This window comes from Camelus dromedarius, chromosome 33 (genome assembly GCF_036321535.1).
Source record: "Camelus dromedarius isolate mCamDro1 chromosome 33, mCamDro1.pat, whole genome shotgun sequence".
Lineage (NCBI taxonomy): Eukaryota > Metazoa > Chordata > Mammalia > Artiodactyla > Camelidae > Camelus > Camelus dromedarius.
This window is the reverse complement of record NC_087468.1, coordinates 14,517,319-14,742,059: the sequence shown is the minus strand read 5'-3', so window position 1 is coordinate 14,742,059 and position 224,741 is coordinate 14,517,319. Positions and strand designations below refer to the sequence as shown.

General features: G+C 44.6%; 4 protein-coding genes and 1 long non-coding RNA gene across 13 annotated transcripts; 3 read left to right on the top strand and 2 right to left on the bottom strand.

Moving 5' to 3' along the window:
- Window positions 1-2,061: 2,061 nt before the first annotated feature.
- Window positions 2,062-27,422, bottom strand: IMMT (inner membrane mitochondrial protein). Of its 7 annotated transcripts, none has more exons than XM_031441307.2 (15): window positions 27,255-27,417; window positions 23,063-23,136; window positions 22,173-22,362; window positions 19,368-19,479; window positions 17,393-17,494; window positions 16,934-17,029; window positions 12,920-13,056; window positions 11,594-11,697; window positions 10,241-10,376; window positions 9,565-9,694; window positions 8,835-8,849; window positions 7,254-7,477; window positions 4,873-5,004; window positions 3,777-3,906; window positions 2,062-3,001 (listed from the first exon to the last, which is right to left on the bottom strand). In XM_031441307.2, the coding sequence occupies exons 1-15, from the start codon at window positions 27,297-27,299 to the stop codon at window positions 2,388-2,390; spliced, it is 2,241 nt and encodes a 746-aa protein (XP_031297167.1). In that variant the 5' UTR covers window positions 27,300-27,417; the 3' UTR covers window positions 2,062-2,387. The 7 variants fall into 7 exon arrangements, with proteins under 7 accessions (XP_031297167.1, XP_031297165.1, XP_031297166.1 ...); XM_031441305.2 differs by having other exon boundaries at window positions 17,393-17,530; window positions 27,255-27,415; XM_031441306.2 differs by having other exon boundaries at window positions 17,393-17,497; window positions 27,255-27,414.
- A 3,351-nt stretch (window positions 27,423-30,773) lies between these two features.
- Window positions 30,774-41,509, top strand: MRPL35 (mitochondrial ribosomal protein L35). Its single transcript, XM_010997849.3, has 4 exons — window positions 30,774-30,880; window positions 35,862-36,051; window positions 36,693-36,837; window positions 39,712-41,509. The coding sequence occupies exons 1-4, from the start codon at window positions 30,838-30,840 to the stop codon at window positions 39,898-39,900; spliced, it is 567 nt and encodes a 188-aa protein (XP_010996151.1). The 5' UTR covers window positions 30,774-30,837; the 3' UTR covers window positions 39,901-41,509.
- Window positions 41,510-45,889: 4,380 nt separating this feature from the next.
- On the bottom strand, window positions 45,890-136,861 carry REEP1 (receptor accessory protein 1). 2 transcript variants are annotated; one of them, XM_064481941.1, is made up of 9 exons: window positions 136,735-136,852; window positions 88,900-88,972; window positions 81,329-81,405; window positions 77,399-77,519; window positions 74,902-75,015; window positions 59,271-59,448; window positions 54,676-54,711; window positions 48,548-48,699; window positions 45,890-46,365 (listed from the first exon to the last, which is right to left on the bottom strand). In XM_064481941.1, the coding sequence occupies exons 1-9, from the start codon at window positions 136,764-136,766 to the stop codon at window positions 46,294-46,296; spliced, it is 855 nt and encodes a 284-aa protein (XP_064338011.1). In that variant the 5' UTR covers window positions 136,767-136,852; the 3' UTR covers window positions 45,890-46,293. The 2 variants fall into 2 exon arrangements, with proteins under 2 accessions (XP_064338011.1, XP_064338010.1); XM_064481940.1 differs by lacking the exons at window positions 48,548-48,699; window positions 54,676-54,711 and having other exon boundaries at window positions 136,735-136,861.
- Window positions 136,862-145,652: 8,791 nt separating this feature from the next.
- On the top strand, window positions 145,653-154,390 carry LOC135319880 (uncharacterized). The gene is made up of 4 exons (XR_010378876.1): window positions 145,653-145,732; window positions 152,206-152,231; window positions 153,999-154,070; window positions 154,237-154,390. It is a non-coding gene; the product is annotated as an uncharacterized LOC135319880 (long non-coding RNA).
- A 22,173-nt stretch (window positions 154,391-176,563) lies between these two features.
- Window positions 176,564-224,299, top strand: KDM3A (lysine demethylase 3A). Of its 2 annotated transcripts, XM_031441303.2 has the most exons (26): window positions 176,564-176,718; window positions 177,264-177,478; window positions 184,214-184,369; window positions 185,584-185,694; window positions 188,726-188,828; window positions 189,557-189,681; window positions 189,940-190,012; window positions 190,118-190,206; window positions 196,663-196,826; window positions 198,365-198,879; window positions 202,449-202,653; window positions 205,641-205,855; window positions 208,767-208,919; window positions 209,058-209,153; window positions 209,527-209,654; window positions 211,170-211,365; window positions 212,655-212,827; window positions 213,218-213,454; window positions 214,613-214,784; window positions 217,156-217,243; window positions 217,845-217,975; window positions 220,860-220,979; window positions 221,060-221,199; window positions 222,426-222,602; window positions 222,685-222,819; window positions 223,593-224,299. In XM_031441303.2, exons 2-26 carry the CDS (start codon window positions 177,293-177,295, stop codon window positions 223,671-223,673), a joined length of 3,969 nt encoding a protein of 1,322 aa, XP_031297163.2. In that variant the 5' UTR covers window positions 176,564-176,718; window positions 177,264-177,292; the 3' UTR covers window positions 223,674-224,299. The 2 variants fall into 2 exon arrangements, with proteins under 2 accessions (XP_031297163.2, XP_064338009.1); XM_064481939.1 differs by lacking the exons at window positions 176,564-176,718; window positions 177,264-177,478; window positions 184,214-184,369; window positions 189,557-189,681.
- The last annotated feature ends 442 nt before the right edge of the window (window positions 224,300-224,741 follow it).

Genomic DNA, 224,741 nt, shown 5'->3' with positions numbered 1-224,741 from the left:
GAAGAGAAGCTGCCCGGAATGCCCAGGGCTGCACTCGCCTTCCCCCAGCCTTGCTCCTTTGACTCCAAGTCTTGCAGTGGAACTGGGAACCCACAAGCAGGCTCTTTGAGCCCAAGTAAAGGCCCCTTTCCCTGAAGGGTTGCTGGGGGCACCTCAGGAAGAGTCGAGCCTTATAGTCCTGACAAGGAGAAATCAAAGCCGGGACAGCAGAGCCCCCTTTTCAGCAGCATCTTGCTTCCCAGTGTGTGGTGGGGGGGCTGGCGGGGGGAGATGTGCTAAAAGAACATCTGAAATGAAAAGCTAGTGGTCTTCGTTATTTTGACTTAACAAAGCTAAAGTAAACCGCTCAGTATTGCTTCTTGTGAGCGCAGATAACCACATCTGACGGAAGTTACTCCTGGGCTCCTAGAGAAATTTAGATTTCCTTATAATCTGTAATGTTTTACATATTTCATGAGTAAAAGAAAAATTACAAACACTTCTAATATGACAAATAGGTAAGTAATCAGCTTTAGCAAGTTAATGTTTTACAATTTCATGCTGTTGCAAAGGGGAAGAAAGGCTAATTTAGAACCTCATTAGCTTCTAGTGAAAGCTGAGTGGTCCGCAGGTACCGAGTGCCTCTCCCTGCAGAGGCTATCACAGCGCACGCAGTTCCCGGCAGAGAACGCGATGTGTTTTGTTGAATTAAGAATCCACTTAGGAGTAAGATAAGGAATATGAACAAGTCAGCCCGTGCCAGAACGGGCCGAAGGACAAGGTCAGGTGCCGTGCAGAAGTGAACGGGACAGTCCAAAGTCGGGCACTGGCATACACCTGCAGAAACAGAAAACCAACCCTCCCTCCCTTTCTTTTAGTAATTTGCAGATACGTTGCTCAGATTAAAGTGCCTCTTCAATAATGTGGACACGGAAAAGCCTGATGATAATTTTGGGAAAAAAACATGGACAGTATTTTCATGGAGTAAAACATAAAAGGAATTTGCTTACCCAACATGACAACTGTTCTAATCTTCAGAGACTAGGTAAGAAAGTTCTCTGGGTTGTATGTCAGTCCGGTTCAAACATACCCCAGGAACTATCCAGTGCCCTTAGGGGTCCAGGCTCACCCCCACTCCAGTCCACGTGCCCGGGAGCAGCAAGCTCAGCTGGGGTTTCAGAAACGGGAGCTGTGAACTGTTTTGAGGGCTGAGGGACTGATTTGTGGGGAGAGAAGAGATCAACGTTTTTCTAATGCCCCAGACCGGAACACAGCGCAGCACACGTAGAAAGGGGAGCTACTGGGCCCTGCAAGAAAATACTCAAAGCTTTAGACAACCCAGCCACAAATGGTGGTTGTATATACAGTGAGTATCCATTGGGAAACACTAAGATGAGAACTGGAGAAAAACACAAATTGTAAAGCGCTTAGAAAAATAAGCTGAAATGAATCAATCTCTAAGTTGTCCTATGTTAAGGGTGTGTTTGATGTCAGGTGAAGTCTTGTGTGCAGCTAGTGATACTCTGCTTTGACCCCACATCAGTGGTGGGGTATTTTCCAATGCTGCTCACCTAGAGCTAATGTTCTTCAAATGTGTGACATTCGTCCTATGGCAATATTTTATTATGTGTTGCTTTTGGACTTGTTGGATATATAGGAACTGCATATAGCTGGGGGGGGGGGCAGTAGGAAGGGAATGCTATGATTCCAGAAACTTCCCTGTATATATAACACACACATCAGAGGGTATGTATGTGGGTGTACTGGGTCCCAATATATTTTTTCCTGTGGTGGCAGTCCAAAGTCTGACTCCAGTGCCTTTCAAACCACTAGAATGTAGTATCTCCACTTACTTATAAATATATTGGTATTCTGACCTGTACATCAGTCTTCTGAGTTTGACCAGCAGGAGTCAGTTCAACAGAATCTTCAAAGCCAAGAACAGGCTCAGGACGTGAGACCCAGCTCACAGCCGGGAAGCTGCCAAGGACTTCCTACTTCTGCTGTTGCTGCTTCTCAGGGAAGTTCCTATACACACAACAAACCAGAAATGGTACTTTTTGCAAAGGGATAATAAGCTACTCCGTTCTCATCTTTGTTTTATTCAGTTTGCTCCAAGGGCAAAATCAATAATAATAGCGATCACAAACATTATTTTGATTGGCTCACAAGCCTGATCAGTAAAACCTGAAAAACAAAATGTTACACAAGTTGCAAATGAAGTGCTCCCAGAGGCGACTGACATGATAGCAAGAGGAAATAACATAAACGCAGCAGGTGCTAACACTCAGGACAGCACTGCAGCCTGCTCGTGGCTGGACAACTCTGAGACCCTGTCGCAGACCCTTCACGTGTCACTGCCGACTTCCTCCAACATGAAACGGGACTCACAAGACCCCTCCCAGACCTCACTCCTGCTGCACCTGAGTGGTTCCTATGCCCACGGCGCTGGCGTACGCCGTCAGGATCTCCACTATCTGCTTCGTCTCTAGGGTCATTCGGGCTTCCTTCAGCCAGTCCTGCGCCACTCGTCTGGACTCCCCTTTCAGCTGATTGACAAACTTGGCTGCCAGCTCCAGGTCGCCATGCTCAATGCAGTAGGAGGCATAGGACAATAATTTAAATGTGTCTGTATCCTCGGGGCAGAGCTCTGCTGGTGGCTTCAGCTGCTGAGGTGGGAACAGGAGCAGGGACTGTAAGTAGGAGAGGAGGTACTGGTACAAGCTATTTCGGGTTTCATCGATCATGGCTACCCTTCGGGCCAGCTTCTGGATGGCATAGAAACGGACTCGAAGGGTCTCTTCACTGTACACCCCCCGGGTCAGGGACTCCGGGGGGAGGGCCGCGGTCAGAGCCTGGGCAAATTCACTGTCGGAGCAGCTGGCTCTGATGGCCTCGACCGCGCCACCCAGGGGAATGGTGGGCAGCTCCGCGGACGCCGTCTTCATGCTGTACTTCAGCGCCTCCACCGACAGCCACAGCTGGTGGGCCCTCCTGGCCGCCTCCTCAGCGGCCGCGTGACCTGCAAGAGAGGGCGAAGGCAGACGTTCTCCTCCCCGCCTGTGTGCGTGCCCTCCCGCCCGTCCCGAGAACAAGCTAAAGCCACACGGGCGGAAGATGGGCGGAGAGCCTCTTCCCACCACGTACTTCGGGCACCTCCTTTCCCAGCGGGCCTCGTCACACGAGGCAACAAGCCCCGGCGTAATCTGATGAGGACTTGTGTGTCCACAGGCACAACCGAGCTCCCTTCCCTCCTGCGACATCCCAGGTACCTTTATCTTTAGGAATGTCCGAGAGAGAAACATGGTATTTAAATTAGGCTATCAGAGACTCCCTGCAAAGGAACGGGAGACTTCAAATAAACTTAATGGACCCTTGGATCCTGAAATTTCATGACCATTTAGCTTACTGTTGTTTATCTGATATAAAAAGATTCCATAACATCCCAAAGAAACCCATTTAATTAACATCCTCGTCAGGACATTCCGTTTCATGTGTCACATGGAGGCCTCAAGCCTAACTACGGTCCATCTGGTGGGTGGGACCAGCAAGTCAGCACGTCCAGATAAACCCCCAAGAGGCCTGGAGACAGGGCAGAGCTCGGGTGAGCATGTGGCCACACTGACCTTTTGTCTCCACTCGGAGAAAGATGACAAGAGACATCGGTGACTCACATGAGATGACTTTGGCATCTTTATTCCCTAATGTCAAACTATGTACACCACCATCCTTGCACTGAGAAACTACCCTAAGAAGTAGGACTGAAAGAATCATACACAAGAGGTCTGTGTGCTTACTCTGAACAGCCTGCTCGATTCCTCTGAGTCTGGCATAGGCAGTGTTTATGTCCAGAGTGAAGTTGTCAACTTGCTCTTGGCTGAGCCGACGAAACTGTAATTCTTGTTCAGAGAGTTTCTCAGACAGGTCCTGAAATGACAAACAGTGCACAGAAGAAAGTGGTGCTTCCTCAGTGCACGCCATTTATGAGGACACTAAGTTTTCCAGCAGCTACTACCTCCAAAACCAGAGTGGGCCTTAACATCTCAAAACAGCTGTCATGAAACCTCCATGTTATGTGTAAGGTTCCAAAAATTTCCTACAATTTTTATTTGATGTATAATCTACAAATTTACTGATGGAACCTAGTATTATTTGAGGAAGGGCTCAGGAGGAAAATAAGTCTATTAAAATGAGAAAATAACAACTTTAGAAAATTAATTGTACTGCCACCCAAACTCTGAATTGTATTCAGTATCTTCTACTTAGGAGCTTATATGTTCATTTTTCTCAGAAAAATACCCGTCAAATAGAATTTAAAGCCTACTGGCAAAAATTTCAATTTTCTGGAAGGTTTCCTTACATGGAAAACCTCATTCCCTTTTTGTGAGACAAAATATTAAGTTAATATTATTACAAATGACTTGCTGAGTAGAAGCCAATTATGATTAAAGGTATCTCAATGACGTGCTGTAAATTCCGAACTTCACCCCTCTGGGAGGCTTCCTCAGATGTCAGACCACGAGAATGAGCGCACAACGCACAGGAGTTTGTGGAGATAACGCAGGACACACGCGCGTCAAGTCGTATTAGCTGCGTTCCTGAAACCCCCAGAACCAACCCTCCTTGAAGCTGTGAAGGCTCCAAGTGACTAGACAGACACAAAGCACACCTGATCGGTGACACAGGTACAGCTCTTTGTATAAAAAGGAGCAGGTCTGCAAATATACGCCAGCCCCAGCCCCCCGAGGACAGGTGCCATGAGCAGTCTTCCCCCCCATTCTTCCACAGCTCAGTTGGAATGGCGTGGGCACGTTAAAGGGAAAGGAGAGACCGTTACTGACGCAAAGGGGAAAGAAGCTGAAAGGGAGTCAGCACTTTACAACAGGTCCTCACCTGCTCAAATTCATACTTCAGTTCCTGTTCTTGGACCCTAAGGACATCTCGTAAGTGATCGGTGTGGGCAGCAGCCTGTCGGCGAAGCTGGGTTCTCATTTCATTCTCCATGGCGTCTCTGACTTCCTCCACCTGTGAAGCCGAGCACAGGAATGAGGAGCTCTCAACTCTGCACGTATGCTTTTAGGAAGAGAAAGACTGCTACCCATGATGGTGGCAGCCTCCCCTGTGGACGTCCCGAACCCCAGCAGCGCCGTGCACGTGAGTACGTCCTTCACTTCTAGTGCTCCCAGGAATCAGGGAACTGAAATGTTGGAAGGAGAGTCAGACAAGGCCACACGAATGTGGCAAAAATCAGATTTCAAACAGGTCTCTCTAACCCCCAAATCTGTGTTTCTTCCGTATCACCAGGCTGCCTCCTATACAAAACAAACACTGTCATTTCCAAAACCACACGCTCCCTTGAGATTTAACAAATCCGAGATCACAGAAAAAAATAACTACAAAGACTTGGGACCAAATACAGCTTCACTGCAACCATCTGAATGACCTTAGAGAAATTAACTTCTCCATTTCTAAGTCTCCAGTCCTCATCTGTGAATAATAATGCCTAATGTGAAGAGCTATTAAGAAAATTAATAAAAATGGCAGTTATTGAACACAATTTCTCTAAAAAAGGAAAACTGCTCTAAAACTGCTTATTTTAATGTGAATTTAAATTCAATACAAACCAAATCAAGCCAAAACTATGAAAAGCCTATCGTGTCTGGCCCAACAATTAGCCACGGGTCAAATTACCAATTATTTGATACTAATTATCTAGAATTCATAACTTACTGCTTCTCAGAAACAGTCCAGTTAATGAACGAATCCATTCTGTCAGTGTGTAAATATTACGAAGGGCCAGCCCTGTGCCAGGCGGTGCCCACACCACGCTCGGGCGCAGCGGTGCGCAAGGCAGGCAGACTTCTTGCGCTTTTGCAGAGCACATTTCAGTGGAGGCATCAGATAGGGACAAGTAAACAAAAACATCTCAGGCTCTGACACTTGTTTTTAAGAAAATAAATAGGGCAATAAAAGAGAATGCAATACAGAGGTTCTACTTTAGACTGAAGGGAACAGGAGAGGACCAGCCCGGGGCAAAAGATGTAGTCAAGGCACCAAAGCAACAAGGCAAACAAAAGGCCTCAGGGCACCAGGGGAGTCCGGGCGTGCGGAAACCCTGGCTCGCGCCAGGGCGCCTTTCTGGTATGAGCTAAGATTTTGGATTTTATGTTAAATGTGGTGGGCAGACAGAGGAGAACTTTCAGCAGCCTAGCATCTGATGAGAATACATTTTATAAAGACCACTTGCCTGTGTAAATAGACACAGAAATATGGGTATGAAAACGGGGACCTGTGAAGATGATACTCTGGACTAAGGTGGTGGTGGTGACGGAGAGAGAGAGAAGTGCACGGTCTGGGGATTTACTCAGGACGCGGAGCTGGCAGATGGACCAACGGTGATGGGCCGACGTGAGAGCCGGAGGAACAGCTGAGCGTGATTTCTGGCTTGAGCAACTGCGTAGACGGGGCTTTACTTAGAGATGAACTGAGGGGCTGGGAGACAGGTTGGAGAGAATCAAGAAGTTTGTTTTGAACATGCTGAGTCCGAAGTGATTACTGAAACTCCAGCTGGAGACAGCAAGTCGGCTTCTGGACAGACTGAAGCCAAGGCAGAGGTGGGAGCCAGCAGCACCAGCGTCAGTGACAGCCGGTTTTCAAGGCCACAGGACTAGATAAGAGCACTTGGAGGCAGTTTAGGTGGATAAAAGGGTTCAGAAACGATGCCAGTGCAGGCCAACACCTGAGAGGCTAAGCAAAGCAGGCTAAGGAGCGGTCAGCACGGTGGGAGAAAGGCCAGCAGCGTGGGGGGCTGGCAGCTGAGGGAAGACAGAGCCTCAAGGAGGAGGGAGTGGTCGATCGTGCGGCTGAGGACATGGAGGCAGGATGCGCAGTCAGGTTCCCACATCTACCCGCAGACACCCCAGACAGAAGACTTCAGTTACTTCATCCATGCTTAACCAGCAACTACATAAACCATTGGTGGAGAAAATTATACTAGAGTCCAACAGAGACGCCTTCCAACTCCTTAAGGGGAAAGAGGCCCCTCCCGGAAAAGACAGGCTAGACAACCATGGGTGCCGGCAGCCTGTCGCTTTCTTACACGTGCGCACCTGCTCGACACAGAGCGCCGGCTAGGTCGGCCCTCCCCTAGAGGATCTGACCACACCAGGGCCGAGGTCCCACCTGAGAGGCGGGCTGGCCTGGCTCCAGCTAGTGTTTAGACAATCAAGTTAGTTTCACTTCGGATGTTCGGCAATTATACTCATTTTTTTTACCTTTCTGTCCTGTTCAGCCTGTATCTCACTTCTGTGACGTTCCAATGCTTTTGCCACTGCAGAGTCAAATGCCCGCTTTTCCTCCAGCTTCTGCTTCTCCAAGGCCAAGGCGATGTGCTGCTTCTCGGTGGCTTTCTGCTCGGCCAGCGCTCTGTTCAGCTGGTCAATGCGGCGATGCGCGTGAGCAATCAGGGAGTTTAGGTCATCGGCCGACAGCTTGTCAGCTACACAGAAAACCACGAAAATGTTCATGATTTCACCAAAATCATACAAGGTACATTGCCTCAACTGATTATAACCTAATTTTAACAGCTAGGAAGGAAGCAAAGAGCAGCTGATGTTTGAAAAGGATGTAGAGGCTACAGAGCAATCAAATTCCTAGCTCCCGGCCAGCAACTGGGCATTTTCAACCCCAAGTACGATAATTCATGGAGGATTTCAAGTAGAAAATCAGTTCTTTTCCAGGAACCCAAATGAGAAGCACTTCCAGTCTGAACTAATTATAAGTCGGCTTTATAACTCGCCATAATTTTGTCTGTAAGGACAAAGTTTACATGGACAATCAGTTCTGCATTTTCTTTCATGCATAACTATGATTAGTTGTAACAGGGATCCAATTAAAGATCTTTTCTGCTAAAACTTGAATCAAATTCAAATTCTCTGAGACTCCTCCCGGGTAAGAGTTCCGTGCTTTTTTCTTACACAGATGGTGTGTCTGGGCCAGTGATCTACCTGCAGCCAGTGCTGCCCGTCAGAATCACTTGGGGAGCTTTTTAAAATAATCCTGCCCAAAGATTCTTATTTAGGCTTAAGCACATTTCCCACCACTCCCCCTCCAAATCTCATACTCCAAAAGTGTTCTGGTATGTTACCAAAGCTTAAGAATTATGGCTCTAACAGCAAAATAAGGAATAGAGGAAATATCGTATGATAAATTCCACAATAAATAGACTGAAAAACAAAAATTTAAGTGAGGGTAAGAGATTTACTGACCAAATTCAAAATGTGTAGCTCCTCTGGATACTGACTTGAATGAAACCACTAAAAAAACTCATTCTACAAAATAACTGGGGACATTTGAAAACTGGATAGACATTTGATGGCGTTAAGGAATCACTATTGTTTTGGGTGTGACACGGTATGGTGATTACATTTTCAAAAACACACGAAGTTTTTACAAGTGAAAGAATATGATGCTTGGGATTTACTTCAACAGAAGCTGGGGGAACAAACGAGACAAAACCAGTCATGTGACTGTTAAAGTGGAGTGATGGGCCACAGGAGTTCAATATGGTTTTCTTCTTGCTTTTTAGTGTTTGAAATTTTACAATATAAAAACTTAAAAATATATATGCACACATATCTATCACATCTACAGGTTTCCAATCACACTGTGAAAGATTTTTGTCATTCATGTGCTCTCAGGAACAAAATACCTAATTCCGATCGATCACGTGCAACATAATTCTACTTTATATTAATTTAGACAGTTTAGTGTAAGAACCACAGGCAAAACAGAAAGACTTCAGTCTTTAAAGACAAAACAAAAACCTTTAACATAAAATATACGTAATTACTCACCTAGGTCAGAAACACCTACAAAGGAAAAGAAGAATAGTTTGAAAAAAGAAAGCACATGTTCCAGGTACTAATCATGCAACAGGAACCCCCAGCTCCTGTGACGCAGTCTTGACACCGCCACCCCAGAGAGGCCTGTAAACGCGGGCTCCTCACACGCTACCCAATGTCCAGTCTCCAGAAGACACTGGCATTTAAGCAGTATTTCTGATGTTACTGAGACGAGTCATCTCTGTGACTCTTACTGCCTCCAGTGCTTCATGGGAGTGCGGCTGCTCCCTGTGGTTACAACGTGCATATATTTAGCCATTAAAGTTCCCTTCGGTCTGAGCTGTTTACAAGTTGAAGGCTGATCTCCTTTCCACCCAGTGTTGTCACAGAGCAGTCACAAGGCGTGTTTTAAGAAATTTATTACAAGCATTTTTACTGCACCAAAGGTTTTCAATGATTTTACACATATATAATATGCTAATAGAGTCAAGGTTATAACGTCACCCTGACTCACTTGGGATTTCAAATTACCCTGGTTGGAACTTGCGTCCACCATGGCTGAATTCGGCTAAGACTGAAATAAAACGCTAAGAAGAGTGTACTGCACACTAAATGAGACACACATGCCAGAGGGGTCTGGGCTAGGAAAATGGAGCGGAAGCAAGTTTAGATCAGTTGATCAGCTGTTTAAAAAAAAAGAAAAGCGAGAGAAGAAAAGCGCTGACACTTCAGCTGTACTTACTCATCCCTTTCCACCCTGGCAGCACTTCCGGAGTGATACTGTCCAGCTCTCGTTTGAAGTCATCCCGGGCCTGGGCCACTAGCTCGTGATACTGAGTCACAACCTTGGCCTCAGACTGAGCTGCCTGAACCTGAACAAACACAAGGGCTATGTGATTAAAGTGAACAAAAAGTACCATAGACGTTCAAAACCACAGAAGTCACATTCATTTATTTCTCTGCATTTGGTTAGGAATACACGTAAACAATACATAGGAAGGAATATACAGCCCAGAAAAAGGGACATACGCCTTGTCTTTGTTTCCTTCCACTTCTATTCAAATATCACGGACAAGCCCTTTCCCACCTCACTGTGCCCCATCTGACTTTCCCTGGGTCACGGGGCACTACCCTTACAGATCACAAGTACAGACAGGAGATCTGACACAAAACGGAAACTTCCGTTAAGTGGTAATAACCATGACCAAACATTTACCTATTACACAAAGTATCAACAATACTGAACAGTCCACTTTGAATCCAAGGCAAGTTTTTAAAATTAATAACAACTAATATTCTTTGCAAGGGAAAAGGAAGAAAGATGATAGGAGTCTATTTTCCTCTATTCTTAAAAATCCTTTGACAAAACGATTATATTTCAAAATTAAAAATACTTGTAAAAGACCTAAGAAACACACCTTTTGGACCACGTTATCCAGATCAATTATCATGTTGTGAAGCTTCCCCTCTGCAGCAGTTATATGAGATTTGGCCCCAGCAACCTCTTCCTTCTTTGCATTTTCAATTACACTTTTCATCTTCTCTAATTCTTCTCTGGAAGCCAATAAAACAAAACAAACGTTTAATATGAGCCCTTGTCAACTTTATTAAAGAATTTGAAGTTAAAAATCCATGAAAAATTTAATTCGAAAAAAAAAACTACTCAGTGCTTTTTCATAGTCAGTAGGCAGAGACGCTTTCTTCACCAACAACTGAAAACACCTTGGTGAGAGGCTAGGTTTAGAGTGGACCAGGCAGCACGGTGCACGGGGAACAACGCAGGCTTCAGAACCAGCAGCCCAGGATGCAGCTCCCAGACCGGCCTCCCCTGTGCTGCTCACCCACATACAGGGACTACAGGTAATTCACGGACAGCACCCTGCACAGGGCTGCCACATCGAGAGCATTCAATAAACGGCGGCTTTCGCAAGGATGAGGCTGACTCCCTGCCAATGAGAGCTTGAGGAAGGCAAAAGCCAGGGAGGACGCCAAAGAGCTCACTGAGCAAACAGCAGGGTCCTGGGAGCCCTGACAGTTCAGGCTGGATGGAGCTCTGATCTACCCAACCATGAAACACAGAGCTCACAGCCCTGACCCACGGTCTACTGATGTGAGCATAATGCCTTAAATCTAAAAGATATTCTGGCTTTATTAGAAGGCTTCTCTTTCTCTATCAATCACAAATATTTTGTTGATGAAGACAGCAAAATTTTGAATGACAAATAAAAATTCCATAACGTGGATGAGAACCCTTTATTCAAATGTAGGTTCCCGTCATCAGAGGCTGACCTTACACTTGGTTTGCTTGCTTGATCCTAGTTTTAGCCGACTTCCAGGAATCAAGGTCAAGGTGGCATAAAACTAGACCCATGCTATATAAATATTTTAGCAGTTAAGGCAAAGAGATTGTGACATACTCTTTACATTTTAACTTCTGATAAAACTGCTCAAACTATCCCAGAAAAATCTTGAAATTATGGCAGAATCTCAGTAAACTGTAGGGACATAACACATAAACAACAATCCAAAGAACATCTCCTTTTTATAAAAGATGTTTTATACAGGTTTCTGCCAAATTTACTTTGGCTGAATTATATTTTATTCCCTCTGTTCTTTTTAAACTTCTGTGTTCCTAATACCAACACAGTACAGGTGGAGAGGAGAGAGAAGGGTTTCTCTGCCTCTTTCTATACAGACAGTACAAAGAAAACCCAGCCAAAAGAAAGCCACCAGGAGGCCCTAATTACTTGTTAAAGTCCATGAGTAATTACTTGGCTTTGAGAAGCGCATCGGCAGCCTCGTCCACCGCCTTCCTGCGTTCCTTCAGCGCGCCCTCCACCGTGCGCCACTGAGCTGACTTCTTCTCCCCTGCAATCTAAACAAAAAGCCTGAATTATGTAAGCGTGAAGAACTGCCATTACTATCATAATAACATGAGTAAATGCACAAAGCAGTGATATGAGTGTCAAAGGTAAAAAGTTATATACGCTATTTCTCCAGAGTAAGAAGTCTTAATCTAGTTAATGTTCATGGAGAGGCTCAAAGAAGTCCATCAACCACTTCCATCAACTCTCCCCCAACCAAACTGTAAAAGATGGTGTTCCAGGGCAGAAGCATTCTCTAAGGAAAGACGATGGTTTTAATCAGATTCTCAAAAGGAGATATGAAGCAGAAAAGATTAATAAGAACAATAATTTGTCATGAATTATGTTTGTGGATTAAATCATTCTTCAATGAAGCACTGGTGCTTAAAATTTTCTTATTTGTAGCCCTACCAAAATCACTGTTTAAGAATAAGTAGAAAGTTTACACATTTGTAGGGTCCTTGCTTCTCCAAAATATTACCCTAAAGAATGATCCTCCGTAATTTTTAAGGTGAAAATCAACCACTGTCAAGAACCTTCCTCCCCCTTGAGCTGACTTTTATAGAATGTGAATTATAAATACATACACACACACACATACACACTCACACACGTGTATATAAATCCATATAAATGTCTCCCTTGAAAACTCCTTAGGGAGGTCTGACGTGTTTCCGCCCCAGCACTGGAGCTGATCGCCACTTCTTCAACTGAGCAGAGGTGGCTCATATTTAAGGGACACATCATACCAAAAACAAAACCACTCTAACACTGTGATTACAACTCAGTGCAGCAAGATGCTCACACGAGAGAGGTGTAAGTTACACAGTCAGCATAACCAGTTAGAGTAGCTGGTGTTTCGGTGTACATGGGATCTCTGTATCATTTCTTACAACTGTGTGTCAATCTAAAAGTATCTTCAAAAAAAAGTCTATTTTAAAAATATGTTGGCGATTTTAAAGCAAAAAAAATAAAGCAAATGACAAATACATTCAAGCACTATTAAGATACAAAAGCAAATCTGAACTAATTCTTATACCATGTCATTGTGGTGAGATAAAGCACTATATACAAAATTCATTAAAAAGAACATTGAAAGGTTTTTGTCATTTTTGTTTGTTTTTCTAAAAAGACAATCGTTCTAGTTTATCTTCAGTTAGTAAGAGAAAGCCCAACCTAGAAGGAAGCAATCATTCTCTTCAATGCTACACGTCTCATTATTCTTTGGCCTACCTCCGAATCGTCCATGGCTGCTTTCAGGATGCTGGCATGGGCAGTGACAGCCTGGACCGCAGCATTCTGGGCCACAATGGCCTGCTGAGTGATGGAAGCAGTTTGGCTCAGAGCATCTTCTAAGCTCTTGGCTAGAGCTGAAGTTTAAAAAGAAAAAAAAAGACAACAGTTAAACAGATCCCTCCCCCGAAATGACTTTATTTCAGTCTTTCCCTCGACACCTATTAAGTCTCCCACTGAACTTCCCGCCCCAAACAAACAAAATGCAGACTTAGAGAATCAAAATTTCACTTAAAAGTAGGGTAAAGTATTAATAATTACTGAATCCAGATGATGAACCTATGGGGATTCACTATATTGTTTTCACTTTTATGTGTATCTGGATTTTTTTCAAAATTAAACATGCTTTGGGTTTTCTACAGGAAAGAGAAAATCACAGTAGGAAAGGCAAAGAACTCTCAGATAGGCTAGTACGTAGCTTAAAAACAACCAAACACACTTTGTGAAAGCGAGTGTAACTACAATGAACAGCAAAGGAGTCAACATGCAGATGTAAAGCAGGACATTAAAGTCACAGAGTGTGCGAGAGGGAGAAAGAAAACAGATCTTTTAGAAAGTGAGCTGATAGGACTATCAGTCTAAAGTAGATAAGGTTAACATACCTGAAAACCAGGGTAACCACAAATCAAAAACGTACAACAGATTCACAAAAACCAGAAAGGAACCCAAGCATAATACAAAAGAAAACCATCAAATCACAAAAGGAAAAACAAAAGAAAAAGAGAAAGGAACAAAGAAGAAATACAAAATCAACTGGAAAACGAAGTTTAAAGCGGCAATAAATATGTAAATATCAATAATTACCTTAAATGTCAATGTAATAAATGCTCCAATCAAAAGACACAGAGTTGCACACTGGCGCATCAGATAATAAAACAAGAACCTACAATATGCTGCCTACAAGGGACCCACTTTCGAGGAAAAGACATACATAGACTGAAAGTGAAGAGACGGGAAAATATTTCACGCAAATGAAAATGACAAGAAAGTAGGAGTGGCAATACTCATAACAAAAAACAGACTTTAGTACAAAGGCCACAAAGAAAGACAAAGAAGGACACTATAAAATGATAAAATGATCAATACAAGAAGATATCACACTCGTTAACATATATGCACCCAGTATAGGAATACCTAAGTATATAAAATAAATACTAACAGACATAAATGGAGGAACTGATGGGAATATAATAATAGCAGGAGACTTTAACACCCCACTGACATCAATGGACAAATCTTCAGACAGAAAATCAACAAGGCAACACAGATCCTTAAATGAGACAACAGATCAGTCGGACTTAACTGGTATCTACAGGACACTACATCCAAGACAAACAAAACACACCAGAATACACACTCTTTTCAAGCATTCAGTGGAACATTCTCTAGGACAGACCACATACTAGGACACAAAACAAGCCTTCACAAATTTAAGAGGACAGAAATTACTTCAAGCATCTCTTCCGACAAGGACATGAAACTAGAAATCAACCACTGAAGAAAAATGAGAAAAAAATGATTACATGGAGACTAAACAACACATTATTAAAAAACCAATAGGTCAATGATAAAATCAAAGTGAAAATTTAAAAAACCTTAAGACAAACAACTAAAAACCAACCATACAAAAAACTATGGGATGTAGCAAAATCAATCCTAAGAGGGAAGTTCATAACAATACAGGCCTCCCTCAAAAAACAAGAGAAATCTCAAATAAATAACCTAACCTACCACCTAGAAAAATTAGAAGAAGATGAACAAAACCTAACGGCATCAGAAGGAAGGAATAATAAAGATTAGAGAGGAAATAGAGATTAAAAAACAAAACAACAAAAAATCAGTAAAACCAAGGGATGATTTTTTTTAAAGGATAAACAAAATCGACAAATCACTAGCCAGGCTGATGAAGAAAAGACAAAGGACCCAAATAAAGTAAGAAATGAAATAGGAAAAAAAACCCCAATACCACAGAAATACAAAAAAATCGTAAGAAAATACTATGAACAATTACATCCCAACAAAACGGACATCCCAGAAGAAATGGACAAGTTCCTACACACATACAGCCTACTAACACTGAATCAAGAAGAAACATAATTTGAACAGACCCATCACTAGCAGTGAAACAGAATCTTTAATTTTAAAAACTCCCTGCAAACAAAAGTCCAGGACTGGATTGCTTCACTGGAGAATTCTACCAAACATAAAGAACTTCTACCTATTCTTCTCAAACTCTACCAAAAGACTGAAGAGGAAACACTTCCAAAGTCATTCTATGAAGTACCATCACCCTGATACCAAAACCAAAGACACTACAAAGAAAGAAAATTATGGGCCAATATCTTTAATAAATATAGATGCAAAAATTGTCAACAAAATATTAGGAAACCAAGTTCAACAACACATAAAAAAGATCATATGTCATGATCAAGTTGGATTCATTCCAGGGTCACAAGGATGGTTCATAAACATCTATACAGATCAATGTTGACACATCACATCAACAACAAAAAAAGAGAAAACCCACATGATCATCTCAATAGATGCAGAAAAAGCGTTTGATAAATTCAACATCCATTCACGGTAAAAACTCTGACCAAAGTGGGTATAAAGGAACATATCTAACATAATAAAATTCATTTACAACAAACCCATAGGCAATATACTTTTCCTGCTCTGATTCTTCATAAAAATTACACACGTACATTTTTAAAGTAAAACTTGGGAGAAAATTAAGAGGTGATAAACAAAATCTTGAAAATTTTTACTTTGCCCAAAATGAAAGATAAGAAAAACTGGACAAAGAAAAAAAGGAGCATGATGAAACAGAAGACATCGCTATCTTAAATTTACAACTTCCTCCCAGGTATTCGTATGATAAAAGGAGGAAAATGAAAGGAAAAAATATGAATATAAGAAGAAGGTGCTCTTAATTTGAAGTAGTAGAGAATTCAGGAAAAAATATGACACGGGAAAAAATTATAAAAATATTTCACTTATGTGGAACTCGTTTATTCAATATTCATGATTAGCAGTAACATGGCCAGCAACCCAGAAGAATGCAAAAAACAAAACAATACCAAAAAAGAAATGCAAGTAACCAAACTAATGCCTTACACCTGTGCTCACTCTGACCCTTCTACTCTCTACAAAATTCTAAGAAATCTGCCTCCTAGGAGTAGGGCAGAACCAATGCACTGAAGAAAAATAGTAAGGACCACCACTCAAGGTAGAGAGACTAAACAAGTAAGTGATGGGGAGAGACAAACAAACAAACAAAACTATATATAGCTGCCATAAGATTTTAAAAACATCGCCCAGTCCAGCAAAAAGCTACATGCACACTAGCTCCAGGGGCATCCATATGCTGCAGCATACCACAATAAATTGTGTTCCATATGCCCTTACATTTTTAGGTATCTCATATCTTTCTTTAAACCATCAAAAGACCCAATATAAAACTGAAAAGGAATGTGCTTCGGTTAAGCGGAAACCAGCAATGTGTAGAGCATTTCATCCCTCAATAATGTCAGCAAAGGGGACAGCTCAGCTGAGCCCAGAATCTGAGTAACAAACCAGAGTGGGAGCCCTTCCGAACTGCACAAAGACATTTCCGAGCGTAACAATCAGAAGACACTCAGGCAAGCTGCCAGAACATACATAATTTCTGTTCCCCAGAGTATAAAGAATCTTTAGCACTAAGCATAATAAAAACAAATGGAGAAAGGACATGTATCACTTGGAATTTTCACCCAATTATACACTAAGAACAGCCCTCGTCACCTGGGTAAAAGTTTACATGGAAAGAACACGAATGAAATAAAGGTGGTGAACAGAGTAACACCACTAAAGAAACCACAACGAGCTGACAGATGAGAAACTTGTGCAATGGTCGAAGAAGAGAGCAACCGACAGAGGTGACCCAAGTACTTAAGAAGCGTCTGGTTTACATACACTCAATCTTAACTTGTTCCCGCTTTTCCTGCTGCGCAAGTCGAGCTGCAACTTCTTCAGGTGGCCGCTCCCTTACAGAAGTTGAGGATGCTTCCTCTTTCAGCAAAAGTAAATAAGAGGAAATCAAATTTCAGCACAGAATTTCAACAGCTAATGGGGACATAAAAACACCATCATTTGTACTTGCCAGCTGTATCAACCCGAGGGCATTTCTGTGATAAAGATTCTAAAGCCATATCATCACTCAACGATCCCCAAATGAAGAAATAACAGATCAGCTCTTAAACCCCTTGTTTTCAAAGATTTATTCAGACTTTGAAATATTAAAAATTGCCTAAACAAGTCTGCAGACTTAAAGCAGCATAAATGTGTGCTTACACAGTGTCTAGGAAGTGCCTAGATATTATACAGCTCTGATGAACACCCTTATAAAATCACAAATACAGATAATTAAACTACCTGAAGTTGCAGGCTTGGATTTTCCTTCACCAATTTCAGGATGATCAGTTTTTATAGATTCCTCAAGCTGAAGCACAGGGGCTGGGACCGACAGGGTATCACCTGCTGCAGAAATAATGTGAGCTGCCTCTGTAGGTGCTATAAATATACGTTACTCATGGTATTGATAGGTTCCTGGGCCGACAGAGAAACACACAAGAATCCACTACTACCACCTCCCACTTTGCATCTGACTCAAAAGACACTAATGCACGTGCTGTCACTATTCAGGGGCGCCGTCCACTGCATAAACCCACCCAAGATACACGATGGCTGGGAAAGCACAAGACAAAAGAGTCTTGTCAGCATCCATCTGCATTTTAACCATTATTCTCAGGCAAGAGTCCTAATAACTGTACTAAACAGTACCAAATCTTAACATGAAAAGGGGACATAAGACTTACGCAACATGGAAAAATAATTACAAAGGAAAAAAGAGCCTGTAGTGAAGAAGGCAGACAAAAGAATGTAACCAAAAAATATTTTTTAATCACTCTGAAGAGTGGTAGAGATGAAAGGAGAGGTTATGAGCAAGAACAGGATGACAATTTTAAACATGAAGAAAAGTTCAGTTTAGACAGTGAGTTAGTAAAAAATGGAACTCAGTTAAAAAAATTCTTTCACAGACAATTTTAAAGAAAGGAAGTGTGAAAACTCAAGAGCTTGTAAATTATAAATAAGCGTTGATGGAAGAGAAAATGTAACTTCTGAAGGTGGAATGGGGGGGAGAATGAAATAGAGAAAAAAATGTTTTAATAAATTGAAGATCCCATTTAAGAGATAAAGTTGGATTATCACAAACCTCACTAACTGGTCTCCCTGCTCTGCCCTTGGTTCCTTTATCTATGCTCCTCAATAGCCAGTGATCTTATTAAAATACAAATCAAGTATCAATCCCCTGACTCATAACCCTCCCAACAACTTCCCTTCCCACTCAAAAGTCTTACGATGGCCTCCAAGGACCTCCAAGATAGGCCTTCTGCTCCCTCCCTGACCTCATCTGCTATGTTCTCTTACTCCCCTCCAGCTTCACCTGCCCCTGCCAGAGCACGCCAAGCTCACTCTTCTGCCCAGGGTGCTCTTCCCCACCAGCCTTCCACATGACTGACTCTCTCATCTCTTTCCAGTCTTTGCTCAAACGACACCTTCCAGGGGAGACTTTTCTTACCTACTCCATTTAAAATGGCAATATTCCCCCCGCCCAACTCATCACTATATGATGTCCTATATATATTTTCCTTATGTACTTACATACGATTTCCCTCCCCTCATCCCACTAAGGAATAGTCACAGCATTTGTGTGTTTGTGTTTACTATTTTGTTCATTGCTATAGCCCCAGTGCCTAGATGACACCCAGCACTTGGCATGTAGTAGATACTCAGTGAATACTTGCTGAATGAAAGTCAAGTGATTTAATCAAGAGTGAAAGTGACTAAGGAGAAGCTTTATAAATTCACATATATGCTGAACAGGTTAGGATTAGGTGAGTGCTGTAAATTAGTGTGGGATTACTGGTCGATCGTAAAGGCAAAAACATCTGCAGATCCAGACACATTCATCACTAAGGAAGAAGAGAGGAGAAGGAACAGGTGAACAGGTAGAAAAAAGGTGGGGAAACAGAATAAATCTTAAAATCTAAAGAAGGGAAATGCTAGGAGTCAAAGAAAAGGCAAAAAAAAACCCAGAAACATTACACTGCCGCAGGCAAGACAGTTCTCGCTGTTACCCTCACTCAGCAGCTGCCCACAGTAAAGCCCAGCTCCCCACCCCACTCACCCCGAAGGTGAGAGCCACGGTGGCAGGTGGGAGCACTTCCTGCTCAGCGCGAGAGAAGAGTCCTTCATGGGGACGGGCCCCCCATCTTGATCACGGGTACAAATACAAAACAATTCATCTACTCTATAATTTGGAAAGAATGATTCTAAATACGCTTACCTGCTGCTGAAGCTGCAGTGTCTCCCTTCTGTTTCTGGAGTTGTGAGGCAGGCTGTTTAGATTCTTTCATTACCTCTGACACACTAGAGATTTTTAGTGGACCTGACTGAATCTTGGAAATGAAAAACATTTGACATTTCAGATACAGCACTGTTTTTGAAAAGAGGTAGCACACAGTAACTTGCACTATTTTAAAAGTCAGGTTCTTTCAGACTTTTAACATAAAGTTCAACAATACACAATGTATTTTATTGACCATAATAAGAGAAGCAATCATGCTAGAAAAATGCAGTCCAAAAATTTCATTCCAAGTGACTAGTCCATGTATCAATAGACATAAGAGTTCTCTTAGGGCAACTCATGAAGTTCATGATACAGGATCTTCCCTTTAAACACCATTTTTACACCATTCCTTTTACATATTCAACACTGAGAAGGTTATTTCCATTTGCTTTCTAAATCAAATTATGGTGCTTTCTTTGTACATTCAGTTAGAAATAAAATTTTTTTTCTCTCTTTTTTTAAATTTATTTTTCTTTTGGGGGGTAGGTAATTAGGTTTGTTTGTTTCTTTCTTTCTTTCCTTTCTTTCTTCCTTCCTTCCTCCTTCCTTCCTTTCTCTGTTTCTCTCTCTCTTTCTTTCTTTTTCTTAACAGAGGTACTGGGGATTGAACCCAGGACCTTGCGCATGCTAAGCAGGCACTCTACCACTGAGATATACCCACCTCCTGAAACAAATGTTTCTTAAAAGGCTAAGTAAAAATGAAAATTCATTTTTTATTTCTTTAATCTCCAAGATTCACACACCTGCACACTAAGCTATATGATCCAATTGTGAGTGATGCCTGCTTTTCTCTTTCTCAATTACCACCTGCCTTAAGTTTCAGGCACTGTCATTAACAGGACTGCCCAGTGATGTGCCAGAGAAAGTTACTGAGTAACAGAAATATCTTCATTCTACCTATGTTGTCCCCCCTTTTGCCAGTACTTGGCATTGGGACTCAGATATCCCTAACAGGACTATTCAAACTTAACAGAAATGGTTCTGAATTTTGTCATTATCAGAAACTAGAAATATGCCCATTTTCTTTTTATTAAAATTTTATTATTTTTTAACTCATGAAGTGCATGCTCACTATAACAAGCAAAACAATATCAAGATATACCACTGGTTTTGTCTATTGTTTGTTTATTTTTTTAATGGGGGAGGTAATTAGGTTTGTTTATTTATAGAGGAGGTACTGGGGCTTGAACCCAGGACCTCGTGCATGCTAAGCACGTGCTCTACCACTTGAGCTGTGCCCTCCCCCTCCCCTGGGTTTTAATCTGCCTCCTCCCTGTAGCACTCTCAGGGAGCCACTGCTAATACTCTGAAATCTACCCTCCCACCTATAAGCTTATGCTCATGTATATATACATATACATGATGTTATATACATTAAACAAACAAAAATAGGTAATTTAAAGCTTTCTGGGGGGAGTGGGGTTATTAGGTTTATTTATTATAATTTTTAAAAAATATTACAGATTAAACAAGATAGGATAGCTAACAAAATCTGGGGAACTCTGAAGATCCAACAATTCTAACCCAGCTCACTGCCAGCATGGTATAATCTTACTATAGAAAAGGCTAAGCAGGAAGACTGCACGTTTTGAGGTGGTGTAGCATGGACCTGCAAAGCTGAGCAGGTGCAAATGTTCAGCAGGACAGTGACAGCGGAGTGAGAAGAAGCCAAGGCTATCGAGAATGACACCTGAAGTCGTGTCAGGGGAGGAAAGAACACTGCTCTGAACAGTTCAGCCTGACTCCGTGCTCCTGGAGTTGCTTCCAGCTACTTCTCCCAGGTCATGGAGCTTAAAATAGACTCAGGATTTTAGAATGAAGCCAAAGGATTCTGCTCCTTGACTACTGAAGCTGCAATGCTATCTCCCTCAGCCAGCAAGACATTTTAAAGTTCACTTGGGAGAATAAATGATGTAGAAGACAAACTAAGGACATTTTTTGAATCATTTGGGGGTGGGGGTGGGGGTGGGAGAAGTCAGAGGACACATGCTTTCCCAGATAGTAACTCTGCCATAGGACTGGTCCCGAGATCATGGAGGACACTGGAGAACAGAAGTCTGCCCAGTTTCTAATAAAGAACTGATCAGCCATGTCCAGCCTCACAGCATAAAGAAATACCAAATCAGCAAAACCCCATGCTTTCTTTCATACATCTTTCTCAAGCGCCAACTTGTAAGAAGAAATGTGTAAGATGTGAAAAAAAACAACTGTAAGCCTTTTTGGGGTGGGGGGGTGAAACTGAAGGCTGTGCCCAAAGTTCCAGGAATACTGGGAGAAACTCCTGTCAGTGAATCAGTACATAAGTGAAAATTCTGTGACTCTGCTTTGTGGGCTAAAAGGAGCCATTACTAACCGTAACATGTGGGTTCTGCGTCATGACCAATCTACATCCGCGTCTTCAGTGTTCTAAGTCAGGGTCCGAGAGCTGCAATGGTGCGGGCGGACACGGAGCCCCTCCGTCCACAGGGCAGCTGGGCTGCCTCTGCCTGTGCTGCCCCCTCCACTTAGCCCTGGGTGTCACGTCGTTTTTTCTATGTGATGCGACTAAATGAGAGCACGTATGGGACTCCAAAGGGATAAAAACCCAGCTCTACATAATACTAGTTCAATCTAAAGAAAAACAACAAACACATACCTAGCAAGTTCTACTGAATTCTACATGCAAAATATTTTCAAGATGAAAACAACCTGCTTTTCAAAGTATTCCACAGGATAAACTGAGATTTTACGGCAAACTCTTACCGGCTTCTTTGGCGATGGAACAGTATAAGGTGGGGAACCAAGAACCATCTCAAAGAGTTTGTCTGAGTAAGGTATGGTTTTCTCTACGTTTTTCCGGAAATGGGAATCCCATTTGGCGTACAGGATAGTGCCACCAACACCTCCACCAACAAACAAAATGCCAGCTCCAGCAATTTTGCCAGGAGACAACCTAAGTGAAAGTAACAGGAAACATTTTTGGGTTTTGGCTCTCCTAAACCTACTTCCCTAGACTCTAGGTGTAAGAGTCTCAAAGAACTCTCACCTCTATTTCTTTACCACTATTCAGAGCACAGCATCCCCGTTTACCACTGCAGCTGCACACCACCTTTCTGATTCATTTCTAACACATCCACAATAAAAAAAAAATTATTTATAATTTTTTAATACAGTAGTATCTAGAATAGGACGAATGAAGCAATCCGCCTTTTAACACTTAAAATTTAGCATGTTCAATCATGAAGTTTCCTCTGAACCCGAAAAATAAGTATCACTAGTTTTCAAAGCTCCTCTCCCTTAATTAAACATTTCCGTAACTACAGTAAAACAAATGTCAACTAGAACTAACAAGTACTTGTAAGTTCCAGTGTGCTGAGTTCTGGATATGAATCTATTTGGCATAGAATGGAAGACACCACAAGGGTTGGGGGGAAGGTCTACTTTGGATGCCAATTACCAAAGGACCAGAAGGGGCACTACACCAAGCTTTCACCTGCAGATAAACAATGCTTCAAAGATACTACAGCAAAGCGCCATTGTATTCCCTTAAAAAAAAAAAAAGATTTTAAGCAGATATTCCCACATTCAAAGAAAACACACACACACCCCTTAGCACAAGTTTAAAAAAAAAGCCTGTTTACAGGGAGACATACCGAGAACCGCCTGGAGTGGAGTATCTACGGCATGGTCGCAGCGGACGGAAGACAAACTTCCCACAGAGACAGCTCTAAAGGAAGAAGAAAACATCACAACTAGCAGTTAAAGGAATCTGGGAGGCTCTGAGGGTTGGGAACTCGGAAGTAATACTTTTAGTACAATGTATATGAAGATATACAACTCCCAAATCTGTAGTCTGGGAGAGGGCTGGCTTAGGCTGAAAGGCTCAGAAAAGGCTGCCTGGCAACGCAGGCCTGGGACTAAGAGAAGACACATGGTATGAGGTCTGGGAAGTAAACTGAGGAAGAACCAGAGCTCTGAAGAGCAACCCTGGGAAAGAAAGAATAATTCATTTCTTAAGGATGATTATGTCCAGACATTCAGAATAAGCTAGATGCCAACAGTGACGGCCAACAATTTTATATGTCAACCTGGAGGATGTCTGAGGAGGAGATCAACATTTAAATCACTGAACTACGAATTAAGCAGATTGCCTTCCACAATGTGGGTGGGCCTCATCCAATGAATTAAGGCCTGAATAGAACAAAAAAACCAGCCTTCCCAAGCAAGGGGGGAATTCTCCAGCAGACTGCCTTCAGACCAGAACTGCACTGTCAGCTCTCCTGGGTCTCCAGTCTGCCAGCTGTCAAACACAAACTGCACCACAGACTCTCCTGGGTCTGTGCATATCAAGTCCGCCAGCCTCCCCTGCAGATACGGACCTGACAGCCGCCACAAACGCATGAGCCAATTTCTTGTAACAACTCTTTCTATGTATACACACACCCTATTGGTTCTGTTTCTCTGGAGAGGTTCTAAAACCTATGGAGGTTTAAGGGAGGTTACAACCACTTACAGAAATTAGGAATTCACAGAACACATTTATTCTTTCATTCAAACATGTCACAAATTTAGAAATTTGAGTACAAAGTTCAAAAGAGCAGGTTAGACAGTCATTTGCTTAGGGATTAAAGTTCTGAGAACTGATGTAAACCCAAGTAAGATAGTATTTAAAGAGATGGGACATCAACAAGATATCGCCTCATGCCTATGAGAATGGCCAACATCCCCAACACTGACAACACCAAACGCTGGTGAGGATGGGAAGCAATGAGAACTCATTCACCACTGTTGGGAATGCAAAACGGTACAGCCACTTTGGAAGAGAGATGGGCAGTTTCTTATAAAACTAAACATCCTCTCACCATATGATTCAGCGTATGTGCTCCTTGGTATTTACCCAAAGGAGTTGAAAACTTATGTCCACATAAAAATCTGCACAGAAACATTTACTGCATCTTTATTCTTAACTGTCAAACACTGGAAGCAACCAAGATGGCCTTTGGTTGGTGAATGGATAAATGAACTCTGGTACATCCAGACATTGGACTATTATTCAGCACTAAAAAGAAAAACTATCAATCCATGAAAAGACCCAAAGGAACCTTAAATGTATTACTAAGTGAAAGAAGCCAATCTGAAAATACTGTATGCTGTATGATTCCATCTACCTGACATTCTGAAAAAAACAAAACTATGGAAAGAGTAAAAAGATTGAGGACTGCCAGGGGCTGAGGGGAGGCGTGTGATGAATAGGTGGAGCACAGAGGATTCTGGACAGTGAAAATACTCTGTACGGTACCATAATGATGGATACATGTCGTCATACATTTGACACAGCCCATAGAAGATACAACATCAAAAGTAAACTAATGTAAACTATGGATCTGGGGTGATGATATGTCTCTGTAAGTTCATCAATTGTAACAAATGTAACAAATCGTAACAAATGGAGAATGTGAATTCTGGGGGATCTGTGCATGCGTAGGGGCACAGGGTATATGGGAAATCCTCTCCATTTTGCTGTGAACCTAAAACTGCTCTTAAAAAAAAAAAAAACGAGGTCTTAATTAAAAAAAAAAGGGGGGGGGAGTGAGAGACTGGAAGAGCACACCTTGGGGTACTAGAGCTCCTAGAAGTACAAGGAGCAGCAGACTCAACAGAGGAAAAGGAAAGATAAGAAGGAACCCAAGATACTACATGAGAAAAGCCAAAAGAGCAAAAATAGTCTCACAGGGCAACAACATCAAATACTACAGAATGACTGAGGAGACAATAGGAATAATCAATGAATTTTATGAGACAGCAATTTCAGGAAGAGAAGAAATCTTGGTTGCAGGCTAGAAAAGGGTTCATATTTTAGTATGAAGTTTTGTTTGTTTTTTAATGAGGGGGAGGTAATTAGGTTTATTTATTTATTTCTGTTTGGAGGTACTGGGGATTGAACCCAAGACCTTGTGCATGCTAAGCATGCACTCTACCACTTGGGCTATATCTTCCCCACTTTGATATGAAGTTTTAACCAGTTTTCTTCTAATTTCCTAACTGGGATCCCACTAAATGGAAAATATTTTGATAAAGGCAAGGAAGGAAAAAGTAATTTTGGACTTTAGAGCAGTCTGTGGGGACAAATCAGTGATAACCACGATGAAACCTGAGGGCAGAATAAGAAAGAATGTGCCCTGAAAGGAGGACTCCAAAGACGCATTTCAACAGTTCTGCCCTGAAAGGCAGCTCTGCTTCCTCCCTCCTCCTGGCCCTACCTGGGCACCACCTTCTGCCAGATTCTAAGACGGTCCGCATGATCTCTGCCTTCTGCTGTTAAGCCCAAGATGCGGGTTGCACGGCAACAGGGGTTTTGCAGATGTAATTCAGGTTAGTAATCAGTTGGCTTGAATTAATCAAAAGGGAGTTTATCCAGGTGGGCCTGGCCTAATTATATAAGCCCTTTTAATCTGGGTCTGGAGATCAGAAACAGGGAAGAGAGATTTAGAAGTCTGAGAGACAAGCTCCTGGTAGCCTGCAAAAAGTAAACATCCATGTTATAAATTGCTTCTGTGGACCCTGTGGCAAGGAATTTCAGGCAGCCCCCAGGAGAGGCTATGCGAATTAGCAAGAAAAAAGGACTTCAGTCTGACAGTTGAGAGGGACTGAATTATGCCAACAAACCTCATGAGTTTAGAAGAGGACCCTGAGATCCAAATGAGAACTACAGCAGGGACAGCACCTTGACTGCAGCCTGTGTGACAGCAAGCAGAGAAGCCCAACCATTCATGTCCAGAAATGGTAAGATAATAATTGGGTTTTCTCTCAAGTTGCAACATCCGTGGCATTTGTTATGCAGCAACAGAAAACTAACGCACACTCCACTTTCTTAAGAAGCTGCTTCTCTTGAAAACGAAAAAAGGAGATAAGCAAACTTGGAAAAAAAAAAAAGTTTGACTTTTGTGATTTGTAACTCACTAGGTCTAGGGATTTTGCTCAATTGTTTGAGTCCAAGTACTTATTTTGCCATAACACATTTTGCCAAAATACAAATTTTCTTTAAATTCTGAGCAATGGGAACAAGTTTATTTTTATTTTCCGAAAATTACTTTGATAATTATGCAAAAATAAAAGTAACTGGATGTCTAAGCTCCCTGAATGTCTGCCAAGGTTGTCCCAGCACCTGGAGACATAAGCTCCCCAGGCTAATCTCAGAAATTAGCACAAGGTCATAACGCCTAACCTTCCTCGAGTATTAAGAGTTTCAGCTCCACAAACTACAATTTTTCATTTTTGTTCAGAGTAAGAATAGCTCAAGAGGTGTTCTCAGCTACAAAAAGAAAGGCAGTCTCTCCTGGATAATTACAACCTTGACCCCCTAAAACGCGGACTCGAGCTGTCCCGGCACCGCCTTACTAAGATGCAACAAGCCAAGGCTATGCATATCCTGCTGGGAACTGTAGTTTCCCCCCCGTCGACCTTCAACCACCGGCTGCACGAAACCTATCACGCGCCCAACCGGCGACCCGGGCGCCAGCAGCCACGATTGGTCCCAGACTGGGGCAGCGCGGGGCTGATTGGATGGTACGTCCCCGAAGCCGTGCCTCCCGTCCTACGCCCGCCTCCCCGCCACCTTCTCTTCCCCACGCCCCATCCCGCTTCAGCAATAACCCTCAAGTCATCCTTGTCGGGCGGACTCGCGAATTAACTGCCCCACGGGCCGCCCGGGCCTCTCGCGATAAGGGCGGCCCTGAGACACGCCTCTGTCTCCGGGCCTAAGCGGAGTCAAAGCCTCCCCAGCTTTCTATGGGTGGCCCGGAGGCAGTTTCACCACGCGCTCTCTCCCGGCGCCCCTGTCCTCACCTGGGCGGTGGAGGTCACGCCGGATAACTGACAGGCCCGCAGCATCTCTGCGTGGCGGACGGCGCTGCGGGTGTAAGTGGTTGCTCGGGAGGCGGCGCGAGGAGGGAAAACCGTGCGTGCGTGCGTGCTTGCGTCCGTGCCGCCTTTCCTCGCCGGGCGTACCGGAAGGGCAGCCAACGCCACTGCGCACGCGCAGCCCCCTCCAGCGCCTGTCCCGGCCGGTGGGAGAGAAAGGGCCCGCCCCTGGCGGAAAGGGCGGTTTCTCCTTCCGGGTCGCTCCTGTGGTTCTGGTCCGTTGCCCGAAGCCGGAGTTACTAGGTGAAAGCCAAGACTGGGAAGGTGTCTGGAACTCCGGCATTGGTGCTCGCGGAAATCGGCAGTTATGACTCTTCGGAGAATTCAAGCAAGAAAGCATTTTTGTCAGCTGGATACAGAAAGGAATGGGTTTGCCCAAAATTATGTGAACAGTGGTGTTTTCTCGGTTTGCGCGTTCGTTTCCTTTGACAGCCCTGAAGGGAGTTATCCTGCTTGTGGGACACTTGGTGAAAGAACCTTTGTGCAGAATGTGTCGCCCTTGTAATAAATGGCAGAGCAAGGATAGGAACCCTGATTCTTCGAGTTCCACAGTTTCTATTCCTTCCAGATTAAACCAAACCACTTTCCTCACCAAATTTTTACTTTAGAGAGATGATTTTGGCCGCAATTTGTGGAATAGATTGGAAGATACGGTCAGTGCAGAAACACTGTTCAAAGTATTCCACTGAGTCTATGATCAAGGTATCAAATGTTAATTATTGAACACCGTATTCAATGTTATTAATACTAAAAGTGATTTTATCGCAGTATCATAGAAAATAAATAGCGTGTTTATTTATTGCGTTTGCAAAGTACTTTCAAGCCTTAACTAGGTAGTTTATTGTAGTGTGGTGTTCTCCCTAGGGGTAAACAACGCTACTAATCCCATTTGTAAAGAAATGGGCTTGAAAATTATCTAAAATAAAATAATTACTTACGTTTGTATATGTTCAATGCTTTTTCAGGGTACTTTTGTAATTATATTGCACTCTGTATTTCATATCGCCAATACCAGCCTCCAGAGCAGTCTCCCATCTGTTTTAGTAATTTTAACAATTGAACTGCAGTCCCCCCATCCCATTTCTGCCCACCCCTGTCATGCTAGGTGATACCAATGTGATGACTTTTCCGATACCTTGGCCATAAACTTCTCAATGCCAATGAGCAATTTCAATCTGCTCCAGCTGTGTATGGCACAACAACATCTTGGGCCTGAACATCATTAGGAACTTCTGCTGCAAGATTTCAAAATCCAAAATTAATTCCTGTAGTTTCCTAATCTCTCATTTAACTAAGTCCTTAATCCTCATCTTCTACATGAAATTTAAGAATTTTTTTTGTTTTAAAATAAACTCTTCTACAGTAACTCAGAAATCACTTCTCTTGTTCAAAAACGTGCAGTGACTCCTGCCAATGAAGGAGCATTAAGAAATGTCTGAGTATTTTTCCAGCATGTATGTGTGTTTCTAAGCTCCAAGTGGCCACTGTGGTGGGAGATCAAGATAGCAACAATAGCAATTCAAGATCGTCACCCACTTCTCTACCCTAAAACCCAGAGAAACTGAAGTATAACCAACTTAGTGGTTCTCAAAAGTGTGACCTGGGACCCCTGGTGAGCCTGAGACCCTTTCAGGCAGTCTATAAAATCAAAACTACCTTCAAACAGTGAGTGTTTTCACTCACTGTTCATAATTGTACAGTAGAGTTTTTCCAGAGACAACACGACAGGTGATACCACAACAAATTGAATGCATATGTGAATTTCGGAATCCACCTTTCTATTAAATCAGACCTTAAAGAGATTTGCAGAAAGGCTAAACAATGCCACTCTTCTCACTTTTACTGAATAGTTATTTTTCATAAAAATACTTGTTCTAACATGTAATAGGTTTATAATTGTTTAAAAATGAATTAATAAGTGCAGTAGGCAGAATCATCATCCCCCAATATGCCTACATTGTCCCAAATCCTGGAACCTCTCAATATGCTAACATGACAAAAAGAACTTTGCAGGTGTGATTAAACTAAGAATTTTGAGATGGGGAGACTATCCTCCATTATCTGTGTGGGCCAAATGTAATAACAAAGGTCCTTATGAGTAAAAGAAGGAAGCCAGAGGTTCAGAGTCAGAAAAGAAGATGTGACAATGGAAACGGAAGTCAGAATGATGTAGCTCACTGGCTTTGAAGATAAAGAAGGAGGCCACGAGACTCTAGAAGCTAGAAAGGGCAATGAAACAAATCTTTCCAAGAGCCTCCAGAAGGAGCACAGCCTTGGATACCTTGATTTTAGCCCCGTGAAACCCATTTTAGACTTCTGACCTACAGAAATGTGAGACAGTAAATTTGTGTTGTTTTAAGCCACCAAATTTGTGTTAGTTATAACAGCAATCAGAAACTAATACAATAAGTATTTTTTATTTTTCCTCTGTTTTACTTTTACTTTCCAATATAATAAATACTAATAGATATAATCCATATAATTAAAAGTGCTTTGGGGTCCTCAATTTTTAAGCATAGAGATTCTAAGACCAAAAAGTTTGAGAATGACTGCTCTAAATAAATCCTGTGTCTTTCTGTCTTGGTTCCCTCTTCTCAGCTTGTGGTGTTCTTACTGCCAAGAATGACCTTGCCCTTGTTAAAATCCTCCCTATTCTTTGAGACTCATGTTATATTTTACCTCCTTGTCCCTGATCACCCCAACCAGAAGCCTTCTCTCCTTAACTTTGAACTACCCCATGAGTCATTTATGTGTCTTGTATTTATGGTCTGTACTTGTCTCCTTATTAAATGTGAAGTCTTTGAGACCCAGTGTTTGACCCTTACCCATTTCAACCAGTAAATATTGTCATATATTTTATATGTGTAAAATATCTTAGGCAACAAGGATAGGAGAGGTTTTGTTGGTTTTTGTCTATTTGAACGTTTTTTTTAAGTATGATCTCTCATTCTCAGGAATAAAATGAGGAGTGTAGATTGTTCAGAAAGAGTTGAGATGCTATTCTACCAAATGGCAGTGATATTGATTAGAAAAAATTGTGTGTGTGTGTGTTTGTGTTTGTGTAAGAGAGAGATCCTTGGGATATTTACATTCATTTGATTATACTTGGCATCCAGTTAAATTTTTTTCTGATAACATTGCTATCTCCTATTCATTTAGCCTAACATCTACCAGCTTTGGAAGGATACGTTTTATTCCCTCAAATAAATTTAATAAAATGAACAAAAAGAAATTGTTTTTCAATTATGTTGTGTACTTAAATAAATACATCTTTCAATCAAATGCTCAGTAAAAATTTATTGAGATCCCACTATATTCCAGGCACTATCCTATAGGCACTTGTTTTACAGCCTGGCATGCAGAAGACATTCAATACAGGTAGCCTTGGTTGTTCCTTTATTCATTTTCCCCGCCCTTTCCTTAGCCCCGCCCAGATTACTTTTCTTTATTTCCCTCTCGCCCTGCAGCTTTTAGACTCCAGGCGGCTGCCGTAAGGCGGGGCGGCAAGATGGCAGCCTCCGCTTTTGCTGGTGCCGTGAGAGCAGCATCAGGTCAGTGGAAAGCGACGCGCTCGAGTCACAGAAAGGGGTCCTGGCGCAGGAAGCAGTGGGCCTTTAGCGTGGAGGTTAACAGGGAAAAAACAAAATGGGGAAGGGGGTGTCATTCTTTGAGGCCAGAGGGTGCCGAATTTTCTCCGGGGCGGCCTGTATTCGGCCACCGGCAACAGAGATCCTCGAGACTCTTGGACCCTTGCGGACCTGGGTCTCCCGCAGGTTCCACTTCCTTACCGGCTCGTAACCGTTCCGCCTTCCCTAGAAAACAAACCAGAGGGACTAGGGTAGCGGGGCTGGCGCGAGGAAGACAGGAAAGTCGCAGTTGACTTTCTGATTTGGAGGCTAGAACCCGCCACTCACGACCCTTGACCTTGAAGTTATTTAATATCTTTGAACTGCAGATTCTGCAGCTCTAAAATAGGGATAATACCATCCTCCTGAGGACTAGATGAGCTCGTGCACGTACAGCGCCTTGCGTAGTAACCTGGCATATCGTGAGCGTGTCCGTATGAGATTCAAGCAACGTGCAGGGAATGTGGCTGTTTGGTTCACTCAGATCCCGGTGCATCCTGACCTAGAGATGATCGGAGTGAAGGGTTGCCTTCACTCTAAGGACTTCTGCAAAAAGTTAAAGATCATTCAAATAGGATAAGATTATCAGTAAGTTACTTTCACACGAAATAAAGATAAAATTCTGTGGAATAAGAATAGAAATAAAGACGAAAAAAGTGTAAAGTTACAGAAAAGCTTGTTATTTGGGATATTTTTAAATTGCGAAATACAACATATAAAAATTTATATAGCGTACACGCATAACTTGAATAATTTAAGCAAACATGGGTAGAACTTAACACCCAGGCCAGAACGTACAACGCTACCTGAAGTGTCTTTTCCACTTCTATATGCCTCCCCAATCAAAATTAGCTATTTCTGCCGAACATAAACTCTATCTTTATTTTTATTACCACCTTGTCTTTTGTTCTGAAATAGTTTTAAGATCCATATATGCGTCATAAGTAATATACTGTTTAGTTTTGTCTGCTTGTACTTTACATGAACGGAATCACACAGTATGTACTCTTGTGTTTTTACATTGTGAAATTCATTCATTTTACATGTAGCTGTAATGCTTTCTCACTGGTATAGAATAGTCCCTTATGTGATTACCTCATTTTTCTATTCTTCGTTTTATTGTTGATGGGTGTTTGGGTGTTTCCATTTGGGGTGGTTAGATGCAAAGCTGATTGGTGGTGTGTCCTGGTACATGTGTGCAAGAGTTTCTCTAAGGTGTGTGTGTATACATATAAAACTGGCTGTAGACTTGCTGAATCAGAGTATGTATATATTCTGCATTGCCTGAAAACCGCCAAAGTGATGTGTTTATTTAAAGCCACCCAGCACTGTATGCTCCACATTTTCATGTGGAGTTGGTATTGTTAAGACCTATAGATTTTTTTCAGTCTGATCTTGGTGGCATCGTTGTGGTTTAAATAGCATTTCCCTGATTAGTAATGAGCCGGAATAGCTTTATATGTGTGAATTAGCCATCTGAATTTCTTTGATGAAATACTTAAATATTTTGTCCATTTTTCTATTGGATTCTTCGTCTTACTAAGTTATGGTAATTCTTTATATATTCTGGGTATGTGTCTTTTCTTATTTAAATGTTTCCAAATAGCTCCCACTCTGGCTTGCTTTTTTAGTTTAAAGTATCTTTTGATGAAAAGAAGTTCTTATTTTCATCAACTTAAATTTATTGTCCTTGTTTTTTAAAAATAGATAAGGTAGGTGGGTATTAATACACTATGATATTCAGATTCCATTGAAAACATTTAAGAGAGTGATGTGATATCTTATTTTTAAATGTCAGTATTTGAAATACACTAGACATTATATCCTTTTTAAGAATGTAAACTGTTTATAATTTTAGATATTACTTAAAATTTTGTGAAAATGTATATAATTTTTCATATTCTTTTAGAGGGTATGGGATCAAAAAAGCTTGCAAAAAAAAAAAAAAAAAAAAGCTTGAAGACCACTACTTTAGACACTGTCACACTCATCTACCCCTCCGCATATTCCTTGGATTCCTGCCACAGGGGACTATTTGTAATTCTCCAAACATAATACATAATTTCCCAAACATACTACATATTCCATTTTCTGCCTCCTGTTCCCTCCACCTTCTCTTATTCCTTCGAAACTGGTTTTGTATCACCTTCTTTGTGAAAACATCAGTCTTCTCCATTCAAGAGTAAAGAGAAAGCCAGTCTGTATTAAAATACTCAAACAGGGCAGAAGACTGAAGGAGCAGTTAATTACTGCCCTTGATTTGTGAGCTGCCCTTTTGTTAACACAGTCTGAGGTGGACTGTGTTCGGTTTTTACAAACTAAATCACAATGCTGGTCCGCGAGAGGGTATGGTGGATAAAAGCCCCTCCCAAGTCACTTTCTCAGGAACTGCTCTTAAACCAGGCTCACCCTTCCTATTCTTCCAGGAGCCATGTTTTTCTAACCTCAGTGTGTTTATCCCGTTTCATCTTGTTAATTTTGATGTGTTTTTCCTCTTACTGAGATCACTCTGCGTCCAGATAGTCTGTCTTCATAAACACATTAATAAGTCGTGGTTCCCAGCTTGTTTTTTCATGCAGATTTGCTAAACATGCCTTATGAAGATATGTTCATAAGAGTCAATTAGGGAGCCAGGAAGACGCTTTCACCAGCAGAACAGCAATCAACTCATTTGAGGATAGTTTTCAGTCAGCTTGGAATTTACCTAACAGTGCTATTATCCTGCCCACATTGCTGTATTTATTTAGAATATAAGAAACCTCACATGCTTTCCTAAAGTCAGGATACACCGTGTCTAGATACTCCCCTGATTTCTCAGGCTGGTGACTACATCAAAAAATAAAATGAAGTTCTTTTTAAGGAACAATTTATTCCCAGTTGACAAAATATTTTTTTTTTCTCTGTGCACTTCTTTTTTTTTTTTTTTTAATCCATTCTAACCTTTTTTCTACAGATAAGCTTGTAGTTTACCCATTTATTTCTAGACTCTATCTGCTCGCTTCCCTGAGGAGCAAGTTCCAAGAATTTCTGAGAGGCTTTTTTTTTTTTAATTGAGACATATCTAGCTCTGATGACCTGTGAAAATTGGATTTTCTTGCCTACAATCCTCCTCTTTGATTCACTTTAATCTTTGAAAGATTACCTCCTAGTTTGTAATCATGTCTGCAAATAGTTTTCAGTTCTTTGAGACATAAATTATTTATACCTGGAGCCTTGAAGGCCTGCACTGAGTAGAGAATTTGACTTCCAGAGGCCCAGTGTAAGGGCTGCCTCACCAGTCTCCTGAATCTTGGATTTCAGCTAATTCATTAACGTTTATGCTTCATTTTTCAGTTTGAAAATTGTTATCTTTGCTGGAGAACAGAAAAGCAGAATAAGGGTTTTAAGTGTTCTGTCTTCCTTCTGCCACCTCTTAACATTATACCATCTTTGCTAAGCATTCCTCAGCTCTTTTTTATCTGCCATTAACATTCGTTAAGTGTTTTCTCCATGCCAAGCACTGTTATCAGCACTCTACATGGTTTATTTTATTTAATTCTCATTACATGCTCCTGATTATCATTTAAATTTGAGGAAACTGGGGCACAGAGAGGTTAAGTAACTGGCCCATGGTCACACAGCTAGTAAGTACTAGAGTTGGATTTGAATCCAAACAATCTGACTCAAACATTGGGACTTCACTTCTGTGCCACACTGCCCCTCATTTGTTATGTGAAATCAGTGCAGTGGACAGTAAGACAGTGGTTCTAAGCCCTTGCTTAGTATCTTTTTTTTTTTAATAATTGAAGTTTAGTTGATTTGCAATGCCGTGTTAGTTTCTGGTGTATGGCATAGTGACTCCGTTATACATATATGTGTTCTTTTTCATATTCTGTTTCATTTTGGACTATTACAAGGTACTGAGTGTAGTTCCCTGTGCTGCACAGCAGGACCTTGTTGTTTATAGTGGAGATTTTCTTTTAACTAACTATTGAGGTATAATTTACATACCATGAAATTACTTGTTTTATGTGTACAACTTGATGTAGTGAGTTGTGCAGCCACCACCACAGTCCAGTTTTAGGACACGTCCATCATCCTGTGGAGCTTGGCCAATGTGCACATTCTCGAGTCCCACACTAGGCTCAGTCAGAATCTACAGGTAGAGTCGGAGCCCTGAGTGATTCTGCTTTGCAGCGTGGCCTCTGGTCTGGCGGTGCTGTGCAGGACTGACAAAGAGAACTGCGTTCTGTCCACACATCCAGGCCCTCCGTGATCTGCCTTCTGATCCGCCCGCCTTGTCTCCCACTACTCCCCAGGCTTCTCTGACAGTCAGGCAAGCGGTGCTCAGCCTCTAGGCAGGTCCAGTCCCCACTCCCGACCTGGATCTGTTCCAACTTCCTTGCCTTCACATGTGTTGTTCATCCTACCTGGAATCTGTACCTCCTCCTCTCATGGCCTCTTCATTTTCTAGAGGAGAGCTCAAGTACCTCTTCTGTCTCCTCTTTTTGCTCTACTGCCTCTCAGGGGAGCTGTCAGGCTTTCGTGTCTCTGCCACGCTGCTGCCCTTCGTGCAGGAGTTTGTCTCGTCAGTCTCAGATCTGGAGGTGGGGGTTAACATTACATGTCTTTTTTCCCACTACTGCTGAACGCAGAACTAGGACACGGGCTGGGTTGTGGTGATGGCTGCACAACTCTCTAAAGTTACTAAAAAGCATTGGATTGTACACAAATGGATAATTTTGTGGCATGTAAGCTACACCTCAGTAAGGTTGAGAAAAAGTTCCACGTGTGGGTCTGATGCTCAGGACACATTAATTACATATAACACTTGGTTGCTTTGATACATTACTTCATTTTAAGTACCCGGATGCATACTTGGAGCGTCACATTGAGCATATATGCTTCTCTCTCTCTCTCTCTCTAGGAATCTTCCGACCCCTGAATATTTTGGCCTCTTCAGCCTATCGAAACTGCGCCAAGAATGCCTGTCTTAGTTCTGCCCTGTCCACCCGACGTTTCAGTCCCACTCAGACACTGGTTGTTTCCTCTGCTCCCAGGCTTATCACATCTGTCAGGAACCTGACATGTGGGCCTACAGCAACAGTCTTCAATAGGTGGGGTATATTTCAGTAAGCATTATGCTTGGACAAAAATTCTAAAATCTTCATGCCTCCAGCAACATCTTAGAAGTCCATGATACCTTTTGCCTGCCTACAGTTTATTCTGTAGACCTTTGCCTGATGGAATGGGAGAATATTTGTGCCGGCAGCAGGGACAACCAAACCGAACACCCTTCTAATGTTCTAGCTGTTGTTTCTGGGATGGAATCTGTTGGCCAAAGTTGGGGGGGGGGGGGGGTGAACAAGATGCTCATCTTACAAGGCTGGGCGGCGAGTGGCGCTCGTTCAGCCAGCAGATGTTTAATTACTCCTGGGTGCCCAGCACCATACTTGGTATGAAGGAAGCAAAGATAAAAACAAGCTGAAGTCCTCAAGGAGTTTATAATCCAGTGGGCAGATGGATGAGAAATCAGGTGGTTAAAGTATCACAGGATACATCCTGTGGGGATGGAGGGGGTAGGTGATGGAGGGCTCGCAAGCTGCTATTCTTACCTACACGTAGTGTCACCTGAAATAATAGTGTGTATTGAAAGTCAGCTCTATTCCGGTGGAGCTGCTTCTTTCAAAGTATAGAAGTGGATTTTATCCTTTAATCAGTCTTATTGCTGAGTTATGTTTTTCTTAATATATTTTAGAGTGGCCCCCTTGCTCCCAGGTGTCCTGAAGCTACCAGTCAGAACTGTCACATACTTCAGTTCACGAAAAGGCAAGAGAAAGACTGTGAAAGCTGTCATCTATAGGTTTCTTCGACTTCATTCTGGCCTGTGGCTAAGGAGGAAGGTGAGTCGTCACGTGGTTACTTGCTTGGACAAGGAGTGTATGCAGACTGAACTGACGCAGAATTCAGTTAGCCTGTTCCTGACTTACCTCCCCGCGCCCCCCAACCCCCGACTTACAGTAGCTTTTACACTGCAGTGCTAAGTCCCAGCTCGGCAGGCATCTCTTCATGTAAACAAATCCATGTGAAGAAAACATGTTTAAGCATTCATATAACAAAGTATTCAGTGATGGAAGTCTTCGCTTTAGGGCAGGTTCCTCTCAGGTCTCTTACATGTCCGCCTTATCTAATGATTACCTGGATCACTTAGAGACCCCCCGTGCAGTGATCCTGTGGGGAGGCTCTGTTTAAGCCGAGAGTGTTAAAACAGCGGAGTGGATTTAGTCATCTGGCTCAGATCTGGGAACTGAAGAGCTTCCAGCCTACCTTGGATTGGGTTCTCCAGGTGGTTTAATGTCTATGACAGAACATTAACCCCTCATACACTTTTTTTTCCCCTGTTGGTGTATTTGATTGGAGACCGTATCAGACAGAACTCTAATACTTAGTCTGACCAGGGACCACAGCCCCTACAGGGGGACTCTGATGGATTATTCCCACTCTGTCTTCTCCCACAGCATGTCGTGAATGTGAATGTGGGCTTCTTCATTCATGTCCTTTTTATTCTTAGAGACAGAGCAGGTCATAATTAGGAAGCGGCTGAAAACCGGAGTTTCACAAAACGACCTTTGAGTTTTCGTAACTATTCAAATCCTAATTCCCTTATACTACTTAGAATTTAACCAATAATTCCTTAAAGATTAAAATTTGTTTCCCTGTGAAAATAAAATAATTGATAGGACTTACTATTTAAAAGGTTGAAAGGATTATCTTCTTTCTTATAAACAATCCTAAATTTGTAGAGAAATAGTTTGATTAGAACTCTCCGCTCATTTCTCTGTTGGAACAGTACTGTGGTGGTTAGTTTCCTGCACTAAATAGAAGCTCTTGTAATCCACAAGTAGCTGATGGTTGTGAATTTTGGACTATTGGAAACATCTCCTCCCCTTTGTTCTACAAATAGTTTCCTGGACCTCATCTGGCTGTAGATAAAATGAAACGAGTGGTTTTCCTTGCCTTCCTTTTCACATCCTTTTTATTGGGCCCTGAAACCCTCATGCTGTTATAAATGACCTGATCAAATTCTCCAGTTGTAATACCTAGTTCCCACTCAAGGCCTTAAAAAGTACTCTGTATGCAGAATGGCCTGTTCCACCAAAATCTGATTTTAAGAAGAAAATAAAAAATATGGGTGGGTTAATTTATACTAATGCATAAAAACTGAAAGTATTTTCTGCAGCACAGTTTCATGTCAGTGTCCCTAATTTGTTTTGTTTATATTCCCCCCTTCCATTTCTGGACCTAGGATTGTCTAAAAACTTTCAAGCATTTTCACAGTGGTTACATTTCACATCATGTAACCCGTAATGGGCAGGTCAGCAGAGCAGAGCAGCTGTCTGTATGTCGGAGATCTACAGGGCTCCCATTTGGCTTACAGACTAGAAAATTACAACACAAATATGAGGATTTGGGCTTGAATCTTTCAATTTAAAATTGTAAGCAATGAGAAATGGCCATCTAATCTCTGCCATTTTAAAACCAGAACTCTTAAATAACCCTTCTTTATTTCTAAGCGTCACTGTTCTATAGAGGGGCTTGCTGGTCACAGTGCTGACACTAAGGCGTGCTGGAAATCCTGGGCACCTTCTCAGGGAAGAGCTGTGGTTTTGTTCAGTTAGTGCGATGCCCCCAAGAGCCCTTGGCTTGAAAGGATCCAAGTGCTCTGACCAATGGCTTGGATTTTATCTCAGCTCCCTTATAAATCAGGGGTGGTTTTAGCCAAGCATTAACCTGGGTGGTGCCCAAGGTCTTTTCTAGTTTATTTTTAATTTTTTTTAAATAAATCTTATTTTTATGTATTTATCTATTTATTTATTTATTTATTTCTAATGAAGGTACTGGGGATTGAACCCAGTACTAAGTGTGTGCTCTTAACTCTGAGCTATACCCTCCCGCTCCCGGTCTCTTCTAGTTTAAACAGGCTTTGATTATAGTTTTTATATTCGGTGTCATAACCTGTTTCTTCAGAAATTAATTCTTCAGAATTAATGATGCATAGAAGGTGTATATGGCCTTTGTGGATTAAACATACGGGGTAACCATTCCTTCCCCACTCCTAGTGGTAGTTCTGCTGTAGTCATTATTCCCTAGAAAAGTACTTACTATAGAAATTGGCCCCCCATGTGTGAAAAGAATAAACGGAGCGACGTGTGTGAGTGCCTTGCTTCTCAGCCCTTGTAATACTTGGGTTCCCGTAAGTGAACGTACATGCTACCGACTGCAGTACTCCCCACATCCTCCTCCAGGTAGGAGGACAGCAGCGCAGCTGTTAAGGACTCTTACTAGTTCTCTGACCTCAGTCTGCTACTAAACTTCTCTAATCAGCAATTGTTTCTCTTTAATCTGTAAAATGAGAATCTTAGCACGTTATTGTTGAAGATGGTTGAAGGGATAACAAGGTAACACACAGCCAGTTGGCTGTTAGAATTGCTTATCATTCCCTGTACTTCACCAGCCACACTGATCTATTTAGCTTTATTTCCTTGGTTTTAATTTAATCTTTTTAAAAATATTAAATTATTAATTTTTTTCAAACTACACATGCTTTTTCTCTGTCTACCCTCTATTGAGAATCACATTTTTTCTGAAAAACATACCAGCCCCTGTGAAAGTTCAGTCTTTTTTCCCACAAGGCCTATAAGCCATGAGTAGTGGAGATATCTGTTGTTTCCTACATAATAAAATGTTTTAATTGTCTTTGTAATATTATCTAACAGGCTGGTTATAAGAAAAAATTATGGAAAAAGACGGTTGCAAGAAAAAGACGCTTAAGGGAATTTGTCTTCTGCAACAAAACTCAGAGTAAGCTCCTGGATAAAATGACGACGTCTTTCTGGAAGAGGCGGAACTGGTACGCTGACGACCCGTATCGGAAGTACCACGATCGGACGAACCTGGAAGCGTAGATCAGAAGTTTTATGATTTCCTGGTGGATGAATCTGCATCTTTGTGTATATGATGTCTTTGCAAAAGTGAGAGAGTATGAAATGTGCTGTAAATTGTACCAGCTGATATGGTAACATACAGTACCAACATTAAATTTATCTGCGTTCTAAAACTCAATGGAGTAAACATTCCCAGGTTTGTTCAGAGAAATAGAAATTTTAAATGAATGATTATTGTTCATTATTAATTACATGGTAACGGCTTAACCAGTTGTTCCCATTAGGCTTATTTAGCTGCAAGGAATCTCAAGCGAGGACAGACATAAAAAGACTGTAAAGTAACAAGTTAGCTCACGCAGTGTGACGTTTAAAGGACACGTGCCTGGGGACTCAGGAACCACCTCACCACCCCTCCTCCCTCCCAGAGCGGACCCCCGGGCCTCAGGACAAGCAGCAGCCACATGGTGATCCTGGACCCGAGGCACCTCCAGGGGTCCAGCGGCAGGACGTGGTGGGCCTCTAGGCGTGGAGTCTGCCTTGCATGCGGCTCAGTTCTTGTTGCATCGCGGGCTCCACTCTCTCTCTCCTCACCACGCTCTCTAATTCACAGCTTCTGTTTACTCTCAGTACCCGCTCCCTCGTAGCGTGCACCACGCAGGTTCTTCTCTGCATCAGGACCCTCAGCTCCTGACTCCAGGCTCTGACTGTCAGGACCCAACCGGGCCAGCTTGTCTCTTCACACCAGGTCTCATCAGGGGCGCTGACCAGCGTAGGGACTGGCTGTTCTTAGGTCAGGAGCCCAACCTGGCCCACTTGGTCATATTAGCTGGTCCTCGTGCAGCAAAAACTAGTTCTGTGAGCAGTTTCACTCCGAGGGGAGCCCGGGGTGGCAGCACGCACCCAGGGGACTGGGTTTATTGTGTTCACAACGGTTCTCACTCAGGTTATTGGGAAAGGATTTTTTTTCAATAGGAGAAAATGAAATAGTCTTTCGGGATGTCCATTCATGAAATAAAAGGCTATACAGGTGAAGACAAAAGCTTTTTACCCAGGATTTAAAAGGTACTGTATTTTTTAAAAGTTGGTTTGTCCACTTGTGATTCCGTATTTTCAACTGTGAGGATAAACTTTTCCAAAATTTTCCAAAGACACATTGTACAAACTAAGGGTAAAAAGTAACCTCAGTCATTTTAGAAATGAGGCAAGAGTGAAGCATTATTCACTTGAAGAGGGTCAGGCACTGAGGAAAGTTTAGATTTTCAAAGTGATTATGAGGGCCTGGTTCTAAGCTCTCCTATCAGAATCACCTGGAAAGCATTTTCAAACAATAGAGCATTTCGCTTGGTTGAAAAATCATTATTATATAGAACCATGCCTCAATTACTGCTTCAGATCCTTTAATATAATAGTTGATAGTGATATGATGAAGTTCCTCTATTATTAACAGATTAAGGGAAAAGCTACCCAAATTGAACTTCTGTGGCAGGCTCGGATTAGTGGAGGGATTCCTAGAAACCAGTGTGCGTTCGTTAAAAGGGTGACAATGGCATGTTCGAAAACTACAAAGCCACATGTATGTCTGTTTCCAGTTAATAAAGAAAGGACATTTGATTTGAGATGAGAATCTTGAGCATGGAGCACAGAGTGTCTTTCTGTTTTGATGGGTTTTCTTTCCCTCTTACTGCTGAGGTGGCCGCAGCCAGTCACTTACAAGGCATCGGCATCATTTCTCACCTGCCTGGCTCCTTACCCCTTGCACTCACCTCTAGTAGCGGGATGGAGCTGGTGCCTGAAGACACTGGGGAGGAGGAGACTGTCCCATCACCTCTGTGACTTCTCTAGTGCAAACATGGACTGCAGGGGCTCTTACGGGGCAGAGCACCTTGGCTCCCCCTCCAGGCCAGGGTCAGGAGAGGCAGAGACAAGGGCTGGCACGAGGCCTCAGCAGCCAGAGGTGGATGGAAATGGAAGGGCTGACAGGCCCGTGATTTAGGGGAAAGGGAATTTTCACATATACAACTGTTTTGTGGGGAGCAGGGTTTGTCATTGACACTGATTTTATAGTTTGACAACAAAACATCTTAAATTAACACATTGATTGCCATGTCACCCAGATCTAGGTGACAGTTTTGTTTCCTCAGGGGCACTCGATCCACAGTGGGTGATCAAATGTTAGAGTCTTATCTAAGTAACATCCAAGTGTGTAAAAGTATAATTTATTGAACACCTACTGTGTCCCAGCATGTATCCACAAAACCACTAATCCTCAGGACCAGCCTTGCAAGGGAGATACTCTCTCTCCCTTGTTCGGATTTGTGGAAACTGAAGCTCACAGCAGCTTAAATACATTACCCAAAATACAGCTACTAAGTCACAGAGCCCAGGTCTGACTCCCTGGACTCCTGTGTATTTCCCTGAGTCTTCTAACAACACTTGAAAATTTACATCTAAATCAACAAATGACTGAAATCTAGCACCATAAATACTCAACACTTCTTCATGACAGTGAACCAAGTTAGCTTTTTAAAGTTTTATTATTTTTTATATTTTCATTATTATTTTTTTAATGGAAGAATTGGAGATTGAACTCAGGACCTCACGCATGCGAAGCATGCACTCTACCACTGAGCTATACCTTCCCCCCAGCTTTTAAGTTTTGTCATTTTGCTTTTCCGTCATCTGTCAGCTCTTAACCTGGTTAATCTCAGTTCTGTTGACACTGGGCTTGGCTCAGTAAATGAATAAATGAATGGATTTTCAGCCTTTCTTTGCATCTCTGCTTTCAGTCCTCTGAATCTTCTTCTTGACCTGTTGCTACTATTTTTCACAACCCTCGTGTCAAATGTACAGGACTGTAATGGCAAAGAAAATGAGCGCTTCATTGTGATGTTTCAGGTTTTGAGTTTCCAGGCCTTTGTGACCACCCGGGGAGGCTTCCAGGTGCCTCCTTATACCTTCTAAAACAGGGGCACCCACGCCCCCCAGCACCTCCGCGTGCAGCACCCTCTTCTGACCTGCACGCGTCCTCCCACATTTGCAGATGAATAAACAGGTTCCAAGAAGGAACTGGTCTGTTGCAGAATTAAAATCGCCTTACCGATGAACTACTCTGTTTTCACAGCTCCCTAGTTCCCACCGGTGACCTTTAAATATGTAAAACAAACGTACTACCAGGTTTAGATTCATGTGATCAACTGGTTTTCAAAAAGCACTGATACCTTTGAATTTTTTCTCTTTGCAGTAATTCTGTGCAGCAGGCTTGGAGCCAGGTCACCAGGCACCAGGCCAGTTAGTGGCTGAGCGCTTAGCTTCTAATCCTTGCTGCTGAATACAATTTTTTTTTAAAGTATTTTAAAAGCCCAACATTACAAAGGTGTCTTTTAAAAGAAAAATGTTAAGACTTTATTCAAGGTATATATCAGGCATATAACAAAAGAGCAGAACTTCAACCTTTGGAATACTGTAATTTTACATCCTTTTGATATGCACAGTCCAGAAGACTACTTTATTACAGATCGTTCTACAGGGATTACAGAAATCAACTAAGGGGAGACACGCACAGCCACAGTCCAGAATGGCAGCTCTCTGAGCGTGTGCTGTTTGCGAACGAAGCACATCCTTTACCATTTGAAATACTGTGCAAGGTGAAGGACTAGGAAGGTGCTCAGTGATGGTCATGGTTGACAAAGCACTGTTACCACAGACACATGGACAGTTCACTACAGAGAACACACATCTCAGAGGCCAGCGAAGTGAGCAAGCTATTCACACAAAGCCAGGAGGGATTACGCCTAACTCTCCAGTTTCTAAGGACAACACTACATCTCACCCCCTCAGAAACAGAACGGGTGCTCGATAGCGAATAACTAAAAGTTACTACGCGAAAATCACAGACTTTCCAGCTAGCGTTTTGTAAACAGCCTGTGTCTGTAAATCAGCAACTTAAAAACATTCAGTTTTATCCTCTAGACAGAACTCCACACCACGACGTGTACACGTTGAGGCATTCACATTCTACATCAGTCCTCACACAAATGCACGGCTTGTTGGGTAAGTAAACACGTTTTTGCCAGAAATAGGACAGCTGCTCTCAGTTGTACAGTGAGTGTTTTCAAGAGCAAAACCGACTCCCTAATCAACACTTGAAGGAAAAATAGTTACACTTACATTAAGACAGCAGTTTGGATACCTTTATATTTTTTAATTTTTAAATGAGAAGTAATACAGCGTGTCTGGGAGCAGAGTGCTTCAGACTGGTTTTTGGCATAATTGAGTGCAAACTTGATAGCCTGTACTCGTTAAAACTCTCCATTGTAAAATGGTGATAATCTAGGATTTTAATCTCTGCTGCTAAAGGCATTTATTATTCTGGCAAAAAAAAAAATTGCTAAAAAGCTGCTTAAGTCAAGCTTTTTTTGTACTTGTTTCTGATATTCTGGGTACTCCCCAATATCAGATAAATACTTTTTAAAGCATATATTTTTCCTCTGTCTGAAACTATTCAGTGAGCTTGAAGAAAACAAGTTTTCTGTCTTCCCTGTCGGGTTTAGGTATTGATGGGTGTGGGGCACAGACAAAGAACAGACCACCCCTATTTGCTCTCTGAACCACAAATTTGCTTTTAGGTTTATTTTCCTAAATCCTTTTGTAAATTACAAAGTCACCTTCAGCGGCATGGGGGGAGCGGGGTAAAGGGACTTAAATATGCATATCTAGTAACATTCGGCTTCAAGTAAAACCCCTTCTGAGGTGGCTAAGATCCAGTCCACGCTTCATCAGCAAAGACTGGTGTCTGTTGGACTAGCTCAGTCCTGGAACAGTCTTTAACTGGGCCTGTTTATCGCCGATTGACACAAAGTTCTACGTGGTACATGACGCTAATTCTCTAGTGTTCAGGGCATTGCTATGAACAAACACAATCCAAGGATTATAAGTAACTGGGTTGTGACCACTGCATGCATTACACTGAAAGGGAACACCAACTTACCTAAGCACAGGCCTACACTCAGCCCTCCTGGGGAGAGCAGCTGCCTCACATCAAATGCTATTTAAACCAGATTCTTCTTTTCAGATAAAACTCTCCATCTAAGTAGGGAGTCCCCTCAGATGGTGCTCTATTCTCTGACTAAGCGATCCAGGCGTGTACGAAATGAGCGCCCAGGAGCGTGCGACTTCTGTCTTGCTCACTTCTGCACGAGCCAGGGAGGGGACCGCGGGCGTGAGCCACAGCGGCCCGGGAGCCGGGCGCGCGTCCCCCCCCCCCCCCCGCCCCCGCAGACCGCCCAGCCTCCGCAAGCTCGCTCGCACCCGGCTCCCCGGCGGCAAGCTGGGTGCCTCGGGTGCGCCTCACAGCCCGGCTGAAACAAAGCGCGCTGCTAAGCTTGGTTCTGTTCGGACTGATTGGCTGATTTTTGCTTAGTGTTCTCTAAAACAAAGCGCTCCAACTGTAGGCTCCTCTACCTGGGGAAATCGGTCACAGCCCTGGGTCCTATGAAGGAGAAACAGTCACTTGTCAAGCACTTTTGAAACACTCAAAAGGATTCCTCGCAACAGCTCTGTGAGTCTGCACTCCCGAGGGTGAGCCACCTGCCTCCGGCGACGGTAAGTCCCCCAGAAGGGTTCACAAGCTCCTGATCCTGGGTCCACAGGGGAGACAAGCTTCCTGTGGCTTTTCTCGTCTTCTAGGCTGTTCCCCTGACCTCATTCCACTCACCTCTGGTACTAAAATCTTATCTCTTCATCCTAAACTTCTCTGGTATATTGACTGTCTGGAGAACATGGACCATCGCCCTGCAGGAAAAGGGATGTTTCACTGGAGTTGTGTTTGGAAGCTTATAAGCACATCCGAGACATTCTCTAGAATCAAAATAATTTTTCACACGTCTGTTTTTGCAGTTTTCTTACACATCAGAACCTCTGGCAGCCCTGGCAAGCCCACTATATTAAGCCAAAAGCCATAAATATGTACATCATAGTCCAAAGTATTAGTACCAAGAACAAAAAAAAAGATTTAAAAAATTGCTTTGTTTGCATATACAGGATTGAAAACGAAGTATGCAACAAATAAATTACAAATGTACATCTCAGCAGTGCAGGGGGGGGGTTCTCTTCTATTTCTAAAAACACTGCTGTCTGCAATGACAATCCAACTGTGGAAAATTACTAACCTCAGAAGACAAAGGTCACACCGCCTGCACACTACCTTTCCCTTTTTAGCCTCTCCCCAGCAAAATGAAGAAAAGGAAAGAGGGGGGAAAAACTCTTCAAAGCGGCAGAGGGGAGAGAGAAAAGGCCATGTCCGAGGCTGCGCACTCAGCACACCAGCTTGCGGGTTTCTATGTTATTAGTGAATAAATAGCTCTTTAAGGCAGAGGAGGAACATTCTGTGGATCCGGTGCTGTTGGCTCATCTCACTCACGTGGTTTCAGTGGCCGAGGATGAGGTACTTTTCTTCCTGAAGCGAGATCGAAGGATTCTAGGCGGTGCCTGGTAGGGAAAACAGAAAAAGGATCCCTCAGTTTGGCATAAACGTGGGACATTTTGGGGACGGCCCCTGGCTGGGTTTGTGTTGTGACATCCAGCTCCGCAGGCCAAATGCAGGTGTGTGTGTGTGAGGAGGCGGGGGGGGGGGCGGGGGGAGGCACTCGGAGCCTCGGCAGTGGGAATCAGTCATGTCCCCGCGTCCCCGTGAAGCCGGGCCACCCTCTTCTTCATGCTCTCCTAAGTCCCCGGACCTCCCGAGTCAATGGTGGTGCAGAAGGATGACACAGCTTGTTTCTGCCCTGGGAGCAAAATGATCTCAACAAATGACTCAGCAGAGAGAAAGGCCTCCCCAGCTCTTTGCTATTTCCTCTGGGAACCAGCCTCGTGTTTCTTGGTACGTGCTTAAAAATTCCATCACCCAGTTTTCAGTCCTCTTTCATGCACAGCACACCACACAGCAGAGGAAACACTGTCTTTAGGTACAAAGGGTTCCACCTCATCTCCCCTGCAAATGACTCTCCAGCGGCCCCTCCTTCCAGGGGGCACGCACATCACAGGGGAAGTTACTATTACGATAAAAGAAAAGGGAGATGTTTGTCCTAGCATAGCACTCAAGGGCGTTCACATCTGGCCCACTTCTCCGTACTCAGCTTTTTTCTCTACACTGTCCTTTCACACCCTCCTCCCTTCTCCGTCTGGCTATTTCTAATGCTCCTGAGGACCCAGCTGCAAAGTCACTCCTGAGCCCCACCCACTGCGACCCACTCACAGCCAGGATCCCCTCCTCGGTTCTCACGGTGTTTAACCCATGAGAGGATGTCAGGGGGCTTTGCACTCATGGTGGAGTGTGCCTCTCTGCTCACTGTCTGCCCTGCCACACTGACTTCCGGAGGGCAGGTCCATGTCACCACCATTTCCCAGCCAGTAGCACATGCCCCGCGGGCACATGGAAGGGAGGCGGGAGAGGAAGAGGCAGGAACCGAAGGCTCTGGCCTTCCACATCCTGAGTCCTCACACTACAACTTTAGGCTAGGAAATGGGTACCAGCCACCTCTGGACAGAGTACGAGAAGAATCGCTGAAGCGTCTGTGTAGTAATCGGCCTCAGCAGTTCAACGGTAACAGTAAAACACCCTGTGCAGCTTTAAAAAGCACAGAACCAAAAAGGCACAAACCCTCAGGATCTGGAATGGTTCTGGCAACTTCCCTGCCTCTGGGATGAGCCGCTCTCCCCATCATGGCGCTGCCCAGGCTGTGAAGGACTCCTTGGGCAGAGTCCAAACCCAGAATATCTTTTACCAAAACCTCTAACTTCAAAACTGACCCCTGCGTGCCCCACCCGGGGAAGAAGCCTGATGGCCGCGTGCACACCGCGGCGGTAAGGACTGCGGTCCTCGTGCGAACAGGGCCGGCGGGCCCCTGAGTTGGAGGCGGGGAACCGTTCCAGGCACTGCCTCACCTGAGTCTCACAAAGGTCTCTGCTCTCTGGATGGGGGACTCTCAACTTGCCTCAGATGGACTCTCGGGCCGCCGTGTTCAGCAGGTGGGGAAGGAGAAGCCGACTCTGGGGTTCCCCAATTCTGCCCGCCCAGCACTCGAGCCCCAGCTGGTGACCCTACACAGAGCCAGGTCCTGAGGCTCTTGGCTTGGCCCTCTTGCTGCCAAAACTCCATCCACATCCACAACTGGCAACAGTACATTTACCAGGTGCACTGTTTTGGTCATTTTGAAGGCTGTGCCCCTCAATAACATTTTATGGGTATCTACTTTGTACCAGGAACTGTGCTGGGTCTTGACGACACAGAGATGAACAAGCTTATTTATAAAAATTTGTCATATAACACATTCTGAGCTTTTCTTCCCCCAAAACACTCACTTGGGATGCTTTTCACTCACACATCACCTTAGGCTAGTAGTTGGGCTTTTATGGTTTTGTTTGTTTAAATCCCTAGGTGCTATCTCACCTCTCCTATTTCTAAATAAAAGCACAGAGTCTTTTTCATCCCTTGGCAAGCAGCCAGATGCTACCTAGTGGCTTGGCCTGCCCATTTGAAGATCTCCCCACCCCAGGCACTCAGGAGATGTTGGGTGTCCCAGGAGATGCCGCCCCCAGGAGCCCCAGATCTCCAGGGTGAAGCCCTTTGTGCAAACACACGCTCCAACCCGCAGCCCCTGACACCGTGTACCTCCAGGGGGAACTCCGTCTTTCGAGGTGCCTTATACTTGTACATGAAATCCAGCAAGTCTTCCTCCTCCTCGTCAGAAAACGCCAGTGGATTTTGGACCTGGTGGGGCTCCCATGCCTTCACACCACCCTCATTCACATCTCCCTCAACCACTTAATGTCCATTTACAATCTACACAGAGGAGACAAAGTACAGCGAGGAGGGATCAGTGTAGAAAGGAGCAAAGGAGGGCAGGCAAGGTCAAGGTTAGGCACACAGCACGGCAAGTCAGGCCGGTTAGGAGAGCCAAGGCCCCAGTAGCACCTGGGGATACTGCAGGGGGTCCGGGATCACGAGGGTGCAGAGGTGAGACTGGTCAGGCACTATGCACAGGAACAAGTACAGACTTCAGAATCTGCTGAGACGTTAACAAGGGAGGTGGCCTTAACTGAGACGTGTCAAACCCTGCAGCTTGGAGCAGTGAGGCCACACCAGAAGAATGCTTGGGAAAAGAGTCTCCTAGAAAGGATGGCGGCAGTGACATCTGGAGGGGAAGAGCACAGTTTTCTATATGATACATCCAAGCAGTGTTGACAGTGCCTTAATTACACTTCCACCTTCAGCTCCAAGCATTCTCTAACAGACAGGATGTAAATGCCAGGAAACCTTCAGAGAGAACCTTAATCAAAGCTATGTAGATTTTTCATTTCAAAGGCCAAGTCCTAGAGAAGCAAAAGGAGCCTAGTGGAAGGACAACTGAGTAGCAACATTCCTGTTTTGATCTGCCGTGACTAATCCGCAGGGAAAGCTCCAGAATTCATTCACTCACTGAATGCGCAGTATTTTTTCAATGTTCAGTGCTGAGCATATTTCCTGTCATCTGGCCACGTAGTCCTATCTTAGCAGAGATACCACACCCAGCTTCTCTGACACCCAGAGACACATCCTTCTAGGCTTCCTATATTGTTTCTAACCCAGAATCACAGAAGGCAGAGCCAGGGGGCCCTCAGATCACCTGGGCCAACCACCCCAAGGCCTGCAGAGAGAAACCAGAGCTCCTTCTGGGACACCCTGCTACTACTCCTAAACACACGTTCAGCCACCAAATGTGTTCTCTCCATCAAAGGGCGGATAACAGCACTAGGTGTGGTGTTAAGTAAAACTAAACGGAACCCTGATCTTGAGCCGCTGTCCGGTCACTGCTGCCATGCTCCCCGACAGCCAGCAGGGGGCAGCACGAGAGCACGGCTGTCTCAACCACGAATTTCAGAGCTGGGAGGCAGCGTCCGAGTAAGGGCCAAGCCTGAGATCATTAACTTTCCTTTGCGTTTTTCGCTCCTGTGCATTCCCCAGCCGGTTTACTCCGGGTGTAGGTTCCCTCCGGTCCCTTCCCCAGCCCCAGCCTGCTGCAACCTTAGGACTGCCGAACATGAACACTGGCAACTCCAGGGAGCCCTCCCGGAATACTCTGGCCCTCCCCGGCCTCCCTACTCCTTTGGTCACCCAGCAGGACTTGGAATGTGTACCACGAGGCCTGCGCTGCGCGCCCCGGCTCTCTTGTCAGTCTCACCGCCTCGGAAAGCATCCTGAGCTCGGAGGACTCCGGCTGCGCCTCATCGGCCCCGCTGAGCCCGGCTGCGCATGCGCAGCCAGCGGCCACTGGTCCACCAGCCGCGGCGGAGAACTGACACCTCCGAGCGCAGCTCCTGTCCCAGATCAGAACTCGATACCCATCACGAGGAAACTCCTTCTGGGCACCTGACAGGAGGAAAACGAGCCAGGCCTGCCCAGGACCAAGAGCCCGCTGGCTAGGGCAGAAACTGCATAAGTAGCCTGGCCGGCTCCGCGCCAGCAGGACTCCGTGCCTCCTGAGAGCCCGCTGGTTTCAATGTGCCTCTGCGCACGCGGCTCCCTCTAATTCTTGGCCCAGATTTACTGTACTGATTACTCTGGGTTCAGAAGGCAGCCCAGAGTCACCAAGAAATCCTCAGGCGTCCAACACTTCAGCCTGCTGAACTGGTCTGCACTCACGGGTACTGAGCAACGAACTTACACATCACGATAATAATCACCACCACCACCACTGTCTCAGGACTGAAACCAAAATGGCTCTGAGTCTGTCCTCCACTGCATCCTTGAGCATGGACCAAAGGGTAGAAAAGAAGTAACCCACTGGCCCACTGGGAGTGATGGATCAAGGGGGACCCAGATATCCAGTCGGGAATACAAAACAAGCATTCAATTCAGCAGAGGTGGGGAGCAAAGAAAGCTAGTGTGGGCAGCTGGGGGGAGCAGAAGTGGCTTCCCATGAAAGCCACAGAGAGACTAAAAAAAAAATGAAGCAGAATAATCCTCCTGGTCACCATGTTCACTGAGGGTTTTTGCCAAGAATGTTGTTTGTAATATTCTGCCTGACTCGCGGGACCCGTGCAAGTATTGCGCACAAGCTGACCTAAGCCTCGGGTTGGCTGCCCTGTTGTCACACTGAATCTCTCTTCTGCATTTCCCTCTGCACTGGCTTCGAGGAAACCCAGCCTTGTGACAGCTTCTGACTTGATGGCATGCCCTGAAGTTTCTCTTCTCACTCTGACTCCATCTTACCTGTTCCCTTTCCAAGCTTCATTTTTCTTACTTTGGTTTGCTGTAACATCTACATTTCCACAAGTAGATTTGAATCTTTTTTTTGGAACAGAGAGGAGTGTACATGAAGAAATAAACCCTACAGAACACGGTCCTACCAAGAGAGTGGCTGGACCGAATATTCAGTGGTGGACCTCAACACCCCTCTCCCAGCAGATCTAAACAGAATTCATGACCCACTGTGTTCACCTGAAAGGGTGTTGCTGTCCCCATCTTAATACTCAGATGGCTCCTGGACACAGCTTGTATGATAGGAGCATCTCTCACGCAAGGTCACGGCCACAGCCACCTGCAAACCTCAGGGGACAACAGCCAAGGCCGTGAGCCTGCAGAGCTGACCCTGGTGCCTGAGGCTGGTCAGCCTCTAGAAAGGCCAGGGGTCACTCTTATTTTCCACAGCAGGGGAGGGAGTATGTGGCCTTGGCTAGTAGTCTGTATTAGCAAACGTGCAGGCTGGGAAGCAGCTGCCCTCTTCTCTCTGTAGGGAGGGCAGGGAGCCCTTAAAGGCCGAGCTGATCCGTCTGTAGGAGCACTAGGCCTCCCCACAACGAAAGTGCAGCAGAATGTACCAGGTTAGCAAACACCCCCACACGGCACACATTAGTGGGGGCCCGTAATCACAGTCAGCAAGTGGGTCTGAAGGAGAGCATGCCTGTCTGGAACACTTACATCCACGTCCCCGACGGCCACCGAGGAGGAAAGAAAAGAATATTCTGTTAGGGAGGAAACTTGAGGGGATGAAACATACGTGTGAGTGCGAGTGCGCACGCGCACACACACGCACACAGACACACAACTCACTCGCTTCCCAGCTCCAAACCTCTCCCGGCTCCTGCTGCCGAGGAGACAAACTGCCCCGGGGGCCACACTCAAGAAAGACACAATTCTCTCTCTCTTTAAATAGGACAAAAAGGGAATGACTCTGCTTTTTGAAATGATGTCTCATACACTTGATTAAAAAAAAAAAAAAGGGAAAAACTCCACCTCTGTGACTCACTCCAAGCAGTAACAGAACTCAGGGCTCAGTTCTGTATAATGTCAAGGTAGGTAGAGAGAAAAGAGGGGAGCAGGCGGTAGGGGCGGGAGAGCTAATATCAGAAACAGAAAAAGAGACAGATGTGCAGGGAACGACTGACGGGGCAGGGCTGGAGCAGAATGTTCTCCCCCCCAGGACCTGAGATACACAGATGAAAACCATTTCAGGGGGCCAGATGGGCCCCTCTGATCAAAGCCTGTGACCCCCTGAAATCCTCTCCCAGCATCACTGCTCCAGCCCCGGGTGTGAGACAGACCTTCCCCGACACCACCTGCTGACAATTCACACCCAGCCCCCTTCACTCTCGCAGAGCCGCTCAGAGAGGGAAGGGCCCAGGGAGCATCGACCTCAGCCCCCACTTTACAGAGGAGACTGAGGCCTGGAGAGCCAGTGGGCTTTCCCACTGTCATGGAGGGAAATGGGGTAGACAAGTCATCCGCTGGTTCCCCCTGGAAAGCAGACCTCAGCGAGGTGGTGGGAGAACTCCAGGGCCCTGGGTGACAAGAGGGCTGAGAAAGGCAGGGCTGGGGCAGGGGCTCCCAGACAGCGACTCACAGCAGGGCCACCCCCGCCGGAGGCCTCCACCGAGCCCTGCCTGCTGCCCCATCCCCCAAAACCCCCATCCCCGCAGCTCCCGGGAAAGACCAAACTCGACTGAGCTCCCACGTCGGCTGTGACTCTGTGGAAGGGCACAGGAAAGGCCCCGGCCACGGAACCACCAGGGGTCGCGGGAGGTGGGGGCTTCCCAGAGAGCAGCGCAGGGCAGGCCCACCAGGAAAGAACAGAAGAGAAGACAGCTCTCCTCTCCCTGGGCCCCCAGGCAACAAGGTCCCAGAAGGAGAGGTTTTCAGAATGGCTCAGGGGTGAATAGATGGAAATAACCATAATTGCCCGAGGCCGCTGGGACCGTGCGGTTGCTTCCCCTGAACTGGTGCACCACCAGGCCCCAGTCCTGGCCCCAGTGCTGGAAACAGCTGCGCGCAGCCCCTGTGCTGCTTCCTTTATTGAGCACGTGTTCGCGTGCCGGTTTCAGCAGGATGCTGGTCTCCCGGCCCCCTGCCCGGGACTCCCTGGACCGGGAGTTCACATGAAGCATATGGCCTCCAACCCCCCCATCCCAGGTCTTCTACAGACCTGTAAAAACCTTAGCATTGAAGGTCTTAAAACTGAAGAAATAAAGAGAAAACGGGACACTTCTTAAATCGCAGCTTCATGTCCTCCTGCTCTCCACAGACGCGGGAGGCACGAGCCGTGTCTCAGTGGCACCGGGGCTGGTGGCACAGGCAACAGTGGGCACCAGGCGTGCCTCCCCTCCCCTCACACCAGCCAGCAGCTGCGGGCCAGAGCAGCCCCTCTCGCCTTCTGAGCCAAAGGCAGCTCCTTCACAGGGGAGGGAGAAAGGGGCCTGGGTTAGCCCAGGGCCACTTCTAGTCCCTCACTTGTCTAGCTAAGGTCTTGGAAAGAGCAGGAGCAGGGCAGGAGAGAACAACAGGGCCAAGCCACCACCCACACCTAGGGCGGGTGGCCGCCCGGGTCCCCGCCCAGGCCTGGGAGAGCCGAGGTCCATCCCTTCCCTGGGGTCTCTTGGCTGTAACAGTAACAGTCATTAGCGCCCTTTCACAGCCATTTTCACAACAGCGCAGGGAGGTGGGGAAGCAGGGACTCTTTGCTCTTTTTCAAGATGAGGAAACCAAGGCTCAGAGTGGTTAGGTGACACACACGGCCACGCAGCCGGTAAGTGGCAAAGCAGGACCCGGGCTCCCTTGGCTGCACAAGGACCGAAACCCCTGGAACCACGCGGCTCCATCACTTCAGAGGGCCTGGGCAAGTGCCTGTGCCCTCATCACCCAGAGCACAAGGAACTATGACCTTGTGGTGGTTTTAAACTATCTCCATCCATTCTTTGATACTTCAAAGAGATTCCCCTCCCCTTCAGGAAGTGGAAATTAATTCCTTTCCCCCTTGCGTGTGGGCTGGACTTAAAGCCTCTCACTTCCAGCAGAGAGAATAAGGCAGAAGGGGCAGGGTGTGTGACTTCAAAGGTCCCAAAAGGTGCTGCGGCTTCCCGCCTGCCCCCCCGCCTCCGCCGCAACACTCATTCTGGGTGAAGCCAGCTGCTGTGTCGTAAGGATGCTCCAGCAGGCTCCTTTGGAGAGGACCTGAGGCCACCAGCCAACAGCCCCAAGAGAGCCATCTGCAGTCAAGCCTTCAGGTGACCGCAGCCCTGGCCGACATCCTGACCACAATCCCTGAAAGCCCCTAAGCCAGAACCACCTGGTTAAGCCACTCCTAAATTTCCAGCCTGTGGTAACTGTACGATAATACATGTCCGCTGTTTTAAGGCGATAACCTCCTGACTCCAGCCCTAGACCCTGCAGCTGAAAGGGAGCCCCAAGGCCGGGCACCAGCTCCTGGCTAGAGCCTCTCCCAAGGCGAGTCCAGCGCACTGCAGACAAGCTGGCTGTTTACTCACCTTTCCGGGTCCTGCAGGTGGAGCAGCAGGTACACACTGTGGGGACGGGGGCACCGTCAGTGACATCCCCCACTGGACAGGAACCAGCCCCAGGCAAACAGGGAGGCCCCAGGGAGGTGTGGGGATCCCAGTGTGTTCAATTTAGGGGTCCCAGGAATGTGGGTCTCTGTAGAGACACCAAGGTGGGGAAGGGATCATTCCAGATTCAGCTTCCTCTCAGGTGCTAGAAAATGCCCTTGCCTGGCCCGAGAGGTCAGTCTTTGTGTCCCGCAGCCCGAGGGAAGGCAGGGGACGAAGTCAAAGTGTCCCCCGGGGAACAACCCCAACTGCGCCTGCCCAGATGCCCCACCTCTCTCTCTGTCTCCCAGGTCAGAATGACCTGCAGGAAACCTTCTCAGACTGACTTCTGAACCCCCAAAGTGCTTAATGTCTTGCCATTTGGTCAAAGGCCCAATTGGAGGCTGCCTCACACACTCCATTGGTCTCAGTGCACATCTGGGCCTTGGTATACAGTAGGCACTCTCTAAATACATGCTGACTGTCTCCGAGTTCATGGAAGGCAAGGATCATTCTTTCAACTCCCTTTGTACCCTTCCTGGGGTTCAATGCCAGGTGTCTGACAACATACCTCCCAGTCCATTCTGCAGGGAGGGTGATGTCTTCTTGCAAATTGTACTGTGTTATTTTACACAATGGGCATAGATTTTTATTTTACATAAGTTGCTACATGATATCCTATTCGGTTTTGTGCATGTCTGTAACCAGGCATCATGCTTTCAAACTCAACCGATATGTTCACTGAAACTTGCTTCCAACTGGCTGCATACGACCCCAGGGTGGGCAGCCACAGCCTCTCACCTGTCCTCTCCCAGCCTGCCCTCAACACCTGCCACATGCCCAGGGCTGGCAGACGACCTTGACTGCTCTCCTCACAGCCCTGAGACGCAAGCTGAATGGGGATTACTGTGCCTTTTCTTCAGAGGGAAAAGCGGAGGTGGCCTGGGCTCGTTTCCTGTGCCAAGGTCAAATCCTCTGGTGGCACCGCCCGAGGCGTCGTTCTGAGGAAGGTTCTGAGGCTGAATCCAGCCCCAGTGGGAACAAGTGTGGTGGCTGCTTCAGGGACGTCTGCCTCGCTGCATGGCATCTGCTGTCTCTGCACAGGCCCAGTGTCACCCAGTCGCGGTGGAAGCTCAGACTCGGGGGCCTTTCCCCTACAGACCAAGCCTGCTGTCCAAGGCCCACGCTGGGGTCGGGGAGGGCACGCGAGCTGGGCCTCCTTTGGCAAAGCTCCTCCCTGGCAACCCGACCCTCCGCCTCCAGGGTAAGACAGCCCTTGAGCCTCTGATCTGAGTGCTTCTGCCCCATGCCCAGGCCCTGGGCCATCTTTCACCTGTCTTTCGTTCTGAGATGACTTTTATTTTAGGCCCAGAACAGCCGGAGGGGAGGGCCAGTTCTCCCCACCCTCCCGGCTGGGTCAGCACCTGCCTTCCCCACCCCCTGAAATCACAGGTGCCACAGCCGAGGGCGGGCAGTGGGGAGAGCGGGTCACATCGCAGTTCTGGCTCTCCATGAGCTGCCCCCGCCCGGCCTGCAGGACGGCCGCCAGCGAGCTGCCGCTGCCTCCCAGGGCGGGCGCAGAGAAGGGCGGGTGGCGGGGCCAGGTCCAAAACAAACCAGCCCGAATCCGTTTCTGTCCAGTGCTCGTCTGGGAAGATGGTCAAAGCCCAGGGAATGCCTCCCATTGTCTTTTTTTTTTTTGAATCAAAGTATACTTGACTTGCAATATTATATTAGTTTCAGGTGTACAGCATAGTAATTCAATATCCGTACAGACCATACTCCATATAAGGTCATTGTAAATAACCCTGGCTGTACTCCTGTGTGTTACATCCTTGTGACTTATCCATTTTACATCTAGTAGTTTGTAGCTCTCAATACTCTTCACCCATTTTGCCCCTCACCCCATCCCCCTCCCCTCTGGCAACCACTGATCCATTCTCTGTGTCTATGAGTCTGTTTCTGCTTTGTTACATCTGTTCATTTGTCTTATTTTTTAGATTCCACATTTAAGTGAAAACATACAGTATTGCCTTTCTCTGTCTGACTCATTTCACTGAGCATAATGAGTCCAGGTCCCTCCATGTTGTCACACATGGCAAAATTTCATGCTTTTTTATGGCTGAGTAATATTCCTCACCTTTTAGATCCCACTGGACCTCTCTATCTCTTCTGAAGCTGCCATGAATAATCCGCCAAGGGGAGGTCTAGGCAGGAAGCCTGGATCCCGGTCATGTGTGGCCTTGGCACAGAGCATGACCTCTCAGAGCCCACTTCCTCTACTTGGTTCACCTCTATAATGACAACATAGACTCTCAGAGGGAAAGGGACTGTAGGAGCACCTAGGCCCACTTCCCAGCCAAGGCAGGAACCCCTTGCTAGAGCTCAGTACCTGACTATTCAACTTTGGTAGGGGCCCTTCCAATGTCAGGGACCTTAGTACCTCACAAGGCAGCCCATTTCGCTCCTGGACACGTTCGAATCATAAAGCACTTCCGTAGGTGAGTGAGACACCAACAGTAGGAGCTACCACACAGAGTGCCAGGCAGGACCCTACACGCCTTCACGTGGGTTATTTCGTTTGAATCCTCACGACAACCCTACAAATGGGACTTGCCATTCCTTGTGTTCAGATAAGCAATCTGAGGCGCAGAGAGGACGACCAGCTTGCCCAGGTCACACAGCTAGTAAGCCACTACCCTCTTGGAGCTCTACCCCATGGGTTCTAGCTCGGCCCACTGAGTCTGGCAGAACGGGGGCCCTTTTTCCTTCCAAGGACAGCTTTCATTCGAGACTAAGTAGCCACTAAGCCGACCAAGGGTGGAGGTGAGATCTAATTCCATTTCACATCCCTGTTTCTGGGACAGTGCCCAGTAGGTCAGAGCTGTAGATGTTCCAGAAAACCTGATGGTCAGTGGGTGAGTGAACAGAAGGCGCTGGCCCAGGAGTCAGGAGGCCACCGGAGAATGCCACCATCGGGTGACCCTGGTGACAGCTTTCTTCCCTGGGCCTTCGTCTCTTCATTGGTAAAGCCAGGGGGTTAGACTGAGTGAGCCTCAAGGTCCCTTCCTCCTGGCCTTTTGGGATTCCCTCCTCAGTTCCCCCAGCACAGGGTGGGGGTCCCTCAGGAGATAACCCCTACCTGAGGTGGACCTCAGCCCGTGGCCCAGCCTCCACCTCCCAGCCCTGCCAGGGTTAAAATATCTCCTTCCCAACAGAAAAGCCACAGTCTGCAATCCTGGGGCCAGGAGTCAGGGGGGCATTCTGGAGAGGGGAGGAAGCTGGCGGACACTGGGCCTGGCTCTGAGCCATTCTCCTTTCCCTGGCAGGGAGCATGCATTGCCATCCCCAGGGCAGCCAGGGCTCCTTCTATTCCATCCATGTCTCAGACCCTCAAAATCAGGTGGGGTCTGGAAGGACCCAGGGCTCAGGACGGAGGTGCCCCCTGCAGGCTGCACCTCACAGCACACAGTCAAGGTCTATGTGGCTCGGACGTCCCTATTTATATATTTAAGGGCAGGTTAGCCACCTGCTACACATCACAGCCAGAGATTCCAACAGCGGCCTAATTCCCATCCTTAGGCTCAATTTCCCACCACAGGTGAGGGGTGGAGGTGGTGGTCCAGAACCGTCCCCTACAGCCCCTTTCCCATCCTGAGAGCCAAGGTCTCTGTAATCTCCCCAAGGAACGGTCTGGGAAACCACGAGCCCTGGGCCAGCTCCCTACCCCCCTAATCCACGCCCCTACCTGCCAAAATGCTGAAACCCGCCGAAGGATCAGGCGTCAGTGGGTCCCCAAGGTGGCTGCACTTTGACGGCATCACACATCTGAGTCTCACCTACAGAGTCACCTCGGGGCAGGCCCAGGAACCCGCATGTTTAATAAGATCCCAGGTCTGTCCCAGCTCAGGTAGCCCTCTCCCAGAGGCAGACATGGAGGCAGAGGTGTGGTTTCCATGAAGCCCTGGCCACCACCGGAATTAGACTCAGAGCTCACGTGGCCCCTGGCACGTGGTGGCTGAGGGTGTGCATGGTGCATGGGGGGGCTCAGGGATGGAGGAGATGGCAGAGTGAGAGAGAGGACAGGAAATACCATGCAGGGAAAAGGGGCCACGGGAGCCATAAGTCCTGGGTGGGAGGAGACACTCAGGTGCTCAAAACAGATAATCCCTCCAGCGAATGTGGGCTCAGAGAGGAAGAAAACAGATAAAGTTGCCTTGGCCCAGGTCCAGCTGTGACTGTCACCTCTAGGCTTGGGCCATGTATCACTACCCAGCCACTCCCGACCCCCGCAGACATTCAGATGGAGGAGGCAGGACCCTTCGGTGCAGGTGACTGAACCCTGCCCCTGATCCAAGTCCCCCAGGCCAGCTTCCTGTCCTGGCCTGAGTGGTGCTCTGCCCCTTGGCCGGCCTGGCATGGTCTGGATGGCTGTTGGTGGCAAGTCCTTGGGGCAAGGGCCATAGGGTGGCCTGGGCCTCTCTCAATGAAAGCAAAGCCTACAAGATGGAAAAGAGGGGAAGGGAAGTGACACCTACCTGAGCTGCCAGCGCTCTCAGAAGCACTCCTGGACATCTTAGGCTGGCCGTGTTTGCCGCTGGCCCGCCCGGGCCCTGGGGGTGGGGGGCCCGGGGGAGCAGGGGTGCCGTCTCCTCTGATGGTGGTGAGGTCCTGCATGCTGAAGCTCCGGAGTCTCTCCGATAAGGCACCCTGTCCCTGGACACAACACAGGGGGACGCACATGTCAGAGGCCTGGCCCACAGACCGGGGGCAGTTGTGGGGGCAGAGGGAACTCTGACAGCCAGCAAGGTGGAGATCAAGACGTGGAAGGGCTCTACGGGGGGCAGCTGCCCGGTGTGCTTGCTGGCAGCGCTGAAGGGGTCAAGGCTTGGAACATTCTAGAGCCTCCCGTGGGCTCAGTAATTGTTCCTCTGGCTCCTGGCTCCTTCCTCTCCATGATAAACTAGAGCCTCGGCCAGGCCCAGGGCCAAGGAATGACTGCTGCCTGCAGCTCCCGCTCTCCAGGGCTGGTCTGCTGCTTCTCCGGCTTTCACACAAATCAAAATCCTTGCACAGTGACATGTTTCTCTGTTCCCAGGACACAAGAGTCTAGTCAGAATATCAGAATTTAACCATCTCTGTGCTCAGTCCTTACTCTTTTCAAAGGAAATAAAATGCAGACACTATTTTTTAAATGGGTGACAACAGCAATTTCTTTTATCTGTTCACGTTACTGTTCACGAGCCACGTTTTCTTCCACTGTCTCACTGGAGCGTCATAACATACCCCAAAGGTAATGAATCAGGAAGGGGAAAAACGATATTAAAAAAAAAAACAAAACACCCTGCTGACTGTAACCATTTCATATTCAGAGAGCGCCACGAATTCATCTCAAGGGGAAACTGTTCTTTTGTTTAGGAAAGCAAGATCAATCCATCATACTAATGAAAGGCAAGCTCCCCGCTGTCTAGATGACAGAATCTGCGTCGGAGAGTGAGAAGGACCATCACGGAGGCTCAGGGATGACGGCGTTGCTCTAGGTGTGCCTCGGGGGCTGGACAGGGAGACGTGTTTGGGGGAGAAGGGAACCCGAGGGGGCAGGGGCTGGTAGGAGACTGGGTTGTTGAGAACTGGGGCGGGATTTGGAGCAAGAGGCGAAAGGCAATTAAACACCAGGCAAAAGGATAAAACCCGGGCATCTTCACAGTTGAGAGTGTGCAGACATAGGTACCCAGGAAGCAAGCATGGGGATGCAGGTGTCTTTTTGGGATAATGAAGGAAACAGGTGTCCTAGAGGGGCAGAGGACTTAGGGACAACAGGCACAACAGATAGAACAGAACCAGCAAATCAGCACATCAGCGAGGGCAGCTGGCAAGAGCTCCGGGCTGGCGGTGGGACTGACGAAACAAACAAGGGCCATGACAGCTTAGCAAGAGGCTTTCACAGAGGGCAGAAGGGTTTGGAGATGTTTTTCATTTTATTAAAAAAAAAAAAGTAATGAACATGGGCTAACAAAGCACAGCAATTCACTGAAATAACTTTAGCAAAAGATTCAGCAAGTGCAGGATGAGTTCATTAGACGGGAGAGGGGAAAACAAAGGAGCTTGCACACAGGTTTAGAAGAAACATCAGAATGAAACAAAGGCCCATGAAAATAGGAAAAAGATAAGTTCTCAACCCACCCAAAGTATAAAAGAAAAACATATCTCAAGGAAGCTAACAACAACAAAAAGAAAATTGTTTAAATAATCATCAAAATATATATATATATATGCAATTAGAATTCTAAATCCAGGCAAAGGGGTGTTTGAAGAGCATTATGTGAAAAAGGCAGAAATTATGCTGGTTGCCTCAGATACTGCTCTGGAACGAGGGTTGGCAAGGGGTTTGAGGCTTCACCTTCTAGACATAACAGCTGGGTGCTCTTTGCCAAAAAGATGAGGGCAGGACCAGCTGCCCAATATAATCCCCTCCAAATCCATCAGCCAATGATCCATGATTATTGCACTCAGAAACACTTAAGATGACATCTAGAACTTAGACGAAATGAGATGACCAAGGAACAAACACTGATTCTGAGAAGAGGGAGGAAATATTCTGATAATTATAATGAAGTAATCAACACTAGGTTAACATTCAGGAAAATCACTCACAGATTCGCTCTTGCATTCATCCTCCTGTTTATTCATTTATCTGTTTGACAATGATTTAGCAAGGACCTTCCATGGACAAGACCCTGTGCTGGGTGTATTAGGAAAATACTGAAAACACAGCTCGACGTCTGACAAAATGTAAAAAGACAAATGGACAAATAACCACCCAGAATTGCCATTCCGGAAGGAAATGGAGATGTAGAGTCAGACCTGGATTCAAATCCCAGTCCCATCACTAACAGCTGGGTGACCTCAACCTCTCTGCACCTCACTGCTCGCATCTGCAGAACTGCACCCACGTGGCAGGATGGTGGGGGGAGGAGATGAGAGGCTGCTGCAAGATACCCGTTACAAAGCCCAGTGTGTGTACATGTCCCACAAATGTCAAGTAAGATGATGAGGTACTGTGGCTGAGACACACAAGTCGCTGCTGAAATTGAAAAAAAAAAAAATAGAAAGATCATTTCTGGCCAAAGAAGCCAGGAGGGGCTTCATGATCCCAGCCCAGGTAAATGGTCAGGGGCTAACTCCACCACTGTGTCTGCCGGCTCTTACAAAGCCTCAGCAGCGTATCTGGGAGAAAGAAGCAGGTGCCGCACACACGCACATCCTGCGCAGCAGAGCACTCAGTTCCACCCTCGGAAGCCAGCCAGCCCAGCTCCAGCATCACTAGCATCATGAAGACTGGAAGTGGCAGAGGTCAGGAAGGGAAGGGGATAATAATCGCTCAGTATCAATCTAGTCCTATCTCAGAAGAAATCACGGCAGCAGGGGTACAGGCTCTTGAAAATAAATCAGCCCGTACCCATCAAAACAGCGTGAGATGGTTCAAATCAATACGGCGCTCTCATTTGTAAACCTCTCAGCCCCACTCAGTCTCCACTCAAACTTCATCTCCAGGTCCATCCATGTTGCTGCAAATGACATCCTTTTATTTCTTTTTATGGCAGCACATGAGAAATTGACATGTTGCAACTGACAATACTTCAATTAAAAATAAATAAAATAAGGAATTCTTTTTTTAAGTCCCCCCAAAAAAACACCTCATCCCCATTCACTTCCCACAAGCCTTGTTCCACCTGCCACTTCAGCTCTGCTCTGAGAGCTCGTTTTGTTACTCTGGGAACAACCAAGAGTTGTTGTCTGGTATTCTGCAAAACTGGGTTCCTTATTTTGGGAGAATAAATTTGGATACTAAGTTTGGGAAAGCTTAAAAGCTTATTCCATAACTCAATGAGCCACATTACTGTATTAAAAGCTTTGAGAAGCCTTAGTGTTTTGGGTTGTTTAACTCAGCATAACCCAAATGTATTTGACCACAGGGGGATAAACTGTTAATCTGACCATCCAAAAGCCATTCCCAAACCCACTGTCGAAATGGTGAGAAAACACAGATCTCCCACAGTCCCTCATAGCTATGAACGGCCATGGGATGCAGTTCTAGCCACTGGGAGGTAAAGGGAAGCCTGCCAAGGGATTTTCAGAAAAGATGTTCCCTCTCTCTGATATGCAGAAGGCAAAAGAAGATGTGACCCTGCTGCCTGCTGTCTCCTTTGAGTGTGGAAACTGCCATCTTGTGACAAGGAGACTCAGGGAGACAGCTGCTCAGAGACTTGATAGCACCGAGTCACTGGAATACTGACAGTGCCCATCCACTCCTAGACTTTTTTTGGGGGGAGGGTAATTTATTTAATTCATTAATTTATTTATTTTTAGTGGAGGGATTGAAGTCAGGATCTCATGCATGCTAAGCACGCTACCACTGAACTATATACCTTACCCCCCTACTCCTAGACTTCTTGTAAATGATTTTCATCAGTTACAAGACATAGATTTTTTTCATCTCTGAAATTGGCGTGGGTCTAACAAGTGATCTTGTCTTATCCTTGTTGTCACTGCCTACAGTGAATACCCTTGGTTGTTATTCCTGAAGGCAAGATTGGAGAACGGAGACTCCTGACTGTTCACTGTTAACAAGCCGTTTAAGACCCACTTGAAGAAACATGAGCCCAGGTTGTCTAAGACACATTGCACCGGCAAAAGGAAGAAAGTGACAAGATCAGAACCAGCAGGACGGGTATCAGCAGCACAGATAAAAATGCCAGACAACAGTCTGCATCACCACCGCCCTGGAAGGCACGGTGAGGGAGATGGTGTGATCGCACACGAATACTGATGAACTGAGTTGAAAAGTGACTCAGAAGGATCAGATGCTGAAGTGACGTTTAGAAACACTTCAATTTATTGTGCCTATGTTCCCTTTAATGCATGTACAAAAGTGATGCACAGAAAAATAACCACATCTACGTAAGTTCAAAGAGTCTTTTTAATAAGTAGAAGTAAAAATTCTAAGGGAAAAACGTTATGTCTTAATTTAATTGGCAGCATTTTCTTCCTTAGTGGTACGTGAGAAAACGACGTGTCTTAGAAACCACAGCATTTTAGATTTACTGAAATATGGCTGCACTTCTCGGAGAAGCTTTCTCTGTCTCAGCTTCCTGTCATATGCATTGTTGGTTTGTCTTCCTCCCCAGACTGTTTGTTCTATTTATTCACGAAGCCTTGGCATCTGCTACTCTACCAGATACGTTAGGGGTCAAGGAGTTGAATGCATGAACATGTAGCCATTTACCGAGCAATCCCCTGAGTAAAGGGTGCAACAGGAAATCCCTACCCACCTGCTCCGCCCTGATGCATCACCAGGGTCCCAGACTTGAAGGAGTAGCCTATTAAATGGGGGCCTGAGCTCTGTCCACAAGGAGTGTATGAGAGATGCCAGAGGGCTGTAGGGTGCAAAGGACAGAGGGCACACATCTGGGAGGCATGGCATCCCGGAGGAGGCGGCATTGACCTGGCCTTGGAGGACTCGGGTGGGTGAAGATGGGGACCAGGTGGAAAGAGAATTATATTTCTGAGTATCTGTCAACACTCAGAGCTGCTTCTTCATTCCACCCCAGCTGAGATCGTCACAGTTTTGTCTGCTAAGGAGACGGGGGTCCAGTTACACCGTATCAATAGCCAAATGAATGCATTTGTGAAAGTGCCCGCTGAAAGGTTACAGGGTTTCTTTTAAAACAACTGTGCAAAGTGGAGGGCAGGGGCAGGAGTGAGACGCACTCTTCATTGTGTGCCCTCTTTTGTACTTTTAAAATTGTGCACAATGAACAGGTATGACCTTAAAGAAATCATTACAATCTCATTTTTAGAAAAACCCACCGCACTCTTCCAAGATCACCCTGAGGATCCCATTTTGTGAATTTAGGGCTTGCAGACAAATGCCACATGGACCGAAAAAGCCACCTGGAACTATTTAAATAAAACAAACAAACGAGAACAGAGAAGCAGTGTCTCCAGAAGCTGCCATGTATTCACTCTCCAGCCAAGTATTCACCTCTGCTATGGGGGACACTGATCAGGTCGACTTGGTCTTGCTCAGCCTTCCAGTCTCACTGGGAAGTTAAAGCATTGAACCAGATTCCCTTCTAATCAGAAAATTCTGAGTTCAAGACTCTGTGGCCCTCTTCCATGGCTCATCATCGGGTTCTGATTGCAATTCCGAGATAGGAGTTTCTAGAATGATTTGAAAATCTCTAGAATTAATGTTGGGCCTCCCAAGGTACCCCTGATGAAAGATGAACAAACTCTAGCGTGCATGCGTGTGTGTTCTAAGTCTTGTATCAATTTCCTCCCCAGCCAACACTGAGTTTAGAATAAGAGCCACAGGAAAGGCTAAGAATTCTGGGGCCCTTTCATGAACCAAGGTCAGCCTACTTCAGGCAAATCTGAGCACCTGCCCCTGGGGCTGTCACACCACATGTCAGCACTGTCCTCAGCACCTCACCCCTGGAAGAACCTCTCCACAGCCCAGCCTCGTGGGACTGGAAAGGGAGACATGCTCAGCCTTCCGTGAAAACGAAATCTCCTACTTGTCTTCGGTTGGTCCTGTTTTTCACATGCCAGAAAAAGTACTTCGGAGAGTGAATGCTCAGCCTGAACTAGTAAGCAAGATTTAGATCCCTTGATGTCAAAGTTGCTTAGTATAAGTTTTGCCATTTTAACATTTTTCTATTTGAAGTGCTTAGCAAACTTAATGATTGCTATGTTAATATTTTGTAAATGAAACGTGTTAATTAATTTTAATAAATTATTTAATTATACGTATTGTAAAAAAAAACCCTTTATTCTATCTTATGCTTTGTTTTCTTTAGGAATGCTGTTATTCTGAGAATAATATTTTGTTTATGTTCAGTGTATTAGTTATTCTGCATGTCTCTTAACAGCTTAGTTGAGCTCTTGTTCTATCTGAATTTCCCATGTATTCCCTTCATACATTATACAATGTATAATGTAAATGTATAATGTAATTATGTTAATGTGAACTCGTCCATGTCAATGAGAATGTTAACTTGTAAAAACTGATGAATCCCATGTATGAGTTAAAAGATGCAAACAAATAAATAACTGTTGAAATTTTGAAATTAAAAAAAAAGTATTCTGTTCTACTCTTGACCTCTTTAACCCCCCAGGATGCTATAAGCATGGTACCCAGTTTGCTTGTGGCTGCCTGTGTATGTGCTGAACAGACTCACCTTGCTGCCTTCTGGGCAAGTCAGTACCACGTGGCCCCGGGGTTCTCTCTCGGCTGTCCTCATAGAACCCCAGAAATCCCACAGCAGTATCTTGGGGGCAAGGGAGGGTCATCTATTCCTGGTTATTTTAATCTTTTCTTTTTCCTCTTAGAAAGCTGGACCTTAAGAGGTAAACCATGTCACTGAATTTTCTATTCATCTGAGATCTTTAATTCCTAATCCTTCCCCAAATTTGTAATGGATAAGTAAGCCACGTAGCTAACACATACCAAATTCTCTATATTTTGATGCTTTCTTCAGTCAAGGGAGGGGGTGCATTCCTGGGAACACCCAGACCTTCAACAACCTGATATTCTAAGTGAAACAGTTTACCACTAACAGAGCACCTGCCATTAGGGCCCACAGAGCCCTGATTCTACACAGTCACTAAGTTTGGTTGTAAGCCCTTGATGAGGTCCTATTTTCCAAAGGGACACAGAGGGGAAGGGACACAAGTCACAGAGACACAAGTGACCAGAGGAGGATCCAGCAGAGCCCAAAGTTTGGCCCACCTCACTGCACACGGTATCTAATGCCTGCTTTGGGTGAGAATGAGAAGCAAGTCAGATGGTTTTAGTGAGTCAGGCAGCTGGTAACAAAGCCACCAGCACAACCACATTTCCCACCGGTGATTCAAAAAGTTAGTACTTCCTTCTAAATTCCCACGGGGCACCCGCCTCGCCAACAGAGTTAACCTCTACAGCTACACATGCTCCACCCACGTCAAGGCCAAGCAGGCTCCCTCTCAACATGCTGGACGAAGACAGGGGCCTCGTTTGTGACATAAAATTGGATTAACAAACAAAAGAGAGAGAGCATTTCTCCCACAACAGCATCGATCATCAAATTCAATTCATTCTCCAGGCATGAAACAAACAAACAAACAAACAAACAAACAAACCCAAATAAATTAATCACACGTTAGATGCTACCAAATGAACACAGAAGCTCTGGGAGGAGGCTGACATGGGCCCCCGGCTCCGGGATTAACACACACGTAAACACACACAGGTGTTGGCAGGAGAGACACCTGGCTCCGATCCAGACCATGTGCTGGTGGGCAGAGGTGGCTGCTGGCCTCTCTCCCCGGCTGGATCAGTTTGGAGTTAGTCACACCTCTCAACGGGGTTACCTGCCCTTCTCTGAGGTCCAAAGAGGAGACAAAAGGAAAAAGTCGAGCCACCTGATGAAGGGGAAAAGAAAAAAAAGCCATGGGCACCAAGCCTACAGGATGGGTTCTAGGGCGCCATGCTGCCCTGGCCTCCTACACTCACTCACTGACCCACTCACTTCATTCATTCATTCGCAGCCGACGCTGATGGAGAGTTCACGAAGCTCCAAGTGGAGTCCAGCCAGGGGAACAAAGATGAATATGAAACACAACACGGCTCCTGCTCCCCAGGACCTCACAGTCTGGCTGGGGCATTGAGACACTAATGCGCACAAGACAGCAAATGACAGATGACAAAAACACATGACAAGTTCAGGGGACAGAGAGAGGGCTGTTGGCTGGAACCCCCGGGGGAGGCCCCTCTGAGAGCTCCACCTTGAGCAAGGCAACGGCTGCATCATCATCAGAAAGGGGGAGGGTGCTGGGCCAGCAAGGGGACTGAGAGCATGGCCAAGGTGTGAGAGTGGAAACCCCGGGGCGCATCTAGGAAACTGAGACGCAACCAGTCTGAGAAGAGGCTCTGGTGCCACAAGGAGCGGGAGGTAAGTCTAAAAAACCACACTTCGGCTGCCTAAACGTGGACTTTGATGAGCGCTCCATTGGAGGTTTCTGAGTAGTGAGCAAAGTGAAGAAAGCAGGAATTTTTAGAGTCATGAGAATGTTCTGGATACGCCGTGTGCCACACACTGAGAACTGGCCCCTGATCTCTGCTCTGCCTTCCTTCCACTGGTTGCAGCCGGGCACATGGACGTCTGGAATAAAGACCTATTTCCCAGCCTCCCTCCTGGGAAGTGCCCTAAATGGGAGGCAGAAAGGAACACTAACTAGTGAGGGACGGCTGGTTTGGAACCCCCCGCCGGATCTGAGCTGCTGAGGAGGTGAGGAGCGGGATCTGGGAGGTGAGACAGGGCTGCGCAGAGGAAGGACTGTGCACAGATGAGAACAGCCTTTGCAGACCGGATCGGAGCCTGGTCGTCCAGGTCAGGCCCGCACCCAGGTGGTGGGGGCTGGGGTCAGCAGGAGGGACTCCACAGGCAGCAGCTGTCCCAGCCCCTGAGTGCAAGAAGTCCACCACTCAGACGAACTGAGATGTTCGGAGAAACCAGAGCCAGAAGCACTGGCCTTGAGAGCTGGGCAGGGAAGCCCACCTGGGAACCAGGAGCATCGGGTGACAGGTGAAGGGGAGGGCCGGCATGAGATGGCCCTGGGAGGGACAGGAGAGCAAGGCGGGGCCCTGGAGAATCCCACCCAACACTGAGGCATGAGGGGAGGAGAGGAGGGAGCAAAAGTGAAGCCAGGGACCAGGGGACCACAGCCAAGAAACGGCTCTTCCTGCTCCCGGAGATCCTGAAAACGCTTTCGCAGACTCCGAGGTTCAGCCGGGCTCCTCTCAGAGGTCAGGCAGGCGGGCAGGCTCCTCTTTCCGCGGGACCCCTGGTGCATCCCGCTCCACATAACCTCCACAGGCTGGCTCGGAACAGAGACTGGGCGGGAACATCTGACCAGCGAGTCCGCCTGAGGTCCAGCCCTTCCTCTTCAGCTGACTTGTGAGGCCGAGTCTCTTGTTCATTCTAATCCCCCTCACCCCCCACAGAGTGGGGTGAGGCCAGGCGATGCTCCAGGTCGTCTTCTCAATTTTGTTTTTTTTAATGGAGGCACTAGGGATTGAACCCAGGACCTCCTGCATGCTAAGCATGTACTCTAGACACTGAGCTGTACCTCCTCTCCCCAAAATTAGTCTTCTCAAGTTTTTTCTTTTAAAGACGTTCCAAATAGAAACACTGGGACAAGGACAGGGCGCTGAGTGACAAAGGCGAGTGTGGCCAGAACACGGTGGTCAAGGCTGGCCTGGTTCTGCTTAAGCTTGTCGTGGAAATAAACCCCCACGTCAGCTGACTGTCTGGGAGAACAGAGCCCGGGGAAGACTTCCAAACTTCTCCAGCGGGATGTCCATAACAATTTAGATCATCCTGGTGTTTCAAATGGGTTGCCACGGTGAATTCTAAATATTAATTTTATGTCACACAGTCCTCGGCTAAAACAGAAGGAAGAGGGCCGACCTGATGTAAGCTAGCAGAGAGGCTGGGAAATGTCCCTCTGAGGGGTGAAGGGACAGGCACGAGGCTTCCGGGAGTCCTCAGCCACTTGGATTCAGCAGACATGGGGGTGTGAAGCCAGAGAAGGGAGACACGGGGACCTGGAAGGAGAGCAGTCTTTTCTTCTTCCTTGGAAATACCTTCTAAGCATGAGAGGATACAGGGAGGTTTCATGAAAGGAAAATCAATGCCTGCTCGCTGATTAATCATAAACAGGTAGTTTTTTTTGTTTTTGTTTGTTTGGGGGTTTTGAGGGGTGTTTTGTTTTGTTTTGTTTTGTTTTTTTGCTAGAGAGAAAGCAAAGGCAAATGACTCCAGTCTGGTCAAAAGCCCCAGGTCACTAAGCTTGTGAACTTTCCCAAATGAGCTTCTGGTTCCAAGAATCACGTTCCATGTAGTTTGAAAGCAGTATTTTATTCAAGCAAGAGGTTTAGATAAAGCAGTGATGGGTAAAAGATAAGGATCAAAGGGAGAGGAGTTTTTGTAGAAACTATGCTGAACTGTTTTGTAGAGTTTATTTTTAAAACAAAATTGAGTGGGCATTGTTTAAAAACGAGTGGGAAACACTATACTTTACCTCTCTGTGAGTGTGCCTAGCTGTTTGGATGCTAAGACTAAAGCCAAGGCTTAGCTATATCCTGGAGGCCACGGACCGTAATTGCAGACAAAGTGCCTAAGTTTTGGCTGACAAGTCAGCCGAGTGGAGGTCATGGTGTGAAAGTGGGCTGGACCAGAGAGGATGGAGAAACGAAAGCTCCACCATGGGTGATGCTGTAGGCTGAGTCCCTATCTCCCTGTCTTCCCAGTGAACCTCATGCACAGAGGTCCCAAAGTGCTGGGTGAGGACAGGAGGGGTCCTTGCCAAAGCAGAGCACTGCAGACGAGAAGGCAGGAAGAAGGCAGAGGAGAACCCAGGAGCCTTAGCAGAGGGCTTGGGGCAGTGCTGCCCAAGAGAACTTTCTGCGATGGTGGAAATATCCTATCCCTGTGCCAGCCATAGACTTGAAATTGAGTAAGGCTGAGGAACAGAATTTTAAAACTTACTTTATTTCAATTCGTTTAAGTTTAAATAGCCACATGCAAGTGGCTCCCATTTTTAGACAGAGGAGGATTGGAGGCATTAAATAGGTTTATTCTTCAGATCAATTAACAGGGTTTAATGAGTGCACAACACGAAATAAGTTGGCAGTGTTTGGTTTTGCTTTTTTTTCCTTAGCAAGAAACAAAAGAAAAGAATCCAGAGCCACTCATCGCCAGAAGCTCACAATCTAATGGGAAATACTAGATTCTAAGGAGGAAAAGAAACCCATGTGCAATCTGGGTAAAGAAGCATCCCTGATCCACAGAATGCCAGCTTTGTCAGAGCCGCCGTCTTAAACAGGGGACTTTAATAGCATTCCTGGCACCCCTGGCACTGTTCTAGGGACAGGATGTCCAGGCAAAGTGAAACCACATTATTTTTCAAGTTATGAGACAAGTAAAAAGCCAGACAGGTTTACCAGGCCTGAGGACTGGGCAGGGGGAAGAGACCAAGGACACGGTTCAAGTTCAAGAGGAATAAGGTGGCCCGGACACCTCACAGTTTCAAAACTTTTAATCAATTGGTTTTTCTCACTATGATTCCTCTTCATGTGAGAATGTGTTTTGCTTATTAACTAATGAATGTCTAGAGCATTATTTTTAAAAAGAGAGAGTTTTCCAATTCTAGTCTTGAAAAGATGTGGGGCTCAGTTTTCCCTCTCAGTGGAATAAGTGGCTAGGAAACAGCCAATATCCAGGCTTGGAGCAGCCAAGAGACTAGGGACACTCGGAAAGAAGCTGCTAGAGAAGTGTGTCCCCCAGGATGGACGCAGAGCAGCTCTCACTGAACGAAAAGATGCATCAACCCTTCCCAGGGACAGGAATTGGACCCTGGGGGACACTGAGGGGTGGGCTGGGGAGAAATTCCCGAAGTGCAACTTTTTGTTTTAGCTTTTCCAGTTCTAAGATAAAACATGGACATTAACAACAACTTATATTTGTACAATGCTATGGTTTACAAAGTTTCTTCTTACTTCATGATGATGCAAAACCCTGCAAATACTTTTTTTTTTTCTTTTTTTAAGAGAAAGTGAGATGGGAGAGAAGAGGGGCCGGGGCATAACCTTCAAAACGACGACACAGCCGTTGAGGGTACGATACAAAGTGGTCAGAACCAAGCAGGCCCCAGATGGCGGGAGATTCGACTCCCAGTAGACCCTGAGCCTCACTGTAATACACTTGCACGCTAAATGTCACGCCCACAGTTCCAAGGCTGACCATAAAAGACCAAAAAATAGGCTGTGGCCCAATTCCTGGAAATCCCCACCCCTGCCCCTAAACAGTTGAAATAATCCTCCCACTTGTTAGCATATGAAATTACCCAGCCCATAAAAGCTAACCATCCCCCCACCCCAGGGCTGCTCTCCCTTTCTGTCCAAGGAATGTCTTATCTCTCTAAATAAACTTGCTTCCACTTTGCTGGCTCCTGAATTCTTTCCTGCACGAAGCCAAGGACCCTCACTTGGCGGCCCATCCCATGGACTCCCTCAAGACCTGGGACAGGACCATCCTCTCGCGGCCCACTGTCCTGCAACAAAAGGGCTCAGGGCTCAAAGTTATAAGAAAAACAAACAAATTAACTACAAGTGTAGGCAAAAGTTCTTGCATTCTTCCCGTTAAGCTCTGCAGGTTCCTCCTGAGGAGTCATCAAAGGACAGGAGAGCAGATGAGGAAGGAGTGACCCCCTCATCCAGTCACCTGCTCCCAGCCTCCTTGCAATCTGCCTGACCTCAGAGAGAATCTTCCAGTTACCTCCATGCACTCTCTCCTGCATCCGTTTGGCTAAATGCAGTAGACATTTAGAGTGAGAACTGATTTGTAAGTTGAGAGTGTTTCCTGGGAGGAGACAGGCAGAATAGATGAGATGAAAAACGGAGCCATGAGCAGGGGGACCATAAATCCCAGTTTGCTTGGAACAGACCTAGTTGACACCTGCTGTCCCAGCATGATAATCATAGTGCCCTCTCACTCTCACATGTGCCCCGCTTTATGCATTATAGTATATGGTCACCCTCTGCAGGGTATCTTGTTTTCACAAAATTACTTTGTTCCCCTGGGGTAATCAGCAATGTCGTTCTGGGCTCAGCTTTCTCATTCTCAAGGTTAAAGCTTCTCAGGAGCTAAATTTGCATGCCAGGCATGTTAAAGAAGTTAGCTGTTTTAACCCTAATCACCTGTGGTTTGTGGTTCTGGATGGGGCCTCAGGCTGTGACCCGGACCCTTACCCCGGCTGCTTAAAAATCATCTGGGGAACTTGTTAAAAACAGAGATTCGAGGGCCCCACTGCCTGAGATTCTGATTCAGTACATCTGAGAATCTATTTAAAAATGAAAAACCAACCTTCCCAGGTGGTTTGGACACTCAAGCCAGATTTGAACTCACTGGTGAGTCATCGTCCTTTGACCACTGCCTGGAGTGATCTATTGTTGCCATGGAAACCACTGATCTCCCCCCTATCCCCACCCCCCAGCCAGATTGAATTTTACTTCTCCTTTTTTAAAGCACACATCTGTTTAAAAAATAGAGGGCATTATTTTGGGGAGAGGAGTATTTTCTCTCAAAAGATATTTAGAGAGGAAAAGCGAAGGCCCTACAAGGCAGAACATTTTTCTCATCTGAAACCAAACTTAGCAGGAAGCAGGCGTCCCTCCTGACTTGAGTCCCACTAGGAAGAGCTAATGAGCAGTTACTTTTGGAGGCAAGCTTCAGACTGTGTGGAGCTTCCTTCAGGTTAGTTGTTATAAGGGGCCTGGAGGGAGGCCCGGGCCCACGGGCTTCCCTGGGGGTCTGAAGGGCTGGCGGTGACTGGCCAGGATGGCATTAAGACTCTGGAGGCTCTGGCTGGAGGCAGATCTGGAAAAGGATGGCCCTACGGAATTGCCATCAGAATAAACTTTACACATGCGGCTGCTGTGTGGCCAGGTGACCCGCACCGAGCCACCCTGTGAGCACCCCACACTGATGCTCTATGACTGAGCTGAGAAAAGAGCAGTAACCGTCCTCCTTCAGCAGCAGAAGCAGAGACGATGGGGGTGGAGAGAGGCGCCTGAGAGAAGGCTTCTGCAGCTTCGTGTGGCCAAGCTGGCCTGACGAACTCATAATTCAGCAAATTCTGAGTTCTCTTTTCTTTCAGCTTAAACACAAAAGCATAAAACGACTGTATCTCAAACAGAAGGATCTTGGAATTCACTGCTCTTTGTAAATCCTGACACATCTCCTTCGGACACCAAAGTGGAACTTCCCCTCCAACGACTCTCACTGGGATCCAATGCCTTGTCGGAAACTATCGTAGTAAGATGGGCAGGGGCCCTCCGGGTACCAGCGGGACCCTTCACTGTGGTTCTGCGCTACAGAAGGCGCTGGCCCTCTCTGAAGTAGCAATTACTCCCTTTTGGTTCTCCAGTCTCTCCCTCAGCCTTTGTCTACAGAACTCCTCGACTTTGGTAGAACACTCAGCCCCGTATGCTAAGTCTCTCTCCCAGAAATGCTCTGAACGTGCCTTTCTCTGGTTCAGGGCCCAGAAAACCCAGCTCGGTTCCCTGACCCAGCTGGCTGTCGGCACCCCCCATCCCACCATCCATTCGAAGCCCACAGAGCACCAAGATCTGTATTAACCGTCCTCTTCCAAACCCTTTCACAGCTCTACCCGCTCTTTGCCCAAAACCCTCACACCACCATCCAGAACTCATAGCTCTTCCTTGCTGATACAGCTCGCCCCCCCCAACCACTGTGTCTTCCCAAACATTAGCATAACTGCCTTTCCTCCACCCCCCACACTGCAGACCCCCACTCCACATTTGGACTTGGGGGAAGTGGCTGTCACCAGCAAACACAACGGCAGTCTGCTGACTCTGCTCTGAGAGTAAACGATGCTCAATTTAATTTTTCAGGGCTGAGCACATAATGAGAAACCGACACAGTGACAAGGAGAATGTGACGTGAGAAGAAGCCGGGAAGGAAGGATCACAGAGGACCCTTTGAACAGGGCTGGGTGGAAACGAGAAGGAAGTAATCGCTTACATCACAATATCTTGCCAGACCAGTGTTTATTTCAAGCCTCCTCTGCCTCTAGGATGCTGCTACACACATCACTGCCCTCCACGTTCGAACCACTCGTCTTCTCCTGGGACCCTGGCTTCCTTCCCCTGGATCTGCTGGGTCACGCAAGCGTGGAGTCCACCCACTCACTCGGGTCGTCTCTGCCCCTTGTCTGCTTAGGTGACTCCCAGTGCACCCTGGGAAGCTGCAGGGAAGAGCTCCCTCCCTCTGTTTCTCTCTTCTCTTGGTCCCAGCTTAAGCTCCAAGGAATTTAGTTCTTAACATGAGACTCACAGATGAGATTCAGGGGCTCTGGGAGCCTCCTACCACTGCCCAAGTCATGTGTGTGTATGTGCGCCTGCACACGGTTTTCTGGGGGCAAAATTCACCATTTTTTCCATCAGATTTTCACTGATGGAAAGGAGGCAGAACCCCTGATTGTTCCTTAGCCTGTCCCTGTGCAAGCTGCAGCCATGGCGGTCAGGTCCCCCCGGCACGGTACCTTGGAAGCAGCCATCACTGCCGCGGTGGCTGCCACGTTCAAGCCTCGCTTCCCGAAGTGCACAAGGGCGTCGTAACTCCGGTCTTTTGCTTGGACCAGGCAATCATCGATTTCCTGTCAAAGGGAAAACAGAGGCACACTGAGTTGGAAGGTTCAAATAAATCCCTGTCTTTCTCACTTCTCCTCAGCACTGAGCTTGGCAGCTTGCCTGACCACTGATTCTCGCTGGCACGGCCACCGCCTGGGCCAGTATTTAGCCTCTACACACAGTTCTGTCTTCTGAAAAATGAGGACAGTGCACCTAACCCGGGGAGCACAGTGAGGATTACATGTGATCATTCCAGGAAAGCATCTGACACAGGGGCTGCTTTCAGTCACCGAGAACCTCCGTCATCTTCCCTGTTTCAAGGGGGTCAGCTCTAAATTCTACTATTCTATAGGTATTTCATGCTCCACATCCCTTCCCATGTGTGTATCGATGGTCGGGATTAGCATGCAGGAAGAGATAGGTGTTATTTTTGTCGCTAGGGAAGATATTTTACAGAAAATAAAATAAAAGCAGAAATCAGAAGTCATCCAGCATCATACCACAAGGTAAAGGTGAGGTGGGAAAGAGGGCTGAAGTCTACTTCAGGGACCCAAATCAAGTAAAAGTACTGAAATAGTTCAAATGTGGATCACCTCTGGCTTATTCTTTTTGTTTGTTTAGGTGGGGCTGTCTTGTCATTGTCACTGTTTTAAGGAAACAGCTGTTTTGTAATCACGGAGCTCATTTCAGGCCTCAGTCAGTCAGTGATGCTCGGCCCTGTGTCCCTTGAAGTTCAGCACATCTTCGATTTGAGGTGCGCAGGTGGGCAGTCAGCCCCCTGATCAATCCTTGTTCCAGCCTCCTGGGAAAGTCACAAGGAAGTTTTCACTGTCACCCCAGACTGACCCTGGAAATGATTCTTGGCAGCTCTTAAGAGTCAGACACCTGCCCTTCAGAGGAAATTACACTGGTGGCTCAGGGTGAGTCCAGTGTTCAGAGAAAAGGAAGTAGAAAGAGTAGAGATTTGATAACCAGGTCAGGACAGGGAGTACCATTCCTCAAAATCCACCCTCTGAGACAGGAAGGGTTGCGTTCTAGTTCCTAAATGGAGTCTCAGAAATGTCCACGGTCGCCTGCCTATCTCACTGACAGACCAACGCCTTCCCCTAGAAGTCCAAAGTATGCAACTTGCAGAACCAATAGACATGAATGCATCAAGCCACCTAGAGAGCTCCTAATTCATGCCATAGAATCGTACCACACAATCGGTTTAGAAAGTCATTTAGTATCAGTAACGAATCATACAATGTTGGACCCAATAATCCCACTCTTAAGAACTTACTCTAAGATAATAAGTCAAAAGAAGGAACTATGTATACTATGTACGGTGACGTTTGTGGGTCATTAAGAAGACCTAGTGGAAATGGATGATGTGCAAACATGTTTAAGATCTCAGAAAACAAATATTGTATCTGCCCAGTTTTTTTGTTGCTGCTTTTTGGTTAGGGGTAGGTTTATTGTTGTTTTTTTTTTTTTTTTTTTTTGTATATTTACAATTTGATTTTAAAGAAATGTTACATAGACTGGATTGCATAAAAAAAAAGGAGTTACCAAACAAATTAATAAGACAGAGGTTAGGGAGGGTATAGGTCAGTGGTAGAGCGCTTACTTTGCATGCATGAGGTCCTGGGTTCGATCCCCAGTGCCTCTGTTAAAAAATAAATAAATAAATCGAATTACCACTCCCTCCCAAAAAAAGACAAAGGTCATGTTAATTTTAATGGTCTTTGCATCTACTATTGTATGAAATCTTAACAAAACAATGGAACAATCCACTGAAAGCAAATCTGGCGAATAAGATTCAGCAGAGATGTTTAACAAAAAATAATTTTACAGACAGTGACATTATCTTGTAAGTAGCTCAGAATTAAGTTTCTTTTCAGGCGGTAAAGTTGTAATTCCTCCTTAAATCCTTAGTTATTGTCGACCCCCTTCCTGCAGTTTCTCCTTGTCTTATTTTTTCCATCTCTGACGTTAGACAAATCTACATTTTCATTTCAAGGAAGTTTGTGAGTTACTTTGAAGCAAATAGACACAAAAGGTAGACAGATGAAAAAAATTATAACTATCCTCATTTATACGTATCGGCTGATCATCACGAAAGTAGCAGGTGCTTCACTGGTAGCATACATTTTATCACTGAACAATGAAGCAAACACTGCACTAGAAACATACTACATTCCAGTCTCCGTTAGTAGCTATCTGGGTCCAAGGTCAAGTCATTTAATCTCTCTGGGCTTCAATTTTCCTATTTATGTTAAGTTTTAAAAGTATTTTTTTGGGGTGGGGAGTAAATAAGAGTCAACAGAGAGTCTCCTGCGATAACACAATCTGCCCCCTTTTTTTTTTATTACTTGTTAAATTTTTTCACTCGCTGGAAGGAGTGCAAAGCAGGGCGACATAAATCACCTTTTCTTTTGAAGACAGCGTGGGATGCACAAACTTCCTGTAGAGGAGGCTGGAACCTTTTGTGTAGGGAGACAGCAGCCAGGCTACAAATGCTATTTTTAGTTCATAATAGAATGGAAACCTGGAGAGAGAGGAGAAAATACACATTCCATTAGGTTCTCAGCAACACGGCCCCGGGCCTGTGAAAGACGGGTCCTGGTGGCACAGACACCTCTCCCGCCTGCGCACGGCCACCTGGCCCCCAGATTCCCGCGAAGGTGTGTCCACACACATGTGCGCCTCCACTGCACAAGACCAGGACCTCTTCTGAAAGCTGGTCGATGTTTTCTTTTGTGGCCCCGCAAGCCGGGAACCCAAGGGCTCTCCAGCAGTCACCCTACGCCCCTGCCTGATGACAGCTGGTGCCTCCTGCCAGGCTCCGCTCATTTTGGTTGGAGCTGGGGCTCCTGCAGGTCCAGATGCCACATCCATCCGTGCCCAAATACCTGGTCATTCACTCTTCACTCGACACCAAGAAGGCACAAACACCTGGAGGATGTATAGCAGGGTGGGGGCTGATAAAAAAATCTCCAGACTGAGAATGAAAACCTGCCCTTCTTGGCTGTCTTCTTGGTCCCTAAAGAGGCAGGGACAGGAGCCCAACGCTTCCCAGGAAACGGATATTGGCAGGCAAACAGATCCTGATCTTTTTGGTGCCCAGAGAAAGAAGAGTTCAGGGTGCAGACAGCATACAATTCTGAAGTTTAAAGTCCTGCAAACCTTTCATTTCTGCATCCCATAAACACCCGGCACCTCAGCTGGCGCTGAGCACCGAGGAGACAGGAGGGGCAAAGAACCCATCCCTGCTCTTGGAGCTTCCGGTCTAATGGGGAACATAGACAAGATTCTGGCATCCTTGGAACTGACAGTCCAGAGGAATAGAGATTGATCGAATAATCACAAATAAGATAGAATAGTAACCTCAGACAAATGCCATAATGGGCCTCTGCTAACCCATGTGTGGTTTCTTTGTACATGTGAGAAAAAGCCAGGCCCTTCAACTGGATGCAGTCCTGCGAGTACATGGCTCACAAACGGGGCTTCTTCTGAAGTTCAGCGCCACTTGCCTCCTTGGCCAGATATCTTGTGCTATGAACAACCTGTGCAACTGTATTTGGCAGGCCTGATGTGTATTAACCATGTCTTTTCATTTTCTGTATTCTGATGCTTTAACATCTTGGGGTCTTGCCAACTCTGGAAAGTCTTCCCCTCCCATGGAAACCACAGTACTGGCTCCTGCCCACGTTTCCTGCCTCTGCCTCCTGATCAGCCCCGGGCTTCCCTGTGTGGCCCCGAGTGGCAGGCTGTGCCTCTAGGATCTGTGAATATAACAAACGTATTCCTTCACGAAGGTCATGTCTGTGTCTGTGTGTCTTATGAGGCTTGATTAAAGCAAATCCCGGGTATCCTTAAAACATGATGCTCTGAGGGAAAACGACACCTGTGCTGGTCTGAGGACTCAGAAAAGCAACCCCCTCCCAGGACCCCTCCCTGATAAGGGAGGCAAAAACAAAGAGCGATTTCTACCAAGCCATTTCAGAGCCTTCAACTCTCACTAACTCCTTCTTTCCCACTGAGGCTCCCAGTCGGCTGCCTTCTGCTTCTTGCAGGCCTGTCCCAAGCATTCCCTCAGCAACTAAGGGACACTTTCATGTCAAGAATGTTTATTGTTTCATAGCCAGAAAACAGAAGGGCCTGAAGGAACTGAGGTGTGATTCTCCCACCTCTGAACATTCTGCTGATTAACAACGGAGGAAATTTTGTCTTGAAAACAAGGATTTGCCAGCCTCAAGGGGCAAGTGAATCCGGCAAGCTCCGGCATCAACCCAAGATACACAGAAAACCCTGTCGCCCTGTGTCTTTTTTGTTTATTATGTGAAAGATGTATTTTTTAAAAAATAGGTCATGCATGTACATATTTTGTAAAATTCTAGAATTCCAAAAGAGCACATAACAAAAAGTCTCCTTCCCATCCTGGACCCCTCATCCCTCTTCGGAAAGCACAAACACCATGTGTCCTTGCGCATCACTCCAGAAGTGGACTAGGGATAAGACATGCAATCATGTGGGATTGCTCCCCCCACCGCACACACACAATTAGCAGTACACTTTGGAGATTATCTCATACTGGTGCATGGAGAGCGGCCTCACTCTTCTCGTTATTTTTTTTAAATGGGGGAGGTAATTTTAGGTTTATCTATTTGTTTTGTTTTTTCAGACAGAGGTACCGGGGATTGAACCCAGGACCTCGTGCATGCTAGGCATACACTCTACCCCTGAGCTATACCCTCCTCCTATTTATTTATTTCTTTAATGGAGGTACTGGGGATTGAACCCAGGACCTCGTGCATGCTAAGCACATGCTCTACCACTGAGCTACACTCTCCTCTCCACAGCCTCACTCTTCTTAATGGCCATATATGGGTGTATAACTGTAAGCAGCTTTTGGCAGGAAAGAGCTCGCTGTGGGAGGCCCCTTTTGTCACTTTAGCAAAGCTACATTGTCACTAACCTGAAACCAGGCACCCCCATGCTCTACTCATCTCCGGCCTAAGCCCACCTTTCAAATCTTTTGATCACACAATACTTTGCCTGATCTGTTGGTTCTTTCCATAGATAAAAGAAAAAGTAAAAATGAAGAATAAGTAATTAACAGATGACAGGATCTCTCCCCTAGCTTTGCCTTCAGTAATCTCGCAAACAAACTGTGTGAACGAGATAGCACCTAAAAAAAGATCACGAGGCGCTGACAAGCCTGCACTTGCTGGCTGTGAGTCTCATCACCTATCTCAGCAATTAACTGAGATTACTTCTCCTTTTCCCTTTAAAACTTTCATGGCTGAGCAGAATTTTTGGAGTTGGACTTAGGCTGTGAGTCTGTCTTCTCCCCAGAACGCTGGCTTTCTGATTAAAAGGAACGTTTTCTGTTTCTACCAATACTTGCCTCTCAAGGATTGATTTTCGAGCAGCATATGGTCATATGATACCACTTATATGTGGTCTAAAATAGGACACAAATGAACTTATTTAAAAAACAGAAAGAGACTCACAGACACAGAAAACAAACTTATGGTTACCAAAGGGGGAAGGGGATGGAGGAGAGATAAATTAGGAGTCTGAGATTAGCAGATACAAATTATTACATATAAAATAGATAAACAATAAGGTCCAACCGTATAGCACAGGGAACTATATTCAATATCTGGTAATAAACCACAATGGAAAAGAATATGAAAAAGAATATATATGTGTATATATATATTGAATCATTTTGCTGTATACCAGAAACTAACATAATATTGTAAATCAACTGTACTTCAATAAAATAAATAGAAAAAAAAGTAGATCTATTTATGCTTATGTGAAAGTCTTTCAAAAATAAATCTGAGAAACAAAGTGAGAACTATGAGGTATAATACTATAGTATTATTGTTTCAAAAAAAAGGTAAAGCACGTGTATATGTGTGTACATATACTGACACATACATTTTTAAAGGTATATAATACAACTGTGAAAAGTAGTTACGGTGAGAGTAAAAAGTGTAGGAGGGAAGCAGTTTTATTGCACTTTTGCATATTGTTTCTTTCTTTCCTTTTTTTTTAAAAAATATGAATGTTTCTTTACTGACTTTGTTAATCGAGGAACTGTGTTGATCTTGCCCATCACTGTATCATTATAAGAACAATAGCCACTCTTAGAAAGTCATTCAATAAATATTTACATGAAGAACAAATTTAAAGGCTAATTGACTAAAAATGTTCCAGTTAGCATCCGTGCCCTGCTCCTCTGTGCTGAAGCAGGGTTTGAGACCGCTTTCAGACTCCTGCCACCTCTCCCCTGGCTCCACGCAATGCCTTCCCTGGAAAAGTTCCAATTCCTGGAGTACTTACCAGCAAAGGAAGATGTCAGTGAACGTCTCTGCTGTGGTGAAAAGTGCAAATATAATCCAGTACATCATCCATTTGACCTGTTGAAAGAGAATGCAACAAAGCTAGCAGAAAAGGTCAGGGATGAATGGCCGCCAACTTCAAGAGAAGAGGTGCCGACAGTGCCTGCTGAGGCGTGTCCAGGCAGTGGGGTGTGCACTGGTAACCCCCTCCCCTGTCCTCCCCCAGGTCCACTCCAGACCTTGGGGCTGGAGGCAAACAGGCTGTTTCCACAACTGACCCAGGCCCAGTGCTAAAAGAAAAAAGTGTCAATCTAAAATTCTATACTCAGCAAAAATATCTCTCAGAAATGAAGGCAGTGAATTTCCATTGTCTGGGTGAATTTCCATTCTCTTCGTGACTCCGAAACATGTGGCCTGGTAGAATAATTAGAGGCCTTCTCTATTTAGAAAAAGACTGGCTCAGTCCATCAAAAGAAAATGCTCTATGAGATACTACATGCTGCCGAGGTTATCTGCAGAATGGACTCCTTAGCAGGGAGCCAGCAAGTTCTTGTCCAGTCGTAAAGTCCGTGGCATACTGGGGCCCAGGATCCAGAAATTCCCAACGCTGGTACCCAGGTACACTGCCAGGAGCCTGAATTCCCTCTCGGTAGGCTTTTTCTTTTTAGTATTCAAACCATGCCCTAGTATCTTCAGTTAAAAACAAAAGAAGATGACAATGACAATAAAAACGTTTTTCTTTGACACAACCCTTAGCTACAAACTTCTTCAGTGAGTCATCCATACCTGCAGTGTCTACTTCACCCCTCACTTAGTGCTCGGCCTCTATGTCACATCAAAACTGCCCTCACTGGGGTTTCCACTTTGTAACATATGGCAAGGGGGTTTAGGCGACCCTTTGTCAGTGTTTCACTTGACTTGCTTGACTTTCCAGCTGGATGTGAAACCATCACTTCCTGAAAAGCTCCTCCCACCACCACAACTGTCCCGGTTTCCCTCTTTCTGCATCAATTCCTCCCTGGAGCTTTGTTCTTAACATTCTCTTCTAACTCTAGACTAGACACTCTCCCTGGAGGAAACTGCATTCATCACCTAACACAGCCAACCAATCACCAAGTCCTGTTACTTGCACCTTCTTATTTCTCTTAAGTCTGTCTTATTTTCTCCATCTCTCTGCCGTTATTTCCTCCATCTCTCTGCCGTTATTTCAGACCACCAACATCCCCTATCTAGAACACAACTGCAGCCTTTAGCTTGGTCTCGGTACCTCTGCTCCCTTCCCAGTCTGTCCTCCACTCCAGTCAGAGTGATCTTCTTAAACCCAAATTTGATAACTCTCCTTCCTACCTTAAAGCCTTCACTAGTTCCTTATTGTTGTTAAAATAATCCCCAAATTCCTTAAATTGGCTTACAATTCCTGGCATAAACTAGACACTAATTATCTCCATCACAAGTGCTCCTCCTCACTCACACCTTCTTGAATTTTCCACTCCAGTTAGAATGAATCTCTTCCAGTTCCCTGAACAGAGCATCTTCCTTTGCCTCCAGATTTCAGCCCTCAGATATCAGCTTAAATTGGCTAGATGACGAGGTACTTGGAAAGGACAAGACTGAGTGGTGTTGAGGTGGTTCAGGAATTATGTGAATGGGCCCATGGGATGCAGATGCTAATTCTTGCCAAAGGGTCCCGGCAGCAGAGGAGGCTCTTGGTAATCAAGTGGATGAGATGACCAGCCCTGTGGATGTCTGCTAGCCTTTTATCTCAGGCATGATATTGCATGTTCAATGGGCTCACGTACCAGTGGTCACGTGGAAGTGACAGAGATGGCATGTGAGCTCGGCAATGTGGACCCCTCTTGCCGAGGCCAACCTGGCCAGGACCGCTGCTAAGAGACCGAGCTGCCAGCAGCAGTGACTGGGCATCTCTAGGATGGCACCATATCTCAAAGCGCCAGCCAGCCTCCTGGGAGCAGGCTCACCCAACCAAGCCCCTTCCCTCATCAAACGGGCAGCACAGAGTCTTTTCTGGAAAATTCATTTACTGGGCATGGGCACTTGCTTTTCCCACTGCCATGTTTCTGGCAGCCATACAGCAAGCTGTGGACTCAGTGAGTGCTCTTTTCATCTTGCTGTGTCCCAGCCAACATTGTTTCTGACCGAGGGCCCTCTTTAATAGCAAAAGAAGTAAGACAATAGGCTGATGCTTTGGGGGAGTCACTGATCTTTATCACGCACCCTGTTGCCCTTACACAATGCTGGTTCAGAAGAACCAGGTGGGAGTCAGCATTCTGTGAGGTTGCAGTTTCTTCTCTGAACTGTGACCAACATACGGTACTGCCTCTTAGCCAGAATCCAGAGGTTCAAGAACCAAGGAAAGAGGGGTGCTCTTTGCTATGATTAAGCCAAATGCCAGCTCCTTGCAGCTCAAAGTGTGGTGCATGGACCAGCATCACTGGAATCACCTAGAAGCTCATTAGAAATGCAGAACCTCAGGCCCCACTCCAGAGCTAATGGATCAGAATCTGCATTTTTAATAAAATTCTGTTTATTCACATGCACATTTAAGTTTGAGAACCCCTGGCCTAACCCACTCACAGCATTTCTGCTTCTCATCCTCAAACCTTCGAGCTCTGCTTTTTAATAATTTTAGTACTTGAGGGATGGATGCTTCCACCAGAGATACAAAGTGGTTCCGATGAACTATAAGCAGAGACTAGAAGGTCACCTGGCCATTTCAAGACCACCACGCCACTAGGAAATAGACAATAAATGGACTTATGGGCTTTGATGGGGTGACTGATCCTGACAATCCAGGGGAACCAGAGCTGCTATCACACGATGCGGCAGGAAAGAGGGTGGATGGGAGCTAAGGATCCTCTAGGAGATGTCCTAGCATCGCCTTGTTTGGAGGCAAAAGTCAATGGATCATTACTACGACCATACAGAGGTCCCACTACTAAGGCCTCAGATTCCTCAGGAATGTGGACGTAGGCCACACCCCCAGAGAAAAAACCTTGTTCACTAACGCGGAAGGCACAGGGAGCATGAATTAGATGGTGGAACAGGGAACAGGAAAAGTTGTGAAAGGCTTTGGAATGGGTGTCCTGGGGACGCTAGGTGCTGTCCAGAGCAGCCTAATTAAGAATTGTCTTCATTCTACAGGTGTCTTGTTTCACAATGTCTCTGAGCTATTCTGCAACTTTGTAAGTGATAGAACACCGACTGGCACGCAAATAATTTAGTCCACAGAGGTGCAGAAGAGTTTTTGTCCAATGGAGGTACAACTGGGTCCAGTGGCCCCACCCTCCCAAGAAAGCACTTGAATATCAATGAACAAATTCATTTCATCATTCCTGATCGCTGATATGTGTCTGTTCTTTGGAGTCTCCTCTGAATCGTTTTTTTTTCAAACACCTTTCTGGTTCCCTTGTTATTTAATTAGTTAAGTAAAAATTTCAACATGTGTTAATCTTATATTTGTACAAGAATCATGCTTTTATCCATTTTAAAATTATCTTTTAACAAAAGACACATACCAGCTAAGAATTCATGACCACTTGCATAAATAAGGACTGTAGCTTCTAGCTATAGTTTCTTCCTTTCTGTGTTATGTATAGATTAAAATACTTTAACTAATTTTATTTTTATTTATTTTCCTTCTTCCCCTAGTATTGTATGTAGGATGCATCACTGATGGTTCACTTGACAATTTAATTTTTAGTGTTGAGTATTAAGGTTAGATCCTGTCAGAGCTAGAGGAGGAGAGGAATCTGCCAGAGATCCTGGCTCTGGACCCAGACTCAGACGAAGAAATTTGGATTTGGCAAGTAAATGAATGGTACAGAACTGGCAGGTTTTTTTTTTTTAAGTCAAACTCTGGGTAAGGAAGTGAATGCGGATGTCGTGCAGCCAAAGAAGTAACTGTAATATAAAATCATTATATATTTTCATATAGATGTACCTCATTTTATTGTGCTTTTTTAAAATGCACTTTGCAGATACTGAGTTTTTTACAAATTGAAGGTTTGTGGCTACCCCGTGTTAAGCAAGTCTACTGGGCCATTTCCCCAGCAGCATTATTTTTTAATAAAGTCATGTACATTGTTTTTTAAAGACATAATGCTATTGCATACTTAACAGACTACAGTATAGTGTAAATACAACTTCTGTATGCACTGGGAAACCAAAAAGTTCGTGTGACTTGCTTTTTGGTGATATTCGTTTTATAGCTGTGGTCTGAAACAGAAAGCATGGTGTCTCTGAGGTATGTCTGTGTGCGTGTGTGTGTGTGTGTGTGTGTGTGTGTGTGTGTGTGTGTGTTTTTAAACTACCAGCATCCAAAGCCTTCTAATTCAGAGGGCATCTCCCAGCATATGGGTCTTTATGTCCTATTATCCAGGCTTGGAAAAATCAGATGCCCCTATTCAGGGTTTTGAATCTTCACGGACTGTTCCAAAGGCATGGGCAGCTGGCAGCCAGATCCATGGTGGTGACACAGACAGCAGCTTCCTAACCAGACCCTTCCTGTGGCATAAACTTGGCTGTCACCCAGCCTTCTCGGATCCTCCCCAATTTCTGAGTATCTTTCTCCCAGCCTCCTAGTTAATTCTACAAATTCCCATAAACTCCTTTCTGTTTAAGTTTTTGTCCACAAACCATGACTGATACAGTAAGTCTGGAAAGACATAAACAGCTGTGAACGTCAAGAGCAGTGCTTCTCAAGTTGAGGATCTTGTTTAAAAGGCTGATTTTCATTTAGGAGGTCTGGGGAGGGCTTGAGATGAGAGTTCTAACTAGCTCCCAGGTGATGTTGTTAATGCTGGTCCACAGACCACACTTTGGGTGTTGAGATCAAGAGCACAGAAAGCTTGCAGGGAGTGGCTGGAAAGTACCAAGAGCAAGATCAAGAAGGTCCAACACTGTATAAGGGAGTCTGGCCCTGACCTGGCAGGTGATTAGCAGCTATTAAAAGACCCAGGCGGAGTGAAATGAATAGATTTCCATTTTTTTAAAGGCTTGTAGAAGTTATGCAGACAATAGGGCATGAGATGAGGGACAAGAGGCAGAGGCATCAGCTGGGGGGATGGTAGGCAGAATAACAGCAACCCCCAAATGTCCTTGCCCTAATCCCTAGAACCTGTGAGTATATTACATTATGAGGCAAATGGGACATTGTAGTTATTAAGTTAAGGATTTTCAGACGGGAAAATGATCCTGGCTTGTCCAGCCAGGCCCAACGTAATCCCATGAATCCTTAAAAGTGGAGAACCTTTCTCGGCTGTGGGCAGAGGGAGATGGGACTATGGGAGAACAGTCAGAGAGGTAACATTGCTGACTCTGAAGGTGGAGGAGGAGGAGGCTGGAGCCAAGGAATGCAGGTGGCCTCCAGGAACTGCAAAAGGAAAGGAAATGGATTCTCCCCTACAGTCTCCAAAAGGAATGCAGCCCCACTTGATTTCAGCCCACTGAGACCCACCTGACTTCTGACCACCACAACCATGAGATAATACATTCGCATTATTCTAAGCCATGAAGTTCATGGTAAACTGTTACAGTGGCAATAAAAAAAAAAAAAACAAATACAGGAGGCCACTGCAACATTCCAGGGAAGGATGATGGGAGCTTCACCAAAGAGAGAGGCAGCATAGGAAAGATCTAGTTTGAAAGATTATTAGGAGGATAGAGATGAAGGGGTGGGGGTAGGGGTGGGTGATGAGGGGGAGGCAGGACTTGAGGCAAGTTCCCAGGTTTCTCTCTTGGACAAATGGCTCTGTTGGTCAAAAGGAGGGAAAGAAGTGAGCGTGAGCGCGCACGTAAGACAGTGGGAGAAAGTGCAGAGAAAGGAGGCAGGTCTCGGGCTCCTTTCTTCCAGCTCCATTTTCACCGAGAAACCATCTAATCTTAATCCAAGCCTTCCCTCCTGGGAAAAGCACGTGCTCGCCGCCAACACAAACAGCTGCTCTGCTTGTCACAGTTATATTTTTCACGTTAAATTAATGAATTTCCATTCTAGTCATAAACCAGGCTCCTGTGAGTTTAGTTGGAACGAAATAATTCACCAGGGTTTCATCTCTCCTGGATGAGCGGACAGAATTGAGCTTCCACCCCTGCAAAGTGGAGGATCAGACCTTGAACTGCGGTGACCCTGGTTTTGCCTCCTTCCTTGGCACAGCCTCCCCGAGTCCTAGGCTGGAAGGGGTCCGGGAAATGGAGACTTGGAAGAGGCTGCCCGGGGCTTTCCCCTGGGCCAAGTAATTAGGAACCATGAGGCTCTGTGCCTGCAACTTAACCACTATTTATAGTTCACACGCTGAGTTTCCTTCACAGATTTGTACTGGGGACCCAGCCTCCAGAGAGCACGCCCTGCCTGGATCCCCTGCTTGGGAGCAGATGCCAGCCAGGAAAGCAGTTCTGGGAAACTAAGAGAGTGGGTGGGTGGGGGCTCTGTCTGAACTGATCTAGAGGTGGCTGGTTTCATCCTAGAGACATCCTGGGAAATCTGAGAAAAAGACGACTTCCAAACCTCCTCCGAATGATGTCTTTCCCTGTGCCTAACTTACCAAGGGACCTCCTCTGAGTAGAAGAAGGAGAGCAAAGACCCTTTGTCCCCACAACACTAGGGTCTAGGATTGCTGGTACCCACCCACCGCTCAGATGAGGAATCTGAGGCTCCTGGAAGTTCAGATTCTTGTCCAGCATTGCATCAATCAAATGTCAGAGCCAGGACCTGACTTCAGTCTCTTGATGACAAAATCTATATCCTTTGTACTTTGACCTGGGATTCTGTCCCACAGCGGGAGGAGTGTCCCTCCTCCACCACCCCCCTCCCTGCCGTCCCCCTCCCCCACCATCCCCCTCCCTGTCATCCCCTCCCCCACAGGTCTTTGTCAATCAGGGGTGGTTTGATGGTTCTCTTGCCTAAGCAGGGCCCAGCATGTTTAGGGCCGTGACTGGGGCACCCAAATCACCCAACAGTAACACAATCCTCCAGCCAGTAAGCACTCCTGACCACCTTCCCGTGTGTTTGGCCCTCTGCTAGGTGCTGCTGGCAACAGTCATAGGATGATGATAGCCCCTGCCCTCTAAAAGCTTATAAAGCAACCGGGCTTACGTTGTGGGGTATTCAAATCACAGAACTGGAATGGGGATCAGGGCTGAGCTGCAGGGCCAGGAGCTGAACCAGGTCTGCTGGACTCTGGGACCCGTGCTCCTGCCCCCGGTGTCAGTGCATCTCCCTGTAACGCTGCTTTATGGTCTACACAGCGTTTTCCAGGCAAGGAAACTGAGGCTCAGCAGATGGACTTGCTCTTCTAAGGCCATACAGTGGCATGTGGCCGACTTGGGGCGGGGGGTCTCCAATTCCAGGTGCCACTTTCTCCTGTCATACACCTGCTTTCTTCCCCTCCACTAGTTCTGAAGAGGAGGTCTAGACGGGAGAGGACTCCTGGGTCACACCAGGCAGGTCTCACAAGAGGAGAGTAATGAAGGGCCTCCTCTGCCCTGCTCCCAGTGACCCCAACGAGGGCATCCCCCCAACCCCATCACAGCCCCCCTAAAAAAAGTGCTACTTACATATTCTTTAATGTCCTTTGATTTCACAGCCTTGTAGGAATAATACGCAGGGTAAAGGGTGCCAAATATAAGCCTAGAGGGAAGGGGAAAAAAAAAAAGAAATGTGATTTTCATTCATCCTATTTGATGGAAAAAACTGTCATCTTCAATGCCGGAAGCATTCTCCAAGCTACAGAAAACGGTGCTTGGGGCTTGATTTATCTTTCTGAATGCCCTGAAGGTTTTTCTGTTCACGGCTCGGACGCACTTAGCAACCTCTATCTCCTGATACAGCTCTACACACACCTTCCTTCAATCTGCGTCTGGCAACAGAGGAGGGTGGTTAGGGGTCATGGAAGCCAAGCTGAGCAGCCAAGACCCCTTGAAATTAAAGGCCAAATGTTCCTCCCTGCTGCTAATCCCCATCCGATGCTCTAAGTCCCACCCACACCTTGGGCTTCCTTCTCCATCAAAACCGTGTCACTCCAAATTGCTTCAAATTTCACCTCCCTCTGACTTAATTTCACCATCTTGCAGCCAGAATCAGCTTTTCAAATTGTAAATCCAATCAGGCCAACCCCTCCTCCCACCACACACGTCCATCCCCACCTTGCATTAACCTGCTTCTCACTGCTCTGAAGATGAAGAAGCAAAAATAATGACACCAACATGACTGGGCATCAGCTCTCACTGTCCCAGCACGCCGGGGCCGCACTAGGCCATTAAGCAGCCTCTCAGCCTTGCCCCTGAGGACCTGCATGGCGCGTGGCACACCTCTGTCTGCCCTCATTCTCCCCACCTTGCACCATCCCCCCCACAAAGCCTCGGCCTATGCTGTCTCTCCTTCTGGAATCTCCCCTCCCCTTTCTTTGGCTGGTGCCTCTTGATCCATCAGATCCCCGCTCCATCGTGACTTCTTCATGGAAGCCTTCCCTGACCTCGCCAACTAGGTCAAATCTCCCCTCCAGACTCTCGGAGCATGCTGTATCTATGATCAGGGTGCTCTTTTATTATTACCTGGGTGATACTTTGATTGACAGCATCTCCCCATTGGAATGTAAGTGAACTCAGGGCACAGAATGGATGTTTTGTTCCACAGTGTGTTCCCAGCACCATCCACATAGGAGGCTCTCAGTGGATATTTTTAAATGAGTGAATGGATGAAATGTTGGAGCTGGAAGGGTTAAATCCTTTCACCTGACAGATGAGGTCACACCCAGGTGTCAATTCCAGTGCAAGCTGCCCCAGCCCCAGCCCCAAAGGAACCAAAATCTCCTGTGACAGCCCAACAGACAGAGCTTCCAGGGTCCCTCAAGGAGACACCACCCTCGGGGAGCCCAAAGCCATGGCTTCCTCATCAGGGAGGCCGTGCAGAGAACTCCCCAGTCCAGATGCAACTGACCAAGCAGGGTCAGCTTTACCGTGAGCGTTGTGGCCTGGTAACACCTTGACATTTCACATTGATCAGACTTCCAGGGAAAAACAGAAAACTAACTGAAGCAAGTCTGTTTCTGGTGCTAGAATGGAAGGGGAGAGGGTTTTGTAACCTTGCCTGGCACCGGCCCTGCGCTAAGCAGTTTGCAGGCACGACCTCCGTCCTCAGACGGCCTTGGGAATGGGAACCTCACCTCTGGACAGGACGCCAACGCGTGGAGTGGTTAGTCTGCGCTTTTCTAGTTCCACGACCATTAAGGGGTGGAATACAGGGGCTGGGACCCAGCCAGCTGGCCTCTGAGAGCCTGGCTCCTTACTGCCGCGTCTGCTGCCTCAGAGAGCAAGGCCATCCTCCAGGAAGGCCGGGATTATGTCTGGGGATCAAGAGAAGCCAGCTAAGGGGGCAAAAGGCTAGTCTGAAAGGAAGCAAGAAATTTAAGAAAGAGAGGGGTGGCAACAGAGCCAAAGACACACACAGGCCGAGGCGGACACAGCCTGGGGAAGCCCATGGGGTTCGGTCAGAAGCCAGCTTGGAGAGAGACATCTCCCCAGCCGCCCCACTGTGTCCTCCCCCTAAACATTCTCAGATACCAGGGAGAGTCTTCTTCCTCCATGAGGCCTTTCCTGACCTCCGCACCCCCAGAAGGTTAGGTTCCTCCCCATTCTTCACTGCCACTCCCTGGACTGTCCCCCTTCTTAGTCCTTATCCATACTGCTTTTATTCAACGTCCGTCTGTCCCACAAGACTCCAGGAAGCCAAGGATGGTGTCTGCCTCTCTCGTGTAACCCCACCCCCTGGGCCTGGCAAGTGCTTAGGAAGTATGTGTTCTCTCAGGGAGGTTTCAGAGACCGGTGCAGCAAAGGTCAGAGCCATCCAGGGGATACTCATGACCTGGGGACTGAGGTCTCAGCAGCGAGGGGGATGCCAGACGGCACCGGGCTGACTCAGCAAAGCCTCAGGCACGAGGCCACAGGCTCCAGAGAAGTAAACACTCCCCGCTTGGCACGGATGCATTGGTTACTAGCCACGTCTGCCAGGAAGGTGTCCAGCCCCTGCCCTGAGGCAGCACGTGAAGCAGCAGAAGAGAGACAGGTGGAAAGCGCATCTTGACCGGACAGCCCACTGGTCCGCTCCTTTTGCTCCTCTGTGAACCCCACAGGCAGCGACACCCACTGAGTGGTCACCGAGGTGGGAAGCCTCCTGGGCACCCGACCAGGGAGGTCTGTGCTCCGTCCATCAGCTGGACTCCAATGTGAAGTGGCCACCAGCGTCCCCCTCCCTGGCTCCCGCGTGACAGCACAGGGACAGCGAGATGAATTTGCTTTTCAGACTCTAAAAGCTCAGTAATGCTGGCGTGTTAGGGAGCACACTTAGCATTTCACTGCCCAGCGGAGGGAGGATGGGATGAAAAGGGCACGTTCTTCTAAATCTGTTTTGGAGAAAAGAAGTAACAAATGAAGTAGGTCCAAGCCAAAGGCTTGGGATTTACGTCCATTCAGACCAAGTCCCCATGGCAAGGCCCTTCTCCACCGGCCCCACTGCCTTCCTTGCTGGCCTCCCGGCCCACCCCTCCCTCGGCTCCAGCTCCCGGCCAGTAGCTGGCCTCCTACCCCCCAAAAAGCCATGCTCACACGCTCACAATCTGTGACTTCCTGCCTGCTCTTCCTTCTGCCTGAATCTTAGCACAAGATCTTCCCACAGCCCCACATTTCTTTTCCCGGATAAAGTTCCACCAATCCTTTAAGACCCATCTCAAAAGAGCCACTTCTGGGAATCTTTGATCACTCGCCCCTCAGAATTTTCCTGATGCTGGTTAAGTCAGTTACGGCCCTGTTATCATAATAAAACACTAAAATCAATGACATGAATGCCATCGAGCGCTCACTAATGCCAGGCACTGTACACATCCTGTTAATCCTCTCAATCCTCTCAACACCCACATAGGATAAGAATTCTTACCACTCCATTTCACAGACTAGGACACCGAGGCTCAAAGGGACACGACGGCCAGAAGCAGAGCTACGCTGCTTGACAACAGGCTGGCTTTCCTCCCCCAGGGCTGCCTGAGCTGGCTGAGTTAGTCAGACCACCCAGGCCTGGGTGACGGGTGGGGCTCCCTACACCCCGCCCGAGTGGCTTCTCGACAGACGCCTGATGAGTGAGTAAGTGCCAAACAGCGGCAATCTCTCCCCAAGGAACTCGGCCCACTTGAGAGGTTCACATGACTCTCTCTACAAGATCAAGAGGAAAGCGGCAGAGTTCTTAGGAGTGTCTAAAGCGACATAAGCACTCAAGGTCAGCTCAAGAGCGGGAAGGTGGAAGGCCTGAGTGCCACGCTCTAGAGAGGAGACGGGGCTCCGAGCTAACACATCCTCCCAGTCTTCTGCGAGCGGAGCCTCGCACGGTGCCTCAGAGCCTCCGAGCTCTGCACCCACCCTCCCCTCTGCCCACTGCCATTTATTGCTACCTGGAGCCCCCACCCCAACTTACTGCTTCCGTTTATCCACCTGCTGCATTCTTCCTGTCTCTGCCCTTCGTTCCTCCTCTTGCTCCAAATCAGGGGCCTCCCCCGGGTTGCCTCCCCCACCTCCACCACAGCTGCAGTGACTACAAGGGGCAAGGGGTCTCACATGAACATCATCCTTTAAGGCAGTGGTCCCCAACAGGGGGTGATCTGGTTGCCTGGGGGACATCTGGGCAATGTCTGGAAACACTTTGGTTGTCCCAAAGGAGAGAACGCTACTGGAATCTAGCAGGTGGAGGCCAGGGATGCAGCTAAACATCCAAAACACACAGGCCAGCCCCAAACCACAAAGAACCACAAAGCTCTATCCAGTCCACACGTCAGAAGTGCTGAGGGGGAGAAACCCTGGTTTAGGTCACTGTTTCTCAGTCCTCGGGCCCTGGACTCTTCGTCTGACCACCGCATATGCCCCAAGAGTTTAAAAACTGCTAAGACAGAAAATACGCCGAGAAGAGTTTGGGGGGGGGGGTGGTCCAAAGTGGCAAAGGCCATACACCTACTCCACTGGCCAATGTCAGGAAAATGCAACTCTAAAGCTGCTGACCAACTTCTGACCAAGGAAGAGGGGTCCTGCTCACATGAATTGATGGTTACTGTGACACCAGTTACTGTCACTGTCACTGAGGAGGACTGCCCACCGTTCCCTGGAGCCCACAGGGGAGCAGTCGCTGGCCTAGGGCTCGGCTACAACCTGGGCACCGCGGGTGCTAAGGCAAACCATGGAACGGACAGTATTTTCCACTTTCCATTTTCCCACTTTTCAGCTTTCCATTCCATTACACAGGTCCACTGACTAATCATACGTGCCTGCACCGTGGTGTCTTAATTCCCACAGCCGAAAGATAAGTTCTGATAGTCTTAAAATTATCTTCCTTATTCTTAGCACTTTCTTTTTTCTGTATCAATTTCATAACAACGTGTCGAGCTCCATGAAAAACCTTATCTGAATTTTGACTGGAAGTACACTGAGTTTGTGGATTTACTTGGGAAGACTTGCCATCTTTATGAGCTTTTCTCTTCATGAGCATGGTCTCTTCCATTGATTTATGTCTTCTTTAATGTCTTTCCATGATAGGTTATACATTTCTCTATAAAGATCTTGGACATGTTTTGTTTTCTTTATTTTTAAGTACTTCAGGGTTTTGTTTTGTTTTGTTTTCTTTTGTTTTGTTTTTTGGTGGTATTGTGAGTTTTTAAAGTTAGATTTTCTACTGGTTATTAATGTACACAACAATGCTATTCAATTTTCCATGTTGATATTAGAACCATTTCTCTTGCTGCAGTCAAAAGCGTTTGGAGTCCCAGATGCATTTACACTATGAGAAAGAAGCTAGGTCAAGTCAACATGCTGTATGATGCCATTTATAGGCTATTCTGAAAAAGTAAAATTCATAGGGGCCAAAAATAGACCAGTGGTTGCCAGGACCAGAGATGGTGGGAGGGCTGACTACAAAGGAGAGTGAAGGAAATTGGGGAAACAATGGAACCGCCCTGCATCTTGATAGTGGCGGTGGTTACATAACCGTATGCATTTATCGAAACTCAGAATTCAAACTCACACTCATAACACTCACACTGAAAAGGGTAAACTTAACTAATTATGTTTTGATACACTTGATCTTAAAAAAAAAGCATTCGGAGGAATTTAGAATCGTAAGTAAGTGTGTGTGTGTGTGTGTGTGTGTGTGTGTGTGTGTGTGTGTGTACACTTGTCTCCAAAAATGGATAAAGCTAACCAAGCATCAGCCTCCAAGCTCTGAGACAACGTCCTGATATTGGAGGGTCCATGTGTCACAGACAAGGAGTCACAAAAAAACATAACACACCTCCAGGGCCTGTTAACACTACAGCTCTAACAGGATTGCCTTAGATACACTATGGGCCTGGGTTCTAAACACAGTTGAGCAGGCTGACCTTCACCTGCTGCGCAGGGCACTCGCAGGGCTTATCCAGAGGCTTAGGCCGGGCAGAGTTTCTCAGGCTGGGCTCACAGCTCAAGGTTCCCATGGCACGGCAAACCACCCGGGCTTTGGTTGCCATGGGTTCCAACCCTTGGGCCTCTGCTTCTGCTTACCCTCTGGGACCTTCTAAAAGGCCAGAGGGAGAAAACATGAAAACGGCAGAACTGGCCCACTGTGCATTTTGGCTCCTTGGAGATGATGCTATTATGATCCATAAGCTACTGTTTTTTTGAGTGCTCAGTAAGTTCCAGGAACTGTGCGAACTTCCTTATAAGCATTATCACTTTTCATCTTCATATGGCCCTCGGAGACACCTGTTTCCTTATCATACAGGTGAGGAAACCAGAGCTGAGTGAAATTAAATAATCGAGTTTCACTATTACCCAGAGGAGGAGGCCAGACTTGAACCCAGGACTACCTGACTCCACTGCCTGGCATAACTGCCTTCCTGACTGGACTGCAGCGCATGGCTCAGCGCCTGCAGTGGCCCCTGAATGAACGGATGAATGAACGAGGACCAGGAGAGAGGAAGGGAGAATGCTGCCTGTTTCCTTGCCCAAGGGAACTCCACTCTGACCCAGCATTATGAATTTACTGACACCGGGTGACAGTATCCTCTCCACCCAAGCTGATCTTGGCAGAACAGAAACAAATCACATCCTTCTTTCTCACCTTGGTGCCTGATTCTCCTGACCCCTCTCTGTAGACTCGTTCTTTTCCCGGTGTGTTTCAAGCCCCTACTCCTCTCTGCAGATTTGGGACAACAGATACACAGCTTTTCCTGGGAAAACCCCCTGAACAAACATCTCATTCATTTATTTGCTCCTGTGAGCCACATCACAACCCTCTGAGATACCCGGGGTTCTTTTTGCAGCTAACAAACAAAAAACTGAACTCAGAGTGGCTCAGGGACCTGCCAAAGCCTCCTACCCTACCCAACAAGATTCAAACCCAGGCCTCCTGGCCTCCAATCTGGACCATTCTGCAGCCCACATGGCGCTAGCACAGAGAGAGGTTTTATTGCTTATTTAGAGCTGTGTGTGATGTGCGTGGCAAAAATCTGAATTTAAACTGGATTACAGAAGTACTCCCAAATCCAATTTAGAGAAGCACAAAACGGAAGAAACATTCTGCAAATTTTCAATTCATGCTGTTAAGCATTAAACTCTGCAATCCAACCCACTCAAATCCTGCTCAAGCACCAGTCTGGGTTTTTTTTTTTTAATGTCTAAATTGTAGAGATTTCCATTCCTAAGAAATCCAGAGGCTGAGCTCTGGCATCAGAGCTGAGTTTGAATCCAGCTCCATCACTGACTCGCTGTGGGACTGCGAGTGTGTTTCTTAACTACTCTGAACCAGTTTCCTCGCATGTAGAGAAGAAAAGCTCCCACATCCAACAGCCACTGTGCAGATTAAACACGGAGACTGTGGGGAAGGACTTAACATCCAAAGACGCTGTGCAGAATGACAAATACTAGCTCCCTTCCCTTCCCTTCTACAGAAATAGTAACTTTGAATGTCAATTCTTTTAGCCACAAAACAGTTTTCATCCAGTCATTATTTGCCGAGCACCTACCACGTGCCCTGGGTCCTCTGACAGGGAAGGCAGCCAGCAAACAGACAATTATACAAATAACTCGTTAATAACAACCGATGTGTTCACTCTTGCTGAGTGTGTTGAAGGAGAGAACAGATTTCCTTTACAACGACTGTCCTGTGGGCACCCACCTCCCCAGCCCGTGTCGCCTCCCAGGATCTGAGAGCCAGAGACCCGACCCTCAGCCAGAGGACCCCCTGGTAAAGGGTTATGGTTTTCTTCTCCTGGTGGACTTTCTCTAAAGCCCCATACAAGGAATATTTGGTGAGAGGAAAGGACCGATGGGTCTTTCTGTCTGCACCATTAAAGAGGGGGTGGGGCAATAAGCCTGAGGGGCTCTCTGAGCTGGACTTGTGGGGCTGGTGGCTGTGGGGTGTCTGGGGGGGTACCTGGGGGATTTTTCTGGGGACTCGTCTGCTCAGCTCGTGCCCCTCCTGGCTCCTACGTGGCAGGTGCTGGTGTCGCCCTGCGCAGCCAGCTTGGAGGTCAATACACTGTATACGTGCCTGCCCGGGGAGGGTGTCAAAAGGGCCTAGGGAAGGGGCGGGGAACAGGACAAACCTTTACTGATGCCCACAGCAGGCAGGTGCAGTCACGACTATTATCCCCTTGTTACTCAGGCAGAACCTGGGACTCAAGGAAGTTCCATTCGTTCATTCAACAGATACTCATTCAGTACACACTCTGTGCCGAATTCTGAGTCTAACACAAGATCACAGAGCTGCTAAGTGGGTGGGTTGGATCCAAAGAGTCTTCCTGGCTTCAAACCCCTTGCTCTTTTCAGTCTAACGTGATATCTCAAGAAGGGAAGAATTTTATCCTCAGAGCGATCATGAAGCAGCTGGAGTGCCTGGTGCATCAGAACAAGACAGTTAGCAGGGCAAAGCTGTGTGCGCTAAGTATCGAAGGAAAAGCCTAGGATGATGGACCAAGTGCCTCCTCCATCAGACTGTGAGCTCCCTGGGTGCAGAGACTGGGACCCCCCCTCATCTCAGCATTTCCAGTGTTGGGCACAGAGTGGGTGGGACACACAACAACACGGATGAAATTCACATGCATTATGCGAAATGCTTAAAGAAGCCAGACCCAAAAGGCTACACGTTGCTTGACTCCATTTCTATGACATTCTGAAAAAGACAAAACCACCAGAGATAGAAAACAGATGTGTTGCCGGAGGCTGGGAGTAGGGGGAGAAGTTGACTACAAAGGAGCATGGGGAAATTTCTGGACATGATGGAACTGTTCTATATTCATAGTGTGATAATGGTCAAATGATTGTATGCATTGGTCAAAGCTCACAGAAGTACACAATTAAAAGGGTGAATTTCACTGCATGCAAATTATACCCTAATTTTTTAAATGGGAAAAAAAGAGAAAGAATGAATGTAAGCAATAGATTTACATGGCCCCTCACCGCATGGGTCCTGGGAGGGGTCCCAGGGTTGCGTTCGTCAAATTTTTTATGACTTTTTCTGAGAAAGCTCCTCCCCTCCATTGTAAAAGCTTTGGAGTCCATGAAACCTGGATCCACTCCTGAACACTAGTACAGGAACAGATCAAGAAAGGAAGAAGGGTGGGTTCCCAAGGAGCTGGTATCCCATGTGGGACCCCAGAGAGAGGCAAGACCTGGTTCTGGCAGAGGGAGGTATGGAGGGCAACTCATGGAGCAGAACCAGCACGGACACAAGTGCAGGGTTTTCCAAGGTTTCCAACGACCACATGAGCACCAGGAAGCTGCTGGTCCTACACTCACGTTCACCACCCAAGCAACGTGTCATGGTGGGACCTCCGAAGCCACGCCAAGCCATTCAAGGCAGGTAGGTCAGTTGTGACCTAATGGGATGTGAAAATTCTAGCTGCTGGTGAGCTCGTATAGCAGGCTTCTGATCATTCTTCTAGCTCCTTGCACGGCAATGACCCCCACCACCCAGTGCAGGGGAGTTTTCACCTTATGCACCTGAAGCTAAAAATGGTTGATGTTCACTTTTCCAGCCTCCCTTGCATCAGGGATGCGGGCCTGTGCTAGACACACCCTGTCCAGGTGTGAACCCAAGTCCCTCCAACCTTCTCCCTCAGCTATACCGAGGCTGCAGCCTTCCCGCTGACAATCCTGCGGGACCACGTGAACACAACGCTGCCGAACGAGGCTGGTCTTGCTGGTTAAGCTACTCATTTCTTTATGCTTAAAATTAATCACATTAACAGAGTAGAACGCAGCTGAGATTTAAAAACGGTGTGTCTCAAGGAAATACTTGCACACCCCTGGTCGCAGCAACATTATTCACAATAGCCAAGGGATGGAAGCAGCTCAAGTGTCCAGTGATGGATGAACAGATGAACAACACGTGGTTTTACACATATCTCATATATATATATATATATAAAATGTGTGTGTGCGTATATATATATTAGACGAAAACGTTCTGGAGATTGGTTGCACAACGTGAATATACTTAAGATTACTCAACTTCTTAAAACTGCGCTTAAAAGTGGTTAAGATGGTACCTTTTATGTGGTTTTCTTTTACCACAACTAAAATAAATGTATGATGTTTATGAACCACAAATACAGTCTTTACATGAATATTTGTTCAAAGTCATCCACACTTGAAAATTTTATAAAAACAGAACACACTGAGTATAGGCCACTGCCTCATTTAACCCATAAAAGGTTCATTCTAGTTTTGAAGAAAACAGAATTTTTAATTTTTCAAGTTCCATCTGTTCTGCTTCATTGGTACAAAGCTATTCACTTAGTTTACTGAAACTGTAAAACAAAATAAAATTTATCAGTTTTAGAAGGCATTGTAAACCTTCTCAATTCATTAGAGCAGATGTAATGACATGGAAGATGAATTAGCGAGTAATGCAAAATCTGTATTTTTTCATGGTTCTGGTTGCAGGGGGGTGGAATATGCTGTACTTATGTTCTATCCAGAAGTTTCACTACTAAGTATGTTCCTGCTACTGATATTTTATATATTTATTTTTGTATATCTTGATTTGCTCCAGAAAGGATCCGAGGTGACTTGGTTATAAATTGTGTGGCTCATAAGAAATTACCACGATTCCAAGCCACTGGGCTTGTCAGCAGAAAGGCTCGGGGCAGCTAACGAACCCCTCTTGTCATCTCACCGGAAGTGGAGGAGCTAGAGGAAAGCCAACCATGTCCAGCCCTGACGCACCTGCTCATGCAAGAGCAGAGATGGTCTGAAGCAGGGTGTTTGGCTCATGCCCAGAACGCCGCCCTGATGAGACCACAAAAGAAGGCAAAGTGGAAAAGAGCCAGGGAAATTTCGAGTGAGTGAAATTTTGAGAGGAGGCTCTCCAGGACGTGTCTTACTGTGAGGGAGACACGTTAATTATGAGGGACAGTTAGGCAACAAACCCAGCTGATGGCAGCTAAAGGACAGGTCTGCGTGTTCTGAACCCTGCTCCTGAGCTGCCAACCTGCGGAAGCCTGGGGCAGCGAGGCAGCGAGCCCAGCAGGGAACACCTGCCCTGCAGGTGATGTCAGAAGCCCACAGCTCCCCTGGGAGAAGGCCAGTGAGTGCGGGCCACTCGACTGTGCTGGCTGCACCATTCCAGGACCCAGCCATCGTGTGCAAATGGGGCCCTGAATGAGGAAAGCAAGGCCCCAGTTTGGGTAACAACTGTTTTTGCTTTTGTTTTTTTGAAGGAACACCTTTTTTTTTTTTTAATTGAAGTGCAGTCACTTACAATGTTGTGTCAATTTCTGATGTACAGCATAATACAACTTTTTAGTTGCGATGCTTGGAAAGGTCATCCTTGGCACTGCTCTAAAAGGTGCGGTGGAGTACCGCTTAATACTTAAGAAGCTGAAATCCACCAAATAGTTTGCTCTGTTTAGAAAATACATTCCTCTCAACTACATACAATAAGAACTACTCTTGAACAACTGTGCCGTTTGCTTTTGCAGATCGGAAGAGAATGGATAAAACTAGGTCACTAAAAAGGAGAGAAAAATTCCAAGACAGAATAACAGAAAGGGTTGGCTTTGAGGAGGGCGATATTGAGAAATTTTGCTCGATTCAGAATGAAAAGAGTACGCTTTCTTTTTCCATTTGTTGTGAGCCCCAAATGGCCATGATCTCAGGGTAGGCATAAGGGATGCCCTGTTATCTGGGGAAGCAACACCAAGAAGGAAGGCTTCACGTTTTAGAAAAAAAATTCACATCGCATAATGAGCAGTGCCAATTACTGAGCACAGCTCTAAGCACCCAACGTGTAAGCACAGTTTGTAATTTGCAAGTACAACAACTCTAGGAAGTAGGCACGATTCTGATCTCCATTTCTCACACTGAATGTGAGGATCAGGGAAGTTAAATAATCAGGCTAAGATCACACAGCGAGACCGTGGCAGGGCTGAACTAGAATGTGAGATTTCAAATCCTCAGTGCTAAACCAAGATGCTAAGCGGATGTCCCGACTTTTTTGACAGCAGAACATCAGTAAAATATTTTGATCACATGTTATCTGTGTGATGATGAATCCTCGGCATTGCTGAGGAAATCTTTTTAAGTCATCATGAGGACTGGCTTATCTAAGATGAGAGCATCTAAAACATAAGCCCACTTACCAAAGCGGCTGCAAACTGTAACATTTGGGTTCTGCTGAAAGTGAACGAAAGAGTGCGGGACCATGTGGATCCCACGTTGTGGATCTACTCCTCCTCCTAAGGGTCCGCCCCTTCCCTCCCCGGGAGAGTGTGTCACATGTCCTTCTGACACACAGACCTACTCTGTGCCAGGCACTGTGCTGCAAACCACCCACCTGATCCCCTTCCAGACTCACGACACCCAGAGGCTTTCCCTGTCTGCAGAGCTGGTCAGCACTAGTGAGCAGGGGATGTGACCTGCCTGTAATGCTGCTTGAACCCTAAGCTGTGAATGGGAGTAGTGACAACCTTGGATGCTTGGAGCTTGGGGACCTTGGTACTGGTCTGTGCTGCACCACCCACCAGGTGAGGGTCCTTGGACAAGTGCCCCGTAAACTCCCTGGCTTTATCTCCTCTGCACAATGGGGTGTCCTCACCGGGGCTGGTGGTCCGGTCAGATGGGATGACATACAAGAAAATGCTTTGAAAACAACTGCTGCACAGATCTGTGAAATCATTTTTCCCTATAGGGGAGGCTCTGAGCAGAAGACCATGGTGTCCCTCCACCAGAGGGGTGACACAGGAGCCATCGTGGGAGTTACCCGACCAGTCCTGGGTGGGGCTGGGTCAAGTTCTTGTGCCTATGAGACCCAGGAATGCACTGCCTGCAAGCTCCTCCCTGCGGATGGTGGGTGGGGAAGCGGACACTAACATCTCCTATGTGTATGTTTCTTGGCGATACGGGGAGGGGTCACTGTCTCAGCGGAATCATAAAAAGCATCCTACCCTGATGTGTTGCTTCGTTCTGGGTGTGTGACATCAGGGAAATGCCTCTTCCCAGAAGGGTCCAGCGAGGACCTCAGAGGATGCCCGAGGTCCACCCTGAGGTCCCTCCCAAAATAAAGAGAGAAAACAATGGGCAAGTTCACACCCCTCCCTCTCCCTGTGTGCATGTAACCAAGGAGGCTTTCCTATCGATGGGACAGTTTGGCCCAAACTTCAGCACCTACAGGATCCTTCCTTGCACCCCTGCCCTGCCTGGTCTGTGGGGAAACGGGCTGAGGCACCCCTGCAGATACCCCTGGGAGGCATTCTCTCCTGGGGGGTACAACTAAAGGAACTGGAAGCCCCAGCATTTTAGTGCAGGGTGGTTCTACAGCTCCTTTGCCATGACAGCAGGCAGAGAAGGCAGGTTGCTTTTTCGGGTGGGTTGGTTGGTTAGTTGTTTGGTTTGGGGAGCAGTGGAATTCAGGCAGTGGGAGGGGTTTGGAGCAAAGAGCGCTGGTAAAGGTGCCTGATATGGGGGGAGATCCTATCAGCCAGGGCCCAGGATGGCATCTCTGGGTCCCTGTGGGCTGAAGGGGGTGTATGGCACAGGGGAAGGGCTCCCAACCGGGGGTCAGGAACCAGGATTCTAGGCTCAGCTCTGATCCCAACTGGTGGGATGATCTTAAGCCATCACACCATCCCTTGCTGGACCTTGGTGTCCTCATTCTTTCATTCAGAAATCACTGGCCTACTGACCAGGTACATATCGTACTGACCTGGTACAGCAGGTGTCCGGCATTGTTTTGGCAAACCAGCAGTGAACAGATGGGGAGAGCACCCTGTTGAGAGCTGGGGCACCCCCCCTCCCCTAGCTCAGGCATTCTTTCATCCCATGACTGCAGTCTGACCCAGGTCCAGCCCCGGCCTCTGCTGTTTACGCTGTGTGGACACCACTGAGCACAAACTGTCCCCCTGCCACCCCGGCTCCACTCTGCATCCTGAGACAGTGTGAAGAATTAGCAAACACCCAAACAGGGGCGATGAGGAAACAAGCAGAGCTGCTACACGGCCATCGGGACAGATGTGGCAGCCACCCCTCGCCATGGTATATTCCTGGAAACTGCAGCAGGAAGCAGAGCGGTCAAAAGGGGATCATGTTTTTGCTGTATCCCTTTGTCACCAGCAGATGGGAATCACGGGTCAGCACGGCAGAGTGCTGACAGTGCTTTCCTTCGGATGCGTGGGAAACAAAGAATGGACGGACTGAGGTGGAAAACAGGAAAACACGGGTGCGTTTTAGTCGGTGGATGTGCAGACGAGCAAACAACGAAACAAAGCTGGGACGACAAGAAATGACACCATTCCTGATGGAGCGATTCCACTGCTCAGAAAACTTCCATGGCTCCCTACTGCCCACCAAAAGCATCCAAGTGTTTGCCTTGGCACTGAGGGCCTCCACACCTAGCCACGGCCCACCCCACCAGCTTCGGGTGCCCTCTGCTAACTCCTGTGCACACCTCATGCGTTTCTGCCACTGTGCTCTGCCATCATTCTCTGTGCCTCATTTCTCTTCCCCCACTGGCCACAACTCTATGCAGTGGATTCTCTGTTGAGGGTAGGGGGACTGTCCTAGGCACTGAAGGATGTCCAGGCATTGAGGCATCCTGGGCTCCACCCACTAAATGCCAGTAGCCTTCCCTCCCTTCCAGGTGTGACCACCAAAAATGTCTCAAGATACTGCCAAATGTCCCCTGGGGGCAAAACTGCCCTTGGCTGAGAATCACAGTTCTTACAGCCAGACTTGGTGCTCATCTTTTCATGAAACACTTCCCTGAGCTTCTTAGAAGGCAGGTTATATCACACATGTGCACCTTCCACACACTTGGTAATATTCCACTAGCATTTAACACAGCCTCCTTTCAGTTATCTCACCCTCCTCCCGTTGGGCCGTAAGTTCACTGAGGGCAAAGACCATATTTTGTTCACCGTATACAAGCCACGCAACTCGTACGGGCCTAGTGAAACTCAACCACTGGGTTTAACTTGCTTACTGTTCACATAAACATAACTTGTTTCTGTTCACTGAAGAAAAAAATGTTAAGACAGAAAAGAGTAAAACAAAATTCAAAATCACCCACAATCTGACTGTCCTGCAATAACGGTAGTTAAAACACTGCTGCACTGGCTATGCCCCTCCCCTACCGGCATGCCAATAAAGTGCTGGTATAGGTCCTTCCAGTCTCTCTCTGGGCAAGAGGGGTCCAGGGCAAGTATCTGCAGCAGAGGCAGCAGCTCACAGCCAGACTGTCATGGCCACAAGGGACCCTGAAGGCCATGTGGTCCACCCCCAGCAGATGCCTGGACCCCCCAGGATGCTGCTTCTGACTCTGGTTGAACCCCTGCCCGTGTAGGAACTTGCTGTCACCCAAAGCATTCCGGTCTACCCTGGACCGCTCTAAGGAGCTGTTTCTTCTAACTGACCTGAAGTCTGTTACCCGGGGGCTTCCATTCCTTGGTCCAGTCCAAATTCTACCTCTTTAGCCAAACTGACCTAAACTCTCAATTTTCCACTAACAGGGCATCGATCCAGCCCTCCTCCTTCCCCTGGGAGAATTTCCCTTCTCAAATGCTGGGGTGGGGCCCAGCAGCCAGGTGCACACTACCCGACCTCCCTCTGACCCTGAACAGTCGGGTTCTGTCTCCCAGGGGTTGGCACCGGGACTGAGAAACTTGAGTTAGTAGTTTCTGCTGGATACTTGGACTAAAGAGAGATCAACTCAAGGGTGGGACCGCCATTGTAGCTGTCCATGTTTGCCCCTACATCTATGAAAAGCAGAAGTACGCGGAGAGAGACAGGGTCAAAGAGAGCAACACACACACACACACACACACACACACAAAGAAAATGAAGCTGATGTGGCTAGAGAAGCAGAGATGTCAGACCAGGGTCTGGGGGGAGGGGGAGGAAGTGAGAGTAGGCGGCTTCACGGCAGCTCCCAGTCTGGGTGCTGGGACCCCGCGGAGTCCAGCTGCAACTCCCTGCCTCTTTATAATGGAGAATCCCATTCCCCTTTTGGGATCGTGCAAAGTCCAGTTGGTTTTATCTATCTTGGTTCATGCAAAAAAAAAAAAAAAAAAAAAAAGGAAGAGGCCTTGACACAGCCCTTCAGACCTCAGACAACTGATGCCCAAAAGCTCATGTCCCATTAGCCTTCTCCTCTCCAACCTGAACTCACATCCACTGGGGCTGACCGAGGCCTCTCCGATGGCAGATTATGCCTCCATGTACACAAAGCCTTTCTCACCTCAGTACCACCAACAAAGCCAAAGTTATTACGGTACCAAAAGGTGAGGATCCAGTTCTTGAGCTGAGAGAGCCAGAAATCCAGGCAAGCAGTAGCCACCAAAAGTGCATGTCTGTGTAAGAATTCACATCACCCCAACTGAACACAAGCACCCCCAGTGAGGGTCTAAGGCCAGAGAAGCTGGGAGCTGTCCAACTTCTCCATCTGGTTCCCTCTGAAGCCGGCTCTAAGCGCTTCTTAGAGCAGATCTCGGCCCCAGCAGAAACCACAGCAGGCTTTCCTAGGGGAGCACGGCCCTCCCCTCCCCAGGAGCAGGTAACGGCAGCTGGCTTACAACGTGCTTTCTTCAGCTCCTCCCGGAGCGAGGAGAGAAATGACCCCCTGAAGACCGAGAAGGGCAGGGGCTCTGGAGCAGACAAACAGATTCTCATCCCATCTTGACCACTGATTGACTTTATGACTTTGATTAAGTTATTCACTTCTCTCATCTACAAAAGTTTCAGTTCCCTCATCTACAAAAATAAGAAATTAACAACGGTTCCCATTTTAAGGATTAAATGAAATGAGAGTTTGAAAGGGAACACGAGTTCTAATACTCTCCAGGTACTAGTTTCCTGTCTCCCATCTTGTCCATAGCAAATGTTTTAATTAATGTCTTCAGTTAACTAAATGACAACAGGATGTCAATTTTAAAGCATATTTATGAAAGATCATCCTCAGCTGGAAAATAAAAACTTGATTTGGGCTCATTTTCCTTTAAGTGTTCTCTATTTTTATTTTATTTATTTTGGGGAGGGGTGATTCAATTTATTTATTTATTTTTAGAGGAAGTACCGGGGATTGAACCCAGGACCTCCTGCACGCTAAGCACACGCTCTACCACTTGAGCTACACGCTCCCCATCTTAAGTATCCTCACCAGTTCTAGAAGTACATAGGCAAAAATAAGCAATACCAACAGAGTAGACTTAATACTTCAACAGATGTACACGTCCAAGAGGCTGCAGTTTGCAGGCAGGTCTAATTCCCTACCAGGCCAGTGAATGACCTCTTGGAACCCTCTTTGCTCCTGGAATTACCTGGCTAGGAGGCCTCACGCAGATGAATGCACAGTAGTGATCTCCTCATACCATGACGGCAACAAACGCTTCACCCTCACTCCACTTCCCTTTAATGTCTGATAGGCTTTAAAAAGCCAGACGTGTTTGAGTTCCTCATTAATGGATGAGTGGCTAATGCAGCACTGCTGGGAGCCCCCCGCCCAAAGGTCAGCAAACAGCTTCTCTCCCTCCCTGCTCCGGAAAGCTGCACGGTGTCTCTGAGAGGCTCCCGAGTCCTGGAAAGTGTGACGGTGCTGATAGAGCTCGTCACTGAGGGCCAGGCTCCCAGCCCTGGGCTCGGGGCAACAGGCCTTTCTCCACGCCCTGACCCCTTACACAGGAAAAGCAGCCGCTTCCTCCAGATTGAAGCCATAGCCAATTAAGAGGCCATAAGTGTTTCTTTTTCTGCCTCCAACTTCTTTAAGAATTTACAAACCCAGCCATCAATAACTGCAGATGGGAGCAGAGATTGGTATCATCTTTCTGGGAAGTAAGTTGCCATTATCTCGCAAATCTTAACAGCTTTGCTCCCCTCTGACCTAGTAACTGTGCATCTGGGAATCCAGCCAGAAGAAATCACTGGAGGCAAACAAAGATTAAGCCGCAAATACACTCCAGGGTTTATTTTTATTATATAAAAAATTGAAAATAATATAGATATCCAACACTTTTTAAAAAGGAATTGACTATACAATTTTAAAAGGTTGCTAAAATCCTGTTTAGAAATCTTCTGGACACACAGACATATTAATACATTACTGTGAATGAGGAAGCAAGAAACACAGTAACTTCAACCACACAAAATTTTTGTGTCTTAAGGATCCCTCCTGAATGCATCTGGGTAATGGAATTGTAAGTGGTTTTTTATTCTCTTCTTTATCTTTTCCTTTTCTCCCTCATCCTATTGCCCACAGTAGCATTCGATCCTCTATCCATCACTGTCATGATATAAAGATGAGCGGGACAGCCCCAGAATCACCAAGTCCAAGTCTAGCTGGACGACACTCCAGCAGACCATCGCACACAATTATGCTCTGTGAGCTGAGGCTGGGCTACTAAATTAGCAGGGGATGCTCCAGAAGATCTTGAAAGATGAGTAAGGGGTTTGTAGATTGTGGGGGGCATTCTAGGAAGGGAGAAGACATGAGCAAACCCCAGAAACAGGAGAGAGCATCATGGGTTTGCAGTACAAGGCGCTCAGTGCAGCTGGGGCCAGGCCAGCAGGGCACAGGCTGGGGTGAGCTGTCACTCCCGAGAGCACCTTCTGCCAAGGTCCATCCAAAGGCTGAGGGGAGGAGGGAAAGCTAACGAGGGAGGCGGCAAGGTGGGTGACTGAAACTATGAAGTAGGACGAACTCTACCTCCTCGCACTGTGCTGGCACGCAGCAGGTATGAATGAATGAGTGAGTGAATGAATGTGTAAATGAATGAATGAATGAATAGCTCAGGGGCAGACAAGAGGTCAGAGAAGCAGTTTGCAACCAAGCCTGCAAAGGGAGCTGGTGAGTTGGAGTTTCCCCTCCTAAGGAAGGTGGGTGAAGATCCATTCCCACATATGCCCTGTGGTCTCCCAGGCCTCATCAAGGTTCCAACATAACAAAGGAACAATTGCTCTAAAACCATTAGCAACGAAGCCCTAGATTTCACAGCAAAGAAGGAAGCACACTGCCAAATTGACCACAGCACCAACTAGATGAGAGTGAGTTTACTCTGGCCAAGAGGAAGGAACACAGAAGCCACCGCAACACCCTTCTCTCCCCTCTGAGCCTGGAACTCATCTTTCAGGGTTGGATGCCCGAACGCAGTTGTTTCATTTGTAATCAGACTCTCAGGGTGGGAGGAGCGGCTTTAAAGGCTATCTCCCCATCCCTAAAAGAAAAAAAAAAGCAACGCAACGTGTCAATCCCTCTGCACCAGTAAGCCCCTCCCCGACAACAAGGGGGTCTAATAATCAGGGCACACAAGCCCGCAACAGGGCCCCACGTTGCTGCGGGAATGCTCTGTGAAGAAGTTCATTATGAAAGAAAGCAAAACCCATTCCTCCTCCCACAGATGACACTAGTTACGATGCAAACATTGCTCTCTGGAATGGATACTGTTTGGCACAGCCACGCTGCCCATTCCTCTCTCTTATAAGGATCACCCACCCCCACCCCCAGGACACAGGTATCAAGGACCCTGCCTCCAGCCAGAGCTGATTCAACCAACGTTGGCCCCAAGCTGGGCTTCTCAGATTTTTATCCCCCAGGAATTTAGAATCAGCGCTGAGAGGTCTGCAGGTTACTTAAAATGGGGACTGTAAAGCAGCAGGTATGGGGTGGCCCCATCTGGCCAAATGTTTCACCAAAGCAGAAACGGATGTCTACAGAGAAAGGAGAATAGAACACAGAGAAGTGGTGACATTTCTTGCTAAGACAGACAGACAGACAGACAGACATGTTGTATGAGGGCAGAGCCGAGTCTTTGTTTTGTTTTGTTTTAGCTCATTATTGTCACCTAAAACAGGCACATAGTCAGGAACTGGAGAGATGCTGGTTCAAAGAATTAAGAGAGACAGAGACAGAGCGAGAAGCTCTCTGGGTTCTCACCGTTGCTCAGCTCCTGGTTTCAGTCCTTCCTAATGTCCCGGTGGACACTCCACCTTCATATTCCAGGAGCTGCCCCAGCATCCTTCCCATAAATGTCCTCTCTTGCTGAAACTGATCTGAAGCAGATTTCTGTTACTTGCAACCATAGAGTCTCACTGAGACACCCCCAAGACTGCCTGGGCCCCTGCCTCTCCCTCTCTCAGAGCACTCCTTACACTCCTGTGTGCACAGATCAGGGAAGCCCAGTGTCCACCTCAGCCCCACCGCTCCTCTCCCGAGCCTCCTCTCCCAATCTCCAACAGCCTGTTGGTATTTCCTCTTAGATCTTATACCCCCATAAACCCAATTTCCCTGTGTCCGTGGCTCTTAAACTTGAGGGTGCATCAGAATTCCCTGGTGGGCTTGTTAAAGCAAAGAATGCTGGGCCATCCCCAGAGCATCGGAGTCAGTGGGTCGGAAGAAGGCCACTGCCCTATTTCCAGCCATGGTACCACCCATCCCTTGTTCACACGTATCTCCTCCTTCTCTCCTTTGGAACCCACGTCTCAGGTTCCAAGCTTTGAACGTTTCCTTTTCTACTCAGCCCTTTCTTGCCTCACAACACTGGCCCTTCTCATTTCATGCCTGGAGGACTGTGAGAACCTTCTAACCAGTTTCCCTTCCCTTTGCTCTGACCATAAGTGCACACCACGGCCAGATTCATCCTCAGGCCACTCTTCCGCCCATAACCTCAGGCTACTATGAATAAAGCTGCTGTGAACATGAGTAAAATCTTTGTGCAGACATATGTTTTCATATCTCTTGGGTAAATACCTAGGAGCGAAATAGCTGTGACAGATGATAAATATATGTTTAACTTAATAAGAAACGGACAAACTGTCTTCTAAAGTGGCCGGACCATGTGGCATTCCCTCCCTGCTCATAACCTCTTAATGACTCCATACAGAGTATTAACCATTTCCCCAAATCCTGGGCTTGGTTTTCCAGGATCCTGCAATCTGGCCCAACCTGCCGATCCAGCCAAACCTAACACAGCCTAGGAGTTCTGACGCAATCCTCACCATGTTCACCCTGTGTCCTGTTCCCTCTAAATCAAGTCCTACCTCTTCTGTGAGAATTCTCCCACCCACCCTCATCTAAAAACACAAAGGCCTCTCTTCCCCAAATACAGAACATACAAAAACAGTTCAGTACAGACAATCTAGTTCCCCATTTCCCATCTTTGCTTGAAAAAGTGTGATCATAATAAAATATTCCCAGCTGGCTGAACTTGTTACCTAGTCTTTATCCATCCATAAAAAGAGGTGGGGGTAACTGAAGGATTTTTTACATAAGCTTGTCTACAGTATCGCACTGGCAGCATTTTCCCATACACTGGAGACAAACAGTTACTGTAACTTTATCAAAGGAAAGAACCAAATGCACGTCCCTCCTTGCTAAGGGTCATGCGCTCTACAAACGGATGGCTGGGAGTTCTCCTAACAGACCTCAAAGAACACTAACAGAAATAGCCATGTGTTCTTATTCGTGTTACTTCTTCAGGGACTAGGGCAGAGGAATGCACAGTGAAATTCTGATGGGGCCTCTCACACTGCTGGTTAGCAGGGGGCATCGGCCCTCCCTGTGTGACAGTGATTCGATGATGTATATCAAAGAGTCACACCTGTTGATCCATAATTCCACTTTATGGAATCTAGCACAAGGACAACATCTGAAAAGCAAAGGCAAAGACTGTGCCATTTCCTACAGTCACACACACACACACACACAATCAGACACAAACGAAATGTCTCACAAACAGAGGTATGGCTCTCTCATTTCACATACTCATTATCATTCATGCCCCAAAGGATCTACTACACACTTCACTGTGCTCAACTCTCTGGAATGGAAACAGTCACTAAAAACGATACTTACAAAATGCTTGACAAGCATCAAAGTGTTTATATCATCACGTTTAGGGGGAAAGTAGAACAAACCTGTTAATATGTATAAATACAACTACGTATTTTTACAAATTAAGTTTACAAGTAGAAACTACTAGAGAATCTCTACAATGTTTCTGGCAGTTGTAACAGGATGGTGGAAATAGGAATAACTTTTCCTTTCTATTTTTACCTATGTTCCAATTAATGATGAGCTCATTTTAAAAATATATCTCTAAATAAATATAGAAGCCAAACCAGACACAGATGTCAGGTGTTCCCTACTATATAGCTCGGAGAAAATCACCTCTTCTTGATATAAACGTGTGTCCGACTACAAGAACAACCGGCAGACAAGGGCAGAGACAGCAGCAAGGACTGGGCAGACCTTTGTTCTCAGACAGTACATGCTGCCGACAATCTCTTCCATGCAAGATTCCAAAGGCAAAAATACAAGTGGTGACAGCCTGGCTACTCAGTTTGACAGGATTATAGAAAAAAAGAGGGAAACACGTGTGACGTTGGAAGGGACTTCCAAGACAACACAGATCGTGTTTTAAACGGTTGGTGGCAGAGGAGCGACAGCATTTCTCCTCATGGTTTCAGAACCCCCTGGGTCTGCTGAACGAGCTCAGCTTGCTGGCCTGGAAGGACAGGAGTGGCAGACAGCTGTTCTGGGGACTTGCAGCCTGAGCTCCGTCGCTCACCGGTGTAGCACTGGACCAGTTGGCCCCTCGGTTCTTGGCTTTCTCACCAGCAGAACAGGAGGGTCTTGGTAGAGAGTCTTTGGGTTGTAAGTAACAGAAACTGACTCACGCTGGTATAAGCAATAAGGGGAATATGTGGGGAGGACACGGTGGGTAGAGCAAGAACCCCAGGGCAGCTGGGCCTTGGAGGTGTCCGGAACCAGGGCCTGACGGGTCCCTGAGAAACCATGCAGCACTTCTGACAACCCCAGTGTCCTCTGAACCTCTCTGCCCTTCCTCCTCTGCCCGCCCGCCTTCCACACACTCTTCACAGCAGAACACAGCCTCTGCACCTCCTCACTCTTACTCATTACAGCTCCAGCCTCTTAAATAACGGGTCTGTTAGCTCGGGCTACCATCACAAAACTCTGCAGACTGAGTGGTTTAAACCACAGAAATTTATTCTCCCACAGTTCTGGCAGCTGGAAGTACAAGATCGGGGTACTGGCATGGGTGGTTCTGGTAAGGACTTGCAGACTTTTGCTCAGTGTCCTCACATGGCAGAGAGAGAGACAAAGACAGAGACAGAGAGAGAGAGAGACAGAAGACAGAGAGAGAGAGATAGAGAGCGCTCTGGTGTCTCTTCTCACAAGGGAACTAATCCCATCATGGGGCCCCACCCTCACAGCGTCTTCTAAACCGAATTACCAGTTACCTCCCAAAGGCCCCACCTCCAAACACCTTTACATTGGGGGTTAGGGCTTCAACATATGAATTTGGGGAAAACAACTCAGCCCATAGTAACTGGCTACCTGTGAAGCTCACTTTTCTGTTGCCAAGAGAGGGAAAACACAGGTGCCTCAGTCTGAGTCAGGTGCCCACCTCGGCTCTAATCAGCCATACCCACGTGGAGAGGGCAGGTCATCCAGCACAAACCTGGCTGCCAGGAGCCTCTCCTGATCTGCAGGCCTATCTGTACCTTGTCACCTGAATGAAAAGTCACAGGGCAGCAACTCAAGAAGTATTCATGTCTTCTTGGTCAATGTTGCCCACAGAACTAAACACTCATTGAGGATAAAGGTCACTTCTGTCTCATTCACCACCACCTCCTCATGCCCATCACAGAACCAGGCACACAGAAGACGTTCAATGACTGGTTGTTGCTCTTTGGATAAATGGGCCTGAACTTGCTGAGAGAACGATAATGAGTTTTGGCTCCAAAGATACTCACAGACCTTCTCAGAGCCAGAGGATGCTCTCCTCCCTAAAGCTCAAGACTTCCCTTAAGTCAACCTTTCTTCTTTTGAATCTTTCCCAGACAAAGAAAAGGTGGAAGGAGTATTGCTTAGAAACTCTTCTCTATGTATGTTGAGTAATAACAACGTATGAAGTATACAGGGGAGAAAAAGAAGCGAAGACAGGCTGTCTGCCTTCAAGGACTGAGACTTGAGACCAGGAGACAAGCCATCAACACTGACAAAGTGAAAAAAAAAATACACACACACACACACACATATATCTATATACAGTGGAGCAGAAATTGACAGGACCTTGAACCCAACATGTATACATATATCTGTCTTCTGTCTCTGTCTCTGTCTCTCCCTGTCTTTGTCTCTCTCTCTGCCATGTGAGGACACTGAGCAAAAGACTGCAAGTCCTCACCAGAACCCACCCATGCCAGTACCCCGATCTTGTACTTCCAGCCTCCAGCACTGCAGGAGAATAAAGTTCTGTGGTTTAAACCACTTAGTCTGTGTATACACATACACACACACATATATATATGTTACAAAATAAGAAAATATATGAGATGTCTCAGGACAACTGGCTAGGATATTGTGCAGTGGTTGGTGCTATTGAGCAGAATGTGCTTTTAGGTTGCAGGATAGAGAATCCACTTTAGTCTAGGACGGTCCAGGAAGGAAAAGCAGGCATTAGGGTGGGATACAGCTTGGCAGGGCAGGGGGTGGCATTCAGGAGAGAGGAAGCAACGACTCAAGTCAAAGCAGGGAAAGCACATGCCCTTATGTAGGGATGGTCACGGGAAGTGAAAAGTAAGGTCGTTTAGGAGTATATTATGGAGGGCCCTGAACATCAGTGAGAAGTTCTAGAATGGATGACTGAAAAGATGGTGAGCACTCGGAAGGAAGGAGACAAGCCCTGGGAGCCTGCACAGGTCCTCTAAGGACAATCGTGCTGGGAAGCCCTTGAGTCCTCTTAGGACAGGGAGGCCAGCAGGGGACCCTGGGTTTCCATGGTGATGGGCTCAGCTGCTGTACCAAAGCACCGTCAACTTGATGGCTCAAAACAGCAGAAATGTATTCTGTCACAGTTCTGGTGGCTAGAAGCCTGAACTCAGGGTATCAGCAAGGCCCTATTCCCTCCAAAGGCTCACAGACAGGGTCTTTTCTTGCCTTTCCCAGTTTATAGTGGTTGCCAGCAACTTTTGGTGCTCCTTGGACTGTGGAGGCATCACGCCAAATGCCTCAGCTGTCACATGGTATTCTCCCTGCGTGTCTCAGTCTGCATCCAAATGTCCTCATTTTTATAAGGACACCAGTCACTGGACTAGAGCCAACCCCCAATCCAGCATGAACTCATCCTAACCTGATTACATTTGCAAAGACTCTAGTCCAAAACGGTCACATTCTGAGGTCTTGGGTGGACACGAACTTTGGGGTGACACTATTCGTGTCAGTGCAGACACTAAGTAACTCTCACCCTTATGTGCTGGTTTTAGAACCTAATAGACATGTAAGAAACTGTTCCCTTATCCTGCACTGGAAATGACTCAATGCACTGCGGTCATAGATGTCACCAAAGGAGGAGTCCCCATGTCAGGACAAGACAGAGCTAGACTTCCAAAATTCCTTCTGATGCTACACATGTTGGGTTCAAGGTCCTGTCAATTTCTGTTCCACTGATTAACCAATTCAGTCCTCTCTTTCCACTCCCACTGCCAAGACTCTGATTCAACCCTGTTGCTTCAAACTTGACATCGATATAACTGTTTTCACTCCCCCTTATAAAAAACCTTCCCTGGTCCACTCCTGCCTGAAAGCAGAGACCTGTACTTTGACCACAAACCTACCTTTCCTCTCTGAACTCCCGAGACATCACTACATGAATTCTCAACTCAAACCAGTCTGTTCCTTCAAACACAGCTGGCACATTTTCACCCCTAAACCTAACGGCGTACCGCCTGGAACGTGCCTCCCTCCCTGCAGAAGGGAATCCAGACTGCGTTTGGAAGACCACTCATTCCTGCAGGGACCAGCCAGTCCAGCCCACGGCACTTCAGAATCTCCATGAATCTTACCACCTGCAGAAGCATTGCACCCTTCCTCTCTCACTGCCTTCCACTACTAAGGATCCTTTCCGGACACAGGGGATGCAGTGACACTCAGGCAAAGACAAAGCAAAGGCTGTGAAGTCAGACAGATCCAATGGATCTAACAATTAAGAACTGGACAGAATATATGTATGCATATGCATGACTGGGACATTGTGCTACACACCAGAAATTGACACATTGTAACTGACTGTACTTTAATTAAAAAAAAAAGAACTGGGCAAATTCCTTAACCTTTCTAAACCTCAGATTGGTCATCTGTAAAATGGAAATAATACTACCTACCTATCTCACTGGACTACTGTCAGTATTAAGTGAAACAATTATGCACACTGCCAACACTGTATGTGACGCAGAGTATTAATACGTGTTAATAAAAGACTTACTTGTGTTATAGTAAAATGAACCTAAGTTTTGCCTTTAGGACTGGGGAACAGGGGCAGATCGGAGTCCCTCCAGCACCTCGCACACTGTCAATGAGTACTCAGATGACAGATGTCAGCGGGACCCCTGTGAGCATTTAGCTACCCACCCCCACTTGATTTTTATGAATGGGGAGGCTGGGCCCCAGGCAGGGCAAGTGACCCGCCCAAGATCACAAAACTACTAAGTGGCAGAGCCACGACTGAGCTGGGCCACGACCACTCTCCGACATCAAATGCTGAACCCAGATCGGGCCTTGGTTACCTCACTGGCAAAACAAGGATATTAATGCCCGCCTCTCCAGGTTGCTCTGGAAATACGGCATCAGGCTGGTGATGGAAACCAGCAGGTGTAAGATGAGAAACGGCAACCTCCAGCAGCCTGCAGTAACTGAGTCGGGGGTGGGGGAGGGCGGCAGTGAGCAGACCCAGGAGCACATGTCCCATGGGCAGCCACCGCTCAGCTCAGTGGCTGCCGCCCTGCGGGAACCATGCTGGGGTGCCAGAAATGCTGACTCTTCAAGAGAAGACAGAAATCTGGGTGTGAGTGTCACACCTCTTAATTTGAAATGAGGTAACTGATTCAAATCTAAAATACCACAAGGCAAATAAGCATGTGCAAGCTGATCTCAGCCTGGAAGCCACCATGTTTGTGAGCCTGTAACCAACGAAAGACATGAAAGCAGTTTGCAGACCCTCAAGCAGCACACTTGCAAAGGAAGGGCTGACCCAGGGTGAGTGGGATCATGGTCCACCGACCCAGGAAGCTGTCTCCAAATTCTCCCGGGATCGGAGCTCCCGCTCCGTGTGACTTCACCCAGCCCCATGGCTCCTGATGCCAGGCATGCCGCAACCACAGCTGACCTCATCCTGCCACCAGCCTGCCAGCCGGGGAGCGTGCCCATGCCCCGTAGGGAAAGGCCACCTTGCCCAGAGCCTCGTTAAACTGGATGAGCTGCCTCCGGGGAAGCACTGAGCTTCAGTCACACCCGGGAAAATGCCGCAGGGCTGGGCTGGCCCAGGCTGACCTCAGAGTTTGGATCCAGCCTCTCCTGATGAAGCAAGCACAGGTCAGGTGAGCGGGTGGGTGGGGCTGAGCCGGCCAGGACAGGAAACCCAGCAACTGGGCCAAACCGTTACAAGGGAAGATGGATGAGAGCATATCCAACAGGCTCTCAAACTGATTTGGGTGGGCAGAAGCCACACTAGCAACTCACCAGCCAATCCTGCACTCCTCACCTTCTCTTTCCTCCCCCTGGTATGTGTGAGCGGAGGCAGTTCCTGAGGGTCCTCCCTTTTCCCTCCTTGGTCTCTTGTCCTCAACAGCTCGTCACTGTAACTATCAAGGACCCTGCAGGGCCCCTGCGGCTCTGGAGAGAGGCTGAGATACTGTGAGAAGGTCTGCCTTGCTCAGAGCAGGTGGTACCTCTAAGAGATGCAGGCGGGGGGATGGCGTGAACAACCAGGGAAGCTGCAGGCCAGGAGGTTCAGTCCGACCCCACTCTAGTTTACGAAGAGGAAGAAGAGCTCTGAGAGAGAAGCCCAAGGTCACACAGCCCCTCAGAGGTAGAGCTGGGACCAGAATCTACACCTGCTAGCCCCACCCAGCCCTGGGCCAGAGGGTACTGCTGGCCGCACAGTATTTCTCTGGATCCAGTTCCACCAGTAACTTTCTGGGAAACCTGGGGCAGGCTAGCTCAGGGCTTCAGGTTTATCACTTGAGAAAGAAGTAGTAATGCCCACCTTGTACGACTGCTGTATTCATAGCATCACAGAGCCTTAAATGAGAAGTGCCGTGATGGAGAGGACTCTTTTTTCCCCTCCATGGTGGCCCAGTACTCAGCCCACAGTAGCATCTCACTAAATACAAAGTGCTTAGTAAACTTGCTGAATGAAGAAAGGATGGCATGACATGATATCTGCCCAAAGCAGGTGCTCAGCCAAGTGCTTTACATTATGGTGGATATTTGCCTTTGTCTTGCTACAGGATGCAGATGCTCTCTGGGTCGTCTCCCCACCCCATGCAGCCGCTATACTCCAGAGAAGCTGACCATATTCCCAGATTCAGGGCAAGTCTTGGCTAGTGTGAGTCAGTCCACACTTTCCAGCCCCCTGCCACAGGGATTGGCTCAGGGACAGATGTGTGATCAAAATCAGGAGAGCAAGATGCTTGCTCGGAGCTTTTGGGGAAGAAGCCTCCTTGTGTCCCAGGGAGGATGCTCTTTTTTTGAAGAGATGTCCTCTTCCTGCTGGACACCAATGAGAAATTCAACCCTCCTAGGAGCTGCTGGCAACTATCTTGTGTCGACAAGAGTGCAGGGGAGAGTCTAAGAGAACCTGCTGCTCCGGTGCTGCTCCTGGGCTGCTGGATCAAGCCTCACCTGAAGTTACTCCCATTCTAGACTTTTAAGTTACAAGAGCCAGCATGAGTTGCATTTTGTTTTTCCTTGGAACCAAAAGAGTTCTAACTAGTACACCTTTGAACCTCAAAAATGAAGAAGCAAAAGGAGACCATCATTTCCAATAGTATCAGACAAGACACTCTGATTTACCTCCACTGAAAACAACTGCAAATTCTGAATTTAAACAAATTGCCAATTTTTTAACCAAGTGGTCCAGTTTGGTATCACCCATTATAGGACAGCCTGGCATTCTGTCCTCTTGACAGAAGGCAGTGGGAGGTGCACCCCATCATCTACACAGTGTCTGACCTGAGGCTAATCGTGAGGTCAAGTCTGACCTCACGTTCTACCTCTCAGCCGGCCTAGAGTCTTTATAAAGTGGGGGGAGGGGAGACACTTCTAGGTTGTTCAAAAAGATGCAACAGCCAAGTTCAAAGAGTGAACTTTAACTGGATCCAAACAGAAACAAGAAAAAGCAAATAAAGGATTTTTAAAAATTGGGATTAATTTGAGTACAGACCACATATTGGATGAAGTTGCGGAATGAGAATGGATTTTTTTTTGAGGGGGAACATAATTAGGATTATTTATTTATTTATTTTAAGTGGTGGTACCGGGGATTGAACCCAGGACCTCATGCTTGCTAAGCACCCTCTCTACCACTGAGCTATACCCTCCCCTGAGAATGGATTTCCTTAGGGGTGGTAAGAAGTATTAATTGTACAGAACAGTGAATGGTTCTCAAGCAAGATCCACAGACTCCTGGGAGACCCCAAAACCCTTTCTGGGGATTCCTGGGACCCTGTCAGAGGGTTCATGAAAGCAAAACAACTTTAATAATAATACTAGGACATCTGCCTTTTTCACTGTGTAGAATTTGCACTGACAATGCAAAAACAATAAAGGGTAAAACCGCTGCCTTTGCACGAATCAAGCCAATAGCAGTAAACTCTACCAGCAGTCACTGTATTCCTCACCATGATGCAGTAGGGAAATGATGCTTGTTTCATTTAAGAATATCACTGATCATGCAGTAGAAGCCATCAATTTTATTAAAGCACGACACTGAAGTACAGGTGTTTTTAATATCTGGTGATGCGCTAGGCCGTACACATCAAGTACTGCCATGTACCAAAGTATGAGGATTGTCTTGAGGAAAAGCACCTGTGTCATTGTGCTGTGTGCTGATCATCCACCATTTTTCAGAGAACACTATTGTTACTTGAATGACTGACAAACTATAGTCATTCAGTGCACATCCGGCAAGCATCTTTTAGGAAATGAATGAAATGAGCCCATTACTTCATGAAAAACAAACAGTGTTTGTTGCCAATGATAAAATTTGAGATTTCAAACAAAAATTAGAATTTTGGAAAATCTGTATCCACTACCATGAACTTGACAGTGCCCCAACACTTAAAGACTTTTCTGATGAGATTGATGATGATGATATTAATGAATGTGATTTTTGGATATTGTATAATGAAATGTGTCAACATTTAGAACATACGCATTTAACTTGGGGAATCAGGAGTTTCTAAATAATCAATATGTAATGTTACAAATAACACATGGATAAAAGACTCATTCAAAGCATAAGATAGATCAACCTTTATTAATAAGGTTTCAGATACCATATTGCAATTAAACTTGACATGAAAAAGACTTACAAAAATATACAATATTTCTCTTGCCATTGTTTTTCATGTTCTGGAAAATGTAATTCTTTTTCAGTAAAAAAATTTATTATTTATTTTAACGTGTAATGGGTTTTTATTGTTATTTTATAATTAATTAATACAAATGTCAAAATGTCTCCAGCTTAACTTTTAATATAGTAAATACTGACAGATGTGAGCCCCATAAACGGAAGTTCTTTGGGATTCTTAATTTTTCTGCATATAAAGGGGTCCCTGAAATGAACAAGTTTGAGAACCACTGGTGTAGGAGAAAAATCTTGCCCTTGAGTGACATTAATTAAATATTAGGGGTGAAGGGACATGAGGTCTGCAGCTTACTTTCAGATGGTTAGCCAAGAGGGAACGTGTGTATTTATGGAGAAAGAGATGGAGTGGGTACGCCAAAGCAAGAGAAATACAGGTACTCACTGTACTTTTCTTTCAACTTTTCTGTGGGTTTCAAAAGGTTTTGAAACAGAAAAAGGAATCAATTTAAAGAATCTTTTAAAAACCTACTGATATTGTATATCAATGTAAGGATATCTTTCAGGCCAAAAACCAAGTCAAATTTGGGCCCCAGAAAGGTAAATTAAGGGCACTTGCTGAACAGAAGCAATGAACTTCACACAAGGCTGGACAGAGTGTTAAGTGCAGGAGACAAAGTCTTGGGCAATCCTACTGGAACTTCAGCCTGCCTGAGAAAGCCTGGAGAAGTTAGTAACACACAGATTCCTGGGCCCCATCCTCAGGTATTCTCATTCAGAAAGTCTGGGGGACCTGAAAATTTACAGTTCTAACAAACTCCCAGGTGAGGTGATGCTGGGGTTCCTCAGACTGCACTGTAACACCAGCACAGGGCATCCCCTCTCTAAAGCCTGAATCCTGCAGTGGACTGAACTGTGTCCTTCAAGAAGCTACAGTGACCTAACCACCACTCCCACCCACCCCCACCTGTAAATGTGACCTTATTCAGAAATAGGGTCTTTGCTGATATAATCAAGGTAAGAGGTCATTATGCTAGGCCCTAATCCAATTATGACCAATGGCCTTAAAATAGGAGAAAAAGAATCACAGACACGGGGAGAGTCATGTGACAAGGGGGGCAGAGGTTGGAATGATGATGTATCCATAAGCCAAGGACTGCAGACGACCATCAGACGCTAAGAGAAAGCCATGGGATGTATTCTCCCATAAGCATCCAGTGAGAGCATGGCCCTGCCAACATACTAATTTCACACTTCCAGCCTCTAAAATTGTGAGAAATAAATTTCTGTTGTTTTACCTATCCAGTTTGTAGTCCTCTGGTCCATAGCACCCTAGGAAACTTGTACAGACCCCCAAGACACATACCGTAAGTAAAAAGTGAACTAGAATTAAGCCTGATGCCAAAGCCTGAAGGAACAGGAAAGAAAAATGCCTAATTCTTTAGCCATGACAACAGGCAGAGAGAAAATAGTATTTTCCCGGAGAAGATGTAACCACTAGCCTGCCCCCAAACTTATCCACCCGAATGGCTAGATAAAAAAATTTGAGAATTTATTTTCTAGTGGACCAACAGTAGTAGTATTCCCAGACACCCAGCAGAAGCAATGTAAGTCTCTAGAGGAACCTACCTTTCACCCAGGCTGCAAATAATTCCTACAGATAAAGTCCCAAAGAATACAAGCTCACAGTGAACGAATAAATTAAAATTTAAAAAATTGGAAAATACACACTGTTCTAAGATTGAGAGCCAACAGAAAAAGAGACAGTTGATTTAGACCTTCAAGAAGAGTCTAGATGACAGAATGATCGGACTCAGAATATAAACGTTTAATACGTTTGAAGGGAGAAAAGTGAATTTAAAATATGTGGAAGAAACAGAGACCATAAAATACGACCAAACAGTTTTGAAACAGAACCAAATAGAATTTCTAAAATAGAATAATTGAAATTTTAAAACCAACAAATATGTTCAGCAGTTGACTAGAGATTGCTAAGGAGACAGATATGAAGGAAATTATTCATAAAGCAGCAGAGACAAAAAAAGGAGTGAGAAATAAGAAATGAAGAGATATGGAAGACAGAGTAAGGACATCTAACATATCTCTAAAGAGAGTGTTGGAAGGAGAGGAAAAAAGGAATGGGGTGCAGAAGCAATGTTGTTAACTAGTGATAATTTTGAAAAATAAAAATAATAATAATAATTTTGAAAAATTATTAAAATGAATGAACTCCTGAACTAATCCTGACTCAAGAAAATAGAGAAAAATCTATAACCATTAAAGAAATCGAACAAATAGTTTAAATGTTTCCCACGGAAAAAACACCTGGCCCTGATCATTTTACTGGCCAGTTCATCTATGTTACACACAAGAAAGAAATGCAGTCTTACACCAACTATGCCAGGGTATAAAACAAGGATATGCCTGCCCTCAACTTGGTTTATGAATCTAGCATAATCTTGATACCAAAACCAGACAAGATAACACAACTAACATCACTCACAAACACAGCTTTAAAAACAACTAAACTAAATATTAACAAATTGAATTTAGGATTGTTCTAATAACAAAAAAGAAAAAAAATCCCGCTCCTGGGCATATATCCAGAAGGAACCCTACTCCAAAATGACACCTGCACCCCAATGTTCATATTGCACTATTTACAATAGCCAAGACATGGAAACAGCCTAAATGTCCATCAACAGGTGACTGGATGAAGAAGAGGTGGTATATTTATACAATGGAATACTATTCAGCCATAAAAACTGACAACATAACGCCATTTGCAGCAACATGGATGCTCCTGGAGAATGTCATTCTAAGTGAAGTAAGCCAGAAAAAGAAAGAAAAATACCATATGAGATCGCTCATATGTGGAATCTAAAAAAACAAAAACAAACAAACAAAAAACAAACAAAACATAAATACAAAACAGAAACAGACTCATTGACATAGAATACAAACTTGTGGTTGCCAAGGGGGCAGGGGGTGGGAAGGGATAGACTGGGATTTCAAAATGTAGAATAGATGGATGGGATTATACTGTACAGCACAGGGAAATATATACAAGATCTTATGGTAGTTCACAGAGAAAAAATGTGACAATGAATATATATATGTTCATGTATGACTGAAAAATTGTGCTCTACACTGGAATTTGACACAACATTGTAAAATTATTATACATCAATGAAAAAGTTAAAAAAAAAAAAAAAAAGAAAGAAAAGAAAAGAAAAAACAACTTTATGACCAAATTGGGTTTATCCAGGAAGGCAAAGTTGGTTAATGGCAAAACTAATACAATTTGCCACTCACCAGATTAAAAGCCCCCCACCAAATACATTATCATCTCAATGGAAGCATTAGATAAAATACAATATCATTTATTATAAAAACTCTCAGCAAACGAGAAGAAGAAGAAAACTTACAATGATAAAGTGTATTTCTGAAACCCCTATAGCAAATACAATATTTTATGGAAAAATGTTGAAGCTTTCTTTTTGAAATCAGAAACAAGACAAGAAGGCCTGCCTCTCCCACTTTTAGTCATCTTGCACTAGAATATTAACCAGGACAGTCAGGGGAAGGGGAAACAAGGAATAATTATTGAAAAGACACAACATTATGCTATTCTCAGATGGCATGACTACTTTTCTGGGAAACCCAAAAGAATCTACAGTTTAGCAAGGATGTATTCTTCTAACAGTTGGAAGATGAAAATTTTAATAAGATGCCAAACATACTGGCATCAACAAATATCAAGTAACTGGGAATAAATCTAACAAATGATGCACAAGACACTTACGGTAAAAATTATAAAATTATTTGAATAATTTTGAAATTTGAAAATAATTGAGTAATAATTTAAAAATAAAAAAATAAAATAAAAGTAATTTGAAAATATTGAAAATCATTAAAGAAGACTGAAATAAATAGATAAATACCATGTTTATGGACTGGAACATTTGATATCTTAAGAACATCAATGTTAGTCCAATTAAACTCCCAACAGATTTTTGAGTGAGTAAGTCCATGTGTGTGTGGCTGTGTTGTAATACATAATTCTAAGATAATTCTTATTATGCATATGGAAGAGGAAAGCGTTCAGGCACTTTTGAAAGTGGGGGCCCCTGCCAGGCCAGATACCAAGAATTTTCATAAAGTTATGGTAATTAAAACAGTGGCACTGGTTCAGGGCCAAACAGATCAATGGAACAGAATAAAGAGCCCAGAAACAGAATCACACATCCATGGAAACTTATTTATGACTGAACACTGCGGATCTAAAGAGAAAGGATGAACTTTGTATAATAAACAGTGCTAGGACAATTGGTTTTCCTTCTGGGAAAAATTCTGGAGTCCTACTTCACATCATATACAGAAGTCATCTCAAGATGGATTAAGAAATTACATGTGAATAACAAAACTATAAAACTGCTAGCTAGGAACAGTATGGGAGAATAGCTTAATGATTTCAGGTAGGTAAGGTTTTCCCAGGACACAAAAAGTATAAACTATAAAATGAAAAAAAAAAAAGATAAATCCATTGCACTAATATTAAGAACTTCTGGTTATCAAAACACACCATAAAGAAAGTGAAAAAATAAACCAGGGGCTGGGAGAAAAGTGTGAGACACTAAGTGACACAGGACCAGCACCTAAAATATTTAAAGAACTCCTGCACATCAGTACGCTAAGGACAAGAGAAAAATTGGCAAGACTTGACCGGGCTCTTCACAGGAGACAGAACATGAATGGGCGATAAACATATGAAAGGATGCTCAGTCTCATTAGTATTCAGGGAAATGCAAATTTAAACCATAATGAGATTCCACTTTGCTAACCAGCAGACTGGCAAAAATTCTAAAGTGTGACAATAGCAAGTGATAGTAAAGATTCGGTACAACTGAAATTGCATATTTCACAGAAGAAAAACAATTTTGGAAAACAACTTATGAAGAGCAAAATGTGGAGGGGACTTGCCGGGCCAGATATCAACAATTTTCATGAAAGTTATGGTAATTAAGACAGCGCGGCCCCGATGCAGAGTCAGACGAGTTGATTAATGGAACAGAATAAAGAGCCCAGCAACCATCCTACACATCCACGAAACTTAGTTTATGTGATTTGGGTAAGGGAAAGATGCGTGCACCCCTGCCTCAGCCATTCCATTCCCAAAGAAATTTGTGCACGGGGGCACCAGCAAACACACGTAAGGATGTTCACTGCAGAAGTCTTTTCAAGAGAAAAAGAGAGAAACAAGAATCTAGAAAGAACCCAAGTGTCTATAGACAGTGGTACATGGATACAGTGAAGGCAATGTCCTATTTCTTAAACTGGGTGGTGAGTCAAGGCATATTCATTGTATCCATTATACCCTAACCATTTCTTTGTAATCTTTTCTATTGACTCCATAATTAATTTTTGCAAATCAAGGAGAGTCTGAAAATGGAGATAAAAGAAGACGTAGAAACATCAGAGTTCTTTATTTCTTTTTTTTTTTAAATATTTAATTTATTTATTATTTATGATCTTTATTTTGGCAGGGGGGAGGTAATTAGGCTTATTTATCTTTAGAGGAGGTACAGGGGATGGAACCCAGGACCTTGTACATGCTAGGCATGCGCTCTGCCACTTGAGCTATACCCTCCCCTCACAGTGTTCTTTCTTTAGGCTGTTCTTAGATGGACTCCCTTCCGCTTGGTGGCAGCAGGGCCAGCAGCCAGGGGTTTGGTAGGTTGAATAGTGGTGCCCAAAGATATGAAGGTTCTAATCCCCAGAGCCTACGAATGTTACCTTATATAGCAAAAGAGACTTTGCAGAAGTGATTAAGTTAAGACTTTTGAGATGAGATTATCCTGGAGCATCTAGGTGGGCCCTCAGTGTAATCACAAATGTCCTTCTAAGAGAGGTAGAGGAAGATATGAAGACACAGAGGAGGCAAGGTGACTACAGAAGCACAGACTGGAGCGACGTGGCCACAAGCCAAGGAATGCCAACAGCCACTAGATGCTGGAAAAAGCAAAACGTGGATTCTCCCATGAAACTTCCAGAAGGAAGCATTTCTGCCAACACCTTGATGTTAGCCCCAAAACACTCATTTCAGACTTCAGGCCTCCAGAAATGAAAGAACTAAATTTCTGTTGTTTTAAGCCAGTAAATTTGTGGTTATCTCTTACAGCAGCAATAGTAGACGAATACAGTGAGCAAGGATGCTCAACTTTACCTACCTCTTTGTCCCAGATTGTAAGTATTCAGCACACCCTCTCCTCTGCCACCTCTTCTCTCTCAACACTGGCTGCCACAGTGTCCCCCAGGCAGAGAGAGGCAGCAGTGGTTCAATCTCCCTTCACATATCAGATGCACCACTTCCCCTGCGAAGGGCTCCTCCCTACAATTTCCAACCAAAGCCAGGAAAGTCGTTCACATCCACCCACAAAATAACCAACCCAACGGAAAGAATGCTGGCCAGGCAGGAAGGACACTGGAATTCAAGTCCAAGTTTTCCACTGATTGGCTACGTGACCTTAGAAACTTCTCAAAGATGCAACTGTAATTCATTTCCTCTTTCTATCCCTGGTGCCCAGGATAGTGCTTGGCACAAAGCAAATGGTCAATGAATGGGAGGAGCACCAATGAATGAATCAATCAAGCAATGAATCAGTCAATCTCAAACAAGGACAGAAGGCCTACCCACTGAAAGAGAATCTTTCCAACAACTCTTACCTCTCTTCCTCCACTATAATAAAAGAAAAGGATAAAATTATAGTTTGAGAGCTGAAGGGCCTTACGGTTGGAAGCCAGGAGCTCATTGCCTCACTTTAACACCAGTTACTGAAAACCTTTTCCTTCTATCAAGACAAAAATATGTCTCCTAATCACCCACGGGTCCTAGGTCAACCCTCTAACCATATAAAACGAACCTCCTCCTTCTTCTAGTCCAAAACACTTTCTGGAATTGGAGACTCAAATCATGGCCTAGCCAATCAGGCTACCGACCTTAATGAAGACTCGCCCCCTCAGGTCTCAGCTTCCTCGTCTGTCAAACAAGAGTGTGAAATCACTAAGAGCCCTCAGGCCCCACCAGGCAGTGTGGAAACATCACCCCCTTGGTGTTCAATCCCTCAGCATTTTAAACTATCCAGTGTGTTGTTTTAATACTTGACTTTTAACTTGTAGAATTGCTTCTTTTCTTGTGGGCCTATTCCTTTCCTGTTCCACCCCGAGATCTGCTATCTTCTTGTATTTTTCAATTCTTTATTTTTTCACTTTAGAAAGACTTATTCTAAGATGTCTCGGTAATAGTTATTTTATATAAATAATATATATAATTAATATATGGATGTTATTTATCTATTTATTTCTGGAGGGCTAATTCTGCCTTAGGATGTTTGCGAACTCCTGCTCAGGGTGCAAGGGGGATTGTTACTTCACGTGTTTTGTAACTTCGGAGCATGGATTCATACGCTTTGAGGCTAATTCTGTATGATGTGTATTGAGAGCTCTCAGAGAGACTGGATTAATTTCTGTCAGATGCCGCAGGAGTAATGCTGGCCCAGGACCAAAGTTTATGTTAATCAGCAGAGGGTATTTGCACAATGTGTCCATTCAAACCCCAAATCCACAGGAGGACCGGTCAATGGACGCTTTCAAATTCCCAAGGGAGATTTTCCCTCCACCGAGAACCCAGAGCAAGACAGCCAAGCTCCCTGGGCTTGTGTTCTACTCAGGACAGCACTGCAGAGCAGCCCTTCACGTTTCAGTGTTATGCAGACGTTCAGCTCTATTACCTCCCCAGACCCGGGGCCCCTCTATTCTTTAGATAGTAAAGCCAAGTCAGGCCAGTCCTCCAGCGTGGTATTTTAAAGACGGTTGCAAATTATTTGCTACCCCTCCAGTGGAGCGTTAAAGTCTAATCTCCCTCTCTCCAAATCTAAGACGGCCTTCGTGCCTTGTTTGGCCAATAGAAGGCAGCCGAAGTGTTGTAAGCGTCACCTCGAGACTTCTGAGACCAACTCATAAAAAGTCTTAACAGTTTCTCCGGACACGTCTCGGACACTCGCTCTTGCAGCCCCGATCTACGTGTAAGAAACCTGACCACCCTGAGGCGGCCGTGCTGGAGAAGTCACATAGAAAAACCAGGCGGAGAAGCCATGGAACACATGAAGGGAGACAGATGTCCAGTCTGCCACTGCTATCCGCATCATCCCAGTTGAGACCCAGACATCATGGAGCAGAAGCAAGTTTTGCGTCCTGTGTCCCGGCCAGATTCCTGACCGCAGAGCCAGGGGAGATGATAACAACATGGCTGCTGATTTAAGCTAAATTTCAGGGTAGTGTGCCGTGCAGCTGCCACAGCAAACGGGCAAGTTTACACCCTTGCAAAATGATTCCCTCTCTGTTTTGCCTCCTGGTGAATTCCCTTTCTTACTTAAAAGCTCTGCTATGCTTTTAAGGGGATCACTGTTATATTCCATCTGTGACTTTCAGAAAAATGTTTAATTCAGTTTTATTATGGGAGGGGTTTCAGACTATACAGTTTGCCATACTGCCAGAAATAGAAATCAGGTATTTCATTTTACAGATGAGAAAACAGAGACTTAGAGAGGTTAAGTGACTTGCCTTGATCACAAATCAAGGTTCTACAAACCCAGGTTTTAAAAAAGGATCTAACCCCAGAGGGAACAGAAAGTCATCATTTGTGTATTTTTTAAACACCTACTATGAGCTTAGAACTGCTCTAGGCACTGGGAAAACAGACATGAACAAAACAAAAGTCTCAAAAGTCATGGAGATCAAATCCTAGTGGAGAGACAGACCAGGAACAAGCAAACAAAAGAACTAAAAGCAAGGTTTCAGGGAGGGACAAGAGGAGAGAGGTGTAGATGGGGCGTATCTTGGAGAAGGAGGTCAGAAGAGGCTTCTCCCAAATCGGTGGCATGTAAGCAGCGACCCCAACGGAAAGGGGGAAAGGACCGTGGACCGTCCACGGCAGGGTGTTCAGAGCAGAGGGAAGAGCAAGCTCAAAGGCCCCCGGGTGGGACAAGTGAGGGCGGTGGGGCTGAGTGAGGAAGGGGGTGCAGAACAAGGTGGGGTCAGGGTGGTGGGCAGGGGCCAGGCCTTGCTGAGTCTTGTCGAGAATGAGTCTGAATCTTATCCTCAGTGTGACAGGAGATCTTTAGATGGTTTTAAACAGCGGAGGAAAGCTAAGACCTAGCTTTATGTTTTAAGCAAATCTCTGGAGAGACAGGAACAGAAGCAGGGAAAACAATTAGAAGAGCTTTGAAGTGGTCCAGGAAAGCAGCAGTTTGGGGGTGGAACAGAGTGGCGGCAGGGGAGACGGCAGTGGGTTGGACAGGGAGCAGTATAAAGGTGGAGCTGAGGGGACTCACTGGTAAGACTGGATTCCACAGCACTCAGGGTCTGGCGTGAAACGTTTACAGAGCCCACTGGATCCTGTGACTTCCTCAGGGGGACATATGGGGCCCAGCGGTTCCTGGCCTCACATGCTCATGAGAAAAGTCCTTTCGTGTTCCTATAAATCCACTGTGCACCCCCAGCACCAGCTGACTGTGTCTCACCACGCCACTTTCTGAGGGGGGTTATAGCCCACCCTCCTCTGAGTAGCCGGACCTGCTTGGCATAATATTCTGTCTGACAGGCATTGCCATGGCCATTTATAAACCCCAATTATGGCAAAACAAACTTTTACCCAGATCACAATTAGGCAGCCCATCTGCGAAAGGTGTGTAGTTGAGCCCCTGGGTTGGTGGAGTCCAATTATGCCTTTCAGAACTCATAAAAAAGTCAGGGTTCGGACCTCTCTGCACCAGAGAGGATGAACTACAGTCTAGCAGAATGGATGACTTGGGAGTGAATCCCCATTTATAGTCAACAGTGGGAAACTTAGGCAAGCCAATTTCTTTTCATTTCACAGGCGAGATGATGAAACCCCGTCTCCTTGACTCAGCACTTCTCAGGTTTCATAGGGATCTGGTTAAAAATGCAGATTCACGAGGGCTTGGGTGGGGCCCAGCATTCTACACTCCTAACCAGCCCCCAGTGATGCTGATGTGCTGGTGCACAGACCACGTGGGAGTAGAGAGGTCCTGACTCATTCACGATCCAACACGCACTCACTGGACACCTACTACTCATGAAGAGCTGAGAGGGAGACAGAAACAGACGTGGTTCTTAAGCAGGGGGATGGGGTTGTGTGTGTGTGTGTAAATGCATGCACAAAGCCACACTGCAAGGTGCAAAGTGGCAGTGCCACACTGCGGACCCAAGAAGAGAAATCTTTCTTCGGTGAAGTTTCATGGAGGAAGGTAGATGGAGGTCAACACGGAGAGTGTAGTGACAATCACAGGGCACCTTCGAGGTCTTTAGCCATAAAAGAGCATCAGCTCTCTACAACTGCTAATTTCTCCTCAACATTAAGACCTCCAATTTAAACTCACAAATGGGATCATGAAAAAAGGTCAAAAGGAGAAAGGGAGATTTTTCTAACGTGAAGAGGTAAAGGTGTGTATTAGGACTCTTCCAGATGCAAGAAGGAAAAAAAAATCCCATCTTTCACCAACTTTGGTGAAAAAGGACATTTATAGGTCTGCAAAGCTGGTTAGGATTCATTCATTCAGCACATATGCTGGTCACTGGGCTGCTCACAGATGGTTAGTAAGACTGTAACTCCACCCACTTGAATGCGGGCATGGTATATGATTTTCTTTGGCCAATGAGATGTGAGCAGACACGACACGTGTCACTTCCGGTTAGAGACACTTAAGAGCCGGTGCATGACTCTCCATTTTTCTTTCCCTACTCCAGTGAATCCTGGTGCCTTGTGTCGCAATGACAACGCCCCAAGACGAAGGAGACTGAGTCAGCCTGAGCCTGCGGTGATTACAATGAGCAGAGTGCCTCGGCCAACCCACAGGGAACAGGCAGCATAAAGCAAGAAATAAACCTTTGTTGTCTCCAGCCACTGGGATTTGGGACTTGTTACTGCAGCATAACCCAGTCCATCCTCACCACTACAATCAATGTTTGATTAATACAAGTACTATTCAAGGCTTTCATCCTGGGATGTAGGACAAATCAAGGCATCAAAGGGAGAGCTGCAGGAAGCCGGCCTGAGTAACCAGAATCAAGACTCTAGTGCCAGCTTCCTCTCTCTGTCCCTGTATCTCATCTCTGTTCACCTCTGCTTTGCCATAATTCGCCCCTTTGGCTTCCATGCTTCTGCAGGTGCCAGGCAGGGACCAGCAGCCCCACCTTCACACCTTTCCAGCTCTGGTCCCAGAGGCAAGGCTAATCTCTCCCAGCTTCAAATCAAGAAGCTCTGGTGAAGGATCTAGCAGCTCAGTTTGGTCACATACCGACTGTTGGACCAATCTCTCTGGCCAAGGAAATGCGTAGCTAGGTCTCAGTGACCACCCATCTCCATGGCTGAGTGGAGGGAAGGAGTATGGGGTACGTTACCAGAAGGAAATGGGAAACGTGTTTCGAAGCCCAGAGTCCCATCCATAGATCCCTACAAGGAGGCGGGAAGGATGCGAATGCACAAGGACATGAGACGAGCCAAGGCAGAGTGTAACTGAGCTGCGGGCTGGCGAAAGCCAAAGGGAAAAGGAGAAACGTGGTACACGCGTGAGCATCCTCAGAGGAAAGGGGCAGACTAGAGAGCCACTGGCTGGACCGCTCCCCATGCTGGCAGCAAGGAGGCGCCTACGGCCTAGAACTGCCAGGTGACTGGCAGCCTGGCAGGGACAGGATGTCAGCAGGGGATGTCAGCTCAGGTAAAGGATGCCACTGTCCGTTTACTAATTTAGGGAAGTGTGTAAAACTCTGACTGTGGGACAGACCTCTCCGATCAGGAACAGGCTAAGTTTGAGAGACAAAATACGGAGCCAACATGTGTGCCCCCTTTACCGTCTCCCCTGCACAAACCATTCATGGGACTCCTTCCCCACTGAGCCCAACCAGCTTCATATCCCATCGCAAGACAGGTCCTGGGCAGCCTCCTATCAATTATAAGAGATGAAACCCATGGGCCACACTGGTCTAGGCATGCACACCAGGCTTGAGGGCCTGTAATACCAGATCACCCGTCCAGATTCCTGCAGACATTCCTCCTGTGTGCCAGATAGCTGGCCCTTTAGTTTTACTTTTTCTCTATAATCAAAGGAAAGCTCCTGGGTGTGACCCAAATGACCCAAAGGGAAAACAATGTGCTTCTGTGTGAAGAAGGACAAGATCTGAAAGTTCAGAACAAGCAATACGTACGTAACCATCCATCCTGCAACCCGGCAGGGCCTTCCCAAGGCCCCGAAGTGAGAGGAAAATATCTCCCTGGCCCAAATGCAAACCCCCTTACTCTTGCTGGTTCTTGGAAAAATTCCCACAGACATTAAGAATCCTGGTACCCAGTTGGGCATGTGCATGGTTCATTGTTGGCAATAAAATTCCAAAGGTGCCATGTACGGTGACTACTGCATGGCCAAGTCTTCCTCATCCCCTAGCCTCTTCAAATCCTTTGGAAAACACACACACGCACACGCACACGCACACGCATGACATACATACACAATACAAAATGGCAGCTAGGTGGCTACTAAGGGCCTGATTCCCCCTTTTCTCATTCTTCTCAGGGCTCTTCCTCCCCCTAGATAATACACACTCCAAAGAGAATAGCTCGCTTCAGAAGGAAGGGGAGGACTGAGCCATTAATAACCAGGTAAGACCCTCACTTGTCAGCTAACCTTCAAATAAGACACAGCAGGAAGAGGTGCATTGAAGCTACCTCCCAGAAGGCAGGCGGGATTAATGAACACGGAACAGGGCAGCAGAACAGCAGCAAAATCTAAGCTGATATTCTTCACTTCCTGGAGGACACTCCCCCTGTTCACAAATACACATGGTGCACATGGGCCAATTAGGGGATAGGAAGGGGCCCAGAGGAGCACTGGCTCTTGGAACCACTGAGACCTCCACGATGATGCTGGCTGACACTCTTGTCTCACAGACCCGGAGCAGGGCCCCAGCGCAGTACCAGTGGCCCCCAGGACTCTGTAGGGGGTCAAACCAGCGCTTGGACTGGAACCCAAGTTTGCTGATTTCCAGCCCCACATCCTTCCCTTCTTACAATTCAACTGCAACATTCACCTAGCTCCTACCCGGTACCACACCCAGTGCCAGGAAAGAAATCTTCCACTAACCTGAACCCTTCCCTATAAGGATCACTTTTCTGTGGTCCACTTTTTTTTTTTTTTTTGCAGTCCACCTTTTTAAAAGTAGGCCCCAAAGAAAGGCAAGTTTATGTTTAAGAGTTATGGCTTTTTCTTTTTTCTTTTTCCCATTTGTGTTGTAACAGTTGAGGAACATCTTGAGGACAACCCACATTCCTTCCAGGCCCCTCTATACATCCAGCCCTGACCCAGGGTACACACATTACAGTCCTGAGACTTAGCTAGATCTTCAGCTATCAACCCAAGATTCTGTTTTAAACCTCAGACTGCACTTTCTCAAAGCTACCATTTTTAAAGATGTACATTGTGGAAGAGTGGGGTTTTTTTCTGCATGGCCATCAATTATTTACAATTTTTGTTGAATCAGGACTCTCATTTTCTCCCTACAGTCAGTTAGAGTTTGGGTCCACTAACCCCAGAAGTGGTGGGAAGGTCTGGATCCCTTTAGCCAACACCCTGGGCCTCAGCCAAAATTCTGTCCAGAGACAATGAGGCAACACCTGCTGCTTGGAATAAATGCTTCAAGACAGTGCATTCTCCCAAGGAGACACATAGCAACCTCTGTGTCCCCCTCCAGTGCACATGAACATACTCTTGGCAGTCTGAAATTCTTTCACACCTAGGTCTTGGGTTGTTTGTAAAGAAAACAAAATATTTTAAAGGAGGCAAGCAGGCCAGTCCGAAAGGAGCTCCCCTGTTCTATGCAGATATCAGCCAGGTTTTAACAAGGCCAACCTTGTTACCGCATTATTATCTCCTCCTTAATTGTTCCTCAGCTGAGCCATTGGAGCTAGGAGGAAGACAGCTGGCAAGAAAGCAGCATCTCAAATTGGCTCTCATTCCAAGAGCTTTGCCCACTGAGCTCACCCTGTCCTGATGCCCACTGACCTCCGTGCCCAGGGGATAACGCTGACGGGCTCCTCTTCTTATCCCAGGGCCTCTGACCTCATTCAACACAACCACCCTTTGCTGAGTGCCCTGCTTGAGATGCCTGGAACTTCAAAAAAGAGCCTTGGGAAGGGGCGAGAGGTGGGAGGGGGGGAAAAGTCACCACCACTGCCCTTAAAACGCTCACAGCCCATGGCAACACAGACAGCCACAAACACAGCTGGCTGTCCCCAGACACTGTCCGCTTGTCTTGATGCCTCCAGTTGGAAGGAAGACACTCCCTCCCCATCCTCAGAACACAGTGATAGGTCTTCTTTAAGTGTTCTTTGATGTGACAGAGGCTTACAAAACCATCAAAAGATTGCTTATGGGACACAGGGAAATATATACAAGATCTTATGGTAGCTCACTGAGAAAAAAATGTGACAATGAATATACACATGTTCATGTATAAGTGAAAAATTGTGCTGTACACTGGAATTTGACACATTGTAAAATGTTTAAAAAATTGCTTATGGAAAAAGGAGCGGGTGGACAAAATCATAGGACTCCACTCTAGAGGTCTTGAAAGCTTGAAAGGGACCAATTTAGGACAACCATCAAGGATGAGCAGAGGTGGAAAGGGCACAGACCCAAAGTTCCTCAGCCTGTTTCCCTCACCAGCTCACCCTCACCTTGTGTCCTTGGGCAAAGCACATTCCTCTACAGTTTCACAGATGAGGGGAGGACTGGATCAGTGGCTCTTATTCGCAGTGAAACCCATATATTTTCCAAATTTTATTTTATCTAGAACCCCAGGATATAAAAGAAACCAAAGGAATCAAAGCTGGGAGCCCAGAGCCCACCCACCCATGCTCGGTGGCCCTCAGGGAAGCCAGTTTGAAAACTGCAGGAATAAGGTCTGAAAGCCCCTTCCAGAGCTCTGACACCCGCCCTCGGAGGACAGAAGGGGGGAGTTATTGTTGGTTTAATGGCCTCTGTGGTGCTTGGCAATTTACATATCACGTGGAATTGGAATCCCTGCAACAGTAACATGAGGTTGACCAGCGCTTGCGGGATCGCTTGCGGGATCGCCTGTGATCTTAGCTGTGAACTGGGATCTGTTGGCAAGAGGCACAACTGGGATTTGAATCAAGGGTTTTCTGACTCCAAACATGGTATGCCTACTCTTACGCGAAGAGGTGGAATTTGGGGCTGAGTCAATAATTTCCTTGAATGGTAAATATAAACATACGTGCATAAATGCACAAGGAAAAACATCTTGAGGAATGTACCTCTCAGAATTATCACTAGCTATCTCTGGACAGTAATAACGCGGGCGATTTTCAGTCTATTTATCTCTATTTTCTGATTTTCCTATAACGAACAGGTATTATTTCCATGAAGCAGGTACTGCTTATTAAATCCACAACAGACACTTCCATGTGCGGTTTCTACAGAGAATGAGGGATTAAAGGAACAGGTTGTATCTCTGACCTTTTGGAGCTGACAGTGTCAATAACACCCTAAACACCACAAACTCTCCCCTGGAGCAGGGGGTCCTGGGCTGGCCTGAGGGGCAGTTCTCATGGTCGTTTAAATTCTCTGAAGCTTCGCTTTGGGAGAGTGTGGTTGTTTTGGAAAGTAAGAGCAAGTCCCTGAGGGTCCACCCAAATATAAGCCTCTCCTCTCCACCCTCCTCAGTTGTCTAGTATACGGGGGAGGGGGGGGAATAATAAAATTAAAGACGGTCACACAGACCCCAGACCAGAAACCGGCACTCCCCAGCGTTCCAGCCCCAGCCTGGTAGCACCTACAGAGTGAGTCCTCCAGCCTGGCCAGCTCAACTCTCTGACCCCACCCTGAGCCCCCCCAACCCCCCCCCCCCGAGAAGCCACTTGCAAATCTGAAGATCACATCACTACTCCTGGAGGAAAAAAAAAAAAAAAACCCACCCTGAAGGCAACACAGACCTTGGTTAGGCACAAGGTGGGGCAAGGCGTGCCAGCAGCTTCCCTGGGTTATCATGCCAGCTCTCCCCGCAGAAATCTTCTAAATATTTAACATGCCACCTCTAGGTACAGCACAAACCCCCAGCAGGCGACAACAGCTGTGGAGAAGCCCGCATGGAATGAATGACTTGGGGGCTGAGAAGCACAAACACTGGCTTTGGGAAGAAAGCCCAGAATGGTGGCCAGGAGACAATGCTGAGCATGACTTCAGAAGGCTGCCCCTGACGGCTTCTTTGAAAATCAGGAAAGAAGGGTAGGAGATGGGAGGTGTTTCAAAACGTGGGGAGTGATGGTGCACCATCAACCAGAGTCGGGAGCCCCTCTTTCTCAGACAAAGAAAAAGCCTGAGTCGCACCACCCCGCCCCACTCCCCAGGCCAGTTTTGGCCCCAGCTTCCCCGAGCAGGTGGCAAATCCGTCCCCACTCAGGCGAGAATGGTGAGGGAAGACGAGGAACTGGAAGAGCTAGCCATGTCTACCTCCAAAGCAGAACAAATCCACAGAGGAAGGAGCTCTTCAAAGGTCTACTCCGCTCTGGGGCTTGATAGAGCAAAACGCAGCCCCCCCCCCAACGCCCACCCGCAATGACTTCACACAGGCCTCACCCCAGATGACTCTGCGCTCTCCTGCAGGACCTGGGAGCTGTCATCGCCACCATCAGGGTGGCCGTCTGTCACTTGGAAATTTCCCGTGAATTCCTGGAGATGCCTGTCCCTGTCTCTCCTTCAAACCCCCCGCCAAAGGAATCAGACCAGGGGACGCGAGGTGGCTACCCCAAGATTCACAGATGTCCTCTTCCGTCCCACTGGCCTTAGCCGCTGTCAGTTTGAGAACCCTAAAAGGAGTATTATTTCAACCCCCTTCGGAGCTCGCCCCCGGCTCTCCGCCCTTGTCGGCGCCGACCTCTCCAGGCAGCGCCCCAGGCTCTTCTGGGCTCTGTCATATTCACCTGACAAAAGCGTGGCGGCGGGGCGCGGCGACGGGCGACCCCGCCGGCATTTCTCGCTCAGGAGAGGGACGCGTGTCCCCGCGACGCGCCCATTCGGGGCCTCGGCCAAGCCCACCGACCCGCGGAACAAAGCGGCCGGGCGCGGCGAGGCGCGAGCCGGGCCCCCGGCGGCGCCCCGCGCGCCCCAGCCCGCGCCGCCCCACCCGCCGGTCCCCGCGCCCGGGCCGGGCCGGGCCCCGCGGGGCAGCAGCCGCGTCCTGGGCCGCCTGCTCGCCGGCGACCTCGGCAGCTACTGTACCTGCTAAATTTAGCGGCCGCCGGGTATTAATAGCCGGAGCCACCGGGGCCGGCGGTGCAGGGGCGCGCGCTGCCCGGGGGCCGGGGCCGGAGAAGGAGGGGAAGGAAGGAAGGGACGCGGGGAAGAAGGCCACTTACACCACCAGCCTGGAGATGATCCACGCCACCATGGCGGGGGGCGGGCGGGCGCGGCCCGGCGGCGCGGCGCGGCTCGGCTGCGGGCGGCTGCGGCTCTCGGGGCACGTCCGTCCGCGCACGGCCGCCGCCGCCAGACTGAACGCGCCCGCCGCCCTGCCCGGCGCTCGCGCGTTGGCGCAGCCGCGGCACGTTCCGGCGGCGGCGGCGGCCCCAGCCCCCCGGGGCACAGCGGGCCTGCGGCGATTGGGCGGCGATCCGGTCGGGCACCCGCGGGACCCGCCCCGCCCCGCTCGCCCCGGGCCCCCGGCTGAATCCGGGCGGTTCCTCCGCGCGCCCTGCTGCACCCGCGGCTCACTCGGGACCCTGAGGTGGCCCAGGTGGCAGGTCAGAGACCCGGGTGCCGCCCCACCCTTTGTGCTCCAGCGGGGAACTGAGGCCTGGCCCTTGGGTATCTGTCTCCACCTGTTTCGATGGGGATACAGTCATCCCTTGCCCGCATACTGCGCTAGACTCCTAAGGCACTTACCAGCATCCAGACCTCACCCCTCCAGTTGTCCCCCACAAGGCATAATCTGCCTAAGAAACAAATCTGGGCCTGTGTCTCCCCGAGTTAAAATTCTAGAGTTCCCAACCTACAGACTCATTGCCACCACCCTGTTCCAAAAATTCCTCTAGCTCCTTTCATTTCAGGCATTTTGGACTTAACACAAGCGTGGTTCCCTCTCCCCTGTTCATACACTCCAACGCCTTGCCTTCTTCTTCAAGGCTCAGGTAAAGGTTACTTCCTAAGAAAAACCTTTCCTAAAGGGCTGCTCCAGCATTTCTCTGTGGAAGTGGCTCAGGGGTACGATCTGGCGGAGGGGAGTGGGGTTGAGGAGGGTGGGGGTGGTTAGGGAGCCAGAAGCTGGGATTGCACAGCACCGGTGCCCTGCGGAGTCATTTTGGAGCCTCGGGCAGAAGTGAAAATGTGCATCCTATGCATTTTTTAAGAAAATATTGCGTTAAATATGATTTATCCTGATTACTGCATCTTGTGGCACTCCCTTAAATTTTGGCACCGGAGAGAGTGCCTCACTCGGTCACCCTAGTCCTGGCCCTCATTATGCAAGTCCTGCCTGGTATATTGTTCCCTTGCTCTTGAAAAAACCTTTGCCCCCTGCTCCTGGCTGCGGCTACTGCCTTCCTCACCAGCTCCTTGGTGCCCTCTCGGAGAACTATCCTCCCTTGCTGATGGTTATGTTATGTATAATTCAGTGTCAGATGCGAGAGGCACAGGCAACAGCCAGCTTGAAGCCTTCTTTAAAGGAACCCAGCACAAGACAGCTTCCTATCAGAGCAAGGAGACCTTGGCAGAAAGAGGCTGGAAATGTACCTTCAGACGTAGTGGAGAGTGTGTGTGATACAGGCAGAGGAAAGGAGACTGCAGACAAGACTTCCTCTATGATAAGAGGTCTCCAACGAACCCATAAAATGCCTGTAATACAGTTTTGGTTTGTTTGTTTGTTTGTTTGTTTGTTTAATGCTATCTATCTTAAGCCAGTTTTGAGGCCCAGGCTAAGGACCAGTCAGTTCCCGTTCTTAGGCAGCCAATCAAGTCCACGCCCCCAGCCACCTGCCTTATCAGGCTCTCACACAGGCCACCATACACCCAGCTAATCACCCCAGGGCCAGGTACCAGACAGCCAGGGACAGCTCCTACGCCCTCAAACCCACTGAAATCATTCAGATTAGCCAATCCTGACCCTGTTTACCCTGCCTTGCTTTTTCCTTCCCATGGAAACCACAGTTCCCCTCCACCCTCTGCCATGTAACCCACCCCAGTGTTTACAGTGAGTGGCCCTACATGACATGCTGTGTTCCGTCCAGGGAATGGTGAGCATAGCAAAACTAAAACTTTCTGCTTTCTCTCTCTTGATCTGTTTGCCAGCCTCAACATACCTTACCCAAAGCAATATGGTTAAAATAATACCCCACAGGAAAAAAGGTTGGAACACCTACTAGGCAGATCAGGACAGTACCAAGCAAATAGGACCTTTCTAAGACCTTCTCTCCGCTCCATCCACCCCACCACCCCACCACCCCACCTGCCAGAGGTCAGAAAATGCTGTTAGCGATGTTGGGGGTGAGGGGAGGAAAACTGTGGTTCAAAGAGATCCTTTTGGTGGGAAAGAAGGGAAGAAGCTGATCACAGGCTGTTTCTCTCCCAGAGATGCCCCCTGTTCCTATAAATAGAATTCTCAGGTTTGATTGTTTCACGCAACTGGACACTTTAAATCAATGAAATGAGACTATTCATGGGATTAAAATGTGTAGAGATCTTTCTGTTATCTGAGGAGGACCAGAAAACTAGTGGAGCCAACCAGATTTCACTCACAGGTTGGGGGAAAAAACACATTCAACAGAGCGAACATTGATGGGCAGGGGAGGGGAAAAACCGACAGAGGGAAGAAAGTTGCTCTTTTATTTAATTCTATCTCTTTCAGTGTAACTGCTACACATGTTACGTTTCTCCATCAGAGACCCCTTTCTAGTTTGTCCTTGAGCCTGGAAAACATTGGGCCAGGGAATGGATACAGCCTTCCAGACAATGAGGCTCTTACAGTCCTATCAGCTGGTTCACTTGAAGTTGTTTTTCACATGAACCGCGGTTATGGTGGGTGCTGATGATCTGTTTTTGCCTGCACCCTTCTCTTCTCTTCTGGAAAGACCTCTCCGTTTTGTATTGGGGAATGAGCCTCCCTACACTCCAATCTTTTAAGTGTCATTGTCTTACGTGCCCAAACCACCTTGGTTGACCACGGATATAAGCTGGGCCCACGTTTTCCCCTAGGATCTTTCAAGTTGAAATTAGGAAAAAGAGACTTCCACTTTCACTCATTTATATGAAACTCTAGTCAAGATGAAACCTTTTGCTCTACTAATTTTAGCTGCTTGTAGTCAAACTCTGTCATAGTAACAGAGAGTACATCAGTGTTTCCCAGATGCCAGAAATGGGGGAAGAGAATTGACCTCAAAAGGGCGAGAGAGAAATTTGGGGTGATTGAAAAATGCTATATCCCTAGGGGGAGGGTCTAGCTAAGTGGTAGGGTGAGTGCTTAGCATGCACAAGGTTCTGGGTTCAATCCCCAGTACCTCTGTTAAAAATAAACAAATATAAATAAATCTAATTACTCCCAATTTAAAAAATAAAAAATTTATTGTATGTAAATTATATCTCAGTAAAGCTAATTTTTAGATTAGAACAAAATATGTGATATGTTATGTGAGGCTCAGTAGTTCTAGGAAACTTTTTTGTTGTTGTTTCTGCCTTAATGATTGATTTTAAATTTTTACACAGTAAGAAAATAAGCCTTTCAATCCACATGAAAAATCTTTCCCAGTATGTCATTTTTTCCTTCAGACACTGTTCACAATATTTTCTTCTTTTCAAAGGGTTCAAAATTTTGCATGGTTATATTTAGAGTTTTTCTTTAAATGGCTTCTGAGATTTGTATTTTGCTTAGATAGGCAAAATTGAAAACATGTTTATTTTTGCATTAAAATTACACTTTTTCACTATTTTAATTAAAAAATTCCCCATGTTTTCTGCTTTTGTGGTTTTAATTTTAAATTCACACCTTTTATTTCACAGCCAATCGGAAATTTATTTTAGTGTACGAGTTAGCTGGTTGTCCTAACAATATTTATTGAACAACACATTGTTCTCTTCCTTATTTTGAAAGACCAGCTCCATCATATACTCTCTTTGTTGTTATATCAGGGTCTATTTCTGGACTCTGTTCTGTTCTACCCATTTACTCATGAGTTAATACCAACCCATTTTAATTAATGTAGCTTTATATATATATTTTATTATTTGGTAGGAATAATTCCTCTACTTCTTTTTTGAACTTTTTTAAAAAAAATTCTTGCCATTTATACTTTCATAAGACTTTAGAGTCATATTGTCTCAATTCAAGAACTTCTGGTCATTCTCAATTGAGATGAAGTAAAATTTTTCAGTTAATTTAGTGAGACTCACCATCATTACAATATTTAGCCTTTTTATCTAAAATCAAGGTATCTGTTTCCACTTATTCAAATTTTCTTTTACTGTCCTCAACAGCATTTAAAATTTCTCTTCAAGAAGATGTTGCACATTTCTTTATATTGCCATTTGAGTTAAGGCATTGTATTCCATTGCGTAAATATATCATAATTAATTTAATCAAAACTCTATCATTGAATATATAGATTATTTCCAATTTTCACTGATTAAAAATGACTCAGTAATGAACACATTGTTACATATTTTATTATGTCCGTGATGATTTTGTTAAGATAAATTCCCAGAAATTATATTTTTAGGGCTTTTGATGCATCATGCTAAATTACATTCCAGACAAGTTTGTTCAAATTTTTGAAATTTTTATGGGTTAAATATGGTAGAGTAAGGTCTCATTACAATCGATGCCTTATTTGAATTAAATTCTGTGAGAGACAGAGAGACAGAGAAACAGAGATGGTGCAGGGGATTCTGCCTGTCATTCCCCTTCGTGAGTTCATGAGAAGGCTCCCTGTAGTGATGCTATGGGAGAGGTGGCTCTGCTGTTTCCTCAGTAGATCTCAGTTTTTATGGGGCTCTCGAAGTGTGAGCGTTACCACCTGCTATGTGATTCCAGGGTTCACATATCCATATTTTTCATACAACATAATCCTAGGCACTTCTGATGTTTCAACTAGAAATGAACAAAAATATAACGTGATCTGATCCATTACTTGAGGAAAAACTCATTGTGTTAGACCATTATGGACCATATAAGTAATCTTTTATTGTATACAATTTTTTTTTTGCCTTAAACATTGACAATGTCATGGAAATTCAACATAAGGTACAGATACACCCGAAGTGGTTTACTATTAGAAAAAACTTCAGTTTTGGAGCCTCTAATTTTTTCCTTTCAAGGTCCTAAGCAGGACTCTAGCAATATAGTCACATGATTACATGTGCAAAAATAAAATATTTTAGTTAAGATCTGTTACCGTGGCTGATTTTCCCACTTTATCTTTCAATCATACTTACTGTACTGAGTATTGTCCAAGTGGTCAAAGGCATTTTGGGGAGCTGGCTAATGTGGAATTGAATTGGGAATACATTTTGTTTGAGTTTGGAGACATATATTGACAGAGTTGCTATCATTTCCATGTCATGTTTAAGCTACAGCTACTCTCCAGGGGAGGAATGGCTTTCTACAATACTCCTGCTGCCACTGAGCCAAATCATCCAGCTCCATGACACAAAGGTGCAGCGCTAAAGACTCGTATGATCGTGGTATGAATGTGTCCTGAAGCCATGGCCCTGGATTGGATAGCGGCAGAGAAACAGGTTTGAAATATACAAAGCCAAAATCTAGTCTATGACTCTCGGTCCAATCATCGGGGATGTAAAACTGTAAGTGAAGGGTTCAGTTCTCATCAGTGTCTAGTCAAGATGGTTCTCTTCTCTCGGGAATATATTCAATAACATAGCATCTACAATTATAAATGCACTGTATCTATTTTTTACCTTTTTGATGGGAGTGACATGAACTAGAATGTATCAAGATTCCTACGTTTATAGAGCACAAGCCTGTAGCAGTACTGCAAAAGGCAAGTAAATCTGTGTGAAGTTATATATTATATGAACTCCTACTATAAATAAGCAACATTTCAATCAACAACACTTTTATTTCTTTTCCTTTGGGAGACTGAACTAGGAAAATATAACCGTGTTTTATGTCTGAGAATGTTTTGCCTATGTTCTCTTCTAGGAGTTTTGTGGTGTCCTGCCTTATATTTAAGCCACAGACAAATTTAAAAGGTAAATTTTGGAGTGGGAAAAAATCTAATATACATAGCAGACAAGAGATAGGAATCCTTAGACGAAGAACTCTTGCAAACCAATAAAAAATGGCAAAAAACACTCCAATAGAAAAATAATACGGAAAAAGAAAAGGCAATTCTCAAAAGAAGCAGCATAAATGGCTAATTAACAGATGAAATTCAATCTCATTGACCACGGTAGGGAATACAAATTAAATGCAGTAAAATATGCAGGGGCATATTCAGGTTTACAAAGCCTCAAACTTAAAGAATTTGGGAGCTGGGTCCTCAAAACTGTGAATGTAAATATTTTTTAGAATGAGAGAAGAAATCACAACAAATTACAACTTTTTAAAAGCTGAAAAGTATCACAAATGTCATTAAAGCCAGTTAAAACTAACATAGCATTTTTATTAATTGTCTAACTCTTCCATTTTTTTTCTTTTCCAGTTTTATTAGGTAGAATTATTACATTATTGCATGTAAATACATACATACAATATACTGCACATATAATTTTTTTTTAGTTTATATATATGTACTGCAAAGACCCTATTTCTACATAAGGTCACATTCATAGAAACTGAGGGTTAGGACTTCAAGATATATTTTGCAGGGGGGGGACACAATTAAACCCTCAACTACCACCATCTATGCTTATATCCGAATCTCTGTCACAATGCCGAGAGAGGAAAGCCCAGGACAGAACCTCAGCACACATTTCCAGTGGCCTCACCTGTGACAGTCTGGTGTCCTACTCCATACAATGGCAGTCTTGACAATTCACATTTTATTTTATTTTATTTTATTTTATTTTATTTTTTTATTTTCTTAGTTAATTTATTTATTTATTTAATTGACAATTCACATTTTAAAAACTCTGTTTTCCCAAAAGAAGCTCTGCTTTTGCCAGTCTGCTGAAGGCAGAGGGGCAAGTCAGGGCAAGGTCCTTGAATCCAAACAGATAGTTAAAAATCGGAGAGGCAAAACCCAACACAGAGCCCAAAGGGCAGCTTGGGAGCCCAAGAATTAGGGGGCAGAGCTGGGGGCCTGGGAAGCTGATTTATAGGAATAAAAACAACAAGGTCCTACTATATAGCCCAGGAAACTATATTCAATACCTTGTAATAACCCATAATGAAAAACAATGTGAAAAGGAATATATATCTATGCATAACTGAATCACTATGCTATATACCAGAAATCAACACATTGTAAACTGACTATACTTCAATTTAAAATATATATATATATATATCAGCTAAAGCAGAAGGCAGGTCCCTGGCCTCTCTTCAAGCAATGCTGGGTACCTACAGCTCCTTCACTTGCTTGGTGAGAGGGTATGGTCTGCTGACTTAAAGGTTCAGGCTGAGAGGCCATGAGCACAAGAAAATGCAAGGAGTCAGATATTAGCTCAGTACTAACTTGGGGTGAATTTCATGACCTTTACAAGCCTCAGTTTTTTCATCTATAAAATGGGGGTAATGACACATAATGAATTGTTCTTGTGAAAATTAAGTGTGATAACCTTAATGAGGTGGTTTGAAAAAAAGAAATTGGTTGCAAATTCTTTGACATGCCTCCTGGCAAGAGGCCTCCTTTTGACTCCGTGTGAGGATGTGAATGATTCAACCAATATTTTATAGTGGAAGTGAGGCCATATGGCTTCCAAGGCCAGGTCATAAAAGGTCATGTAGTTTCTACCTTATCTGCAACTCATTCTTGGAGCCACCAGGCTCATAAAAGAAGTGTAACTATCCTGAGATCACTATAAGGAAACCCAAGTCACAAGGAAAGGGCACCGGTAACTGCTCCAGTTGACAGTCTCAGCCAAGCCCAGCATTTGAATCATCCCAACCCAGGCACTGGACATATGAACGAAGAAGCCTCCAGATGACTCTAGTCTCTGGTCATTAGAGTCACCCCCGGCCATGAAGTCTTCCCAGCTGAGTTTCCATATATAATGGATCAGAGACAAGCTATCCCACTGTGCCCTGTCCAAATTCCTGACTCACAAAACATACAAAGGTAGTAGAATGGTGGTTGTTTTTTGCCACTAAGTTTGGGGTCGTTTGTTACGCAGCAGTAGATAGATAGACAAGCAGAATGCCATGTGAAGTTCCAAGCACAGCAGCAGAGTTGGGAGTTGAACTTATCTCTCTGATTCTCCAGACCATGAAGTTTCTACTTCACTGGTGGTTCCTAGGAACCAGCACCTGGCAATAATAGTGTTTTCAGTGAGAAAAATTGGGATAATATAGTGCATTTTTTATAAAGCTAATGTATTCCATTTAAAAGACCATCTGTTACTCTGAGATTGTATTTTATACCTTTGGGGTTCTCAATATGTCCTTTCTTTTATGACATAATGGTGGTAGCAATTAGTGATTGTTATTTTATTAATGTCCTTCCTGGCAAAGTAAAAAGCTACCAAACTGTCATTCCTTTCAGCTTCTTGTTTTTAAAGCTTCACTGATGTTTGAAATTCAAAAGCCCAGAAGCCACCATTCTGCCCTGTTCCTTGAGTATCATGGGATCAGAGCTGGCTACACTGGAAATTGTTGAACATTGTCATAGGGTTTTCTGTGTTCTTTGGTGGCTCCCTCTGCCCTTATGGGACTAGCACATGTGTTGATTTATAATTTATACCCCACCTGTTTCCAAAAAGGATTCAAGGCAGCAAGACAGTTTTTCTCCTCTGGCATACCCCCAGATTCTTACAACGGTTACTGAGTCAGATGGGGCCCTTCCCCAGACGCCGATAGAAAGTGGGTGGATGAGGGGTGACCTTGCGCTATCTATTGCGGGCAGAGCTGCCACATTGCCATCTGGCAGGGCTCGGCAGGGAAAGGCAGAGATTGAGACCAGGGCCCCTTGGCCCTCCTCCTGGCCGCCTCCAAGAAAGGGCTGGCAGTTGCCGCTGCTTCTGTTTCCTGGCAGGTGGCCCTTCAGATGTCTACGGTTAGGCTATAAAGCTCTGACTTAGACAACACCTCTTCTCTTCAGGTGACTGACTGATGTTTCCAGCCCTCCTTGTACGTCACCAGCCAGGGTGGGACCCAAGAACTTCTTGGGCGGTTGGTGCAGCTGAGGAGTTAAGAGTCTGATCTCTGGAGGTAGAGCGCCTGGACTGAACCCTCGTTCTGTCACTTACAAGGTATGTCGAGGCCTTGGGCAACTGCCTTACCTTTCTGTGCCTCTGTTTCCTCACATGTAAAGTGGGGATAATAATAACAGCACACACTTCATAAGGTGGCTGAGAGAGGAAAGTTAATAAAGCACTTAAAATTGGGAAAGGCAATTTAAAATCACAATGAGATAGCCACCCCTCAAACCAGGAGAACAGCTAAGATTAAAAAGAGTGACAGTACCTGAAAAATTGTGCTCTACACTAGAATTTGACACAACGTTGTAAAATGATTATAAGTCAATAAAAAAATGTTAAAAAAAAAAAAAAAGAGTGACAGTACCAAGTGCTGGTGAGCATGAGGAGCAAAGGGAACTCTTACACATTGTTGATGGGAATAAAAAAAATGACACAACCACTTTGGAAAACAGGCTGGTAGTTTATAAAATGCCAAGTGATTTTGTTTTACATTCCATTTATAAAATGAAATATACATATAAAGTGCATAAATATGAAAAGATGCATAAGTCTTCACAAAAAAGAAATACACGTTCACCCAGTGGCCCAGTATGTATTTACTTTCTGGGTATTTGACCGAGGAGAAATAAAAACATACAATCTCACAAAGACTTGTACACAAATGTTCATAGAAGCCTTGTTGGTAACAGCCAAAAAAGTAGACGTGTCAAACGGCCCCTCAGCAGGTGAACAGATAAACAGAATGTGGTGTAACCATACAATGAAATACTGCTTAGCAATTAAAAAAAAAATGATCTACTGCCATATACAACAATATGGATGAATCTCAAAAAACTTTATGCTGAAATAAATAAAACCAGTAACACAAGAGTACATACTGTGTGATTCATTTATAGGAAACTCTAGGCAAGACAAATCTAATCTCGAGTGACAAAAAGAGGCTGATATTTGTGTGGGGTGGAGAGAGAAGATTGGGTAGAGCACAAGGAAATTTTTAGGGTGATGGAAGTGTTCTCTCTCTATATATATTGTGATGGAAGCTGCATAGTGTACACATTTTAAAAAATTCAACCAACCATACAGTTAAAATATAAGAATTATTATATGGGAATTATAGCTCAATAAATTGGTTTTTAAGAATCTCCCTGTTTGTATATGATATGATTCTCCAGCTGAAACTGGGGCTAAACGATATCTTTGGGATTCTGTAGAGAAGACACAAATGTGGAATGGAGGAATAAACTACTATTTAATATTTGCAAGAAGTTGTTCTGTTCTAGACTAGAAACTGCACACAGGCAGGGTTCTTGATTGGTTTTACTCTGTGACGGCTGCCAAACAATCATCAGTGTAGTATTTGATACTAAATTGGAGCCCAATAAACATGTATTGAAAGAATGAACCTTTTGCGGCATCCTGCTTCTTTGACTTGATAAAAATGGCCGGGATAGGCTCTTAAGGTTCCTAAAGGTAAAGCAAGCGCTCATGCACTGTTCTTGGGGAAGATGCAGGACCCATGCGTTGAGGACCCTGGTTGGGAATGTGAAATTGTTCATGCTCTTGTATCCTGTAACTGCTTGAAATATCCAGCTTTCTCTCTGTACCTCTGTGTATCTTTCATTTTAAGGCGTGGGTGTGAGTAAATGTTATTTGACTGTGGATGAATCTCGAAGATGCTCTCTGTGAGAGGTTGCCTCTTACTGCGGTGATGGGGGTGGGGTTTTGGCTTGGTTTGGTTTGGGGAAGGGTGTTGCTTTCAGGGTCTGCGGGATGGAGGTGACAAGAGGAAGGGCCTGATTTAATGAGAGACTGTAGGGGACCCTAGGCACAAGCTGGGCTGCTTTGGGACCGAGGTGAAAAAGTACGGTGTTGGGGATGGAGGAAAGGGCATCCTTGACCTCTTTGACCGGATCTGATTTGGTACAGGGATGAATGAGCTGGGAGCCCGGGAGGCAGCTTGTGATCATGGCAGTGGCCATGGTGACACTCCCTCAGGTCTTTGGAACAGAAAAAGAAAGACGTGGCACATGCTGTATGGGAACCTTAGTGGTCAGAGAGGTTGTGGGCTCATGTGAGACACTCCTTTGGGGACCCCAGAGATAAGCAGGGAGATACCTTGTGGAAGTGGGTAGATCTGAGGATCAATAATCAAGCAGTGGTGGGGGGAGGGACTTGAGCTATTGTTTATTAAATATTAAAGTTAATGAGAATCCAATAACCAATACTATATATTATTTATGGACAAACACACATAGAGTAAAAACAGGAATGAGAAATACCAAATATGAGAGCCTGATTACTTCTGAGTAGAGGATGGAGCGGGATGAGATCAGGTGGAAGTGCACGGTGTGTATCAGTCACAGAGGCAAAACATCTGCAAGATATCTGCCCACCTCTGTCTTGCTGGCTGTCTGTCTATCTATCCATCTGTCTATCTGTCTGTCTCTCCATCTACCTACCCACCTAACAATTTCTATATGCTCTTTGTTATGGGATCTGATCTTATGCATTTGTGGGGGCTGGTGAAACATTCTCTGGAAGCTCTGATTCCGAGCTTTGTCCCTCCACCATGGGAGGACACAGCAAGAGGGTGGCTGGCTGCAAACCAGGAAGAGAGCTCTCACCAGAAACCAAACTAGCCGGCACATTAAACTTGGACTTCCCAGTCTCCGGAACTGTGAGAAATAAGTTCCTGTTCTTTAAGTCACCCAATCTATAGTATTTTTGTTATAGTGGCCCAGCCTTCAAAGTCTTCCAGGTTAAGAGCCCAGCATTTAAAAAGGGCTACCTGAGAGGGGGGTGGCATAGCTCAAGTGTAGAGTGCTTGCTTAACATCCACAAGGTCCTGGGTTCAATCCCCAGTACTTCTTCTAAAAATAAATAAGTAAACCTAATTACCCCCTCACAAAAAAATTTTTTTAAATAGATAAACAAAAAAATTTTTTTTAAATAAAATAAAAAGGGACTATCGGGAGACAAAAACTTCAACTCAGACATGGAAGGAAGTTCTCTGAGTGTAACAGCTCCATAGGACCCCTGAGGCATCTGAACTCATCCCACACAAGTTTAGCTACTAGCACAAATGCCTGGCAAGGTACATGCTGGAGAAGCAATGCAGATTAACCTATGTGGACTATGGATCAGAATTTTCAGAGTTCTGCCTGCCCAACAAGTGAGCCGTTGACCTTGGAACAAATCACAACCTGTTTGAGCTTCAGGTTTTTATTTCCGCCAGGAAAGAGGGGGAAATTATCTTTGCCCCACTTACCTGGTGAGGTTGTGTGAGGTTCAAATGAAACTGCTCTGTAATGTCCTTAATAGGATTCTCATTATTTCCACAAGAGGTCTATTCATTCCTAGAGTGGAAAGGAAGACAAGGTCACAGACAGACATGAAGGTGTGCCAGGACCAACTGTTCCCATCAAAGGCTTTCTGACCCCACTGGGGACCCCAGATGCTAAGACATACTCACCAACAGCCAACTACAGATGTGGGAAGCCCCAGCTACTGGTTCTTTGAGATGGAGACCCTGATACCCTCACAGCCCAGACCCCCAAACCACCCCTCAGCTCAGACAGCCCCTCAAGAGTGCTTTCTTTTCCTTCATAACTTAACAGCTTTTGTTATACTACACACAGTCAAGCCTCAGTATTTGCAGGTTCCACATTTGTGAATTCACCTACTTGCTAAAATGTCTTTGCAACTCCAAATCGGTACATGCAGCAGTTTCAAGGTTATTTGCAGACATGCACTGAGTAGACAAAAATTTGAGTCACCCTATGCACACATTTCCAGTCGAGGTCAAACAAAGCAGAGCTTTGCCTTCTTGTTTTAGTTCTCCTATGATACACTTGTCCTTTCTGGGGTCTGTTTAGTGCCATTTTATTTGCTGAGTCCTTGTGCTTTTTGTTGGTGGTTTCACTGTTTCAGTCGGCCCCCAAGCATAGTGCTTCAGCGCTGTCCAGTGATCCTTTAGGATGTGCCTCACAGTGGAAATACGTGTATTAGATAAGTTTTGTTCAGGCAGAAGTTCTAGCGCTTTCGCTGGGTGAGTTTAGTGTCAATGAATCAGCAGTGTTTATTGAATAAGGTGTCTTTCAACAGAAACACACGTAAACAAAGTTACGTATTGATTGGTTGATGGAAATCTTGTGATCAAACCTCACAGGAACCTAACCCTGTATCTCCCCTAGGAGCAATGGTTCAGTATTTGCTAATTCAGTGTTTGTGGTGACTTTATAGAACTACCACAGATAAAGAAAATGGACTGTATTTTGTTCATTTATTTTATTTCCTGTCTGTCTTCCCCACTACAGTGAAAGTGCACAAGGGCAGAGATTTTTGTCTTTTTTAAAATTCAATCTGTTTTGTTCATTGCTGCATCCTTGGTACCCAGAATGGCGCCTAGCACAAGGTAGGCACACCATGAAAATATGCAGAATGAGTCAATGGGAAGGGGAAGAGGTGGATGTTGATGTTGCTTCCCCCACTCCTGGCTCCCTCTCGATGGCACACAATGTAGCAGCATCCACCCAGCACTTATCCTAGCTGTGCTCAGTGTCAGAAAGACCCTTTTCTAATCACCCTGGACCCTCACACATCTTATAAGACCCTGTCTGGAACAAACCTAACCATTCCCTGCTTTGTTTCTCCTGAAGTCTTGTTTGCACTTAGCAGGTGTCAGTGAAATGCCTTGTATTTGATTATAAATCTTTTAATCCCAGCAGACTGGGAGATACAAGAGAACATAGACCTGGCTTATTTATCCACGGTTTTTGGCTCCTTGGCTCACGACACTACGGTAGACATGTGGCAGGTGTTACTGATAAGCTATTGAATGAATGAATGAATGGATGGATGGATGGATGAATGAAAACACTAGACAAACTCCCAGATTATGCCTACTTTACCAGGTTGTACTTCTCCACCCAAATCAACCCCATTTAGCCCTGTCTGACTCTGTCTTTCTGATATTTGTGTCTGCATGGAGGTGGCAGCCCCAGAGGGCTGAAGGTGGAGGGTGCGGCAGCCCCAGACTTGTATCCCCCAGGTTGGCAGCACCAGAAGACAGAGAATCTCTCTTCCCCCAGGTGTACATACCAAACCCAAAGAAGGGGCTGATTCCTCTTCTCTCCCCATCCCCAGCTTCTACCCAACCTCTTTGGCTTCCTGACATCTTTCAAGAGTGTCAACAGTCTCCTTGGTTACCATCTAAGGAGTTCATTTACTGCTCCATAAAGCTGGTGCTATAGACTGAATGTTCGTGTCCTCCCCTCCCCCAAAATGCGTATGTTTGAACCAAGTCCCCAATGTGTTGGTATTTGGTGGTGGGGCCTTTGCGGGGTGATTAGGTCATGAGGGTGGAGTCCTCATGAATGGGATTAGTGCCCTCAAAAAAAGCTCCCTCACCTCACCCCTTCTACCACATGAGGACACAGCAGAATGGCTGCCGACTATGAACTAGGAAGTGGGTTCTTACTAGACCTGGAATCTGCCAGCATCTTGATCTTGGACTTCCCAGCCACCAGAACTATGAGAAATAAATGTTGGTTGGTTAATGCCAGTCCGTGGCATTTTATTGTAGCAACTTGAATGGACTAAGACAGCTGGGCTGGACAAGCCCCGAGCCCAGCTCACTGCACATCCCTCTTTTCCCAAGGGTCCAGCGTCCTTTGGGCGAGGACCTAGAGAGAGTTGATTAGATTTCAGGGTAATGTCCAACTGAGAAATGCAAAGGAAGTTCAGACTTCCCTGCAATGCCATTGTTCCAGAAGACCTGGCTAACAAGTCCGGAAAAACAAGTAGCTCTCATTCCACACGTGAGAATTGTACAAATGTTGTGAGCAGAGAAATTGCCAGGAGAAACCTGGTTCATCCACCTGACTTCAGGAAACATAAAATTAGGCTGTCCAGGAAAGAAAAGTCCATCTCAACAATAGCAACAATAATGATGATGATGAACTGTGGCTTTTGAAACTTCAGTTTCTTATCCACAAAATGGCACTCTCCCACAGGTTTGTCTGCAAGATAAAATCAAATTAAATGAAGTAACATATATGAAGTCGGTAGCAAGTACCAGAGTGAACACAAAGGAAGAACTTCCTAAGTTTATGCTGCTTCCTTGCCACAACCAGTCTCTATCCCACCGAACTGGAGAATGAAAGCCGCAGATGATAACTGAAAGGAACACACACACACACACACACACACACACACACACACACACACACACACTTATCCTGGATATTTACATGCTTTACAGTAGATGACCAGGCTCTATTATTTTAACAAAATATATGTTTGCTTTTATATTTTAATTGATTCAGTTGAAAACAGTCACTTCAAATATAAGATCAGCATTAATACTTTGACCTAGCTGAGTGTGTCAAACGTGAAATTCTGGCTTTTACGATTTACCTAAATTTTTAAGTTTGCTGTCTCTGATTGGTAGACCAGAGAGGTTTTTCTTTTTTCCTAGTTATTTTAATTCAGAATTAATTAAAGCCTTTTCTTTTTCTCTCCAGGCAGAGGCAGGTTCTGTGGAAGCTGGGTGAGTTGCTACCATAAACTCTAATTAATCCGCCCAGGGCCGCGCTGTTGTGATGAGCCCAGGCTAGCCATGGGCACAGGAGAGTGATGCTTGTGGGACAGTTGGATCTGGAGGTGGGAAGCATTTAAACTGAGAGGCAGGGCCACAAGAAAGGGCCCAGAAAAGGCCGCTTTGTCTGTTCTTACTGCTGAGCTCATTAAAGTGGATTACCCCCAAATGACAAACTCATTCGTGCTACAGGCGCCCTTCAGAAGTCCGCCTGCATTTCCCCATGGAAACTGCTGAGCTGCTGTTCAGTCCAGAACAGCACCACCTTCTCTGATCAGCCTACAAAGCTGCTGAGTGTTCCAGCCTGAATTCTGGAGCCCAGGAGCAGGGAGCCTTCCGTGTGGGAGGAGGTGGGGAGGTGGTCCTGATGCAATGTTTTCCTTTTCCAGGGTACAGGTTGCTGCTGTTGACCCCAGAGAGTCTGTGTAAATATTGTTTTATGCGCACACCTGCACATCATTCTGGGAAGGGGACCCAAGTCTTTCATGAGACTCTCAGAGCTGTCACTACACCACCACCTGCCCCTTCCACACAAAGGTTAGAAATCTGTGTCTTAGTTCAGAACTTGGAAGGTCTGGTTCCCTCTCACCTTCTGTTCTGCTTCTCCTGAGACTCTCCTCATGGCCACACACCCTCTATCAGGAGGTTGGGGATCCTCAGGTGTCCCCTAGAGTGCCTATGACAAAGCTGGCTCTGCAGAGCCTGGATACCAGCCACTCCCTCCTCTCTGCCCCAAGCCCTCCCCCAAGGCCCAGCTCCTTAGCTCAGTCTCAGTCTCCCCAGCCCTGGAAGGGGTGGCAGGTGGCAGAGGAAAGCTTAGTGACTGCCCCTGCTGCAACTTGACCTTGGTTAATCTTCCTCCTGGTTAGTCAGGAGTCTGCAGATTCACACATCCACTCACGTTGCTTCTTCTTCCTGGACAGGCCCTTCTATCTGCAGGAAAGTCTCCCTTGACCTCCAGGTTGGAGCCGTGCTCTGGGCCCTTCACACGCCCTCTGAGCTCCTGGACGGCTCCTCCATTGTCTGTCCCCACTGACAATTTTGCATTTGTGATATTGGTGAGCATCCTGGGGTAGGGACAACTGGTATTCCAAACAGCCTCATTGGCTCCCTGGTGCCTGCTCACAGTAGGTACCCACTTTGTTGGATGAAGGACTGACTATGTGCTAAGGGTGGGGTACCATTTTCTTTCATGTCCCTAAATTGAGACTGCAGTCTGACAAATATAAACATGCCTATCTGGATAATGGGGTGGAATATTTGAAATGGGGATTGTCTCAGAAAACATGAGAAGCAGAGAGTTACAAACTTCAAACATTCAAGCAGCAACTCAAAAACCCAGGATTTTCAAATCTTTCAAGCCAACACTGCCCTCTTTAAATTTTATCCAAATTCTGCACCTCAGTGAATTTAAACAGTTTCCCTCTAGATCTGGCTTTGGTGAACCTTTACAAATATCCCTCAACACCATCTGGCATTTTCTTAAAGATCATTGGGAGGCCTTCCTGTCAGCACTGTAAGATTGTGCAGAAATCTCTGAAGTGAGGGCCAAGTTTGTCAGATTATACTGTTTTTTTCCATTCATCCCTAATACCACTGTGCCCTCCCTCAGTGGATGATAGAATTAGATCAATTCAAACCCAATGTTCTAACTTAGCAAAGATGCCCCAATTAAAAAGGAGTCTGTCTGTATTTCTTTGACTCTAAGTGTCATTTCAGCTTTGCAGACTGTGTAATCCTGTCTCCACGAGGGACCAGGACCACAGCCTGGGAACAGCAGCAACCCCACTGGTGAGTTGGGGAGGCGAGGGGGGTGCAGTAATGTTCCCCAGATTTTATATCCACCCAGGACCTCAGAATGACCTGATTTGGAAACAGGGTCTTGTAGATATAAGCAGTTAAGAGGAGGTTATACTGGATTAGGCTGGACCCTAATTCCAGCGGCTGCTGTCCTTAGGTGAAGAGGAGACACACAGACACAAACAGGGAAGGCCTTATTTATGATGGAGGCGAGGACTGAAGTCATGCATCTGTAAGGCAAGGAACCCAAGGACCGCCGGCCACCATCAGCAGCTAGAACAGAAGCATGCTCAGATACTCCCTCAGCATCCCCGGACGGAACCAATCCTGCTGACACCTTGATTTCAGACTTCTGGCCTCCAGAACCGCGAGAGAATAAATACATGTTGTTTGAAGCCACCCAGATTGTGGGAATTTGTTACGGCTGTTCTAGGAACCTAAAACAGGCAGCTGCCTTCAGGGTCCCTGGGGAGCTGCCTTTGTTTTCTCCGCGTTCTCTGGGGTCTGAGCTCTTCCTGCATCCCTGGCGGGGCCCCGGGTGGGAATCACAGTCATACGAACAGAACACACAGGGCCATGGGTTTGTGATAGCTAGCCACAGGGCCGCCCTCTGAAAACAGCCCCGGGCAAAGTTCAGGCCCGGGCCCACGGCCAGGAGGCAGTCCACAGTTCGGTTGCCCCCTCTCTACAGTTCAGATGACAAAATGGCCCGGTGGGCAGGTAACATTAGTCAATGAGCAGAATTTTACTAAAAATAGGCAAGGCTGGGTGCTGGGGAGACAACAAGGAGGCAAAAGCACTTGGAGGTTATGATCCAGTTCTTATTAATAATGTAATGATAAAAAGAAACTACCATTTATGGAGCACTCAGCATACCCGCCAGCATGCTAAGCACTTTACAAGCATTGTCTCATTTTAGCCTCACAGCAGGCCTTTGGACGTAAACAATGTGCCCTGAGTCAGAAAACTAGAAGGTAACAGAGAAGGGCAGATAAGATATGTGCACATAAAAAGAAAAAAAGGGAGAAACAGCAGAACTGAGGATAGCATGTGTTTTGGACATGATTTAGCAAGAGAAGCAACACTGTGGGAAAATCTGTAAAACAGGGACAAAGTTAGTTCCAACCTCATGGGTTGCTCTGAAGCCTAAAAGAGCTAATGTTTCGAAGGAATGTTTTTCTTAAATGTCTAGCATATCTAAATATTAGGTATTCTAATTATTATTAAAATGGGTAGGGTTAAGAGCCAGAACCTTCCAGATGGGAAGATTACTTAAAGAAGAGATTCAAGATAAACCACAGATTCATACTGTACAGCACAGGGAACCATATTCAATATCTTGTAGTAACATGATGAAAAAGAATATGAAAATGAATATATGTGTGTTTCTATATGACTGAAGCATTGTGCTGTACACCAGAAATTAACACAATATTGTAAACTGACTATACCTCAATAAACATATATATACAAAAAAAAAAGTAAAAAATAAAGAAGAGATTCAAGAGTAGGTATATATATAAATATATACATAATTAAAATATAGTTGATTTACAATATTGTGTGTTTCAGGTGTACAGCAAAGTGATTCAGTTATACACATATATTCTTTTTTCAGATTCTTTTCCCTTATAGGTTATTACAAGATATTGAATATAGTTCCCTGTGCTATATAGTAAATCTTCATTTTTTATCTATTTTATATATAACAGTGTACATCTTTTAATCCCATACTCTTAATTTATCCCTCACCCTATTTTTCCCATTGGTAACCAAAATTTTGTTTTCTGTCTGTGAGTCTGTTTCTATTTTGTAAATAAGTTCACTTGTAAAGTTCATTAATTTTTTAGATCTGCATGTAAGTGCTATCATACGATATTTTCTTTCTCTGATTAACTTCACATAGTATGATAATCTCTAGGTCCATCCATGTTGCTGCAAATGGCATTATTTCATTCTTTTTTATGGGTGCAGTATTTCATGGTATGTGTATATATAAATACCATGTCTTCTTTATCCACTTATCTGTTGATGGACATTTATTTTGCTTCCACGTCTTGGCTATTGTGAATAGTGCTGTTATGAACATTGGGTGCATGTGTCTTTCTGAATTTGAGTTTTCATCTTTTCTGGATATATGTCCAGGAGTGGGATTGCTGGATCATATGGTAACTCTATTTTTGGTTTTTTAAGAAACCTCCATAATGTTTTCCATAATAGCTGCACCGATTTATATTCCCACCAACAGTGTAGGAGGGCTCCATTTTCTCCACAAGGAGTAGGTATATTTTATTCTGGATTCAGGCGTTTACACTGAACATGGAGATGAATAAAACAGATAGATGTGTGGCTAAATAAAATAAATGGCACTGGGAAAGTATCCCGTGGTCTCCTGAGCTACAGGGTGCTTATAGTTGCTGAGGGACAGGTGGGTAGAAGGCAGATGTCACAGTTTCCAGGCCCTTCCCTACCTCCCTCACCCTCAGCCAATCTGTGTTGAGCTATTTTGCCCACAAGACTTCGTCATGGGATTAAGTCTGAAAAAAGGACTCAGATTCTGAGCTTTGTCCCTCTGAGCCTCACTTAGGCTTATGACAATACCAGGAAGGGAAGTGTAAAAATCTCCCATTTTGCAGATAAGGACGCTGAGGCCCAGAACTCTTGCTTGAGGGCTGATCAGTGGCAGAGTGGGGATGCAAACCCTGTGGCATGGCACCAGGTTATTAAACTTTGCTTCAATCAAGAGACCTATCTGTAATCAGCAGGGCTGGGATATAAGTTCAGGAGCAGAGGGAGGTGGCTCGCCGGGCTGTGAGTGGGACAGGTAGACTTGGGGTTGCCTTTGTGGAGCAGCCTACTGGGGACAGCGTGTTCCACGGCCTCCTTGCTGAGCCCCCTTTGCCCTTACCCAGGTGCCCCTCATCCTGAGCTTCCTCCGTGCCCTGGCTTCCCCTGGAAGCCGGTAGGAAGGACAGCAAGCTATTCATTCCTGGGTTCAGCTCTGTCACCACGCGCTGCCCATGGGCAGGTTACTGAACCTCCCTACCCGCCATCTGTCACATAAGGACGGTTTTCTTGTCATTTCCCTTGCTTCGCGCTAAGAATATCGGTGTCTATAAAGCAAGTGGCACACAGTGCTTACCAAATTCTTGTGCTTCCGCCCCACCGCAGCCTGCTAAGCCCCCGCTTCATCATCCCCCCCACTGTCCCTCTAATTGCAGAATCCTCTGCCCCTGGCTCCTTTCTGCAAACATCGCTCCATCAGATGAGAAAATGCAACTCAAATGGAAGCCAATGGATCCAAACTTAGTCGTAGCAACTGACATTCAGAACGCTGTTATCTACCAGGCTGGCGGAAAGTGCTTTAAATACATTTTCCTCACACTAACCCTGCAATTTGCCGAGGTTTCAGAGACGGTGAGCAACTTGCCCGTGGTCACGCAGGAATCCGGTGTCAGAGCAGGACCCAGCCATCTGACTCCCGAGCCCAATCAGAGACCCCTCCCCAGCGCCTGCGCCCCGCCGTCCGGCCCCCTGAGAAGCAAACCCGGGCGCCCCGACTTCTCCCCCAGCGAGGACCGAGCAGGGGAGGCGTCCGGACTGGCCCGGGGCGCGTGCGCCCCCTTGGGGAGCTGGCGGGCAGGGCCCGAAAAATGCCACCGCGGCGGGTGGGGAGGAAGGGCGAGGCTTGGGGGACCCGCCGTCTTCAGCAGGAGCTTGGCTTTTCGCGAGGGACGGCAAATCAGACAAGCCCCCAAGTTAAACCCAAGCTGAAACCCGTCTGTTCCAACACTTACGCCCTGTGAGGATCCCGAATGAATCGGGAACAGGTGGGTGAGAATTTCAAAACAGGGGAGGTGCCCGGAGGAGTCCACTGCACAAACGGCAGTCCCTGGTGCTGGGCAGCTGGCATCAGCTTCACTCCTGGGCTGCTCAGAGGCACACAGGGGAGGTGAAAGGTGTTGATGTCCAACTCAGAGAGTGTCCAAACTTGAGGGAGTAGGGCAATCAATTGTTACAACAGAGGAGGAAATGTCAAGGATGGAGGACCACGTGATCCTCAAAAGGATTCCTGCTTTGGATACGAAATTGGAACTAACAAAAAACTCTGAAGTTTCTCTCGTTGAAATTTCTGTGTCAGGAATCTGTGATTCTATGAGGGGAGCTGCTCTGAGGAAAAGTGCATCTTGGGAGTCTTCCCACAGCTGGGGTTAATCTGAGGATGACAAAACGCGTTTGGAGGGAATACGGAGAAAGACCTGGGTAGGCTAGCCTAGTGGTTCACAAATTGTGGTCCCCAACCAGCAGCTTCCACATTACCTGGGAACTTGTTAAAAATGCTGATTTGGAGGGGCCCATCCCACATCTGTTGAATAAGAAACAATAGGAACCTGTGTTTTAACAAGCCTCCCTCACACCGCCCCCCTCCTCCCACCCTCACCCCGGGATTCTGATGCAAGCTACAGTTTGAGAACTATTTGTCTAGAGTTTGTCTTACACCAGATGTTCTTGTCCCCTGAAGGCTGGTCACATAGTATTGATATTGTTACTGTTTTTTAAAATTTTGTTTTTTATTGAAGTGTAGTTGATTTACAATGTTAGTTTCGGTGCACAGCAAAACAATTCAGTTATACGTACACACACATACATACATACATACATACATACATACATAATCCTTTTCATACAGATTCAATGCAACCCCTATCAAATCACATGTCAAATTAGAGGTTGTACAGTTTCCACTTTTTCAGCTTTGTTAAGGTATGTTTTATGGCCCAGAATGTGGTCTATCTTGGTGAATATAATACATTTTTAATTTTATACTATGTGAAGAGAAGAGCTTCAACAGTTATCCACACATGGCCAGTCTTACTTCATCACTGATTTCTTCCAGCCATTTTAAAGCAAATTTTAGTCACTAAATTATGTTATCCATAAATGCTTCAATATATAGTACAATGCAGTCATCACCTTTGAGAATGTGGTCCTTTGGAGTTCAACAAAATCAGCCTATGCCCTGCACCCTCTCCCTTGGCCAAAGTTAAAGAAATCTAATTTGGCTCATTGCACTGAGAAGACTCCGGAGGCTGATGTGAACATGCCTTTAGGCAGCTACTTTGGACGGGCATAGGGACAGTGTTGCAGGTGGCAGTCTGGATCCAGCCCTTACCACTTTTGAGCCATGCAAACTTGAGCAAGGTCTTTAACTTCTGGAGCCATGTCTTGGTTTTCCCTTCTGATTAAATGGAGATCATAAAACCTCCTTCACCAAATTGCTATGAAGCTTAACTAAGAGAGTAGAAGTGAAAACCACGTTAGTCATTATTATCCTGGTTCACACAGCAACAAAACCGTGTTAAAGTTGGAGATTTTTCAGTTAGCCTTTGGTACCAGGGCTCTTTTGCACACAGGAAGTCCTGTGCCCTTTAGAGAAGAGAGTCCGGAGATCCCCATGAAATCACAAGTCCCCGGGCACCAATTCTCAGAACGAGGCTGAGTTTGGGCCACGATAGAGACTGAACCTTCAACATGGGACACTAGGCAACCCAAACTGTCCCCCAGATGAACTAGGTATCATTTGATCCACTGAGTCATAAAACTGGAACAGCACTCAGTATACCCTGGAAATGGTACACAAAACACAAGACTCCAACAGGCCTAAAAGCTCTAGAAAACTGCGTGAGCGGGTAAGCCACACTCCCACGGTTCTCGCTTCTACTGTTTTACCATCTCCTTCTCTCAGCCCACATGGAGGGCCTCATGGGGAATTATGACTGTGGACAGAAGAAGAAAAATGCAGGCTTAGTTTGCAGACAGGCTTGTATGCTATATCCTCAGGTGAACACCTGCAGTTTTACATCTTCCTACAGAAGCGAGTCTAAAAGACAGGGATGAAGGGAAGCCCTCCCAACAGGCACTGCTTTAAGTCGTATATCTGCTGTCCACTTAGTGCAGGAGAGCTGGCCTGGGGTATGTAAATATCAATTTATAGTCAATTGTTCATAGGGGGAGGGTATAGCTCAGTGGTAGTGCGTGCTTAGCACGCACAAGGTCCTGGGTTCAATCCCCAGTACCTCCATTTAAACAAACAAATAAATAAAGCTAATTACCCCCCCCCACACACACACACACAAACCACACTATAGTGAATGGTTCATGGGTTTGAAGATGGTCATTGACTTGAAAAGAACAAAATTATAAGACTGGTGACAAGGAGATCTGGGTCTCTGCCCTTCCCTCATTGCCATCCCCTTCTTCCCCTTTATAACTCTGGTCCTCCCTCTGTCCCCAGCATTGTTTTCTTGTTCATGCTCCTCATCATTGTAGCTTCTGCAGCCTTCACAGAACAAACCAACCAAAATGCCACCAACACCACCCTACACCCCTAAACAGGAGGACCACTCCCTCCACATGGATGAGCCCCCAGAAGTTGGATTTGCCTGAGACATTAGCCCTGTACCTCTCCTGATTCTGGAAAACATGAGGTGTAGTCTCAGAAATGAAGTGTTGTGTTCTGTTCCGTCGCAGGAACAGCTCGTAATCCACACAGCAGGGTACAGGAGCACGGAGCCAGGCTTGGTTCTGAATTCAGATCTAGATATTAGCTGTGTGGCCTTGAGCTTCACTTCTCGAAGCCTCCAGCTCACTGTGAAATGGGGACAGTATCTACCTGACAGTATTCTGTGGGAAGAGAATGCGACGGGCCATAACACAACACAAAACCCAGTCCTGGGAAAATAGAAGTTCAAAAATATCAAATTTTCTTCCATGTCTTGTACATAATGCTAGGTGTGTTCCCTAGAGAACTTGGCTTTGGCAATTTGGCCTTTGACTACTTCTATGTTTCCAGAAAATGGCGTGTGTGTGCGCGCGTGCGCACACACACACATGCGTGCACGCATATGTATGCATACACGTGCGTACTCTCCAGTTCTGCTAAAGGGAGAATGCCAAAGTCATTCTGTTATGTATGTGAATGTGTTTGTGTGCATTTGCATGCTTATCTTGGAGATTCCAAGGATATGAAGCAGTTAAACTTGACTCAGATAACTAACTGTCTGTTAGTTTTTAAAGCAGATCTTCCTTAAGACCTCATTCTACGCTTGCTTTAGATTCCATGAAGCATAAATCAATACAAGATATGGTTTCTGCCTACAAGGATTTACTAGTCAAGACTCTTCAAACTAGCTTAAGTACACAGGAGAAATATATCGGCTCAAGTAGAAAGACTGCAGAAAAATTAGGAGTAGATCTGCCTTCAGGTTCAGCTAGATCCAGGACTTAAACTCTGCCAGGACTCTTTTCCTGTGTTTGAGTCTCCTTTTTCTCTCTCAGTTCTAGCCTTTTCTCTTAGATATACTCCTCTATAGGGTAGGAGAAGTGACCGCAGGCAGTCTCAACCTCACATCCTCAGGGCATACAACCAGAGAGGACACAGGGCTCTTTTCTCCCAAGTTTTAATAAGAAAAATCCTATAGAAAACTCTGATTGTTCAGGCTTAGGTTATGTATTCATTGCTGGCCCAGCCACTATGCCTTAGAAATTGATGATCGGCCTGTACTACCTACTGTGATATTGTGGTTTATGAGAAACGTGTATTTCTCATAAATATTTATCATTCATCTGAATGACCAAGTACATATTTCTCATAACTATTTGGTCTTTATCCACAGTTCTTGGCTCACAGCTCCTTGAACTGTCAGAATTTTCTAAGTGTTGAGAATGATAAAGTTGTCTTTCGTTATGTGAATGAGATAATTTTTTAGAAGCACCTATGACTGAGGGCTGATTGCCAGGGGAACTAACCAGACGATTAGAGGGTTAGAATTTTCAGTCCTTTCCTATTATGTGACCTCAGGGGAGGAGAGAAGGCCTGGAAGTTGAATCAGTTATCATTCACCAATGATTTAGCCAATCAAGACTAGGTAATGAAGCCTCTATAAAAATCCAAAAGGATAGCTTTTTGGCCCTTTTCAGAGAGCTTCCACCTTGGGGAAACAGAACACTTCTGAGTGCTACCATCCTGGGTCCCAAGCTCCAAGAGGACATAAGCTCCTTTGTTTGGGACCTCACCCTGTGTATCTCTTCATCTGGCTGTTGCTTCACATCCTTTAATAACCGTTTATAATAAATTGGTGATCTAGTAAGTAAACTAGTTTTCTTGAAACCTGTGAGCCATTCTAGCAAATTAATTGAACCCAGAGATGGGGAAGTGGGAACCTCTGATTTATATAGCCAGTCAGTTGCCCACTTCTTGAGTTCAATCATTTGCCCCTGTCTTGAGGAGGCATGGAACAGGAGAGCAGCAGAGCCCTGGCTCAGGTGACCAATGACCAGACAGGCTCCAGGGACACCAGTTTCATGGACCAGAGTAAGGTCCTCAAACCATGACACAACCTTGCAGGTGGGGACCCCGGCCAGGACTCAAGTTAGATTCTTCCGCTAGGCTGGACATGGAATTGAAGGTGAGTTATAAAAAGCAAAGAAGCTTTGATTTCTTACATACTTGTGCTTACGGACAGATTCACATCCACTTGCATGCTTAAGATATTTTTTTTCAGGAGCATGAGGACCAAGAACGTGAACATCAGCTCGAAATAATCCCCGGTGCACTCGCACCACTTGCCTGCCTGTAGTTGTGGCCCTGCCTCGGTGGCCGCACCCGGACACGCCGCTCCCCAGGCTCAGTGATGGTGTCAGTTAAATCCACGCCCCTCAGCTGATGCACAGCAAACTCTCCACAGCCAGAAAGGCACTCATTGCAGGAGGAGAGACTTGTTTCCCTTACTGTTATTTTTAAAAATCTTTTAAGTAGTGCAGGAGCACGTGAGATCCATTAAGAGAAGCCAGAGGGAGGGACAGCTGTAGCCAGAGCCGAAAAGAAATCTCACCAGTTTATGGTGACAATTTTTGTGGAAGCGTTCAACCTCCCACCAACCTCTTGATGACCCCTTTGAAAACAAACAGTAAAAAGTAGAAGTTAAGAAAAGAAGATATGATAAAACTATAAAGATAAAGTTACTTTTTTTTTTAAAGGGGATAAAGAAATGAAAAGAAAGGGAAAGAATCATGGTTCAAATGAATGAAACAAATTCAGAACAAAGACAGAAGCTTAATAATTCATGTGGTGAAATTAATGGCACGGTTATTATTTTAAGGAATTTAAAATAATGTAAACTACAAAAATAAATACCAACAAAAAGGTCCAAAATAACCTTTAAATAAATCCCAAAGCTAATATAATGTGTTCAGATAAAAAGGAGACTAAGAGCTTAAAGAATAGAAATTATAAAATAAATAAAAATAAGGGAGCTAGCTAATTTAAAATGTAAAGAGTTGGGAAAAAATAACACAGATTGGAACCAGTAAAACCAGAAGATCAAAAATATTGAAGATAAAATAATGACTGCTAAAGTTTAGAAAGGCTAAAAAAAAGAAAAGACAAAAGGGAGAGAAAAAGCAACAAAAAAGATTAAAAATGGAATACAGTGTTAGAAAGGTTAACTATTGTTTTAAATTGCACACAAGATAAAAGTTTAAAAAGGAAACATTTAAAGCAAAACCAGTATGAAAAGATTAAAAAGATAAAATTAGAAAACTGATAAAGCCTCGAGAGATGAAAAAAATTATACCATTTAAAATAAAATAAGTCAGAATTGAAAAAGCAAAGTAAGACAATACAAAAGTACAAAGGTAAAAATATTTCAGACTAAACCCTTAAAAAGGAAATACAGACTCACAAAAAACAGTTAAGGGTGAGTGTTTAAGAAGGAACTTAGGGCTAAAGCAGTCCCATAAGGAGGTGTTGGGGCAGGGCGGGGGAACACAGAAAAAGGAAGCAGGACCCCTGTCCTCTGTCCCCAGCTCCCAGTGGGAGCCCCTGGAAGGCTGCTCTGGGGGAGAAACCACACTGCAACAGTAGACAGCTGGCTGCCAAATCTGTCAAACCAACTGGGCAGCCAGGAGGCCCCTCCCAGCCCCTTGCTGGCGCCCAGCCACAGCTGCAGGCATCAGTAATGGTCTATGGCAGAGTCGGGGACCTTTTTACACCCAGGGCCACAAACAGTATAAGACAAGGGTAAAAGGGCACACTGTAATTTTCCTCATCCTTCAAAGAAAAGTACTATTTTAAAATTAATTTCATAAATACTGCGGTGGAATATGCATACATAAAAATAAGCATAACTTAACATCTTTTCTTTCATAAAAATAACATTATGTGTGTGTATATATATTTTTTATCTTGTCTTCATGAACAACCCCGTGTGGGAGGCATTACTGGAGCAATTTTATCTGTGAAGAAACTGAGCCCCATAGAGATGAGATAATACGCTCAGTCATCCAGTAAGTGATGGAACCAGGGCACAAATTAGGGCTCATGAGTCAAAGCTCTGGTTCTTTTCACCATACAACTGCCTCTCCTGTGTCTGCTGCTCTACCAGCACAATTCAGAACCTCCAACAGCACTGTTACTAACACCACAAGAAACAGCCCTCACCCCCAGAAAACTCTCAGCAGCGAACAGGTCTCTGTGAGAGACATATCTGATGGCAAACATAAAGATTCGAGAGGGTGAGACTCAGAAGCACAACTGACTGGTGGTGGGTATTTTGTCATACAGATGGCAAAGCTCTGCAGACTCTTAGAACCACCTCCCAGATCCTCTGCCGAAGGCAGAGCCATCGAATTCGATTTACGTTTACTTCACAGGTCATCAGTATTTCATTGGTCTCTTTAATTGCTGTTTATTTAGATCTGTAATTTCTCAGATACCCAATTAGAAGATAGAGATGCAAAAAATAAAAAAGAGGTTATTTTAAGGTTATTCTTTGTTTTCTTTCAGTACCTTTATGGTTTTACCTTTTCCTGCTTAAATCTTTGACCTTCTGGTGTCAGGTGTGGGATAGGGAATTCAATTTGACCTTTTTTCAGATGACTATTCAGTTTTGCTGCGCAATCATTTGTCCTGTTTGTGGCCACCTGGTGTCATTTGAATCCCATGTCTCTATCTGGGGATAGTCTCATTATGTGCTCTGCCTCCTCATGTTAGAAGCCAAAATTTAATCCCGCAGCTTCTCTTATGGCTAGGAAAGAGGCAAAAGACCTAGGTTTCTATAACCAGGCATGCACAACTAAGGTCTTGATTTGGGAAAGAGTATAATGAGGAGAGAGTTTCCACCTGAATGTAATTCCTGAACAGCATGATGACGTGCAGCAGAGAGACATGGCGAAGTCAGAAGCAGCAACAGCACATCTATGGTGGAAAGCATGGTGCCAGCACCAGAAACGGTGCAATCATTCCTTTGGGCGGTTGGCCAGGCTAATTCAGTTTCCAAATGCTTCACCTCAAAGCCTAAACCTTCTGACCCTTTTGGAAAAGCTTTATTCTATTTTATATTGCTTCATACATTTATTTTTTTTGTTGTTAAAAACTATCTCAAATGGTCTCTACAGCTGCAAAATAGAACCCCAGTTAACATACGTGCTGATACCATGTATTGAATATTTCACTTTCTCTTACCTAAGCTGAAGAGTGCCTTTGATGAAATCTGCTTCTGAAAAGGTGGAGTATTAGTTATCATATTTATCCATCCTGCTTGAAACAAATTTAAAAAAAAAAAACAGAGAAACTATATGAAACAACGGGTCACAGACAGAACATTTGGTGGCGCAGAACTGACAGGAGGAAAGCAAATGAGGTGAGCCCTGCAATTGCCCCAGCTTACTTTCCTGAGAGATTTTTCTGGTTATAGTGGGAACCCAGACAGAGCTTAGAGGTCTCCTTAAATTGAATAGATAGATTTGGAAGACTGGGGAGGCCAAGGAAGCTAGAGTCCACAAGGCAGAGTACCGGTGGGGAAAGAACTGCACGAAGAAAAAGTTCTGGATAACTGTAAGAGGTTCACTTAACGGTTAGCTAAATGCTCATTAGAGCATCTGAGTAAGTGAACTACCATAGCTAGGGTAATAACTGTCTGACAGTAACGCAATCTCCAGAGCTCACAGAGAAGCAGAAATGGTCCATGGTTGTACCAGGCAGAGTAGCATTCATCAGAGAGGCAAAATCAACCTTAGACTAATTACCTCAACAGTGTGGTAGAATTAGTCCTAGTGTAAGGGCTGCTTGTCCCACTTAACAAAATTCAAAAGCACGCCTCAAAAGGAAAAACTGTTTCCAAGTAGCTTAACTGCATTCCATAACAAAGCTCAGTAATATTTGTAGCAATTCGAAAATATCCAGCATCCAGCAGAGCAAAATTCACAACGTCTGGTATCTGATCAAAAGCTATCAGACATACCGCCCAGAGTGAGGAGAAAAACCAATCAATTGAAACAGACCCAGAAATGTCACAGATGATAGAAATTAGTAGATAAGGTCATTAAAACAGTTACTATCAATATATCCCATATGACCAAGAAAGTAGAGGGAAGCAGGAACGTGTGAAGGAGAGACATGGAAAATACACAAAAGACCCAAATTAAACTTCTAGAGATAATAAAAAAATCAATGTCTGACATGAAAAAATACAATGGAAGATACTGGCAGCAGATTAGACATTGCAGAAGAAAAAATTAGTAAGCTTAAAGACATAGCAATAAAAACTATCCAAAATAAAATACACAAAGTTAAAAAAAAAAAACAACAGAAAACCAATTTAACAGGACAACTTCAGGTGGCTTAATATATGTACAATTAGAGTAGGGGAAGGAGAGAAGATAGAAGAGAAAACAAAAATTATTTGAAGTAAGGGCCAGGTTTTTTTTTCCAAATTATTTGACAATTATAAACATTTAGACCCAAGAGGCTCAACCATTTTAAGTATAAGAACGTGAAGAAAACCATCTCAAGGTACATCATAATCAAATTGCTTAAACTCACTAGGAGAGCCTCACTACAAGTACTGTTAAAGGAATTCTTACAGGCAGGAAGAAAATGATAGAAATCTGGGTCTACTTAAAGGAATGAAAAACACCAGAAATGGTAACTACGTGGGTAAACATATAAGTCTTTTTCCTTGTCATCATAATCTCTCTAATAGATAACTGACTTTGAACAAATATAATGAAAACCCATTTTGGAGCTTATGACATATATACAAGTAAAATGCATGAAGGCCAAACTATATAAAGGACTGAAAATGGCAGAATAGGGAAGTTTAAAATTCTGTTCCTGTTTTAAGCAATGATTAAGTTGGCAGAAACTGTTGGAATCAACTTTCACAGAACTCTAGAACATGATAGAAACTTACGGTGATCAGGGGAGCACTACATAAAGAAAGCAGCTGCTAAATTTTTGTAATAGAGCATCGTGGCATTTTAACTTACCTACCTACCATCCCCCATCCCTCAGACCAGAAGCAGCCACAAAATAAATCTCAATAAATTTTAAAATACTGAAACCATGCAAAAGATCTTCTCTGACCACAGTAGAATAAAACCATAAGCCATTAACATAAGGAAAACAGGAAAACTCACAAAGAAGAAATCAAACAACACTCTTAGCCAATGGGTCAAAGAAGAAATCACAAGGGAAGAGTCTTAGGTGTTGACCCAGGTAGTCACCATTTCTGGTGGTTTTCACTGCTTTATGCAGATCCAGATTTCCATCTGGTATCATCTTCCTGTGCCCGTAGGATTTCCTTTAACAGTGCCTGTAGTGAGGGTCTCCTGGTGAATTTAAGCAATTTGATGATGATGTGCCTTGAGACAGCTTTCCTTAGATGTAGGAAGATGAAAAGAGCTGATTTTTTAAATGCAATTTTAAAGGCAGGATGTGGTCTGATACGAGAGTTTAGAATTCCTGGATGGTGAAGACACAGAGGTGTCTGGGCCACACTGCCAATTCTTTTCTATAGACCTTTTAACTGAGTGCTTACAAGAAGGGTAAGGGCAGGAGATCGGAGAGAGGCACCCTGTGAGACAAAGATGTGCTATGCCTGTTGAAGTCTGAAAGTGGATCAGGATAAAGGAGCAGCACTCGGGGCCTCACGCTGAGTGTGAGGGAGCAGCTGCCTACCACTGGAGGAGAGGAGGGGTAAGCTGAGAGTGCTCGCCTGACAAAACTCCACGAGCATTCCAGGCCTTACACTGAGTGTCAGGCAGCAGCCATATACTGCTTCGGGGAGGGGCAGGCGAGCCCAGTGAGACCCCCGAGGTGCAGTCACGTGGGACCGGCAGACATCTGTGGGTGGGTTGAGAGAAGGAAGACACATCTTCCAGGCACTCAGATCCCAAGTCCTGTTAAAAGGAGGGTTCTGACACTACAGGGCCATGTCTCAGGTGAGACGAATGAGGCAAATGAGGAACTTACCTTTGGCACAAAAAGAGGTGCCCCCCCAACTCAATAATTATAGGTAATATTTTAATGCAATACTTTTTCAAACTCAAAGTTTATGCAAAAAATCCATGATGAGGAAAATCTCAAATTTTAAATAAAGACAGAAATGCATACTGATTTTTTCCTTTGCCTCAGAGTCCCATGTGGTTCAGCACAGCATGTATTGATCCTGTCTCTTTTTGTACTTTAGCAAATGCCTCACTTGCCTCACCTTAATCCTGGCCTTAACTGCTCCCGAATAATTCAAGTGTGTAATAAGGTGAATCTAACTAATAAACACACAGCCCAGTCCCAGGTCAGTTGGGACAGATGAGATGGTTCCAGCCACATCCTCCTATCCCCCACCCCTCACTAACAGCTTGACAGAAGAAGAAGTATGCCATTTTCTGAGCATAAATATTATTTACCCCAGGCTCTTCTGTCATTTGTTACATCTGTCATCTAATAAAAGATTCAAGACGTCTTTAAAACAAGAAAATTAAGTTCATTGTCAAGAGAAAAAACAGTCAGTAGAATCAGACATAGCGCTGTCTCAAATGTTGACACAATCAAAATCCAGATTTAAAATATCTGTGATAAATGTGTAAAAGATTTAGTGAGAAAAGTGGACAACATATGTTAACAAATGCGGAACTTTCCTGGAGAGAGGAAAAATTTTTTTAAAGGCCAAGTGGAAATGCTAGATATAAAAGACATGGTATAGGAAATTAAAAAAAAAATTAAGGTCAGGTTAGACACAGGCATCAGCTAACTTCAAGACAAGTCATTAGAAACTGCTCAAACCAAAACACTAAGAGGAAAAAGAGTGAACAAAACAAAACAAGACATCTGAGTTGTGTAGAACAGTATTGAAGAGTTTAATATATGTGTGAATGAAGTCTCACAAGAGGAGAGCTGGAATGGGGCAGAAACTTTTAAGGAGATAATAGCTAAGAGTTTTACTAAAATTAATGAAAGACATTAGTCCACAGATCTAAGAAGCTCAGTAAATCTGCAGTAAGTTAAATACAAAGAAAACCACACCCAGGCAGATCAGAGCCAAATTGCTAAAAACCGAAGGTAAAGAGAATATTTTGAAAGCAGAGACTCAAAGATTCTTGACTTCTCATCAAGAACAATAGAGACCAAAAGATAACATATTGGCATCTTTAAAGGTAAAAGGGGAAAAATTCCCTGTCAATCTAGAATTCTGTATCTAGTGAAAATATCCTTCAAAAATGAAGATAAAATTATGACTTTTAAACAGACAAAAGCTGAAAGAATTTATCCCCAGCAGATCTGCACTGCAAAGTCCACTAAAAGAAGTTCAAGCTGGAATCTACACGAAAGCTGCAAAAATTAATGGTTTAGGTATGTTTCTAAAAAACTGAATTAAAATTTTTTCTACCTAGAGAAAAATTAAGATTACTTATTTGAAAACAAAGATGAACTCTTACCTTCCAACTTGATTTCTCGTTAGCTCTTTCCTAAGCAAGGTGCCAGATGCCATTGTGTATGTTTCCTCTTGTAGTCTCTGTATTGTACCAACACACTCCCCAAATCATTGAGCTGCTCTTACGAAAAAGAAAAGCCCCTTGATGTTGTGTACATTTTGTGTTGTTGTTGTTGATCAACTCACACACACGGAAACATGTAATGCAGCCAAGTGGAATGTATATCAAATTCTTGGCTTAGTATTACCAATAGGCAGAAGTGCACGGTGAGCAACTATCGGATCTTTCCTTTTATTGGTCTTTATGCTATGTAGATTACTGAATACAATTTCAAAGCCTTTTGAAAAGTTCATTAGGCTGACGGGAAAATATATTAAACAGAAATCTGATTTTGCAGGAAGGAATGCATAACAGAAGAAAGACTTAAAATGTTGAAAAACACAAAGGCAGAACAGATAAGACAAATAGAAATCAAACACTAAGATGGTAGACTTAAACAGAACATATTCATAATTTGTAATAGCCAAGAACTGAAAACAGTTCAGACATTTAACAGAGCATGGACATACACAATGTGGCATATTCAGACAACGGAATATTACCTAGCAACGAAAGGGAATAAACATCTGGTAGATGTAATCACATGGATGAATCTCAAAAACCTGCTGAGGAAAGGAAGCTAGATACCAAAGTACATATTGTATTATGTCACTTAAATAAAATTCAAAACCAAGCAAAGTCAATTTATAGTGATAGAAATCAGAACAAAGGTTACTCTGCGCAAGGGTATTGACTAGAAAATAATGCTTAGGAGCATTCAGGGGTCATGGAATGTTCTCTATGAGGGTTTGGCAAACTTTTCCTGTAAGGGGGTGGAAAGTAAATATTTTAGGTTTGGGGAGGTCATACAGTCTCTGTTGTAGCATGAAATTAGCCATAGATAAACAACAACAACAAAAAAAATGGGTGTGGCTGTGTTCTAAATTTGTTTTTAGGTAACTTAAGTCATTTTATCATGAAAAGCCAGAACTTACCATTATCAAGATATAATATCAGATAATCATTTGTTATTGGGGCTATTTATTGTTGAGGGGTAGCTCTTAAGAATCCAAATATGTGTAATCTTTTATTTGGAAAACTTCTTAGGGATGATTACTACCCTCTGTTTCCTTGGGAGGGAGACAGAAAGAATTGCACAAAAGAATTGTTTGTTCAACTTTAATGGAAGGTAAATCCCTTTATTTTTCACTTTGTTTTAGAGACCAAGGAAAGAGCCAAATTTCTTAATTATGAATTATTTGTCATTTCTTTCTTTCAGGGAATCTTTGAGATCTAAGAATGTCTGTTCTCCCGAATTAAACACAAAGTAATTGGAAAAATTTGAAAATGGACAGGATGTTAAATTATACTAGATAACAACATTATAGTTTAAAATCCTGTCCATTTTCAATTTTTTTTTGGAGACTATTTTTAGGAGATGCACACTGATGTATTTAGTGAAGTTCAATGATGTTTACAACTTTGCATGGTTTAGAAAAACTATATATATAAATAAATAAAAATTATATAAATAAAGCACACATGGCAAAATGTTAATTGTTGAACTTGGACGGTAGGCATATGGGTAATGTTTAAAATTGTTCATAATAAAGCAGTGGAGAAAAAAAATAAACAAGAGGTTGCATTTAGGAACTGTCCCATGTGAAATTTTCCATCTTTTCCTTTTCTACTCATTGCACAGATGGTTGAGGTGGGGGTGGTAGAACAGAAAACAGCTGGAGAAATAATGATATATTCAGCCACAAGTGAACTAAAACTAAAAGACAAGTTCTACAAAACATTTGAAATAATATTATGTAACTTACAGAGTCACTGAGCCAGATGGTGAGAAGTCAGTAATTGAAATTATATGGTTTTAAGAAAGAGATTCTTTTCTGTCAGGGTCAGGGGGGAGTGTTAGCTTTTCCAATGGGCTTAATCCATGGAGTTTATCTAAGGATATTTATGGACCACATTTTGTAGACATTACAGCATCTACAGAATAAAATAAGTTATGAGGTCCTTTTGTTTAGAGGCTGTGTTCTATTTTTATGTAGAGACACTGAAATTTGAATTCTGTACAATTTTCATGGTCACAAAATATTCATCTTCTTTGTTCAAACATTAAAAAAATATAAAGATCATTCTTCATTGGCTGTAGAAAATTTGTTGGTGTGCCAAACTTGAACTGTGGGCTGTAGCTGGCTGACCCCTGTTCTATATCTTGATAGGGGTGTGGTTTATATGGTTTAATGCATTTGTAGAACTGATGGAACTGTTCACTTAAGATCTGTGCATTTCTCTGGAAATAAATTATTCCTCAACAGAAAAATTCTTTAAAAAGAGAGAGAGAGAAGGAGCTTGGTACTGATGTTCTGCTGCATTAATTGTCACAGGTGCACCTCTTTAACAGAAATAACATATTCAAATTTTCACACAAAACACTATTCTTGTGCTGTTTAAGGCAAGGAGATTTAGACAGCAAATTGTACTCTAATTGTTCTGCATTTGAGGATCCAGGGCCAAACAGACTCCAAATTTCCAGTTGCTAACTCTCTTGAAGGTTTTTGGAAACTTCTGACGTCCCTTGGCGTAAAAGTCAACTCATGTAGTCAGTGGCAGGATTTTCACTGGAATGTATGTGCTGGAGCTTGGATGATAGCTGTTACTAACCAGCCAAAGTGATTCCTGGAAATACCTCCAGGCTGAAATATATTTGTTGGAAGTGTCAATATCCTGCCCCTTGGTCCTCTGCCTGCCTTGACTTCAGTGTATCCTTTGAGCGCTCTGAATGGTTCTCCAAGTCAAAATTCTCTTCCGCCTTGTTTTCAGGATGCACCTCTCTTTTGGTTCTCCTCCTGCTTCTAAGATCTCTCTTAGGCTTTTCGATGTTCTCTTCTGGTCCCTGCATGAATGCTCTCCTTACTTTCCTCAGGCTCTAAGATCCAGCACCAGGATTTCCCCCAGCTTGCCCTGGGTGGACTCCAACATAACACACCAAGTGACCCCCACTCATGGATGCCCTCCTCACCTCACCCAGGCTCCAGGTATCTCATACTGGGTTGACCTGTATGTCTACCCTTCTCGCCCAGCTTGCGCTCTGATTCCTCATGCCAGACCATAACTCCTATAGCTCAAACATTCCATGCCAGGCAGCCTCTCCTTATGAAAACCTACCTCACTCCACACTCCTAACAGCTTTAGGGCTGAAATGTTCAGGAAGAGGAAGGGAAAGGTAAGGAGGAAGGAAAGGGGAAAGGAATCTTAAAATATTTTACTAGATTTTTTAGTATCTAACTCTTTGATCCACCTGGAACTTATTTTTGTGAATGTTGACGTAGAGATCTGACTTTGTTCAATTTTTCCTAATGGATAACCAATAGACCCCAAAGCATATATTAAATAGTTTATTATTTACAGTCATTTGAAATGCTGTATTAATCATAAAATAATTGTTCATAGATACATGGGTCTGTTTCTGTATTCTCTTAATTCTTCATATATTTCTATTTTGAGTCTTACATTCATTGAAAGAAATTTAATTTGAAAGTAGTTTAATTTGAGGAGAAATGACATCTCTATCGACTCATATAAGGAGATGGAATTTTTCAAATCTTATTTTATGCATCCATAATATGGGTATCTTTCCATTGGTAAAGTCTTACAGTTTTCTTCTTGTAGGTTTTGTTTATTTCACATTATGTTCTTCCCTAGATATTCTGTAGTTTTCATGATTATAAATGGCTTCTTTTTTTCTATAGTATGTTCTAATTTATGCTTGTTAAGGAATAAAAATTCTTTGTTTTTTTGGTTGATCTTTTATTGTGCCACCTTCTTGACTCTTGTATTAGTTCTAATAATTTGTCATGAATACTCTTAAGTGTTAACGCAGTAGATTCCATTCATAGGATTTTAAATATAAGTTTAAACTGCAAAAGTAACATGAATTCATTTGCCTCATAAAAATGAGGGAATTAAAAACAACGCGAAGTCACCTTTGACCAATACCTCCAATACTAACATGCTCCTCCAATACCAATAACCATCATTATGAGTTTATATCTATCTATATATCATAGAACATATGTAGTATAACTTTTGTGTGTGTATTTTCAAATATTACCAAGTGCAACTTTTTCATTCAAAATTTGTTTTGCTAATCTATCCTTATTGGCACATCTAAGTATCTTTCATTCCATTTCAGCTTCTCCACAGCTTTTCATTACATGAACATATATCCATCTCCCAACTGACGCCCATATAGATTACTCCTAATTTTTCATGACCACAAACAATGCTGAAATCAACAACCTTGTTGATGTCTCCTAGCTCATATGTGTGGGTGTTTTTCTAGAGTTCTTATATTCCTAGCTTTGTGGAAGTACAAAATTATTTTTAAATCATGAATAAGTATTGAATATGTGTGCTCTTAATATTCCTACTATTCTAGGTAATTCAGTGTTCATCGCAAGTGCATGCTCTTTCCTAGCCTCTAGTAAAGTCAACATAACTTCTTTTTCTTAACCTGTTGTGGTGAACTATAGTAATTTTCTAATTCAGAAATATCCTTGTAGTCATATAATAACCCTAATTAAATCCAGGACTTAATTTGCTGGATTCAATTTGTTGATATTTTATATCAGAATTTTTCCATCTCTGTTCACACATATGATTGAACTATAGTTTTCCTTTCTTGTACTCTCTCAGTTCAGATTTGATAATAGGGTTTTGCAAGTTTTATAAAATGCACTGGATATTTTTCCATCTTCCCTAAGTTCTGGAACTGTGACTATAAAATAGGAATTATATGCTATTTGAAATTTGATAGAACTTGTCCCTAGTGATTGTTTTTCAGATTAATAGTTAATTTATGTAATCTGAGTCCTCACTTATTTTTAAAATCTGAGATGCCTATTTTTGGGCATACATCTGGGGTAGATGTATTTATATCTTCTACTCCTGTTACAAACTGTCAACATTTTCTCATAGTTCTGATAGTTTAGTCTTAGTCTACACTATGTTCCCAGAGTCAAAATAGTTCAAGAATATATATTATCTTTGTGGTTTTCATCTTAATTGATATAAAATCCTTCTCTCTTTTGATGCTTTTGCTTTCATTTATATTAACATTGCTATATTGCTTTCCTTTGATTATCATTAGATTAGAAATACTTTTAACTCAATATTTTCAAGCCTTCTCTGTTGTTTGGAGTTTCCCTCTGGTCAATTTATAGATGGATTTTGTTTTCAATCCAGCCTGTCTTTTAAAGTTCTAAGTAAAATTAATCCATTTATATTTATTGTAAATACTGATCTTTAGACTTACTCCTTTAGTTTTTTTTTTTTTTTTCTATTTAATATATTTCCCTCTAGTTTTTTTTTTCCTTGTTCCCATTCTGACTTATATTGGAATGGACATATCTTCTTTCTTCCATTCCCCCCCCCTTTAATGGTCTCCAAATCATACCTCCAATTAATTCTTCACTGTTTATTATTAATTAAAAATTTTATGTAATATGTTTTCAGAACACATATGTTTAAAATCAAAGCCTGGAGTTAACTTGCACATACAATTTTTCGAATACGTTTCTGAACTTTTTCTGATTCTCCATTTTCACACCTGTAAAATTGGGAGTTCAGTTCTTCCCTTAATCTTCATTTAATTTTAGAGATTAAATGCCATACCATCTCAAGTACCAGCCTTTGTAAAATAAGAGAGCTTATTCCTTCATTCAATTTTTTCTTCACTCAATCAAAAAACTTCTTGCCCAAAGGACACAATCACCTCTCAACTCCTTTGTCCTTCAAAGTCACCTCTTCTTCATATCTCTTACATCATCATGACCTTGATCTAGTCTTTCAATTTCTTTGTAAGACTCAGAATATCTTTTCATTCTCTCTTTACATTAAAAAAAAATCCCATTCTGCAAGATACTGAATGGCTTCTTTTGCTGTAGATTTAATCAACGTCATTTCCCAGTGACTCCATGCCTTTCTTCATTTTTCCTTCAAAATGGCGGACTTTAGAGGTTCCATGATCAGCACCACGTGCGCCTGCGCCTCCCGCGGCCATTTCGCCCAGCAGCCCAAGCTCCAGCCTCTGCTCCGCGAAGCGCCTGCGCAGAAGCCGCCAGAGCACTGTCGCTCCTCCCTCTAGCTGAGTACGCTTGAAACCGCACGTCCCGTCCCTTCCCTCCCCCGCTGACTCTGCACCGCCCTCACCCCTTTCCTGTGAGATTCTTCCGCCAAGTGGAAAGCCTATCTTCGGTCGACAGCCTACGCACTTGAAGAGCAATCCAATAGGCACTTACAGCTCTGGGGTTCGCCATTCAGTCTTATCTGTGCACCACTGCAATTTCCCTCTGAGCCCTAAAGTTGATCACCGATTTCGCGGGACTTTTTTGCATCCAGTGAGGCAACAAATGGAAAGAATGGCTGTGGCGGAGGGATCCCTCGCTTACGCTCTGTGTACTTTAACCTAATGGGGGTCGTCCGGGAGTCGGAAGGGGGAGGGGAAAGGGAGGAGGCAGCCAAGGAATTGTTTTTTTCTCTCGCCCCGCCCTCGCCAGGCTGGCCAATGGAGATGAGCTTTTTCCCCACGAGTCTCGCCCAGCTCCTTGGACTCAGCCAATGAGCGGTGGAAGCGGCTCCGAGGGGGCGGGCCCGGGAGGCTGTGCGTGTCTTGTGAGAGCTCTTGAACCAAGTCAGAGCTAGAGTCGGCTGGGCGGCTGGAAACGGCGGCCGCCGCCGGTGACTCAGGGAGGCGGGAGGCGGGAGGCGGGGTAAGAGCGCCGCGGCCTCGGCTAAAGGGAGCGGAGGAAGAAAGGTGAAGGCGCCAAGCCCGCGGCCCCGCCGTCCCCTCAGCGCCGCGGCGCAGGCCGGGGGTCGGGGGCCGGGAAGCTGGGTGTCGGGGCGGGGCGGCGGGGCAAGTGCGGAACCGCGGGCTCGCCCCTCCCGCGGGGCCGCCTGGGGCGGGGACCCGGCCGTCTGGGACGGGCCCTCTGCTTCGGGGCCTTTTCTTTTCCGGGGTGAGGGGCAAACACTTTCAAATCCACTTAAGCCGCAAATAATTCTCCCCTCACTCTTGTCTGCGTTTTGGTTTAAGGTTTTGGAAAAGCGAAACTTGGGAGAGCGAGGGTCACGCGGCGCTTGGGCCCGTGTTTGCAGTGGGGGAGGGATCCGGGGGGCGGGGAGGACGCGGGTGGAAAAATCGGCTGCGGGGTCGTCAGTCGCGCCCGCCGCCGCCTGGAGTCCCGTCCTCCGACCGGGGTTAGGAGCCCTTCCTCCTCCTTGGCCTCCCCCCACCGCCCTCTCTTCCCGGCCCCCTCCCACCAGCCGCCCCCGTTGCATTTTGTTTTTGTGTTTTTGCAGGGAGGCGCCCTTCCTGCAGCGTGGAAACCATGGTGCTCACGCTCGGAGAAAGTTGGCCAGTATTGGTGGGGAAGAGATTCCTCAGTCTGTCCGCAGCCGACGGCAGCGACGGCGGCCACGACAGCTGGGACGTGGAGCGCGTCGCCGAGTGGCCCTGGCTCTCGGGGACAATTCGAGCCGTCTCCCACACCGACGTTACCAAGAAGGATCTGAAGGTAAAACCGGCTCCCGGGCCTTGGCAGTCGGACGTTTCCTAGTTACCGTGGTAACGAGACAGCCAGCACCCCCCTCCCCTTTTCTGAAAAGGCGACCAGAAAGTTGGCTTCTCATCTGAAGGTGCAGAAAACTAGACCTTGAAAGTCTTTGAGATGGTGCGTAGAGCGAGGTGTGTTTGGCCTAGAGCTGCCTGTGTTTAATAATGGGCTTAGGGCTGCTCAGACATGCTTGCTTATTGCCCGCGCTGTGCCTCTTTAGGGCTGTGCGATTATTTCTCCGAACCCGGTGCGTTGTTGTTAAGTTGGGCAAGTGGTTGACGTTCGAAATCGTGAAGAACTGAGCGCTATTGCTTGGAAGTGCTTTCAGTTGGGTTTTTTGTTGATTCCTCCTAATTTCTTCACCCCACTTCTGAAACTTTCAGACTTGTTTGAAGTGTGTGTAGAGGGAGGAGCTTAGTTCTCTTTAGCATATTAGGGTGGGTATTTGTCCGTATATGGTGGGTGAGGGCAGGAGTGGGTTCCTGGTTGACCACGATGAGTCTGTGGGTGGGTGTGGATATGACCATATATGGAGGGCTGGGGTGGAGCTGCTCCTTACTTGGTGTGTTGGAGGAATGGCTTCTAAATACTTCTTTTGGGTGTTTGAGGGGAGAGAGAAATAGGACCAAGTTTGGCTGGTGATTTTAAATCAGAATGACACACAGGACCTTTTTCAGTTAGATCTTTTCAAAAAGAGATAAATTCTGATCGTACTCCCTAATAGAAGTATTAGTGTGAAAGGATTGTCTGGGAACTACCAGTGAGGAAGCCATTGTAGCAACAAAGACTCCTTTGTGTAGAAATAACTGAGAAAAGATCCCCAGCAAAGACTCCAAAGTGGTGATAACTTGAAGGAAGCTTGTCAGAACAGAAGAGCTTTCCATCCTGGGTAATGGATATGTTTCAGTATCTTCACTTGGTCATTATCTTTCCTTTTTCTTGAAAACTATTCAAATAAGGGAAGCGAGTTTTTGCATTGGCAGTTGAATACGTGTTGAGTTCTGAAACACTGTTCATTTGAGGACTTTCAAGGTGACAGTGCATGCCCAAACCAGTATTAGTCTGCAGAGGGTTGCGGGAAAAGGATGTGTGGTCATATATTTTTAAAGCTTCCATAGTGTGCTTAATCTTCATGTTGAAAAGGAGGAGTGACCATTGAGTACTTAACCACGTGCCAGGCATCATGCTGAACACTTCACAGCCGTAATCTTATTTAATCCTTCCAGCACTTCTTTGGGAGTTGGTACTAATGTACCCCATTTTACAGACAAAAATACTGGAGCTGGGGGAGATTATCTTGCCCAAGGCCACATAGCTAGGAATTGGCATGGCCTGTGTTCTAAACCAGAAAGTTTTGACCCTTGAGCCCACCCTCTTCATCACCATGCTCCCTGATCAAAGGCTTCGCCACCAAAGGACTCCTGTCATACACTGAAGTTCGGGTTCACTCCTAGCAAGCCGGGTTTTGATGTTCACAGGAAGAATGTAGTGTGGTGCAGGGATGGCCAGCCTCTTTGCTTTAGGCTAGTAACCTTTCTCAGTAGAATTGGCTTTGTGTACTAGATTTCAATCATACTTGTTGTGGTTGATTTCATCAGCCAAGTAAAATTTTCTCTGGTGTATTTGTTTTTATCTGATTTGAATGGAAACACGATTAAGCTTTACAGTCTTTAGTTCTTTGGCAGATGATGAGAGACTAGGTGTTCCCTTTCCTAACAGTGATTGCAGACCTGTTGGGTTAGGAAGGCAATCTAAGAGGTCCTTTATGCGTATTCTTTTTAATCTCCACATCTCCCCCACCCCCAGTCTTTTGAAGGGGTGGTGATTTCTTCATTTGCAGAATGAAGAAATAGGTTTAGGAAAAGGGGTCTTGTCCAGACTTGCATAGTGAGCTACTAAGTGACGAGGGAGCATTTGAATCTAGGTTTGGCTGTGTGTCTCTTCCATTGTGCCAAGGCGCCTAACCCAGAGACAATGGAGATTTTAATTCAGGAACAGTTTTGACTGTGTTGGATTTTTTGCTTTACCTGCAGACTTTACAACTCAGCCCTCATGTAAGAAATCTACTCAGTTTCTCTTTTCTAATCTTTATTGCTGAGTAGCAGATGAAGTAATTGGTGTAAGTTTAGGGACGTGCTGTAGTGGCAAAAACATAAAATACTAAAACCAGTTGTGTTTGGTGAGATGCAGGCAGGAAATAAGATCATGCTTAAGACCTGAGCTTAAGGGTATTGAATTTTGGGGAGAGGGTTGGGACTGAGGGCTATGATGAACATAAATGAATAAAATTCAAGCAGTGTGCAATGTTTTAGCACTGGTAGAAGTACAGGTCTGTCTGGACTGATCTGCTTCCTTAGTTGAGGATGATGTTAATGATGCCAGGTCTTGTTAACTTTGTTTCATCTGGAGAAAGACTTGGTAACAAAGTCAGTCACTCAGATACAGTGTGTTTAGTAGTTGATTACAAAGAAGTTAGGTGAAGACATAATAACAAGTACTTGTTATGCAGCAAATACTTTTATTTAATCCTCACAAAAATCCTAGATGTTAAACCACATTTTTTAATGTTAGAAATTGAGGCTTAAAGAAGTAACTTGCCCAAGTTTGTCTCCAGATCTTAAACACTAGGCTTCAGTATTCAGGTAGAGTGAGATTAAAGCATTCTATTTTGCTGGCTTCTGGATCCCCAGCACTGAGAACATTGTTGTGTTGACATGTAGTGTTGGCTAAAATATTTGAACAAATAAGTGAAGGAATCATAAAATTATTACTTCTATATAGAAAAGCAATTTAGAAATAATCTACCGATGGAGCAGTGACATTCTCTTTACTCGGAGTAACAACAGATCTTAATTAGGTGTGATTAGAAAGACTTCTTTATCCTTATTTTTATCCTACTCTCTTTTCCTTGAGTGTGAGGCAGATCGCTCCCTAACTGGCTTTGTTCATTATGCATGCAGGGGATGCTCTCCTTCCCCAACTTGTTTGGAACTTTCCCTTCCCTTGAACCTGCCTTTTCCTTGGGTCTTCTGCCTCTTCTTAGTTCTTAGGGTTGCCTTTATCAGATGAGTAGTGCTTGCTATCTGTCTGTACCATTTTGTGCTGTTAAAGCCCTTTTTGGCAATTGGATGCTTTGACCAATGCCTAATCTTCTCATCCTTGCCTGGAGTCAAAACTTGAATGTTGGTGGATTCTGTTGCCAGTCAAATCATGTAAAATGAGAAACTCTTAGCACAGTATAATAATAATAAAAAAAAAACAAACCGTTCATCCCTATAATTGAATGCTAGACTTTGGGATTTTAGACAAGCATTTTCCTTAGGTGTAAGAAGACATAAATAGAAGCATAATGAATTAATTTCCTAATTTGTGGACTAGTGAAGTAAGTGGTATCCTGCATTGTAATTCTGAACATAGAGTAGATGTGGCACTAAAAACTTGGTTAAAAATCATGCCATTGTGTAAGTGCTACTTGGAAACATTTTACTTGGCCATTCTGATGGTTTACATAATTGTTATATTCAGGTAAGAGTGTATACTAAGAGTGGGAGGTTTTGAGATCAGCTTGATTAGATAATTTTAATTCATGTGTCTTGAAGAGATTTTATGTTGGGGAAAAATAGCTTGAAATAATTAATTTGAAAGATCCGACATCTGGTCAAGGTATTTGATAGGCTAATGGGCACATGTTTACAAAATGTCCTATTAAAAAATAGGAAATTTGGGAATTATAGGTAGTTAATCATAATTTTTAGACTTCTTTCTGGGCTTTGGAGTCAGACAGCATAAATAACGTCTCCTTTGTGGACCAAGGGATTGTGGAAGGAAGAACACAGTTTGAAATGAGAACTAGTTGCATCTGTCAGCTTGCAGGAGCTTGGTCAAATCACTTCCGTTTTCCCTGAATTTGAATTCTTATTGGTAAGTTTTTTAATAGAAATTTCTGCAGAAGAGGCTTTTCTGAGGGGGAGGGGTATCCTTATGTATAGAGCTTCAGACCTCAAGGCACAAATGAAAGACGTGTGGTTATGATAGATAGGAAACTTTGTTATAATAGGAAACTTTTGAAAGAATATTGAAGAAAGCTCACAACTTGTTGGTTTCCTTACATTTTTAAAAAAGTCAGATTTTTAAATGTGAATTTTTGACCAACGCAACCTAATACTTGAAAGTCATAAATTAATTTATTTTTAAAGAGCTAAATCTAATTTCCAGATCACTCAGAGATTGAGATATAAAGAGGAACCTTGTCTAAATTTTGGTTTAGGGTTGATCATAAGCTTTATAGATGGTGTTATGATAAGAACTGTGGTATTACTTCAGTTTTGGGAAACCACTTCAGATCTTAGATTACTTTTTTTTCTTGAATGAGTGTTAGATAATCACATTGAAGTTCTCTGCCACATTCCTAAGTGAAGAAGTAATACCCTGATAAATTAAGATTAGAATTACCATGAAGGTCTTAAAACACTTGGTCTTCTTGCCAGATATTTAACAGACATCACCTTTAAAATCTACCTAACAGTTCAATGAAGGATAGATGTTAGTACTTTGATTTTGAAGCTACCAAAACGCAAGATTCAGAGAGCTTAGATTTAAGCAAGGGTTCTTAACATTGGTACAGTTAATTGATTTCCTTTGTAATCCTACGTATTTTGTTTATCCATATAAAATCATTCTAAGAAAGCTTCAACATAGCTGGCATTCAAACCCAGAGCGCTCTGGTTCTGAAGTTTGTAGATGTGCATTCCTCTTACACTCCATTGATGGGGCAACTCATCCAAAGCTAAGTTGGGTTTGAGGTTGATGTGATGTGGGGCAGAAAGATAGGGGAGATGTCAGATGACCTGGATCCTGTGGCTAGGTAAACAGAAAGGAAAACAGGCAGTCTCTGAACACCTCTGTGAGGGACCGTCTGGTTGGTCATGATGGTGGATGGAATACATAGAACCAAGGAGAGAGTACACAGGGCCTTGTCACATAGAAGGTGCTTCCACATTTGCACTGTCTGTAATAACTGCAAGGTTAAAAGCCTGCCATACCAAGAAGATAGGCAGCTTCTCAGAGGAGGTTGCCTGGGAAATTAGGGGTGCACATTTTGTGGTTGGGGGAGGATAGGATGGGTCTTTAAATTTCATTGATTTTAAAAATTTATATTCTATACCCATAAAATTGGAAAGGTTTGGGATTGTGGCTAGTGGTATACCAGTTGGGAAATTCGTGCCTTCCAAATGGGTGAGAAAAATGAAAGAGCCCAATTCAGATAGAAATTTATTCATTCAACAAGTGTTTGAGTACTGACTAGGGCCTGGAGATCAGTGAAATGCAATGGTAAGTAAACGCAGACACAGACTTTGGCCCATTAGAATTTATAGTATGTCAATCAGCTAACCACAAATAAATAATTCAAAATGTGGATAAGTGCGAGGAAGGAGAAGTACAGAGTTTTGCCTACAATTAGCAAGGGACTTCTCTTCGGAGGGAAAGGGGTTTTTCAGTAAGGGAAGGCTTTGAGAAAGGAGTTTTGAATTGGGTTCTGACAGATGAATGGAAATTTTTTTTTTTTAAGAGAAAGTTAAAGGTTGGAAAGGGAGCTATGATTGTCTATGAAATTATAAAGTCTTGATAGATTTATTAACTAATTCTTTGAAACCAAAAATGAGAGACCTCTCTAGTAAGTGGAGGGCTTTTAAATAAAATAAAAATAATGATTTTTACGCTGAATATTGAGCGTATGTCAGTTATTGAGTTGTATGTCAGTTAAAATATAAAAAACATTTTAAAAGATTTAGAATAAATTAAGGGATGTCATATTCATAACAGGTTAAGGAAACTAAGGTATTTTGGTACATTCATATGACCTTTAAGGTTTTGTGACCGATTCCTACTTCTGAGTTACTGTCAGAGATCCACTTTTGGACTGAACTCCTTTTATGTCTTAAAATATTTATACAAATTGAATGAGTTTTAACTTTAGGATTAAAAGGTATTTTGTGGATTAGAAGCAGAAAACTTCATAGTTACTTGGGAAAATTGTATTTCAAAGGTAGTTTAATTTTCATGTAAGAACCTAGAGGTAGTTTTAGAAAACTCAGGTTGTTTATCAATTCCTTGTTTCTATGTGTAGTTAAGTTGTCTTATTAGATTTCAAACTCTGGGGTAAATTTCCTGGTTTATTCAAATCAAAGTTATTGACAGAGTACTTTGTGTTAAGTCCTACTGCTGCCCAAGGGACGCAAAAGCTGGCAGTGGATTGTGTTGGGGAGGGGGTCATCTTAAACTCACCGACAGTGTCAACATTGAATTACAGTGCCACGTGCGGTAAGTACTTTTGGTTTCAGATTTCTGTCTTTCAGTTGTCAAAGCTCTGAGGTCCAGTTAACACATGCAGAAACCTTCTACATGGGGTTCTTTTCTGTTAGGGCTTCCCAGAGGTTACTTTGAGGACAGAGGCTGGCCCCCAGATCCTTTGACTTCTGTTTCCCAAAGTGGTTTGGGAGCCAAAGCTTGGTGTTCAGACTAATGTATCTGGTTAGTTTATTGTGGGCTGTGAAGGAGAAGTCAGAGAGGAGGAGTGAGGGCCAGCGCTCTCCCGTAAAAGATTCGAATAGGTTGATAAGGTTCAGTTCCACCTGGGCATTTTTCATGTTTATTTTTGTTAATCAAGCCTGCTTTTCTTCAATTCTGTTTGTCTAGGTGTGTGTGGAGTTTGATGGGGAATCTTGGAGGAAGCGAAGATGGTTAGAGGTCTACAGCCTTCAAAGGAGAGCCTTTTTAGTAGAACACAACTTGGTTTTGGCTGAACGAAAATCTCCAGAAATTGCTGAGCGAATTGTTCAGTGGCCTGCAATAGTGAGTAACACTTGGACTTACTGAACCCCTGGGAAGAGGGCATTTCATCCGTTACAGATGAAACAGGGAAAATCTATATGTAATGCTTATATTTGGCCCTCTGGAAAATAGTAGTACAGAGATACGACAATGTGGAAGAGCCAGAAAAACACCCAGAATCTCCTGTCAGCCCTGCTGGGAGCCCTGCAGCTCTGGACCCTTGACTTTCTTGGGCCTCAGTTTCTTCACTTGAAGAGTCCGGGTGGAAGTAATGTGGGGAACGTCTGGGTCAGAGGTTAGAAACCAGCAGATGTGTACAGACATACAGATCTTTTTGGCTTGATCCTTACAGTGTTTTAAGAAAATCTGAATTAGTTGTCTACTTTACCTCAAAATCTAGATTTCTAGTTTTTCTTGGAAAAACTGCAAGATAGGGCAACACTGGAGCCTTGCAGCGGTTCCTTATGGTGACAATAGGCTGAAACTGAATAGTCGCTGTTGCCCATTCCCTGGGAGGGTTTCCACTTTCTGTCTCATGATCTTTAAGATTCCCTCTGGCTCGTATAATTCTTTGGCTTTAAAGATACTGGCAGTCAGTATACGATTGTGCCATTTTTACACATAAGTCTGGTGCAGTTAAAGGAAAAGAGTAATCACTATGTCTGGTGAGGACAGTTCAGGCTGTTTGAGACATGAGCTGGGGCCTGAAGGAGGAAGGGCCAGGTGTGCATAATTGGAAAGGCCAGGAGGATGACTGAGGCTGACCAGCTTGTGAAGGGCTTTGTGTGCTCTGCTGGCAGAGTTTAGATTTTGCCCATGGGCAAGAAGAGCTGCTGGAGGTTTTTGAGTGATGTAGGGTCCTGTTTAAAGTTGTATTTTGCTCTTTGTATTTTTCCCCAGCTATTAACAACTGGCTAAAAACGTGACCCTGTCTCCCCAGAAAAATGTACTTAAACAATATTTCACATAAATTTGGGGGAAGCCATACATACATCTGTGGACCCAGACCTTTATGTTAGTGACTCCCAAATTTGTATCTGTTTTAAATTATTGATTCTGGGTAAAAATTATGTGGTCTTACTGTGGTTGCATAAATAGTTGTTGTTGAGATTCTGGTAGTAAATAAAAAACTGAATGGCTTTATCTCTTTCTGTGTGTATGGAAAATTGCCGGTCCCCATTTTCAGAATTATGCTGACAGCAGTTACGATGACAAAACTCTTTCTTTTGTTTCAGATGTACAAATCTCTGTTGGACAAAGCTGGTTTGGGATCCGTAACATCTATTCGCTTTTTAGGAGATCAACAAAGAGTATTTCTTTCAAAAGACCTTTTGAAGCCTATAAAGGTAAAATGTAGAGACAATATTAAACCCCCCAAATAGAGATACAGACTCCTTTAATATGAACTAAAATATTGATGTTGATTGGTCTAATTGAGATAGCTAATGGAGAGAAGGCTTCATCTCATCAGCAGTGAAGTTGCTAGACATCGTTGCTCAGTGTTAGCCATCGTGTTGGTGCTGTTTATTGGGGCTGGGAAGATAAAGGTACTGCAGTTGATGGTGTGTATGGGTATAGACACACCTAGGAGATGTGAAAGTAATTTTAAAGAGATTGACTGTCTCTTTAAATATTTATATATGTCAGTCCTCATTATTTAAGGATTCTATATTTGGGAATTTGCTTGCTTGCCAGATACATTTGTAACCCCCAAGTCAGTACTTTGGTGCTTTCATGGTCATTCACAGACATGTGCAGAGTTTGAGTTGTCTGACACATGTTCCCACCTGGGGTCGAATAAGGTGACATTCTGCCTTCTCGTTTCATCTCTTCTACTGTAAACACGTGTCCTTTTTGAGCTCTGTTTAGTGCTGAATTTTTTCTTGTTTGTGATTTCACTGTTTAAAATGGCCCCCAAGGGTAGTGCTGAAGGCTGTGTAGTGCTCCTAAGTGCTGTGTTGTGTCTTAGGGACAATCTACATGTGTTAGGTAAGTTTCATTCAGCCATAAGGTATAGTGGCTGTGAATTCAAGATTAATAATACAGCAGTGTATACTAAATAATGTGTCTTTCAAAAGAAATATGTAAAAGAAGGTTATAGATTAATTGGTTGGTGAAAACGTTGTGATCAGAGGCTTGAAGGGACCCCATCTTTCCCCTAGGAGCAGTGGCTCAGTGTTCACTAATTCAGTGTTTGTGGTTCTCTTAAGAACATAATTACCACAAACAATGCACATCGAATGTGCGTGTGTATTCTTATTCTTTCCAGTTAGCTTGCAAAACTCTCATCTTTTTCTTCACAACATTTAGGCTCTTGGGTAATGCTCATATGTATGGTATGCTGGGTATGCTCACGTAATAAAGGATTTTTTCCTTTCTTATAAAGATGATGAGAGAGAGGAGCACACACATTATCTCTACAGATCACTACCTTGGGAACAGTTTGGTGTTAGAATAACATTCGTCTTTTAGATATCATGTGAAGCTTAATAATCCCCTTTACCCACTTCTGTTTTGCGACCTAACTTGTATGGCCTGTGGAACAATTAAGCCAGTCTGTTTGCTAAAAGGCAGTTTAGGGCTGTGATCATTGCCGTTGCTGGGCCTGTGTGGGAAAACCCAAAGCACTGGCTTTTCCCTACTTAAGTCTTACTTTTACTCCCATACCTGGAAGTGAGTGAAAACAAGATTCACGCTCTGACCCCTACTTTCTAGTGTTTAAGTACATGCAACAGAGGACGGTGCTTGTATTTAATTGCAGACACAAGTTACTTTCATGTGTTAGGTAGGCATCTTGGTATTTTTCCTGCCTTAAACAGAAGAATAATGGCTCTTAAGGACCAAGGAATATTATACGGGAGGGGCCGTGGGTATCTGCTTTACTGAGCGGGAGGGTGGTTTTTGCTTCTTAGCGTTGTTTTTGGGACAGTTCTGTTTTCCAGCTTTCACGTGCCTAACCTTTTCAGTTAAAGCAGAACTCCATTTTGTTTCTTGAGATTGAAAAAGATGAGTTAGGTTTTCGTTTTTTTCTCAGGGAGACTCACTGTGTGCTATCAGTGTGAATGTTATTAATGTAATAGTAATTGAGGGAGACTATGGTGTGTGCTCTTGACTTTTACTGATGATAATAGTGGCCAAAGTTGAATGCTTCAGGGCATTCTCTTGTAGATGTGGGTGATGACGTAAGGCTTCTACTGTATGAAACTGTGTTGGATGATGTGGTTACAACAGTAGGATGCTTGCCCTAAATAATGAATAGAGGATCTGAAAATCATTTGGCATATGCAGAAGTTGGAATTGAAATGTAAGGTCTGTCTTTTGGATTGAATTTGTCTCAGTTAGTTGTGGGTAAGAAAAAAAAGACAAAGTATGCAGGTCAGTTATCTGGTACTTTTGATGAGCTAAAACTCTTCTAGGCAGAGTAAAATTATCCTACCTTATTTGAGAGCCATTTGTGCCTCTCCCCATTAACGTATTATTTTTTCTAATAGTAGGAACTGGAGAACACATTTAAATTTTTTGAAATTGCAGTAGCATGAGAGAAAAAGAAGCACATGGCCCTTTCTGGTAATTAATGTACTTCCCAATGGGAGAAATGGATAAACTGTTTTTGGCCACGATGTATTCATTTCACAGTGGCAGAAAAGCACGAAGGCCCGATATTGCAAGGGCTTCAGTGCTACATCGTTCGAGTTGGGTAGGTTACTCCTATTGACAGTTTCTGTGTACATTTATTATAACTGAGTGTACACACAAAGCCAGAACACTTAGATAGTGCCAAACAGAGCTGCCGAGAATTGGCTTGCTGAAGATTTAGGCTCTTCATTCAGATTTTGTTCCCCTCACCCCCTTTACCATTTGTAAAGAAGAATGCATTTGGAATTCTTGTTAGGTTAAATGAATCTGGGTGGAATGATTTGTTTGTTAAAACAGCAATTTCAGTGAATTGACACTATGAATCTGTGTGTTTTTGTGTATGTGTCTTTTGCCCCTTACATTTGGAGCTATAATTTCCTAATCCCTGGAGTCTGGGTTACTGAGTATTTTTAACACGAGTTGACTACCTAGTTGGTTTGCTTATTACATTTCCCGTAGCCTAAGTTGTGTCATATTTAAAATTATGCTTTGAGCTACTCTTAGTATCTGTCATGCTCTTGGCTTGGGGCGACTTCACTTCTGTCTGCCTTATACCTGCGATCATTTGATGGTTTTCTGCTGTTTGACCTGTCCAGTTCATTGGAGTTGCAATGGCTTTGTGCCATTAAATGGCTAGTTTACACTACTTTAATCCCTCTGATTAAACTGATTGAAATAATCCACTGGAATTTAAACAGCTCTTCTTGCCACCTTAAAATGTAATGATCTGCTGTTTTTCAGGATGTAAACAATCTTCGACTTTCCCTTATGGATAATCAAAATGTCAGTAAGGAATTTCAAGCTTTAATTGTGAAGCATTTGGATGAAAGCCATCTTCTACAAGGTACATGGATTATCTGTTGGTTCCTGAGTTAACCAGTAATTAGTTTGTAAGAAGCTATGTTCCAGCCTTTCTCACTCATTTGCTCATTAAAATTTCTAGTATTGTAGAAATTCTTTAGAAATTCCTTTGCTGCTTTTTCCATGCAACTAGATGATTAGAGGCCTTTATATATTTTATAATATATTCTAAAACCTCTGAAATTTGGAAAGGTCAGGGACTATGTGAAAACTATAAAAGTAAAGTAGATATTTTAAAAGTTCAGCGATATTTTGACATGGAATTTGGTATGTTTGGAATTTCAGTCTTGTACAATTGATGAAACATTGATTTGGTAACCCTGATTTTGCCATTTACTGCTACTGATTTTCTTGGTCAATTTCACAATGGTAAGCATTTTTTCAGACTTCAGTAGCTCTACTGAGGCGCCTAAATTTGGATCCTCTGAAACTCTGCATAGGAGAGTGAGTTAGGTCTCAATGAGTTGTCTCACACTATGTGGTCTGATACAAATGCTAGAATAAGTATATTGCAACTCTTAGATGAATCAATAGGAAAATAAAGCTTTAAAACTAGTTTTCCTGAAATGTCTGTCTTGTGTTTATGGCAGTATCTTTTAATGTTTACTTTTGCCTACTGCATTTTTTTTTAAGCCTTGGGGAAAGACTATGCTGGATAATGGTGCTGTTGGGAGACAATGCAAATTTCTCTAAGGATTTTCTTTTTTTAAGGTGACAAAAACTTGGTTGGTTCCGAAGTAAAAATCTATAGCTTGGACCCATCTACTCAGTGGTTTTCTGCAACCATTGTAAATGGAAACCCAACATCAAAAACTCTTCAAGTAAACTGTGAGGAGGTAAATAAGATGATAATTGCATGTGAGATAACTCAAAAGGGGAAGATAATTATAAAAAGGAGTTATAGTATCTTATAGGAGCTAAATATATTTCTTATTTTATAGTAAAATATCAGAGTAGAAAGAGACACCATAATTATTTTAAAAAGAAATTATGCGTAAGAAGCCCTATTGTCATGTTAATGGAGGTAATGTCTGGTACATTCCTGAGCATTTTAAAATTTCCCAATGTCTGTGTTTTACTTGTTTGTTTCGAAGATTCCAGCACTGAAAGTTGTGGACCCATCCTTGATTCATGTTGAAGTTGTACACGATAACTTTGTGACTTGTGGTAAGATACACTGTTTGATTAAAATCTTTGTTCTCCTTTTCCCTGTATCCTTCTCACATTAAGAAAAACAGGGAAGTCAACTTAACCTATTTTTAAATACTTTAGGTAATTCTACAAGAATTGGAGCTGTGAAACGCAAGTCTTCTGAGAATAATGGAAGCCTGGTTTCCAAACAAGCAAAATCTTGCTCGGAGGTAGCCTTGATTTATTTTTGTCACTTGTGTAAAGCTTTCTCTAGTTCTCACAGTGCATGACCAGTTTGTTTAGTGGTTACAAAGCTGTCTTCTCTGCCCTTCTGTGCTGTCGTGTCTGCTCTTTGTTAGTCCCAGGTCTTGGCCATAATTTCTATACTCAAGCAGATGGAGATAATATAAGTTTCTGGTTCACTGTTTTTATAAAAAATATTTTATTTTTTGATGTCTGCTGAAAATTCTCAATAGATTTGACAATTTCACCATACAGAGGTATTTTTGAAGGTAAATTGAGTTGTATATTATAAAATTGGAAGAATGCTTGGCATGAGAAGAGGGGAGGAAACCTAGAATTCTGAGTAGATTTGGTGTTGAAATAGGACTCACACCTCAATAATAGAGACGTTTGATTGGTCATTTACCATTGGGTGAACAGACATACCCCCTTTTTGAAGGAAGTGGTTGGTTTGCCATTACTAATTTCTGCCTAGGGAAGTGCAGGCTTCTGTGAGTGGCACTGTTGAGTTCAAGTACTGAATTTAATTCTATTCTGAAATAGTTAGGATTTGGATCGAGAAACTTAGGCTGTAATCTTTTCCCTCTCCTCTGTGTTGTAGAGAAACTGGCCTTCTTTAGCTTTTCAAGTACCTGGTGCTTTCTCCAACCTCCTTTCTCTTCACTCTGATTAGCTCCATTTACCTTTTTAATGTGGTGCTGCTTCCTTGGGGAAGCCGCACCTAACATCTCTACCATCATTTCAACCTATACCCCAGACTAGGTCAAAGTCCCTGTATTATGCTTTGTGTTTACTAGCAGCTGTCTTCATAACATCACAGTGTACACAATGGGGACAATTTTATTCAAAATTCCCAAAGAATTGGGCTAGACAGACTAACCTAATGAGTGAAGAGAGGGCTGGGATAAACTTCTCGAGGTGATACAAATGGCAGGGTCAATTTTTGAAGTCTAGGGGGAAGAAAAAGAAACTTAAGGCTGTTTCTTAGGTGAGTTGAATCCTTAGGTTCTGTTACAGTACAAATAACTATCTCACAACTTAGGGACCCAAGTGTGTTTGTGTTACATGGATAGTTTACTGTGTTATAATTGTCAAAAACACTTTTATGATTGATGCTCTGCTCCAGGCTGGAGTTTAGAATTTTAAAATTGACCAAGTTGATACTGTTAAGATAGTTGGCAGCATTTTGAATGAATGAATGAATGAAGTCATTAATTTTTTAAATGTTGGCAGCATTTTAGAGGGCACTTTGGGGTCTGGAGGAGCAAGGCAAGGAGTGACGGCGTGGGAGTGGGTCAGGGTCAATTAATGAATCTGAGGTTCCGGATCGGGGCAGACTGGCCTGCAGCATGAACTAGAACGAAAGCAAGCACATGCTACACAGACACTTGAGAACCTGGGCAGCTAGGGTGACTGGCTTTCCCGAGTCTGAAGCCTATGGAAGGACAACAGGAGCTTTGACACTTGGTCGGAAACTTCGTAAACCAAGGTATCTAATTCCTCTGTCTTCCTTCCAGCTGTGTAGCCTGACCTCAGGTAGTTCAGGAAAGAATGAAGAGGTAATTATGGAAATTAGTGTTAACTACTTTCATTTTTGCCTTAAAGTTTACAAGGGGGAAGTAATGTAGTAAGGACTGTAGATTGAGGATGTTGAGTAAGTGATGATTGCATCTTAGAGGAAAGCTCACAGGATGTATTGTTAAGTAATCCACAGTATTAGATGCTGAAAGAGACACAGTAGAATTATAACCTGTCAGATTTTGACATTGGATAAATGGTTAGTGATCTTGGGTAGAGGTAATAAAGGGCAGTTTGGAGAATTTGGTTGGGTGTTGCCTATCATGGAGAATGCATCAGTGTAGTCAGTGAGATGAAGAGGCAAGCCGCACGGTGCCATGTTGGGGGATAGGAAACGGCATCCTGGTGGATCATGGAGGGATCTACCTGGGGTACAAGCAGAACTGGGTCAGTGGGGACCTCCTGTTGGGGAAAGTACCACTTCTTCAAAGTATCAGGCTTGTCAGTGATGTGATAGGTAATTGAGCAACTAAATGGATAACCTTAAAGGAGTTGCCTGTAAAATACGCTACTATACACATGCACAAGTGGTCCTCTCTCGCTGACTCATGTTCTTGAAGGGCTGGGAGCATCTCTCTGCCAGCATATTGTCCAGCTCAGTGGGTTTGTGTACTACCGATTGTAGGGCACAGTAGAAGCTGTTTTTCAGAAAAGCCTGAACTTCGGCTAAGAGATAAGCCTTTCAGCCTGTTTGAGTCTTAACTTGCATCTAAAATGTGAAACTAAATTTGATATTTTTTTAAAAATGTTAGTTTCAGCTCATAAGACCTATTCTAGTCATCTTCTCATTCTAAAGGAAGTTAGAGATCATAAATTTTTACCTGGGTGTTGACGTATTTAGAAAGTATTATTATTTTTAATTATCGGAGTTATTCTTTATATTGTGCTTATATTCAAAATAAAGATTCTTACATTAAAAAAAAAAAGTTTTTCTCATTTAGAAATATTTAGATAACCCAGAAAAGCGTAGTAAAGGAAAGAAACATCACTCACAGTCATCCTTTCCAGAGACTCACTGTTCACCTTCTGCATTACCTGTCCTCCTGGGTTTTTCTCACTTCTCCCCTGTATATTCATGGAGGCTTTTTTTTTAAACTAAAAACCATACTCTTGTGTAGCTTCCTTGCTTCCTTCATAGTATATTGTGAATATTTTTTCATGTCAATAAATTTTTTTTTTTTATCCTGGGTGATTTTTGCAATCAGGCAAGTTTTTGAAACACCAGCCTAGCCTAGATTTCAAGAGAGCTGGAGAGGTAAAGGGAGAAGTGGGGAAAGAAGTAGGGTTCATTTGAATGTGTGAGTAAAAGTGAGTCCAGCGGCACACTTGGCACACGTCTCTGTGCTTGTGCCTCCCAGATGTGCCAGGCCGGCACAGAGTTTGCTTTTAGGGTGGTCTTTGCATGACAGGAGCTTGGGGTTAGGTAGATGAGACTCTTGATTGCCTTGATGAATACCTTTGGATAAGATAAACCTATTTGCCAGTAACATCTGGCTCCTTGAAGGTCTTCTCTGCCTAGCAGACTATTCCTCAGAGTTAGGATGTTGCCTGGTTCATTGAGAGAGTCTGCTGAGAAGTGTGAGCCAGCAGTGTCCTTTTTAGAATACCACCATACACTCAATTATATTATCTCCGTCTGCTGGCAGGGAGGAACTATTGCCATGACTGGTATAGAAGACCTTCAGGGAAAACTCTTCAGGTAAGAAGAAACTTTGACCCTTGTCAAGCCAGAGGCCAGAGCAGTGGTGCGCACATGGAGATGGGTGTTGGAATCAGAGCCCTATCCTTGTGGAGCGAAACCTTAGGAAAGAGTGATACGCTTCAGATTCTTAAAGGAAAAGCATCCTAGGTTGTGCTCGTTCTATCACATGGTGACTGAACTGAGGAAATTTTCACGATATTTTTCTGCTTTGAGACGGCTAGTCTAAGTGCCGGGCCCTGGGGTGCAGTACAGCCCTGTAAAGTACGCTGCATTACTGACTCTCCCTTTTCCTCATTACTCTCATTACTCCTCATGACGACTGAGGAAACCGAAGCTTGGGGAGGTTAAATAATGTGCTGGGAAGTGTCGGGCCGCATTCCATCCAGGGTCCATCACCAAAGCCCAGTGCTCTTCACCACTGTGCTGCTGTTGCCACTCCTCTCCAGGTCTTTTCCTTGGTTTGATGAGTCACCGTTGTAAAAATGAGAGTCCTCCTTCCTTCCCTCTATTCCTCCATCCTGCTTTGCAGCAGATATTTATTGAACATTTAATAAATGCTAGACATTGGTGAGCATTACTGCCTGACTCTTGAGGTAATTCAAAAGACTTACTTATAGCTATTTTGAAATAGTAAGTGCCAACAGCATTTATTCATTCATGCATTTCACCAGTCTTATTTATCAAGCATCTGCTATGTGCCTGGCTTTAAAAGGTGTAGTAGTGGATGGAAGGGCAGGGTCTCTGCCCACTGGAGTTTATGTTCCATTGTGAGGAGACTGACAGTGAAAAAGTAACTTAAATAAAGGCACTTTCATGATGAAAGATATAAACATGGTAATCTAATAAAGCATAAAGGGTGGCTTGTGGGACATGGCTTTGGAAAGAGTGATCAGAGATTCTGAGAAGGTGTCAACTGAGCAGACTGGAGGGTGAAGGATGAAACCAGCTAGCCAACATGAAACCTGTCCAGTTAGAGGAATAGGAAGTACAAAGGAGCAAGCAAGAAAGAGCTTAGAACGTCTGGAGACCAGAGAGGAAGCTGGTAGAGCCGGAGCCCTGTAGACAAGTGGAATGAGACGAGTGGATGGGGTTGGCAGAGACCAGACCACATGGAATTCTTATAGGCAGTGGAGTGCCACCATCTGACTGATTTCTGTTTTACAAAGATTGCTCTGTGGTAGGATACATTTTGGATAGGAGGCAAAAGGTTCAGGTGAAAATGAAAGGAAATCAGGCCAGTTAGGATACACGTATAGTCTAGGGGAAAGATGATGGTGGTGGTGGCATGGAAAGGTATTTATAGATTCCACAAACATTTTGGAAATAGAGGTAGGATTTCCTGGTTCATTGATTGGATATGGGAAATGAGATGGGGATTTTTTTGGCTCGAGCAGTTCGGTGGTTGTTGCACAGGGTAAAAATTTATACCTAGGTTTGTGGTCTAAATTTCTTAAATATGTTCCTCTTAGGGGAGGAATTTAAGAAAAGGTATTGTATTAGTGCATCAACTCCACATAATTCAGAGTAAGGAAGGGGATGTGGGGGAAGACGCTTGGTAGAAGTGAGCCTTGAATAAGCGTTTTGAAATGACTTGGCAATTAAACCTGGGGAGACTAAACTTTTCAATTTTTAATAGGTGATTACCAGAGAATTGTAAAATAAAGTTGAAAAGGACTTTAGGAATAATTTTATCTAATTTCCTCATCTTCAGGGTTAGTGGGGGAGGGTAGAGCTCAGTGGTAGAGTGCATCCCTGGCATGCATGAGGTCCTGGGTTCAATCCCCGGTACCTCCGCCAAAAGTAATAAAGAGATAAACCTAATTACCTCCCCCCTTAAAAAAAAAAAGAAAAGAAAAAGAGAAGGATTGGGAAACTGAGGCCTGTATAAGTAAAGTTGGCTATCCCAAGGCTATCCTTAGAACAGTCAAAGCCTCCCCCAGAAGTCCTTCTGGAGGACACGAAGCTAATATTTAACCAAAACTGAAATAACATAGTATAATATATGATCAGATAATTTAGTACCTTAAAATAGTTGGAAGCTATGCCCGAACTTTGCCAGTGATTAAGTAAATTCTAATTTTTCAGACATTTCTGTTTAGCATATTCTAGACAGTCATTTCAAGGCTGTCAGAGTAAATGTCTCATGAGTAGACTGCATACTCTACATTCAGAATTGTGAGGTTTTAAAAACTTACTAAGGGACGTTCTACATCAGATTTTAGAAGTTAGTAACTAGAAGATGAGGAAACTTTGAAGATTCTTCAAGTTTAGATTTAGTGGTAAGGTGACTGTTAAGGTCACTGTGGTGTGAAAGACACAGTTAAGAAGGACATGTGACTTTACATGTCAGCACATACAAAGAAACTGGTGAAGATGGTGAATGGCGTTCCCCTGGTTTAGCCATGGACTGTTTAGTTGTCTGGAGTTGTATTTAATCTGTTCCTTCTCTCCACGGTGGGAAGGTGGGGTTTGTTTTGTTTTTTTGTTTTTTGTTTTTTTTGGATAGTATAAATTGGAAAGAAGTTTGTCCATGATTAATATTTTTGTTAAGGTAAAACTACACGAAAAAGGAAGGGGACACATGTCCTAACTTTGTCCCACAGGCCTGTCATGATTTGATATTTTTTGCAGCTTGGGATGACCTTTGTGATTTGATGAGCTACATACAATCAAGAACCATGTCCTCAATCTTAATTGCATTGTAAAGGTTTATGTTGGTACCCGGTAGGCCCCACTGCCTGCAAGAGCCCTATGTGGTCTGGTCTCCTGCCAGTCTACGCAGTAAGTGCGTGGTGGGCACTCAGTGATGTTAAACTGAATGCATGTGAAGCTGCCACCATTTGAAGACCGTGAATTAAAAGCTCACTTCTGTGCATTGCATTATTGAAATAATTGCCACATGGCTGCATTTTCCTGGCATAATGATTCAGAGGTTCTGTAAAAGATCGGCTTGTGATCTTTTATAGGAAGACTCAAGTTTTGTGAAAAGCTGGAGTGACTCATTATAATAGCCCTCAGGTACAAGTCCTTATTACGTGTTCTACCGTCCTGTTCTTTTTATTTGGTGATGGTATCGTGCTTGTTTACTATTAAACCAAGCAAAGAAACCTGAATCTTGCTAGGGGCTTTCCTTTTAATACCCGTTTGGTTTGGTATCTTTTAGGCCTCTCCTAGTGTGTGTCCTGTACAGTCTGTTCCCACCACAGTTTTTAAGGAGATTCTGCTCGGCTGTACTGCAGCAACTCCCCCTAGTAAAGACCCAAGACAGCAGAGTACTCCCCAGGCTGCCAACTCTCCTCCTAACCTTGGAGCAAAAGTTCCTCAAGGGTGAGTAGTTACTTGTTACAGATGTTTAATCATAATGTGGAGAAAGGTTATTTTAGCCCTGGTTCTTCCTGTCTGAGCTGAGATTGCTCAGACTGAAGGCAAAACTGAATCTACATTCAGTGTTTCGTAGAGAGAAATGTGATGACCTGCCGTTCATTGTGTCTTAGGGAGGTTAGAGTTTCCAGATAGGTCAGGTGCCTTCAGAGGTGACAAGTATAGTAGGCCTAGAGAACAGCATGCAGAAGGTTCCAGAAAAGAAGGGGATGCGAGGGAAAAGCAGCTTTCTTGACTTGCTACAGCGAGGTTGGTCAGTTGCAGTACTACAGGTGGTTGTAGAGGAGATGCCCGCTTTCCAGGAAGAGGGAGTAGGCTGGTTGTATGTGGAAGACTGCGGTCGGCGGGAGTGTGGAGAAGGGGGAGACAGGGTTCCAGTGGGTGGTTCTCATGAGGTCTTCAAGTATAGGTGAGAAATGCGGCAGGAGAGAAAATACTGTCATAGAAATGCGGGAAGCACTAGTTACGAGGTAGTTACTCATTTTTAGGTGAAGATGATGAATAAGAAATGTAAAATTTAACCAGAGATTTAAAGTGGCTACGAGGTTAATGGAGAGAAAAGTTTTAAGGGAAGGCTCTCATTCGGGAGGGGTGATGGCCTCTGCAGGTGGTTGATAAAGATACCTTCAGATACTGGCATAGAAAGGTGGGCTTGGGAGATCCACTGCAGTAAGGTGGGAGAGTGGCTGAGCACATGGGTTCACTGGGAGGCAAGCGAGCTGCCTAGGGTAGAGCTGGGAGGGCAGCCACACAGCGTCCGATAGAGGATGGAGTGGTTTTCAGAACGGAAAGAGGGAACAGTAAGAAGTTGGGTGGTACCCAAGCACAGACGTCCAGTATGAGTGCTTAAAGAACAACTTCTCCAGGATGAGATCCTTTGTTAGAGGCAGGGAAAAACTGTAAAAAGAAAAAAAGACTTATCATTTTGCTGGTGAAAGAACTTTTAGGATGAATTTCAGAGAAACAGAAGTTCTTTAACGGCACCCCTATTGTGAGGGTGGGGGAATACCAGGTTGTTCTGTGAACAAGCAAGTAATCAGCTGGCTCTTCTGTTTGCTTTGGATCCTGATCCCTGACCAAACAAGAATGAAAGTATCTAGTACTAAGGCTGGTTACATGTTCATGGCTGGACAGGGTTTTCTACTGCTGGTGGTTTTGGTTCCATATGATACTCAGTTTGTTTTGAGGGAGAGCTAAAGTTAATTATGCTGTAAAAAGTAGAAGGAACTTGAAGTAGTTAAAGATTTATGGGGACATGCAGGTAGGATTTAGAGTTGTATTTTTCTTAGTGCTTAAGATATTTTTGCAGCACCACTGATTGATTGCTTTTAACTTCAGTTCACAGAAACCTATCCTGAATTCTCTAATATAAGCAGTTTTCTTTTCTCTTTCATACTGGTTACCGTAGAACGAGCAGTTGTTTTGGAAGGTAGGGAAGAGATAAAAGAGATCTAGACCCTAGTTTTCCATACTATCTTTTTCAGATGTCATAAACAGATTTTACCAGAGCTTTCTTCCTGTCTAAATACAAAGCCTGAAGTACTGAGAACAAAACCAGATGTTGTCTGCAAAGTAGGGCTGCCCTCTTCAAAGTCCTCTCAGATTGGAACTGGAGACTTGAAAACTCTGAGCGAACCAAAAGGAAACCATACCCAGCTGAAGGCCAACGCTGATCAGGAAGACAGCTTAGAATCTCTTCCTCAGTCATCGACTGGCCTTCCTAAGGAGGGCTTGCCTACAAAGGCTTCTGTGACAGAACTGGAAACTGCCAGCACTCCAGAGCTGCAGAAGCACCTGGAACATGCACCTTCCACGTCCGATGTCCCTTCAGATAAGCCAGAAGAGAAAGCAGGTGTTAACAGTAATAGCCCTAATAGTTGTGTGGAAAAAAAGGTAGAACCTTCAACTTTCGGGTGCCAGTCACAAAATTTAAAAGAGTCTTCAATAAAAGTAGATGCTGAAAGCTGTTGTACAAGAAGCAACAATAAAGTCCAGAATGGTGAGTGTTTCTGCATATCTTTATTGGTAGACGGTAAAGATGGTAGCAGGTACATACATGTCTCCTTACTTTGTGAGAAAAAAATATGAAAATGACTGTAGAAAAGTTTTACAATCAGAAAAGTTCAAAGGAGAAAGTAAAACCTCCAAATCTTCTTAGAAATGATTACTGTTAATATTTTGGTAGACCTGGTTCCATGTATATAGAAACAGACTATTAGACAAATGGGTTCATACCAACAGTTTTACCCCGTACATTAGTGTAGGTATCTATCAACATTTTACAAGTTGCAGGGGTTCCATTATTTGTATTTATTTACTGTAAGACTCATCTGGTTCCTAGAAGACGGGTAATTAGGTGGTTCCCAAAGTTTGGTTGTAAGAAAATAATTTTGAATAAATTCTAAAGTAATCTGATGATTGCTTTTATCATCAGCCTATCACTGTAGGATCTTTCTGTAATATCCAGGTTGGAGTGGAAGAAATGATTGAAATTTTCTGCTCACAAAGGTAGTTCAGATCTGACATTTTTTTAAAGAGCAAATTGCCTCACCACCTCTAGGAAAGGGATTTTTTGTTAAAGAATTTAAGGGCAGTGCTGAAATACCAGGCAGTGTCTCTGCCTAAAGGGAGATCCTGCTGCACCCACGATTTGCAACTAAGTACTCTCCTTACAGAGAAGATGGTACATTGTATCTCATACTATTTACATTGAGTTTGAGGATGGTAGTTATCAGATGCTCCCTTACTAGAATTAGTAGAACTAAATGGCTTCAGTGTGTCAAAAGGTTCAGACCTTTTCTAATTTAAAAATACATTTAATAATTGCCAGCTGTGTGGGAAAGTTAACTTTAAAAAAACAATAAGATGCTGTTCATTTGGATAAGTAAGAAATGAATAATCCACACTCTAGCTCTTACTGCAGGCTTCTGCAACTAGAGGGCAAGATGAGTGGATCTGACTGGGGGTCTTTCTGAGATAGAGCTGGAGGAACTGGAAAAGAACTTTACTTGCCAAGTAGTACTTCTAACCTAGCTTCTTCATTCTTGAAGCTTAAGTTGATATAATTGTTAATTTGCATGAAATTAATTGCATAAATTATACTGTTCCTTAGGAGTTATGTAACTCCCCAAAGAAAGTGAATATTCATAACCGTGCCCCTGTTCTATTTCTTTATTCTTTTTGAGTCATCAGCCTTCAAATTCAGCTAGTTTTTAAGGCAAATTATTTTAATATCATGTGAAAAAACACTAAAAGTTTTAGACCAGTAAGCACATTATCAGTGTATAAGTGAGTTACGGAGTCCACCTTTGTCTCACTTAATATGTGGTGCAACTGTGCCCCAACTAAAATGATTTTAAGAAAAATGAAAAACCTAATCACATCCTAGTGCATGGTGTCTACTGGGACTTTTGGCTGAGGAGTAAGTGTGTGTGATCAGAAGCCTACCAGGATATCTGCACTGTTTCCACTAGTATTGCTCATGGGTGGGGACAGGCTCTACTGGAAATGTCCTCTGCCTTGTGGCCTTGCTTGCTTAGGGGCTAGAAAATGAAAGCAAGGTGGAGTTGAACAGCCGCCCTTTTTCTGTTTGGTAGATGTGTGCTTCCTCAGAAATTGACACTGCTTTTTCCCCTTGGCTCTGCTCTGAATTGAGAGAATCACTGGTGGGGGAACTATTGTTCTCACTTAAGAGCTAGATTTACATAGTTCAATTTCCTTATTTCTGTGTATTTCCTCATTTAAGCCCAGGCAGAACAGATAAGATAATTTTTGGACTCAGCCTGGGAAAACCTGGTCCAACTCAAAGGATGATGTCTTTTCAGTATCTGAGTAATTAAAATTCCATCTCTGAGTTACTGATCTCTTTATATCCTCTCCTTTTTTGCTTTACTTTCTCTTTCACTAACTGAATATGAATGTTTAAGGGGTCAGGGCCTGGCAGCATCCGTTTAGCATTTTACAGTGTGCTCTAGTCCTGTTGTAAAAGAGAGGTAAGATTAGAAGGTCTCTAACATAATTATTAAAGATGCTTATTTTATTTAAAACCTTCTTTGATTTTAGATCTTTCTTCCAATTTCCTCCAAGACTGATTACCAGCCTCTCCCACCTGTCTCTCAACTGGTTCCCCAGAAGTTGTGTTTTTGTTTTTTGCTTGCCTAAGAATCTACTTTCCTCTTCTAAGCACCCTTAAACCCTGAGAAGAGGTCTTTTCTGTTGGTTTTATGTGAAATACAGTTGTCCCTCGATACCCGAGGAAGATTGGTTCCTGGACCCCCAACGGATACCCCAAATCTGCGAATGTGCAAGTTCGTACGGTCAGCCTTCCCTGTCCACAGGGTCTGCATCTGCAGTCAGCTGACCACAGATTGTGTTGTATTTTCAATCCGCGGTTGGCTGAACCCATGGATGCAGAGGGTCCACTTATGAAGGCTGTTGGCTTATAAATGGATTCCCTTCTGTGTTATTTGTGCTGACACGGTGGTTGCTCTTTCCTGTTACGTCTCTACTTTTTCTTTAGGAACCATGTTAACATTTCCTTTCAAGTTCTCCTGCCCATTAGAAGTTAAAACTTAAAACATGCATTTACTTAGAATCAAAATCCTGTCTTTAGCCAATACTCTTAATCTTGAATGGAACATATGTATGAAGGAAATTGAAGATATGTCAAGGGTCAAGCAGCATCTCTTGGAAGCCTTTAGAAGATAACTTTTTTTTTTTAACTGAAGTACAGTCACTTACAATGTGTCAATCTCTGGTGTACACAATGTCCCAGTCATGCATATGCATACATATATTCGTTTTCATATAGAAGCTATCTCTTTTTTTTTAACATTTTTTTTATTGAGTTACAGTCATTTTACAATGTTGTGTCAAATTCCAGTGTAGAGCACAATTTTTCAGTTATACACGAACATACCTATATTCATTGTCACATTTTTTTTTCACTGTGAGCTACCACAAGATCTTGTATATATTTCCCTGTGCTATACAGTATAATCTTGTTTATCTATTCTACATTTTGAAATCCCAGTCTGTCCCTGAAGCTATCTCTTATAGACAAAGGGCTCTATACAGGAAAGCTGTTTGGTTTTTATTATATTTAGAATGGTTAGCTTTTGCAGAGTTCTTTAGAAAACATACCTTAAACAAGCCTTTTTTTGAGTGTGAAAAGAGACAGAAATGACTTCCATATGGTCCTGTGTTTATTGAGTTTGCAATGAGTTTGAATTAAGTATCTGATTTGGAAAAATCTTCCTGAAGTATTTCTCTTACTTAGGGTTATGAATAGAAGTATGCCCCAACTTGGAATTGTGAGTCTGGTTGTTGAATTTGGGGTTTTAAGTTACCAAATGGATTCACCAAATGAGAAGTATTTTATAAAGAGAGTACAACTTCCAGCTGTTCTGATAAATACCTTCTGTTAAGCCATTTTTAGAAATTGCAGTTGAACCAGTAACTGAGGAGTTCTCTCTTTGGGAAAACTGACCTTGTGAATAGAATTCAGTCAAATATTGATAATGACTTTTAAAAATTTGAGGTCCCCATTTCTTTCATCTTTTTTTCTAGCCCCATCCCGAAAGTCCGTTTTGACAGACCCAGCCAAACTCAAGAAGCTGCAGCAGAGTGGAGAGGCCTTTGTCCAGGATGACTCCTGTGTGAACATTGTCGCGCAGCTGCCCAAGTGCCGGGAGTGCCGCTTGGACAGTCTCCGAAAGGACAAGGAGCAGCAGAAAGACTCGCCCGTGTTTTGCCGTTTCTTCCACTTCAGGAGGTGAGGCACTGTGGGAGATGCTCAGGTAGCCTGAGCCCTGTAATGCGCTACCCGCCCCTTCTATCAGTGGTACATCTAAAGCTGCAGAGTAGAGGTCACACTTCTTAATCTGTGGGTTTAGGAATCTAGGTCTTACTACATATTTCCTTCCCATTCTCCTTTTTAGTTTGTTTGTTTGTTTGTTTTGGAAAGAAGCTTAAAAATATAAACTTCTGTTTCTAAAAGTAACAAACATAGAAAAATGCTGAAGTTTTTAAAAAACCCTAAAAACTACTGTTAATGTTTCAGTGCATCTTAGTGTTGATGTGGTTATAAAATGTGTCCAAGCATACCTCCTTGCTGTGTTGTACATACTGTTTTGAATCTTACTTTGCCCAAAACGTACTTTCCCAGGATGCAATAGGAACCACTTGATCATGTTAACTTTTCTGCAGATACTTTTGAATAACTATGCAAGACCCATGGTAACAGTGTGTGAGAATTCACTTAACCAATTCCCTTGTTGGTGTTAAGATTATATATTTTTTGCCACTAAATATAATGCAGAAATGATCATCTTGTCCACATCTCTGATTATGTACTTTGGAAGAATTAAAGTGACATTGCTGGGTCAGAAGTTATGTGTGTTTTAAGGCTTTGATACTTAAGTTCTGCCAAACTGCCCTGCAGGAAAGTTGCACCTGCATCCATGTCCGCTGGCAGGGTTTGGACATTTCTGTCTCTGTGTACCTTTGCCAGCAGGAAGAGGTATATCTTAAAAAAAAAAAAATCTTCATTTTGTAGGCCAAAACTTTCATTTTTACATTGCCTTTTTTTTTTTCTTTAAGACATATTAATTTTCTTTAAATTCTTCCATCCTGAGTGAAGAAAAAGGCAGCCTTCTGGAGTTTTGTTTGTTTGGTTTTTAAAATATATATAAATGAGCAGTGTTGTTCTGGGTGTAGATGAGCTTTTAGATATGATACGTCTTCTCAGAAATCTAGGCAGTTTCAGGCTCAACTGGTTCTAATTATAAAAAGAAGTGTTGACTTTAATTTCTTCCTATTCTCCTCCTGCCCTTTTGTTTTATTAAGATTAAATATGGCTGATCAACTACATTAAATGCACAGATATTTTAGACTCTTAATTATATCTGTGCTGGTAACTTTTGGATTCCGGCTTATTTAACGAACTAGAGTTTTTTAGATGGTGGTTTGTCCCATTAATTCCTAAGTAAATTGCAAAAGCACTGGGACGAAGTATGTGGGCAGCATTTAGAGCTGTGTAACTCTTAGTCTACCTGTATATTAATACATACTCTGAATAAGTACTCAGTAAAGGTCAGCTCTAGTCTGCTTCCCTGGAGACTTCTTTGTTACACAGGTAAATGTGTTAAGATGCACATGCATTTGTGAGTGCTTGCATTTATTTTGAAGAGCACACAAAAGCGTTTTTGGGTATACGGTGAATTTGTACATACACATTGGTTACTCGTGCAGAAAGTGTTGGCAATAAATAAATGTAGGTACGTTTCCTTTTGTTTTGCTTTGTACAGACCTGTGTATTCCTATTATAAACTCGGTTTCGTGTCATTATGGCTCTTTGTGAGAAGTGTAACTGGACTGGATGAGAGATTAGTTTTGGTTTAAGTTTCAAAGGCATTTTAGGGAGGGGGTGATTAGTTTTTTCTTTCGAATATTATTGGAACTTTTAAAAAAACTACTATTTTGTGACTGAATAGAAATCACTGGTTTTATGACTTAGCTGTTTTCCCGTTTTTTACTTCTTTGAAGGGAAAATGCCTTTGCTTAGTATTACGTAGCAGAAGCCAGTCTAGTAGAAAGTAGAACCAACTCACTTCTTTGGTAAAAAGAATATCTCAATTTTAAAAGCAGAGCCTTTTTTTTCCTGATATTTAGAGTGAAGACTGAGGCTGGCATTAGTCTCATCAAGTTTGTTTCTCATTAGATTCTGTAGTTGAGATTGGAGGGGGCAGGATTTCAATGGTAAACTCGGTTGCCAGATCCTGTTTGCTGTTTCCTCCCCATTAGACTTGGCTTCCAAATTTGTTTGAGAATTATGACTCTCTAATTTTGGCTGTCAATCAAAAATGTGCATCCCTTCTTTGGACCCCTAGAAATACATTTGCATCTGTTAATGCGACTCCCAATATCCTTCCAGTTCCTTCTGCTCTCTTCTGGACAAATCCTTTTTCTCAGGCACAACTTTATGTGTGTCTCATAGACTCAAAGAGTTTCAGCAGCTGCCCAGTGATGCCAAAAACTGGGTGTTTTATGTCTACTTCCGTGTCTCCAGCTAGATTGACATACAGATTGACAGATAAACCTAAAACTAATACATAGCTTAGAAAAATATTTCAAATGTCAAAGATGTTGAAAGAGAGTACTGGGAAAATACTCTGCTTTTTGCTTCTTCTCCACCTTCTTAAAGACCGAGGCCCATATTAACGCTGCTTCTCATTCCAGGAGCTTGCACAGTAGTTTGTAGCTAGGATTCCAAGGAGTGCTGAATGCCTCAGGGATCCATGTGCTCATGGCTTCCTGGTGTCTGGGGTTGGTCTTCTCTTGCTGAGCATTATTCTTGAAGCAGTAGTTTTATTCAAATCTGGACAGATTATTTATCGCCTTCTGTCTGTTACCAGTTTACTTCTGTGGTGACTTGTGATTGTCTGTGTAATTAAGTCCCAAGTCAGACAGGTTCAGTAGCTTTCCCTTGGGGGCAGTATGAGCAGATCTTGGTTCATGTGCAGAGCACACCTCCTCCTACCACCACCCTCCCCCGCACCATGTCTTTTGGGGGAAAACTTGGAAATTAAAAAAAATCTTTCTACGGATGTTGCCTACAAGTAGCAATTGGCTGTAATTAGCCATGGAGATTATAGAAAACTGGGAAGGAAGTGTTGATCTAAATAACATTTAAATAGTAACAACAAGATGTAAATCAATGTTTTGTGTCTATAACATACTTTTTCCTCCCACTTCTTCTAGGTTACAGTTCAACAAACATGGCGTGTTGCGGGTAGAGGGCTTCCTGACACCAAACAAGTATGACAGTGAAGCAATTGGCTTGTGGTTGCCTTTAACCAGAAATGTCGTGGGGACTGATTTGGACACAGCAAAGTATATCCTGGCCAACATTGGAGACCACTTCTGTCAAATGGTGATTTCTGAAAAGGAAGCTATGTCAACTATTGAGCCACACAGTAAGAGCATCTCTTAGGGGGTAGGATTTTTGAGTCCAACTTGATTTTTGTTCTAAATGACACCTAAGTCCTAATTGTATGGATTTCATTTTCACCCAGAAGTTTGGATGGCTTTGGTAAAAAAGATTGCATTTTTCCTTTTATAACAGATTCTACCTGTTGATTTCATCAGAGTCAGTGGCCTATCTGTGGGGTTTATTTTGTGTCAATGAGTAAAAGAGTGGGACTCCGTTTTTGTTAAGGTAAAAGATGAGGTGGTGGTGGAATTTGCATAGCCTTACCATCAGTGTGGGCTCAGCAAAGGCGGGTGAAGCCTCAGGTGGTTTATTTTAAGAAAAAGTTTCTTAATCAAGAAAGTTCAAAGAAAATAAGAATGGACAGGCTGTAACCTAGACCTACTGGACCAGAGTCCGGAAAGGCTGAGTCCCAGGCAGGAGTATGGGAGCAAGCTCAGGTGAAAATGGTTCCGTTCGAGTCAAGGTTTCAAGGGAATACTTGAAGGTTCCAGCTGGGCATGTGCAGTGGCCTCTGCTCTCCGAGAGCACTCACATCAATCTGGCCACCAGGTAAACCACAGAGACCAGTATGGGTAACACATTAGAGCCAGAACTCCCTCATGACAGCCGAGATGCGCTGTCTGGGAGGACAGCACGCCTCCGTCTGTGTGTCTCCAAGTGAGATTCCAGCCAGAAGCACCCAGGGTCATCTGTCTTTTTAAGTCTCATACTTTCTTCTATCATTTTATCTTTCCCAAATGGTTGAAAGTTACAAGTAAAGCTTTTCCATTCTTCTGGTAGATATCTTTTCAGGTTTTGTATAACCAAGTATGTTTCAATACAAACATCCACACATCCTGGTCTTGGGAATTTTGGTTGTACTTTCCAGAAACTACTGAAGCTAGCTTAAGCACAAAAATAATATATTGGTTAAATATATATACTGTTATATCTCAGAGTCCAAGGAATGGGAACTGGGGCATTCCCAGGAGCAGGAATTCAGAGCTGGGGAATGTGAGCTCAGGGCAGCCACGGTCCTACTGACGCAACCAGCAGCTTTAGGCTCGTTCTGCTCTATTGGGGTGAGAGAGACTCTGATAAGTCAAGAGTTGCATTAAAGTTCGTTTTCCCTGTAACCTTCTATTTAGGACAAGTGATGCTGGTTTTCCATTTTCAGTAGGGATACAAAAGTTTTCTTATTACATACATTTAAGTAAAAGTAATAGACTTAAAGAAAAATCCTTGAGTAAGTGGTCTAGAGGTGGATGATTGGAGTATGGAAACGGGACTTTGGAATATATTAGTAGCTTCACTCCTGAATCAGCAGGGCTGTTTTAAACTATTGATATTTTTTCTTTGCTCAAGGTGAGTCGTCTGAACATTGTGAATTGTTGAAAAAACACAGATAGTTGTCTTTTAAGAGCATAATTAAGAAACTGTGTCCTTGAAGATGTAACTAACCTTTCCTCCTTGACTATTTGGTTATCCTGTTCCTCTTTATTTCCTCTGTGACAAGCTGGTCAGGTGGAGAGAGGAACTCTCTCTGAGTGATACTGAAAGATGCCACCACAAGGGTTTCCTAGAGGGGGCAGGTCCCCTCCAGTCCTGAGATAAGGAAGCAGGTCTCAACCTTTATACATTTATTCTGTCTTTTCAGTGACAAATAATCATTACATAGGTGGTTCAGAGATCTAACACTGCTCCCTAATGAAACAGTTTAATCCAGTGAGCAAGGTGAAGTTCATAAAATCTCATCTGTAAAATGCCTGGAGCTCTATGCATGTGCACTGAGCTTTTACATGATAATGAAATGATGGTCAGCAGTTGGATTAATTTGAAGTAAACTGAAGTTAGTGATCTGTTTCATGGTTGGTCTGAAGGAAGAAGATTAACCACTGACTGGATTAGGAAAAGATGTTCTCCGTAGAACAAGAACAGGACAGTATTGATCCTGTCTTGTTGAAGAGAGACAGACAGACAAGAAACAGCCTTCTGGCCAGCAGACACTGGGCTTTTCTGTGATCCAGAAACATTTTTTCCCTTTGCTCTTACTCCTGGAAGCTTTCTGATGCCCTGTTTGGCACTCGTCCATGCTGGGGGGAGGGTACCATGTCCTTGCCCCTCCCTCCAGTTATCAAGGCATGACCACTGGAACAGAAAAATGCTCCTTTGTAGAATTCTAGATTGTGCCTCAGTCTGCTGGATATTTGGTTAGTGTGAGTCAGTCCTTTGTCGCTTCTTCACTCCTGGCTCTAACAAAATCGAATTTCTGACACTGGCCTGTGAAGGAACTGACTTTAGACTGTTGTGCCCCGTCTAAGTTAATGCGCTGCTCCTTCCAGGTTTTCTGAGTGCCCTGGGGTTTTGGATGGGTGGTCTGAGTGGATTCAGGGCATCTGTGAATAACCTGACCAATGTACTGAAGGTTGGGTGTGTGTATCTGTTAGGTTTTTTTCCCTTCTTTGGAGAGAATCTCAGAGGGTCTCATGACTGAGAAGGTGAAGAACCGCCACTCCCTGATCTGAACTCCAGCTTGTGTAACCACCACTGTTTTTTTTTTTCATTGATTTACTCAGCAGTACTTTCTACCCACCAGCGGTGTGCTGAGCTCCTTGGAGGGTAGGATGAGGGGGTGGTGGGGGTGGGGCACAGCCCAAGCAGGGATTCTGCTTGAGCGGAGTTTAGTCTCCTGGAGGGAAGTAAAACTGCACCTGACTTTATACAGTGTAAACAGGCCTGAGTCTGAACTACAAAATCATGGGAGTGCTGAAGGAATCCAGGAGAGCTTTGTGGCGGGGAGGGCATTTGAGATGGACTCTGGAGGCTGAGCAGTTAGTGGGAACTCCAGTGAAAGGGGGAGATGACATCAGCTCCTCTCTCCTCCCCAGGACTAAGTGATGTATTGATTTTTGTAGGACAGGTTGCTTGGAAGCGAGCTGTCAAAGGTGTTCGAGAAATGTGTGATGTGTGTGACACCACCATCTTCAACCTGCACTGGGTGTGTCCTCGGTGTGGGTTTGGAGTGTGCGTGGATTGCTACCGGATGAAGAGGAAGAATTGCCAACAGGGTGAGAACCGACTTGATTCTTCTCCAAGCCCCTTACACTCTTAAATTAAGCCTGTCTTTGATTTATGGTTGATGGCTTTCCGAAGGTTTGGGGGCCAGAGTCCATGAAGAGCAGTCACTACAAACCAGTTATTTGCAGGTGCTGCCTACAAGACTTTCTCTTGGCTGAGATGTGTGAAGAGTCAGATACATGAACCAGAGAACCTCATGCCTACACAGATCATTCCTGGCAAAGGTATTTCATGTGGTGCAACGATTCTCTTTTCCCTGTGTTTTGGTTAACTCACAGGGCTGGTAGCTTGTTCTTACTTTGTGTAGTGTAATTACTTGCTTACTTTTAGTATGTACCATAAGTTGTCCAAAAATGTATTAAATAATGCTCCAAAGCTTTTGATTAAGGTCTTACAGTTTTGTAGAAGGAAAGAAAATGGTGCACTTTGGGGGAAGGCATACTTAGGCTGGAAAGGAGGGGTGTGAGCGCCCTAAAAGAAAACGCTGCTTTAAAAAAAAAAGTTATCCTGTTGGAAATATCAGCTTCTGCTTTGTAATGTTGAGGTTGAAAGTACCTAACATCCTTGTTCAGATGTTTGCCTGTGCCCTTTTTTTAGCCCTCTATGATGTTGGAGACATTGTTCATTCTGTAAGAGCAAAATGGGGAATAAAGGCAAACTGTCCCTGTTCACACAGGCAATTCAAACTCTTTTCAAAGCCAGCCTCAAAGGAAGACATAAAACAGGTATTACTGTTTATGCTAGATTCACCAACCTCGTGATTGTTGTCTGTCTGTTTTCAAATAACCCAAAGATTTCTGTAGTATATTTGAAAGGAATATGGGGAGAGCTGTCAGTGGAAAGAGCTAATTCATATGTTTCATGTGATGCCTCATACACTCATTCTCAATTTTCACGGACCTCTTCTGTAGCCTCTTTTGGTAGGCTTTTAATTTTTTTTCCTTGAAAAAGCAAAAACCTCTTCTATCATAGTCTGCCTAATAAGCTGCTATCAAATTTGTATGGGTTTTTTAAAACTTCTCATGTTTTACAGAGTTAAAACTATTCAGATAAGCTTTAACATTTTTTAAATTACTAAATATATTTTACCTATACTGTATATAAAGAATTGAAGGAAATAGTACTGAAATGCACCTTTACGTAGCTATCACTCAGCATAAAAAATGTCCATTTCCTTGTTGCTCACGTGCCTCTTCCTGCTGGCATCTCCTTCACCTCCAGCATCATACCTTCCTCCCCCACTATCTCCCTTCCTCTCCCTCACCCCAGCAATCATTATCCCACACTGTACCCCACATTTTTAGTAACCAGAGATGATTTTACGTTTTTATAAAGCTGTGGTGTCAGAGGCAGCATACGTGGAAGAGTTGTGATCTTTGGAGTCTGAGCTGAAGTTGAATTCTTTTTGTGCCACTTTCTAGTTGCACAACTTTGGCTCAAGTGAACTGATACATGTGCTTCAACTTCCTTATCAGTCATAGGGGAACAGCACACAGTGCCGGTAATCAGGCATCTCAGAGTCACATCGCACGTGGAGCACGGCTGGGGCCGCAACTGGAATTTGACTATTCTTTTTCCCTCCTATATATGTGTAAACTCACTAGCTAAGTTGTCAAGGCAATTTTTTAAGTGACAGAAAAATAAGTGGAGTGTTCTGTCAATTTTTTTTTTCCAGTTTATGTTTGAGTTCTTTATAGAGCTGTTCATCACATTTTAAAGCCTACTACACTGTGCTAAAATCAAAGGAGCATTTTCTCTTTTTTTTTGCATCCCATTTCCTTCTGAATTCACAGCTGTATTTCCTACCCTGCCTCATTTGTTCATTCACTCACTCAGCCGCTGGGTGTGGAGTGCCTGTGTAGGATACTGGGGTGAGTTCACAGGCACAGTGGGCACAAAGTGGGCATTTTAAAGCAGTGTGGTGGGTGGAGTGATAGGGATACAAGTGAGCATGAGATGATGGTGCAAGGGTGGGGGTGGACATCGTGCTATATTTAAATTCTTAACATGTCTTACACTGTCACTAGTAACACTCAGAAACTAAAAACTTAAAAGCTCTCCTACCTCATGGCTCTGCTCTGTTGTCGCGAGATTCCTGCATCTGTGGTGATGTCCAGGGCCGCTGGGTGGTTTTGTTTTGAGTATTTATCTCTTACTGGTGAGCAGTTAGGAGAGAAGGTAAGAAAAGGAAAATGCATTTTTTCAGTTTGTGTAAAATTACTCTTTTGTACTTAACACAGACTTCGTTAGCTGGAGAAAAATCGACTCTTGGTTCTGTGCTCCAGCAGAACCCGTCGGTGTTGGAGCCACCGGCTGCGGGTGGGGAAGCTGCCTCCAAGCCGGTCGGCAGCGTGAGGCCTGCCTGTCCAGCCAGCACATCTCCTCTGAACTGGCTGGCAGACCTGACCAGCGGGAACGTCAACAAGGAAAACAAGGGTGAGTGTTTCCTACGGGCTTCTGAGAACTGTCGTCTGTTCCCAAAGGGACTTGGCAGCCTCAGTTCTTGTGAGAGCAGAGTGGTTATAAGTCGCATGGAATGGAAAGTGGTTCCCCGTAGTCACCCTGAGACCTGACACAAACGCAGGTGTTTGCAGCCGGCAGCGCCGGAGAGAACTTTTGCTGATGCTAGAGCTCTGGGTGAGGTCGGGATTGTGTTTGGCAAGAAAGGAGTGGGCTGAGACTTGTCTGTTCCAGTGGCGACTTTTGCCTTTCTCTCCTTACCCTGTATATATTTCCTGTTTTGTCTAAACTGGAATGTCTGGCTTCAGCTTTATTTTTCTCATCGGTGCTGTTGCCTCGGTCAAGATGCTTGATGATAGTATAAAGAACATGGGTTTGGAATCAGGTAGTTGGATTAGAATTTAGATGATTCTGCTTTCTGGCTATGTTACAAGAAAGAAAAATTGCAGATCAGTTTCTTTCATGCAAAGATTCTAAACAACACTTAAACGTGAATAAAATTTAACATTATAAATGAAGGAATTATACAGGGTGACCAAGTAGGGCTTCAGAAACGCAGGTGTAGTTTTAACATTAAAAAAGTGGGAAAGAGTCTCGTGACACAAAAAGTAAAATTCAATACCTATTGATAATTATTTTCTAAAAATTTTAAATTAGAAACAGAAGGGAACATCCTTAATCTAATGAATTTCTGCAATAAAACTAGCAGCAAACGTCCTAAATAATGACTGAATTTTTTAATGAGTTGAATCATTTTTAACAGTTTCCCTCTGTGTTTGGGCACAACAAGGATTCCTGTTCTCACTATTTTATTAAACACTGTGCTGGAGTCCTGGCTATTGCAGTCAGGCAAACAAACAAAAAGGTGTTAGGATTGGAAAGAAAGAGATAAAACTGCTGATGTTCGTAAACAATCTGACTATACCTGTGAAAAATCGGAGAGAATCTATATTTATACACAAATCTATCAAGGTTGATAATTACAATGTTAATTTATAAAAATCAGCTGTATCATGTATACCAGGGACAAACAAATAAAAAATACCATTTACCATAGTATCACCTTGGATATTGGATATTTATTTTTTTAATAGCAGTTGGAAGTCTTTGTCTAAATCAGTAATATATTGGTATTAATTCTCTTAAGGTTTTTGGTTCCAGTAAATTAAAACCAAGTTCCAAAGAAATTCTGTTAATAGAAGACTAGTAAGGGATTTGCCTTTCCGAATGCTTTTCCATCTGGGTGTTTTTTATTTTGTCTTTAGAAAAACAACCAACAATGCCAATTTTAAAGAATGAAATCAAATGCCTTCCCCCGCTCCCCCCCTTGAGCAAATCCAGCACAGTCCTCCACACCTTTAACAGCACAATTTTGACGCCTGTAAGCAACAACAATTCTGGTTTCCTCCGAAATCTTCTGAATTCCTCTACAGGAAAGGTATGCATTTTCTTTGTTGTATGTGTTACTCTACCTTGTGAAGGTGAACAGAGTCAGAACAGGAAGGGGCTAGAGAAACTGAAACGCAGTAGAAAGAAGGATCTGAATCCCGTGCTCTCCTTCGTGGGCACAGACACTGTATCGCTGGCGGGTGGGCTTCACGGGGCTGTGATTCTGGGCTGGGTCGCTTCCTCCTGTTAACACTTCCTCCTACACCCACTTCTGAGAGATGTGGTGTCTGGTAGGGAAGAGGACTTACCTCTTTGAGGGCCCTGGCTTGGACTCTTTCCTGGATTGTAACGTATATTCAGCCTACCATTATGAGAATGGGTTTTTGTTTTGATGGTTGGGAATGACGTATTTAAGACTTGTATTCTTTTTCAAATTCAGACAGAAAATGGACTCAAGAATACACCAAAAATCCTTGATGACATCTTTGCCTCTCTGGTGCAAAATAAGACTTGCTCTGATTTATCTAAGAGGCCTCAAGGGCTGACCATCAAGCCCAGCATTCTAGGCTTTGACACTCCTCACTACTGGCTGTGTGACAATCGGCTACTGTGCCTGCAGGATCCCAACAACAAGAGCAACTGGAATGTGTTTAGGGAGTGCTGGAAACAGGGGCAGGTAGGAGGGGCCTCGCTCCCCAGCCCAGCCCGCGTCAGACCCCCTCCTCGGAGCCTCAGCCAGACTTCTGACAACCCATCCCGCATACCGCCCCCCGCCCCAATAAGTAGTGTATACTTTATACTTTATCTCATTTTTTTGTACTTTATTGTTTAGGGTGAATATAGTTAGAGAAGAGTGTGGCTGTGAGTCTTGTTTTTTACAGCAGACATTCCTGAGCTATATTTTCCAATAAGGTTTTGATTGCTTCCAAGCAGTCATCCTTGGATTCTTGATGAGCGCGTTGTGGGCTCAGTGAGTCTTGTGTGGTAAACCTCAGTAGGAGAAGTGGGGGTATAACTAGGGCCGATGAGTTTTGGGGATTAGACAAAATAGGAGAAAAATCAGGTGTCCCTCTTCCATGAGTTAGAATGTTGTGCCGAAGGCAATTCTGGGTGGTCCTGCGCCATGGAGTACCGTAGGACCAGACAGAGTCCTCACTAAAGGAACACTTTGCTCTTGGCCAAGGCCAGGACGTGGGGAATTGCCAAATATAAAAATGTATGTATTTAACCAAAGAAAACATTTTTTTCAGTCCTGTGTTCTAACAAGATTTGCTCATGATGACAACAGACTGAATGCAGTCCATTAGCATTTTTATTTGGATTACATAATGTTTTCTAAGGATTGAACTAGTTGCCAATATTTTAGCTAGGCTGTTTTGCCTACAGGTCAGGATTTCTGGCTTGTCGTGGATAACCGAAAGACTTGGCAACCGCAGGGCCATATTCCTGCCTGGTAACAACAGACTAGGGTCCAGTGGCAATGTCCTCTTTGGACAGAGCACTTCCCCTGACTTTGTCTCCTTCACATCCCTTGCTTGGCCCCTGAGCCTTGGCGTTGGAATTCCGTGAGTGATGGGAACTGAGGCAGAAGGTGTGATCCTTGATCTTAGAAGCTCACTAATGTCGTTTGAGAGCAGGGGGTGTGTAGCCGATGAGTGGTGAAGACAAGAAATGTTGTGGGAGCTCCGAGGCCTGAGCTGTCTGTCACTTTGGGATCTGAGACTGAGGATCAGGCACAGAGGAACAAAGCAGCAACTGTCTGAGGAGGGGCTGCTGCGGGTGTGGGGACCAAGCTGGGGGAGTTCAATCTAAAGTCTTCATTCTCTTCTCTTAGCCAGTGATGGTGTCAGGAGTGCATCATAAATTGAACACGGAACTCTGGAAACCCGAATCCTTCAGGAAAGAGTTTGGAAATCAGGAAGTTGACCTAGTAAATTGCAGAACCAATGAAATCATCACAGGAGCCACAGTAGGCGACTTCTGGGATGGATTTGAAGATGTTCCAAGTATGTGTTAAAGGCCTTCTAAGGGAGTTGAGGATGTGAAAGGAGGGGACACAGGAGTTGCAGGAGTCAGGCCCTTCAGGGACAACAACAGCCTTTCCTGTGACTCTGGAGTCTATAATAGTGTCTTATCCTCCTCCCTTTTCTTTTTACAAAGTTTGTGCTTTTGAACTGAGGCAAATTCACTTTGTAGTCCCTTGGAGAGGTGAGGTTTTGGCCACCTCTTCTTCAGGTGGCTCCATGTCTGTCCTGTGACAGAAATGCTGTACTTCCACTTGTGCCCCTGGGAGGGGAGCCCAGAGCCAAGGCTTGTGACTCAGGCTGGTGGTTTTACATAACCTTTTGATTTTTTTTAAATTGTAATTATTGTTTAACAAGATACGTAGACCTGAAGGAGCTGGGGAGTGTGTATCCCTTTAACACAAGTTACCTTGCTCACCGCCTGCCTCACCTGGGCCGGGGGATTGTGGTAGGAAGGAGGCGTGTGTGTCTGGTGCTGAGGTTTGGCCCTTTCTGTGGACTGGCCAGGCAGCAAGCTGTTTCCAAGAAGCCCCTCAGCACAGGCACCTGTCACCATGCTGCCATCATTCTTTAGACTTTCGGTAACTCGAGTTTGCTCGGTTATCATTTTCATTCTTATAAGACATGCTTTCACCTCGTAATCACCTGCTTCCTTATTTCCTGTCACCCACTTACATGTTGTGGCCCAAACCATCAAACTTTATACAAAGTTATATAGCCAACTCTTAAATAGGGAGTGATGGGGTTTCCACACATGGATGTAAGATGGGGGTCAACATCTGTCAGACAGAGGAGGAGGAAGCAGGGAGGGGAGGAAAGGGCGTCAGCTCAGTGCAGACTCAATGAAGCCTCAGCCAGTCTGGGAGGGAGTTTGGGGCAAGCCTTGCCCCGCATTGTCTCAGATGGGGCTGCGGTGGGGAAAGCCAGGGCCTTTATCCCCTACCTCCCAGGTCTCTAGGTGCTAGTGCCCCGGGAAGGGCAGGACCCCGAAGCTGTGTCTGGGCAGCAGGTCCTTGAAGGGGGCTCGGGGCACAGCTACCACCGTGCCTTCCAGTTAGGTCTGGGTTGCAGTCCTGACTCTTGCTGTGTACTTGACATGGACGTGAGCTTGTAATTTAATTTTTCTGGGCTCATACTCTCTCCTGCCTGCAGACGGTGAGGGCAGCCCAGAGTCCCCCACAGCTCACCTTTCCACAGTGATGGTTCTGCTGCCCAGATCCTCAGTGCACCGCCCACACTGAAATGCCGCTGGCACCCTGTGTTTCCCTGTGCATGGTCCCCTGGAGCGCACACCTGTTTAAACTAGGTTTTGCGATAGATACAAATGTTAGTCCTCTAGAATATAGGGTTTGAAGTCAAACCTGGGTCCCCGTTTTAATTCTGTGACAGAAATGCTGTGCTTCCACTTGTGCCCGCGGGAGGGGAGCCCAAAGCCAATGCTGCTTAATAGCTGGATGGCCTCACGCATCTGTCCATTTCCTTGCCCAAAATAGGAATATTAAATAGTGCTAGATCTCACTGGGATGTTGGATTTAGTTGTAAGGACTAAATGGCTAGAACACTTTAGCAGAGACTGGAACACGGTTAAGATGTGAAATAATAGTTGTCACTGCCGTTAATCCTAACTACCAGTGTATCTTTTTCAGTTGGAGTTCTTTGGTTCTTGGTTCCTTGGCATTATCTGCAATGGGTAATTGTCTTTTTTGCAGGAAAATAGTTCTGACTAAACCCTGCATACATCAGGCAGAAGGTGGGGAAGTGGCGAGGGGGGGGCATGGGGACTGGGAGGCCCTCTCCCCAGTCCCTGGACAAAACATCAGGTAGCTTCAGTCTCTCTGAGCAAAATAAGTCATTTATATTTCATGCTGGCCCCAGAAAACTGGATTTTCTAAACATCTGTGGCCTTTGATTATTAAAGTGCATTGCTGTGTGTTAGTTAGGGAGCTGCTCACTTCTTCTAGGACACTGTATAAGAGGAGACTGGGTCTGTCAGAACACCACCTGTAGACAAAAGGGAGTAGTGGCCGAAATCTCAAAGAATAAGTGGCAGTTTAATAAGCATCTGGAAAAGACAGGGCTCCAGTACAGACTCATTGGCCATCTTTATTTTGCTATCCCTTGCTGCTTCCTGGGTGCAAATGGATTTCTTGGCGCTGTAGAAATAAAATGCTTGGCACTTAGCAGGAGGTGAATATTAGAGAAAAATAATACATGTGTACTAAATATATCAGGTTATGAAGATTTTACAGAGATAAATAAATTTAATTTGCATCGTAGTGCTAATTTGCCATTGACTTTGGTCTGTTTCTTAGTTGTGAAAAGCAACAACCCAGTAATTCCGGTTACCTTTCAGACCGCTTGAAAAATGAAAAAGAGCCTATGGTGTTGAAACTGAAGGACTGGCCACCAGGAGAAGACTTTAGAGACATGATGCCCTCCAGGTACGGGTATGGGGAGGGCAGAGGTGGCTCTGCCCTGGACTTGAGGGAGAAATTCTTTGTGAGGTGGTGAGATGAAGAGGTTACGGACTTTCAGATCTGGCTGACTAATGAAAACACCGCGTGCTTCCATGGTAGCGCTCTGCCAGTGGAGGGCCGACAGACGGCGCGCGCTGGCCTGGAGGCAGCGGTGAGATCAGACGTGTTAGGACCGAGGATGATGCAGTCATGTCATTCCTTTAGACAGCAAGGCAGTGCAATTGCTCGATCCATTTTCCTGATTTGAGCTTGAACCTTGGAAAGAATCCTCATAACTGATGAATAATATATCCCTGAGTACCACTTCTTACAGGAATTTATTGTTCAGATCTTTTGTCTGAAGTATTCTAGATCATTTGGATACAAATGTGTGCTCTAGGAGAGAAAGAAGATGTCTTTGTTCATAACTACTGTAATTCTAACCCTAATACTGTTAATGATAGCTGACTGCATCTACACATGCACAGATGTTTTTGTTCCTTTTGGTGTGGAAGGAACGAAACAAACACCACAGTGTATGAGAAACACACACTTATTTTGCAAATTCATGGTTCTCTTGTCCTAGGTTTGATGATCTGATGGCCAATATTCCACTGCCTGAGTACACAAGGAGGGATGGCAAACTGAACTTGGCCTCGAGGCTGCCAAACTACTTTGTCAGGCCAGATCTGGGTCCCAAGATGTATAATGCTTATGGTAAGGAAGAAACGGCTAACTTGGAAAAATTGTCACAGAAATAAAACAAGTTAAAATGTTTGAAACATTGATTTTTGCGGGGGGGAGTTGGAAAATGTCTGTAGTCCTAACCCTCAGCCACAGCAGTCGTCTTCATTTTTGCATATTTCCTCTCATTCATTGGCTCGTGTTCCTTTCCTAGTTGTAGGGCACATGCCATTTAAAATTTTTCTTTTCTACACTTAATATGACACTGTAAAATCTTTACATATTGCTTACTGGTTTTTAGTATGATCGTTTTAATGGTTGCTTGGTGCATCATTGAATGGATGTAATTTTATTCATTATTTTTAATGTTGCTGGACATTTAGGTCAGTCTGCTAGCATTCCAGCTGCTTTAGCATCTGTTACACTTAAGTGCTCTGCTCTCTGTTGGTGGGTAGTAGTTAGTTGCTTAAGTTAAAGTTAGCATTGAAAGTGCTGAATTGTAGTCCTTTGATTTACTCCTTCCTCCCATAATTATCCCAACTCCTGTCTCTCAGACTGGAAGGGGAAGAACAGAATCTTCTGCAATCTTTGCCATGTTCTCCAGACACTGTTGGGGCAGAAGTGGTTATCTGAGAGGTTTTCAGAATAAACAGTCTGCTTGGTGTAAACAACTTGACAGATTTCCCCCCCAGACGCTAGTAGATGGCAGTGTTACTCTATGATACTTGTGACATAGTGGTTCCATTCAGAGGAAGCAGTTAGGGGCTGAAAATAATGAAAATGTGTTCGTCTTCAAACACCTTACACCTTATCATAAACATTACAGAGCGGTCATTTTTCGAAAGTTGAGTGACTGAGCTGTGACTCCTCAGTCAAATAGAGTAGAGTGAAAAGGTTCTTTGGAAATATCAGGGGGTTAACCTCTGTCCAGCTCCAGCAGCACCAACTGGTTTTACAGATGGGAACCAGGACTGGAGGGGATTAGAAGGGACCTTGACCTGATCAGGGTCTCCAGGGAGCATCTAGTGGCAGGTCTGGGACTAGGACTCGGGTCCCCTGGTTTCCAGGCTGGAGCCAACCTCCAGCCCCTGCACACTGTCACCCAGCAGCCCCTACTGTGTCAGCTTATGTTCTTTTCATAAAAGTCTGTGGTGTGTTTTGTTTACAGGATTTTCTATTTTCTGGGAATCCTTTCCCTGGGACCATTGTTTTTGGGTCCATCTGTATTCAGGCTGCCTCAGTGTAGAGGCTGGTTTTATCAGTGTGCAGTCACCCGTAGCTGGGGTTGGATGGACTTTGGGCTGACGGCTGGGTAGGTGTCGTTTCCTTTGTTTTGCACAACTCTTTTGTACTCAGTTTGGCACTGGCCAAACCAGCAAGCAGCTTCTGCTGAGGCTGTGCGACCTGTTCACCTCCCTGCCTCCCCTCAGCTCTCTCTCCTTCCTTCTGCCCCAGTGGTAACCAACATCCTGAAGTTTGTGTTTATCGTTTCCTTCCATTTGTAATTCTACTGTATATATTTATATTCCTGCAGAATATTTTTGCAGTGTTTCCCCCGGATTTGAGCTTTATATAAACAGAATCAGACTTTTGGAGCTTCACCTGGTCCGTCATCAGTAATTGTTCATTTCATTCATTTGCCTTCTATCACGTTACTTGCTTTTTTCTTCTCAAATTTTACTTTTTTACTTTTTATTATAAAAATACTTTCCAAATGCACTGAAAACTTAAGAGTCTAGTACAGTGACTTCCTATATACTCATTACCCAGTTACAACAGCCATCCAGTTTTTCTGTAATTGTTTCATTATTTCCTCTCTTTATATTTTTCCTTCAGCATTTTAAAGAAAATCTCATATATCCTGTGATTTCACCCAACATTTAAGGCTTCACCTACTCCTAGGGCTGATTATTTCAGCAAATGGGAAAGAAAGGAAAGCACAGCAGGGCTCGAGGGCCGGGGCCCCAGGTTGAAATTGTGAGGCGCCCCCTCCTGTGTGTAGCTGCTCTGACAGCCACAGGCCCCCGCAAGCCAGAAAGCCGTCCCTTGGCCTCCGGACAGGACAGGGCTGCTTCAGGGCCTGGCGGGTTAGGAGACAGCCTCCGCTTGCCCGCCCCATGCCTGGCTCCCCTGCGCGGCCCGGTCTGGAAGCCGCATCCTCATGTCAGGGTGGGCGTGGTGAGCCTTGGGTGAACGCGGAGCCAGTGGAGCCTTCTGCTGGGGTAGGAGGTGAGCGCTCGGACCATGAGTGCCGGTGTGGGCCTCGTGCTCTGGCTCACCTCTTCTCTTTCACATTTGAGGGGACCACAGAGCGCACTGGACAGGGTTCCTTCTTATACTGACTACATGGTCATTTGCGGTCCTGGCTTTATGTGTACGCAGCGGGGGCGGGGGCGGGGGCTTCTGTTAGACTCTCCATCTTACGTGGACCCTGGGCCGACGTCTTGCCCCAGAGCCCTCCTAGGCTGTGACAACTGAAGCTCGAGCTCACCTGGTTGAGCAAACACCTTTGGCAAATCCCAGCCCCAGTGGTCCACTCTGCCATTCCCGAGTCCTGCTTTCTAGTTTCGGCTTCTAAATATTTCTTTTCTTGCCAGCATATTGACTTATTAAAAATTTCTTTTCAATAATTTCATCCAGGATTTTTAGTTGTTCTCAGCAGGAGGGACCTACTTCGCCTATCACCAGAAACAGAAGTCTAGTAGTAGGAGTTGGGTTTTTATTTTTAATTATTTAATAAGAGATTATCTGAAATCAAAGTTGAAAGAGTAAAATAATTTAATATTAAATATTGTTCTATTACTTTTACATGCTTAGAAAGGCAACTTCTAAATTTTGTGATCAAGTATCCCTGGGAGTGGGGAAGACTGTGTCAGCTTTGGTGTCTCAGTAAATATAAGGCATTTTCTGTTTGCAGGATTAATTACTCCAGAAGATCGGAAATACGGAACAACAAATCTTCACTTAGATGTATCTGATGCAGCTAATGTCATGGTCTATGTGGGAATTCCCAAAGGACAGGGTGACCAAGAAGAAGGTAGGGTGCTGAGCACAAAGTGGGGCTTACTCTCTGAGCTGGAGCTTGTGGTCTGATACTTGCTTTTCCTCTTGTTCTAGAAGTCCTTAAAACCATCCAAGATGGAGATTCTGATGAGCTCACAATAAAGCGATTTATTGAAGGAAAAGAGAAGCCAGGAGCCCTCTGGCACATATACGCTGCTAAGGACACAGAGAAGATACGAGAATTTCTTAAAAAGGTGTGCTCCTTACCCCCTGGCGTGTGGCAAGAGGCATGCAGAATAGCAGTATTAGAGGAGACTGTGTGCTGAGGACCCGCTGGGTTAGCGGGGGGTAATCCCAGCTCCGGAGGCCGAATCTGGGCGTGTCAGATTGGCCAGGCCGAAGCTGCCTGCCAGGGGGCGGCCGTCTCTAGGTGATCAGGCTCACACCTCTGAGAATAGGGGGGCTTGTCTTTCCTACGTCTGTGTTTTATGTTTTAGAGCATTTGGAGATTTCTGTGCTCTACCTTCAAGGTAGTTCCTCTGATCTTCACGCAGTATCTGTTTTTATTGCTATGAAACTCTGTGCACTTCAGAAGTGCGTGTCAGTCCTTCGCCCTTGATGGCTGTGTTCTGAGTGAGTCCGTGTTGGTTTGTCCTCCCTCACTTAGTGGGAGGTCAGGAAGATGTCTCGCCCTACTGTGGCCTTGAGCTTGTGAAGGGCCATGGGAAAGGGATGCTGGGTTGGAAGGTTCCAGGTTTCCAGTAGTTAGCAGGTTGTTTGGCAGGGGTTCTGCTTGGAGGTTGTAGGCAGCAGGAAAGATGGGTGTATTCAGTTTTCAGCCTGTTTCCTACTGGGGCTGCTGACGGCCGCCCAGATATCGGTGGCTGGTCTCTGTGGTTGTTCACGAGGAATAAATGTGAACACACCTCGCCTGCTGCCTGGTACCAACTGGGTCCATAACCAGCATTGGTTTGAATCAAGATGTTTCTGACTAAGGATAATTTGACTCTTCCGGAAAACCTGCTGGTCACCATATTGTTCCTTTGATAGTGTCACCCTGAGTCTGCTGACAGATACCGGGTCTAGAATAAACAAGATTAATCTACAGTCATCTTTGGGATTATTAAGTGGACACAGGTTTTTCAGAACTGCAGTACGCCAAGCCTGTTTCTAAGGAGCTTAACTACTTACATTCAGAAGTCAAGGCCAAAATATTGTCCAAACACAGGATTTACAAAAAAATATGCAGACTGCCAGTCGTGGTTTATAGGAAATGACAGAAGAGAAGCCACGTTTTCTTTCAGCCATCTCTCGATTCATTCAGTTAACGTCTTGGGGCACTCGTTGTCCCTTTCTGTCAGCAGGGGCGCAGATTGAAGAAGGCCTGACGTTACCGACTGCCACACTGTTCAGGGGGCAGAATGCCCCCCTTGGGTCTCAGCATGTTGCTCGGTTTCATAATATTTTGAATGTATTCTAGGTCTCAGAAGAGCAAGGTCAAGAAAACCCCGCAGACCACGATCCCATTCATGATCAGAGCTGGTATCTAGACCGATCCCTGAGAAAGCGTCTTCATCAAGAGTATGGAGTTCAAGGCTGGGCTATCGTGCAGTTTCTTGGAGACGTGGTATTTATCCCAGCAGGAGCGCCACATCAGGCAGGAACCATTACTTTATTCTTTATTCTCTTTACACTGCAGACTTCTGCACGTGTTCCTAACGTGGCTTGTCGTTCTCCAGGTTCATAACTTGTACAGCTGTATCAAAGTGGCTGAAGATTTTGTTTCCCCAGAGCATGTTAAACACTGCTTCTGGCTCACTCAGGAATTCCGCTATCTGTCACAGACTCATACAAATCATGAAGATAAATTACAGGTAAGAATAGCGCTGATTCCCGGCCTTCTCTGACTCCGGCTTCATGGCCCGTTACCGACCTTATACGAATAATCAGCAAACTTGGCCACATCACACTCAGTACGGTGACTTGATGAACTGGCTTTGTGTCTAGTTCTGTCTACTTAGGCAAAGAAGGAATGAACCCAAAGGAAATCTCATTTCAGTTTGATACTGTTTAGACTCTGTAAGGGGCTGTGCCCCAAAAGAAAGGCTTTAGTATTGAAAATGAATAGGCCTGACTTTTGATTCTGGCTCAGCTGTCAGACAGGGGTCTTGAACAAAGACCTTTCATGCTGGAGTGTTCTCAGCCTTGGGTAGAGCGGAACAGAATCTCTGTGATCCAAAGTGGGCCTGAAAGGGTGGGTTTTTTAGGGGCTTTCAGTAGTGAGTTATATAACATATAATTCCATGTTTGAAAAACTAGGGAAATAGATAACCTCTGAAAAATAGAACTGTATCCTGGGACTTGCTTCTCCTGCTCTCCCGTGGAGGCAGGGCCATGTGAGATCAGAGCCTGAGGAAGGGAGGAAACGAGCTTTAAGTTCCTCAAAGGAGGCATGGGTTTTAAATGTGTATGTGCTACTAGCCGAAAGGAGCCTGGAGGCCTTTAAAATATTATTAACATTTCATACTGAATTTGGAGTTTTAAAATCCGAGATCATGGTCATAAAATTGGTAGGGGAAAAGTTTATTCTTAGTGACCGACTTTAGATTTAGTGGTAAACTGACCATATTTTCTCTCATTCTTCTAGGTGAAGAACGTTATCTACCACGCAGTGAAAGATGCGGTTGCTATGCTGAAAGCCAGTGAATCCGGTTTTGGCAAACCCTGAGGGCCCCAGAGACGCCTTAACCCTGCACATTGGAAGCGAATTACTGGCAGCTGTTCAAACTCTCCAGGCAGGATTCCTGTGGACTTTGAGATTCATGTTACCTCATCTTCTTTTTTAAACTGTACCCACCTGGTAAGGGTACTCTGTCTAATGTATATTTCTAGTGTTTACAGACACTAAATGTGTATATGTAGTAACTATTTACAGAACATGCATCCTTAAACTGTGACTTCTCCCCGAGGGCAGAGCTTCTACCCAGCTGTAAAAACAAAACCTCTCATCAGCTCTGGAGCAACATCTGCAGTTATTCCCCAGCTGTTTGGTTGGACAGCTTAGTCAAATGGGTTAATAACTATTAGGGATCACCGCGCAGTTATCTGGATGGCGTTTTGTTTTGCATCCGAGCACCCTCTCCCCCGCCCCGTAGGGCCCAGAGAGCAGTGGAGGAAGCGGCAGCCAGCGGTGCGGCCCTCGCCGGGCCGCATTAGGGCCGGCGTTACAGAGCAGAACTCAACTACTGTACAATTCTTGGGGTTAACCATCTTTAGTTAAATGGAGTTTTAATTTAAATGAAGCTTTGCTAATTTTACGTGTTCCGCATTTTGCATTAAAGTATTCATATAATGTTTGGACTCAGTTTTTTGGCATTATCCTCCAGTTATGGATTCAGTGTACCTTCCGTCAGATGTTACAGGCGTAAGAGTTTGCCCCAGGAACTCGTCTTAAAAAGCACAGAAATTTGATGCTCTAGTGATTTCTGAGCGATTATTATAATGCTAACGTGGAAACAAGTTTCTCCCCAGCCGGGTGGAAACCCTTGTCACACTTTTATAAAGAAATACCACTGATTAACTACTTTTACAAGTGGGAATTAACCAAAAAACCAAATAGTGACCGGCTAAATGGTTCTTAAAAGGTGGGAGATTGAAATACTTTATCTTCTGGCCCTTCATAATTTAAGCATTTATAAAGGAAAATGAAATTAGTAGAAGTGTCAAAACAGTAGCATCTCTATGAAGGATGAAAATTCATAAAGAAGCCACCTCTCTGTAGCTCACTGGTTCTCCA

Coding starts and splice junctions, on each gene's coding strand:
- IMMT (XM_031441305.2), bottom strand. CDS start 27,299: ATGCTGCGGGCCTGTCAGTTATCCGGCGTGACCTCCACCGCCCAG. Junction 17,531..19,367: donor CACTGCAGCTTCAGCAGCAG/GTAAGCGTATTT, acceptor GTATATTTATAG/CACCTACAGAGGCAGCTCAC. Junction 10,377..11,593: donor GATGCGCTTCTCAAAGCCAA/GTAATTACTCAT, acceptor ATTGGCTTCCAG/AGAAGAATTAGAGAAGATGA.
- MRPL35 (XM_010997849.3), top strand. CDS start 30,838: ATGGCAGCCTCCGCTTTTGCTGGTGCCGTGAGAGCAGCATCAG. Junction 36,052..36,692: donor ACAGCAACAGTCTTCAATAG/GTGGGGTATATT, acceptor AATATATTTTAG/AGTGGCCCCCTTGCTCCCAG. Junction 36,838..39,711: donor GCCTGTGGCTAAGGAGGAAG/GTGAGTCGTCAC, acceptor ATTATCTAACAG/GCTGGTTATAAGAAAAAATT.
- REEP1 (XM_064481941.1), bottom strand. CDS start 136,766: ATGGTGGCGTGGATCATCTCCAGGCTGGTGGT. Junction 75,016..77,398: donor CGCTGTCTTCAAAAGAAAAG/GTGATTTATGTC, acceptor TCCCTTTGACAG/GAAATCGATGATTGCCTGGT. Junction 46,366..48,547: donor AGACGGAGTTCCCCCTGGAG/GTACACGGTGTC, acceptor TTTCCCTACCAG/GCACCGCCTAGAATCCTTCG.
- KDM3A (XM_031441303.2), top strand. CDS start 177,293: ATGGTGCTCACGCTCGGAGAAAGTTGGCCAGTATTGGTGGGGAAGAGA. Junction 185,695..188,725: donor ACCTTTTGAAGCCTATAAAG/GTAAAATGTAGA, acceptor GCTGTTTTTCAG/GATGTAAACAATCTTCGACT. Junction 189,682..189,939: donor TTCAAGTAAACTGTGAGGAG/GTAAATAAGATG, acceptor TTTGTTTCGAAG/ATTCCAGCACTGAAAGTTGT.